Source organism: Stegostoma tigrinum, chromosome 7 (genome assembly GCF_030684315.1).
Source record: "Stegostoma tigrinum isolate sSteTig4 chromosome 7, sSteTig4.hap1, whole genome shotgun sequence".
Classification (NCBI taxonomy): domain Eukaryota; kingdom Metazoa; phylum Chordata; class Chondrichthyes; order Orectolobiformes; family Stegostomatidae; genus Stegostoma; species Stegostoma tigrinum.
The window spans coordinates 40856260-41144617 of NC_081360.1; the positions used below are offsets into that span (position 1 = coordinate 40856260).

The following is a 288358-nucleotide window of genomic DNA, read 5'->3' on the forward strand; positions in this document are numbered from 1 at the left end:
TCAATTCAATGTGTTTGTTGATGGAGTTCCAGTTGGAATGCCAGGCCTCTAGGAATTCCCTGGTATGTCTCTGTTTGGCTTTATGGATGTGTTGTCCCAGTCAAATTCATGTCCTTCTTTGTCTGTGTGTATTGAGACCATTGAGAATTGGTTGTGTCTCTTTGTGGCTAGTAGGTGTTCATCTATCCTTGTTGCCAGTTCTCTTCCAGTTTTGCCTATATAAAGTTTCTCACAGTCCTTGCATGATGTTTTGTATATTACATTAGTTTTATCGGTTGTGGGTATGGGGTCCTTTGCATTCATCAGTAGCTGTCACAGGATAGTTGTTGACTTGTGATCTACCCTGATACCTAGGGGTCTGAATAGTCTTGTGGTCATCTCCGATATGTCTCTGATATATGGTAGATTGACTAGTGTGTCTGGTTGTGTTGTGACTTGTTGTGATCTGTCACTATCAAGGAAGTAATGGTGGATTGTGCTTTTTGGGTATCCATTCCTTGTAAAAACTCCATATAAGTGCTCCTGTTAAGCCTTGAGCAATTCCAGATTGCTGCAGTGTGTTGTGGCTTGTTTGAAAAGCACCCAAATGTAGCTCCATTTATAGGTGCTGAGGTGGTTGCTGGTGTAATTAAATATCTGGTCCTTACGTGTTGTCTTCCTATATATGATAGTCTGGAGTTCCCTGTTGTTCTTATGTACCACCATTATGTCCAGGAAGCGTAGTCGGTTGTTGTTCACTTCTTTTTTTGTGAATTTTATTGTAGTGAGGATGTTGTTTATGTTCCGATCAGTCTCTTCTAGTCCTGTGCGTTTGATAGTCAATAAGGTGTCATCTACAATGGGTTTAGAGTTTGGGCTGGATAGTGAGGAGCACTGTCCATTCTAATCTTTGCATCACCACTTCTGCTATCAGTCCCGATATTGGGGATCCCATTAGTGCTCCATTGATTTGTTTAAATATATGGCCGTTGAAGGTGAAGTGGGTTATGAGGCACAGATCTAGTAATTTCAGGGTGCTGTCCTTGTTGATGCTGTTGGTCTCATACAGTGCCTGCCTTCCTGATTTGTCCAGCAGTGTGACAGTTGTCTCTTTGGCGATGTTTATGGATGTAAATAGTGCAGTTACATCAAAGGATACCATTCTCTTGTACGCTTCTATCCTTGTGTCATAGAACATAGAACAGTACAGCACAGGACAGGCCCATTGCCCACGATGTTGTGCCAAACCTATTAACCAGCTAAGGTCAAAATACTCTGCATATCCTACATTATACTATCCTCCATGTGCCTATCCAAGAGTCGCTTAAATGTCTCTAATGTATCTGACTCCACTACCACTGCCGGCAGCACATTCCACACGCCCACTGTTCTCTGTGTAAAGAACCCACTTCTGACATCTCCTACATACCTTTCTCCAATCAGCTTAAAATTATGCCCCCTTGTAATAGTCATTTCTGCCCTGGAAAAAAAGCCTCTGGGTATCCACTCTATCTATATCTCTCATCACCTTGTACACCTCTATCAAGTCACCTCTCATCCTTCTTCGCTCCATTGAAAAAATCCCTAGCTCCCTCAACCTTTCCTCATAAGACCTGACCTCCAGTCCATGCAGTATCCTGGTAAATTTCGTCTGCACCCTCTCTAAAGCTGCCACATCCTTCCTATAACGAGGCGATCAGAACCGAACACAATATTCCAAGTGTGGTCTAACCAGGGTTTTATAGAGCTGGAACATAACCTCACAGCTCTTAAACACAATTTCTCTGTAAATGAAAGCCAACACACCATGTGCCTTCTTTACAACCATATCAACTTGGGTAGCAATTTTTAGGGATCTATGGACATGAACCCTAATATCCCTGTGTTCCTTCCACACTGCCAAGATTCCTACCATTAACCCTGTATTCTGCATTCAAATTCAACCTTCCAAAATGAATCCTTGATGATGTTCAGGAATTCCTGGAAGGAGTGGATGGAGTCGGTAGTGTTGTCAACTAATTATTTCAGTTTGCGTTGAAGTCCTTTGGCTAATCTGTATTCTGGTGTGTCTGGTAGTGAGACAATCGGTCTGAGGATGACCCTTGGCTTGTGTACCTTAGGGAGTCCATTCCTGGACGTAATGGTGGAAAGTAAGAACAACGGGGCAGTCAGACTATTGTATACAGGAAGACCACATATATAGACCAGATACTTAATTACACCAGCAACCACCGCAACACCCAGAAACAGAGCTTCATCGGGACACTTTTCAAACTCGCCACAATCTGGAATTGAGCAAAGCAGGACGGGAGCACTTATACGGAGTTTTTAAAAGGAATATATACCCAAAAAGCACAATCTGCTGTTACCTCCATGGCAGACCACAACAAGAAGACACAACATGGCCAGACACACTAGTCACCCTGCGGTACATCAGGGACATATCAGAGGTGACCAGAAGACTACTCAGACCTCTAGGTGTCAGGGTAGACCACAAACCAACTACCTTTTGACAACTATCAACGAACACAAAGGACCCCATTCCAATAACCATTAAAACTAATATAATGTACAAAATACCATGCAACATTTGTGAGAAACATTAAATAGGCAAAACTGGAAGCAAACTGGCACTAAGGATACATGAACACTAGCTAGCCACCGAGAGACATGACCAATTCTCACTGGCCTCAATACATATGGACAAAGAAGGGCACGAATCGACTGGGACAACGTATCCATGATAGCACAAGCCAAACAGACACATAACAGGGAATTACTGGAGGCCTAGCATTCCAACCAGTTCTCTGCCAAAAACACCTTGAACTGGACCCGATATACAAACCACTAAAAATCAGAACCAGAAGTCAACCCAACTACCCCAGCAAACCAAGACATATAAGTAACAAGTGGGACAGAACACCAATGCTTCACCAGAGGCATACTAACGATGTTACCTAGCAGGGTGACAAAATGTCTGCAATCAAACACACCGGCTCAGCAAGCAATAAGGTACTTGGTGATCTAGCTTTGGAAATCCCTGTAGTAAAGAATCACGAACCTGGAGAGAAGAAATTCCTCATGTCCTCTGTAAATGGCTTCATACTTGTGACTATGTATCAGTAGCATGGCTCTTTCTCTTGTCCAGAAAATCCTTCCTCCAGGCTTGAATTGAAATTGAGGTAATCACAAATTCAAATCAGACTCTCTGACGGTTCACCTTTGGAAAAGGCACAACCATGTCCATTCCAGCAGCACCTCCTAGCAGACTGTTTAACAGATAATTGAGTTTTCCATCTTTAAGAAATGATGTGAAGTCTGTTAATCCTGAAGATAATTTGTGGCTTTAGCTGGTCTTTGAAAACTTTCCACATCTTTTCTCAGTCTTTCTGATCACACAAGCAAGAACGTTAGTGTTATTTTCTCAGCATCACCAATCAATTGATCTGTAAAATAGAAATCAATATATAGTTACAAAAGTTGAAATTTATTTGAAGAGTAACTGCATACTGGATCCATAAGTATGTATTTGTTTTCCAATTCTCCTTACAGGGTCTTTGTCTTTTTAAAGAGCTATGGTGTCATGCAGCATTTGTTCATTTTTTACTGGTTTCACGTCTCTTTATTTCTTAGTTTTTATTTATTTCTGTTGACCTTTATTTTTCTCTGTGTTCTTTAAACACTACAAACTTGTAGTTGTTAGTTCCTGCCTCTAGGTGGTGTTCATGCCAAATAAGGAGTGATGATGTCACAGATTTTTTTAATGATCACATGATTTAGAGAAAAAAATGGTGGAACCAACTGAGGACATATTAGGCTTTTCCAAAAAGTAGATAACTGGTATTTTATCATTTTAGGCTGTAAATTTTTCAAGGAGAGCTTTTGCGTTGTGTTTTCATGAACACTTAACAGCCTTTTATTTTTCAGATCAGATCAAGCAACTGTTGTGCTTGTTTCCCTTTAATGGGGAGAAGGGAAAGAGTGAGAGAGATAGAGTAGTCTAAGGTTGTACACTTGCTTGCCAAGTTGGCTTGTTTTTGTTCAGATGTTTCATCACCATGCCAGGTAACATCATCAGTGAGGCTTCTGATTAAGTGATGTTGTTCTATGCCGTTTGGAACTTATAACGTCTAGTCTGTTGTGGTGACTTGTGTCATTTCCAGTTCTGTTCTGTAGTGGTTTGCATATGGGGTTCAATTCTATGTTCGTTGATTGAAGTGTGGGTGGAGAACCAAGCCTCTAGGAATTCCCATGCTTGTCTATGTTTGGCTTGGGCTACTACGGTTACGTTGTCCCAGTTAACTGATGGCCTCTATTGTCCGAGTGTACTGATGATATTAGGGAAAGTTCATCGTGTCGTTTTGCTGCTAGCTGATGTTTGTGTATTCTGATGGCTAGTTTCCTTCTTACCTGTCCGATGTAATGTTCGTGGCAGTTATTGCATGGTATTTTGTAAACTCTGTTGGTTCTGCTTGTCATGGGTATGCCCAGTAGGAAGCCAATGGATCTGAGGGGAATGTCTGGTTTATGTACTTTGGGCACATGTTTACATAAACTGCCCAAAGACCGACAACAGAGACTGAAACATCCAGTTGATGGATCACTCCATTCCATCCACTCAACCCAAGAATTCCTCAATACCCTCAAGAAATAAAAATCAGCGACAACAAGATTATGGTATTCTTTGATGTCACAGCATTACTTGTGTCAATTGACATCCCACTAGCCAAAGAAACATTGGCCACATTACTAGAGGAAGCAGGAATGCAGACCAGCAGCTCCATCAGCAATAACAGCATACTCAAATCACTAGACTTGCGCCTCATCACACACTTTGTCTTTAATGGTCAAGTTACAGACAGATCAATGGCACGCCCATGGAGTCATCCATCTCAGGATTCATTGCAGAGGCAGTCATGCAAAAACTAGAACATACTACCCTCCCCCTCATTCAGCCTAAACTGTGGATCCAGTATGTGGATGACACATTTTTCATCATTAAATGCACTAAACTAGAAGAGACCCGCCACCTCATCAACAACATATTCCCTGGGATTAAATTCATGAGAGAAAAAAACAACAATCAGATTCCATTTCTGGACGTCAGGTTTGAATGTATGATGAACAGGGAGGTCCAAACCTTGGTATACAGGAAAGCAACCCACACTGACCAAATCATCAATTTCCACAGCAACCACCCCAGCGTCCACAAACAAAACTGTATTCAAATGGGCCAAGACTCACTGCAACATGCCAGAACTACACAGGAAAGAGAAAGAGCACCTATACAAAATCTTCACTATGAACAGATATCGCTGCAACTTCATCTGCAGATGCCTACTAAACAGACAACAAGTGGACAAAATTGCATGCCCTAACACATTGGGCTCACTGCCCTACATTAAGAACTTATCAGAACTGATAAGAGTCCTACAACCACTCAGAACCATGGTAGCTCGCAAGCCCACAACCAAGCTACCACAAACCACTCACAAGGATTAAAGACCCCCTACCCACAACATGCAGAACCAATGTGGTTTACAAAATACCATGCAACAACTGCCACAAACATGACTTCGGACAGACAGGAAGGAAACTCGCCATCTGAATACACGAACACCAGTTAGCAGCAAAATGACTCGACGAAGGTTCCTTAATATCATCAGTACACTCGGACATGGAGGCCATCAGTTTAACTGGGACAATGTAACCATAGTAGCCCAAGACAAACATAGACATGCAGGAGAATTCCTAGAGACGTGGTTCTCCACCCATAATATAATCAACAAACATATATTTGGATCCTATATACAAACCCATACAGAACAGAACCAGAAATGACACAACTCATTATAACAGACCAGACAGCCTAAATTCAAAGCCGAGTAGAACAACATCATTTTTCGGAGGCCTCACCGATGACGTTATCTAGCATGGTGACAAAAGTCTGAATAAAAACAAACTAGTTCGGTGAGAAAGTCAACAACCTCAGGCAGAGTAGTCATTGTTCTTCAGAATAGGTTTGTTGCTTTAGTTTTGTTTCTAAATAAGGAACTCAGCCCTTAAAACAAAGGACTGCAAATGCTGGAGATCAGAAACAAAAACAGTTGGAGAAAGTTTGTAGCTGTGGCAGATTTAACGTTTCAAGTCCAGTGAGTCTTTGTCAAAATTCAAGGCAAAGAGTCATTGGATTCAAAAGATTAACTCTGATTTGTCTTTCTGTAGATGCTGCCATCTAAGCTTCACTGGCACTTCGGTTCAGTCTTTGACCAACAAGGAGAAAGAACAAAGAAAATTACAGCACAGGAACAGGCCCTTCAGCCCTCTAAGCCTGTGCCAATCCAGATCCTCTATTTTCCAAGGATCTGTATCCCTTTGCTCCCTCCCCATTCATGTATCTGTCGAGATACATCCTAAAAGACACTATCATGTCTGCCTCTACCACCTCCGCTGGCAACACGTTCCAGGCACCCACCACCCGCTGCGTAAATAACTTTCCACGCATATCTCCCTTGAATTTTTCCCCTCGCACCTTGAAATCATGATCCTGAGTAATTGAGTCCCCTTCTCTGGGAAAAAGCTTCTTGCTATCCACCCTGTCAATACCTTTCATGATTTTGTAGACCTCAATCAGGTCTGCCGCAACCTCCGTCTTTCTAATGTAAATAATGCTATCTACTTAACCTCTCTTTATAGCTAGCACCCTCCATAACAGACGACAACCTGGTGAACCTCATCTGCACCCTCTCCAAAGCATCCACATTCTTTTGATAATGTGGCAACCAGGACTCTATGCAGTATTCTAAATGTGGGCAAACCAAAGCTCAGTACAACTGCAACATGACGTGCCAACTCTTGTACTCAATACCCCGTCTGATGAATGAAAGCATGCTGTATGCCTTCTTGACCCCTCTATCGACCAGTTTTGCCACCTTCAGGGTACAATGGACTTGAACACCTAGATCTCTCTGTGCATTAATTTTCCCAGGGCTTTTCCATTTACTGTATAGTTTGCTCTTGAATTGGATCTTCCAAAATGCATCACCTCGCATTTGCCTGGATTGAACTCCATCTGCCATTTCTCTGCTCAACTCTCCAGTCTACCTATATTCTGCAACAGTCCCCTTCACTATCTGTTATTCCACCAATCTTAGTGTTATACCTTCCTCCAGATCATTTATGTATATCACAAACAACAGTGGTCCCAATACGGATCCCTGTGGAACACCACTGGTCACAGTTCTTCATTTTGAGAAACTCCATTCCACTACAACTCTCTGTCTCCTGTTGCCCAGCTAGTTCTCTATCCACTTACCTAGTACACACTGGACTCCATGCAACTTCACTTTCTCCATCAGCCTGCCACGGGGAACCTTATCAAACACCTTACTGAAGTCCATGTATATGACATCTAAAGCCCTTCCCTCATCTATCAATTTTGTCACTTCCTTGAAGAATTCTATCAAGTTGGTGAGACATGACCTTCCCTGCACAAAACCATGCTGCCTATCACTAATAAGCCCATTTTCATCCAAATGTAAATAGATCCTATCCCTCAGTATCTTTTTCAGCAGGTCCCCACCACTGACATCAGGCTCACCAGCGTATAATTACCTGGATTATCGTTCTACCCTTCTTAAAAAGGGGGACAACATTAGCAATTCTCCAGTCCTCCGGGACCTCACCCATGCTCAAGGATGCTGCAAAGATATCTGTTAAGGCCCCAGCTATTTCCTCTCTCACTTCTGTCAGCAACCTGGGATAGATCCCATCCAGACCTGGGGACTTGTTCACCCTAATGCCTTTTAGAATACCAAACACTCCCCCCCCCCCCCCCCCCCCCCCCGCTTATGCCGAATTGACCTAGAGTAATCAACCATCTATCCCTAACCTCAACATCCGTCATGCCCCTCTCCTCAGTGAATACTCACACATATTACTCATTAAGAATCTCACTCATTTTCTCAGACTCCTCACATAACTTCCCTCCTTTGTCCTTGAGTGGGCCAACTCTTTCTCTCGTTACCCTCTTGCTCCTTATGTATGAATATAAGGCTTTGGGATTTTCCTTAACTCTGTTTGCTAAAAATATTTCATGACCCATTTTAGCCCTCTCAATTCCTCATTTTAGATTGGTCCTACTTTCCAAATATTCTTCCAAAGCTTTGTCTGTTTTCAGTCGCCTAGACCTTATATATTCTTCCTATTTCCTCTTCACTAGTCTCACAATTTCACCTGTCATCAATGGTTCCCTGATCTTGCCTTTTCTATCCCTAATTTTCACAGGGATATGTCCTGCACTCTAATCAATTTCTCTTTAAAAGCCTCTCACATATCAAATGTGGATTTACCCTCAAACATCTGCTCCCAATCCACATTCCCCAGCTCCTGCTGAATTTTGCTACTATTGGCCTTCCCCCAATTTAGCATGCTTCCTTTCGGACCAGTCTCATCTTTGTCCATGAGTATTGTAAAGCTTATGGAATTGTGATCACTATTCCCAAGTAATCCCCTTCTGAAACTTCAACCACTTGACCGAGCTCATTCCCCAACACCAGGTCCATTATGGCCCCTTCCCGTGTTGGACTATTTACATACTGCTCTATAAAACCCTCCTGGATGCTCCTTATAAATTCTGCTCCATCTAACTAAGTCAATCCCAGTCCATGTTGGGAAAATTAAAATCTCCCATCACCACCACCCTGTTGCTCCTACATCTTTCCATAATCTGTCTACATATTTGTACCTGTATCTCACGCTTGCTGTTGGGAGGCCTATAGTACTGTCCCAATATTGTTACCGCAAACTTCGTATTTCTGAGCTCTGCCCATATTGCCTCACTGCTCAAGTCGTCCATAGTGCCCTCCTTCAGCACAGCTGTGATATCCTCTTTGACCAGTAATGCAGCTCCTCCACCCCTTTTACCTTCCTCTCTATCCTGCCTGAAGCATCTATATCCTGGGATATTTAGTTACCAATTTTGCCCTTCCTTTTACCAAGTCTCAGTAATAGCAATAACATCATATTCCCAGGTACTAATCCAAGCCCTAAATTCATCTGTCTTACCTACTACACTTCTCGCATTAAACCAAATGCACCTCAGATCACCTGTCCTATCATCTGCTCTCTGCCTACTCTTCCCCTTCGTCACACTGACTTCATTATCTAGTTCCTTACAGGTTTTAGTTACTACCTCCTTACTGTCCACTAACCTCCTTATTTGGTTCTCATCCCCCTGCCACATTAGTTTAAACCCTCCCCAACAGCATTAGAAAAAGCAACCGCTCAAACATTGGTTCCAGTCCTGCCCAGGTGTAGACCATCTAATTTGTAATAGTCCCACCTCCCCCAGAACTAGTCCCAAAAATCTGAACCCCTCCCTCCTGCACCATCTCTCAAGCCACTCATTTATTCTGCCTATTTTTTCATTTCTACTCTGACTAGCACATGGCACTGGTAGCAATCTTGAGATTACTACCTCTGAGGTCCTGCTTTTTAACTTGGCCCCTAACCCCCTAAATTCTGCTATCTACAGAAGACACCTATCTACAGATCCTTACAGTGGTCTGCTGAAATTCTAAACTCACGCATGTCCAAAATGTCGTTCAGCTGGTCTTCAATCAGTTTTCCAGACATCTACCATCAATATATTCCAGTTTTTTTTATATATAGGCAGTCACTGCTGATGTTCATGATGCACTTTTGACTTCCACTAGTTATTTTCACCATACGGTTCTAAGGAAGGCTTACCAGACCGGAAAAGTTAACTTTGTTTTCCTTCGCAGATGTTGCCAGACCTACTGGGCTTTTCCAGCAACTTTGTTTTTGTTTCCAATAGTTATTTTACCTGATGTGGCAATGCTATCTATTTTAATAAGAAACTGGGTGTGGATATCATGGTATTAAAGATTATAACATATTTATTACAGATAATTATTAAATGCAAACATTCAATTATAACTGAGCAGGATGCTTCCACTGGCTTGTCATACTTCAGATCATCTTAGGATAAAGTAGAGAATTATACCATTATATCTTTAGGTTACATGCTATGATACAATGATGTTATCATAGACATGGTTCTGAATGGTACACTGAAATGTTGATAGTAAAACAGAACACAACAGTGAACCTGCTCTGGGGAGTAAAGTGAGTGATATACAGATGCTTTCCAAGCCTCTGACCTGCTCTTAAAGGCACAACGTTTATATAGCTGGTCCATCTCAATTTCTGAACAATGGTAGACACCAGAATGTTGATACTGGGGAATTCATCAATGGCAATATCATGTATAATCAAAGGGTGATAGTTAGATTCTCTTTTGTTGAAGATTGTATTGTCTGACACTAATGTGATAAATATTACTTGTTACCTTTCAGTTGTAAAGATTGTACTGTTATATTTTCAAAAAAAAAATTATCGAATCTCTACAGTGTAGAAACAGGCCGTTTGGCCCAACAAGTCCACACTGCCCCTCTGAAGGGCATCCCACCCAGATCCATTCCCTTACCCCTACATTTCCCTTGTCTAACCCACCTAACCTTAACATCCCCAGACACTAGGGGCAATTTAGCATAGCCAGTCCACCTACCCTGCACATTTTTGGTCTGTGGGATGAAATTGGAGCACCTGGGAGAATGTGCAGACTCCACACAAACAGTCACTCTGAGGCAGTAGTACTAACCACTGAGCCACCGTGCCACCCCAAATCCCAAATTCCCCAGTATCAACATTCTGGTGTTTGATTTGGACTAATATGGAAAAGGACTGTTTTAGAAATGAAGGTTTGTGGAAGGAATTGCTTCACTTTTAAAAGCAAATGATTAAAATTGACTGTGTGTGGTGTTTACATTGCTGCTTTGTTCAATCAGTGGGAGACACTGTTTGTAAAAGGCCTGATGCTGGGTGGTAAGTGTGAGACTTGACCAGCAATAAATAGCTGATTGGTTTGTAGAATTGTGATTAGCCATGGTCCAAAGTCATCAATCTAATGACAACTCATTGATTCATACCTGGGTAGCTGAACAGCTTGTGAGGGTGAGCAGTACAGGGAGAAGCATTTAGACTTCTGGAAGAGACAGTAAGAACTGCCAGTGCTGGAGCTTGAGACAATACAATGTGGAGCTGGAGGAACACAGCAGGCCAGGCAGCATCAGAGGAGCAGGAAAACCACTCTGATGCTGCCTGGCCTGCTGTAAACCTCTGGAAAAACAGGTTGTGTGTCTCCCTCTCTGTAATATAAGCAACTGAAACCTGAAGAAAGCCAATTATTTTTTCACACCAGTTGCTGTAAGCTGTTGCTGTTAACCAGTAACTAGAGACTTTGTAGTTGGCATAAAAATGGTCTCATGCCTCCTGCCAAGTATGAAAGAAATTGAGAAAAGTGACCGAGGAACAAAAAGTTCTGGCAAACCAAAGGGATCATCTCAGTGAGCCCCATGTACTGCTGCTATTGAACTGTGGTTCCTCCACCTATAAAACCAAGGTGTCTGTATTTGTGTCTAGGGATTAAAAAGAGGGGTAAAATTTTAATGAGTAGAGCCATATGCTGATTGCGCATAGTGGTTTACTTGTGATTAGAATGTAGTCATAGAATAGAGTATTTTGTTAAGTACAATAATCTAGTCAGTGTTCTCTGTTAACTTGATTCTATCAGACGGGTAAATTGGGACTTTGTGTGCTTTGCATAAAATTAAATTTTGTCGTGAACGTGGAACAGTGGGCTTTGAGAATCAGCACATTTTCCCAAATGTGTCAAGGCTGAGTGTCATCAGTGAATTTAATCACATTTCCCTAATATTCAATGGCATGTCGATAATCCAAACTCTTAGTGTCAATATTATGGGAAGGGGGTCATCATTACCAGACGTTTATCTGGTCTAGGCACAAAAATAGGACTACAAGAACATGCCAGAGACTGAGTAGTCTGCAGTGCCATTCTCACTGCCTTTCTCTGTAAGGCCATTTAGCACCTTGCAGGAATAATCAGGAAAGTGAAGCCATAGTTTTCACTTGTCTGAATGAGTGCAGATATGAAATCACTGAGAAAGCTCGATATCATCCATAACAAAGCTGCTAACTTGATCTCCGCCTCACCCAGTACCTGAAACATTAGTATAAAACCAAATCATTGTGGGTGCTGGAAATCTGAAATCAAAAAGAATGTGCTGAAGTTCTCAGTAGATTTTTGCCCTCTTTGTGGTGAGAAAAACTTCTTCTGATTGATGACCTGTTTATCAAAATTTAAACATTCAATGCTGTGAAACTGGTGCGTTGTAACAGCAGTGTATCCCACCTTCAAGGTGCATGACAGCAAGTTATTCAGGCTCTTTCAAGATCACATCATAAACTCAGATCTCTGTCTTCCCAAAGAACAAGGGAAAAGGCTACACCAAATACAAATTGTCCACCAAACCACATGTGATTTTGTCAATATAATCACTGTTCCTTCAATCCCTGCAGCTTCCTACTGAACAACAATATTGCCTGGACCTTCATGACATGAACTGTAGCAATTCAAGAAGGCAGGTTACTGCCACCTTGCAAAAGGTTATTAGGTATGAGCAATAAATACTGGTAAGTGATTTCCACATTCCATGCATTGTTAAACAAAACAAAAACTCCTGTCTTGATTTCTGGTAAGGAAATAATGGGAAATTTCAGGAGATGGTTTTTCAATTGATTGGACTATTTCACCATCAAAAGAACCTTAAAGTTGGATAGCAACATTTGGCAGAAGTAAGAAAGATTTTGAATTTATAAGGAACATATCAACCTCAAAATATCCCAAAATACTTTACAGCCAATTAAGTACTTTTGGTCTAGTCACTGTTGCAACACAGTGATGTTGTACTAACTGCAATTATACAATGTCTTGGTAATAATGTCATAGTAATCATGAGTGATGGATAAGTATAAATCGGCATCCCAGAGAAATTCCATGTTTTTCTTCAAAATAGACCCATGGGTTCTTCCACAGCCACCTGAGAAGTGTATTTAATTTCTCATCCAAAAGGCAGCAACTCCAACAGTGCAGCATTCCCTCAGTTTAGAATTTTCACTCCATTCACTGAAATGGACTTGAATCTATAACCTAAGTGACAGTGATGCCCATTGAACCAAACATACAGTAAAGGCGATTTTACAAGTCCCTAATTGCAAGGTACCCTTAGAAATGGTGTTGTTTCTGCATGTGACATGCAAAAATACAACTCATTCCAGCACATTACAAGCATGTAGAAAGGTTAATGTTCAAAATACAAAAAATTTGGCAAAAAAACTCACCAATTGCATTTGCTAGAGATCAACTTCAAAAATTCTTCATTTGTAATGCCAGAATCCTGCCCAAAATACAGAATGACAAAATGACATGATTTCCAATCTGGTGCATGAAGACAAACAGACTTTATCAGCAGGAAACATTCAACAGAAAATTGGAGAGAAATTGAACTCATGCCAGAGACAACAGTGCACTGGCTTATGTGATCACATCACATGCTGGATCGGTTGAGGGAGAGGCATGAGTGCAATTGGTGACTTGATAAATACTGGCAAGCTGCTGTTCATTGCTAGCTTGAGAATTTAGGCACAGGGAAATTGGGTGTCAGTGAAATCATGTAAATGGAACAGAACCAGCTAAAAGTTCTGACCAAGTTCTGGTATCAAATATGTCTTGACCTTGCAGAGATTGTGAAATCTAATGAATGAAAGCTTCATTCAATGACAGATCTCCAGTTTTGCACTTATGAAGATCAGCAGAAGAGCTAAACCTCAGTGGGATACCAAGATAGCCATGCCATGGTAACTGAATGTGATGTCATTTAACACAATGTCTAGGACCCCTGGACAAATGGTCAGCCTGGTACCAGCTGGCCCAGTCTGCTCTGGCATATCCAAAGTGATACAATCTCCAGCAGGCAAATTGAAGCCTTAGCTAACAGAGGTATGGATAATGAGTTGCCTTGAGACCCTGCCTGTGTTATAGCAGCCACCATCCTTCTCCTCAGGGGGTACCTCAAAGAACCACGACAAAATAACACTTTGTATGGGAACTACGAACTCAAGAGTGAGGAAGCAAACAATATATAGAATTCTTTCTATACTTCTACAAATCATAAAATCCCTACAGCTTGGAAGCAGACTATTTGGCCCATTGAGTCCACACCAATCCTCTGAAGGGCATCTCACCCAGACTCAACCACCCCCACCCTATCTCATAACTCTGCAGTTCCACCTAGCCTGCACATTACAGACAATTTATCAGAGATCATAGAATTGCCACAGTGTGGAAACAGGCCATTCGGCCCTACAAGTCCACACTGCCCCTTCCGGAGAGCATCCCACCCAGACCGATTCCCTGCATTTTCCATGTCAAACCCAAACATCCCTGGGCACTCTGGGCAATTTAGCATAGCCAATTCACCTACCTTGCACTTCTTTGGACTGTGGGAGGAAACTGGAGCACCCAGAAGAAACCCATGCAGACTCAAGGGGAAAGTGCAAACTCCACACAGACGGTCACCTGAAGGTGGAAGCAAGCCGGAGCCCCTGGCGCTGCAAAGGAGCAGTGCTCACCATTGAGCCTCCCAACATCATAGCAAAGCTGACATTTTTGCACAGAGATTGTTCTTGCAAAAGTTGGTGATCTTGCAATGCTAGGTTACATAAATATCAGTTTTAGTATTTTACTTTATGGAGAAAAGATACAATGTTACTACAGAGAAGCACAGATTGTTTCAGCTGAAATTCTCTTCACTGACTGCTGCCACAATTCTGGATACATCGAACCTTCTGCGTTCCAGCCCTTCTTTTATGTCACTTGTCTCCTCTTCATCATGTTGAAGGCCTTCCACTGTTAGTGGTACCTGCAGGACAAAGCCACCCAGCATTTGACAAACCTCATTTATATTAGTTGCTGTTTCTGGATTGTATTGCTGCCTTGACCAGGCAGATGATTTGTTGTTAATACACTTCAGTTGTCTGTTTGCTGAGTGCTGTAACTGATTCATGGATCTGATTGCACCAAGAGTTTCTCAGGGGAGTCATAATTGTTCTGTTTCAAAGCAGCCAAGCTTTAGCTTGCATTCAGAGACAGTCAGGGATGGGCATTGAGCAATAGACAAGTATTAAGTCCACAGGACCTGAAAGAGATCATAAATTGTTTTAAAAGCTCCACTTTCTTGTTTAAATTTTTAATTGAGCATTGCTAGATTAAAGTATGGCAGTCACCAACTGCATAATGCAAGTGTTCTACATTTCTGGCCTATATTTCCAATCAGTCATTACCAGGACAGGGCTCAGAAACCCTACAAAAATCATAAGTTGTTGGAAAAGCTCAGCAAGTCTGACAGCATCTGTGAAGAAACAATCAGAGTTAATGTTTCAGGCCTGGTAACCCTCCTCAGAAGTGAAGGTCGCTTGGAAAATGCTGGCCAGGGAGCAGGGTGGTATGTTAAAGTGGCATGCAGTAGGTAGTTCAGAGTCCTATTTTGTGAGCAGAACGTGATATCCTGTGAAGCGATCACCACTAGTTGTTCTTCGCAGAACAATGAAACATAACTATATTTGGGCCCTTAAATAGTGGGGAGGGAGGAGATAAATGGGGAGGTGTTGCACCTTCGTCAGTTGCAGGGGAATGTGCTGTAGGGGTGTGTTGGGAGTGAAGGAAGTGTGGACCAGGGTGTCCCAGAGGGAATGGTCCCTGCAGAGGGCAGTCAAAAGAGGGGAGGGGATGATCTTCTGGATGTGAATGCTGGTGGCATAGTAAGTAAGGGCACGGGGAACCTTATCACTGTTGCGGGAAGGAAGAGAAGGGGCGAGGGCAGAAGTGTGGGAAATTGGTTGGACCCTGTTGAGGGCTCTCATGGGGTATGTGGAACATTCTTTGTTCCAGTCCTATTCTGGCCCCCACACACAATTCTTTCCCCAATATATTCATGATATCATTGGCGCTGCATTCCTCTCTTGTCCAGAATTGGAAAAGTTCATCAAATTCACTTCCAATTTCCACCTTGCCCTCACTTTCACCTCTATCTCTGACTCCTTCCTTCCCTTCCTCGACAACTCTGTTTCCAGTTCTGGGGACAGACTGACCACTGACACCCATGATAAACCCGCTGACTCCCACAGCTACCTGGACTATACATCCTCTCACCCTGCTTCCAATAAATACTCCATCCCATTCTCTCAGTTCATGTTGAGGGTGCTAGGGAATCCTTGGTTGAGGGAGGAGATGGACATTTCAGAGGCTCCCTTGTCGAAGTTGGCCTCATCTGAACCTATGTGACATAGATAGAGGAACTGAGAGAATAGGATGGAGTATTTACAGGAAGCAGGGTGTGAGGATGTGTAGTCCAGGTAGATGTGGGAGTCAGTGGGTTTATAGTGGATGTCAGTAGTCAGTCTATCCCCAGAAATGGAAACAGAGTTGTCCAGGAAGGGAAGGGAGGAGTCAGAGATAGACCAGGTGAAAGCGAGGGCAAGGTGGAAATTGGAAGCAAAATCGATGAACTTTTCCAATTCTGGACAAGAGAGGGAAGCAGCGCCAAAGATATCATTGATATATTAGAGAAAGTGTTGTGTGGGGGGCCGGAATAGGACTGGAACAAGGAATGTTCCACATACCCTGTGAGGAGACAGGCATAACTGAAGCGCATGAGGGTACCCAAGGCCACCCTTCTGAGATGAAGAAAATGAGAGGAGTTAAAAGAGAAGTTATTGAGGTTGAGAATGAGCTTGGGCAAGCGGAGGAGGTTGGTGGTGGTGGTTGAGAATGGTTTAGGTCTTTGTCCCAGGAGTTCTTTCGGTTTTTACTCAGAAACTCCACTACCTTTTTGGAATCTTACCCCATCATTGTGTGGACATTGTATCTCCCAGCAGGAGCTGAGATTAAAGTGGAATTCATTGAAACTCATTATGCCTGATTTGTTGCCAATGGGTCACCGATTTATCGCAAACTATGAACCATGTGTTTTGCAAGGACCATGAAGGTTTAACCTTGTATACATGTGGAGGTGCTAATGGATCGATTTATGCCCTAATACTGGACTGCTGGCCGGAAGGAAAAATGTTGATTGTTAAATGGGGAAAAAAAACTTAATCTGACGCCTTCACGGCTTATTGGAAATCTTAACTATTACCTCTGTACCCGATCGCATTGGGATGGTAAAATCTAGTTTATAGCTAAAATCCAGTCTGCTCGTTAACATCATGTCTGCCTACAAGGCTCTCCTCAGAAAATCAGACTCCATGCTAAGTTAAGCCTGTGTCAAATGTGATACCTCCTCAAACCTTGCTTACCCTTTGTCAAGAAATCCTGAAACTGCAGTCACTTGAATCTGAACACCTGCAGAAGAGAACCTTCACTGGACACTGACTCTCTGAACTCAGACAACAATTACAAAGATTGATTTCTACCTCTATCATTTATAAGGTATTCTTAATTTTAATGGAATGTTTCTTCCCAACACGGGTCACTATTTAAGATACCCATAGATAGCCATCTGCACATATGAGTTGAGTGATATTTTTCTCCAATGACAAGAGACATCATGTGTGGATACATGAATTTTGTGGGCAAAGCCAAATTTATGACAGGCAGCAGGCACTGAACTGCTTAGCAGTGACATAGCACAGCGACTCTGTTTCTGCACTTCAGCACTCCATGCTTCATCTAATGATTCTGTTGCCAACAAATGCATCATATTCTCTCCTTTTTTTGTATTTCTTTTTTATTTGCATACGTGTGGCGTTTGCGTTTGACAATCAGACTAGATTTGGAAATAAACATGCTTGTTCTGTAAACGGTAAAGAGAATTTATTGCAGCTCATTTTAAAAATTGATCTTCACACGCAGGGTTTGGGAGAACACACGACAACCCATTTTACAAGTAACCAAAGATTTTTTTAAGAAAAAGGAATAGCTACAGACAAAAGAGGAGAAAAATAAAGGAATTCAAATTACCCTTCCTCCCTGTCCACAACAAGAGCAACTGGCAGGAAAAACAGACACAGACTTGCATGTTATTGGATCATCATATACCGGTGCTTTACCACACTGGACATGAAACCCCATTATTCCTAGAGTTGGCTTGAAAGTTTAGAAAATTTATCATAAAATTGACAAGTCCCCAATTTACCTGTCTGAGAGATTCAGGTTTACAGAAAACATGAACCATGCTTCTGAATTGAACAATGACTACTTATGCTGAATAAATATATCTTAATTACAAGTAAAGAGCTATGAACTGTTGACACATAACCCTCATAGTTAACATTCAAATGTACATATCGATAGACAGAAAAGAAATCAGTGCTGTGAGTAGAGGGAAAAACTATGAAAGCAGGATTTAATGGGTTTTGTTTCCCAAGTCCTTCAGTTTTCTCTGATCTTTTCCTTTGGGTACCTTCTCGTTCTTCACAGGGGGCATAGAATAACTGATTCACAAATTATAAAGTCTGTGACATATTGGTTAAAAGCAACAGCTTACAGCAAGTCTTGTGGGGAGAAAAAAAACTGGTTTTCTTTGAGTTTTAGGTATTTCACTGGAGAGACACACCACCTGCCCATATGACCATAAGATCATAAGACATTGGAGCTGAAATTAAGCCATTTGGCCAATCAAATCTGCTTTGTCATTCAGTCATGGCTGATAACTTCCTCAATCCCATTTTCCTGCTTTGTCCCCATAATCCTCGATTCCCATGACAATCAAGATCAGTCTTAAATGTACTCAATGACCTGGCCTCGATAGCCTTCTGTGTCAGTGAATTCCATGGATTCACCACTCTCTGGCTGAAGAAGTTTTGGTGTTTTGCTTTTTAATAATACAGCAATTCCTCAGCCCTTTGCTGTAAAATTGTACATTTTCCAATTTAATCCACAATCAAAAAGTAAAATTTAAAAAAAAAACTGACACTGTCCTTAGACATGTTATATATTAATAGACTGGAAGCTTTGCAGTTTATGGTGGTGGTGTGTAACACTGATTGCAATGCGTCCAAATCCCAAAACTTTCACATGTCTAAAAAGTGAACAAGGGTGCTTTCTGTAGCAGATGAGACATTGGTCCTATATTTAATATGTGTGGGCTATAGACTGAATGACGTTGTTTATGTACACTGTGGTAGGCTACCATAAATCAGGGCAAACGCATTTTGTACTGCAGTAGCCCTGAATGCAGTGGACAATATTTTACTACCTGCAGCAATTTACCCACATGCATTGATGGTGAAAAGAGTGAACTTTGAAGGTGATAAATGAGGTACCAATCAAGAAGGGTCCAGACCCAAAATGTCAGCTTTCCTGCTCCTCTGATGCTGCCTGGCCTGCTGTGTTCATCCAGCTTCACACTGTGTTATCTCAGACTCCAGCATCGGCAGTTCCTACTATCTCTCAATCAAGCGGGCTGCTTTGTTCTGGATGCTGTTGAGATTCTAGAGTATTGTTGAAGTTGTCTCATCTCAGCAAGTAGAAAGTATTCCATCACACTCAAAAGAAAAATGTCTCTAAATGTTGTGTTACCTTCATGTGTCTCTTGGCCCAAGTCACATCGACACACTATTTTCTGCTCTTCTCACCCTTCCCATATACCCACGGTAGAGTAGGCTGTTTTTTGGGCAGCCAATGCAACTCAACATTTTTTTTAAAAAAATTAAGCCTACATTTCATAACAGAATTAGTGCCATGACCGAGCAGTAATGGCAGTTCCATTCCAAATCAGCTCCAATGGAGCAATGTTATTGTCAAAATTGAAAGTCCATTGACAACAATTGTAAAATGTTTGGAACTTAATGTTTGCTGTAGATATCTAGTGGAATTGTTTACAGATAATCTGGGACTTTTGCTTTACTCATTGTGGGGATATGACCTTGCCAGCAATGCTAGTATTTATTACCATATCAATTTTTCCCAAAGAAGGTGTTTATGACTGTAATTCTTGAATTATTACAGGTCCTCAATTGAAGATACACCTGCTGTAAGTCATGGAGTTCCAGGAGTTTCACCTAGTGACCTTCAAATAAAGGCAATATATTTCCATATCAGGCTAGTATATCATTTAAAGAAAATGCTCTTCCTATGTGCCTGCTGTTCTACTTCTTTTGGGTCATCAAGATCATAAGCTGAAATGTCTGTGAAATAGTCTTGCTGACTTGTTACAATGCATCCTATAGATAGTACCAACTGCATCTCTGATGTATTAATGGAGATGAGTGGATATTTATGTTGTTGGATCACCAAGGATCAACCAGTCTGCTTTGTCTTGGATGATGTTACACTTGTTGAATATTATTACAGCCTGCTGCCTTTCAGGCAAATTCAGAGTATACCACACCTCTGACCTATGCCTTGTAGGTTGGGAGAGTGGTTCTGAAGAATCAGGAGGAAAATCCCTCACTGCAGAGTATCCAACTTCTTATCTGCTCTTTCTGCCTTGACTTCCACAACTGGAGTGTGACATTTGTTGTTTAATTGGAGCTTAAACATGAATGTGCTAAATAATAATAAAAAACACATTGCTACTGGAAGATAAAGGTCTTGCTAATATCAGATTGGATTTTCCTAAGATTGTTAGAAAATTGATGGGGAAGAACATTTCTCTATGCATGTGATCTTGCCAGCAACCAACCACATTTTACTGAGAGAAGGCCTAATTTTGCAAGCAGAATAGGACCAGAATTAGAATCTAGTTCTTCAGTAGATCATCACTGAAATAACTTCAGAGAGTCAGGTATCCCATTACAAAGTTGCCCTTTATTGCTACGTTAATAGTCCTTGACTTTAGTACTGCTTCATGCAGTCAGGCACCAGAGTGTCAGTATCTGAAACATTCACCCTTTTTATATGTGAGCCAGGCCTCACTGATTGGACCAGATTAACAGCCCCAATCAGGGAACTCCTATTCTGAGGTCTGGCTAGCTGACCTCATTACAATCACTACCAGTTGGAAGCAGTCAAAATTGGGGCTTATTCCAACAGTAAAAAAAAACATCTTTCCCGTTTGCGGACGTGGTAATCACTTGAGAAAGCTCCTGTTATTGCTCAGTCACTCCTTCTGACACACAAATAAGAATGAGTCTTCCTGAAATCAACTTTCTTTGTGTCCTTCTCAAGGCTATCACTGGTATTCTGGCCTATACTTTTCTTTCAATTAACATCACAAAAATTAGTTATTTGATCACAGGCACTTTATTTGTGGAAGTTGATGTGTACAAATTGGCTGCTGTATTTCTCACATTTCAACAGTTATAAAGTCAGAACACTTCAAAAAGTACTTCAATGCCGATAAAGCAACTTGGAACATCTGATGCTCATAAAAGGTGATAGATAAATGCAAACCTTTCCTTTTATTGTTGTCATGTCCCAGTATTTTATGAACTTTAAACAGATTGTTCTGACTGTAAACTGGCCATAAAAATTTGCAAAGAGATTGCTGGCTGAAGGTCAGCTTTTGTGGCTTGATACAATTCATTGCCTCAATGAACCTTCCGGACTGATGTGATCTCAACGGCCTTTGCAGAAACTGAATCAAAAGGGCAGCATCAATTGATCAATTGATTGAGTCTTTCAAATCATAAAACAAAGCTGTTTTAAACTCTGTGTCGTGCCTTTCACATCTTGAGAGTACACAAGCTACCCAATCACCACCTTACCTGAGAAAGGATTTTGAAGTGACTGAAGTCACATGAAGTCAGAGAAAGAGTGTGTGTGTGCGTGTGTGTGTGAGAGAGAGAGAGGGAGAGAGGGAATGAGACTGTGAGTGTGTGTTCGTACACATGAGACAAATGGGTGAGATGGTACATTTAAGATAACAAAATGTGAGGCTGGATGAACACAGGAGGCCAAGCAGCATCTCAGGAGCACAAAAGCTGACGTTTTGGGCCTAGACCCTTCATCAGAGAGGGGGATGGGGTGAGGGTTCTGGAATAAATAGGGAGAGAGGCGGAGGCGGACCAAAGACGGAGAGAAAAGAAGATAGGTGGAGAGAGTATAGGTGGGGAGGTAGGGAGGGGATAGGTCAGTCCAGGGAAGATGGACAGGTCAAAGAGGTGGGATGAGGTTAGTAGGTAGATGGGGGTGCGGCTTGGGGTGGGAGGAAGGGATGGGTGAAAAGAAGAACAGGTTAGGGAGGCAGGGACAGGTTGGACTGGTTTTGGGATGCAGTGGGTGGAGGGGAAGAGCTGGGCTGGTTGTGTGGTGCAGTGGGGGGAGGGGATGAACTGGGCTGGTTTAGGGATGCGGTGGGGGAAGGGGAGATTTTGAAACTGGTGAAGTCCACATTGATACCATTGGGCTGCAGGGTTCCCAGGCGGAGGATGAGTTGCTGTTCCTGCAACCTTTGGGTGGTATCATTGTGGCACTGCAGGAGGCCCATGATGGACATGTCATCTAAAGAATGGGAGGGGGAGTAGAAATGGTTTGCGACTGAGAGGTGCAGTTGTTTGTTGCGAACTGAGCGGCGATGTTCTGCAAAGCGGTCCCCAAGCCTCCGCTTGGTTTCCCCAATGTAGAGGAAGCCACACCGGGTACAGTGGATGCAGTATACCACATTGGCAGATGTGCAGGTGAACCTCTGCTTAATGTGGAATGTCATCTTGGGGCCTGGGATAGGGGTGAGGGAGGAGGTGTGGGGGCAAGTGTAGCATTTCCTGCGGTTGCAGGGGAAGGTGCCGGGTGTGGTGGGGTTGGAGGGCAGTGTGGAGCAAACAAGGGAGTCACGGATAGAGTGGTCTCTCCGGAAAGCAGACAGGGGAGGGGATGGAAAAATGTCTTGGGTGGTGCGGTCGGATTGTAGATGGCGGAAGTGTCGGAGGATGATGCGTTGTATCCGGAGGTTGGTGGAGTGGTATGTGTGGCTACAAATAACTCATTCTGATTTCCAAAACCTGTCCACTGTCGACAAGGCACAAGTCAGGAGTGTAATGGAATACTCCCCACTTGCCTGCATGAGTGCAGCTCCAACAACACTCAGGAAGCATGTCACCATACAAGGCAAAGCATCCATTTAATTGGCATCATGTTCACAAACATCCACTCCCATTATCATAACACTCCGTCGCAGCAGCGTGTACAATCTGTACAACTACAAGTAGCACTGCATAAATTCATCAAACATAGTTAGACAACAGCTCCCAAACCCTTCAACCACTTCCGCATAGAAGGTTGGGGCAGCAGATACATGGGAACACCTTCATCTCCAAATCCCCCTCCAAACCACTCACCATCCTGACTCTGAATATTGCCATTTCTTCACGGTCGCTGGGTCAAAATCCTGGAATTGTTCCATAATGGCATTGTGGGGCTACCTGCAGCTCACGGACTGCAGTGGCTCAAGAACGTGGCTTACCTTCTCAAAGTAACTAGGAATGTGAAATAAATGCTGACCAACTAGCCTTGCCAACTGTGAGTGAAAGGAAATCTAGATTATTGTGTACAGTTTTGGTCACTGCATTACAACTAACATTTGATCAGCAGAGGACATTTGTGAGCATATTGTCAGTACTGAGGAATTTTAGTTATGGGAATGATTTGATAAGCTAGAGTTAGCTTTCATTGGAACAGAAGGGTGAGATGATTTGACTGAAGTGCATATAATTATATCGAGGACCACAACAGCGCTTCAGAAAGACTTATTTCTCTGAGCAGAATCGTCATATAAAACCATAAATTGTAAAATCAGTGAGAGAGGAATTAGATGAGAATAGAGGAATTTGGTCTTTTTAGCCCAGAAGATGTTGGGGATCTGGAACAGCTGCTTGAATAGGTGGTCAACGCAGAAACTGTCATTAAAAAGTACTTGAGATATGCACTAGATAGGCCCACAAGGCTTTAGCTCAAGAGCAAGAAAGTGGAATGAGGCTGCAAAGCTTGATCTTGGCTGACAGATGTGTTAGGCCAAATGGCTTCCTCCGTGTTAAAAATTTTCTGTCTTTGTCATTCGTGGACCTCAACAATGAAGTGAGTAACACATCAGTCCTTGTGGGCTTCACTAATACAGACCCAACCAGAAATCTCACAAACTCCTAATTATATAAGAACAAGAGGTTAGCAGTATTATGAAAAGAGTATTTGGAATAAAGATAGATCTGGTTTTGAGATGTAGCAGTATTACAAACACGCCAAGGCTCCATCAACAGTATCTTCAAAACCCACAAAATCTGCCACCTAGAAATACAAGGGTAGGAAGATACAAGGGAACACCAACTACTACAAATTCCCCTCCAAGCCAGATACCATCCTGACCTGGAACTACTGGGGGGTTCTAACCTAACACAATAGTTGCGTTCCAAAACATCACATTAAAGAAAATTGTGCTGTAGAAAAAAGTGGGGCTTATGGAAAAAGTTGGGTTAGGGGCAGAGCATCAAAAATATCAAAGTCACTTAAAAGCATATCACAAAGAACACATAACAATTATATTTTCCAAATTTCCTCCTCACCTGTTCAGTTTCATTCTAATAGAGTGATTTATCAAACAGGTGATGCTGCAGAGACTATGCATTTACAAATCTGACCTTGTATACGAAATGAAGTGACAGTCAGGTTTTAAATAGAGTTCTGCCACTGGAAATCCCAGAAATGGTCAGTACTGCCTCTGGTGTATGCACGATAGTGTGAGCATGTTCCAAGAGAGATAAGCAGTGCAAACGTGAGAGTAGACTCACAGCCAGCAATCCTCCATGAAACTCCCTTGCAATTGACAAGTCATGAATTTTTAGTAAAATCCTCTCTCCATTTATATGCTGATCTGACCTGAAATTCCATCGGCACAGATTTAGGAATAGATTTTCAGATAAATAAAGCAGAGGAATCTGACCTATCTTTCCTACGTAACCCATTGGCATTGAAATTAACTATTGGATTAAAATATGTTGTAAGCCTGACTAACATTGCATTCAAAATAGTGCTGGAAAAGAGCAGGTTGTAACACAGACAATTTTTGGTATAAATGATCTACATGAGCAAGTTCAAAAGTTCTTACATATTAAATATGTAACAAAATCTAGGCAAAATTCCTACACACAAAGGTGCATGTTTTAGCAGCACTCATTATTTTAAACTATATTTGATTTTTTACTTATATCATCAATTTAGCATTGGAGTCCATTCTTCTATTTAAATGAGCTGCATTTTTAAATGATGCTGATGCATTTAATCTGATCAGCATAAGCTCTTCCAACGAAGATTTCACGTATTTTCCCAATAAAGCAGTTGTTCTGTGTGATATAATATTTGTAGTTTATGATATACGATCCAAACACCTTTTTCAAATGAGCTCATTATGACTTACTCTGAACATTTACACCAACTGTAAGGAATGAGAAAAAAACAACAAACATTCCTTTGACGCGTACTTGATGGAATCACATTATAGCCAACACAAGTTTGTGTTTTAGAAATAGCGTCCTCCTATTTGTCAATCAAGCATTACAGGAAGAACATTTAAACAGAGATGTGAAAGTTAACTAGTCTCAGGAAATGTTTTCCTTATCTCTAAAAGGATGCCTGGCATGTCCTGGATGAAACAGATTGTTCGCAACTTATTAGTTTAAAAATGCTAATATATAATTGGGACAGTTGAAAATATAAGAAGAAGAACAGAATTTGATAGAAATAGCACATGAAATACAATTAGTAATAAAATTCAAGCAGTCCTTAGAGATAAGCAAGTCTGAGCCAGGCCTGAAAGAGTATAACCAGTAACTTTGGAATGCGAATTAATAGGGTACTTTGAAAGATCCCAAGGCCTGGAGATTACAATGTTTGTTAAACACCACGAGCTCTTGAGAACCTGGGGCTGTCCATAGCAATGCCCATCATTGCTTAGATGTTTCACAGGCTGGGGTGTATGGAGTAAGGGGAAGGACACAGACTACGCCGTACGTGATTATTGTAACACAAAATGTATAAAAATGCTGTATTTCACTGTAAAAATCAGAGCGTGTCATCGATCTCTCTTCTGATCTGAGTTGTAGGTTAAGGGGATGATTGGGTTCTCATGTCAGGGCAGATTCAGGGTGATCTTTGGCCCTTTCTGTGCATTAACCAGTTGTTGTTAGAATAAAAGTTTGCCATTGCCTGAATCCTGTCCACCTCCTGAGACTTTGTCCGCAGTTGTGGGGGGTGGGGAGGGCGTGTTTTACGTTCCTACACAACGCATCTGCATTGTGTTTGTAGGTACACCATGTGGATGGTGTCTGTCAAAAAGGTAGCTCACAACCATCTTCATAAGGGCGAGCAGGAAAGGGCAATTATTATGATCCCAGTTGATGGTATTGCAGGAGAAGTCAGATCCCAGAATGAAATCTGGATTAATAGATCATTTTTAATTTAGTCTGCATAATGATCAGTCACTACGACACAGATGAGACAACAAGGTTTTTGTTAAACAAAAGAAAGCTCATTATACAAAAATGAAAACAAGAAAAGCAAATCAAGCTAAGTATAGAAGACAGTTTAGTAAAATTTTAAAACAGCAAAGTTTTCAACTTACTTCTCGATGCTATTAATTTACAAATGCTCTGATTCGGCCTGTACCATGAAATGACACCTCTGTATCAAATGTTGAAGTCCTACTTAACTGATACTCCTCAGTTTCTATCCTATGAAAGCTAGAGTCTTTTTAAAATTCATTCCTGGGACATGAGATTCTAGAGAGCACTGGTGGAGACAGAAATGGATTATCCACTGAGATTTTCTGGCTGAAGAACACTGTGTGTTAACACTGTTGTACAGAGATAACAGACAGGGTTACTGGATTGTGTGAACTCAAGGAAATTGGATGGTGGTCTGTACAGGCCCATATAAGATTCACTTAATTTTTATCCTGTAATATGTCTCTGTGTGAGACAACGTGCTCCTTGCCAACTGATTTCCCCACCTCTGCTGTGCTCCGTCAGTCCATATACTGGAACATGAAAATTTGTATCTACATGTGTTGTAGTGTACTAATAGCATAAGACTATTTTAGTTGGCACATTTTTCATACAAAATGTCATGAATTTAATTAGGTAAAGTCCATTTGGTGTCACAAAAGCCAAAATTTCCTTCGCTGCTTTGGTTAAAGGTACCTACCAATATACTCCAAGTAAGTCCACCTTAGAAATACAAGTTGTTTGTCCTGCCTTCTCAACACAGTTTTCAAGTGTGGAATAGGACATGAATCAGATTTTGTCACTGCGTTAATTTTGTGATGGCCCATATGTAATCATTGGGTACCATCTGGTTTTGACACCATTACTACAGATAAGCTCTATTTGCTGCAACTCACTTCAACTATATTGTCTTTGAGCATACATTCAACCTATTTTTAGACTCATGCCGACTTTGGAGGGCTAAGTCTGTAAGGATGTTGCTTAATTGGAACAGCATTTCCGATATTTATATCATGTCTAATTAGACTAGTACTTCCCAGCTTATTACCGAATGATTTTATGCTAAAAGGTAACTCAATAATTCTTCCCTAATTTTTCATAACTTCCTCATTCATCAAATTCAGAATCATCTGGAATTGGTTCTTGACTCTGTGTTGTGACCAGTAACGCAGCCTCCTTTTGCTTTCCTTGCTATCAAAATACCTTTTAAGCATATTCACGTCACACTGAGATTTCTTTCCACCAAGCATTCTTATCAAATAATTCACATCACTCAATTTCCTTCTGATTTAATAAGGCCCACTAAATCTTGCCTTTAAGGGTTCACTTATGACTCAAAATAACAACTACACTATCCATTTGCAAAATTGCGAATGGCCTTCTATCATGTCTGCTTCCTGTTTCATCACATGTTGTACTACTGTCAAATGCTGTCTAGCCAACTCACCTGCTCTATTTAATCTTCCCGTAAAATTTGATGCCTAGTCCAAATATGTGGTGCCTGCACTCCAACTCATCAATTTCACTTTGTGTAATTTCTCTTGCACTCTCACCTCATGCCTAAAAACTAATTCAAGTGGACTGAATTTAGTAGATTCATTTGGTGTATCCCTAATTTCACCCAATTATCCTTTATCCTGAGCCTCTTGATAGTCTTGACTATAGGCCCTCAACATGGGCCTTAAAGTTTGACACCACTGTTCTAATGCTCCCTGAGATTCTAGATGGTACACAGTGGATTTGAATTGTTTAATTATTAGCTTGCATAACTCCCTTGAATAACTTTGATGTAAAATTTAATCCTTGATCTGATTATATCTACGTGGGTGGTCTACATCTAGTAAAAAAATTGACTATTTCCTCTTTTAACTGCGATACCGCATAATGGAATAGCCTCTCGAAAACTAGTAGGCACATCCATTATGGTCAACAAATACTGACTCCCACTTTTTGTTTTAGGTAGGGATCCGACCCAATCAATTAAGACTCTTGTAAAAAGTTCCTCAAATACAGGAATGTTTACTAAGTGTGCTGGTTTTTTCACAGTCTGAGGTTGTCCAAATTCCTGATACGTATGATATATCTGGCAAAATTCAACCACATCCTTTTGTAGTCCAGTCAATAAAAATGTTTTTGTATTTTGGCTTGAGTTTTCCTTACTCTTGAAGGAACTGCTACTGGTAATTCATGTGCTACCTGCAACACCTCCTTTCTAAAACCACTAGTAATACAACTTGATGAACTTCTGCCCATTTCTCATCTGCTTGAATGTGATGGTCTCCATTTCCTCATCAAGATGTCATTTTTAAATGAGTATCATTCTGGGATATACTCAGATTCTTCTGTATATGATTATTGACACAACTGCTTTAGTTTTTCACCTTTCCATTGTAATTCAGCTAATTTCTCCGAACTAAAAATATCTACTTTGTCCTCCACCTATTCTTGTTTTCTCTCCTCAACCATTTGATCAAACATGGCCTCTGATAATTGAACTTCAACATCCTTACCTTCATTCTTTGATTTCTCCGATTTTCCACCTGTGGCTTTGCCATCTTGTTACAATACAGTTAGGAAAAATCCTATATCCATAGGATATATCCATTAGGAAATATGCATACTTGCTGTAACAGCTCAGTTGTCCGATTTTCCACTGGCATTTCAACCACAATAGGCATTAGTTGCACCTGTGATCCAGCTATATCATTACTGAGGATAATCTGTATTCCTGGAACTGGGAATTTCTCTATTATTCCCACCACCACTTCGGCGCTTTTCACTTGACTCTCTAACCTCACTTTACATAATGAAACACTGCTTTTCTCACCATGAATTCCATGTATTACCACTTTTTCTGGCAATGCTCCTTCTGAATTATATATCTCCTCATCTCTCACCGTCAAAGATTGACTTGCTCATGTATCTCTTAAATACTTAATTTCTTTACCTGCTCCTCCTGGCATGCATGAGTAAACGTTAACCATGCAAGTAAATTCTTGAAAGAGATCTGGCAGTTTCTTCTCAACGAAACCCTGACCAGGTTGAACATTCTGTTACATTTGTTTTTAAAGCTTCTACTGTGCTTTCCTTTGTGACTTCAACCAAACTCACTGGTATGTTGTTGGTTCCCCACATCCATCTTCCCAGTGCTTTTTCTAAGCCACCAACACTACAACTTCACGTGGCCTACTTCATTACAGTAAAAATACCTGAGTTTTTTTACTTGTCTTTCCCCCTCAACGGTTCCCCTTTACCTTGTAGTAAATTATGTAGTATTTTTAATGCCATCTCCTTTTCCCTTACCACCTGAGAATTTCTCTTCTCCCCTATTTACATCCCTCACAGACTGAACGTGAGGTCAGAAGTCAAACTCAATCATCTGCCATTTCAGCTGTTAATCTTGCAGTCTTAACTCTCTGCTGTACCACTACTTCAAGAAGTGAATTTTTGAACTACTCTAAAATAATTGTTTCTCCAGGAGTGTCATTTGTTTGATCTATTTTCAATGCCCTTGTCCACCTATTAAAATTACTTTGTTTGATCATTTCAAGCTATGTATGTTTGACCAGGTTCCCTCCTTAGATTCCTAAAACGTCGTCTGTGGGCTAATGGTACTAGCTCAGGTGCACTTAAGACGGCTATTTTCATTACATCAGTCTCCCCAGATACCTCCTCTGGTAGTGACACAAATACCACATTAGCTCTTCCTATCAACTTCACCTGAATCAACAATAGCTGCTTGGCCACCGACCATTTTATTTGTTTAGCCACTTTCTCAAATGAAGTGAAAATGGCTTATATGTCCTTCTTGTCAAACACAGACAATATTTTGGCAGAACCCCACCAGACCTTTGTCTATGACGGGATTGCACTCCATCACTGCTTCTACTTGTCACCTCTACCTTTATCATTCTACGTTGACTAAGTGTTTTCAGTTCCAAACTCTGAAGTTCAAAAACTCTCTCTTTCTCACTTTCTTCTGCTTTTGTTCATATTTCAAACTGTTTCATTTCTTTTTCAAGTTCAAGCTGCTTCACTTGCATTTGAATTTTAAAAATTTCCAAAGATTCCATTGGCACTCCCATCATTTGTAAATGCTGCACAATTGTCACGATGACCTTTTTCCTCACAGATACAGGCAACCCCAACTCCACTTCTTCCTGTCCCGCAGGCTCAATCAGCCCCCTTCCACTGAAACCCTCATCTGCTTATCCGAACTCATTCTCACCCTCAACAGCTTCGCCTTTAATTCCTCCCACTAAAGAAATTAAGTATTTAAGAGATATGGGAGCAAGTCAATCTTTGACGGTGAGAGATGAGGAGATATGTAATTCAGAAGGAGCATTGCCAGAAAAAGTGGGTGGGCATGGGTACCTGCATGGGCCCAAGCTATGCCTGTCTCTTTGTCGGATACATGGAACAATCCCTCTTCCAAAGCTATACTGACTCCACCTCTTCCTCCACTACATCGAGGACTGTTTCAGTGCCGCCTCATGTTCCCACGAGGAGCTCGCACAGTTCATCCACTTCACAAACACCTTTCACTTCAACCTTAAGTTTACTCGGACCATCTCTGACACCTCTCTCTCCTTCCTGGACCTCTCTGTCTCCATCTCTGGCATCCACCTGGAAACCGATATCCACTTTAAGCCTACCGACTCCCACAACTACCTAGAATATTCCTCCTCTCACCCACCTTCCTGTAAAAAGGCCATCCCTTATTCCCAATTCCTTCACCTCCACCGCATCTGCTGCCAAGAGGAGGCATTCCACTCCCGAACATTCCAGATGTCCTTTTTTTTCCAAGAACAACTTCCTCTCCACAGAGATCAAAAATACCTCCGAGCGTGTCTCTTGCATTTCCCGCAACTCAGCCCTCACACCCCCTTTCCTCAATAATAACCGAAACAGAATCTCCCTTGTTTTCACATACCACCCCACCAACCTCCGGATCCAACACATCATCCTCCAACATTTCCGCCATCTGCAATCTGACCACACTACCAAAGGCATCTTTCCCTCCTCACCCTTACGTGCTTTCCAGAGGGACCACTCTCTCCATGACTCTCTTGTCCACACCACGCTCCCCTCCAGCCCCGCCACTTCCAGCACTTTTCCCTGCAATCGAAACAAGTGCTACACCTGCCCCTATACCTCCCCCCTCACCCCATCCCAGGCCTTAAAAAGACTTTCAGCATCAAACAGATGTTCACCTGCACATCTGTTAATGTGATATACTGTATCCGCTGTTCCCATTGTAGCCTCCTCCACATCAGGGAAACCAAGTGGAGGCTTGGGGACCGCTTTGCAGATCACCTACGCTCAGTTCACAACAAACAACTACCCCTACCAGTTGCAAACTATTTCAACTCCCCCCCACCCCTTGGACGACGTGTCCATCCTGGGCCTCCTACAGTGCCACGATGACGCCACCGGAAAGATGCAGGAATAGCATCTCATATTTCGCTTGGGAACCCTGCAGCCCAAGGGTATCAATGTGAATTTCACAAGCTTCAACATCTCCCGTCCTCTGACGTCATCCCAAAACCAGCCCAGCAAGTCCCCGCCTCCCTAACCATTCCTCCCACCTCAAGCCCCACCTCCATCTCCTACCCACTAACCTCAGCCCGCCTCCTTGACCTGTCCGTCCTCCTTGGACTGACCTAGCTCCTCCCTAACTCCCCACCTACATTCTCCTTCACTGGCTCTAACCCTGCCTCTCGATCTGTCTGTCTCCTCTCACCATATCTTCTCCTTTATCCATCTACTGTCTGCGCTCCCCCCCCCCACCGCCGTCGCCCTATTTATTTCAGAATCCCCTTACCCTCCCCCATTTCTGAAGAAGTGACTCTACCCAAAATGTCAAACTTTCCTGCTCCTCTGATGCTGCTTGGCCTCGTGTGTTCATCCACCTCTACACCGTGTTATCTCAGACTCTCCAGCATTGGCAGTTCCAACTATCTCGGCAATCCCAACTCCAGCTTGTTTCCCAATTCCAAAAACTTTGCCTTGCTCACGTTCTGTAAAACTCCCAAAGTGATATCTTCCACCCTTTGGAAACTCTTAGTGACTGAAAGAACCATAATTACACAAGGCACACCCTTGCCAACTGAATGCAACGCCTGAAATAAAAAATCACCAACACCCACTACTCACTGTTTTTGAGTTCAACAATCCTAAACCGAGAATTAGAAATTTTGATCCCGACAAGAGCCCCCAGTTTGTTATGGGTCAGTTTATGTTATCTGTAAATTTTGATTTGATTAACTTGTGCTGTATACATTCAAGTCTCAACTCTTGACATAGGTAAAGAAGTATACTGGTTGCACTACTGTCTCCAGGGAACACCGCAATATTCCTTTCTCCAATCTGACAAACAATCATTTACTACAGAGATAGTAGGAACTGCCAATGCTGGAGAATCTGAGATAACAATGGTGTACAGCTGGATGAACACAGCAGGCCAAGCAACATCAGAGGAGCAGGAAGGCTGACATTTCGGGCCTAGACCCTTATTCAGAAATGGGGGAGGGAAAGGGGATTCTGAAATAAATAGGGAGAGAGGGGGTGGCGGATAGAAGATGGATAAAGGAGAAGATAGGTGGAGAGGTGACAGACAGGTCAAAGAGGTGGGGTTGGAGCCAGTATAGGTGAGTGTAGGTGGGGAATTAGGCAAGTGATAGCTCGAAGAGGCAGGATGAAGCTAGTAGGTAGGAGATGGGGGTGGGGCTTGAGGTGGGAGGAGGGGATAAGTGGGAGGACAGGTTAGGGAGGCATGGATGAGCTGGACTGGTTTTGGGATGCGGTAGGGGGAGGGGAAATTTTGAAGCTTGTGAGGTCCACATTGATACCATTGGGCTGCAGGGTTCCCAAGTGAAATATGAGATGCTGTTCCTGCAACTTCGGGTGGCATCCTTGCATCACTGCAGGAGGCCCAGGATGGACACGTCGTCCGAGGAGTGGGAGGGGTAGTTGAAATGGTTTGCAACTGGAAGGTACAATTGTTTAGTGCGAACTGAGCGTAGGTGTTCCACAAAGTGGTCCCCCAGCCTCAGACTGGTTTCCCCAATGTACAGGAGGCCACAATGGGAACAGCGGATACAGTATATCACATTAGCAGATGTGCAGGTGAACATCTGTTTGATGTGGAAGGTCTTCTTACAGCCTGGGATAGGGGTAAGGGTGTAGGTGTAGGGGAAGGTGTAGCACTTCCTGCCGGTTGCTGGGAAAATTGGCAGGGGTGGTGGGGCTGGTGGGAGTGTGGAGCAGACAAGGAAGTCATGGAGAGAGTGGTCCCTCTGGAAAGCAGATAAGGGTGGGGAGGGGAAAATGACTTTGGTGGTGGGGTCAGATCAGATTGCAGATGGCAGAAATATCAGAGGATGATGTGTTGGATCTGGAGGTTGCTGGGGTAGTATGAGAGGTCGAAGGGGATTCTGTTTTGGTTGTTATTGCGGGGAGGCAGTGTGAGGGATCAGGTGCAAGAAATGCGAGAGACACGGTCGAGGCCATTTTCGACCAATGTGGAGGGGATGTTGCGGTCCTTGAAAAATGAGGACACCTGGGATGTCCAGGAGTGGAATGCCTCATCTTGGGAGCAGATGCGGCAGAGGTGGAGGAATTGGGAATAGGGGATGGCCTTTTTGCAGGAAGCCATTTGAGAGGAGGTGTATTCTAGGTAGCTGTGGGAGTCAGTGGGCTTGAAATGGATATTGGTTTCCAGGTGGTTGCCCGAGATGGAAACAGAGAGGTCCGGGAAGGGGAGACAGGTATCGGAGATGGTCCGGGTGAACTTAAGGTTGGGGTGGCATGTGATAGTGAAGTGGATGAACTGTTCAAGCTCCTTGGCGGCGATACGGTTGATGTAATGGAGGAAGAGGTGGGGTATACAGCAGGTGTAGCTTCGGAAGAGGGATTGTTCCATGTATCCTACAAAGGGGCAGGCATAGCTTGGGCTCATGCAGGTACCCATGGTCACCCCCCTTTGTCTGTAGGAACTGGCAGGAATTGAAGGAGAAGTTGTTCAGGGTGAGGACGAGTTCAACGAAGCAGTTGGGGGTGTCGGTGGAGGGCGACTGGTCAGGCCTGCGGGATCATTTACTATAATCATTTATCACAACTAATCATTTATTACAACTGTTCTTGTATCTTTGCTGTCACTATTCATTTTATTCTGTGGGCTTCAACTTTATTGCAAGCATATGAAACGGTATCTTATCAAATACATTTTGGATGTTATTTACACCTCAAACTCATTATACTAATTGACACATTTCATCGAAAAAAAAGCTAAGGTTAGTTATACATAATTTTCCTTTCATAAATCTTTGCTGTGTTTCCTTAATTAATCTACACTTGTCAAACATGGTTAATTTTGACCAGATTATTGTTTCTAAAATTTTTCTCAACATTAAGATTAAACTGACTGGTTTCTAGTTGTCATATTCATTCCTACACTCTTTATCTTGAATCAGTAATATTTGCAATTTTACAGTCCACACATAACACTCTTGTAACTAAGATAACAGGAACTGCAGATGCTGGAAAATCCAAGATAACAAACTGTGGAGCTGGATGAACACAGCAGACCAAGCAGCATCTTTGGAGCATCTTGTAACTATTCTTTTAAGATCTATTTTATCTAATCAACCTGTTCAGAGATGCTATTACATTCCTCTGGAGTAGGTAGGACTTGAACCCAGACCACTTTGATCCAGGGGCAGGGACATTACCACTACACCACAAGAGGGTCCACCATGCCTGTATCTAAGGAGGATTAGAAAATTATGGCCAGTAACTCAGCAACTTTTCCCTTAATTTTCTCATCAAGCCCTAATGCATCAATTTGGCCCTGGCAGCCTACCAACTTTAAATACAACCAACCTCTCTAACGCATCATCTTTGTCAATTTCTAGCCATTTTAATGTCTCACCTAAAAACCAAAAGAACTGTGGGTGCTGTAAATCAGGGACAAAAACAAAGTTGCCGGAAAAGCTCAGCAGGTCTGGAAGTGTCTGTGATGGAAACAACAGAGTTAACATTTCGGGTCTGGTGACCCTTCCTCGGAAAGGTCTCAACTGTCTCCTCGTTTACTATGGTTATAGCAGCATTCTTTCCAGCTAAAGACAGGTGCAAAGGGCTCAATTAGCACACTGTCGCTCTGCCCGCCTCACAGCAGATCTCTTAATTGTCCCAGCTATCTGTGTATTACCCTTTTGCTTATATATGTGGAAAGTATTTGGAATTTTTTTTGTTTTTATCTTCTGTTATCGACTCATATCCTCCACTTGCCTCATCTTTTCCCTTTAAACTTTCTATATTCTCACTTGTACTATTAACCCAATATCCGCGATATGCAACCATTTTCTACTGCATCTTATTATTTCTTTTCTCAACAAGGAAAACCTGGGTTTTACTGCCTTATTTGACACTCATGCAGATCAATCTCTATCACATACCACCTCTGCTGCAAAAGCAGCTTCTTTTTTAATTTTTGATTTTTTTCTGTCAATGTTTAATTTCAACCCATCAGGAACAAGCTTGTTCTCAACCAATGAAAATTCTCCTTTTCCCAATTAAGATCTTTTGCTCTGAATTACTTGACATTTTTTCAAACTTAAACTTAAATTTATGATTCTATGAACACTGTCACAAACTAATTACAAATGGAGGCTATTTAGCCCCTTGAGTTCATGCCAGTTACTCACAGAACCTGTTCGAATCCCGCAAATTTATTTCATTCTCAAGCATCCATCCATTTCCTTTCGAAATCTCTGCTCTTCTCGCTGACATTAAACTATTAGGAGTGAAAACTCCAGCCCACAAGTTTTCCCCTCTCTCACAAACAGCGTACAACTCGTCCTCTTGGTACGCCCACCTCACAAAATAAAAGGGCATTGTATTTCTTGTACAAAAATAGAAGTTGCTGGAAAAGCTCAGCAGGTCTGGCAGCATCTGTGAAGGTAAAAAAGAGTTAACGTTTCAGGTCTTGTGACTCTTCCCCAGAACTGTATTTCTTGTATTCAAATCATTTGTTTACTTTTCCACAAAAAAGTCGAACTTTTCGCCCTTGGTGCACGTGTTGGACACTTGTAAGAAGGTGGTACTCAGATCCGTATGCAGAGATAGAAGGGCAAAACTGCAGACGTCTGCTTCCCCTGGTAGAGAGAGGACAGAATTGCGGACTGTCGGCAGCGGATGACTCAGCCAGTGTCGGGGGCGCTAGTGAGCACAGGCTCGGGAGAGGCGGCCGGCGCGGTCACGTGACCCGAGCTGGTGCTGGAGGAAGCAGCCTCGGTTTGGGGAAAGGGCCACCACCTAGAGAAGGAGCTGAGGGTGAGCGAAGGGCAGGGAGGTGCCTTGTGTGATGGAGATTTCATTCTCTTCGTAAGACTCAGCCAGCAGCGGAGGAGAAAAGATAAACCCTTCTTCGTTGAAGTAGATAGAGAACTGTGTCGGCACCATGTCCAGGGCCGTGATGTCAAGCCAGCAGAAGATCGCCGAGAAATTGACAATCCTGAACGACAGGGGGATTGGTATGCTGACTCGAATTTATAACATCAAAAAGGTAGGTTCTTCCTGACCAAATACACTAGAGCTGCCTGAGAGACCGAAAAAAGGAAGGCAGTCCTCGGGCATTGAATGGGTAGGCTTCATTCCCCAGCTAATGATTTCATCCAAATTATCCTGGAGATGAATTCAATCGCACTCTTGTATAGATGCATTACATGTATTCCCAATGTCTGGCCTGCAGTTGTTTCACTCAGGCGCCTTCTGCATAAAACCACCTTTGAGAGTCATTTCAGATAAAAAAAATCGGCCGATTTTTTTTGTCAACGCATTCCGAAATAATATCTATTTATTTTGTTTTTTGCAGTGCAATAAGGTAGAAGAGTTAGCATTCGTCTCGGGCGATATTTGTGCCTGTTGCATTCAGTATACTTTTATGTACAGTTATTTACATTTTATTTGTTACGCTGGATCTTTCCCTTTCGAGTTAAGTTGAAGTGAATGATGTTTAAGTTACTGGTATCAACTGTCAAAACAGACCGCCGCAAATTTTGCGGTCATCAGAAATTGTCTCCATCCTTATTTTGCTCGCACCGGATGATATATGAATATGGTGTAGTCACACAACGAGAAGGAAGATGGGATGAATTAATTTTGTTAGGCCTTTTCTGTTAACATTTCGCGGTGAGTAAGTGTAAAGTTGTGTCTTTTTTGAGTATTGTTGAATCAAATCATATCAAACTAAATCAGTGAACCATAGGATACAGAAATAAACCTCAAGTTTTTGTATGGCCGGATATGTGGTTTCTGATTGTTTTTCAAACGGAAGTGCTACACTATCTCACACATTCTTAAATAACTGCTTTGTGGGATGTATGTAAGCTTATTAAAAATAAAAATTGGTTTGTTTACTCAAGTGTGTGAATCATTCACTGGATGAGAATATAGTAGTATATTTACCAAAGTTCTGATAATCGTGGGATGTGACTGGTTTGATGGATCTGTGGGAGAAAATAGGATGCAAAAGTAAGTTTACAGTATTGTACCTACAAATATTTTGTGATTCCAAAAATCTTTAAGTAACATATTTTGTGTATATTTCAGCAAATTAATTCTTTCAACTCACCCTGGTATCTTTGCTTGTGGGTCTTTTTGTCAAATGGATCTACAACTTAAAATTTAAAATTATTTCACTTGAAAGGCTGCACTGGAAGTTGTTATAGTAATATTATAACTTTTAAATACATTTAAAAACTACTGGTACTTCACTAACTTTTTAATGAGGTTGCAATTTTCTTTTGTCAAGTGTAATTTACTAAAAAGTATAAATTCATTTATTATTTACAGGCATTTGAGCAAAAAAGTGTGCTTTTGTAAACTAAATTTATAATCAGATTGGAGATCATCTGATCTTGTCTCCCCTTATGCCTCCACTATATCGAAATCTTAATCGAGGCATTTTTCTCAAAATGGTTAAGTATTTTGATATCTCGGCTCAGTATAATAATTTCAGGCTTTATTTTTCTAATGCAGTCACCTGGTTTGAACTAAATATTTTAAAATGATATCTCTGCATTCTCTTTCCTTTTCTACTTCCTCTCCTTGAAAATGTCTTTAATAACCCCTCCAAGCATGTTTCTGGTTACCCCCACAATAGTTGATTTATGGCTTAGTAATAACACTCTTTCTTGTGTCACCATTAAGTGTCTTGGGATTTTTTGTATACCCAAGTAGTATAGAAGTATGGTATGGCAAAGTACAGTTCAAATATTCAAAGAATGGTAATATGTGAAAGTGCCTTAAATCGTACAGTTTTCTAGTTGTATTATGGGAGTTGTGAGCCTGAGTTCTTTCCTTTACATTTCGCCACCCGCTTCCTCCTCCTTGCCAGTAGATCATATCTTCAAGAAATCACTCATGACATATTCTTCTTTGACAAATGTCACAAATTTTCTTTCTCATTGTCACCACAGTCAGTGCATGCTTATGCCTTATTTTCATTTGGCATTCCTAAAGTTAAACCAGTTATTGTACAACTTCTGTTGTTGTCAGAAGCTCAATAAGATGTTGAAGACAAAATGTGCTGTACTAACAGTGATACTTTATTTGCGTGAGGGAATGTTGAAACTGAAAAACTGCTACATCAGTTGGCCTATCTAGAAGAATTATGAACTCGGGGTTTTAAATCTTTTATTGCTGAATTTTCTTGATTTGCACTTGCATTTGATGTTCTTACTTAGTGAAAGATGAGTTTGTAGGATCTGATGTCATGTTATCACACTACTCAATTGTAGTTGATTCAAAAATACTTCAAATTCTTGTATGTTAAGTGACAAAATAATCTGCATTTTGCATAAACGTTATTTCCTGTGAAATGCTTATCAGTTGCAAAACAATAAAATTTGAGCATCTGATGCAAGAAATCAAATTTACTGTAAAAATGGTGAAACTTTGAGGGCTTTGAAGACATTGAGAATTTTAAAATTGGAATTGTCAGACCAGGCAGACCAATGTGTGTTAATGATGGATAAACAAGATTTGTTGCAAGTTTTAGATGAACTCAACTTTGTGGAGAATGTGAAGTGGTGGCTGACCAGTTAAATCTAGAGGCGATTTTTATGATTGAGGATTTTAGCTGTGGAGTGAGGGCAGGTGATGTTATGGTGGTGCAGTTAGGTGTTCATGGTAAGTGAGTAAATATGGATTCATTCTTGATGGTCTTAATTTACGTATGTATTGTCTCATAGTGCAATGTAAATATTTTGTTTATACAGTTTATGGACAGAGTAGTTACCAATATTTATTGGTATTTCTTACATTTCTTTATTCAACTGGCAATAAGGAGCACAAAAAAGATAATTGCATTAATTTACAAATTTTGAACACTTGTGTTGTTAGTAACTTTACTCAAGGTTTTGTAAATATTGTCATCTGTTTGTAACTTGACTCAATATATTTTGTAATATCATCATTGTTCTCATGTTAATAACTTGTCTACCTGGAAATCAATGCAGTCTTTTTATCACTGTATCTTTTTGTGAATGTCTGTTCACAAGTGAATGTAAGTGCATTGGATTTCAGTCTTCCTGGCCAGTTCACTTACAATGTTATTTAGTGTATCTCCTGTGTGGTTCATGACTTATTTCTTTTTTATGTGGGTTTTTGTCTCCGTCCTCAGTCTTACGTTTGTGACCTGTTTCTCAGCATCGTGTACACTTTGTACAGTGTGTAGTGAACTCTGCCTCACTATTTGCAGGATCTCTACCACCACATGCTGATGTGTAATGCCATGTGGTTAGTATTATGTTCAATACGCATCTCTCTCCATGCTACCTGTGCAGGTCCAAATGCATTCATTTTGCTCATTTGTGTCAGTGTTGCCTCTTTACTTTCTGTCACCCGTGTCTGTGTGTCTTTTATTGCTACGTGTAGCAACCATGTGAAAATAGGTGTTTAAAAAGATAGTTATTACTGTGTAGAAGAGGCAGTTCAACCCATCAGGCTGTGCCTCATGGTATCCAGGGCAGTTCTTACACAAAGCACTGCAGTCTTGCAGCGCCAGGGACCCGGGTTCGATTCCAGCCTCGGGTAACTGTCTGTGCGGAGTTTGCACATTCTCCCCGTGTGGGTTTCCTCCCACAGTCCAAAGATGTGAAGGCTAGGTAGATTGGCCATGCTAAACTGCCCATAGTGTTCAGGGATGTGTGGGTTATAGCGGGATCGGGATGGGTCTGGGTGGGATGCTCCAAGGGGCGGTGTGGGCTTGTTGGGCCAAAAGGCCTGTTTCCACACTGTAGGGAATTTAGTCTAATCTAATCTAATCTAAAAAAATGAGCTTGGGTTAAATGTGTCCTAATTAACATAGTTGTGTTTCTCCAAGAGGCTGAATTTTGATTGTGCAAGGCAGGAAATTTGGCATGAAAGAGTTCCTTCTCTTGCCAAGTTAGTTCCAAGGTGATTGGTTAAATGCTTCTATATGTCTGCTGAATAGAATATCAAAACTTTTACCTTATGAGGAGCCAACCTTTTTGGACATTAGTCAAATCCTTCTGATGTCCTCCATTGAGGAAAAATGTTCATTTAATAAATCCCTAGGTGTAATGTTAATGTTGACAGTTGGATTCTCATTACCCTCTAAAGATCATGAGTTTCAGTATAGGGCTGTGGGAATGTAGCGATTTGAACTTTTTTCAAATACTTAATAAAATGTAGAATTTTTGAAACATTTGTTTACAGAATGCATTATACATGTATGCGTAATTATTTAATATTGGAAACATAGATTGTGTTCTTAAACAGGGCATGTACACTGAATGTAATGTAATCTGTAATGTTGTACTGAGTTACTACAGTTGATAGAAATTGTTAAGGAATTTAAAGGACAGTTGCTAATGAAGAACTCAAACCTGGATGCTTGTAATTGGAATGCTAATTTTTAATACCTTTGCAATATCATTTACAGTTACCTCCACAACAGTGCCATTTTATGTAGAATTACTTTGACTCCTGCGTTTTAAACATTAAAAAACTGAGGTAAAATGCCTATCTCTTTTAAAGTTCATTATCTTTTTCAAGTTGATTTAAATATCAAATTTAATTTTTCTGTAACTTCACAATGTTGGATTTTTAAACAAATGTTGCCATTCTGAATCCTGATGATGTATAGTCATTGGAAGAATTCTGAACATGTCAAGGTCGAAATAGTGAATTTAGTACATTCTTTACTCTTCAGTTTTGAAGAACAATACACCAACAGCTGTGATTTCCCTTTAACAAATCTTTGAGATTTGTCTGATAACTTCAACTGAGTGCAGAGTCCTTTGTGAATATTTGATTTACACAAGGATTTGCATTTTGACCACTCCTGAGGAAATTTGGGCCTGGAAATAGGTGTGGTTCTAAATATTTTGTAGATAAAGAATTAACAGTAAAGATGTAAACAAATTCAAGATCATAATTGTTCTTTGGATATGTTCTAGCATTGAACTATGATATTGGTTGCGTTGAATTAATATGATTTAAAAGTAACTCGTTATTTCTTTGTGTTGCTGAAGAATCAAATTACAATCTTTTATTTTTTTTTAATTTTTGTTCACTTAAGCCAAAATGTTTTACCTCTGTGCCTGAGAGAATAAAGAAAATGTTTTTCCGTGCTGATAATTGGACTCTGGGTGTGGGGTACTTGGAAGCCCAAAAAGAAGACTTGTCACTGTGTTGGTGCTTTTGTTTCGCAAATGAGGTCCGCAGACTCCATGCTGTGCAAGGAGATCGTGGGCATCCAATGATATCTGATCTTAGATTTATATCTAACTTCTGTGTTTGCTAAAGTATTAACATTATTTATGTTACTGTTGATGAGAACACTGCTTTACTGGATAATTCTGCTCTCTTCTCTAAATTCAGTCAAGGAATCTGCAAGAGTGTACAGAAGAAATGTTTTCAGAGGCATTAGGATGATGTACAGTCAAATGGCCATTTTTGTGGAGGGCTGAGAGTATTTATGGTTGAAAAGACTTTTCTTTACCATTTAATTGTACTTAGGTTTTTTAATTAGGTGGGGAGAAAGGCTCCACATTCCAAGCAGATATGAAAATGTAGACAGCCAACACCGTTCAATGCCGATTTGGTTGGGGTTATTCCTCTAATACTATCTCCATGTTGTTAATGCTCTACAGTGTAACTGTAACGTCCTGTCCAGGGCACAAGTTTGCAGAGATGCTGGACTGCCCAAACATTTTTCTGAACAAAGGTTGAGGTCTGAAACATCAGCCTTCCTGCTCCTTTGATGCTGCCTGGCCTGCTGTGTTCATCCAGCTGTACACCTTGTTAACATTAATGTTGGGATGTCGGGTCTTGAGGTGCAAGGAGTCTGGAGGCTGTGCAGTTTGGAATAAATTAGAGTTCAGCTTAATATATACCCAGAAGTTGGACTTGTTCATCGTTGTCACCTTTTCCTGAGTAACTACTAAACTGCAGTGGAATCCTTGCCATTCTCTGATTAAATGAATACTTCTGGGCGAGCTCCTGTTGCAGGAGAATTGCCCATCATTTCCTCGGCAATTCCCTTAAATCTGCTATATCAGGGAATTCCACAGGTTCCTGAGGCACTGCAGAAGTGACTCTGGTTATTGGAAAATCTGGGCCTTGTGTGTCGCAACATATTTTTCTTGACATAGCTATTAAGATGCCATTGTGTCAGCATTGGCTTGTGGTGAGTTTGGCAAGTGAACATGTGATTCATGATTTGACAAAATAAATCAAATTTGTAGCACAGATAGGTTTGTAATCAATTGTATTTATTTTAACTTAAACTACTAACGTAATAAATTTTTGAAGAATGGATATTTGAGTCCTGTTAGTTATTTCTAAGTTGTCGTGCTTTTCCTTGCAATCATTTCAGTTTTATGTTCTTGGAATGTTGTCACTAAGCTGAAAATTGGTGCTTAGTCATAGGCAGGTGTGTCTTGTCTTCCATTAAAACTATTAGACTAATGTACTTCAGATTTATCAATTTTCTTGATCATTTGTTTAACAGTAAAGCAAGCATTTTTAATTGTAGTTTTAAGTTTTTTTTTGTCTTGCTAGTGGTGTAGAATTGCTAAATACACGTGTAAACCTTGCCAAATTAATGTCAAATTTCAGAAAGGATCTTTGGAACTGGACGGGCAAAACCACGGTTAAGAAAATGCAGGATGATTATGAAAATCAATTCACAGCTAAAGGTATAGATGTGGGAAACAGGATCCAAGTTGTCTGAGAAAAATTGTAGCTATTAAATAAAAACGTGCTGTATCTGAGCAGAAATAGGCATTTAAACTAGGAAAGAGTATGATTGGAAAAAATAAAACTGATAAGGATTAGTCAAAATAAATTAAGATAATCCTGCTGAAAACCATTAAACAAGATGAGGTAATATTAAATTGAATTATTACATACAGTAATCTGTGAAATAAAGTGGGTATGACTTTGGCATAAAAAAGGGGACTGAATATTTTTTCCAAAAATAAGCAAGTATCTATTTAATGTGTATACAGTTTAGGAAGTAAGTTGAAGGAACTGGGAGCAATTATTTTCATAGCACCATAGGTGTTAACAGCTTTAATAGAAACTTGGTAAACATGAAACTTTGATATGCTTTATTCATAATCACTGGTATGGCCTTTTTAATTGATGTTCCCTAACTGTGGTGAAGTCAGTGACGTACTAGTTTTCTGGGCTACTGAAATCTGTCTCTAAGTATGCATATTTTGGAGCAGGGAGATTATGCTGGAACTGTTTGAAACATTGATTCAGACACAGCTAGAATATTATGTGCAGCTCTGGAATCCACATTATAGCAAGGATGTGATCGCGCTGGAGAGAGTGCAGAGGACCAGTATGTTGCCTGGGCTGGTGAGTTTTAGCTATGATGAAAGATTGGCAAACTAGGTCTGTTTCCCTTCAAGGAAATTGAGTGGCGTAGACAGTAAGAACATTTTTCTCCTTTTGGAGGGATCAGTGACTGAGGGAATAGATTTGAAGCAAAGGAGCAAGAGTCTGAGAGTGGATACAAGCAAATGTTTTTTTTCATCTGAGGGTGGTAGGACTGTGGAACTCACTACCTGTTAGTGATAGAAGCAGAAGCCTTCAGAGCAATTAAGTATTTTGATCAGCGATAATGGGAACTGCAGATGCTGGAGAATCCAAGATAACAAAGTGTGGAGCTGGATGAACACAGTAGGCCAAGCAGCATCTTAGGAGCACAAAAGCTTTTTTAGACTGGTGCAGACCAGGTAAGCTGAAAGGCCTTTTACTGTGCTGTAGACATTTATGAGTCAACAATATATACTTCTGTCAGGAAGCAAGTTCTAGGACTTCTGTTGAAACACAATGAAGGACTGCTTATGCTTTCCAGATAAGAGGATGTGTGATCTGAGAAATATGCAGATAATGGCACTTACTGATGTTCTTCTAGGTTGGGAAATATATATTTTGGAGGGATAAGGTGGAGAGGGAGTAGCAACATGGGTAAAACAGTCAAACTTGCTTTAGAGGTGACTGATTATAAAACAAAGAAGGGTAATGATGAAGTCAGTATGGTTGGAGCTCATTATTTTAGAAAAAATGATTGTTACGCCAGTAATGCCGACCTTCCATCGGGCAACGAAAACGGGAACGGACATGCAGCCATATTAAAGAGATGATTAGACGTAACCAAAGTACTGTTCTGTAAAACTTTTTTGTCTCAATTATTAAATGGGTAATAACACGACAAAGTGGAGAAAAGGGATTGGAATTCCTAAAACCTACGTGGGAACCTTTCCTCTGGCTTTTCTTTAATTAGTGCCCTGTGGTGAAGGCTGTACTATCTCTGAAGTTGAAGAAAAATTGACACATTGAGTTGAAGAGTGCCAGTGAAGTGATTAAAAAGAGATTACAAATGTACAGAATAAATGAGAAGATTTGCAGCTCAGGTTGCGGTTCTGGATGTGAGTTTGCTCGCTGAGCTGGAAGGTTAGTTTTCAGACGTTTCGTCACCATTCTAGATAACATCATCAGTGAGCCTCCGATGAAGCGCTGGTGTTATGTCCCGCCTCCTATTTATCTGGTTAGGTTTCCTTGGGTTGGTGATGTCATTTCCTGTTCTTTTTCTCAGGGGATGGTAGATTGGCTCCAGAACAATTTGAACAAAACACATTGATTTGGAGCCAGTGTGTTTTGTTCAAATTGTTCTGGAGCCAATCTACCATCCCCTGAGAAAAAGAACAGGAAATGACATTACCATCCCAAGGAAACCTAACCAGATAAATAGAAAGCGGGAGACATAACACCAGCGCTTCACCGGAGGCTCACTCTTGATGTTACCTAGAATGGTGACAAAACATCTGGGAACCAACCTTCAAGCTCAGTGAACCAGCTTACATCTGGAACAAAAATAAAGACCCACTGTCTTGTGGACCGAGAGAAGGAGAGTGCTGTGTTGGAGGTGAAAGGAAGACGTCGGGTTGGCTGTGCACCCTTGCGACCAGTGGATCTTAATGCTGGCTTCGGCCTAACGCTGGTTCAGGGGAGCAGCCAACCTGCAACGATGGCTGCGGCAAGTGCTCGTGCCCCAGGTCAGGAGGTCCAGAACACCATCCGTGCTTCCGTAAAGAAGGTGGATGAAGGTGCACCTGTGGACCGCACCTTCTTCGTGAAGAGGGTCCTGTTGGACTGTTGCGGGTTCGCTGCTGCGGACATTTACTGCCTGCAGGATTTCCCTGGAGGAGGTTTTTATGATGTGACCTTCAGGAGTGCCAAGCTTTGCGAGCGCTTCCTGGAGGTTTTCAAGGAGAAAGGAGGTGAGGGCCCTCTCTCTGTATTGACCGCTGTTTGTGATGCCAGCGCAGAGGAACCGTATGGTGAGTGTACACATGTTCAACCCGCATGTGCCAGCAGTTGATGTCCTGACCTTGCTTGGAAGGTACGTGAAGGTGGAAGGGGACCTAACTGACATCATGGACCCCTTTTGGCATCTGGACCAGTAAGAGGCAGGTCAATGTGACGCTGAGGATGGGTGCGGATGGGAACGTCGTACACCCACCATCCAGCATCGCGATCGGCGGGAGCAAGGGCTACCTGACCTATGCAGGGCAACTTAAAGTCTGCCATGCCTGTGGTAGGTCAGGTCACGTGGCGGCCGACTGCAAAGCCACCATCTGCAGGGAGGAGGGACACCTTGCAAAGGATTGCCTACAAGAGAAAAGCTGCAACCTTTGCGGGGAAGCGGGCCACCTCTATAGGGCATGCCCGCGGCGGGGGACCGCCTACGCCCAGGTCGCCGGCAGGGGCAATGCGGGGCCAGCCCCCCCAGAGGAGAGGAAGGCACCAGGGCCCAGCAAGGACCCCACTAATGTGCAGGAGGGCCAGGTCGTGCTGGAGGGCCCAGCCCCGCAGGATGGGCCCGAGGCCAGCAAAGCGCCCCTGCAGGCTCTGCTCCCCCCCCCCCCCGACAACCTGGAGGCGGTGACAGGTGACCCAGGGGAGTGGACGACGGTCCGGAAAGCGAGGAGGAAGGTGCGTCGACGGGCCCAGGAACCACAACCATCAGGCGGGAAGAGGCAGCTACATGGGGGCTATAAGAGCTCCTCTGACGAGGGGGATTCGGAGAGGGCCCGCCCGAAGCAGAAGTTAAAGGTCTCGAGGGAGAAGGAAAGCAGCACCACGCTTCCAGGTGACGGGAGGCGTCCTGAGGCTCCCTCCGACACCCAGTCACGTGCCGCTGGGGCACTGGAGGGCCCCCCGGAACTTCCAGGCGGGAAGGAAGAAACAGCGCGTCCCCAGCCTGACTCAGAGCCGGACCCTCCTGCCTCCGCACCTCCGACGGTTTCCTGAGCCCGGAGAGCGTCCAGCAGTTAGCCCGGGCAATGGGCATGAAGGGACAGATGGAGGGGCTGGACCTTGGACTTGGGGAGGGCACTGCGGTCGCTGCCCACAATGGGGGTACGAGTTGCGAGCATTAATGTGCGCAGTGTCAAGTCCACCACAAGATGTGTATCCACGTTGGCCTACCTGACCACCATCAAGGCGGACCTCCTGTTTCTGCAGGAGTGCGGGATACCGCACCTCGGCAGGTACGGGAAATGGTCCGGCGCCTGGACCTGTGGGCCTTCGATCTGGTCGGGGGGGGTAACGACTGTCGCTCCTCGGGCCTGGCTATTCTGCTGCGGGGGCGTGACTTCACCATCTCTCAAGTTCAGGAGGTGGTGGTGGGGCGCCTCCTAGTGGCTGACGTCACCTACAGGAACGCTCCCCTGAAGCTGATCAACGTGTACGCCCCAGCGGTATGGAGTGAGCGGTTGGCCGTCCTGCAGCGGCATCAACCCCTGCTGGCTACGCCCAGGCCGGTCATCCTAGGCGGAGACTTCAACTGCATCATCGATGCAGACGGAAGATCCGGCGTGGGGACAGCGGGTGGGGGGAGTCAACTGGACGTCACGTCCAGATTCCTGATGGGCACGGTGAAGGACGCCAAGCTGCTTGTCCGCAGGGACACCATGTACAAAGACCTGGAAAATGGGGGAAAGGGCGTACCGAATGCCACCCTCGCCCTGACGGCTACCTTTGTGTGCGGCTGCATCAAGCTGTGCGTAGATCCTCAGTACGCAAACACCAAGTGTCACTACTTACTGAGGTTCTACCTGTCCCTGGTGTTGCGAAGGATGGGCCTGGCCTCGTTGCCGCAGAACGCTCCGAGTAGTTGGACCACCTGTCCTTCGTGGAGAAATTGTTGAAAGGAAACACCTTTGACCACAAGGCCGTTAGGCGGTGGTCCACACGTAGTATCCTCTGGACCCTTCGGGAAAAGGAGAGGGTGAATCCCGTCATGTGGTTCCCCATGCAGACTGCCAAAGTCGTTTGGCAGAATGCCTCATCGCCAGAACTTTCAAACAAGCACAAGGACATTGCTTGGCTGGCGGTGAGAGGGGCTCTGCCAGTGAGATCCTTTATGCATGCCCGGAATCTCTGTGCCACCGCACGCTGCCCTCGACGTGGCAGCGGGGGGGACGAGACTGTTGATCACCTCCTTCTGGAGTGTGCCTATGCGCAGGAGGTCTGGAGGGGGATGCAGTGATATTTGTCGAGGTACGTTCCGAGCAGCTCCGTGACGCGGGACTCCGTGCTCTATGGGCTGTTTCCCGGGACGCACACCGAGACCAACATCAACTGCGCCTGGAGGACCATCAATGCGGTGAAAGACGCTCTTTGGTCTGCCAGCTGAAAGAACTGACCCCGACCGAGTCTTGCAGACTGGCGCACTCCAAGGTCCAGGACTATGTGCTGAGGGACGCGCTAAAGCTTGCGGCAGCCGCCGCCAAGGCGCGGTGGGGAAAGACTACCGTATGAAGCCCCTCGTCCAAAATGGAATAAAGGGCCCTATCTGGTAACTGGGCCCAGCTGGCGCCTTCCCCAACTGGTCAAGGGGCCCAACGGGGACTGTGGGGGGAGATGACTGCCAGGGTATTTTCTTTGCTTTGTTTTTTTTCTTCTTTGTTTGTTTTTTCCTTTAGTTGGTGTATGTACCCCCTGGGTAACCTGGAGCGGCTTGCATGACTGGGTAGGTGTATAAATATGTTTTATTTTTTGTACATCTTACGAGTAAAGTATATTTTTTCAAATAAAGAAAAAAGTGACGAAACGTCTGAAAACTAACCTTCCAGCTCAGCGAGCAAACTCCCATCCAGTACAGAATAAATATATCATGTCTGAAATGAAGGAAAGTACCAGTGGTTTTATGATAACATAGAAAACATTAGCAGACAGTTAAACCTAAAGAAGACCTAATGATAAAACAAGTGAAAAAAGAAAAGGGAGAATGAGAAGATAATGGAATGGGATGTGTAGCATCAAAAGTGATGATGCTAGAAAATGTTAGGCAACAGCAAATTATTTTACAAGCTTGCTAGTGAAAAGTGAATTATTAAAGGTAACATATGATCCTGATCTTGTTGAGATCATAAGATGTGGGAGCGGAGGGAGGCCATTTGCACCATTGAGTCCTGTCTGTCACTCAGTGAAATAGCTGATTTGATAATCCTCAACTCCACTTTCCTACCTCAGCCCCATAACCCTTAATGCCCTGAGTTGTAAGAAATCTGTCTATCTCAGCCTTGACTATCTTCAATGACACAGCTTGGACAGTCTTCAGTAATGAAGAATTCCAGAGATTTACAACCCTCTGAGAGAAAAGAAATTCTTCCTCATCTGTGCCTTCAGTGACTGATTTGTTACTCTAAGCTTATGTCCTATGGGCCTGGATTCTTTCCAGAAGTGCAAGCAGGCTCCACATTCAGTCTGTCAAGCACACTAAGAGACTTGGATATTCCAATAAGGCCTCCCCTCGTTCTTCTAAACTCTGATGGATACAAGCCTAACCTGCTCCATGTCTCTGCATCAGAAAGTATTTCCATTCTAGGGATCACTCTGTGTACTCTCTCTCCGGTCTGGTATTGGTTATTTTAATTGTCTAGTCATGAACCATTAGTGTCAATTTTGACTTGATTTGGCTGTCAATGTCCATGCCATAACACCATCCAGGACAAAGCAGCCTGCTTCATAGGCACCATATCTACAAGCATGCATTTGCTTTAGCACCAACATTCATCTATAAGATGTACTGCGGAAATTCACCATGGCTGCTTTGAAAGCTTCCAAAACCACAGTCACTACTGTCTAGAAGGACTAGGACAGAGATACATAGGAACACCACCACCTGTAGGTTTCCCTCCAAGACACTCACCATCCTGGCTTGGAAATATGTCCCTTTACCTTCAGTGTCTCTGGATCAAAATCTTGGAATTGCATTGTGGTAGTACCTACATGGAATAGATGGCTGTTGTTCAAGAAGGAAGCTGACCACCACCTTCACAAAGGTAATTATGGATGGTCAATGAATCCTGCCCTAGCCAGTGTAAAGGACCAGACCAAGACGCCTCAAAACAATACAAAAAGATAGCCGGGACCCTACCTTTTAAAGACAAGTGTAAGGCACTGCATTTCAGTGCTGTAAAAATAAACAGGAAAAGAAGAATTGACATAACTTTAACTCTTTCAAAATACTTAAAGAAATAAATATGTTAACTACTCATCAACTGTTCCCGTATAGCAGCATCCCTTAGACACGCCCTTGGTACAGCAGTTTGACAACAGTTTCAATCTCATGTGCTGTATTCTCATTAGCAGTAGAGAAATTATTCTAGCTTTTTACAGCAGCAGGGAGAGAACTATAACTAGCAGTCTCAACTCCAAAAACCTTAACTTCAATGATGGAAAGCAAAAAAAAACCCTGGGTCTGAGTGAACCTAACTCCACTCATGCTTCTTTTGTTTAATGTGGGGAAAAAAAACCAAAGCTTTTTAATCTGCTTTCCATGAAGCCGACACCTCATCACCAGGTTTGCAACATTCCTGTTTAAGAGAAATAGGACAGAACAAATTTCTCTTAAAGGCACAGCTTGTCACCAAGTGATGCCTGCTTTCCATGACTGAATAATAAGACATTAACATTGAGTTGCACATGCTTTTTTTTGTTAAAAATCGGTAAGGGAAACGTAGGAAATTGCAGTTGAGGGTTCAGATCAGCCACAATCTCACTGAGTGTGAGCAACTCAATGGGCTGAATAACCTACTTCTGCACCTACTTCTTGTGAGTTTACGACCTAATTCCATCATGGACTAATAACACCACCTCACCATTCTTCAATTCCTGTGTTATTTCAAAAGGTCACATACAGCTGAATATTTAGTTCCTTGCTTCGGTCTTCTTGTAACTATGTCTCGCTCATAGCTATAAGGTCACCCATTAACCTCTCTTCGTGCTATTAATATATTTATTTCATTCTGAACTTCTATATTCATGCTAGTAAGGAGCCATTGATTTTGCTTTTCTTAACATTAATTAGAATTCAGCAATTATTTTCTGTCTTTCGCATTAATGAGGATGTAGATCAGAGGTAGTCGAGAACAGGATGAACAGTTTATAATGAAGAAAAGGATCATTTTAATTGTTAAGCAATTGCAAAGTGCCAGCACCAAATCAGATAAACCCTGGAGCCTGAAGGAGGTGATGTAGGAAATTGATTTTGTAGAAATTATACTTCAGGCTTCTAGTGAGTCCAGTTATTTGTTGTGGAAGACTGGAGAGTTATTGGTTGATAATGTAGTACCTATTTTTAAAATGGCAGACAGAGAAAGCAGTTAACTAGCTACAGATCAGCTTAATGGTTGCAAGGAAAATTTTAAGTGTTTAAGTGAGTGGCCAATCATTCACTGAAACTTTGTGAAGTGAGATTGGTGTGCAACCTACTCTCGTAAAGTGCAGTTAGAACTTGGCTAGCTTGTTGATTACAGCTTTACTCTGACTGGAAATATTTATTGAAAAATCAATAATCACACCCAGATCATAAGTATTATACTTTATTATGCCTATTAGCATTGAAATATGGAGTGAGTTCTTATGAAAACTGTTCATTTAGGTGCTTCATCTAAAATAAATCAGGTTATTAGATAGTATTTGTCATTGTCTCCTAAGAGTACTCTTGTCTGTTTTCCTTCTTGAGGGGAAAAAATACCAGTGCATTTTATATTGATTGCAGTATCCATTATCAGAGTAATTAATCATGGCTTCTTTTAATTGAGAATAACCGCTACAAATAGATGTGTGAGAATTTTTAGAGTATATCATGAATTTGTAAATTATTTGTGTAGGCTTTGTTTGTATTGAGCAATGTTTTCATTGTATAGAGAAAGTTTGCTCTACTTTCAGGGAAACCAAGCTAGATTCCAAATTATAATATTTCGGTAGAATACATATGTTACATTATAGGCTGCCCCCCGACATACAAACATCCAATTTATGAGAGCTCATATTTATCAATGAGATCCTGGTATGAAGATCTGAAATGCAAACATTTGCTCATGCTGAGGAACGGCTGTTTTATATTGTACTGTGTTGTGTTCAGGCTTGCGCACAAATGGATTTACAAATGTACTCAAGTGGAGCCCATTTGTAATCTGGGAACTGCCTGTAACAAATCCTGATTTATTTAGTTATTATCCTTGTAAGGTCGGTGCAGTGTAGTTCGCTCCAAAAATAACACCCTTGTCAGTGTAAGATTTTTAAAAAATGTCCTTGAGTTGGTTGCAAGGTAGATATCCCAGAATAGTATTAGGGATGAGGGCGTTCTCGCTGTAAGATCAGGTTGAAAAGGCTAAGTAGTTCTCCATGTAGAAAGGAAGATTGAGAGATTTGGTATTGGTGTATTAGATTAAAACAGGTTTGGCGAAGATATACATTAAAAGAAAGGTATCCATTGGCTCATAATATATTATCTACAGTACACACAAAAGGTTTAGGGAAAGAGTTATGGGATGGATATGGTGGGGGCAAAATTGCTTATGGATGTAGAGGAATTGGAAGTGATAAATAATTTCTAAAGAATATTGGACGGGCGCTCGAGCGAAATAAGCGTAGAGGGAGTTCTGCTATAACTGGATAGATGCGATCCCATGAAATGACATATTATAGATAATTGAGCTATAGAAACAATAAGGCCTATGGGAAAAGTGGGCGGGGGTGTGCTGGGGGTTAGGGCAGACCAACAAAAATCACTCACTGACACTCATCACTCAAAAGCATAACACAGATTAGCACAGTTTGAACAAATGTTTAATCCACATATCATGAAACAACATGTTGAAGTTGTTGGCTTGTCAAGATGGTTTGTTGTTCCGCAGATGTTTCGTTACCGCGCTTGGTAACTGCCTCTGAAGCGTCGGTCTGTTGTGATGGATTGCCTCACTTCTGGGTTTCCTCCGTAGTGCAATGTATATAGGGTCGAGTTCAATGTGTTCATTAATAGCATGCTTCATGGATTGCCATGCTTCCAGGAATTCTTGTGCTATCTCTGCCTAGCCTGATCCAGGATCTTGGTGTTGTCCCAGTTGAAGTCATGCTTCTCCTTGTCCATGTGGATTGAGATGAGTGCGTATTGGTTGTGTCTTTTTGTAGCCAGTTGGTGTTCATGTACTCTTGTTGTTAGTTTCCTTCCTGTATGTCCGATGTAGTGCTGCACTGAGGATGTTGCCAAGCATGGTAATGAAACGTCTGCGGAACACCAAACCAGCTCAGCGAGCCAACCACCCTCGACACCCACAACCGGAGCTACAAATCTACTCCAAAACCTTAGAAATAACTGCAAATTTATTACCTTACCTTGTAAAAAATGTGAAGATGATTTGATGGGGGAGGAGGTTTTGAAGTAGTTCTGTTGTAAATGCAAGCGCTGAGGGTTGCCATCATCACCTTCAGGTGCCGGTGCAGGGTTAGGACGAAAAATAGTTAATCTAGAAGTGGGTGGCTGTGGTTCATTTGTCTTCTGACTGTTTGTTTGTTTCTTGGGGATAGCTTAAAAAAGACATCCAGTTTTTGCTTCTTTTCCCTATTTCTTTGTTCATGAAGAAGCAATTCATAGTGTGCCAAAGAAGATCGATCTTAAGGAACTGCTATCCTTCTGCGTTCTGCTTTGTATTTATTGACCTCTAATTGTTGCAACTGCATCTCAGTTTCCTTAAGGATGGAAGACAAAACAAGCGGAAAGGTCTCATGGTGCTACACCCTGGATTTCATCTCCTTCATCTCCAGCCTCCACTTGCCTCTCGGTGATAAATTTTTGTAGATCAGCTGTATAGAGGTCTTCGCAGTGGGAGTCAAGCAGGCCTTCAACATCGTCACTCTCCTTGAAATCCAGCTTGCTTTGCAAATTCAACACAATTTTCTTTGATCCATCAGAATCGAGAATCAAAGCTTTGTAAATCATGAAAAAAATCTGGGAGAAGCTTCTGCCACACTGAATGCAAGCAGTCCTTACTCCATGATCATGTCAGTTGCTCTCTTGATAAAGCTCTTCTAGAATTGAAGAACACTGCCCTTATCCCCCTCGGTGGCTGCAATCAGCCTCTCAAATGTGCGTCTTGAATAATAAATTTTAAAAGCTGTCATGGGTTGAAGGAGAGGGGTTGTGTTTGGGGGTAGAAATAGCACTATGATGTTTTCAGACACCTCACCAATGTTCTGAGGATGGCGTGACGCATTATCCAGGATGAGATCTTGATATCCAAATTTTTTTTCTCCCCCTCCAGTACTTTCTAAATACATCTTCAAAAACATCAGCAATGAGGTCAGAAAAAAATTGTCCAGTCATCTGACCTGTTTTGCTTGACCTAAAGTAGACTTGAGGTAGCCTTTCAAGGCTCATGAGTTGGCAGAGTGGTACACCACCACCGGCTTATTGGCATTGGCACCCACAACACAGTCATAAAATCTTTTGCCACTTTAAAGCCTGGAGCATGTGCTTCATTCATAGAACTGTAGGTTCTTGATGGCATTCACTTCCAGTATAAATGTCATCTAAATGGAAAACTTGATTTAAGCTTGAAGCCATCACGTGCTGTTTGTTTGCACTGGCAGCTTTGCCGCATAACTTTACGTTACGAAAAGCATTGTGGTTCTTACAACCAGCAAACCAGGCACTTCTAGCACTGAGGCAGGCACATCTGCAGGATTTTCAGCGTGTTTTGTTAGATCTTCATTAATTAATAATGCTTTCTTTTATGGGGAGTAAGGTGGTCCCAGATCGCTTCTTTGTTTCCTCTTCTATCCACACACTTAGCTGCTCCATCTCTTCAATTTCCATTGCCTGTGACCTGTCGGATTTGCCAGCAGTCAGACTTGTTCCAGGAATACAGCTTGTCTCTAATGGTGCGTAAGGTAGACTCCTTCATTCATGTTGCACGAACAATATCACATGTTCTCTCACTACGCTCAAAATGCTTTACGACGTCTAGCTTCCCTTCCAACGTTATAGCGTTTCTTTTAGATGCACCACCCATAATTTTCTCACCAGGGCACTGCTTATTATTATCCTCGTAACTTCTTCTTTGTGTTTTGTTCATAACACGGCAGAATTGTGCAGTGTCTTTCACTGCACGAGGATCCTGGATGCCCCTGCTGGACTTCTTTTGATTAGCAGGCTTTGTCCTGCGTTTTCACCAATCACGTGATGCCGATGTTGGAATCGCATTATAGCCAACACAAAGTTAGTATTTTACAAAACTGCCTATTCATCAACTGCTTTATAGCCAATTCACGTTGCCTGAACACTAGCTACAGGAAGATTCCCTGTACAAGGTTAAAAAGTGGTTGGGACTGAAGTGTGTGAAACTAGTTTGCTTAGGTGGAATTTAGTGTCAGGCCTTTTGAAATATAACCAGTATACTGTAAATGGGCTATTGAACTAGAACTCTAATTCTTCTAAAGTGAGAACGGTGACATAACACAAATTAGCTGGCTTTGGTCGTGTGATTGGAGTTGGGATTTTAAATCTCTTGCTGTCAATGGAGTACTAATTTCTGCAATAAATCAAACACTATCTGTGATCTTAGAATAGAATGCTGTGCCCACTGATTAGAGATCAATGCAGTGTATTAAGTAATCAGTCAACATCCCGCATTAAGGACCAAATACAGGGTAACAGTCTGTGGCTTGACCGTCTGGATGACATTTAGTATTTTACATTGCCATAGTAGGTAATGTTGCTGTGGGGGTTTCAGCAGCAACTTCTACATTGCACCTTTTATGAGGAATGTCAATTTTAGACACAGCTTGGGAAATTGAGAAGAAGCTTTCAAGTTCAAGAATAAATGTTGAATGCGTGACAAACCATCCTCACCAGCCCATATGCAACACTGTGGTTTTAAAGAGCGTGACTAACTATTAAGTTTTTCTCCCAAACCTATTTAATTGGGCTTTTCTATTACAGTTTATGAAAGTTGCTTTATTGTATGAAGAATAAAGCTTCAATAATTGAGATTTTTTTCAGCAACAACGTCTGTGGAAATAACCTGTACTCATTGTAATTCATCTGATTTACAGTTTCAAGTTCAGGCAGAGACCTCAAATATTGCCACTGGAAATGGCTATTAATTCAAGATGTTAAGATATTTCATGCAGGGAGATCCTGGAAGTCGATATCATAGAATCGTTACAGTGTCGAAGCAGGCCATTCAGCCCGTCGAGTACACACTGACCCTCCGAAGAGCATCCCACCCAGATCTACCCTTATATCCCTGCATTCTGTATGGCCGATCCCACCTAGCCTGCACATCCCTGGATGCTTTGGGCAATTTAGCATGGTCAGTCGACCTAACCTGAACATTTTTGGACTGTGGGAGGAAACCCACGCAGAATGTGCAAACTCCATACAGTCATCCAAGAGTGGAATCGAACCTGCGTCTCTGGCACTGTGATGCAGCAATGCTAACTACTGAGCCGTTGTGCCACCCTTATGTCTTTCAGGTTTTTGTTGTTTTTAAGACTTCAGATCTTTACTTCTATGTGTCTTAGTTAGTTGTGATCCTGTGAATATTTCGCAGCACAAATATGCACACACACCTTACACATCTTGAGTTGAACTGTCTTGCACGTTGATGTTGCAATAATGAAGTAGCACTTGATTAGAAAAAATTAAGCTCAGTACTGCTTGGATTACCAGCAATTTATGCTAGCCTGTTTATTAATGTTGCTGTCATTACCAAGAGGAGTTGGCTGATAGCCTCCTGATAATATGGGTATGTAATGTAAAATTTATTCTCAGAAAGTGGGATGGTATGGAGAATTTTTTCGCTATTTTCATGTCATTATATAATGACAAGTTACTCGATTAGTATTTCATAAGTGAGTTCCATTCATAGCCTGAATAATACTGTACTAACCATTTCGAAAATATTATAGCTAAATATGGGAGACCTCACTACATCTTTGAAGTAGCAAAGTAGTAAAACTAAAAAATTACTGTCAGTAGCTGTTACTTATTTTGATATTTTTAAAAATATGTTTTCAACAGCTTCCTTACTAGTTTGTATGCTATCTTTCCTCAATTTGTGCTTGACTTCTTTTTAAAAAAAAAATCCCACGGGCAAATGTACTTGTTTCCCATTTTCAGTGGGAAAACAAATGAAATCGCAGACTGACTGGGTGCCTGAATCTTTCACTTAATTGAAATGTTTCTGAGAAATGATGTTTGGAAGTGAACTCTTCCTCTCTTAAACTTCAATTCATGTGCTACTTCAGGTTGGAGAGAAGGATATCATAGAATATCATCCCTACAATTCAATTCTACAGTCTGGAAACAGGCCCTTTGGCCCAACAAGTCCACACTGACCCTCTGAGCATCCCACGCAGTCCCATCCACCTGTAATCTACACATCCCTGAATATTATGGGAAATTTTGTATGAATAGTCCACCGACTGTGGGAGGAAACTGGAGCCCCCAGAGGAAACCCACACAGACACTGGGAGAATGCGCAAACTCCACACAGTCACCCAAGGTTGGAATCGAACCCAGGTCCCTGGCACTGAGGCAGCAGTGCTAACCACTGAGCCACCATTCTGCCTCAAATGTTATGGTCTAACAGTTAAGGTAGCAACATATTAATCACTGCCAATTATAGAATTTATTGGTGCCAAGTACATTAACGTACTGCCTTTGTGATCTGGATATTTAGAAGGTCAGTTGCATTCATGGCATTATTTTCCAGAATTTAACTTTAGAGCCCTTAATGTTATTGGAAACAGTATGTAAATGTGCTTTATTGATACCTTGAATAATATGTATTCCATCCTATTTTAAGCTGAAGGTTGTCAATACAAAACCATATTGTCAATCTACATGCATTAACAGTGGATAGCTTGTGTATTAATCTGCCTGTGAAACCTGCAATCTGTTCCTTTAAAGTTCCTGAGAAATCTCAGAATCTCAACTATAAAACAGAACTTGATTTAGCTATTAATTAATTCACTTGCTTATACTGATGCAGAGTTTCTACCAAAGCATCTCATCCAGTACTTCTAGAATCACACTGTTCTTTATATTATTTAATAAAATATGGTTTTGTTACTACAGGTTTTAAGATTTCCATTAACTTTGTACCATTGAACTAGGTACATTATTGGAAAAATATTGTTATGTTGTGATTAATTAAAGAAAAGACAAACTTACGATCAATAAATAATATGTTTGCCAATATGCAAATATGAGTTTGTGATGTGTATGTGTTCATGGACTGAAATTTGAGAGTAACTATGTCTTATGCCTTGTTGGGTTTTCATGTGCTTGCTATGTGCTACGTAAATTGAAGGAAATCCCAATTTCACCATCTACCCAAAATAAATGAACATATTATAAGTTACCTAATTTAGCACTTTGCCTTGGATCTTAATGAGCTTTTGTTTTTATAACCAATCTGTGACTTATGGGACTTGAGCTTTGCTGAAATCCATTGAGGCATTGATGTTGCAATAATGAAGTAATACTTGAAAGTAAAGATGTGAGCTAATTACTGTCCGGATTACCAACAATTTATACTAGCCTAATTATTAATGTGGCTACCATTACCAAGAGGAGTTGGCTGGTATACTCCTGATATATTTTCTATAAAATGCCTATAGTGTTCTCAAAAAACAGGATGGTATGGGGAATTTTATCCCTATTTTAATGTCATTAGTTACTTTAATTCACTTATGAAATACTCATCCATTCACACCCTAAGTAATACTGTAGCACCATATTCAAAGTATTGTAGCTAAATGTGACAAACATCATTACATTCATGAAGTAAGCCTAAAACACACAATGCACCACCCCCATCTGCCCTAATTGCTTCTCAAAAATCAGTTGCATTTGTCAAATGTGATCTTTAATTCATCACTGCGTGTTGATTGTCTTTGATTAATCTGTCTTTCTAGATGAAAATTTATCCTGTCCCTCAATTTTCCCAATGATTTTTCCACCACCATGATTAGACAGACTTGTTTTGTTACTTTCTCCCTTTTTTTTAAAACGGTCATACAAATGTTTATTGTCCCCCAGTGGCCGCTACCACACATGCAGCCAGAAAGGACCAGAAAATGTTGGTCTGAGACTTCAGTATTTCTCCTCTTGCTTCCATAACAGACTGCAGTGAATTTCATCCTGCTCTGGGAGTTTATCCACTTTCAAAAACGTTAAAGCCCTTTATTCTTTCTGCCTTCCGGTGTTCATTTCTTCTAATATTTTTTAGTCTCTGTCCTTGATTATAATGTCTTTGTCTTCCCTTTAGTTTGTGAAAACAGAACAAGCATTCGTTAAGAATCGTATCAACTTCCTGTATCTCCACACGTAGGACTGACTAGGGACTGTAACAGTAATTTTTTTTATCCGTTTGCTCTTTTTGTATTTCTAAAACATCTTCAGGTTTCTTCTATTTTACTTAGCAATATTTTTCTTGCCCTGTCTTTACTTTCCTAATTTCCTTGTACATTTTTAACACTCTAGGTTTTAAACATTGTTGAGCCTTCTGTATTTTTTTAAAAGCTTCCATCCTTTCATATTCTCCTTTTAAACATTGGGCATCTGGATTGGTTCGTCCCACCTCTTGTTCTGAACTTTGACCTCTAGTCCTTGAATACCTCTCACTGATCTGATACTATGTTATCTTTAATGAACAGTTTCCACTCCACTTGGCTAAATCATTTTTTGGTTTTGGCAGAGTTAGCTTTCCCCAATGGGAAATTTTATACCTAGTACGGAATTCGAATATTATTAAAAGGAGACTAGAAGTTGAAGCTTATCATCTTTTCATCTTTTCTTCATCATCAAATCTAAGATACACAAAATACACTTAATAGGCTGAAACAAGTTTGTACACAATGAAGGAATTCTTTAAGTTAGTTAATACCAGACACCACTACATTCTGAACGCAATAGTGTGTCTGTGTTCTCGTTCGACATTACCAACTTATTTACCAGCATATCAGTCGAATAAGCCGTTGACATCTGCATTATCGTTATCTTATTGCAACTTAAAATGTACCACCTATATCTGAATGCTTTCATCAAACTCTTGAACCGAGCAACTTGTGCATTACAGCTCAGCGCCATTGACACTCCATGTATGCCCAAGTGGATGATTTTGATATAGGATCCCCTTTAAACCCAGCTGTTGTTATCATCATTACTGGTTACTTTGAGAAATCTATCTTTGGAAAAACTAACCTCTGAACCCTTGCATCCTTCTGATATATTGGTGACACTTTTTGCAATATTTCCATCTGTAGCCACATCAAGGAATTTCTTGACAGTTTAATAAACTCCATCCTCTATTCAAATTCGCCATTGAAATGGACCAGTCATTTCAATTCCTCAATATTTGTGAAATCAGGAAGTTTTCAGTGATTAGTTAATGAAAGACGACATTGACTGATTACTGTCCACGTTGGGATTGTTACAATTCTATATATTACAAGATAATTCTCGCTGGCAGCTTTGAAAATAGGACTGTAGCCATCTGCTGACTCTAAGCCCAATGCTGAGATTAGGTTTTACCAAAACTATCCTGTGTAATAACAGATACTCTGATGAAATCATCGTTTGTATTGCTCAGCATTTCATGGAAGGGCCTACGTCCACTGATTTTGGCCCAGAGTGGTGCGCTGTCTACGTGAAGACAAAAATTTGCACCCCTACCTGAGTTATGCTGCTACTGTGAATCCCTAATAGGATGCTACCATCAAGCTAAAAAGACATTTTGCCTATCATCTGAATAAGTAATGAGATATGAGCTTCAGTTCTGGTGTGATGCCAGATACGTTAGCAGTATGCTGCCAGTTGTGAATGGCCTCAGCTACCCTATGCTTGCTCGCCTCAGAAAAGGATATCCATCATTTAGATGTGATTCTACTGTTTGAAATCATTTATTAAATAATCCTGACTGTGCTTAGAGTTGAGCTGAAAGCCAGTCCAAAATCATCAACTGGGTCTGTAGTGTAGTGTGTTTACAAATGCTAGAATCTACATATATAAATATTCAGGGCCTTATTTTAAAACATAGAATAGTACAGCACAAGGACAAGGCCCTTTGGCCCACCATGTTGGTGCCAACTATTGTAAACCAGTCCTATCTGCCTGCACATGGCCTGTAACCACCTATTCTCTGTTCACGCATCTGTCTAAATGCTTCTTAAACACCTCTCCCCACAGAAAGTTCCAGGTACCTACTGCCCTCTGTGATTAAAAACTTTCTTCCTATCCTCCTTTAAATTTTTGCTGCCTCATCTTCAACCCGAGCTCTCTACTGTTTGATATTTTCATCCTGGAAAAGAGTCTCTGATTATTCGCCCTATCCGTGTCCCTCAATTTTATATACTACTTTTAGTTCACCCTTCCAAAGGTCCAGCAAAAACAATCCAAGTTTATCCAACCTGTCCTTTGTAGTTACTACATTCCAGTTGAGGCAACGTCGTGGTCAACCTGTTCTGCACCCTCTCCAAAGCTTCCACATACATTTTGTGATGCAGTGACCAGAACTGCGCACACTATTCAACATGTGGCATGACCAAAGTCTTATACAGTTATGGCATGACTTGCTAACTTTTTTGTTCTAAATGCCTTGATTGTCAAAGGCAAGCACGGTGTATGCCTCCTTTACCGCCTTATCCACTTATGTTGCCACTTTCAGGGAGTTCTGGACTTGGACTCCACTGCTCCTACATGGATTTATCCATGTATGGTGTACTTTCCTTTTGCATTTGACCTCGCGCTTCTCTGGATTAAACTCCCTTTAGTATTTCTCTGCCCAACTTTCCATCTGATCTCTCTCCTGCTGCATCCTTTGATATCCTTCCTCGCTATCCACAACTCCTCCAGTTGTTGAGTCATCTGCAAATTTACTAATCAGACCAAATTATTTATATTACAAAGAACAGATAGCCCAGCACAGATCCTTGCAGAATACCTCTGGTCACCAGACCTGCAGTTGGATAAACAAACCTCCGCAACTACCCTCTATCTTCTATGTTCAAGCCCATTTTGTATCCGATTCCATTTGATTTTATCTTCTGGATCAGTCGACCATGAAGGACCTTGATAAATGTTTTAAGGAAGTCCATGGAGACAAACTCCAGTGCCTTACTCTCATCGATCATCTTTGTCACTTTCTCAAAAAACTCGATTCAGTTTATGAGATAAGACCTCCTTGCATAAAGCCGTACTGACTATCCCTTATATGTCCATTCTTCTCCAAGTACAAGTAAATCCTGTCCCTAAAAATCTTTTCCGATAATTTCCCTACTACTGACGTAACATTCACTGACCTATAATTTCCCATATTATCCTTGTTGTCCTCTTTGGGGAAAAAAAAGGAATAGCATTGGCTACTCTCCAGTCTCCTAGGACCATGCTTGTGGCGAAAGAGCATACAAAGATCACTGCTGTGGCCTCAACAAACTTTTCCCTTGTTTCTCAGGATGCCCAAAACCACCAGCTCCTTAATATTGAAATATCCTGCAAGGACTGCACCCAGTTGCTCTAGCCCCAAGAGTAAATTCACTCCTTTGTCCTTGAGTGAACCTATGCTTTCCTTAGTTATCCTCTTCTTTCTAATATATAATAAAATGCCTTAGTATTCTCCTTAGTTTTACTCACCAAGGACATTTTGTGGCCCCTTTTAGACCTCCTAATTTCTTTGATAAGTTCTTAAAATATTCCTTCATACTCCTCGAGGGCCTTACTTGAATTCTGTTTCCTAAACCTTACTTTTGCTTTCTTTCTCTTTTGAACTAAACTTCTGACAACTTTCATCATCGAAGGTTCCTGAACCTTGCCATTCTTGACTTTCATGTTTAAAGGAATGCTCATCCTGAACCCTGGTCAACTGGCTTTTAAAAGACTCCTACATGTCAGATGTGCACTTATCTTCAAACAACTGCCCCAATCCAATTTTTCCAGTTCCGTGCCTAATACTGTTGTAATTAGCCTTGCCCCAACTTAGAACTTTTACCTGAGGCCCAATCTTATTGATCATTGTTCCCAAATCACTCCTCCACTGAAACTTCAATCACCTGGTCTATCTCACTTCCCACTGCAAGGTCTAATACTATCCCTTCCATATTTGGACTATCAACATGTTTCAAGAATCCCTCCTGGATGCACCTATCAAACTTTGCCCACCCAAGTCTTTGGCACTAGGGGGTCCGAGTGAATATTGGGGAAATTAAAATCATCCGCTACCACAACTCTGCTGTTTCTGTGTCTTTCCATGACCTGCTTACCCATCTATTCCTCTAATTCTCACTGGCTGTTAGGAGACTTATGGTATAACCCCATCATAGTGATTGCGCCCTTCTTATTCCTACATTCCACCTATAATGCCTCGCTGGATGAGTCCCCCAAGGTGTCCTCTCTTGGTGCAGCTGTGACATCCTCCTTCGAATGTAATGCAACTCATCCACCACTTTTGCATCTCCTTCTATCATGCCTGAAACATAGAATTGAAAAATTGGACTGCCAGTCCTGCCCATTTCTCAACCAAGCTTCTGTAATGGTTACCACGTCAAAGTCCCATATGTACAAAGCCTTATTTGCTTTATCTGTTATACGTCTTAAATCCAAATGAAATCACTTAAGACCAAGATAATAAAATGTGAGGCTGGATGAACACAGCAGGCCAAGCAGCATCTCAGGAGCACAAAAGCTGACGTTTCGGGCCTAGACCCTTCATCAGAGAGGGGGTTGGGGGGAGGGAACTGGAATAAATAGGGAGAGAGGGGGAGGCGGACCGAAGATGGAGAGTAAAGAAGATAGGTGGAGAGGGTGTAGGTGGGGAGGTAGGGAGGGGATAGGTCAGTCCAGGGAAGACGGACAGGTCAAGGAGGTGGGATGAGGTTAGTAGGTAGCTGGGGGTGCGGCTTGGGGTGGGAGGAAGGGATGGGTGAGAGGAAGAACCGGTTAGGGAGGCAGAGACAGGTTGGACTGGTTTTGGGATGCAGTAGTTCGCAACAAACAACTGCACCTCCCAGTCGCAAACCATTTCCACTCCCCCTCCCATTCTCTTGATGACATGTCCATCATGGGCCTCCTGCACTGCCACAATGATGCCACCCGAAGGTTGCAGGAACAGCAACTCATATTCCGCCTGGGAACCCTGCAGCCATATGGTATCAATGTGGACTTCACCAGTTTCAAAATCTCCCCTTCCCCCACTGCATCCCTCAACCAGCCCAGTTCATCCCCTCCCCCCACTGCACCACACAACCAGCCCAGCTCTTCCCCCCCACCCACTGCATCCCAAAACCAGTCCAACCTGTCTCTGCCTCCCGAACCGGTTCTTCCTCTCACCCATCCCTTCCTCCCACCCCAAGCCGCACCCCCAGCTACCTACTAACCTCATCCCACCTCCTTGACCTGTCCGTCTTCCCTGGACTGACCTATCCCCTCCCTACCTCCCCACCTACACCCTCTCCACCTATCTTCTTTACTCTCCATCTTCGGTCCGCCACCCCCTCTCTCCCTATTTATTCCAGTTCCCTCCCCCCATCCCCCTCTCTGATGAAGGGTCTAGGCCCGAAACGTCAGCTTTTGTGCTCCTGAGATGCTGCTTGGCCTGCTGTGTTCATCCAGCCTCACATTTTATTATCTTGGAATCTCCAGCATCTGCAGTTCCCATTATCTCTCACTTAAGACCACTTGTCCCGCTGTGCTCATTAACCTGGCCCTGCCGCCTCTTGCTGTTAGACTTATTGATTTAGCCATTCTCTTTTCAAACATTCCATTGCTGACCTGCTGCTCTGGTTCCTAACACCGGGCCACATTATTTTAAACCTTCCTGCCAGGGTATTTGTGCCTCTCGAGATAGGTGCAACTGGCCCTTCTTGAAAGAGATCCCAATGATTCTGACATCTGAAGCCCTGCCTTCTACTCCAGCTCTTTATCCACACATTCAACCATATTATCTTCATATTTCTGGCCTCACTGGCATGTGGCATGACATTACAACCTAGGAGGTCTTGCTTTTCAACTTGCCATCTCATTCCCTGAACTCCTTTGCAAGACCGTTTCTCTTTCTGCCTGTCACATTATTACCAAAAAAATGGGCCACAATGTCTGGCTGCTCATTCTCCCCTTCAGATTATCCTGTGTCCCCTGAGACATCCTTGACGAGGGAGGCAACACACTATCCAAGAGTCTCACTTCCGACCACGGAAACACCTATCTGTGCTCCTAACTGTACAGCCCTCTAGCACTACCGCTCACCCACAATTCGACCCTTCCTGCTGTACAATAGGGCCAATTGTGGTGTCACTGAACTGGCTGATGCTGTTGCTTTGCCTGAGGGGTCACTCCCAGCAGTATCCAAGCATATACTGTTTAAGACGAGAATAACCACATGGACCCCTACACTGCCTGACTACGCTTACACATCTTCCGAGTGGCCACCCAACTCTTTTGTAGGTGTAGCCCTTACGAGTGTGGTGTGACAAATTCACTAAGCATGCTATCCACAATATCCTCAGCCTCGAGGATGCTTCATCCGCAACACCAGACACTCCATGTTGCATCAGGAGTTGCAGCTGAATATGCTTCCCAAAGAGAGAGTTGGCATTAACATTGGAAGTGTCCCTGATTTCCCACCTTGCAGGAGGAGTATTCCACATGGCTGAGTTCTCCTGCTATTTTAAATCTTATCAACTGCAAACAACAGTTTAAAGGAACTCAGTTGTACATCCTTATCCAGTACTCACCAAAATCATATTTCTCACTTTCATGCTCTATTCGTAACAAACTACAATAACAAAAGTGATAATGGGAACTGCAAATGCTGGAGAATCCAAGATAACAAAGTGTGGAGCTGGATGAACACAGCAGGCCAAGCAGCATCTTAGAAGCACAAAAGCTGATGTTTCGGGCCTAGATCCTTCATCAAAGAGGGGGATGGGGAGAGGGAACTGGAATAAATAGGGAGAGAGAGGGAGGTGGACCAAAGATGGAGAGAAAAGAAGATAGGTAGGGAGGAGAGTATAGGTGAGGAGGTAGGGAGGGAATAGGTCAGTCCAGGGAAGATGGACAGGTCAAGGAGGTGGGATGAGGTGGTAGGTAGGAAATGGAGATGCAGCTTGAGGTGGGAGGAAGGGATGGGTGAGAGGAAGAACCGGTTAGTGAGGCAGAGACAGGCTGGGCTGGTTTTGGGATGCAGTGGGGGGAGGGGACGAGCTGGGCTGGTTTTGGGATGCAGTAGGGGAAGGGGAGATTTTGAAGCTTGTGAAGTCCAGATTGATACCGTTGGACTGCAGGGTTCCCAAGCAGAATATGAGTTGCTGTTCCTGCAACCTTCGGGTGGCATCATTGTGGCACTGCAGAAGGCCCATGATGGACATCTTGTCTGAGGAATGGGAGGGGGAATTGAAATGGTTCATGACTGGGAGGTGCAGTTGTTTATCGCGAACCGAGCGGAGGTGTTCTGCAGAGCGGTCCCCAAGCCTCCGCTTGGTTTCCCCAACGTAGAGGAAGCCACACCGGGTGCAATGGATACAATATACCACATTGGCAGATGTGCTGGTGAACATCTGCTTGATATGGAAGGTCACCTTGGGGCCTGGGATGGGGGTGAGGGAGGAGGTGTGGGGCAAGTGTAGCATTTGCTGCGGTTGCAGGGGAAGGTGCTGGGTGTGGTGGGGTAGGAGGGGACAAGGGAGTTGCAGAGAGAGTGGTCTCTCCGGAAAGCAGACAAGGGTGGGGATGGAAAAATGTCTTGGGTGGTGGGGTCGGATTGTAGATGACGGAAGTGTCGGAGGGTGATACGTTGTATCCGGCGGTTGGTGGGGTGGTATGTGAGAACGAGGGGGATCCTCTGGGGGCGGTTGTGGCAGGGGCGGGTTGTGAGGGATGTGTTGCGGGAAATGCGGGAATGGATTTCAAGCCCACTGACTCCCACAGCTACCTAGAATTCACCTCCTCCCACCCACCCTCCTGCAAAAATTCCAACCCCTATTCCCAATTCCTCCGCCTCCGCCGCATCTGCTTCCAGGACGAGGCATTCCACTCCCGCACATCCCAGATGTCCACGTTCTTCAAGGACCGCAACTTTCCCCCCCGCAGTGGTCGAGAACACCCTTGACCGCGTCTCCTGCATTTCCCGCAACACATCCCTCACAATCGTCCCCAGAGGAACCCCCTTGTTCTCACATAACACCCCACCAACCTCCGGATACAACGTACCATTCTCCGACACTTCCGCCATCTTCAATCCAACCCCACCACCCAAGCTATTTTTCCATCCCCACCCCTGTCTGCCTTCCAGAGAGACCACTCTCTCAGCGACTCCCTTGTCCGCTCCACACACCCCTCCAACCCCACCACACCCGGCACCTTCCCCTGCAACTGCAGGAAGTGCTACACTTGCCCCCACACCTCCCTCACCCCCATCCCAGGCCCCAAGATGACCTTCCATGTCAAGCAGAGGTTCACCTGCACATCTGCCAATGTGGCATACTGTATCCATTGTACCCGGTGTGGCTTCCTCTACATTGAGGAAACCAAGCGGAGGCTTGGGGACTGCTTTGCAGAACACCTCCGCTCGATTCGCTACAAACAACTGCACCTTCCAGTCGCGAACCATTTCAACTCCCCCTCCCATTCCTCAGACGACAGCAAAAGTACTTTATTTCCTTCCTGACACTATTCACTCAGTCTATAAACCAGATCCACTGATGTCGGTCCCGCTCTGACTAATGCTACTGCTCAGGTGTTTGTCTGGTAGCTCATGCCACAGTTCAGTCTGCTGTGCTGTGCTGCTGCTGCTGCTACTCTCTTTATGTGGGCATCAGGAATTTGTATGTATGGAGCAACTTTTTCAATAGAACAGATCATGGAGACAAATTCCCCTGCATCCCAGAGCAGTGTGCTGACCAATCTATCTGCCTGATCTGAAAACTAACTGTTGACAGTTTTGGCTTCACTTCCATGCCAATTATGGCCCCACCAGTCAATACTTCCTTTTCATTATGTATGAAATGGTTATCTTTTGTTTCTACCCATAAGCGGCCTAGGTTTAACAGAATTCTGATCACTTCGTCAAAGTAGTGTTCAAATGGTCCCCTTTCCATGTGTGCAGCTTCTTTCACCAAAACAAGCTGTCTCCTGTCTCGTTGGTCTTGCTGCATATTGGCTGTAAAAGTTCTTCTGAAAATGTCCTCAGAATTTCACTGTACCATCCGCACTAATTCTATCCCAGTTAATACTAGCATATTTGAAATCTCCCACTATTACTACCTTTATTGATTTTTATACTTCTTAGAGGTTTGCCTGCTTGTTTGCTTTTTAGGCTCCCTCTGACAGCTTGTGGGACAAATTTACAGTAGTGTGATCGCTCCTATTTCACTCATTTGAACCCATACATTGGAGATCATTTATCTTATTGCCTGTTTTCCCATGGTAATTATTTCTTGAACTAATATTGTGTCACCTCCATTTTGTATTTTTTTTTGCCAGCTGTCTCTTTTTAATCAGGACTGTTGCACTGGCATCCCAGCCTTTTCTTAACCTTCTTGCAAGAAGATTGTGCCATTTGGCACTGCCATCTTCCAAAGGCCGCAAACAGTGCAACAAAGGTTTACCAAGCTGATTCCTGTTCTGGCAGGGCTGACATTTGAGTAGTGTTTAGAATTATATTTGCCAGAGTCCAGAAGAATGAGAGGGGGTTTCACAGATACCTATAAAATTCTAAAAGGACTAGACAGAGTAGATGCAAAAAAGGATGTTCCTAATACAGGAATTCCAGAACCAGGAGTCATCTGAGGATATGAGTATGTATGTAGGACCGAGATGAGAAATTTCTTCACCTGGCAAGTGGTGAGCCTATCGAATTTGTTGTCACAGAAAGCTGAGACCAAAACATTGTAAGATTTCAAGAAGAATTAAATACACCACTTGGAGGGCTAAAGAGTATCGAAGCATAGGGATGAAAAGCAGGAGCAGGCTATTGCATTGGATGATCAACAGTGATCAGAATGAATAACAAAATGGGCTCAAAAGATAAAATGATTTATTAGTTTTGATTTATTTATTAACTTATTGTCATCTTAAAACATAGAAAAATAAACCAAAACATAGAACTTAAAGGCAGAAGAATAAAGGAAAAGGTGTTCAACATTATAGTCCTTCCTGTTAACTGCAATGGGCCTGATGGCCAGGCACGAGCCCCTTTGCTGCGCTGCTGCTTGAATGAAAGTCCTAACTCTTCAATGCCATCTTGCCTCTACTGACGTCCTTGCTAGTGCAGATGCCACTAATGCTGCTGTGTATGGCAGCAGCTCAAATTTGACTCCACCACCACCATGAGTCTGCTTCAGGCCCACCTCACCAATGCTACCAAAGCCGCAAGGCCTCACACTGGGCCCAAACTTGCCACTGCTTCCATGAATCTGCTTTGGACACAGATACAGCCAGGAACCCAGCAGCAGCCATGGGTCGGCACTAAGACTGCTTTGTTGATGCAGGATCTGCTGGGAACGCAAAATCACTGACCACCATGTGTCTGCATTGGGCCCGCTTGCCAACCCCCATACATCCACACTGAACCCATATGCCGCAGTCTACTCTTGCTCTTTTTTTCTATGTTCTGATGTTTCTTTTGATAAGTTCAGAGGTGTTGAGGTTGGAGGGTGAGGGCGGCTTAGAAAAAGTTAGGCCTGATATAATGGAAGCAGGAGAGACGTGACAAAGAATTCTGAATGGATGGTTTCTATTTTGGCAAGCAATAACTCCAAGAGGTCTTTGTGCTTGGTGGTGGAGGTGACAGTTTAGGAGGGATGTGCGGTGGGCAAAAGGTTGAAGAAAATTTGTGCAATGGAGAAACAGAGAGGGTAGTTAGATTTACATTCTTCATGAGTCTGGAATAGTATTTTGGCAAAAGCAAGGAGGACTTGACAGTGCTTTATGTGGACCTTATGATGATGCATCACTATAGCAAATTGTTTGCCATAAATTCATACCTGCGTCCTCATTGATATAATGGAATCAAGATTGTAAGTAATAAAAGAATTCTGATTTTACTGTGGCATGAAAGGTGGAGGTAAGGATGTGTTGGAGTGAGCCTGTAGCTCCTGGCCAAGAACAAAGTCTAGACCATTGGGATTTTGTAAGGGTAATTGCAAGTAAATTGTAGCAGAGGCAGTGAAAATGTGGTTTGGAGGGAAATGTGGATGGTGAGTTAAAGAAGGAAGCAATCATTATCAAAGATGATGTTTCTTGTAATTGCCACGAAGGGAGGAATGAGAAGACTTGAGCTGGGAAGGTTGAGGAATTTTCGGCATCTTAACATCAGTGAAAGATGATAGACATGCAAAAGACGAACATTTTTGGGTGATGCGGCTTTATACGATGTATCTTTGGCGGAAAGGATTGATCCTTAAGGCAGGTTCCACGAAACTGCAACAACAATGTTTTGGCATTGGCATCTGCGGACAAGCTGCTGTAACCACTGATCATTGTTGTGGTCAACCCAGCCTGTGGGAGGTGTCAGCACATTCCTCTGTCATCAGCTAATGATTTCCACATGTGACAACCGATATTGAATGTCTTTGTCACACAAGCAACGTCGTAGAGGAGCTTTGGGCACCTTACTGGTTATCTGACTCCAGCAAACGTTTTTTATTCACTCATGGTGCATGGGCATCACTGGCTGGCCTGCATTTATTTGCCTGTCCCTAGTTGCCTTCTAGAAGGTGGTGATGAGTTCCTGCCTTGGTCAGCTGCAGTCCACCTGCTGTAGGTTGATGTATGCGGTTGGTTTCCATCTTGTTGAAGCAAGCAAGCAAAGCCATCTTGGAGGAGTGCTGAGAAACTTGAGTGCTGCCTTTTGAGAGGATTGTGGCACTTTTCTTTCTGTCTGTATCCCCGAATCTACTATTGGCAACAAAGTTGGAAATTTTTAAGCATCTTTATGGCTGTGGATATGAATATGGGAGATGAGATGGAGGGACAGATTAAGGGAGTAATTTCAAGGAAAGAGCAAGATTACAACTGAATGTTTTCGAAATAAAAAGTGCCCCCTCGCTGAGAGAGAATTTGAAATCGGTGTGAGTGAGAAGTCACTTGATTTAGAGGCTGAGGGCAGAAAGCAGTGGCGGTGTCTTTACAAGAGAATTGATACTGTATGTGTACAGTTCAGAAAGGAAGTTTGAATGTGAGGTGAGTAGGGTGGATCAGGCTAAGATGCTCAAAAGTGTAGACGGTGCTAGTGAGGTGGGAGGACACCAGACCTGTAATTGGGCATGAGTCACATTGCCACCACAGTGGGTGGGGAAATTGGTGCAATACATAGCCAAGTGGGGGGAGGTTTCATTTAAGGAGTCACTGTCATTAAGGCCAGTCAGCAACAGGTGGTTCATTAAAAGCAAGCACCTTATTTACATGGTAACAGATATCCTGGAAGGTAATGCAGAGAAGAGTGATGATAAGTCATCCAATTCCAATTTCAGCCCAGTAACACTTTGCTTAAACCAATGCATCAATTGATGATAGTATTTTATCAACTGAGAGATGTCTTCGTAACAAAGCTGCCAATTTCACACTTGAGTAGGTTTCTTAGTGCTTATGTTGCGAATATGCTTGATGTATTTTTGATTTAAACTTGAAGTAGGAGAATGAGCATTCGAAATAGCAACAGCAGTACATTATTCAGCCCCCTGAACTTGCTTTGCCATCCAATAAGATTGCGACTGATAGTTTTAAATTCCAAATTCCTATGTTGTTAAGACAACTTTTGTCTAACTTGCCTTTAAAAATGTTTAAACACCCCTCCTGCACTGCCTTCTAAAGCTCAGTTTGAGCAAAGTACCTGTAATTTTCTCTTGAAACCTCATCCATACATATCTTTTGCTATCTCTATACTTGACCGTTTCAGTGTACTCCTGGCCAGCATCACTTTTTCCAAGCTTGGTAAAGCTAATGTTCGCTATTTATGACCTTGCTGCTCAGGTCATTACTTGAACCAAGTTTTTTGTTTGCCCATAACCCCTATGCTTGCGGATGTACGGTTGCTCCTGGGTGAGCAATGCCACAATTTTTAAGATTCTTATCCTTGTTTTGAAATCTTTCCATGACCTTACCCCTTTCTGATATTCGTACTCTTCTTTCTGGTGTTGCCTCCAGCTGTTAAAGCCCAAAGCTTTTGGAGATCCCTCTTATTTTGACCAAGCTTTGGCATCCGGCCCAGTTTTTCCTCGTATAACCAATGTTAAATTGTACTTTATGAAGCTCCTGTGGAATGTTTTCGGTCACTGTACCGTGTTAAAGGCACCATACAAGTTGTTAAATATTTAATTTTCCATTTTCAATATTTAATAATGCAGACATTACATTTTTAATTTGTTACAGATTTGTTTAGTTGCCTATGTATTAAGAAATTACTGTTGGTGGAGCGAGTAAACATGAATCCCCTTAAAGGAAACTACAATTCTCTTTTTTTTATTATTTCCTAAAGATGACAATCCACTCATTTACAATTTGTACATATCAATGCACGTGTGATTGCCATTCTGATGCCTCTTTATGACCATAATTACAATTCTGAAATGCCTTCAAAGCAAAAAAGGTTACTTTCTTGTCTGTGGATGTAGGCCACCCTAGGCAGGCACAAATATAAGCAGTATTTTTTTTGTTACAATTTGTACTTGCACACATTCCTTGAGCAGTGCTGCTGTAAAAGCATGTACAGTTTACATGAAAGCATGACATTACACATGTCAAACAACTCTTGTGTCATTACATGAGAAAGAAAATAAAATATAGTTAGCATAAATCCACATCATTGTTTGTATGAAACTGCATGTTGTAAGTAACTTGTTTATGTTTTTTATTTTGTTTAGTCAAATATTCCTTCAGTTATAATATTTGAGGACACTTAGTAATTTATATCTAAAGTTTGTTTAAAATCATATGAAACATTTGTGATAAAATCATGACAGAGGTAAAAAATTCTGCACGTTTAAGAAGAAATGGTTATTAGTTTTGTTCGTGCAATTCATATTAGACACCATTCAGCATTTCAAAAGGATTGCAAATTATTTTCTAACTTTTTTTCTTCACAACTTAAAATTTCTCTGTCCAGATTCTGTCATTAATTGCATGTAATGCCTTTATAATTCCTGAATGATGTCTTGCAGACTTCCTTCGATGTCCTTCATGTTGCCTTTGAAGTGATCTTGCATGCACATTCCTGTCTTCTGATTCTGTGGGTTGAACTATAATAATTTAATAATCTATCCTATTGATGTATGGTATCAAATTAGTATAAATTTTATAAATTTGAGGCTCCAAAAAAAACTGAAGTGCATGCAAGTGCATGTCAGGGAGCTTGCTCTTAAAGTTTTACATGGACCGGCAATGATTTGATCTCTCGATGACTCTTTGTCTTGAACCTCTGCACTTTTTCCGTTTACACATTTGTCATTAGGCATTTAAAGTATTGTTCCCTGAACTTTGTGCAGACGCATGTCAGATGTTGGAAACTTGTGTTTTACATGTGTTCTCTTTTTCTGTTACAATGCTTCCACAGCAAGGACAAGTTTGGAAGGTTTGCAAAGCTTTTCACCTTCCCTCTGCTATCAGACCAGTCTCATCACCCATGACTTTTCTCTTTGTGATTCACAATGCGTAGGACATTGAGCTATAGAAATCATTGAATAGCTGGCTAGATTAAACTTAACTGTTCAGATTCTTGCTTCATAATTTTAGATTGGATTACACGCTGTATTCTGGTTCCTTCTAATCATCACATGCATATGCTTCTAAACTCCCTTAGGAATGCCACTGAAACGTTTTATTTCAAAACAGCACCCAACAATGAAAGAAAAAAGTATCATAAAAGTTCTTTGCTGATTTCTGCAAATTATTTTACAAGAGAAAAATGTTTGCTGATTAAAGAGCAAAACCTAGAATTATGCACTGCTTTAAAATGTTCCCCCATTACCATACTTTAGGTTTGAATTGAGCATATAAAGCATACATAAAGCAGTGTGACAGCAATACTATGTATAAGGTTTGAAGTTTGCAATCTGCTAGTTCTGAATAACCTCTTTTAGCCCCTACCCTAAGAGTGCTTAGATTAAATTATGCATTTTTTCTTTTTAAGGAATGAACCAGTTCTCTGCTATACTACTGTGTTCTATAACACTTCTGTAGCACATCTCTTGTTCTCTATCTCCCATTGCATATTCCAGTTGTGATGATCCCTTGCACTTGCCTATTCATTCTGTCACCTGTTCACTGAAAGCGATGTTAAAATCCTTAGTTTGCTGGTTGACTGCTCAAACATTTGGTTGTTTAATATTAATGAAAGACCCTCCAAGACATCATAATGTCTATTTTTTTTCTTCTCTTCTGTTGTAGGCATGTGGGGATCCAAAGGCAAAACCTTCATACTTAATTGACAAAAACCTGGAATCTGCTGTCAAATACATTGTCAAAAAGTTTCCAGTTGTTGATACTCGCAACAACAGTGTAAGTACTGAACAAGTGTGAATGGATTTATAATATAACTTGTGACTCTTGAAATATTGATGAAAATTGCAGTATACCTTAATATGAATTAACGTTTATATAATTGATTTAAAGTTTTCATAATTTAAAAAATTTTTGATATGTTTCACATTGTAATTTTAGAAGTACACGTAAGTAGTCAAGTTGCTCAAGATTACATTGAGTAATGTTAAGTATGTGATTTCTGATGGTAACTCTGTATACGAAAACAAGTTATAGTGGGGCCTGGATTTCTTTATTCTTAAGTTTATTTGTTCATCATTTCAAAAATGTGACAAAACTCAATTAAACTATTTTTGGAAAAAAGCCAAAAGTGCTTGAAATATTCTGCTGACCTGGTAGCATGAACAGAGAGAGAAACAGAATTAAAATTTTGAATTGAATGTGACTTCTATGTTGTTTTCTTTGTAAGTAGCCAGAGATACCCTCATCTCGTTAACAAATAAAGGAATTTGTACCTTGAGAGTTTTGAAGAAGAGTCATTCTTGACTCAAAACTTCAACGCTCTTTCTCTCTCCACATATACTGTGCCACAGCTGCTGAGAATTTCCAGCATTTTTGTTTTTATTTCAGATTCCAAGCGAATGCAATATTTTGCGTTTATTCCAGAAATTTGCATGTTTAACTGAAAAGAACTTTCTCATTTCACTCGAGATTTCAACTTTAGCTTTTTCACTTAATAATCTTGAATTTCTAATTGCAATTCTGTTGAAGCCATTGGGTTTAAATCCCTAAGGAAATGTATATTTTGTTTTTGGACTGAGGAAAATATTGTCACCTTTGTGGGTTTGATGGTGTGGGGTCTGTGGTGAAGACTGTTGAATGGATTTATGATTATTACCTATTTAGACTGGAATGTTATTCCTCAGGCATCTTTGGTTTGTATGCCATAGTTTTTTCTTATGCCACATTTAAGGTTAAAGTAAGAAAGACTTGGATAAATTTAGGGCACCTCAGTGTGCTTTACAGCTAATCAAAAGCACTTAAGTGTTTTGCTATTCTAATATAGGAAATTGGAATTCATAGAGTTAACATATTAAGTATGTAGTGAGGGTAAGCAAATGGACAGAAAACAGTAGAAAATAATAGGTTGATTTTGGGTTGTCAAGCCGTAACTAGCTTGGTACTATAAAGATCATTGCTGGAGCTTAAGCAATTTAAGGAGTGTTAACTGTCCATATTTGCTGCTAATTAGAAAGCTGTTAATGCAAAAGGATGTAGACAGTTAGATCAGTTGGAAAGAACTTAGCAAATAAAATGTAATGTGGGATGTTTTGGGTGAAGTAAAATTGAAATAAAGCATAGCTTTTAAGCAATAAATGACTGGAAAACAATGGCATTCAGAAGTATAGGTTTTTTCACAAATCGCTTAAGGTTAGCATTCAGGTAAAACAAGAATTATAAAGTTAACCTGGCATTTGTTTTTCTTTTAAAGGAATTGGGTATAGTAGTGAAACACTTTTTAACTGCAGTTTTACAAGGCCTTAGTGAGACCACTGTGGAGTACTGCATATACGTTTGGTTTCTTTACCTTCAGAAGGATGTACTTGCCATGGATGAAGCACAACACAGCTTCACACAGTTCAATGTGGGGATTGTCTTACAGGATCTGCTTTGATAGATTCAGCCCAATATTCCCTTGAATTTCAAATAGTTACAGGTGGTCTGATAAATCATATAAAATTCTTGGGGGTTTAATTGGGTCTTCACTAAGTGAATGTTTCATAGGTAGACAAACAGGAGGTTGGAAAAACACAGCAAACCAGGCAGCATCTGGAGGAAAGGAGCACTCGATGTTTCGGATGAGTCTAGAATTAGGGTCACAGCCTCTAATTAAGGAGGCATGACTTTATGACTGAGATGAGAGGAAACTTTTTCGGTTATTAAGTTGTGAATTTTCGAGGATCCTGTCATCTTGAAAGCTTTGGCCCTCTGTTATAAAGTATATTTGAGAAATAAATAAATAAATTTTTGAGAGATGAGCATAATTTGGCTGCAGACCTACTTTGAAGGCCCCAGAGATACTCATGGGTAAGGGACTGTGCAGTTGTTTTTGGGTAAAATGAAGGTGTGGTAACTGTGATTTGTTCTGAATTCTGTTTACAATGAAAATGGAAAGCTCAATTATTAAAGATTTAAAGGAGGCCTCAGGTTGTTTGTTGGAAACAAATACAAAGTGCTCTCACTTGTAGACAATGGTAGAACCAGCGGATAGAGTCTTAGTCTCCAAGTTTGCAGAAAGCTGTGAATAATTTCATGTTATAAATAGTTAGACTGTTAAAGTATATTTAATTTCAAGGTAGAATGGTGTTGAGGTCTAACGGCTACCTAATCAGCATTTTCAGCTGGAAAGAAGACCCATGTGAGTCACGTTGCCAAGGAGATCTGCTTTGAGAAGGGAAAAGTTTATCACAAAATCAAAGAATTGACATGGGACAGAAGGCATATTTGTGAAATAGCCACCTGCATGAAAATCTGCTAGGATCTGAAAGAAAGAATAGCTTGATGTAGCAAATCTGTGTGATGCATCTCAAGAATGTGGATGAGTGCCCGTGCTTGGCTTCATTTGAGAATTTGTGACAATGTTAGAAGATTTGCCTAATTTGTGCTGAAGAGAGACTATCTTTAGGAAAGGCCTTGCTGTGATGGATGGCTCTGTGGATAAAGGATACCAGCCTAGGAATGGAAAATAACAGAACCAAACCCTTGGGAGCTACGAATCACTTGGGCACAGTTTCAAGGCAATTGAATCTTCTTAAGGAATAGTGTAAACTATAAGCATGGGGTGAGATTTTTGGTTGTGATAAATAATAGAGGAGAAGATTTTGTTCTGCAGCTTCTGTAGTTGCTTCTGTAGAATTAGGACTTGGAAGTTACACACTTGAGTCAGAGACAGGAGTACTACTGATTGATTTACATCTGAGACATGGATTAGCACTAGATCTCCTTGTTTGATTTCCAGAATGAATCATTCGGAGTTGCATGGCTGCACAGATCTGCATGTAACTGGAGTTAAGGTTGTATGCTGTTATGTTTTGAGCCTCTTTACCAAATGTTGAGAAAATGATTATGACAGACCTAGTCCAACATTCTTTCGTAAATAAAAACACAATGTTTGAAATACTCACTAGGCCCAGTAGCATCAGTGGAGACAGAAAATATCAAAGACTGTTTATTTGTTCTGAGAGGTTAGAAATATATAATTCAAAAGCAGATGGAATGAGCAAGGGTTAAAAAGAACAATTTGGAGGGTCTCCAATAGATTGGAAGATAGGAGTGATTAAATTACAGGATTTGGAGGGTCAGGGCTAAAGCAATAGAGAATGAGACAGGTAAACAAACAGACCATGTAACTCGAGGATATATCAAAAGAGGGGCAAACTGACTTGTTGTCACTTTTTGGAAAGTCCAGCCCCTAAGACTTTAGGAATAGATAGTTTGACTCTTTTGGCTTGCTCCATTAACAAGATCATGGTTAATCTGATAGTGGCCTCCTCTCTACTTTCCCGAGTACATCACATGATTTTTAGCTGACAAAAGTCTATCCAACTCGACCTTTGATAAATTTTAAAGACAGGGCCTCTACTGCCTTCTGGAGAAGAGAATTCTATACTCAGCCCTCTGTTCTGCAGTCTTAATGACCCCAGAGAAAAAATGCCTTCTTTGCCTTAAAAGGGAGATTTCTTATTCTTTAACTCTGTTCCCTTGTTTTAGTTTGCCTGACGTGAGGAAACATCCTCCAGCTATCCACTCATCTGGTAGCTTCAAGACGTTCAATGGAAAATGCACAGAAACTCAGCAGGCCTTATGGCAACTCAAGCAGAACAGGGTGTGTGGGGATAGATAATGAAAATGGAGGGCACTGTTCATGCTCTGAAATTGTTGAACTCGTGGTGAGTCTCAAGGGCAATAAAGTACCCTATTTAGAAGATGAGGTGTTGTTCCTTCACTTCGCTTGAGCTCCACTGGAGCTCTGCAGCAGGCCCAAGACTGAAATGTTGGTTTTGAGGCATGATGGTATGTTAAAGTGGCCAGGCAATTGGAAACTCTGGGTCTTTTTTGCAGAGAGAACCGAGGTGTCCGCAAAGCAGCCACACAGTCTGTGTTTCGTCTCCCCGTTGTGGAGAAGACCACATTGTGAACTATGAAGACTTTAAACTAGATTTAATGAAGTGCAAGTAAATTACTGCTTTACTGGGAGGATGTGCATGGTGCTTTGATGTGAGGGTGGAGCTAAACAGATAAGTGTTGAATCTTTGGCGATTACATGGGAAGGTACAATTGGGGTATGAGGTGGTGGTAGGAGTGGAGCAGGAGTAGACAAAGGTGCCCCACAGGGAACAGTTCCTGTGGAAAGCTGGCAAGGGAGGAGAAGGCAATATGCCTCTGATGGCATCCTGTTGGAGATGGCAGAAACGGCATCTTACAATCCTTTGCATGCAGATGCTGCTGGAGTGAGCAGTGAGGACAAGGGGTCACGATTGTTTTTGGCAAAAATAAGGGAAGAGGTGAGAGCAGAAATATATACAAATAGGTTGGATGTGGCAGAGAGCCCTGTCAACCATGGTAACAGGGAATCCTTGGTTAGAGAAAAAGGTGAACGTGTTTGAGGACTCGCTTAGAGGCTGAGAAGTAGACCTCCAGATGAGGGTGAGGTTTGTCATAACAGTGGAAATGATTGTGCCAACTCCTGGACACCACGTTCTATCTTCCCGTGGATCACAACCCTACCATTGAACATCAAGCTGAAGTTTCCATGATTGTCACAAACCCGTCTCCCCACCTACAACTTCTCAGCCAAAAGTCACTCAACCATGTACAACCTGCTTCTGCATTCTTGCTAAAATAGACGAACAGACTACCAAGGGCAGACCCATTATTTCAGCCTGCTCCTGCCCCACAGAATTTATTTCTTCCTACTATGACTTGATTTTTATTTCTTCCCAGTGTCTGTTCATTTCCCACTTAGCTCCGTGATTTTTCCGATACTTTTGCTTTCAAAATTCCCAGTTTGCTGGCATCAGCCATCACCTCTTTACCATGGCCATACAATCCCCTGATGCAGGATGGTCTGAAATCTCTCCGCTTCTTCCTGGAAGAAAGCCCCGAACCATCCCCACCCACCACCATTTTCCTCCACCCAGATAAACTTGTCCTCACTTTGATACCCACTTTTCCCTTAACTCCTCCTCGTTCTTCAGACCAAAAGTGTGGTAATGGGTAGCCGCATGAACCCCAGTTAATGGTATATCTTGTGGGGTATGCGGAAGATTGCTTGATGCAGTCTTATTTCAGACCCATCCCACAACTCTTCCTCCAGTATGTCATTGGTGCTGCATCCCCAGCTCGTCTGGAATTGGAAAAATGTATCAATTTTTCTCCAATTTACATCATTTCCTCTTCACCTGGTCCATCTGATTGCTTCCTTCCTTTCCTTGACTTGGCTTCTATTTCTGGGGATAGGCTGGCCACTGATATCCCCTATAAACCCACTGACTCCTATAGTTACATTGACTGTACATCTTAATACCCCATAAAGACTACATTCCATTCTCCCAATTTTCCCATTTCCATTGTGTCTACTTTGACAATGCTGCCTTCTGCAGGGGGGTGCCTCAGACATGTCCACCTTTTCTTCTCAGCCATGCGACTGAGGTCAAGGGCCCTCAACCATGTTCAACCCATTTCTCAATGCTTCAGCCCTTACCTCATCTCTTGCCTCGCACAACAATAACAGGGACCCCTTGTCCGTACTTTGCATCCCTCTGGTGTCCGTATCCAAAGGATTTTTAGCCACCATTTCTGCCACCGTCAGTCGCGTGTTCCACTCCCCTCCCATGTTATCCTTCAACAGGGGCTGTTCCCCTCAGGACATAGTGGTTCACTCCTGCTCCATCCCCACACCTTCCCAACATTCCCCATGGCACCTTGCCATGCACTTGAAGACAGTGCAATACTGCCTGTTTGCCACACCTCATCTTGCTATCCAAGGCTCCTGACATACCTTCCAAGTGCAGAACTGATTTACCTGCACTTCTTTCAATCTAGTCTACCGTATTCATTGCTCACAACATGGTATGCTCTACAGTGGGGGGTCAAAATGCAAATGCTTTCCTGAGCACCTCTGCTCTGTCTGCTTTAAAAAAAATACCCGAGTTTCCAATTGCCTGCAACTTCCACATATCGCGAGTTCACGTGTTCTTATGCCAACATTTCTGCCTCAGACCGGCAGTGCCCCAGAGAAGCTTAGCCAAAGCTGGAGGAACAACATCTCATCTGCCACCTAGATACCATGCAGCCTTCAGGATTCAACGTTGAGTTTAACAATTTCAGAATGTGAACACCTCCCTCCATATTATCCACCTGCAGGCCTTGTTCCACAGTGGTCGATCCCAGCACAGCCAATCCATTTTCAACTATCCACACTTGCCATTATCGCCCATTAAAATGTTTACTACTGACCTGGATTATTATCAGCAATCCCTTTTCTGCGCTGGTGTGCTGCAAGGTACGTAGGCCGTACATCCCAAGACCAGTGGATCACATCAAGCAGCATATTTCTCAAAACATTAGCTCCACTTTTTCTCTGCCGATGCGGTCAGACCTACTGAGTATCACCAGTAGTCTCTGTTTTTGTTGTAACATGTCCGTTTCTCTATTTGCAAGCACCAAAATACCAACTGAACCCCAACCAGCCTGTACTTGCAAACACGTGGCACAATGTCTGACATATGCCTAGAATTATGTTGTCAAGCTGGCAGTATGACTCAATTAGGTACACTGAAAGCAGCATATGTTAGTGCATAGGGCTTTGTTCTTTGCAAATATATGCATGCTGAGCCTGTTACAGTGAAACAAGATAGATAACAATCATTTTGTGGTTTATTTCCCAGGACAATGCCTTGACCAATCAGGCATATTGCTGTATTTAAAATTTTAGCAAAGCTTGGCATTTAACTGGCAGCTGTCATTATCTTACATATTCTCTGCAGCAATCAGAGTTCATTAAGTCACATTCCTCCACTGTATCCACGTAACCCCTGCAATTTTATTTCCTTCCAAAAGTCCATTGAATTTCCTTTTGAAATTTGTCATTGCCTATGAGGGTGGAGAAGTGTTCTTCCTCTCACCCACTTGCATCTCTTGTCCAAAATCTTAACTCTCTGTCCTCTGATTCTTGTGCCATCAGTTAATGAGTTTTTTCCTGATCTGCTTTATCCAAACATTTCATAATCATCTACCCTCTCACAAATCTCTCCTTACTATATTTTGCTTCATGGAGAATTGCTCCAGCTTGTCCAATCTAATTAACTAATATTTCCCCTGCCTTGGAACCATATTGCTACGTCTCCGCTCTTCCTCATCTCAGAGCACCGAATTTTTCCCGAAGTATAGTGACCAGAACTGGACTCAATAAATAATTTTATTCCTGCATAATGAGAACTTTATGAAGATTTAACACAACTTGTCTTGCTCTATACATCCGTTTTTAGGTAGGCCACAATTCCTTATGCTTTGATGCCGGTTCTCTCGTGGTCCTACCACCTTCAAATCTCTATGCACGTCTGCCTCCTTGTCCCTATGCATTCTTTAGAGTTATGCTGTCAAATGTATATTGCCTTTCTATATCTGATCTGCCAAAGTGCATCACTTCGTGCTATTCTGAATTGCATTCCATCTGCCAAGTATTTGCCTTGTTGCAGTTCATGCTTGTATTACTACAGTTTGTTATAGTTCCAAGTTTGGTATCATTCGCAAGTTTTGAAAATTTACACTGTGTTGCAACATTGAAATCATTTATATGTAGAAACAATAACTGACCGTTTGGGACCCTCACTGTCAAACATCCACCCGTCTGAAAAATAATTGTTTACTCGCTGTTTTCTAGCCTGATTTATTTATACAAACTGACTAAATCCTCATGCTTCACAAATCTTAATTTGTATGGAACCAAGATTTATATGGTGTTCTGACCAGTACTTTGTCAAATCCAAAAAAAAGCATCTACTGCATTTCCTTCATTCATCATCTTTGTTCACAATATAATTACATTGAATCTGTAAACAGAAGATGATACTTGAACATTCTGGCTCTCCGCAATTAAGTCACACCTCTCCGAGAGTCTATTGATTCTTGTCCCCTTGTTCCTGATTAATGTTTATAAAACTTGACAACCACTAATGTTAGACTGACTCACCTGTAGTTAGTCACACTGTCCTTGCATACATTATTGTTCCAGGCTGTCGCACTTGCCACTGTCCAATTTCCATCTATGTCGGAAAGACTGATGTCTGTCCCTTTGGTACCTCAGAATTAACTCCCCCTCTGCATGTCTTCCACGTTCTATCCTCTTTAAAAATTGAGCTCATCCCAAACTTGACTTAGGTGTTAACATGCACCATGACCTGTTCACCCATTATTTATGCTCATTGACCTTTCTTCGTAAGCCCTTCCACTTTCTCCATCTCTTAATTCCTTTAGCAACCTAGATGCAAGTCATCTGAACCTGATTTACCTGCTTCCAGTGAATTTTTGCCCCTATCCATTTACCTCAATAATTTTTGTATCTATCAACATTTTGTCAGAATCCTCTTCCTCAGCGAACATGGAAGGAAAGTACGGATTTAGCATTCTTGATTTGTCTTGCGCATCTAGGTTAATATCACCCTGTTTGTTTCTAATTGGACCCCCTCCGCATTTTAAATGGCTTGGTTTTTACATGTCATTAGAAGGTTTTTGGGTGTCCATTTGTATTGATTGCCAAACTATTCTCATTCACGGTCACTTTTAATTGCTTGAACTTCCAGTTTCCATTCTTGCCTAACCATTCTGAGCTAGAGAATCATCTGCAATAACTTTTTTTTCACCAATTCTGCTGGAGCTCCCCTAGGATCTAGTCTTGATCTCCCCTTGTCTACATATATCTGAGCTGACATCATCCAGAAACCTGTCAGTTTTCCTGGTGAACTGATTCCATTCAGTTGTACCTAATCACCACTGTTCATCACTTCACCATAGTTTCTTACTTGGCAGACTGTTTCTCTGACATGCAAACTTGATCCAAAGTTTCTTCCACCTAAAAGATGTGACATACAGGAGCTATTACTTTCCGCTCTAACTGCAATCAGTTGACTGGCAACTGAATCCATCCTTCTCCCTGACAATTACCTTAAACGAAACCAGACTCTTGGTTTCACATTTGAACCAAATATAAGCTATTGAACACACAATTGTACAATCATTAAAACTACTTCCCCCCGTGGCCTCATTGACTGAGTCTACCCTTGTCTCCATATGTTTGCTGAAACCAGCATCCATCCCTTTTAGTACTCAGGAATGAACTCTTTCAACCACCTCTGCAGGCCTTCCACATTCTATCCTTTTGAAAACGGTGTTCATCCAAAACTTTGCATTTGTGTTAACTCGTACCATGACCTGTTCATCATTATTCATGCTCTTTGAAACTTCCTTGGTTTTTGGTTTAGCAACACTTTTTCATTTTAAAATTCTTGAACGTGCCATTGTTTTGTTGATGCAATTCATTTCTGAAGAAGGGTCTCGACCCAAAACGTCAGCTTTCCTGCTCCTCTGATGTTGCCTGGCTTGCTGTGTTCATCCAGCTCTACACCTTGTGATCTCAGATTCTCCAGCATCTGCAGTTCCTACCATCTCTTTGCATTTATATAATGCCTTCAAAATAAGACTAACATCAGGCTTTTGAGATGGAAATTAAATAGGGAATACTGCCTTAAGACATAGTGGGAGGAATTTGGACATTAACATAACCTTGGTCAATGAGATTTTTTTTGAGAAGATCTTCAAAGATGTGAGAGAAGTGGAGAAGTGCTGGATTTTCAGTGAGAGCCTCAAAGTAAGAAGAGACAATTGAAGGCTCTGCCATTATTGGTGGGGTGAATATTAAGCAGTGATGCAAAAGAGCAGAGTCAGAGCAGAAAGGAGAATTTATAAAGCTGCAGTAAGTTACATAGGATGAGATGAGGTTGTGGAGACATTTGGAAACAGGGACTGAGGAATTCAAATTCATATATTCTAGTGCTCCAGACACTTTTAGATGAGGAGAATTTGAGACTTGCAAATGTGATGTTAGACTGATAGCTAAAGGCATGCGTTAGGATGGGAACATGTGGAAACAGGTGCTCTTGCAAAGATGGGATTATGTGTCTTTGGTTTTAAATATAATGAGGATTGAAGTTCAGCTCTGGTGTGAAGAGGACTTGAAGGAATTCAACAATGTGTTTAACAAGTGACCAAAGGAAGAGTGAATCATTAGTTGGGAGAGCAGCATTTATTATGGGGACTGAAAACTGATTTCTGTCTTCATAGCAAAGTTCTGAATTATCTGTGACTTGATGTTACACAGGCCATCTGACAGCTTGTGGGTGATTGTGAGTTGAAGGAATGTGGTTAAGCCCATCAAACTGGGCGTCAGCAAGCAACTAGAAGCTGACCCATGCCTGTAGCTAGCATTAGAGATGCAACGAGTTGATGAAACTTCAAAAGTAGTAGCACATTCTTGACGACTTGGAGTGACAGACTGTAGATAAGAGATGACAGTATTGAAAAATAAGCTTGTCTTCTCTGGGTATGCAGGATTGTAACCTTGAGTTGGGCTCTGAAGGAGGATGAATGTGCAACTGTTCTAAACCTTATAGATTGGTTGAAAAGGACAGATAAAGCTCAGTTCTTGAGGAGGTAAATTGTGTTTTAGCCTAAGACCCTGGTGTCCACTCCTGTCATGGTCTCGTGGAAGCATTAAAATTCAGATTGAAAGAATTCACATAGTTTTAAGATTTGGTTTTCAAAGTGGCAGATAACACTATGTTCTTAAAACTTTGGATTGGAGAGTTTGAAATGAGGAATCATCTAAGAGGATTGGTCAGTTGAGGGTGAACTACTTTATTAGAATGATTGGTTTCCACCAGAGTAGGATGAATACTTAACAGTGACGTATCAAAATACAGAAGGGAGATAGAGGGCTTGATGATATGGTGCAATGAAAACAACCTCTCTCTCAACGTCAGCAAAACTAAAGAAGTGATCATTGGCTTCAGAAAGAGTGGAGGAGAACATGCTCCCATCTACATCAATGGAACTGAAGTTGAGATGGTTAAGAATGTCAAGTTCTGTGGAGTGACAATAATCGACAACCTGTCCTGGACTTCCCATGTAGATGCAGCAGTCAAGAAAGTACAACAATGCCTCTTTTTCCTAAGGCGGCTCAGAAAATTTGGCATGTCCATAAGGTCCCACACCAACTTCTACAGATGCACCACTGAAAGCATACTGTCTGGGTGCATAACAGCCTAGTATGACAACTGGTCTGCCCAGGGCCGTAAGAAACTACAGAAGGTGATACGCACAGCCCACACCATCACGGAAGCTAACCTTCCATCCGTGGACCCCATTTATATGGCTTATTGCTGCGGAAAGGCTGTCAGCATCATCAAAGACACATCACACCGTGGTAATGATCTACAACCTTTTCCGTGAGGTAGAAGATACAGAAGCCTGAACCAACACACGAGCAGGTTCAGGAACAGCTTCTTCCCGGCCGTTACTTGACTGATGAACAGACTCTCTAGCCTCAAATAATGCTGATCTTGCTAATGTTGATCTCGCCTAGTGCACACCCTGTGCGGTGTAACCTGTATGCTTCAAAGTCTTTTTGATCTGTCCATCCTTGTGCTCATAAAAGAACCTTTTCACTTTACTCTGGTGCGCATGACAATAAATCAATCATTCAGTCGATGAGACTCATGGTTAGAACCTTTAAAGACCACTGTACCAGATTTGTACCAGGTAGTCGTAATTTTTTTAGACCTCTGATTTAAAAGATTGATAACATTAATTGTATCCGGGGAATGTCAAGGTAAGAAATCATCACATTCCACAACGATCACTATAACAAGGGCAGTTAGCTGGGTCATAAGACCATAAGACATAGGAGTGGAAGTAAAGGCCATTTGGCCCATCAAGTCCACTCCGCCATTTAAATCATGGCTGATGGGCGTTTCAATTCCACTTTCCTGCACTCTCCCCATAGCCCTTGATTCCTTCTGAGATCAAGAATTTGTCGATCTCTGCCTTGAAGGCATCCAACACCCCCCCCCCCCGGCCACAACTGCACTCTGTGGCAATGAATTCCACAAGCGCACCACAACTTTTCAGCAACGCTAATATCCCAAAAACAAAACTTTACGAAAAGGACATTTTGAGATAACTCTTCAAAGTCCATGGTAATAAAAATAGAATGGGAAGCAGAGAAAGCATGGAGTTGGAAAGTCTGATGTGATTCCTGCTATGCTGTTGTAAAGCCCACATGGAACACGTGTTGGTCTTCCAGATTGACATATGAATGATGTACTGCGTTGAGAGATTAAGTTGTAGTTGTGATACATTCTGCTGTTGGTACATATTATTTCATGTGCAACCAGTTTTGGGTGGTAGCCCTATCCTTACTCCTTCCCACTCAGCATGCTGATAGTGCAACATTATATGATGGATTATGTCCTTACTGAGAAGATGGTGATGAACTGCCACCCTGAAAAACTGCTGCCCTTGTGTAGACACCCACACTGCTGTGAGGGAGCATGTTCAGGAATTTGGTTTAGCGGGTGAAGGAATAATTATAGATATTTGCAAGTCACAAGCATGTGTAACTTAGAGGGGAAATTGCAAGTGATAGTGTTCTCATATAGCCTCCTAGCGTTGTTGTTGTTCTTCTGGGTAGGACAAGTCACCAATTTGAAAAGTAATGTGGATGGTACATCTGCTACCGTGCCTAAGTGGTGGAGGGACTACATGTTCAGGGGATGCCAGTAATTCTTGACGTCTGACCTGCCCTTGTGGCCTGTATTTATGTGGCAGGTCCAATAAAGTTTCTGATCAACAGTAAACTCCCAGAATTATTTTTTTAGGTGGTTCAGCATTGGTAACACCTTTTGAGTCTTAAGCGGTGATGGTTACGTTCCCTCTTGATGAGTCATTGCCTTATATTATATGAAACAAATGTTACTTAATTGTTGTCAGCTCCATTCTGAATGATGCCCTGTCTACCAGTTGTTAGGACAGTGCTGTTTTGGACAGATGCATCTGTGATAGGTAAATGCTCTTTTTTGGTTGATGAATTCGTACTTTGCCATGGGATAACAAGTAATGCCCTTGACCGCGTCGCCCGCATTTCCCGCAACACATCCCTCACACCCTGCCCCCACCACAGCCACCCCCAGAGGATACCCCTCGTTCTCAGGTACCACCCCACTAACCTCCGGATATAACGTATCATCCTCCGACACTTCCGCCATCTACAATCTGACCGCACCACCCAAGCCATTTTTCCATCCCCACCCTTGCCTGCCTTCCGGAGAGACCACTCTCTCAGCGACTCCCTTGTCCGCTCCACACTCCCCTCCAACCCCACCACACCCGGCACCTTCCCCTGCAACTGCAGGAAGTGCTACACTTGCCCCCACACCTCCTCCCTCACTCCTATCCCAGGCCCCAAGATGACCTTCCATATCAAGCAGATGTTCACCTGCACATCTGCCAATGTGATATATTGTATCCGTTGTACCCGATGTGGCTACCTCTACATTGGGGAAACCAAGCGGAGGCTTGGGGACCGCTTTGCAGAACACCTCCGCTCGGTTCGCAATAAACAACTGCACCTCCCAGTTGCGGACCATTTCAACTCCCCCTCCAATTCTTTAGACAACAGGTCCATCATGGGCCTCCTGCAGTGCCACAACGATGCCACCCGAAGGTTGCAAGAACAGCAATTCACATTCCGCCTGGGAACCCTGCAGCCCAATGGTATCAATGTGGACTTCACCAGCTTCCAAATCTCCCCTTCCCCTATTGCATCCCAAAACCAGCCCAGCCTGTCTCTGCCCCCCTAACCTGTTCTTCCTCTCACCCATCCCTTCCTCCTATCTCAAGCCGCACCTCCATTTCCTACCTACCACCTCATCCCACCTCCTTAACCTGTCCATATTCCCTGAACTGACCTATCCCCTCCCTACCTCCCCACCTATACTCTCCTCTCCACCTATCTTCTTTTCTCTCCATCTTCGGTCCGCCTCCCCCTCTCTCCCTATTTATTCCAGAACCCTCACCCCATCCCCCTCTCTGATGAAGGGTCTAGGCCCAAAACGTCAGCTTTTGTGCTCCTGAGATGCTGCTGGGCCTGCTGTGTTCATCCATGTTCACACTCTGTTATCTTAATTTGGAGGGAGGATATCTGTCACTAAACCTTCTTTTCCTCTCATGTTTCCTAGGTTGCTCAGTGTACATTTGTTTGATAACAACTGTGAAGTGGCTTAGGATCCTTTATTTCAACTTGTGACATAAACACAAGTTGTTGTTGATGATCATGCACTTACAAGGTCACGAATATTTATCTCCACCCTTACGGCTGCTGGTTGACAGGCATTCCACAGCGACACAGAGTGGCTAGACCCTGCAACTGCATGCAAGCGCCAGATTTTTGGTTTTAACTCTTGTACTTTGTAGTTGATTATGATAGTAGTTAACTTAGTGACATTTAAAGTAGAAAAAAACCTTGCTTCCACGTAGAAATTTGCATTGAGATTTTCCTATTTAAAAATTGGCTGCTTGATGTATTGTGAAATTGAATTTTACAAATTCAGCAATTTTAATATTTTCCCCTCTCTATCCCAAACCACCTCCAGCCTTCAAATGCTTATTTTTAATTGCCCGAAGTACAGGGCCAAGAGAGCAAGCATCTAGTGTAATCAGAAGCAATGACAAGAAATCAGCAAAACGATGGCATTTTCTCTCTCTCTCTCTCTTCACAAAAATAATACAGCTGCATTTTGAGGCTTGAGTGTTGGAGACTTGAATGGTTCTGTGATTCTATGACTATGTTGGAAGTAACAGCATTCACATAACATTCTGCAATGCGTTACATTGAAAACTGTAATGTTTTCACTATTCAACATTAAGTATTTCAAGTGCCACAATAGCATTTTCATTTGAATGGTTAACTCCCAGTGAATTTAAAAGGGTGGTTCCTCCCTTTATAATTGAATGTGGGATTGAATTTTCAGACATTGGCAGTGGCCCCTCAGAGTTGAAGATGTTATCTGTCAAGCTAAGCAAGTCTTCAAAATTGGGCTTATCAGTCATCCGAATTCTCAAACTTTTGTACAGTACAGATATGCTATTGCTTGGCGAATGAAATTTGCAACCTTGAATTGGCTTACTACTTCCATACTGCTTTCATTCTACCTTCCAGTCAAATGGCTGCGCTTCAGAGAGGCATCCACTTTGTGTCAGGAGCTGCTATGCTGTGCTGTCATTTTTGCCTGAGATAGTGTAATACTTCCATGCTGTTTGTTGTGTAAAACTGCATAAACTGTGCCTTGTACACCAAATATTATGTTAAATAGTAAACTCTCGAGTTCGGTCTACTACATGACAACTTGTTCTTCAAATCACACCTCCCTTCTGCTATTTTTTTTCTGACTTTGTCCTACTGGATTTTCACTTGGTTAGCTGCTCAAACTGAATGTTGATTGGGACCCTTGCGTAACCCATCACGATTCCTTCCAGAAACATGGGGAGTTGGAGGTGGCACAGATGATGTGGGTTGTCTCTTTGTTCCATGTCAAGTTTCTGGCCAGTTCCAGGATCTTGATGGTGATCAGGAAAGCAGAGTCCTGACCTTGACATGCTCAGTACGGTAACACTTGTGTACTGTGCAGTGGCTAATGCATATGATTGGGACAAACTGGAGACCTTTGCCCACTTTGCTTTTTGTCAGTTACGTAGTTTTTAATTGCATACAGTTGAAGGCAGACAGTGAGTAAAAGCTAGGAATGAATTTGTGATTGCGGCTCCAGTGTTTTAGGGAGGAGGTTTTTGCTTGTAATCTGTAACTCTGTAAATATGTGTTAAGATTGTTTTTACTTCTAGCCTTCATGAATTGGGTTTCTGGAATGGAGTATGGTAGCAGAGAATAAAGATTAAGGTTGGAAGCTAAGAAAACTAAATTTCGATAGAAAGCTGTTTCAGAGATAGTAAGAACTGCAGATGCTGGAGAATCTGAGATAACAAGGTGTAGAACCGGATGAATACATCAGGCCAAGCAGCATCAGAGGAGCAGGAAAGCTCACATTTCGGGCCTAGACCCTTCTTCAGAAATCTGACGAAGGGTCTAGGCCCGAAACGTCAGCTTTCCTGCTCCTATGATGCTGCTTGGCCTGATGTGTTCATCCAGCTGTACACCTTGTTATCTTAGACAGAAAGTTAACATCTTAGTCATGCTGGACATGTCAGAAAGCATTGAATCATTGAAGGTCTGTAGTATAGAAAAAGACCTTTACTACGTCAAGCCTGTGCCAGTCAAAAAGAACCACCAAACTAAGATAATATCACTTTCCAGCACTTAGCCAATCCCATTGTATGCCATGGCATTGCAAGTGTACATCTATATACTACTAAAATTTTGAGAGGGTTTCTCTACCATCTCTTCGAGGCAGTGAGTTTTAGATTGCAGCTACCATCTGAGTGCAAAAAGAAATGCTTCATATCTCAACTATGCTTGCTGCACCTTACCTTAAATCTAGGCCTCCTGGTCATTGATCCCCCCACTAACGGGAAGTATTCCTTCCTGTGAATGCCCCTTGTAATTTTAAACGTCTCAACGATGTCCCCACTCAATCTCCTTTGCTCTGAAGAAAACCGTCACAGCCTGTCCAGTTTCTCCTCTTAACCAAAAGTTACCAGCCCAGGCAACATCCTGGTAAATCTCCTCTCCCATGCAATCCCATTTGATTTGATTGATTATTATTGTCACATATACTGAGATACATTGAAAAGTATTATTTTACAATCCAGGGAAATAAAAGCTTACATAAGTATATCAGGGTAATAGAGCAGAATGCTGAAAATAGCGTTACAACTTCACTGAAGGTGCTGAGAAAGATCAACTTTCATATGAGAGGTTTGTTCAAAAGTCTGACAATAGTGGGGAAGAAACTATTCTTCGATCTGTTGATACTACTTTTCAAACTTCTGTGTCTTCTACCTGACAGGAGAGGGTGGAAGAGTACGTTCTTCGTATAATTTGGCTTCCAAGTACTCCAATTGTGGCCTAATAATTTTTTAATACAGTTCCAGCATAACCTCCCTGCTCATAAACTTAGAACCTCGGCTAATAAAGGCAAGTATCCCCTGTACCGCCTTTAACCATTTTGTCTACTTGTTCTGCTACCTTAAGGGACTGCCGAGCATGCATACCAAAGGTTCCAATGATCTTTGGTGCTTCCCAGGGCGTTACCGTTCGTCATGTTTACCTTTGCCTTGGCTGTCCTGCTCTAGTGCATCATCTCACGTTTATCCAGATTGAATTCCATTTGACACTGATCAGCCTGTCTGTATTCTCCTATAATTAAAGGCAATTCAGCTATTTACTAATCTTTGTATCATCTGCCACTTTACTGATCAACCTTCCTATTTTCAAGTCTAAATTGTTTATATATACCATAAACAGCAACAACTCCAGCGCTGATCTAGGGATAACCCATATTTTGGTCTTCATTCTGTACCTGAGGCTGTATGACATTATCAATATTTGATGATTTTCTAGTGCGGTGTCCAGCATTAACCCTTTCAGAAGCATAACCTTGTATAATAACATTTGAACATACACAAATGTAACAAATTCTCCATTTTTATCTGCTGGAATTCCCTCTGAGTTTCTGACGACTTAAACTCGGGTGGTTTGGAAGTTTTACAATTCTCCCAGAATGCTTTTGCTTACACTTTGGAAGATTTGTAGCTCTTTTACTTGATTCTTGACCTTGATTCTGATCAGCTATAAGCAATTTCTTTGGATGTTTTGTTTTATCTCTTTGAGTCCTTTGCAGATAATGTTGTTCTTGCTAAACACAGTGGGTCCATTGCCTTAGCTGGAGGCCCCATACTTTCTCAAATTCCCTTTGCAGGTGATTGATCCCCGCTAACTCAGGTAGTCATAGGATCTCTACAGTGCAGAAAGAGAAAAGTAGTTGTCCCAAAGCAATGTCTAGAGGCCTTGAACTCCTGAATGTTTATCATGGAAGACAGTTGTTCGGTTGAGACGAATGCTTTGTTACTCTTCGTATCCAGGATTTTATAGGCCATGCAATTCTTTTTTGTTTGCTGTGTTTTGTATCTGTGGTTGTTGGTTGGCTTTCATGGAGTTGAATGCTGCTCACCTCTATTTTGTTCAACAAACACATCCTCAATCTGCGGACAGATATGTGAAGTATTTAAACACATAACTTCAATTTGTTGAGTAGGTTGGTTGTGTATATTCACCCTCTGTGGATGGCTTCCTGACAAACTAATTTTTTTTTACGCCCTCAATTCTGTTGTTAGAGAATTGTTACTTAGCTTTGTCATTGATACTAGTAGCTCTGAAAGAATAACATTTTAATCTTTTGTCTTGAACTTGAGCAGCGTATCATCTGGCAATAAAGTCTGCTGTATCAACTTGACCACAACTTTTTTTTTGCTGCATTCTATATCAACAAGTTGATCAGAAATACTGTGTATTTTCGAAGTGCTGTTAATTGAAAGATAAATATTTGGCTGGGTCTTTGGAGAAGATTCCCTCATCTCCCATGGGATCACTTGTGTCCACCTTTTTAGGTTAGTTGAAACTCTGGAATTGACACCTCATTTGAACCATGTGAACCAGTCCAAAGAAGTGCAGGCTACTGGAAATGCAAGGTTACGGGGATTGGGTAGGGGTGTGGGTCTGGTTGGAATGCTGTTTGGATGGGTGGTGTGGGCTTGATAGGCTGAATGCCTGTTTTCGTACTGTAAGGATTCAATGATTCTGTAATCAATTTCAATTCAAGATTTTTGAGCTCAGTGGATCATAATGCTCTTTCTTGTTTTTATTATCGTTCTTTCAGGCAAATTTTACTGATTTTTCTATTCAACTAAAGGTTTTTGGTGCTTTTGTGCCATTCAATTAAAATCACAGACATCTTTGTTGACAGGATGAAACAATTCTCTTTTACCAGCATTGGTAACAATGGAGTCTGTCTTTTTTGGATTCTGCTGAGATTCTAGGATACATGCTGAAAGTTTCCAGTGGTTGCCCCTTAACAAATTTGATGTTGACAAATTAACAAAGTTGATTATGATATTTGTTCCTAGACCAATTGTTCTCTCAGAACTAGTTGTTCTCCTTCTCCAACCTCAGTGATGTTGAGGTCAAAGCATTTATGTAGACGCAAAAATGAGCAGTCTTGATTGTGAATTATGTAAGCATTTTCAACTCTTTCAAGCACTTTGTGTTGCAAAGATACTTGGTGTATACTGTTGCCTTGAGAACTATTCCATGAGGATGCTGCATAGCTTCATTTTTGCAGGCTGCAGCAAGTTTTTTTCAATGGCTGTTAGAAATGATAAGACAGTGACTCTGAACTCTGTACAGTGCTTAACGTTAATAAGGTCTCCAAACCTGAGTGTCTTGCAGGACTGCCTTTGTTGTCTTTTCTAAAGGTGGTTGTACTGCTGTATTAACCTCTATGCCTGTGTAATCACCACCATTTTTGCTGCTCTGAAACCATCCTACTTCTGCACATGTCCGAGAAGTGACCTCTCTTGTATTACAGACGAGCATTCTTTTTTATTTCATAATCAGGCACTGCATTTTGTCTGTGAGGCTGCTTGCTCCACGATGCTGAGGCTGACTGTTAGCATATGTAGTTTGGCCTACTATTTATGTTGGCTTATCATGTGTGTTTGTAGAGTGTTTTTAACTTAAAGTTGATTGGCCCTGTTCGTATCCTGTAGTAGGAGTGTTCTTGCCTCAGGATTTCTGTTTTCTATGCCAGCGCAGCTTTGATAGCTTTCTCCAAAGTTCAAAAAAACTCTTAGAAATGTGAGAAAAGCCCGTTGTAATTCCAACAACTATACTGTCTCTTATGAATTCTGATTTCAAATCTCCATAGTCATATTTTTCTATTAATCTGTTATTACGATTATCTGAGAGTCTTTGTTGATGCTGACCTCTTGTGAAAAGTCTTGCGCTTTGATGCATTTTGTTTGCTTTCAGATGAGTGTAATTATCAGAAACTTAGAGTTGTTTGAAAAGAATTTGTACTTTTATGCTTTGCTGGTTTATAACGTCAGCTGTAGCTTCTATTGAATACAACAATGTATTTACTTGTTTAGTGTAAGATTAAGAATTTAAATTCAGAAGCATATCTGCATCTTGTTGAAGCACTGTCCAACTAGCGGTCCAATCCTATGTTCTGTCTGGTTCATCTCTGCTTTTAAATCTGTGGTGGAATGATTTTTTTCCTGCCATTTTCTTCTTAATGTGTTTTATTTTCTTTGAAGATGTTTTAAATCAGCAGCATCTCAATGCTATTACTAATCTGCTGTTTTTAAGCCTGATATTAATAACCATCAAAATTAAATATTTGTCTACAGGAATTGATAATTCTGCAGTACAGCAATGCTGTCTTTTTGTCCTTGTTTACAAGCTTTAAATTCCATTTTGGCTCAATTATTTGTTTTAATAAAGTCCAAGAATGTAATGTGATAATGCCGTATTACCTCAGGCTAAGCAAGTAAATACACTGTTGTGTTCAATAGAACTGACAGCTGATGTTATAAATCAGCATAGCATTAAAGGTACAGATTCTTTACAAGTTACTCTTCAAGCTTCTGGTAATTACACTCATATGGGAGCAAACAATCCATGAAAGAGCAAGATTTTTCACAAGAGGTCAGCATCAAGAAAGATCCTTGGATAATCTCATCAATGACAGATTAATAGAAAACTGTGACTGTGGAGGTTTGAAATCAGAATTCATAAGAGACAGTATAGTTGTTGGAATTACAGATGTATCTTTCTCGAATTTCTTCGTTGTTTTGAACTTTGGAAAAAACTATCAAAATTGTGCTGTTGTAAGAACCAGCAAACCAGACATGAGAAGAACAACCCAACCCCAGGAGACTAACAGAACCAATCTATTTCAAATGGTGTAAACACGCTTATAAACACCCGTGATAGCTTCGGATTCAGGGTTTTGTTTTGTATTTTTAAATGGTGATTTCCTAAAACCTAAGGGTAAGGTGGAGATTCTCCCACCTTCTGGTGCGAAGATGATGGTTTCTTGATTCTTCATGGCACAAAGGATGGTTTCCTGCCTTTCTTGGCCTAATGTACCGTGCATCTCTCACGTCCTGATTTTTCAAACTTCTATGGTTCTGGCTTTTATAAATCTTCCCTTTAAATCCGTAGTTTGAATTGCCTCTCCTGATCTTAACCCAATATTAAAATTCTTCTTGCTTTCCTCTTCTGTCATTCTCTGTCTTGATGCTGCAGCCTTGCAATTTGTTAATTTAGTGGCTCTCAACTTCACTGCTATGAGTGTACCTTTTGCACTTCGGCAGCGTTGGCCACTATGAACTCAAGGACTGTTTTATCTACTTGTAGCCATCTGGCCCTGATCCTAAGTACTGATAATTTTAAGTTTCTCCCCCTTGCCTACAGGGATTTTTAACTTCAGTCACAGAGCTCCAAAACAGTTGCTTCCCTGATGAATCTCAAGTCCAAACTGCCTGTTCAGGGATAACCAGGTGTAGAGCTGGACGAACACTGCAGGCCAGGCAGCATCAGAGAGACAGGAAAGCTGACGTTTTGGGTCTTTGCCCTTCTTCGGAAATGGGGGAGGGGGAGGGGATTCTGAAATAAATAGGGAGAAAGGTGGAGGTGGATAGAAGATGGATAAAAAAGATTAGTGGCGAGGCGACAGACAGCTCAAAGAGGCGGGGTTGGAGCCAGTAAAGGTGAATGTAGGTGGGGAAGTAGGGAGGGGATAGGTTGGTCCAGGGAATATGGAGAGGGCAAGGAGGCGCGATGAGGCTAGTAGGCAGGAGATGGGTGTGGGGCTTGAGATGGGAGGAGTAGATAGGCGGGAGGAAGGACAGGCTGGGGAGGTGGGGACAAACTGGGCTGGTTTTGGGATGCGATCGGGGGAGCGGAGATTTTGAAGCTTGTGAAGTCCACGTTGATACCATTGGGCTGTAGGGTTCCCAAGCAGGGTATGAGGTACTGTTCCTGCAACCTTCAGGTGGCATTGTTGTGGCACTACACGAGACCCAGGATGGACATGTCATCCAAAGAGTGGGAGGGGGAGTTGAAATGGTTCGCAACTGGGAGGTGCGTTCGTTTGGCCCGAACCCTTGCGTAGGCGTTCCACCTGTTCAGGTCCCTCTTCTCGAAGGGCTGTTTAATGGCCAAATGTGATCAGTTTATTGTTACTCTTTTGCTAGCCCACACTTTTTCCCACACCTTTTCTGCACTCCAGGGTAAAACCTGGAACTCTGCATTTGCCCTGCAGTTCTTTCTACGAGTTCTGCTAATTGATCATTAAAGTGCTTCTAGCTGTTGACAAAGTATTTTTAAAGCAATAATTTCTTTAAAATTATATGTCTTCTGAAAATTCATTCTCCTGTGTCAAATGGATTTTTTTTGTCATTGTTGCTAACTTGTGATCATTATTTAAATATTTGTGGAACCAACCATTACTAGGTAATGGCTGCGTAGAGTGTGCACAACAATCCTCATTCTCATTCATTCTTTCAATGAACCTATTCTGGACATTTTGTAACATTCCTCTGGAGCAAGTCGGGCGTGATTCTGGGCCTACAAATAGGGATAAAACACTGTGCCACGAGACTAATTTTCGCTTTTGTTCCCAGCCTAAGAGCTCAGTTTGTTGAGTGGCCGAAGAGGAACGATAATGAATCTTGCCATGAAGCAGCACTTATTGTTAAAACGAGAATTAGCTTATTGCACGATAGCAATACCTACATATCATATTGGCTGCTAGTGTTATGATGGCTTCATACTTAATAATCTTTGAGGACTTGAGTTTGAGAGATTATGGAAATACCTGGATTATCATTTTAAAAAAATCAATGCAAGGACAATTGGAACTTAGAAAAGCAGGCCCTTTCTTAGAAACCACATGGGTCCAGATAAGCGCTCGTCTTGGTTGTTCAATCTAGCTGAAGGGGATATATCTGACTGCGTTCTAAGTGGTTTTTATGGCTATTTTGTTTGAACAGTATATTGCATGCTAGGAAAGTATTTTTGGATTTTTCAGTTGGGGGAAATGTGTTAAAGAGCAGGCTGTTCAGTTTGTCTTTCCTGTTTCCAAAGCACCTTTGTTATGAATCCAGTCTGAAACTTAATTGTCTCCTTGGAAGTTTGACTCTAGGACATCTTTACATTGTGTCTCCTGAGCAAGTAGCATCTGCCAAAGCCCCAGAGATAAAAGCTTGTGTTTGGAAGCCTTTATAAATGTTGGCCAAACCAGAAATGCCCACATCACATGAACAAATAACAAAAGAAGTCTTATTGGCCAAGGGAATCTCCTCCTCCTCCCCGCCACCCTCCCCAAGGTGAATCTCTTCAGAAGATACCTTATTTCCCTTCACCTATTGTGTATTTGACTATGTGTTTTGGGGTACACCTTTGTCTTTGCATATCATGAATTAACTGAATTACCCCGTTTGGATGTTCATTGAATCTGTTTGTTCTTCAAACAAAAGCAATAGTCATGCATTTAATAAAAAGAAACATAATTGATGGTTTGAGATTTGGTGGCTCATTGCTGCTTACTGGGTTGTGTTACATATGGGTGAGGACAGTTTCAGCACGCCACTAAGAAGGCCATTGAAACTGTGTGATGCATTGAAGCAGTTGACAAAATAAATTTTAAGTTTAATAGAGAGAAAACACACAAATCGCCATATCGGAAACCAGGTAAACAATTAAAGTTGTTACCTCACAGAGGAGTGGGAATAAAGGAAGATGATGCACATCTCCCATCTTGATAATTAAGGTCGTAATCGGGAGCCGGGGTAATACCTCAGATCCTATCAGGCTTTCAAGCTAGATTTTTCATTCTCTATCCAAGACTGTGTGGCACCAACAGAACTGAATTACCTTCACTTCACTTTGCTGTTGCCACTGCCTTCTAGAATTAAAATAGGAAGTGAAGACCTTATGTAAGCTGTTTGCCGATCATTGGATAGTGATGAAGCATTTGACCTTCTAATAGGCTGAAATTGATCAATTAAAAAGTGACCCATAATATGCCTGTGAGGCAGGTCTTACTTTTTTTTAGTTTTCAGCAAACAGGTGGCTGATCAAAACATTATCAATCCACTTTGAGGATCCCTTTATCAATACCTGCGTTTGAACTTCTGTGTTGTGCTAAGATGTCTTGTTTAAAGTTTGAGAAGATTTGTAGCTCAGGTTATGGATGAGGTTGTATACATGCTTGCCAAACTGGTGGGTTTGGATGCAAATGTTTGTCACCCTGCTAGGTAATATTGTCAGTGCACCTTTGGTGAAGCGTCCATCTTCTGTCCCACTTGTCATTTATATGCACCAAAATATAAAGGCATGCAAATACCAACTAGGACAGAACAATGACACTTCACCAGAGACGCATTGACGATGTTAGCTAGCAGGGTGATGAAATGGTTGCATCCAAACCCACTGGCTCGGCGAACGTGTCTACAACCTCAAGGTGTCTTGTGATCCAGCTGCTTCTCCAATTGGTGTTTCTTCTTGCAGAAGGAGAATTTAATCATGTCTACTGCATTTAAAAAATTGCTAGGAAGCGTTCATAGAAAATTCTATGGTGACACAACTGATGAAAGATCCAATAATTGCCAGATTTTGATTTAATCCGAAAAATTAAATCCAGCCATCAGAATGGGGGAAGGGGTGGGCTCGTGGCGGTGCAGTGATCAAAGATATGCAGAATGAAGATGAAAGCACTTATTGGAGATCTGACAATTGCAGCAAAAGGCAAAAATTGGAATAGCAATAACAGGTGAATGAATCTCAGCAATGCTGAGACCTTAGGTTATGACTTGATATATCACGATTGAAAGTAAACAGCAGGTCTTGAAATGATATATACTGAAGAAAATGATGTTTGAAGGTAGTGATGAATTCGACAAGTAATACTGGTCACTGTGTGAGTTTTAGACCTATGATGACTGAGAATGTAGTGGGCTTATTTAAGTGAGCAATGCTAGGTGATATTTCTCCTTAAAAGTATGTGAACCGTGTTGATTAAAATGTTACATTTACTAATTAGTGAGGAGCTACGCAGGATTAAGAACTACAAAATTACTGTTTGCTTGAGCTTTGCTGAAAATACTCAAGGTTAGTAAAGAAAGAATTCTGTGTGTTAAATATCTAGAATAATTCTTTTTACTAAGTATAATCAAGTAGTCTCTAATGTGATACTTGTAACGCTGTTAAGTGACAAGTTTGAAATTTCTTTTGAATGCCAGGCCCTGTTGTTAACCTTCCATTTAACTTGTCTTTTTGTCCCTTTAATTGTACCAATTCACAAGTGTTTTACATCCGCATTTTGTGGGCATGGCAACTAGATTTAGCCTTTCTACAATAATACTTCGCAAGGAGAAAAAAGGTTAAAGGTAATTCTTGGAGAAAGGTCCTGAGCAATGGACTTGGAACAGTAATAACTGATGTTAGAGGAGTGTTTGTCCATGCCTGTTTTAAGGACATGTGAAAATATGACCTCCATGAGCATTGTGAAAGGGATCATGCAGTGATCAATGAAGTACTGCGTAAAATTCTAGTAGATAATCAGCCTGCAAACTGACAGTGGCGTCGGCATTTCATGCTTTAGCTGATTGCAGAATATAGTCCTTTGTCAGTCGCTGGATGAAATCCAAATTGTTTTCTGTGCTGTGTGGTGGACCTTCTGATCTGGAAGATGCTGCAATTGGTTTGGTGTTTTTATTTTAACTGCTTGTTTGAATATCTTACACACATGAACAAGGTTTTAAGCAACGCTGAAGTCCAGAAATACAAAAGTGTAAATATGAAAATGTCTTTATGATTATGAAGCTATAGTGGCTGCCAATGGACTGAAAGATAAATGACCGGCAAAAGAAACAAAATGGGATGGTTGGAGACAGTTTAAAGTATCTAATAGGGGATAGCTGCAGAATTACGCTAAGTATCTTAATTCAGCAGAAAGTCATTTGGCCCATCGTGTCTGGCCCAGCTCTCCAATGGTATCTATGAGTTGGTGATATTCTCCTGCCTTTCCCTGTACACTTGCAGATTATTTCTATAGAAAAATGTGATTAGATGCCCTCTTGAATTCCTCAGTTGAACCAGTTTCCACAACACTTCCAGACAGTACATGCCAGACCTAAACCATTCGTTGCATAAAAATGTTTTCAAGTCACATTTGCAAATCACTAAACTCTGTGCCTGTCACATTCCCTGTCCTTTTACAAATGAGAACAGTTTCTTAAATCAGACCCCCTCCCCCCCCATAACTTTGGAAAATTCTATTAGATCTACTCTTACCTTCTTTGGAGTCAAGGCAGTTAATCTCAGCCTCTCCAATGTATTCTCATAACTAAGCAGGTGGCTTTACAGTGATGAGGTAGTTCTGGTTGGAAGTTATAAAACTGAAGTGAGGCTAGTACGTATTATGAAGTGTGTCTGGGTGATACATATGTTCTCACGGACTTGCCCAGAGCTGAAAGAGTAATCTTGAAAATTGCTAGCTTTTTTGACTCTGTATTCATCTGTGTACATCAGTTGACACAAAAACCATGTTTCTGTAGGGTGTTATTTTTCAGAGAAGTGTTTCTGAAACTATCCAAAAAAAGCAGCAGATGCAGAATAGAAAATAGCAAATGTCCGTATGAGCTTGAAATTTTTCACTTACATTAGTTTTGCTGAAAATAGATTATGTTAATACCAAAGGAAAACATTAAGGTGTCTTCATGATGCATGATTATTTATAGGGTGAGAAGTGTGTCATAATAAGATTAGAGCCAAATTTAAAATATGATATTGGGCCTGTGGGGCTTTAACTGTTAGGAAAAGTATAAATATATTCAAGATATTTAAGTTGCAAGCAATGCCGGTTTGGAATTACTTTAAACCTTTGGATTTTTTTTCTCTTCCATGCTGCCTTTGTCCTTCTGTTCACACCCTTACTGTCATCCCTACCCTTCCTTCACCCCAGCTCTTCTTGCCACCTTTGTCTTGCTCTGACTTGTCCTGTTTTAATGCTGTGCACCAAGGTTCCTGTGCTTTCAAAAATGGTTCCCAGCACAAGTATCCAGACTGTTGATGCATGTGTTTGCAATCCATTAGCAAAGCATTCCAAAACTCTGGCTTGTGACCCCTGTTGTGTCAAGGTATAAGCAGTTGGGGTCATACTTCCTCTCCTTCGAGGCAGCAATGGCCACTGTAGAGACAAAACTGGGGCTCAATGGAACTCTTGTAATGGGCCAGTTTGATAGAGCCATAATGTGCGGCATGCTTTGTATTGAGACTCCAGCTGATATCAAGGTTTAATCAGTCTGAAGGATTGTGCTATTGTTTATGTATTTCAAAGGAGGAGGAGTGGATTGGTGGAGACTTACAACATTACATTATCAGCTTTAAGTTACCGAATAAATAAGGAGCTTCGAACATTGAAGGAACTTTCAATTGCTGAAGCAATCTGTGCACTGTCCACTGAAGCTGAGTGTCAGTGAACATGTCACCTGGAGTTGGCATGAGTCTCATTTTTCATGGAGAAAGAACAGAACTTTTTCACTACTTACCACTATCTCCTGAGCCCGCGACCTTTTTCAACTGCCATTTCATCTTGATCTGACATTTTCTTTCCCCCCCTCTCCATTCCAATCTCTATTAACTCTCTCCCTACCTCTACACACTCATTTTGATGTTACGGCAACTTAAACGCATTGAAGTCAGACGACAGTATTGAGAAGTCTGGAAAACTGTTGTGCTTGCTTGTTATTGAGACTTAGTACTTCTGAAATCTCCGTGTTAAGTTATTTTGAAGTGTATAACATTTGTTTCTGTTTAATCTGTCTTCCATTCCATTAGAATAATTTTGGAAATCTCGTGCACAGTGAGCTTATTCCTTCCACAGCTTCGTAACAGTTTCTTATTGCATGAATTTCTTCAGTCGGTTTCATTTTCTGATGGTCATGAGTAAATAAAGATGAGACAATAAAGAAGGATAATGCTCTGATTTCACTATGACTATGTCAAGAATGTTCCCTACTCCCAATGAATGGCCCTTGTAAAAAGCAAGTTCAAGTCTGAGCCACTGGCATGTAATTTACTGAGTTCTGCTACAGTTTAGTGACACTAAACTTTAAAATTATCATTTTACATCATGTCTTTCAATTTTTTTGCATGCTTAACTTGACTTTACCTGGATAATTTGGTAAGTGTGGATTCTCTTGCTGCGTAAAGTCTCCACTAGTTGAACAGCATTACCATAGCTGTGTAACCCTTGATGTGCTTTTGCCATTTTAGATGAAGTAATTCAAATTATTCTTAGCCTAACTCAAAATGCAGCACTTGCATTAATGTAGTGTTTGCACTGTTGGTAGTTTGGAAACTGTAGCTGATCGTAGTATTATTAGCTCATGTTGGCCAATAGAATATTGACACATTCTGAAGGTTTGTCAAATGGAAATGTTAACTCTCTCCTTCCACAGATGCTGTCTGACCTGAATTTTTCTAGCGCTACCTTTTTTTAGCTTAGATGGCTAACATCTGCAGTATTTTGATTTTGTTTTACTGATAAAAAAAACACACTTTGAAGCATTTATCCTGTACCCATCAAGACAATTCACATGAATGCTATTTCAAAGAGAAAACACCACTTAGACTACATGACAGGAGAGAGCTAATTGGTTGGCTAATAGTTTCTGGTGGACATGCTGCAATTCGGAATGCAGCAACTAGTGATTATTGACAGTTAACTACTAGGCTTTGTTTAAATTAGCCTTGCAGCTAACTGTCAATCATCATTAATTCTTGCATTCTTCATGGCAATGCCTCTGCCTCAGCACTCTCCTTTAGTACAAATGTTTTTCCATAACTTGGTATTCTTACAAATTACCAGATGAGCACAAAAAAAATGCCTGAATGATTTGTTTTCAGGAATTTTCAAGTTCTGTACAACCAGCCAACTATTTTGTATTTGTGATAGTTGATACTTCTAGTTTAACCTCTTAATTCTAACTGTTGCAAATTACTTCATGTTTTGAAATTTGTAGTATCCACCTTATCTGACATTGACAAGTTCTCTTGAAAATATTTTAAATATTGCTGTCTTCTGCTAATGTATTGGATCAGTAATTTGGAGCCACTGGCTTTGTCATTGTGCACCAAGAAGGAAGTTGGCACACGCTGCACATAGCAGCATGTGCAGTGCTGCTGAAATTCTTGTACCCTCAGTGCACACTCACCTGGTTTGCTGCCTCTCTAGCTGCCCTGTTTTTGGAGCAATAATCAGCAATGTGGCAAGGCAGTGAAGAGTCTGGAGTGGACACCAGTGGGGCCTAGCAAGAGGGATGGCTGATTGTTGGCAGAGGTGCTAGGAAGCAGATTGTGATCCCAGGATTTTTAATTAGTACTTCGGGTTCTATACTGTCTGAAAACTTTATTCTACTAGTCTATTAAGGAGTAAGGTCATGAGCAATTTAATCTGAACATCATAGAATCATCTGAAAAACTTCATGTTTGATTGACAGTGCACTTGTTAAACTATCTATGGTTTGATATATTTCATGGGGAATCTTATTCTTTGAGACAGTCTAGCTACCCCTTCAGCAATTGCAATGACACCAGACACACTGCAACTGCAGGTGTAGTTTGTGCCAAACCTTGGAGTTTCAGTGGCAGCAAACACCCCCAACACCTCCTCCCTCACCCCCATCCCAGGCCCCAAGATGACTTACCACATCAAGCAGATGTTCACCTGCACATCCGCCAATGTGGTATACTGCATCCGCAGTACCCGTTTTGGCTTGCTCTACATTGGGGAAGCCAAGCGGAGGCTTGGGGACCACTTTGCAGAACACCTATGCTCGGTTTGCAGTAAACAACTGCACCTCCCAGTGGCGAACCATTTTAACTCCCCCTCCCATTCCTTAGACGACATGTCCATCCTGGGCCTTCTGCATTGTCATAATGCTGCCACCCGTAGGTTGCAGGAACAGCAACTCATATTCTGCTTGGGAACCCTGCAGCCCAATGGTATCAATGTGGATTTCACCAGCTTTAAAATCTCCCCTCCCCCCACTGCATCCCTAAACCAGCCCGGCTCATCCCCGCCTCCCTAACCTGTTCTTTCCCTCGCCTATCCCCTCCTCCCACCTCAAGCCGCACCTCCATTTCCTACCTACTAACCTCATCCCGCCCCATTGACCTGTCCGTCCTCCCTGGACTGACCTATCCCCTCCCTACCTCCCCGCCTATACTCTCCTCTCCACCTATCTCCTCCTCTATCCACCTTCAGTCTGCCACCCCCTCTCTCCCTATTTATTTCAGAATCCTCTCCCCACCCCTCTTTTCTGATGAAGGATCTAGGCCCGAAACGTCAGCTTTTGTGCTCCTAGGATGCTGCTTGGCCTGCTGTGTTCATCCAGCTCCACACTTTGTTATCTTATAAAAAATATTACCTGTAGGTTATGAAAATCTAGACCTGTCTAATAGTTGGTTAGTTTTTTGAGAATTTATAATGTTTTGGAGAGAGCAATAGCAGACTTTCTGCCTTCAGTGTCTTAGTTTGTATAGCTCACTTCCTTTAGTGCAAATTCCACATTTCTTGGAAAGAAAAAGCTGGAGTAGCAATCTCAACAAATACAGTATGTCAATACGTCGGGTGGTGTAATGTGCTACGTAATGATTAACCTTTGTAGTATCGTTTTGTACATGTTTTATTGTAGTGATGCAGCATTGTAAATGAGAGGAGCAGTTGATCAAAGAATACTGTATTGAAGGGATGAAACGGATATGTACTGAGCCAACCAGAATGTTGGCTGTTGAGTTTTTTTTGTTGGTTTAAAAAGTAGATATATGCAGATCAGGCAAGGAGGAATAGCAATTTAATTTTACCTGAAGTTTGGGATGATTCCCAAATTAGATTCATTTACTGATAGTCAACTGTTTTTGATTTTCAAAAATGTGTAAAGTCCTGTATAAACTGTAAGGCTGGAGCTGAATAGTCATATTCCTTGTCTTCCAAAATAAACTTGGTTTAAAAGAAAACCCTGCAATTAATATGGAAGCGTTTATCCATTTAGTGTTCTGGTGAGTGTCTTATTGCTTTTCCTACAATGGGCACTTTGTGTGATTGGAGTACAGAGGTAGACCTTTGATTGGTCGAAGCACATTTTGGCGAAATTTCTTCATAGAATTTTCAAGGTATTGAGTGGAAACAAAATTTGTATTTAAAAGCTGGTGTTGTTAAGCTTGGCTATTTATCTGTACAAGTTATCTATAAAAACATAAATTTACTAATGAAAAAGTAATGCAGAAAAGTCCATGGAAATGTTATTCCAGTTCCAAACTTTGTTCCCCTGGCCACAATGTAATGCTATTGTATAAAGTTGTGAAAGATACAAAAAACACACACTTTCTCAGCATCCGTTTAAGCGAAAGAAAGGATGCATTATTGTACTTGTTCTGTTTGCTAGTTTTACTTCTGTGTGATATGGTTTCAGCTTTGCAGTACTTGTGTAAACAATTGTTTTATTGTTTGAAAACACCTGAAAAAGCTGTTCACTTATTTCCATGATTATGGAACTCCACAACCTATGTGCCGGAAACTTTTATGAAAATTCTGAGTGGTCTTTAGAGTTTTATTATGTTTATTTTAAAATTTTTAAGGTTAACAAGCAGATGGTTTAACAATCCAGTAATAAATACAAAATTGGCTTTTGGATGCTGGCAAGTGGTACTGGTTGTAGAACTGAACTGCATCAGTAGTTGCTGGCTTTACTAATTCTACTGATTTAACAGTGCCATTCATGTTCGATTACAGCAAATTTAGATTATGTATTATAACTGAGTCAGTGTAAATTGTCTAATAAAAATGTTTTTTTTCTTGTCCCTTTAGCAACAGCTGTCACAACTACATAAGGAGAAACAGGAAATTCTGAAGAACCTGGCACTTTATTACTTCACATTTGTGGATGTCATGGAATTTAAGGTAGAAATGCTTACCTATTCAATGTGGAGATTAGTTTAAGTAGTATGCAAAAGTGTTTTGAATCTTGCATTACAGCAAATTGTAGTGGTTAAGTTGCCCTGGTATACAAGATTATTCAATTTTTCATACTCCAGGAATCATGTTTTTGCATATACGCAGCAACCATGCCAGCTTGGAAGTTATGCAAATCATTATATGTTATACATTCATGCATGAGCTAATTTTTCTTCTCCCTACAAGTCTGTACTTTATTCAGTGGCACCTGAAACTGGGCACAAGGCATCAAGCAGGGGATATGTGCTGTGATGCAAAGATGGATGGGAATTTAAGTCGCACCACTTTTAGTATCTAATGTCAGTGATGTTTCAAAATAGCAATCACCCACATCGAGTCACACATTCTCTTTTATACTCAATATTTGAGGTTTGTTTTTACTCTTTGAAGAGCAACTTATACTTTGACCACTGTTACTTTACCCATTACAAACAAGGTGATGTCAAAACAATTCTTAAACTGATAGCTAATATAAGGATTAATTATGAGGTCTTAATAGTTTGGGCTCAGTAATATGGTGTATAACCTTTTCCTATTTGCCGATTGGAAAGCTGAGTTCCATTGTATTTGTGGAATGATTTTCCATGTATTCTCATTAATGTGTAGAGGTCCCGTTGCTGTTTTAAGTGATTTGTGGCTCTGTATTCTGGTCTTTGTTTGCTAGTCTACCAAATATGTGACAGAAAAAAGTACATAATCTTTTAAAGCAACCATGCACCCTTTTCCCTCCTCGCATTTGACAAACACCAAATTCTAATGTTCTGCCTCCCAAACCACAAGTACACTACCCAGCTTCGCAATACATCCCAATGAATGCCTTGGACTGCCACCCCTATGGCTGAAATGTTAATACTCCTCAATGTTGAGCACAACTTGAAGGAAGCATATTTTGTTCCCTTACTGCCATTGGTGCTTCCCTCAAAGCTAGCCACACCTCAAACAAAATAACACTGACATCTACCTGGCAATATGGAAAATTACTCAATTATGGCCTCTGTATGGAAAGCAGGATAAATCCAGTCTAGCCGGTCACCCCATTTGTCTATTCTCAATCACAAGCAAATTGATAGCACTGTCAATGACCATTCCATCAGGCAGAGCTCTCAAGTAATAATCTGTTAACTGATACTCTGTTTGAGTTCAGCCAAGGTCTTTTGGCTCCTGATCTCATTATAGTCTTGGTCCAAGCACGGACAAAGGAGCTGTACTTCAAATGCAATGTAAGAGTGACTGACTGTCCACGTCAGCATTCAACTGGGTGTAGCATCAAGGAGCCCCAGTAAAACTGGATCAACAGGAATCTGGGAAAACTCTGCTGGTTGCAGTTGTACTGAACACACTGAAGATTGCTATGGTTTTTGGACTGAATCCTCTTAGCCCCAAGTCATCACTGCAGGAGTTCCACAATGGTGTAACAGGCCCAGCCATCTTCAACTAGTTCATCAATGAACATCGCATCAACAGAATGCCTGATGTGGGGATAAGACCATAAGATATAGGAGCAGAAATTAGGCCATTCAGCCCATCGAGTCTGCTCTGCCATTAAATCATGATTGATGTTTGTCACTATTTGCAACTCTCCACATACTGAAGTCTATGCCCGTAGGCAGACAAAATCTCAGTTTGAACTGATGTGGAAGGTAACTTCACATCAAACAAATGCCATAAGTGACTGTTTCCAATAAAAGATAGTGTAACTGTCACCCCGTGACTTTCAATTGTATTATCAATGCTGAATCCCACCCACCACCCTCATCTGTCCCACCCAATCCGTATTCTGGGAGTTATGAGAACCGAAGTGGTCCTGCTGTATAAATACTGTTGCTAAAGAGCTGGCCAAAGAATTCTTTGGTGAGGAATACACCTCATCCTGTCTCCCAATTCCTGTCCATCATCTGCAAAGCACAAGTCAGGAGTGTGGTGGAATACTCAGTGCTTGGAGGAGTGTCACCTCAACAACACTCGCTGGACATAAACAGTGGCAGCAGTGTATACCATTTACAAGATGCACTGTAGTAAATCTGAGTTTCCTCTGATAGCATAATCCAAACCCATGACCTCTATCAGCTGGAAAGAAGAGTTGAGAAGGAGCACTGCCACCTTCAAGTTCAAACTCTCACTGTCCTTTCTTGGAACTTTATCACCATTCCTTCATGATGGCTGAATCAAAATCATCGAACATTCTTCCTGACATCCTTTGTGGATGTCCCTACACTCCAGCCACGACAGTGGTTCAAAAAGGTAGCCCAGCACCTTCACTTGGGCAGTTTGAATGCTCTGTAAATGTTTGTCTATTTAGTGACACCCATGTATAATGGATGAATAATAACAGAAAAAAATCAGAACTGGACTGTCACATGGATTAGGCTTCTATTTTATTTAATGGCACCACGCCCTGTGGCTCAGGTACATTTCTAAGTCAGGAACATTCATGTAAATAATAAATTTGCATATTGATCACTAATGTTTTCTCCCTCCTGTTAAATTCTCAACTGGTTCTTCCTTAATCTTACAAATTACCTCTCCAGTTTTTTAAATTTTACTTCTGTTCCTTCCGTTTATCAGTTCACTGCTGTGATCTTTTATCCACTAATTCCTGCCCGATGTCTAGCTGTGTTCACCAAGATGTGTGTTACATCCACGTGACTCTGACGCCTTCTTTCCACATAAGAAAATTGCAGCATACCGTTGACAGGTGTGGCTTTTCCAATCACCCACTTACTATTTAAAGAACCTGTTTGGATAAGGATACAGTCATTATTGTGTGAACACATTAATGTAAGCAATGAAAATGTTTATGCTTATCAATCTTACTTTTGATTTGCTAAATGAAACCTCAAATATTTGACCGTAAATCTGATATTAGCCAGTTGAGTTAATATAATTGTTTTGGTGTAAAGTTCTGTTGCTAACCTTTCCTGCATCTACACTCTGATATTTCCTTTCTTTCTTGTATTTTATTTGTTCTCTCCCTCTGCGTTGCACTACTTGGTGAGCTGAATTTCCCATTCCTCATTTTCTGTCTCCGTCGATATGTTCCACTAGTTTTGGCTTCATGAGCACACTACAACAGTCTTGGTTTGGAGTGTCTGTTGAGCAATTTTCTGTCCCTTTATGCCTTTGCAGTCTTGTTCAGTTAGGATCATTTGTATTTTGCACAATGCAGGTTGTGTTTAATGACCAATTTCATTATCATTTTTGCTCCCCAGGCCTTACCTCCTGGAACTCTGTTCCTCCATTTTGTTTTAAATAATGCCATCAGTAATAGTGTAACATGATTGTATAAATTGTTTCTCCCATAGGATCATGTGAGTGAACTACTAAACACTATTGATGCTAATCAAGTTTTTTTTGATATTGTAAGTATCTTCAAATGTTCATATTCATTTTGGGGGGGAAAAAGTTCCCAAATTTGCAATTTTTAAATTTTCTTCTTGCTTTTTTTCGTTTTCCACTGCACTCAGACTGTCAACTTTGATTTAACCAAAAACTACTTGGATTTGGTTGTAACCTACACAACACTAATGATAATGGTGTCTCGGATTGAAGAACGAAAGGCAATTGTGGGCCTCTACAATTATGCACATGAAATGTTGCATGGAGCTAGGTGAGGGTTAAGTCTTCATTCAGTATCTAGTGTTTTTTTTTAAGTGTAGCCCATCTGTTGTCTATACCGTGAACATAAGTTAGCAGAACTAGGGTCTTCATTCCTGCTAGTCTGAACCACTGTTCAGAAGGATCATGGCTGATTCATTTGTATTTTGAATTTCACATTCCGATCCATCCCTGATAACCTTTGATTTCCTTGCTTAACAAGAATCTGTCAACCTCTGTTTGGAAAATACTTCATGATCCTGTCCCCATAATGTTCTGAGGCAAAGAGTCCAAAGGGTAGGGAAAAAATAGTCTTCACTGCTGACCTAAAATGGCAATCCTTTAGTTTTAAATGATGTCCCCTAGCTCTGGCATCAGCTACAAGAGGGACTGTCTTTTCCACATGCACCTTGTCAAGACCATTCAGACCCTTATACACTAACATCAAGCCACTCTTCACTCTTCTAAATTCCAGAGGATGCAAGTCAAATTTGTCATCTGCCACTGTTTCTCTGTGGATCTATCCCTAAGCCTCACATGCCAGGTCACTTCAGCTACCCAGGTTTCTTCCTCACATCATTGTCCTTATTTAAGTTTAAAAATGTAGTCTTAGACCCACTCTTTTCCCTTTCAAGCAGAAAATAAATTTTAATCGTAGATAGTCAGTGCAACCTGTTTGAATATGAGTTTGTTGTCCCAGTATTCAGACCATGACAAATCTTATGGACTGCACACTACATGTCTCATTCTTTTCCTCACATCAAACGTTGGTTTACAGAACTAAGTTATGTGGTTTATTTATGCTGATTTGCTTTTTTTTTTTGCAAATTTTTTTGTCAGCATAGGTAATAATAGATGAATTGAAAATTCTTAATTTGACATTTGGAGTCTTGTAAATTACAAGTGTGCTATCTTGATAACGGACTTGTAACAATTCCAAATGTGTGGCTTGTCAGTTAATGCTGAAAATGCAATAAATTCTAACCTATATATTGGCATTTATTCTTTTATGCCTTTGTATGGGTAGAACTCAAAGTTTGTTTGATTTAAAAATAAATCCATAGGATAGAACAACTTTAATTGTCATGTGTGCTCAAATGAGTGCAGTGAAAAGTTTTGCAGTGTTCCCTCTCAGCACTATCTTCGGTACATGGTACCCAGGTACAGATACTTTAACTGTTACTACGGAATTTTTAAAAAAGACTAGCATAGGAATACAGAGTTTAAAAAGTCCAGAATGAGAGTAAAAAACATCTTGAAGGTACTCATGTTCGAGTCCTTTTATCACTGCATCACGCTTGTTGCAACTCACTTGTTTGCAAAACTCCCAAACTGCATTGTTGTTTCTCCTTAATGCTCCTCTCATCATTAGGGACCAGCAGTATTCAGTAAACCTCTAGCACAAAAACCAGTATTGTTCCTATTTGGACACACAAGATTTAAACAAAACTAAGTATAAAATTAAATCACTGTATTCATCCAATATAAATAGTGCATTACCAAGGTAACATAGCAACAATTCACTAAACATTGCTGTCGTTTTGTTCTAAGAATGTTACGTCGAGTAGTTGAAATAAGCAATAGTATTATGACACTTGGCACCAAGAATGCCCCTCACCATTTGAGAATGCTGATTCATGAAGTATACTGTCAACATTAAAAACTATACAGCAGCATAGATGGGGCGGTATTTTTGACATTGCCTTTCATGAAGAACAATCCTGAACATTAACAGCTTGAGTTGATTCACAAATTGGGTCAGTACCAGTTGAATCAATGCTGTTATAAATGCATTGATGACTACCAAGTGTGATCCAAACCATAATTTGGAAGCACAGATCCATCAAAGAATTGTCAGATGAACAGAGTAGGCTGTCACTTTGTTGGGAACTGAACAGTGATTCCAGTTATAGCAGAGTTGTTCCTCAGACTTCCTTGGTTTAAGTCGGTTCTTTTCACTGTTTGCACTCTACACTATAAAAGATACAGCACAGAAATAGACAATCCAATACTCCTAGACCTTGCCTGTGATTATGCTGAACCCTCCTTCTTACCCTATCAGCATATTCACCTTTTTGTTTATTCCTCATACTTCGTCATCTTCCCTAAATGCAATATGACATGATTCAGAACTCGCAGCATTTGCTATCTCCTGAACTTGCTCAAATGAGAGAGAAATTGTCAGTGTATGCTTATTTAACTATTTAGTAGAATTTTTCTTGCATGCTATTTGTAAAACACAGCATCTTGTTCTTTTTTAGAAAGTGAAAAAAATCTTGTGGTTTAGATATTTTTATATAAAAACTATTTAAGTTGTGATTGAAAACGGCATATATAATGTTTCTGACAGTGATCGTGAATATCCAAGACTAGGCCAGATGATTGTAGACTATGAGAACCCACTAAAGAAAATGATGGAAGAATTTGTACCACATAGTAAGGTAAGATAAGAGGGAACTTTTGAGTTTTTTTGAACTGTTACACTTCGGAATCACTCCTGTTTTGTGCCATGTGTCATCTTAAATCTCTTTGCCCTGCCTTCTCGATCCTAATCTCAGAAAAATGCTTGCATTTCATGGATTTACTTATCACTATAGTTGTGGCAACCTGATTTGTTGCCTTTATTGGATTCCTCCTTTCACTAGCCCACCCATCATTCCTCTTAATTCCCATCTTCCTTTGCCAGACAGCTGTTTTTTTTCCTACTTTCTGTCCTTAGTCTTCTGCATGTCCTTTTCAGGTTCACCTGGATTATTTGACCCATTCTTTTGTCACCTGCCCATTTTGCTATTAAGTTATTGGTTACCCAGCTCTCCATATTGACCTATGTTATGAACATTTTCTTTGAAATCTCCAAAAATCAAAACAATCAACCTTTTTGACCTTTCTAAACTGCTGATACGTGATCAACCTTTTGCTGTTGGGAGGCTAGAGAGCACCAGCTCCGGTTATTGGCTTATACAGAGGGGGAAGAGTCAAATCTAGTAACCCCTCAAATTATTTCAGTAGTGTATTAAACAAGACGTATTGCTTAAAAGTTTTTGTCGCAAAACTAAACCTTCTATACTTTACCATAAGCTGAACTAGGACCTGCATATACACCCACTAGAATCCTCTGCCATTCCCCAAGAAGTCAGAGCATATAAAAGCTAATACCTGATCAGTATAGCTGCTGCTGCTGATGAGAGCTGATGCTGGCTGGGCACTGTGCTAGATGTTTTCAACATGTCCCTGATTTAGGGTCTGCTTCTGTGAAGTTTGGTCTCTGGAGTTTTTGCTGGCTGCATGCCCCCAGGGTGGTCTTATTTTTTCTCTTGCCTCTCACAAGTCATGCTGTCTTCCTGTTGCTAATTCAGGCTAATTCACTCATCCCACACCTTTACCTTATTGGCCTGGTTCAGAGACTTAGATGGCATTACCTCATTATTTCTCATCCACATAAGCCTTTTGCATTACCTCATCTTTCTTTCCTTTGGCAGAACTTAGTTAATTCAAACCAGTTTAAATTGGCCCAAACTAGCACCTGGGCGCAGATCATTTTTAGTTCACAAGCTGCTTCTTCCTTCAGCACCTTTGCATTCCCTGTTAGCGAAGTCAGCACCTGGTTTTCTCTTGCGCTCTCACACTCTGTTTTTCTGCAGCCATTGGATAATACCTCCTCAGACAGCGATATCAACAGTTTGTACCTTTCCCTCTCTCAACTTTCTGCAGCCTCTGGCTAACACTTTCTTTACCTAAGTCATTGAGCATGTTGCCAACTTCCAAGTTAGTGTCCATTCATCCCAGAACTCAATGCTTGAATCCGTCTTGGCAAGTTTCTGCCCTCCTGAAGTATGGAAAATTTACTCTTTAAAGGCACAAATAAAATGCTTTGTGACCATGACAGTGTGGAAAGTTTTATTCCTCATTCTTCTCAATCTATTTACCTCCTTTGACATGGTCATACAGTTGACTTGGGCTGCCCTCACCTGGTTATATTTTTATCTACGTAATCATAACCAGCATATCTCTTTTTGCTCTCAGACGATCACCTCTAGTGCCATCCAAGGATCTATCTTTTGCCCCTCCTTTGTGTGGGCCCTCAGTGACACCATTTCAAAATATTTAGTTTTCATGTGCATGATGATGGCACCCAGCTCTATCTCATGACCACACTCTTAACTTCTCCAATGTTACTAAATTATCATATTGCTTATTTTATATTGGTTCTGAATAAGTAAATAAACAAACTGGATAATAGAAGCCATTGTTTTCGGTCCCTGTTCCCAACTCTGTTTTCTAGTCACAGACTCCATCATTCTCCCTGGCATAACCAGGGACTAAACTAATCTGTTAACATTCCTGGCTACGTATTTAAGCCTGAAGTGAGCTTCTAATTATGCATTTGTAACATCACTGAGACTGCCTGTTTATTCCTCCATAACATTGCTGACATCACCACTTCCCACCTTGTCGTTTGAAATCCATACTGATATTTTTTTTAATCTCTGGATTTGACTATTCCAAAGGATTCTTGTTCTTTTTCCACATTCTGTCCACCTTCAGATCATTCAAAACTCTGCTACCAAAGAACTCACCCTCAACAACCGACCAGTCCCCCTCCACCGACACCCTCATCCGCCTAGCCGAACTCGTCCTCACCCTCAACAACTAACTCTCTTACCAAAGAACTCTGCTATCTTAACACTAAGGCTTGTTCAACTATCATTCTTGTGCTTACTGATTCAAGTGTTCCCAGTTAACGGCATCTTTATTTAAAAATTCTTGTTTAGGTTTTCATTTTCCTCACAGGGCTTTGTCCCTCCCCTACCTAAACAATTTCTAGCTCTACAGGTAAGCGAGATATCTATGCTTATCCACTTTTGACTTCTTGAACATACCCAGTTTTAATTGCTGTACCATTGGTGGCTATGCCTGTTGCTACCTAGGTCCTAAACTCTCAAGTTCCCTCTCTTGACCTCAGTCCCACTCTTCAAGATACACCCTAAAGCCTGCCATTTGACCAAGCTTTTAGAGATCTGACCTAATGAATCTTTGTGTAGCTTGGTATCATGTTTTATTATCAAATTTGGTAAGATCTCAAATGAAAGAGTACAGGTAAGGCAAGAAAGTAAGGTATCAATGTTGGAAATAATAAGCGGACCAGGACAGGAAGCTAGGAGGAGGGAAAGCATATCTTTGTTAGTTAATGATGATATTATCATAATAGATAAGAGTGACAAGTTTAAGGAAACCAGGATGTTGAAGTGGTTTGACAGGAGGAGAAGGGGTAAAGGTAGGAATTCACTATGGAAGTAGTCTACATACCCCTAATACGAACCACACTGTAGGATGGAGTTTAAAGGAAGAAATAATGGGAATTTGTAGAAAGATATTACCATAATCATGGGGGATGTTAATCAACTGGAAAAAGGAGTTGGGCAAAGGTAGCCCAGATGAATTAATGGAATGTTTTTGGGATAGTTTCTCAGAACAACATGACTGAAGACAACCAAAAAGCAGGCTATTTATGACGTGATATACTATGCGACAAGGTGGGATTAAATTCATGACTTCTCGGTGAACCCACATCTGGATAACTGCATTAATAATATTTTTTTAAAATATTTAGTTTGAGGAAAAGAAGTCAGGGTCCAATACTAGTATTTTAAATTTAAATTAGGACAATAATGAAGGTATGATAGAAGAGCAAGCTAAAATTAACTGGTCGATTTGGTTAAGGGATAGGTCAAAAGAGATACTGTGGCAGACATTTTAAGGGGATATTTTAGAATGCACAGAATAGATATACTGTAATGGAAAAGAAAAAATCCTCAGGGAGGATCCCATTTGTGGTTAACTAAAAAACTGAAAGATAGTATCTTACTGAGAGAAAAATCACCAAATTATGCAAAGATGGGTGATTGGAAGATTGGACCAAATATAAACAAGAAGAATGGAATGACTAAAAGGTTCATAGAGGGAAAATTAGAGTATGAGAGGCAAGTATCTAGAAGCTCAATCAACAGAAGGTAAAACTTTCAACAATACTTCAAAAAGAAGACTTAACAAACAGAGAACTGCTCTGATTTAAAAACTGTGTGGGGAAAAATGAATGATAAAAAATAAGATGACAGAAGAATTGATCAGGTATTTTGCATTGATCATACTAATGGAGGGCATAAATAATATTTCAGAACCAGCTGTAAATCAGCAAATGCAAGGTTGGGAGGAGCTCAAGAAGATTACAGTCACCATGCAGGGAGATACTCATGTCCAAATTATTGGAATTGCAAGCTGACAATGCCTAGCTCCTACAATCATTTTTGTTTAAAAAAAAAAGCCACTAGTGAGAGATTTCATTTGTTGATTTTCATTTTCTAAAGCTCTGTGGCTTTATGAATGGTCCCTTTAGTTTGGAAGACAGGAAATGTAACTCTTTGATTCAGAAAAGGAGGGATACAGGAGACTACAGGCCCACCAGCTTAACATCTGTAATGAGAAAATGTTACCAGTTGTTATTAAAGAAGTTATAGTAGGCACTTAGAGAAGTTCATGGTAATCAAGTTGGTTTTGTGCAAGGAAAGACATCCTATCTCATTAGTTCTTTTGAGAAGCCACCTATTGTGGAAAAGGGGGACAAGTGGATGTCCTGTAGTTTGATTTCCAGCAGATTTCAGTAGTTTGAGTGCCACATCAAATTTTTTTTTGGAGAAAAAAAGCTCATTAGGGTATACCGTGGGTATTGCATGGGGTGAATATTGCTTGCTAACAGGAAACGATAGGCATATTTGATCAATTTTTAGTTGACAATACGTGAAAGTGGTGTACCATAGTGAGCAATGCTGGAGCCTTACATGTTTCCAATTGGTATAAGGCTTTTGGAATAAAGGGTAGAAGATATGGTTGCTAAATTTGCTGATGACGGAAAGGTAGAAAAATAGATTGTGAAGAGGACACGAGGTTACGAAAGGGATAGAAATATGTAAAAATTGAAATGCCATCTGTATGATCAAGGATCTGCCAAATGGAATATGTAATATAAGCATGTTAAACTGTCCATTTAAAATAAAACAAAAAGACCCTCTCTGGTGCTATGTAAATTTTAAGAAATTGCAGTGTTCTGAAATGCAGAAGGATCTGGATGTTTCCATGCATGAATTTGAAAAGGTTGACATGCATGTACAGCAAGTAAAATTGAAAAATAAAGACAAGAATGTTTTTGTTTATTGCGAAGGGAATTGAATACACAAGTAGGATATTGTGATGGCACATCTGGAGTACAGTATGCAATATAGGTCTCCTTTTCTAAGGAGGGATGTGAATTTGTTTCAAGCAGTTCAGAGATTTGCTCGACAAATACGTGGAACAGTTGCATGCCTTTTGAGAGGTTGAACAGGCTATATCTGCTAGAGTTTAGAGTAAGAGGGCACTTGATTTGTACCATGCAAGATGCTGAGTAGATTTAACAGGGAGGATGTGAAAAGGATTCTTCCTCTTCTGGAAGAATCTAGAATGAGAGATCACTGCTTAAAAATAGTGTGTTGCCTGATATCCAAGATACATTTTTAAAAAGTGATAAAAAGCTAGCAAACACAAATTAAAAAGAATTGAATCAAAATATGCATTGAAAAAAGAGCATATCAAACAAAGTAGTTTTTTATTCAACTTTTCTTATTGTGTATACCAATGTGAATGCAAAGGATGGAGGAATGCACAGAATCAGATGTGCCATTAACCGCGATCTTCATTGAATAGTGGATGTGGCTGAAAGGCTTTTGTGACATACTGCATTGAGTGTGAATGTTTCTGTAGCACACCTGTGAATCACTGTAGAATATTTGATTATGTCTCACAAATATGTCGCTCTGTGTTAATAACTAGTGCATTTTTTAATGTCTTAAGTGAAAGTAATCTTATTGTTGTGTATCTTTCTCCTTCTAAGTCTTTGTCAGATGCACTAATTTCACTCCAAATGGTTTATCCTCGACGGAACCTTTCAGCAGAACAATGGAGAAATGCTCAGTTGTTAAGCCTAATAAGTGCTCCAAGCACCATGCTTAATCCTGCACAATCTGACACTGTAAGTAAATTATACACATGCAGCAATTATTATTTTAGTAGTATAAACCATTTATAAGTCAGTTTTTTGCTTCATTGTTTTAGATGCCATGTGAATATCTTTCTTTGGACACTATGGAGAAATGGATAGTTTGTAAGTATTAAAAACCGGATTTGACTTTCCATAAGTAGAACATAGGTTTCTCATGGTAGCCTAATAAGTATGCATAGAAATGTAGCCTGTTTAGTCTGTCAAAACTGTTCTACCACTGAGAGAGTGACTGACTGATTTTGGTCAAATGCTTTGTCCTTTTTTAAATACACTTGGCAAATAAAAATTAATCAACTTGAGATCTAAAGTTAACAGTTAACCTTATAGCAATTAATTTTTGCAGAGAGCATTCCAAACTTGGGCTAGCATTTGGATGGAGAGAGTACCTAACTTCACTGCTGAAATTTTTATCTTTAACATTTAGACAATGTACCTTGCCCTAGAACCCCCATCCAATGGATATAGTCTCAACTACCTGTTCCAGGCTGAAACCACTCGCTATGTGAACAAAAGGTTTTTCTTGTGTCATTCTTGACTTTCTTTTTCCAATGAATTTATATCTTTGCTTTCTGACTCTTGATTCTTTTAAGTCTAAGAATCGTTTCTCCTTTATTTTGTCCAGACCCACTACAATTTTGATTACTTGTTAAATCTCTTGGGCTGCTTTTCTTGGAAGAAGATAATCTTAACTTCAATATGTTTTACAACTGAAATTCCTTATCCTTGGAACCATTGTCATGAATCTTTTCTGCATTTTCACATTGCAATTACCATGTCCAGAACTAGATGCAGTGCTCTAGCTGAGGCTGAACTTGTATCTCAGACAACTAACGAAACTCCTCACTTATGCACTCTGTTCCTATTAATACAATTTAGGATAGGATACTTATTATTAATTACACTTTCATCTGGTTTTGGCACCATCAATGACAATGCAGGCACACAAACAGGTCTGCACCTCCTTGGAATTGTGTCCCGTATTTTATGTTGTGTCTCCATGTTCACCTCCCAAAATGAATCACTTCACCTGCATTCAGCTTCACTTTCCATCTGTCTGCCCATTTCAACAACTTGTTTATGTCCGTTTGAAGTTCAACACTCTTGGCAATGCTTCCAAGTTATACATCATTACCAAAACTTGAAATTATTTGGGGTGGCTCAGTGGTTAGCACTGCTCCCTCGCAGCGCCAGGGACCCGGGTTCAACTCCACCCTCGGGCAACTGTCATTGTGGAGTTTGCACATTCTCCCAGTGCCTGCTTGGGTTTCCTCTAGGTGCTCCAGATTCCTCCCACAGTTAGGTGGATTGGCCATGTTAAATTGCCCCTAGTGTTCAGGGACGTGTAGTTTAGGTGGGTTATGAGGGATGATTTGAGGGGCGGTGTAGACTTGTTGGGCCGAAGGGTCTATTTCTACACAGTAGGGATTCTTAAGAAAACATTATGCACGACAAAGAAGTTTAAATCACTTTCCTTTTGGTTTGCTCATGGGATGTGAGTGTCACTAGCCAGCCTAGCATTTATACTCCATTCCAAATTGCCCTTAAGAAGTGGTGATGAGCTGATATCCTCCACTCCATATGGCTGTAGGGATACCCACACCGTTAGTATGGGAGTTTTGGGAATTCAGCTGCAGCAACTGTGGACGAATGATATAATTCCAGGATAAAGTGTGTCTTGGGGAGGAACTCATAGGTGCGGGTGTTCCCAGGCATCCTGTCCTTACCCTTCCAGCTGCTAATGGTCGTGAGTTTAGACAATATTGAGTTAATGCAGTTTGTAGATAATACATATTACTGCGATGTCAGCGCTGAAGGGAGCAAATATTGGTGGTTCTGAATAGGATGCCAGAGAAATGGATTACTTTGACCAGAATGATATGAAACACTTGGATATTATTGGATTCCACTCAATCATATAAGTGGGAGCATTCCATTATGTTCCTGACTTGTACCTTGTAGATCGTGGACAGTCATTGGAGAGACAGGAAGTGAGTTACTCACTGTGGATTCCTTGTGTTGGTGGGAGGGTAATTCAGCAATATGAACGCCATTATATGTCAAGGACAATGATTAGATTCTTTGCAGATGGTCATTGCCTGGCACTTGTATGGCACATTAGCTGCCATTACTTGTCAGCTCAAACCTGGATGTTGTTCAGATTTTGCACATGGACACTGATTGCTTCAGTATCTGAGGAGTTGTGAATGGTGCAGAACATTGTGTAGTCATCAACTAACACACTCACCTCTGACTTTATGGAGGAGGGAATATCATTTATGAAGTAGTTGAAGCTGGTTCAGCATTAGGCATTACCTGAGGAACTCCTGCCGAGATGTCCTCGAGGTATCAAACGTGATTTCAAGGGAAGTCACCCATTCTTTTTCTGGAATTCACCTCTTTTGTCCATGTTTGGAACACTGCTGTAATGAGGTCACTGGCACAACCCAAATTGAAAGTGGTAAACATTTGTTGCTTTGCGAGTCCCACTGAATAACACTGTCAATGAACTGTTTTCATGAGATAGTTCATGAACAAAGATGAAATAAAGCAGTCAATGTCAATTTTGTCGGGTACAGGACATATTGAACAATTTTCCACATTGTTGGATGCCAGTGTAGCAGCTGATGGCACAGCTAGATCTGGAGCACATGTCTTCAGGGCTATTGTCAGAATACAGGTAATTCTCCTATAATATGATAGTTGTGTTCTTGTGTGACCTTGCATCGTAGAAAATCCTCGTCGTCTGGAAATTGTTATAGAGAGTCATTACACTGTACAGTAGAAAGTTCACGTTATCCAAATAGTGTCCACTATTCATCAGTTGCGTTACAGCCAATTCGTGTTAGCGAAACGCACGTTATAGCAAAAATACCTGTATTGTTGTTGTTCATATCATTGCATTATCCAGTAGTTCAAACCATCTCTTGATTTTACATAGAGACGACGAATCGAATTGGTTGAAAACTGACATCCAATATGCTGGGACTCTGGAAGTGGTCACAGTCACTTGGCAACATTGGCTAAAGATGTATGAAAATCTTTCAGCCTTGCCTTTTGCACTAATGTTCTGTGCTCCCCCAGTCATTGAGGATTTTTGGAGTCCTCTCCTCCATTGAGTTTAATTGTTTCATTGTCCTCATCGTCCACAACTAAATATGACAGGACAGCAGCTCTTAGATTTGATTTGTTGGTTTTGGGATTGCTTAACCCTGTTGATGCTTGTTTGACTTGGCATGCAAGTACTTCTGTGTTTTAGCTTTTTTTAAAGTGTACCCTGGCATGGCCTCTTGCACTTTGCACCATCAACTTTGCTGCAGTGAAATGTTAATGGCTATGTAAGGGAGACATTGGACTATGAGGTTACAAATTGTTGTTGAATATAACTCTGCCGCTGATGGCCAATGGTGCCTCACGGATGCTGGGTTTTGAGTTGCTAGATCTATTCAAATGTATTTGATACTGTGCAGTGACAGTGATACACTGGACAGTGCGCCTATTGAGTTCCTCCGGCATTTCTCTGCTCCCCATTACTACATCTGGTTGTCAATTTCTGGTGGTCCAGTATCTGCTCTTGCCTCTCTCTTACCTTTTGAAAACTTATAAAATCTCTTGCAATCTTTAATTCATATTACTAGCTCACTTATTCTTGTATTTCATCTTCTCTCTCATTATTCTATATTTTTAAAAAGTTATCCTGTGGTTTTTGAAGGTTTCCAAATCCTCTGGCCTCCCATTAAACATCACATTATGTGCTTTTTCTTTTGTTTTAGTGCTGTCCCTGATTCCCCTTGCCACTCACGGTTGCCTCATCCTTCCCGCGGTGTGTGTGTTTTATATTTGGGGTGAATTTCAGCCGTGCCTGTCCAATTACCCCCAGAAACCCCTGCCATTGTTGTTCCACTCTCTTCCCTGGGAGGCTCCTCTTCCAAACAACTCTCGCCTGCTCCCCTGTCATGTCTTTGTAGTTACCTTTACTAAGTTTTGTTACCTTTACATCTTATTCCAGCTTCTCCCTCAAACTGCAGGGTGAAGTCTACCCCATACCCGCTACGGTCACTACCCCATATGGGTTCCTTTACCTTAAGCTCCCTAATCAAGTCTACCTCATTACACGTCACCAAATTCAAATTACCCGTTCCCTAGTAATCTATACGACAAGCTACTGCATGTAGACAAATTTCTTGGCCTGCTACTGACCTGATTTTTCCAGTCCACCTGCGTAACGAAGTCCCCTGTGATTATGGTGATAGTGTTTTTCTTACGTGCCTTTTCTATCTCCTGTTTTTTTTTATCCTTTTCAAATCCTGTCTACTGCTTGCGGGCCTGTATATAATTCTCATCAGGGTCTTATTTTTCCTTTTGTGGTTCCTCAACTCTATCCACACAGAATCTATGCATTCCAACTCTAAATAATTTCACCATCTACCTTCTTGGAATTTAAACCCATGCCCCTAAAACATTAGCATGGGGTTCTGGATTACTTGTCCAGTGATATTACTGCCACAACACTGCCTACGCATGTTTGATCTGATGTCATGGAATTTTATTTTGTCTAGAAAAGATACAGTACGGTGGCTCAGTGGTTAGCACTGAAGCCTCACAGCGCCAGGGACCTGGGTTCAATTCCAGCCTCGGGCGACTGTCTGTGTGGAATTTGCACATTCACCCCGTGTCTGCGTGAGTTCCCTCTGGGTGCTCCGGTTTCCTCCCACTGTCCAAAGATATGCAGATTGGGTGGGTCGGCCATGCTAAATTTCCCATAGTGTTCAGGAGTGTGTGGGTTATAGGGGGATGGGTCTGGGTGGGATGCTTCAATGGGCGGTGTGGACTTGTTTCCACACTGCAGGGAATCTAATCTAATCTAATCTAGAATCAATATTTAGGACTCTCAGGGCAACACTTTGCTGATTGTCTAACACCCTGTCACCACCTCTGGTACTGGTGAAAATCTTGACCCCCTGGTTCCGCAATCGATGAATAAGCACTCACAATCGGTCTGGCTGTATAAGGCTTTACTCTTTATTTCTTCAAACGGCCAGGTACAGAGCAGCCGGAAACACACAAGTTGAGCACTTCTGTATTCTTCGGAGGATCTGCACGCAACAGTTTAATGCAGAGACATTTTTATACTTAAAGCAGGGTACAAGGCATGATCGCACAGTACATTCACACAGTTACCAATCAATATTCATTGGCACTTACTAGGTCCAATGATGTTAACTGGTAAGCAACTTATGTCACAGCGCTTAGGTCAGTTTTATCTTGCTACAGAAAGCAGCTGCACCTGCACTTGAAGATAGTCAAAGCGGTTAGTACTTCTCTATCTTGTCAAGTTATTGCTGTATTCTAAAAGGCGCATTGTCTGCTAATTTGTCTTTGAAGCGGCCTGAGGGTTAGTCATTTATGCAGTTCCAGCAGAATTAACAGTTCGCAGCCTAGAAGCCATTTTGTTGTGCTAACTTGCATTGAGAAGCCATCTGGTGCCTGTGTCCAAGTTTCAGACTCTCACTGGGACAGGAATCCTGATTTTTTTTTTAAATTAGGAAAACAGTGGTCCCAACATGGAACCCCAGAAAACTGTAAACCTTTCTCCAGCCTACAAAATATTCGTTCACTATCACTCTGTTTCCTGTCACTCAGCCAATTTTTTTTAGCCATTTTGTTAGCATCCATTTTATTCGGTGAGTTTAACTTTGTTTACAAGTCTGATATGTGACACTTGATCAAATGTCTTTTGAAAATCCATATACGTCACATCAATCCTCTGATACTTCTTCAGGTAAACTCCAAGTTAGTCGCGCTTGAGTTTTGTCTGAAGAAATCTAAGATGACTTTTTGTTGTCACCAGGGCAAATACAGGTTCAGTATTAGTTTTGCCCTGAATTATTGTTTTTCTAGCAATTTCCCCACTGCCAGGCTATGAGAAGGATACAGACAGTTTACAGAGAGAGATTGTTTCAAATATAGTAGGAACTGTAGATGTTTTAGAATCTGAGACAACAAGGTGTAGAGCTGGATGAACACAGCAGGCCGAGCAGCATCAGAGGAGCAGGAAAGAAGGGCCTAGGGCTGAAACGTCAGCCTTTGATATTGGTAGGTTTAGTGGGCAAAAACTTAGTAAATAGAGTATAATGTGGGAAAATTTGAAGCTGTTCACTTTGGGAGAGCAAAAGAACAGAAAATTATTTAAATGGTTATAAACTGCACAAACCTGTAACACAAAGGGATTGGCAGCACTTGTGCATGAAACAGAGAAGACTCGCATGCAGGTGCAGCAGGTAATCAGGAAGGCTAATGGAATGTTGGCCCTTATTTCGAGAGGGTTGGAGCATAAGAGTAGGGAGGTCTTCCTGCATCTTTACTGTGAACAGTGATGCCCTCCTTATTTAAGGTAAGATCTCATTTCATGCTGGTATGGAGGGATTGTCTTACGAGCAAAGGCAAGATAGGTTGGGATTTCACTCACCGGAGTCTAGAAGAATTGGAGGTGATCTCATATAGGATTCTTAATGGACTTGACAGGGTCTCAGAACAGAGGGCATAGCTTCAGAATTAAAGGGTGCCAATTTAAAACATTAGGAATTTCTTCTTTTGGAATTGAGGGCCTTTGGAACTCCTAAGCCATGGAGAGCTGTGGGGGCAGAGTTCTTGTGTATGTTTAAGGATGAGATAGATTGTTGATCAATCGGAGTATCAAGGGTTATAGGGAAGGGGCAGGAAAGCGGACACGAAAAATGTCAGATCAGCTGTGAGCAGGCTCAAGGGGTCAAGTACCTTTTTAAATTCATTCATGGGAGAGGACATTACAGGCTAGGCTGGCATTTATTGCCTATTCCTAACATTTAAGGGCCAACATTACATGTAGGCCAGATCGGTGACAATGGCAGATTCCCCCTCTAAATGACATTAGTGAACCAGATAGGTTTTCTACCCATCAATATTGGGTTTGTGGTCATTGTCAGACAGGTTTTTTTTTAATCGGATTCAAATTCCACTATCTGCCATGGCAGGATTTAAACCCGTGTCCCTTGAATATTAGAGATAATGGGATCTGCAGATGCTGGAGAATCTGAGATAACAAAGTGTGGAGCTGGATGAACACAGCAGGCCAAGCAGCATCTTAGAAGTACAAAAGTTGATGTTTCAGGCCCAGACCCTTCTGCTTGGCCTGCTGTGTTCATCCAGTCCACACTTTGTCATCCCTTGAATATTAGCTAGGTTTCTGGATAAACATTCCATTGATGATATCGCTAAGCCATCGCCTTCCCACACCCAGTCCTGTTCACGTTTCTTATGGTCTTACTAAAGTTAAAATGATTAGCCTGTCATTGCTGAGCTTAGCTTTCTCCTTTATTTGGGCAACGATGTCAAGATTCCAGTTCTCCAGGCATCTGACACCGAATCTGAACCCAAGGAAAGTGGAAAAATGATGACTACTATTTCCACTTTGTCTTCTCTCCCTACCTTTTTCGATGTGTCAGATCCAGTCCTGGTGCCATATCAACCTTTTAAATAGAGACATCCTGTCCAATATCGCCACCTGGTTAATTGAGGCATTAGAAGAGTTTAAAGTTATTTCCTTTCTTGATGTGCCCTCGGTACCATTTCCTTCGACGGTAAAGACCAGTACAAAGTATTCATTTAGTACCTCAGTTGTGCCCTATGGCTGTGGCATCTGTGAATTTCCTTTTTGGAATCTAACTGACCCCATTCCAACTTTTACTTTAGTATAAAAGCATTACTTTTTATTTGCATGCTCATTGGTGATGTCTCGGTTACTTATCAACTTCCCGTCTCTGCTTTTAGGAAGGATGTTCCTTTTCATTGCTGGGAGTAATTATTGTTCTGTTTTAATAAATTTGAAAAAATGTTTCATTTGATGGTAAAGCAGGTAGAATTGGTTTGCACTGCACTGTAAAGTAGTTCTTTGTCATCAGCATTCCAGCACCACCTGGATGCCCTCTCACCTTTTACCATCCCCGAACTTGAGAACATTTCAGACTTTATTCATAAAGTTAATTGCAACAGTTGGTCTTCCATACATCAGCACTGTGTATGCTGCTTTGACATTGGCACCTAGTTGAAAATGTAGAGGTCATGTTACCCCTCAGTTTTAAAATTCACATTGTTTTGAAGTCTGTCCATTGCCTCACCTCCTGTTTTCTATTTAGTCTTCTCTGAACCCTCCAAGATGCTGTACTCATTTAATTCTGACCTGTACAGCATCTAACTTGATCCATTACTACTAGTTGTACTTTCAACTGCCTAGCTCTTATGCCTTTGAATTTCCTACTGAACTCTCATGTTTCAAGACACTGCTTAAAGTCTCAACCAAAAGCTTGATGAAAGACTATCTGCCCATTTGATCCTTTGCGTAAATCGGTATCAACCTTCTCACTATTAATTTCCAATAAAATATTTGGGCATGTTTAGTTACATTAGAGACAGTTTGTAAACTTAAGCTATTGTTGTGAGAAACATTTTGATATTCTGTTAATGATAGGGTGCAAATGTGATATTAACACACATTCTACCTTTTTATTAGTTGGTTTTATCCTATGCCACGGAAACCTGAATTCAGATGCTGCAGCTCTGAGCCTGTGGAAGATCGCCCTGCAGAGCAGTTCCTGTCTTGCTCTCTTCAGGGATGAAGTGTTCCACGTTCATAAAGTTGCAGAAGACTTGTTCATGAACATAAAAGGGTACTTTTTTCTTTGAGTTTGATAATTATACAAAATTTGTTTGAGTGTTGATGTGTAATTTGTGGGATATTGAAACACTTCCAAATATGTTTCGTTTTAATGTTATGTAACCACAGTGAATGGTATTCATGGTGTGCGTATTGTGATGGGTACTGTACATAAATGTTTGGAGAATTATAGAACTATTTGAAAGATGAGCTTGAGTTGTTTACTTGAGGGGCATGTTTTGAAACAAACTAATTGTACAGTTGCTGTGATTCACAGTGGTGACAGCAAATCAAATAAATATAAATCTATATTCTGTATAAATTTTATAACTGCAATAAAAGATTTATAATATGTTATTACCATTTGGGAATTTAAAATGTTAAAATTGGGGCAGAGGTATGGTTTCAGTTCTTTGAAGTTAATACCTTTTTTAAGATCAGAAAGTCATTTAGAACAATGTCCTAAACATGTAATTTCCAATATGGCATGTGATCTGGTCAGCTGCCAAGCGGAATAATTGTCCTGTTAATGGATGAAATATTTATACTGTTCACAACAGTCAGAAACAGATCAGCGGCCACTAGGTGTACTGTTGACTTAAGAGCAAAAGAATCAACTTTTCAGTTCAGGAGAGCAGTCACCCGAGCAGGGCTGAGAGTTTGAGGAAGCTCCAAACAGTGAGAGTTGAACAGAACTTCTCAAGTTGTCAGAACTGAAAAGAAGTTTAGGCGATCAGGAAAGAAAGAAGTCCATGCCAGCAAACTTGGTTGGAAAGTAAGGAATCATGGGATGGGGGGAAATGTGGCAGATTGGATTCAGAATTGGCTGACCCTTAGACAAAGGTAGTAGTGGACGGAAAATATTCAACGTGGTGCTCAGTTACGAATGGTTCTGTTCTGGGTCCTCTTCTATTTGTAATTTTTCCAAAATGATTTGGATGTGGAAGGGTGGATTAGTAAGTTTGCGGACGATACGAAAGTGGGTGGAGTTGTGGATAGTGCGGAGGGCTGCTCTAGGTTACAAAAGGATATTGATAGGATGCAGAGCTGGGCTGAGAAGCATCAGATGGAGTTTAACCCTGAAAAGTGTGAGGTGAGTCATTTTGGAAGGACAAAATTGAAAGCAGAATATGGGGTTAATGGAAAGATTCTTGGCAGTGTGGAGGAGCAGAAGGATCTTGGGGTTCATGTCCACAGTTTGCTGAAAGCTGCCAGGTGGATAGAGTTGTCAAGAAAGGATATGGTGTGTTAGCTTTCATTACAGGGGAATTGAGTTCAAGAGCCATGAAGTTATGCTTCAGCTATACAAAAGCCTGATTCGGCCACATCTGGAGTATTGTGTCCAGTTCTGGTCGCCTCATTACAGAAAGGATGCGGAAGCATTGGAAAAGGCGCAGAGGAGATTTGCCAGGATGTTACCTGGAATGGAGGGTAGGTCTTAGAAGGAAAGGTTACGAGAGTTAGGGCTTTGCTGTTTAGAATGACAAAGAGGTGACTTGATAGAGGTATACAAAACGATTAGAGGGAGCGATAGAGTGGACAGCCAGAGACTTTTTCCTAGGGTGGAGGTAGCTATTGTGAGGAGGCATTGTTTTAAAGTGAGTGGAGGTAGATATAGTGGAGATGTCAGAGATAGGCTCTTCACTCAGAGAGTGGTCAGGGCGTGGAATGCTCTGCCGGAGAGGGTAGTGAAGTCACCTTCATTTGGGGAATTTAAGTGGCTGTTAGATAGGCATATGGATGATAGTATAAGGTAGGGGTGGAAGTTAGATAGACTTTAGGTTTAGGGTAAAAGTTTGACACATCATGGGCCAAAAGGCCTGTACTGTGCTGTACTGTTCTATGTTCTAAGCCCTAAAACTCAACTGTCCAAGAAAGAGAACTGAAAAGAGTCTATTAAGTAAGAGTTTTTGAAAAAAAAAACTTGAGCTAGGAGTGATATTTCTCTGAGATATATGAAGGAATTTGCTGGAAAAAGGTTGAAACCTTATTTTCTTGTTTGTTAAAATCGTTGTAAATTGTTTGCTTAATAGCTTTGTTAGTTTTCTTCTATGTGCTAAACTTATGTTTTTTGGTTAAAAAAACATTTGCAGTCCCAATTATATATGTTTAGCAACTAACCACATGTGGGTAAAGTTGCAAACCAATTCTACCTGCTTTACCATCAATGAAACCAAGTTTCATTCTGGCATTTGAAATGTCCATTATTATCATCAGCTAAGATCATAAGTATTTCTCATTGCTTTCTCATAAATTCAGAGTACTCATCACTATTTTTGCTTCTCAGATTTTTTATTTCGGTGAATAATTCTTAGTGATGTGCATTTTTTTTTCTGAATAAGTATCAATTGTTGTATAGAGATAGTAAGGACTGCTGATGCTGGAGTCAGATAACACAGTGTGGAGCTGGAGGAACACAGCAGACCAGGCAGCATCAGAGGAGCAGGAAAGTTGATGTTTCAGGTCAGGACCCCTCATCAGAAAATGACCCTCCTGAAGAAGGCCCCGACCCAAAATGTCAACTTCCCTGCTCCTCTGCTGCCTGGCCTGCTGTGTTCCTCCAGCTCCGCACTGTTATCACCTATTAAGTAATCATGTTTACATCCAAATTGTTAGGTTGGGCTAAAACATTTAAATTTAGCGAAGTTGAACTATTTAGTTCTATCCGATTTCTTAAAATTTTGGTACTTTAAATACTGCAGTATTCAAAATCACTCTTAAGATCGTCTATTTCTAGTTTATTGAAGTTTATTCAATAATTTGTTCGGAAAATCCGTTGAGGATTAGCATAATGTATTCCCCAAATGGTCTTGGAAATAATTATATTTGGAAACATGATGCAGACATAATTTTAAATAGCTGTAGCCAATTGGATTTGATTGCTATCCAACCAAATAAGATAAGCTTGCATTTGTGATGAAATTCCATCGTTCTTTTAACTCTGTTCTTACTTACTGTTTGTATTTCCAAAACAAATACAATGAAATTGAGTTGTGAAGTTGAAATAAATATGGGATAACTTTCAAGTTAACTTTATAAACAAAAGAAATTCTGATTGTTTGTTTCTATTGCAGTATTAAATACTGACTTTCTAGCTCAAACAAATTGATTAAACATCTTTAAAAATGTTTTTTGTCTTCGCCAGCAAGTGGATCGCTAAATTGTTCATTTCCTCGCTTAATGTGAATTTTATCATGGAAATTTCATGAGTTCGTTTGGATGAAAATGTTCTGAATTTAAATCTGAGTCAACAATGGTAATTTCAACATGAATTTGTACCTCATTTCCACAGCTACAACAAACGTATAGCTGATATACGTGAATGCCGAGAGACAGCATTATCACATGCGTAAGTACTTAATTTCAAAAACATCCAAAGTATTTGGTAATATCGCAATCAAGGTGAAATGAAAATACGCTTTTAATATTTATTGTCAATTGGATGCAAATCTTCATTTACTCTGGATGTTTGTCAAGCCATTTATGGTTAACATCATAATCTCATTTAACTGTTAACATCTTGGACTCAGGATGAACATAAATGAACTGTGTGACACTTAAAATGTAAAATACACGACTAGACAGTACTAGTTATTCAGTCTGCCACTCATCGGCTGATGATTTTTGTTTTTCATATGGCTCACCACTTTCTGGGTGAAGAAATTCATCCTCATCTCTGCCCCAAACCATGATCCCTGGTTTTGGACTCCGCCCGCTATTGGGAACATCTTCACCGCATCTGCCATGTCTAGTCCTTTTGGAATTTTTAGGGTTTCTATGTGATACACATTCTTCTTAACTTTAGTGAATACAATCCTACCAATTCAGCTTCTCCTCATGATAGCCCTGCCATCTCAGGAATCAGTTGGGTAATCCTGCATTCCCTCCATGGCAAGAACATGCTTCCTCAGATAAGTAGACCAAACTACACACGATATTCCAGGTGTGACCTCACACAATGTCCTGTATATTTGTAGTAAGACATCCTTGTTCCTGCGCTTGAATCCCCTTGCTGTGAAAGCCAACATTGAGCTTGCCATCTTTCCTGCCTGCTGCAACTGGGCTCTTATTTTCAATGACTGGTGTACAAGGACATACAGGCCTTGTTGAATTTTACCCCCCTCTCCATTTATAGCCCTTCAAATAATAATCTGCCTTCTTATTTTTGCTACCAAACTGGAAAACCTCATGTTTATCCACATTATACTGCATCTACCTTGCATTTGCTTACTCACTCGCCTGTACAAATCGCATTGTTACATCTTTGCATCCTCCTTGCAGCTCATTCTTCTACTCAGCTTTGTGTCATCTGAAGGTTTGAGATATTACATTAGATCCTGCTTCTAAGTCACGAGCATATGTTGTCCCTTTAACCTCCCCATGCTTGAACAAGGCAACAGTGTAAATACAAGTCACGATCACTTCTAGTGAGTTGGTTTTAAAACTGCAACACCTCCTTCCACAGTACAGTTTCCTTTGTTTAAAGCAGTATCCTTTTCCCATTTTAGCCCACAATTCAAAAATAGAAGTCAAAAGATGCAGTCTTTACAGTATTTTGCTCATGTTTCTATACTCTACCTTGTTGTTTTTCTGAATATTAATGATATTTATTTTCATTGTTTATAATTTGTCCCCCTTAGTGGCCCCCTGCACAGAGAGCGGCGCAAATTTTTGCGGTCTGCTCTAAAGGAGCTTGCCACTGTTCTTGCTGACCAACCAGGATTGCTAGGTCCTAAGGTACTGAATTTATAATGGCATAAATCATGTTTTTCCAATAGAGTTCTGGTTAAACAACTATACTTTCTGAAGTCCTTGTTAATAGCATATGTTCTTCTGTTGATACCAGGAATGCTTAGCTTCTTGAAGACAGATATGTACTTGGCTTTTGACCTTCATATCCTGATGTGCCCAAAGGTGTACTATTAATTTTATCCCTAGTTTCTCAAACTTATGTCATATTTGTAATTGAATCAACTGATTTCTTCTCTGGCTTGGACCCTACACCCCCAAAAAAATCTCCCTACTCTCCTCATGTTTATACATGTTTTTGGTTAATTTAGAAAAATGCTTTGATTCAAAACCCAGGCCTTAACCTAGTCCTCCAGTAATCACGGAATATGAAATGTTTTCAATTTAATGTGCAAATTATGATTTGTTTTGACATCACAAATGAGATGGCAGCAGTGTAAATGACGAGCATGTGACTTCCTTGGTGAAAGTCATTGATCAAAGTGATGGGAAAATCCATAGTTTCCCAGATAAGCTTAAGAAATTATCATTTTGAACTTGCCAGTACTGGGAGTTGAGAAATGAACTGTTTTAAATATTTATCAAGTCTTTCACACAATAAAAGCTCAACATGTAATTTGGGTATATGATCGAGCATGCCAGCTGTGAAATAGTTCAAAAGACACCTTTTGTTGAAACCTTCCAGCTTGCAGTCAAGTAAAATAAATATGTAAAGTAAAACTAACATTATAAATAAACAAAATATCATAAATATTAAAACATTATTTTTAAATGTTTATTTATTTATAACATTACAACATTAAAAATAACAAAGTAAAAACAAAAATAACATTTATATTGTACGAGACAAGAGTGCTGATTGATTGTTAAATGGATTCAACTCAAGGCTTTGTTATGGGGATATACGAATTTGATGATGACTGACATTTAACTGTCAGATTTCGTTTAAATTCTAATCCAGACAGGTTGACTCTGGTAAAAGCGTTTTGCTGAGAAATAAACTGAGAATTGTTGTCACTGCCCTTAGTTATTTGAAACAGGTGCAACATGTTTGCATGTTATTTCTAAGCATGTGTACTTAGAAAAAGGCCCTAAATTTTAATTTGTCACTTCTCACACTGCAAGCCTGATTGATAATCCTAAATTGGTTGTTAGTGTTAATTCTTTACACACTCTTGACAACATTTACTAAATAATCCTGTTGCGGAGTCACATCTAGCATTGGACACTGTTTTCGCAAGTGTGAATGGTTGGATAAGGTCTGCACTTGGTTCGTTGTGAACAGCTGCAGGCATATGCTGTTTAATTGATTATATTAAACCAGAAAAGATTAACAAAAATAAATGTCGGTGCAGTGAACAAGTGAAATTGTAATGGTTAATAAGAAAATGACAGACACATTGTATAATTTTTCTTTATTTGTTGTCTTCATAGAAAGTGTCTAAAACATTCTGAAAATGGTAGGAATCCAGTAAGAAAGAAGAATTTAATGAAAGCAACAAATAAACCAAGTAAATCAATCATATTGGAGAATTCGTGGATCTAATTGGCCACAAATCCTGCAGAATCCTGTGGTTTTAAGAGTCAGAGGGTTTCAGGTTCAAGTCTTATTCTAGGACATGTGCATAAAAATCCAAACTAACTTACACCACTTATGGAGCACTGTGCACTCTTTCAGATTCAACATTAAACCAAGACCATGTCCGCACTCTTAGGATAGGTGCAAAAAGTGGCGTCACACTGTTGTCAGGATAGCTATTCCAAAGGTCTTGGCCATTGTTTCCTGACAACTATTTTATTTGTGTGTGCATTGTGTGAAAATTGGCTACACCGTTCCACCTGTTACAAAAATACTTGTACTTAAAAGTAAGGGTAGGATGTATACAATTAATGGTAGGACCTAGGGTGTTGTTGTAGAACAGAGGAAACTAGAGTTACAACTGTATGATTCTTTGAAGTTTCTGTCACGTAAACATAGGGTGATTAAAAAGATATTTGGCACACTTGCCTTCATTGCTCTGTCCTTTGTGTATAGGAGGTGGGACATCATGTTGAAGTTGTACAGAACATTCATGAGGCCTCTTCTGGAATACTGTATCCAATTCTGTTTGTCCGGTTATGGGAAGGATGTAATTAAGCAGGAGAGAGTTGGGAAGAGATTTAACAAGATGTTGCTGAGTGTGGAAGGTTTGAGTAAGCAAGGCTGGAACATGTTTCACTGGAGCATAGAATGTTGAGAGAGAACTTTATAAAACAGTGAGGGGTATAGATAGGGTTAATGGTAGTAGTCTTTTCCCTAGAATGGGGGATTTCAAGACTAGAGAGCACATTTTCAAGGTGAGAGGAGAGCGATTTATAAAAGACATGGGAGGCAAATTTTTTACACAAGAGGATGGTTCGTGTGTGGAACAAACGTCCTGAGGAGTTGGTGGATGTGGGTACAATTACGTTTAAAAGACATTTGGATAAGTACATAAATAGATTTGGAGGGATGTGGGCCAAGAGCAGAAAGGTGGCACTAATTTAGTTTGGGGATTATGGTTTACATGGAGTGGTTGGACTAAAGTGTCTGTTTCTGTGCTGTCTGACTCTGCTACAACTGTAAAGCAGTTTGAGATGCCTGGTAATGAGGCAAAATACTATTTTTTTTCAATGTAGTAAAATGCCTCATGTTACTTAATGAAGTATATTAGCAAAATTAGTCAAGGAGCAATGCAAGATTACATTATGGCAAGTGGCTAAAGACTTTGCCAGAGTGTTAGATTTCAAGAAACATCTTAAAGGGAAAAGGAAAAATAATAGAATTTGGGGCCAAGGCAGTTATAGGCACTGCCATCAATGGTAGAGGAGTTAAAATTTTTGATGCTTAGGAGGTGAATGTTAGATGTGGACATATTGGCGGGTTTGTGCAAAGAATGTCACAGAGCTAGGAGGGAAAAGGCTATGGAGACAAAATAAGGATTAGATTTTGAAAAGCAAAGCATTCCTAGACCAGGTTGACCTCTATGGCAAGTTAAAGCAAATAAAATTCCAAACCAGCAGAGCATAATGTTTTTCCTTATGACTTGTGATGTAGACTTTCTACTTTTTAGGCACTCTTTGTCTTCATGGCTCTATCTTTTGCACGTGATGAAATTATCTGGCTGCTTCGACATGCAGATAACATTCCAAGAACAAGAAACAGTGATGACTTTATAGACAAGTATGTATTATTGAATTAATTTTATGTAACTTTTAATGCACTATTATGATTCTTTTAAGTGATAGTCCAGACTCAAGGGGCTTCAAGTTGCATCTTTTGGGGAATGGACGAGGTGATGGTAACAACTAAGATGTTTGGTACAATGCCTGAGAAAGGCAAATATGTGACATTATCTTTGTACATTGAAGATCTGGGTTCACTAGCGTTATCAGCCATAGTTGATGATGCATTTCACCAGATCTCAAGTACTTGGGTTTAACGTTAGCTCAAGTGTCTCATCTCTCCTGGCTGTTAGGCTTCTATAAGAAATGAGTAGGCATGTTTTCAAACCAGTTTGGGTATGAGTGTATATGATAGTATGGACCTAATGTTGTACTAAATTAACAGTCTTGCACAATGGAAATAAAGACTGAAGGAGTGTACGGTGGGAAATGTTAATTTTGTAGTAATTTTCTCCATGGGTTAGCAGAAGCTTTATTCTTCAAGTGTCTTGTGCTATATTTATCCTGAGTTCTTTGTGAGACTGTTGAATAATAAAGTTAAAGCAGAGAGGATATTGTTGGAAATTTAAATTAGTAGATATTGGAATGCTACTTTGTTCATACAAACCAAGCTTGCAGGTAACAATATGGAGGGCAAATGCTATAGTCAGTGTATGACTATGGAAGTCATGTTGCAGTAAAAAGAACTTTAAGGTCACACTTCGAATATTCTACATTTGACTTAATTTACCTAAGATAGCATATAGTTATCGTGGAGGGAGTGCAAAGGAAGGTTTAGTTGGTTCCTGAGATTAGAGAACTGTGTTTTGTGAGGAGGGATTGAAAAGAATGGGCTTAATATTCTCTGGAATTTAAAAGAATGAGAAAATATTCCATTGAAGTGTGTAGGATTTCTAAGGGCTTGATGAGGTAGCTGCTGAGAGACTGTTTATTGTTCTTGGGGATCATAGTCTCATTTTAAGGGAGTAGACATTTGAGAAAATTCTTCACATAGGAATATAAATTTCTGGAATATCTACCCAGAGGGTTGTTGGTTCTCTGCAATTAAATTTATTCGAGACTGAGACTAATAGGATTTTGGGGATTAATTAATGTTGAAAAAGAGCAGGAAAATGCAGTGGATTTGAAAGTTCAGCCATGAGTATATTAAATGATGAAACCAGATTGACTGGCCATATGGTTTACTTGTGTTCTTATATCTTATGTTCTCAAAGTATCCTTCTATCCACTACTGGCTTTTTAAATAAAAGTAAAATGGTGCAGATGCTCAAAGCATGAAATAAAAATCAAAAATGTTGGAGGAATTTAGCAAATGTAGCTGCAGAGGAGAGAGAGAGCGAGTTAATTTTTCAAGTCCAGTATTGTTCTTCACTTTCTATGTCTCAGATACTGGCATTTTATACTTTATCAGCATCAAAATAATGCTTATTCTAGAATTAGTGATGACTGTAAACAATGTTTGAGCAGGATTGAGAGTCCCACATGACACATTGCCTACATAGTGCCTAGATAAAGACATTTGGAGTCAGCTTGAAAAGAGACTAGACTGAGAGGAGGGGGAGCATCAGTTGTAGTGGTCCATGTTGGCACTAACAAAGGCAAGAGTAAGTAAGAGTTCTTATTTTGGGAATATCGGAAATTTGGAACAAAATTTTTAAAAATGGACTTCAAAGATTGTGCAAGATTCGGGAAGTAAACACGTGTCTAAAAAAGTGATGTGGGAAAGAGAATTTCCATTTCGTGGGGCACTGGTATCAATTTTGGGGCAGGAGGAACTGCACCTTTGGGATGGACTCCACCTGAACCAATCTGCATTTGAGCAGAAAGGCCAAATAGGTTGCCCAGAAGGATTTAAACTAGTTAAAAGAGGGGACTGCACCAGAAAGATTATTCAAACTTCCAGAACAAGTAATAGGGCAGAGACTTTGGAAAGGATCAGGAATCTAACTTCAGGCACAGAAAATCAGGGGAAACCTATGATGTTGGGGGGTGGACAAAATAGGATAGGATAGGTAGTAGGAACTGCCAGTGCTGGAATCTGAGATAACACAGTGTGGAGCTGGAGGAACACAGCAGGCCAGGCAGCATCAGAGGAGCAGGAACGCTGACTTTTCAGGTCTAACCCCTTCTGAATCAGGGTCCTGACCCAAACGTCAACTTTCCTGCTCCGTAGGATAAAGAGGGTTGTACTTAAATGCATGCCGTACACAAAACAAGGTAAATGAGCTTGTAGTGCAGATTGAATTTGGCTGGTGCAATGTTGCAGGCATTGTGAAAAACGAGACTGCAGGAGGATTAGGGCTGGAAACTAAGTATCCAAGGATACCTGTCCTATCAAAAGGACAGGTAGATGGCAGAGGGGGCAAGTTGTCTTATTAGTAAGAAATTAAATTTAATTGATGACACTTCTTACTTTAGGATCAGAAGGTAGAGAACCATGTGGGTAGAGTTGAGGAACTGTGAAGGAAAAAGATCCTGATGGGAGATACCAACAGACCCCCTAGAAGTCGTCAGGATCTGAGGAAGAAAATAAATCAGGAGTTAGAAAAGGCATGTAAGAAAGGCATTATTACATTAATCCTGGGGGATCTTCAGTATGCCACTGGATTGGGAAAATCAAAGCTGATGGTCCCTCCCAAGAAAGAATTTTTGGAATGTCTACGAGGTGGTTTTTTGTTTTTTTTGAAGCTGCAAGCGGTAGAATCCACTCAGGAACAGGTGATTCTGGATTTAGTGATGTGTAATGAGGTAGGTTTGATCAGGGAGCTGATGGCGAAGTAACTGAAATATGATAGAATTTATGCTGTAGTTTGAGGGGGAGAAACTGGAATTGGATGTGATAGCATTACAACTGAGTTAAGTAATTGAGACAAAGACATGAGCAAGTAGCTGCCTATAGTTAATTGGATGGGTAGCCTGGCAGGGAAGATGGTGAAGCAGCAATGGCAGGAGTTTCTGCGGTAATTTGGGAGTCACAGCAGAAATTCGTCCTGTGAAAAGGCAAAAATACAACATTAAATGGGGGATGAGACAACCATAACTGATGAGTGAAGTCAGAGACAGCATATAAGCAGCAGAAAAAACATACAATATTGTGAGGATTAGTAGAAAGCCAGAGGATAGTGAAGACTTTAAAAATTAGGAGAGGATAACTAGGAAAGCAACATGGGGAGAAGATGGACATTGGACCACTAGAAAATGAGGCTGGAGAACAGTAACGGGGAACAAAGAAATGGTGGAGTAACTGAATCGGTTTGCATTAGTCTTCACAATGGAAGACACCAGCAGCAGACCAGAAATTAAAGAGTCAGGATGCAGAGGTGAGTGTAATGACAATCGCTAAGGAGAAGTTACTATGGAGGCTGAAAGATCTGAAGGTGGATAAATAACTTGGACCTGATGGACTACACCTTAGGGTTCTGAACGAGATAACTGAGGAGATTGTGGAAGCATTGGTGGTGATCTTTCAGGAATGACTGGAGTCAGGGAGAGTCTTAGAAGCCTGGAAAATGGTTAATATAATTCCTCTGTTTGAGAAGGGAGGGAGGCAGAAGAAGACAAGAAACTACAGGCTGAATTGCTTGACTTTGGTCGTTGGTAAGAATTTAGAGCCCATCATTATGGATGAGATTATGGATGAGATTGTGGAGTACTTGGAAATACATGGTAAAATAGGGCTGTGTCAGCATGGTTTTGTCAAGGGGAAGTCACACTTGACAAATTTGTTAGAATTGTCTGAGCAGGTAAGACAAAGCAGAGATAGTGGATGTGATCTATTTGGATTTCTGGGAGGCCTCTAACAAGGTCCTGTCCAAGGAGGCTGCCAAGGTAAGAATCATGGTTTTAGGGGCAGCGTACTGGCACAGATGGAGGTTTGGCTGACTGGCAGAAGAATGGCAGCCAGTGACTAGTGGAGTTCTACAGAGATCATTGTTGGGACCACAACTGTTCATATTACAAGTAAATAATTTGGACGGAGGAACTCAGGACATTGTTAAGTTGCAAAAGCTAAATAGATAGGGGGAGGGTCAGGTAGTGTTGAGAAAGCAGGGAGGTTGCAGAAGGATTTGGGCAAGCTAGGAAAGTGGGTAAAGAAGTGGCAGATGGAATACAATGTGGGAGAGTGTGAGATTAAATATTTCGGTAGGAAGATTGGAGGTGTAGAGGTTAATGTAGTTTCAGTTGGCAGTTAAGAAGGCACAGGCAATGTTAGCGTTTATTTCAAATGGCTAGAATACAAGAACAGGGATGTACTGCTGAGGTTTTAGAAGACTCTGATTAGATCGCACTTGGAATATTGAGACTGGTTTTGGCCCTCATATCTAAAGAATGATGTATTAGCATTGGGGTGGGGGGTGGTGTCCAAGGGAGCTTTACAACGACAATGATTTGTCATATGATTAGTGGTTCAGGACCATGGGTCTGTACTCTTTGGAGTTTAGACTGATTTGGGGGGGTGGTGTGGGACCTGCCTTTTTGAAACTACAAAATACTGAGAGGCCTAAATAGAATGGTCATGGAAAAGATGTTTCTGCTAGTACACTAACGCCTGAGGAGACAGTGTCAGACTGAAGAAGTGTCTCTCTCGAACTGAGACGAGGAGGAATTTCTTCAGACAGAGTGGTGAATCTGTGGAGCTTATTGCTGCAGAACACAGTCTAATGTCTTTAGTACAGAGAAAGCTAGGTCCTTGATTAGTAAGGGGATCAAAGGTTACTGTGAGAAGGCAGGAGAATGGGCTGGAGAAACATAACCACCAGGATCAAATGGTAGAGCAAACTTGGGCTGAATGGCCTAATTCCGCTCCTGTACCTTGTGCTGTTGTGGTCTTTAAAGCTGCAATATGTCTGTGAAATCACAGAGCTGCTGGCAGTGGTCGAAAGCCACAATTGTGTAGGTGTCCTGCGAACCTGTTTAAAATCTGAATTTGTTTGCATTGTACTACACATAATTAAGCACTTGTCATTTTTTTGAAGAAAGTATGGCAAGGCAAACTGAGCATTCATTTTATGGTTATTTTAATTTATTAATTTATTATAAAACAAAAAGCCAATTTGCAACATTGGTTTAGATTATTTTAGGAGTAATATTTGTATGTGTTGCTTTAAAACATGTTTCTGTGAACTTAGATGACTTTGAAACTTTTTGAAGTTAAATGCTTTATTTTAAAATCCTTTAGACACGTTGCTGAACTTATCTATTACATGGAAGAGCTCCGAGCACATGTACGCAAATATGGACCAGTGATGCAGAGATATTATGTGCAATATCTGTCTGGTTTTGATGCAGTGGTGCTAAATGAACTTGTGCAGGTAAGATTGCGAAATATTAATGAGACACAAGTTGTATTAAAATCTTGACACAAAAGTCATTCCTTAGGCTTGTGGGTATTATTTCAGAGGAGCAGAAGAAAACCATTTGATCCCTCGAGTCTGCCCTGCCGTTCAGTGAGATGTTGGCTTATCTGATTATAACTTCAAATCAGCAATCACATCTCCGTTGATAGCCTTTAAATCCTTTTACTTGTGTTGCCAACACGTTTGGAAGCCATAACTTTGATGAACGGATAAAGGTTATGTATATGAGTTGTCAACAATTGAGATACCAGCCCAATCCTTATTGGATGCCATTTGTTCATCTTACCAAACTGGAAAAGACGTATTTTCACCTATCCTCTGTTTCCTCTTAGCAAGCCAATCTTCTATCTGTGGCAATCTGCTGCCCCTATGCCATGAGATTTTATTCTCCAGAATAACCTTTGATCTGGCACGTAATCAAATGACTTTTGGAAATCTAAGTATAACACATACTCCCTTTATCCACAGCATGTGTATCATTTCAAGCAACTCCAATGGAATGGCCAAGTATGATTTTCCTTTCACACAACCGTATTTTCTCAGTTTGGTTACCTCAAACATATCCAAGTTGCCTGATATAAATTGAAGGCAAGTGTCTAATTTTTTCCCAGTGACAGATATTAAGTTAACTTGTCTGTAGTTCCTTGCTTTTATGCCCCTCCATTTTTGAATAAAGGAGTAGCATTTGCTATCTTCCAATGTAATGAGACCACCCCCGACCCAGAGGAGCTTTGAAAAGTTAAAACACGTGCCACTTCTAAGACTGTAGGATGTAGTCTGTAGTGCATCTGGACCTAGACCCTTGTCAACCTACAGTTCCAAAAATTTATTCAGTACCGCTTTTCCCGAGTTCCTCTCTTCCTTTGATTTCCTGATTGATTTCTTCCTGTTTAGTGCTGCCGGGATTTTTGTTGCATGCTCAGTAATGAACACTGAAATGAAAAATCTGTTCAATTCATCTGCCATTTCTCCATTTACTTATTCTCTATTTTTAATTCTCCAGTCTGACTTTCAGTAGAACCAAGCTTTTTCAAGTATTAGTAGAAATTCCTTGCCATCTGTTTATATATTTCTGGCTAGCTTTTCTCATACTTTGATTTTCCCCCTTCATAATTTTTTGGTCATGTGTTACATTGTTTCATAGCTACCCAACAGACAGAGGGAATTAGGGAAGCAAATTTGTCAGCAAATTGTTGAGAGGTCCAGAAAATAAATAGTGCTGAATTTCAACTGTTCTCATTAACTGGGATTATAAAGTAAAGAAGGGCATAAATTCTTTTTAATTTGATCTTTCAGCTGAGATCTTTCTCAGCCATCTCTTAACAATTCCCAGAAGAGAATTAACAGTCTTGCTTTTATTTTAAAAATAAAATCAGGCAAGTTGATGGGGAGCAACAGATTAGCATTTTGGCGATAAGTCATAATTCACTTTTGTTTAGAATTTAAATCAAGGGCCAAGATTAAACTTTTTAAAATTAAGAAAATTCAAATTTACTGGACTGAGATCAGATTTTGAGAAGTCCGTTGGCAGCAGCTACTTGAAGGTAAATCACTGCTGGGTAGTGGGAGGCATTCAGAGAGGAAATAGATGATTCAGAACAAATATGTCTGTCAAAAAGAATACGTGGGACTTGTAAATTTGTGCCTGTCTGGACGCTAATGAATTATGACGACAAGTAGAAGCTGTTGGCAGACACCAGGCACTTAACCTATTTCCCCCAATTTTTCAGTAATTGAAATACAGAATTGAATTGAAGTGAATTTCTTGAGGAAAGGAGGCCAGTGGGAGTAGTGTTTTGGGGTAGACAATATGGAGCTTAAAAGGACTTTTGACAGGGTTTCACACAGAAGGCCAATGGGATTGAATGAAAAGTGGCAAATTAGATCCAAAATTGATTCAGAGACAGGAAGAAGAGAGTAATGGACAATGGATATGTCTGAAAATGGAGGACATGAATGGTAGGATTTGGAAACCTTGGATGACAGGGGAAACTGTCAGTTTAGATAAAAAAAAGTACTTACTGACTAGGCACCTAAAAAACAGATGTAGCCTTTGAAGAATATAGAGAAAGTCAGAGTTCAAACCGGAGTTAGGAAGGCTAAAAGTGACTATGAAATGACCTTGGACAGCAGTGTTAAGGAGAATCTCAAGGCATTTTATCCAAATATTAGGAGGAAGAGGGTAGTTAGGGAAAGAGTTAGCCCACTCCAGGACAAGGAGGAAGCTTATGTATGGAGTCAGAGGTAAAAGGATGAGATCCTTAATGAATACTTTACATCAGTTACTCACCAAAAAGAGAGACATGAGGGGTGTTTCGGTTAGGGAAAAGTGTGTGAATACTCTTGAGCAGGTCAGCAATATGAAGGAGGAAGTGTTGGGTGCTTTGAAATTTTTCAAGGTGGATAAGTCCCCAGGGCCAAATGGGATCTACCCCAGGATATTGGGGAAGCAGTGGAGGAAGTAGCTTAACAGATATCTTTGCATTCTCTTTGGCCTGAGGCAAGGTTCCTGAGGACTGTAAAATGGCCAACTTTGTTCTTTCCCTTTAGAAGGGAAACAGAGAAAATTCAGGTAATTACAGTCCAGTGAGCTTGAAGTATGGTGGGGAAGCTGTTGGACAAGATACTGAGAGACAGGATTTATTCACATTTGGAAGCAAATGGACTTGTTAGTCATAGGCAGCATGTGTTTATTTGGTGAAGTCTATGTCTCGCCAACTCGATTGAGTTTTTTGAGGAGGTGACAAGAATGATTGATGAAGGAAGGGTAGTGGATGTTGTCTACGTGGGCTTTAGTAAGGCATTTGATACGTTAACTCATGGCAGGCTGTACAAAAGATAGTGTCTCATGGGATCCAGAGTATGCTGGCTAGATGGATACAGAACTGGCTTGGTCTTAGAAAGTAGTAGTGGAAAGGTGCTTTTCTGCATGAAGATCGGTAACTAGTGGTGTTTCGCAGGGATCAGTGCTGGGACTTTTTTTTTAGTTAAATGATCTGGAGAAAATGTAGGTGGTCTGAATGGTAAGTTTGTGGATGACACCGAAATTGGCCAATTTGCAGACAGTCAGGAGGACTGTCTTGTGCTATATTGTATTATATTGGTATTTTTGCAAATTGAATGGAAGGCTGTTCTGGTGGGACTTTGCAGGGCTCAGTACTAGATTGTTTGTTTGTTTATCATGCTTTATATATCAATGATTTGGATTTAAATGCAGGGAGCTTGATTTAGAAGTTTAAAGATAATACAGAAAAATGCTTGTGTAGTTGTTGCTGAGGGAGACAGTTGCAGACAACCAGAGGCTATCAGTCTGGTCAGTTAAATGTCAGAAGGAAAGCGCATTTGGGAAGGAAAAACAAGACCAAAAGATGCACAGTAAATTGTAGGACACTTGAGAAGTGGAAGGACCATTGTATACATGTCCATGAATCCATAAAAGTGGTAGACAGAGCAGGTAGTTAAGATGATGTACATACTTTTGTTAGCCAAGGTTTAGAATATCAAAGCAAAGATGTCATGCTGGCTATGTAGAAAACATGAATAAAGCCACAAAAACAGAAGTGGCTGGAAAAGTGAAGCATCTGTGATGAAGAAAGTCAGAGTTAACATTTCGGGTCCGATGACCCTTTAGCATCTGCACTTCTTTTAAACATCAATGAGATGGTGATGAAATAATTTGTTTCCGTGACTTGGTCAGAAATCTAACAACACCAGGTTATAGTCTAGCAGGTTTATTTGAAAACAAGCTTTCATAGTCTTAGAGATAGTAGGAACTACAGGTGCTGGAGAATCTGAGATAACAAGTTGTAGAGCTGGATGAACACAGGCCAAGCAGCATCAGAGGAGCAGGAAGGCTGACGTTTTGGGTCTAGACCCTTCTTCAAAAAAGGGTGACACTGCTCTGTTCATTCAGCTCTACACCTTGTTATCTCTCTTTTCAGAGTCTCACTCCTTTAGGTGTTAGACTAATACCTGAAGAAGGGATAAGACTCCGAAAGCTTGTGTTTTCAAATAAACCTATTGGACTATAACCTGGTGTTGTTTGATTTCTGACCTTGTCCACCCCAGTCCAACACTGGCACCTCTACATCATTTCTGTGACTTGGATTGAGGACTAAATCTTGGCTCTTTCTTGCTTGTCTTTGAAATAATGCTGTGGGATCTTTTGCATCCACCTGAGCAGGCAGATGGGGCAACATCCAAAACACACCTCATTCTAAATGTGTGCGGAAACCCCCAATGCATTTAAAAATATTTGGGATTGTGCTGAAGCATTATAACCTACAGGGCAAGGGAACAAAGGCTGTAAGATAGGCTTAGCTTGGATAGCTATTTCTTGGTCGACAGGTATGATGGTGTGAGTCGTATATATTTTCTGGTTCTGGGGTCCCGTTCACATGTTTGCATGTTCTTTGTGCAACGTGGTGCTTCAGTTGCATTCTGTGTCTCACACTCTACATTCAATCAATTTGAAGTGTTGTTTTGAAGAGTTTGTTGCATGAAAATGCCATATGCTTGTGTTGAGGTCTTACTTTCCTACTCCCACTTTGTTGCCTTTATACTTGAACTTGCCTCTTCATGCGCGCTGTCTTCTCACAACAGCTTCCCCTGTCTTTCCCTTCCCCCTCTACTTCATTGCATCTGCTTGCTTCCCTCTGTGCTCACATGCATCCTACCTCTGTAATTACTGGGGCAGGAAAATGTGTCAAAGCATGAGTTATCGATCTTGTGCATAATGTTTTAACACATCTGTAATACAGAGACTAAAAAGACAAATCTCAATAGGCAAAGACCCGATGTCATCTGTTAGTGACTTGGTGATGTAAAATGTTTATGAAATATTTGTTAAAACTTTAGGAACCATTGAGAAATTATTTTCTGAATGAAGTGAGGTGTATTCCTGGAACTTTTACATGCAGTGTTGTATGGCCAGTAGATGGAGTATGAATCTTGCTAATTTATCAATTGTACACTGGGCGGAACAAAGGGCTTGAAAACGCAGTTTTATTTTGTATCATGTGCAGTGTCCAAAACATAAAATAAGTGTTTTAAAAATTTCCAGTTGTGGAAAATGTTTGCTGTACAGTTTATTTTGACAGTTTACACTTGTGCCTCGCCAAACTACTTGGAGTGACTCTGTTTTCAAATAAGCTTTCTTTTCTCAACTCATTGTCAAAGTGATCAACTAATTTTCATTTGGCATTTTTGCACATCACAGATATCGAAAAGACTAGAGGCTACTTTATAACTAAGTTATGGCCCAAATCCTTTGAAATGAAGAGTAGGGAACCCTGACTTTGGTCTGTGATATGCGCCTGGAAGTCCTAACTTGCATAAGTGCTGCAGTTGTTCAGAACATTGAATCTACCTGATGGACTGATTTGTACTCTGTAGGACACAGTGCAAAAGTGTCTTGCGCTAACATTCAGTGTTGTACCCTTGAGGAAATATGTGGTTAGCTGGATCGTAACCTGGAAACGTGAGATTTTTCCATTTCTGATGTTAATCAGTTATTTTGAAGATAACTAAATCTCCCTTTCTTTCTCATCTTCACCCCTCGAGAGCAGGCAGCACTTTGCCAAAATACCCCCACATTCAACCACATCGACCTATTGCCCATTCTCTTGCTTACTAAACCACAAGAAGGTCTTTAAACCTGATCTGAATACTGAACTAAATGATGTAAAAGGCATGGACTGGTGTGGGAGGGGAGAATGTCTTCTGTACTGCTCCATTTCACACATCTCCTGTGCCATCGCTGGTTGAAAGTCTGCATTGATCATTCACTGCCGCGGCCAGGATTCAAAATCCTATTTGGAAGAATGCAAAATATGTGGGATGTGGAGATCTTTGTGGGCACTGGCAATGTGTGCAGTTTCACCTTTTGACAGGGAGATCTGTTAACAGAGTACCTCCGTGGAAAGATTTATTTGATTGGTGACATTATTGCTGCAGTTGAACGACTCTCGCATGTAATTCAAGATCTTTGCATCAGTTTGTTTTGTTTATGCAAGTGCATAGCATTCACTTGTTCTCCCATTTTGCAGTTATTTAGATTTTGCTTTGAGTTATTCATGTTAATTCAGTACACATTTCTTTGAAAGTAAGCCTGTTTTTTAATCACTGAATATGGTCTGTCTTGGATATAACCTTGTGCTTATGTTTTACAATAAATTATTGGAATTACTTAACAAGTCTGGCCTTGACCGATTGTACTTGGGAAAAGGTTGGTATGTATGCTGAAGGTAGTGCGTGGGCAGGGAGCGAGGCAAGGTGTAGGTGGAGACGGAGCCCAGAGACAGATGAACAGTTGGACAGACAGAGGTCAGCCTGGGAGAATCAATAGGTACTAATGGGGACCATTAGTGGCTAACAAGAGGTGGTTTGTGGTAGCAGTCCGTAATGCCAAGGTCTGGTGCTTGCTGGGTGGGGTAAGGATATGGGAGAAGGTGCTCAAACCCTAAAATTGTTGAACTTGATATTGAGTCCTGAAGAAGGCCACAGGGTTCCCAAATGGAAAATGAGATGCTGTTCTTCCAGCTTGTGCTGAGCTTTGCTGGAGCACTACAGCAAGCCTGAGACAGAGATATTGGCCAGGGAATACAGCGGCATGTTGAAGTGGCAGGCACCTAGAAGCTCTGTCATTTTTGCAGATAGCGTGTAAGTGTTCTGCACAGTGGTCCCCCAGTCTGTGTTTCGTTGAATCATAGAATCCCTAAATTGTGGAAGCAGGCCATTCAGCCCATTGCATTCACACTGTCCCTCTGAACAGCATCCCACCCTGACGCACACGCTTACCCTATCCCTGTAACCCTACAGCGTGTCCCGTGGTGAGTCTACCTTGCCTACCTATCCACAGACACCATGGGGCAATTTAGCATGGCCATTCCACCTAACCTGCTCATCTTTGGACTGTGGGTGGAAACCAGAGCACCCAGAGGAATCCCAGACAGACACAGGGAGAATGTGCACACAGACAGAATCAAATCTGGCTCCCTGGTGCTGTGAGGCAGCAGTGCTAACCATTGAGCTACCACGTTGTTTTATCTCCCCACTGTAGAGCAGATCGCATTGTGAGCAGTGAATACAGTAGACTAGATTGAGTGGAGTGCAGATAAATTGCTGCTTCATTACATGGAAAACTGAAAACATGCGGGGTGATCATCTGCAAGATCATTAGCTGTAAAATCACTGTTCTATTCCAAATAAGAACAACTTTGACTAATCACAACCAGTCAACTACTAATACAGCTTATAAAGCAAGGTGTGACATTAATGCCCTGTAGTATTGTTTTGTTCCACTTCATTTTACTGCCCACATAGCACCCAAATTCAACACTGACCTAAGTAAATTATGAATTAGTCATGGCCTGTTTGTATTGTGTTCAGGGGTCCCTTCTTTTTGTCCAATGTTACGCAAGCTACTTAGAAAATATACCCAGTTAAATCTGCGCTCGTTTCCAGTTGAGATCTTAATTTAGTTCTTTGCAAAATAATACCTGCATCAGTCAAAGTTCTTTGATATTTTAATGTAAAATACTGGAATGCTGGAGGTCAGTTAACACTTGTGGAGAGAGAAAAGTAAGGTTAACTCTCCGATCTTATGATCTTTCATCAAAACATGCAGAAGGGAGCCAATGAAAAGTTTATATGATGAAATGGTCACCTGGCCAGGGCAAGAGATATTGAATTGATGGTTATCACAATGTAAGACAGTGAGACAGTAATGAAAGAAATTAGTCATAGAAAGCAATATCCAACATTGAGTGAGTAAATAGTTATGGCAGGGTTTATGACGTGGGAGGGAAGGCTGCAAATTGAAGGTTAAATGTGAGACTTTTTTGTACAAAAATTTGCAATGCTGTTACTGCATTTGGATTCTTCAAGTAGGTGAATTACAAGTCATATTGTGGATCAGGCTTGTTTGATGTAGGATTCTGAATATGAATTCTGTAGGATTCATCTGGGGCTATCTGTACAATCTGTTTTGATGTTATTTTAGGCAACAAGGTGTCATTCAACTTTATCACTAGCTAGGTAAGCTAGAACTGAAACATTGGCCTGCAATTCCTGACAGCCAGATTGTAGTTATTCAGGCATGGATGGGTGTTGCATATGGGCACCCTGTTGAATCCCCATCATAGCGGACTCGAAAGGAGTTGTCCAAGAAGGTAAAGATTCTGTGGACAATTCATCTGTGCCTGGAAGCCTCTGAAAGTGTCCTTGTAATTTGGAGAGAATTTGGAGGGTTATGATGGAATTAAACAAATAGTTACTGAAGAAAGCTTTAACTATTAAACAAGGTTCATTTGGCCACAGGGAAGCTCTGGCATGTCAATCAGCAGACCAAAGCATTGTTCGTACTTCTGATTATCCATTCAGGTACCTCTGCAACTGAACTCACTTGCCCTGCCACCAGACACACTCCCCTCTTCATCCAGTCTGCACTTGACATTCCCTCACTCCCCTTCCACTGCACATGCTTTACACACAACTCTTCGCCCAGCGACCCGATCTAGATCCAAAACACCCACCCCTCCCCACACTGGTACTGCCCCAACGCAGCTGGCAAATATCCAGCAACATTTCCTCTAAGATTTGCACCATGCAGCTGCTTGGGAGTCTCAATATTGCTTGTCAAAATATCTGTTAAAAAGGTGTATAATTTTATAACCATTCATTTTAATTGCAAAAACTGTGAGAGCGTGCTTCTGGTTTTGTGGATTTTTTCAACTCACTGGTGTAATGTTGACAGTGGAATCTTGAGTTCCTCTGTCATATAGGAAAAACAAAAACAAACTGAAGTGGTAACATTATACTGATTCCAATAAAGTAAGAGCCTCCTTTAGTGAGTTGAATTTGGTATACAATTCCCTTCCATCTTGTCCTTTCTATCACTGCTTAAAAAGCAGAATAACTATGTTAATGAATATTTTTGTGACTTTTCCATCCTAGAACTTGTCTGTGTGCCCAGAAGATGAATCCATCATTATGTCTTCCTTTGTGAACACTATGACTTCCTTGAGTGTCAAGCAAGGTGAACAAATCATTACTTTTGATGCATTTTAACAGATACTTCAACATTTTGCCTTCTTTGAGCCTGAATCAAGAATTGTTTTATTTTCCACAATGAAATGACATTTTTCTTGTGTAATGCTAAACATTTTTTGTACTGTAGTTGAAGATGGAGAAGTATTTGATTTCCGAGGAATGAGACTGGACTGGTTTAGGCTGCAGGTAAGAACAGTGTGATCTTATTGGATGACTGTGTTGCAACAACATTAATATGTGCTCAAATGAAACTTGCAAAAGGCATAAACTATTTGTACGGAAGGTCTTGTTACATCTTTTCCTTACTCTCCTGAGTTAGTTCACACCAGTGATAACGTGTTATATCTGTAACAGTCAAAGCAAAAACTATTTCTTGACTAACTAGAAGAATTAACTTATTAGTATATTTTTAGGAACTTGAAGACCCAGCTTGTTATTTTACATCTGTTTGAAGATCTGTCCATAAATTCTCATTTAAGGTGATCTGTAAACAGCATTAAAAGTACATGGTGTTACACTGGAAGTAAAACTGAAGTAATTTTAACTGTTTTGCATTTCAATGTATTTGTTTTGAAGGGGAATAGCTGGAAAGATAGAATTCGTGCACCTCTGAGTTGAAGTGGGATTTTATGAAACCTATTCTTAAACCCTCCATTTAGCTGACATGCACTGCCCTGGATATGTGTAGCCTCTTTTGTATTGAGGGTCATGATACTTGAATGTTATGTTAGTATTTGGATCAGACTTGATAGAACTTTTACTGTCTGTTTTTTTTTCCTAGATTTGCATACATAGTGAAGAGATTGTTAGTGCTAGCAATCTAGCAGCAGAGGAAAATATAAGACTAATAGGCTGCAGATTTGAAAAAAGAATTGATTTAATTTTTTTTATTTAGTAGTTTATTTGGACTGAATTTACTGCAGTTCAGATCAACCATTATTAGTAAAACCCCAAGTTAAGCAATAAAATCACAAGCCATTATGTTTATCGTCAATTTATGTGGTCGTAGAATGGTAATAGCAGAGGAGGAGGCCATTTGGCCCATCATTTCTATAACCGACTCTCTGTAAGGTCAACTTACTGAACTCCACTTCAAGGACTATTCCCATCTCCTTGCCCTTTTTTTTTTCTTCAGATAATGTTCAGTTTTTTAAAATAGAAGTCTTAATTGAATCTTCCTCCATCTCCTCTGGGTGTGGATTACAGATGCTAACCATGCGAGTAAGAATATTTTTGCTCATGATACTGCTTTTTCCTCTTGTCATCAGTTTTAATCAGTGTCCTGTGATTCCAGTTCCTTCTATCATTGGGAATAGTCCCTTGCTGCACACTCCAGATACCTCATGATTTTTGAACAGCTCTGTCAAATCTCGTTAATCTTGTCTAAGGATTTCCATTCTAACTTCTCCCATCGATCCATATAGCTGAAATCCACCAATTTTGGAACTACTCTCATGCATTGTTTTTCCACCCATTCTAATGGTTTCACATCATTCCTAAAGTGTGTGCTCTGAACTGACCAAACTATGGTTTATCCAGTTTATCCTAACTTCGTTGTTTTGTACTCTGAAGCCCAGGATCCTGTTTGCTTCTCCAGTGCTTTGGTAACCTGCAGTATCATCATAGAGGATTTGTGTCCATGTGCCCCCAGATGTTTGTGCTCCTAGAACTGTTTCAAACTGCATTCTTCATATTGTCTTTCCTTGTTCTTATCAAAATGAATGTCTTCACACCTCCCTGTAATAAATTTCATCATCCACTTGTCCACAATTCCATCTCCATTTTCTTCAAACTTAACTCCATCTTCCTCATAGTTTACAGTACTTCCAAACTTTGACGTGCACATTTTGAAATGGTGCCCTGTATGCTCAAGTCCAGGGGTTTAGATAAATCAAAAAAGCAAAGGTGCTAACACATAATCTTGGGAAACACCACGATATATAGTCTCTTCCAATCCAATAAACAGCCGTTCACACCTATTCTATATTTCATGTCACACAACAAATCTCCTGTTTACTTTGTCTTTCTTCTCTGATATTACCTCCTGGTTCCAACACCCTGTCAAGTGAGTTTCAGCCCTTCCCAATGACACGGGTAAATCACTCACCAAGATCATAGTTACCAGTTCAGTTCAGGCGCAAATCACTGACCTTAACCCTCAGACTCTCATCTCCCAGAACCAGCCCGAATGTTTCAGGAATCCAAAGCCCTCCATCTTGCACCAGTTCTCCAGTGAGGTGTTTTATCTGTTCGACTGTTCTAAATCTATATTCACCTGCATGCGATATTGGGAGTAACCTGAAGGTTACTACTTTTAGATTTCTACCAAAGCTTGCTAATTTCTTTGCTCATTCACTGGCCTCTGCCTACAAGACCTAATTACTTCTTATTACCAATATTTATACTAAGGTGGAACACAACTACTGGTCTATTGCCCTAACTGTCGTTTACCAATCTTTGCCTGCATTTTATCCAGCTGGCCATGATTGGACTAGGTTCGGGCTACACTGCCAGTAGGAACCATCACTGTCATCTATATTCATGCGCGAACACTAGATTGGAGAGCGAGATGTGCTCGGGATTAATGCACCTGAACTATCTTCACCGGCTGGTGGTCACTCGTTTCCTGCCAGCTTACGTACTGTAGGGCAGCAGGTTGACCACATTTATAAATGTAGGATTTACAAAACGCCCAATCTCATGGATGCAATGCAGTGACACCAGCTGCAATTGAAACTCCAAAAACCATCACTCACCCTGAAGTTTCCCTTGCAACATGATATTCAATCCATATCTCTCTTTATTAGACTTCTAAACTTATTGTTTAAGAAAACTCACCAGTTACTGACTAAGCAGCTACACCTCCTGTGCTAGCTATGATGTTATTACTTAATTCTTATTTATCTATAAACATTATTTTTAAATTTACCAAAAAATCCAGATTGTTTTAATTTTATTATCCCCGATTGCTGAATGTTTAACTTTGTTCTGGAGATATGATAAGTTAATTAAGCATTTATTTTACTTAATGATAAGTTTCTTCACAATTTGGATCCAGTTTTTATTATTAAAAAGCAGATATGTTTGACCACAAATTTTCCACAGTTGGATGAACATGTATCCTTGTTACAACCAGCTAATTTTAATAAACTAGAGGCCAACATTTGATTTATGACTTAGAATGCTATAGACCATTGGTAGTATGAATGGGAAAGTTTCAAATGCTAGATATTTGGAAAATGTAGACAAAGAAAATTAGGTCTCTTATTGGTAAAGAAAGTAGATTGTTTTGTCAGAATCCCAGTTGAAAATCTTTATTTACCTACACATGCTTAGAGATGGGATGAGTACTTACAGTGCTTGTTTTTGTTTTTATTTTAGCAGTCACTGGATGGTTGCGTTTTTCTTTGGTGCAATGAAGGGTTACAGTTATTGATGTATTTTCACTTATTTAGTTTTAAAAATATCATTATCTATAAGACTATGCCTTCGTGATTAATGAATTTCTACTTGTGTGTCACTAATTTAGAGCAATATATTGCATAACATCAGTGTGACCTTCTGATTTTGCAGTTTAAATGTTACACCCGTGGTTGCCGACTTAACCACAGTGTAGAATGGTCCTGCTAGGATTTGTTGTAATGAGATAGATTGACCTGGACATCGTAACCAATTAGGAAAACATTAAGGTTTAAAATAATCAAGGATCAACAATGTCCCAGAGACTGCAAAGCTTTTGGGCAGCATGAAGGAGATCTGACTGAAATTAGATATAAATGTAATTTCTCCCAGAAAAACAAGATTGTTCAGAGCAGTTAAAGTAATAAGTTGTCTCTATGAAAGAGTTTAGTTTGTGAAATTTTCAGGCCAGAAATGTTTGGTTATAAACCTGCATTGGTTATTGAAAGTTGAGAAATTCTGCGAGCTCAGTTGCAGGAGTGGTCAAAGGAAGAGACCCACGCAGCTCACGAGTCCAAAACTTAGAAGAAACAATTAAGTCAAAAGATTAGTTGGGAAAGGAATTTTCTTCTAAATTTTGATTGATTATAAAGTAATGGCATTGGGGAGTAGATGGGACTTTTGAAGTATGTTTTTAAATTTTTTAAACTGTGGTATATTTCTACTGCGTAATAAACTTCTGTTTTGGTGTTGAAACCAAATCTGCAGCCGTACGTATATCCGTTTCGATTGAGACTTGCACATTTAAAAAAAAATCTATCAAGGCAGGTTTAATTTTAGGATCAGACTTTCCCAGTAATAGAATCAACTCGGATCATAACATCTCATTGATGGGCTTTTGGGCAGCCGTTTTTTTTGATCTTGTAGATTATCTTGCAGAAGAAATTTAAAGCAGCAAAGTTCAAACTGATTCAGTTTGATAGGAAAGGTGAGGTAAGACAATATACTTGAAAGGGGTAGGTGTGCTGAATCAGAGATACCCGAGGGAAGATTTGCATAAATCTTTGTCGGTAGCAGAACATGTTGAAAATGCTATTTTATTAAAAACACATTGGGGCTGTTGACTTTATAACTAGAGGCCTAGGATGCATAATCGAGGAAATTGTGCTGAATGTTATTAAATATTGGTTAGCTTAGAGTTTAAATATTGTGAGCAATTCTGAGTATCAGTAGGGAACCAAGTAGGTACTTGATTGGATGAAAACAGAATACTGTGCTTGCTGGCGATAGAGAAATTAAAGTTCCAAGTTCATTGCAAGCTTTCAGAACTGAAGAATTTTCAAACTCTAGTGGGAGATATTTAATGTAGAAGATGTTTGCTGGATTAGAGGAAACGGTTAGGGAACCGAAACTAATTGGGTCGCTTTTGCAAAGAGCAGGAAAATGGACAATGGAGCAAATGGCCACTTATTTTGTATTATTCTGTGTCAGTGACCCAAAGAGTTGTGCCTTGGCTGAAGCATTGAAGTAGTTGTGGAATTACATGTTTAGAAAACTCAATATGCACGAGACAAGGGGAGGTGGAAAATTGGCATATGAATGTAAATTGGGTTTTATCTCCATAAAAGTATATTTTATCCAAAATGTACTCTTTTTTTGTTTCAGGCATATACTAGTGTTTCCAAGGCTTCTCTTAATCTGTCTGACCACAAGGAACTTGGAAAAATGATGAACACTATTATTTTCCACACAAAAATGGTGGATTCTTTGGTTGAAATGCTGGTGGAAACTTCAGATCTCTCTATCTTCTGGTGAGTGCCTGTTCTGTTTAACAGCTTGTTAATTTAGTGCAAAAGAGTAGGAGCAGCAGAAAACATTTTAGTAAAAATTCACATACCTGTGTTTTAAGTTTTTTTTTAAACTTGAGTAGATTAAATTTAGATGCATTTTTTTTAAAGAAAAGACTATAGAACTGTTTCTTTTACAGGAAAAAAAATAAGCTTTGTATGCACGTTCCTCAGCTTCAAACTTCGATATTTTGGTAGACGCTTGGAATGGCATTTAATCTTTGTTTTTGTATATAATACTTAAAAGTTTTCCAGTGAGAACTGGGTAAATAAATTAGATGTTTGTTTGTATAGTATTAGGCTTGGCTCAATTAGAGCAATGACATACCAGTGTTCTGAATCATGTATCAAACTTCGTTCAGAGACTTGAATACATAGTGTATACCGACCTCTGTGCAGTACTGTTGGAATACTGTACAGCAATGTGATCTTTAGGATGAGACGGCACAAAACAGAGGTATTACAGGAATTGTTTAGATACATGCGCAATGTCACTAAAATTGAACTTGTTCTCATTTATCTCAATGTTACTTATGGGAATTCATGAATAATTGCAAGTGAATTTTGACAGGAATATCATTTGAACAGTAACCATTAGCATTTATTTCTTTTCAAAATCAAGGTGCAAATTCAGAAAATTTATCTTTATGTAATTTTTGTGTTTGCCACATTCTCATCATTTACTTCATAATGTCTACAAATGTTGCATTCCTTCACCACAGCTACCTATTGTTTAGAAATCAAGTATGTGGATTTTAAATTCCTGTTCGCAAAGAAAGTAATTTGGATGTCCCTAGTAATTTACAAATTGCATGTGTTTGAGACTACAAACTGCACCATTCAAGAATGGGAGTACAAAATTAACCATGAAGCCCATTGCCACAGTTTGCTCAACAAATGATTTAATTTAGAGAAAAAGAGTTCTTTCCTAAGATACTAAACTTACCTGAAATCTTCTTTTTTCTGACTGCATCCAGTAGCATGGGCTTGGCTGAGGTTAATTAAGATTTATTCGGAATTAATTCATTGACATTTGCTTTATTGTTAAAATAACTATGATGAGAGAGAAATAAGATCATGATATTATACATGGACATAACTCGCTCTCCAGTCTTTTTCTACGGATTTTTATTATCAAAATACCTGCTGCTAGAGTCTTCCTCTCTAGCCCCATCTTTTAGTTGGCCTCTTGTGTCAGGTCCCATATTGTGATGCAATAATAAAATCACATAGAAAAAAATAACATTTTGGAAATTAGATTGCCACATAAGAAATTTTCATATTATTTGTGGATTTTGCTTCTATTTCTGTCTCCTTCTGGATTCCATTTTGAAAAAACTCAATCAACTTTGGCTCTGCTTCCTTTTCGGATGTTAATCTCTCCTTTTCTCTCCCCTTATTCTAGTAAATTAGGAGGAAAAACAGCAAGCACCTGGGAGTACACTGGTCCAACATGCTGTGCAGAGCCTTGGTACTTCATTGTGTTGTATGATCCAGATTTGTAATCATCTAGTCCAAAAGCATGTTTCTGACAGAGCCATAACCGATTTCCCTTTTGAAGAAAGCCAGGCAATAAAAATAATGCAGCATGAACCCACACAGTCCATTGTATTTTGGCAAAAGTTACTTCATGTAGATGTCTACTCCAAACCGTTAACGCAAGAGTACATTGTACAATGAGATGCTGTTTTAAATGTTTAAACTTTACAAATAATTTGTGTAAAAATAGTTGAAGAAAGTAAGTTTTATTAACAGGACACCTGCTCCTCACCTCCAAACCCGCAAAACAAAGAAACCCAATTGTCTGCCTTCCAGAGAGACCACTCTCTCCACGACTCCCTTGTCTGCTTCACATTCCCCTCCAACCCCACCACACCCGGCACCTTGCCCTGCAACCGCAGGAAGTGCTACACTTGCCCCCATACCTCCTCCCTCACCCCTATCCCAGGCCCCAAGATGACCTTGCATATCAAGCAGATGTTCACCTGCACATCTGCCAATGTGGTATATTGTAACCATTGTACCCGATGTGGCTTCCTCTACATTGGGGAAACCAAGTGGAGGCTTGGGGACCGCTTTGCGGAACACCTCCGCTCGGTTCGCAACAAACAACTGCACGTCCCAGTCGCAAACCATTATAACTCCCCCTCCCATTCCTCAGACAACACGTCCATCATGGGCCTCCTGCAGTGCCGCAATGATGCCACCTGAAGGTTGCAGGAACAGCAACTCATATTCCACTTGGGAACCCTGCAGCCCAATGGTATCAATGTGGATTTCACAAGCTTCAAAATCTCCCCTTCCCCCACTGCATCCCAAAACCAGCCCAGTTCTTCCCCTCCCCCCACTGCATCCCAAAACCAGCCCAGCCTGTCTCTGCTTCCCTAACCTGTTCTTCCTCTCACTCATCCCTTCCTCCCACCTCAAGCTGCATCTCCATTTCCTACCTACCACCTCATCCCGCCTCCTTGATCTGTCCATCTTCCCTGGACTGACCTATCCCCTCCCTGCCTCCTCACCTATACTCTCCTCTCTACCTATCTTCTTTTCTCTCCATCTTCGGTCGGCCTCCTCCTCTCTCCCTATTTATTCCAGTTCCCTCTCCCCATCCCCCTCTCTGATGAAGGGTCTAGGCCCGAAACGTCAGCTTTTGTGCTCCCGAGATGCTGCTTGGCCTGCTGTGTTCATCCAGCTCCACACTTTGTTATCTTGGATTCTCCAGCATCTGCAGTTCCCATTATCACCAACCCCATTACCAGATGTGCCCCTAACCACTTGTTGAGACTTGGGCTTGGGGCCAGCGGCAAAATCTGAAGTGAGAAGCTGACGTTGCAGAGGAAGCACTGGGTCCTATACCATGTGGGGCTCTCTTGTCCGAAGAGAGGAGCAGAGGAAGCAGAACTGGGACTTTGCTGTCCTCACCATTCAACTGGTATGAATGCAGCGCTTGGAGCTCGCAATGTAATGTTGAAGCTAATGGTATTCTGTTTAAAACCATTAATGTCCCAGAGCCAAAAGGCTGCCCCAACAGACATCTACTGATGTCACAGCACATATGAACTATTTGACTAAATATTACTAGCTCCCTTTCTCTCAATGTGAAACATTGGAAGTCATCCAGCCGAAGTCACAGTTCTCTGGAGACAAGTAGGAACTGCAGATGCTGGAGAATCTGAGATAACAAGGTGTGGAGCTGGATGAACACAGCAGGCCGAGCAGCATCAGAGGAGCACAAAAGCTGATGTTTCAGGCCTAGACCCTTCTTCAGAAATGGGAGAGGGGAAGTGGGTTCTGAAATAAACAGGGAGAGAGGGGGAGGCGGATAGAAGATGGAGAGAGAAGAAGATAGGTGGAGAGGAGACAGACAGATCAAAGAGGCGGGGATGGAGCCGGTAAAGGTGCATGTAGGTGGGGAGTTAGGGGATACGTCAGTCCAGGGAGGACGGACAGGTCAAGGGGGTGGGATGAGGTGGGAGTGGGGCTTGACGTGGGGATAGGTGGGGGGGAAGGACAGGTGAGGGAGGTGGGGACAACCTGGTCTGATTTGGGATAGGGTAGGGGAAGGGAGATTTTGCAGCTTGTGAAGTCCACATTGATACCATTTAGCTGCAGGGTTCCCAGGCAGGATATGAGGTGCTGTTCCTGCAACCTTCGGGTGGCATCGTTGTGCCACTGCAGGAGACCCAAGATGGACATGTCGTCTGAGGAAGGGGAGGGGGAGTTGAAATGGTTTGCGACTGGGAGGCACAGTTGTTCAGTGCGAACCAAGCGTAGGTATTTCGTAGAGCAGTCCCCGAGCCTCCCCTTGGTTTCCCCGATGTAGAGGAGGCCACAATGGGAACAGCGGATACAGTATACCACATTAGCAGATGTGCAGGCGAACGTCTGCTTGATATGGTCTTCTTGGGGCCTGGGAACCTTCCCCCTCACCCCCATCCCAGTTGGCACTGTTCTCTACTTCGCTGATGTTTTACTGCATAATTACAACATCAGCACTGGCATGTGCATGCAAAATCCGTGCACCAGAGCATCCTGTATTTGACAAATGTATGAAATCACCAATCACATAGCAATTATGAAAAAATGGCAGCAACAAAACTGAGTTGTGATGCAAAACACTCCAATGCAAATCTGGACTTTAGACACAGGGAACAAAAGAGTAATGTACGTTGAAAGTGAGAATATGTTTCAGTTCAGTTGGCATAAATTTAGCTTTGTTTCTCTCATTTATAATTTAGCCTGAAACTGCATTTTTGTCATTGTGCGATATTATCATCTACCAATTTATATTTATTGTCTGTTTTCAACTCTGGCAAGGTTGCTTTTGCTTCACATTGGTTTTGAGCAATTTCCATTTCATCCAAATGTGTTTTACTAAGTGACTTTTACATTTTCCATGTCATCCATTCCTGTGATCTTTCAAATTGCTGGTTCATAGCAAGTTGTTAGAATTTGGAGTCTTTATAAATCACAAAACAAAACTTCCAAACAATTAGCCTGAATTGATTTCAAACTCAGAACTGGGGTTAAAATAGAGTATGCTGGTCCACTGTGCAACTCGCTTGTCAGGCATCTGTTGTCTTATATATATTAAAAAATAGAATGTAAAAGCTGTTTAGACATCAAAATATTTTGGTGCAGTAAAAACTTGCTGATGCACAAATCATAGTAATCCATGGTGACATTAACAATACCAGCAGTTACCTCCAGTTATCCTGTCAACCAATTATGTGCAAGCTTTTATTCAAACGATTTTGGGTTTGCAACCCACTCAGTGATGTAACCAATTTTCTAATCCACATGCAAAATTAAACAAGTCTTGATTAGCATGAAAGGTTGGGGAGCTCTGTAAGTAGCTAACAAATTTTATGCTCTTAAAAAAAGTGTTGATAGTAAAAATGTGATCATGAGCCAACACCATCCCTACCTGACCAAAGTCCAGTCAAGTTTAAACTTTAAACAGAATGATTCACATCATATAGGAAACTACTGGGAATTTTTTCGCTGAATGGGTCAAATTTTGTATCAGATTTCATTTGATTATGTGGAAATGTATTGACATGTTGCTTAATACTTTTAAGTTTTTACAGTCGTGCTTTTGAGAAGATGTTTCACCAGTGCTTGGAGTTGCCCTCGCAGTCACGATATTCAATTGCCTTCCCATTGGTCTGCACACATTTTATGAGTTGCACTCATGAATTGTGCCCTGAAGAGGTAAGGCTGCTTTTATTTGACCTCGGTATAGTACAAAATACCAAGTTTTTTTCAGCAAAGATTATGTACCTGTAAGTCGATCTAAAAGTAACTTGTGGCATCTTTCACCTCGATTTGTGGTTTTCTGATGATAACAGCACATTGAACTGAGATGCTTGCAAAGTCAGATTTCCTTGTAATTACGTCACCACTTTATATTAGCGAGTTTTGAGAAGATTTGTAGCTCAGGTTGAGGTTCTGGATGTGAGTTTGCTCGCTGAGCTGGAAGGTTAGTTTTCAGACGTTTCATCACCATTCTAGGTAGCATCACCAGTGAGCCTCCGATAAAGCGCTGGTGTTATGTCCCATATATGTCCCATAAATAGAAAGCGGGACATAACACCAGCGCTTTATCGGAGGCTCACTGGTGATGCTACCTAGAATGGTGATGAAACGTCTGAAAACTAACCTTCCAGCTCAGTGAGCAAACTCACATCCAGAACCACTTTATATTTTCTGAATAAGAAAAGCACATTTCATTGCAATTTCTTTGTAATTCAACACAAATACTGATTACTTGGTCCATGTTAGTGTTTATCCTTCATGCCATGTTCCAGCCCCTACTTGATGCACCTCCTTGTTCCCATATCCTGCAATCCTCTTTCCTTCACCCACTAATCTATTCTTAAATCTTACTTTTTCCAGTTATTCTGCTTGGGTGTTCCACAGTCTTACAAACCTTTTATTAAAACAATGTTGTCAAGTTCTCTATTAAAATTGAGACCATGCCAACAGAATAGATTTTGTGAGGTGATTGAAAGGAAGTTTGTATAAAGAATGGAAATGAAAGCCTGGTGGTAAATGCCATTTGATTGTACAGCATGAAGCCAGGATTTTGGTGACTGAGAGAGTTGAGTTCAATTACAAGAGAAAACAGTGCCAGTATAGATGATCTGATATGGCTGCAGCATGTAGATCTCTTTGATGGCACTGAGATCCGTAGAAACCACATTTGCAGTAATCATCTGCACCTTGAGGAGCTTCAGCTCAGCTGTTGAGCAGGGGAATGAGCTACGGACATTGTAATGTATCAGGGAGGAGAAAAATTATCTGAAACTTTGTTTCCTCAGACGGTCACACCTCTTGGGTCTGTCTCATCTGATTTGTTCACTGGTAAGGAACAGAAGAGTGTGATTGTAAGACAGATAAGGGGATTGATGGAGTGGAGAAGCCTCCGCTACCGCAATTAAGCAACAAATTTGAAGCTCCTGTAGCTTGAATGGACAAAAGTGAATGTCGTGGTTTGGCTGAGCAGACTAACCATTACACCACGGTACAGGAGCTGTTGAAATATGGGGAGTTGAAAGTAAGTAGAAATGTAGTGATGGTAGTTATTTTCTGCAGCCAAGAATGAAAATCCAGAGAGCTATATTGCCTGTACAATGCCAGAGTTTGAGCTAGATAAGAATTTACCGTGGGAATCAAAATCCAGTTATTGTAGCCAGATGACTGAGGTAGACCAGAAAAGAAGCCCTATAAACAGTGTGAAGAGCTAGACACCAAGTTAGAATGCAGATTCTCAAATGTAATGTTTGAATTCTTACCTCAGACATGTGCTAATGAGAAAGATGAATATATGGCCCAGAGACTGGTGTGGGAAAGGTAGCTTCCCGTTCATGGGACACTGCCACCAGATGTACACTTGGTATGTGCCTCACCTGAACTGTGCTGGACCAGTGTTATAATGATTTCTGTAACTAGAGAAGTTGACAGAGCTTTAAGCTAAATAGAGGGCAAATAGGTCACATAGGTGAATACTGTGTAAGTAAAGAGAAATGACATCGTGATAGACCAAGGTCACACTGAAGCTAAGCATAATCAGAGTATTGCAGGAAAAAGAGTGTTCGGAAACGTGTGTGCCAGCAGATGGGGCCAGAGTTTGGGAAAAGCGTGTAAAAAGGGCTTATTTTTGCAGTTGCTTTGCCTGCAGCAATTTGCAATAATGTAGATGAATTATCAGCTTCAGTATAAATTCATATGTATGACCTGATAGCCATTATGGAGACATGACTACAAAAGAACCACTGTTGGAATCTGAATGTCCGTGGATGTGTTAAATTGGAGGGGTAGTGGAAGCCTTGTTAATTAGAGGGCATTAGTACTGTAGTGAGAGATGACCATCATTTTGAAGTTCAACGTATAGAATCTGGTTGGGTTGAACGAAAAAATCCAATGGGAAGAAAACATTGGGAGTTAATTGTAGGCCAGTGAACAGAATAGTCATGTAAATCATTGTATCAACGTGGATATTAGGTGTGCAGATAACAAAGATAATACAGAAATAGGTAGCAGGGTGGTTCAATCTACTTTTAGATGTAATTTGTTCTGTTGTGGAGAGTGAATTTTTGGAATGTATATAAGACGGTTTTCTAGAGCACTACATTTATGAACCAACTAGGTCGGCTTGTTAAATCTCATTGCACAATGAAAAAGACCAAATTAACAATCTTGCTGAAAAGTAGCTTTTAGAAAAGAGAGACCATATATGGTAGAATCTCGCATCAAGTTTGAAAGTGACGTAGTTCTATCAGAATCTTGCTCTTACATTTAAACAAAGCAAAGCATAAATGTATGAGGTGCAAATTATCTTGAGTTGTTTGAGAAACTATGTTAAAATATATGACTAGGCAGGCAATGTCTTAAACTTTGAGGAACTAGGACATGGGTTCCAGCTAAAATACATTATTTTAATGTACTAAAGCCCAGCAATGTAAGTGATCCAACTATGAGTAATGAAATAAGTAAAGAATTGAAATAGATGATAGGAAGAGATCGAAAAGTGATGAGCTTGAGGATTGGGAGCATACTGAATTCTGTTAAGGAAGACCTGGGGAAAAATTTAAGTAGAGTAAAATAAAATATGATAATAAACAAGAAAGAAACTTGAAAACAGACTGCAAAAGCTTCTTTGTGTATATGAAAAGGCATGGCAAAAACAAATTTTGGCTCTATTACAAGCAGAGAACAAGGAAATGGCAGACAGCGTAAATAAATTTTTTTTGGCTGTCTTCACATAGGCAAACACTAAAAACTTACCAAATATAATAGACAATAAAGGACTAATGTAAAAGAGTCACTACAAGGTATTACTGAAAAAAACTACAAGAGAAATTTATGGGATTTAAATTGGAATAATCCCTTGGATTTGATGATATACTCTCACAGATATTGAACAAGTCAGCTGTTGAAATAATACATTGGTGGCCTTCTTGCAACAATTTTTCCCACTCTCTGGAATGGTTCCTGCATATCAAAGTGGCAAGTAGAACTGCGGAAAAGTTACAGCACAGATAGAGGTCATTCGGGCATGCTGACTGAATAATCCAGGTACCCATTCAAATCCCACTTCCCAGCACCTGTTCTGTAGTCTTTGGTGCAGATCCAGGTTTGTTCTAAATATGCTGAGGGTTCCTGTCTCAACCACCAAACTGGCAGTGAATTCCAGGCACCCACCAAAGAGTGGAAAGGTTTCTCTTCAACCCCCTCTCTGTCTCTACCAGTCACCTGAAATGTGTGCACCTCCATAATTGATCTCACTGGTTGAGGAACTAGATCTCCCCTATCCACCTCTCACATTATTTTGCATACCCCAATTAAGTTACTCCTCAGCTTCCCCTGTTCTAAGGAAAACAATCTTTCCTCTAGGCTGCAATTTTCAAGCCGCCAGGAAAATTCTTGCAAATCACCTCTGTCCTTTTGCTAGAAATTATGTCCTTCCTGTAAGGTAGTGCCCAGAATTGTATGCACAAATCCTTGGGGCAGGCTTGGGCCAGCACACTAGCTCAGTGTAAGATAATAAAATGTGAGGCTGGATGAACACAGCAGGCCAAGCAGCATCTCAGGAGCACAAAAGCTGACATTTTGGGCCTAGACCCTTCATCAGACCCTTCTCTCTGATGAAGGGTCTAGGCCCGAAACGTCAGCTTTTGTGCTCCTGAGATGCTGCTTGGCCTGCTGTGTTCATCCAGCCTCACATTTTATTATCTTGGAATTCTCCAGCATCTGCAGTTCCCATTATCTCTGACACTAGCTCAGTGGCTGGTATTACTGCATCACAGCACCAGGGACCTGAGTTCAGTTCCCTCAGGTGACTGTGTGAAGTTTGCACATCGTCCCTGTGTCTGCACGGGTTTCCTCTGAGTGCAGAGGCAGTCTGTGTGGCTGACAGGATGCAACGAGAAAAGAATCCCAAATCAGGAAGTCAAAGACCGAGTTACGTTCAATGCGGCCGACTACTATTGGTTCTTGCTTTAATACAAGCTACTACTAATTGCTAAAATTCGTCTATTTTAGGTTCTGACATAACATACAAATTGGTAGTGCAGTTAGCGTTTGAAAAATAATACACCATAGTAATAATGATTAATTGATTAATACATAAATGAATGGCAGGACTGGTGATGGCCGCCTGCAGCATCTGGGAATTCCTGAATGCCACTCTAATTCAGAGCAAACACGCCTGTAGAAAGTGATTGAAGTTCAGCAGCTTTGGGTCAATTCATGAGGGGGTGAGGGTGAAAGTGCGGAAGATGAGTTGGACCCATTTGAGGGCCCTGTCAACAATGGTGTTAAGGAATCCTTGGTTGGACATTTCAGAGGCTTCTTTGTTGAAGTTGACCTCATCAGAGCATTTGCTTTGGAGATGGTGGAACTGGGAGAGTGAAATGGAGTCTTTACAGGAAGCAGGGTACAAGTATGTATAGGCCAGGTAACTGTGGGAGCCAGTGGGTTTATAGGGATATTCATGTCCAGCCCATCCCCACAATTAGAAACGGAGATGTTGAAAGAAGAGAAGGGAGGAGTCAGAGATTCGGCAGGTGAAAGTGAGCGTGGGGTGGAAATTGGAGGTGAAGTCGATGAACTTTTCCAATTCTGGATGAGAGAGGAAAGCAACACTGATGATATCATTGATATATTGGAGAAAAAGTTGTGGGTAGGGGCTGGAATAGGACTGGTATAAGGATTGTTCCACATACCCCATGATGAGACAGGCATAACTAGGGCCCATGGCCACCCCTCTGACCTGTGGAAAATGAAAGGAGTTAAGAGAGAAGTTGTTCAGGGTGAGGGCACACTCAGACGAAGAGGAAGGTGTTGGTGGGTGAGGATTGTTCAGGCCTTTGCTCCAAGAAGAAACAGAGAGCCCTGAGACCACCTTGGTGGGGGATGGGTGTATGAAGGGAGAACATCTACATTCAGCCCACGAAAATGACCCTTGGCTGCCAGTTTAATCTAACACCCTATTCCCTGGCCAGCATCTCTGCCTCAAGCTTGCTGCAGTGTTCCAACAAAGCCCATGGAGACCCTGCAGAACCCCGCCCGCTTCCCCCCACCACCGAGTTGAATAATTTTAGGGCCTGAGTACTCCCATGCCCTAGCCCTCAACCTCCCACACCAGGCTTGGCTATCAAATAGCCTGCTGTTACACACTACCTATTGTTAACCACGAACAGTCTACATTAACAGTTATTCATTTTCCCAGCCCAATCCTTATCCATTCCGTTGTCTGCCTGGCTCTTTGGGTTCTATCCCACCTATCATTTACTCCTTACACTCTTCCCCCCCACTCTATCTTCTGCATTTAACCGATATTTTCCTAGCTACCATCAATCCTGAGGAAGGATCACTGGACCCAAAACATTAACTCTGATTTCTCTTCACAGATGCTGCCAGATTTGTTGATCTTTTCCAGCAATTTATGTTTTGGTTTCTGATTTACAACATCCACAGTTCTTTCAGTTTTTACTGTTTGTTTGACATTTTGGTATCATCCAGTGCGCGCACACCGCAATGTCACTGAGGTCATTTCGTTCCCAATTGGCACCAGAAATTATGCACCAAAAATTTTCCACCTAAATAGGAGTCCAAATATAAAGGAAGAAAAAGTGACTGTCTCCTAAGGAAGCAACTAACTGGGTCATACAACTCACGACCATCCAAAATTATTGATTTAAGCAAATTTGTTATGGGGGTGGTTCACTGAAAGTCTTTTGCAAAAAGTGTCTCCTGCCTAATATTCTTTGCAAAGCGTGAAAAATTTTGACCAAAAGTTTAAAGCTCTTTTGTAAAATTTAAAGTTCCTAATGAGGCTTTTTAAAAGAGGTATTTAGATATGTTTTCTGTGGCTTGTTATCTTGCAGCACGGGAAATCTGTTTCACATAATATTAGTTGAAAAACTCCAGTGGTTTCACAGAAGTACCGTTTGATAAGTCAAACAGCAGCAATTCAGAGATAACAAGGTGTGGAGCTGGATGAACACAGCAGGCCAAGCAGCATCAGAGGAGCAGGAAGACTGACGTTTCGGTCCTAGACCCTTCTTCAGAAATGCTATTTCTGAAACGTCGGCCTTTCTGCACCTCTGATGCTTCTTGGCCTGCTGTGTTCATCCAGCTCCACATCTTGTTACCTCAGATTTTCCAGCATCTGCAGTTCCTACTATCTCTCAGCAGAAATTCAACTGCTTCCACTGAGACTAATGGGCAATTCTTCTATCCACTATTTGAAATAACGGCCAAGAAATAGAATGATTCCCTTCACAGTCAACCAGTGGCCCTTAATGAAGATCAAACGCAGGCTGGCTGTCCATCAGCTTTGGTTGATATTTTGGCCTTGGTAACTTCCATCACTTGTAGTCATGCTTTCTGCAATAACATGGATATATCTGGATCAATCCCAATTCATCCTTGGGTACAGTACTCAAGTTGTAACCTCAAAGGTGTCACAGCAATAACTGTACAGCTGTCTTTTGGTGGGGATAACATTGTTGATGGGCTGTTTGAGTTCTTATAAGGTTTATTCTAGTGCCAATTTATGATCAGTTTAGACATTGACCATGAAAAGCACATGCTGCTTTAAAAATCCCCCTAATTCAGCCAAGAGGCCATGTATAAAGCTCAGTACAGCAATAGACTGGCCCATAAAATGGATTTGTTTCTAAGCCCTGTACTCCAGACCAAAGCTGAATTCAAGTTAAGAGGCTCCCACTGCAGAATTGAATCCTCATGGTAATGATTCACAAGAGCTTTAGATTGTATGCTACTTGTCAACATTTTGGACGAGTAGAGAAGCTTAACTTTTTGCACAAGCCTTCAATACTATCAAAACTAGATAGCCTTTTAATTTTCTGAGTTCTGTTCTAAGATACATTGAGAAATAATCTGATGGGAAAATAATTTGAGATAACAGAAGATACCTGTATTCTGTGCTTAGAGGCATTGCTTACAAGAGTCACAAGTAAAAAGGGCTTACTCTAAAGCCATCAAAACATACCCTGTCTTGAATATCTTGTAATGCTCAAAAAGCTGAGTTGTAGCCAATATTTATCCTTGATAGTAATCTAATTCTCCAAAACAGGGTCAGAGCTCCTCGCGATTTTTAGAAAATATGTCCAAATGAGTAACTAGCGGATATGTTTAGATACGTTATGTTTTGCAGATGAAAAATCTTAAAGTGCAAGGTGGTTAATCAGGTAGGATTTTCTGACATTGAGCCAAGAAGGCCATTCTGAAGAAGGATTGCTGGACCTGCAGTGTTAACTCTGCTTTCTCTCCATAGATGCTGTCTGACCTGCTGAGCTTTTGCAGCAATTTCTGATTTTGTTTCTGATTTCCAGCAGCTGCACTTGTTTGGTTTGTTTGTTTAAGTACAACTCCATCTTAGCAACTATATATCACGGCCACACTTCAAATCTTTCAGTTTTGTCACCATGGGAGATGGGTTCATGACCAGAAAGATCTCCACTTGAATACAAGAATGGCATTGAAAGTTTGTCAAGTTAAATTTCAAGAAATGTAGGCAGCAGCTTGCATTTCATTAATCCATAATGTAGTGTTCTGTTGGAAATATAGGTACTCAGTGGCAAGTAGTACATAATTTTGCACTTTAGCACATTCAGCACATTCTACATGTGTTATCTTTCGGAAAGGAAAGCAGAACAAGCAGTTGACAGCACTTTTAATGTATAAGTTGCATTTTATTATTTTTAAGACTGCCACATGAAATAGTCCACATGGTTTACTAGGTATTGTCCAGTTTTCCCTCCTAATTTAGACAAATTTTGTATTCGCGAATTTGATATTCACCAGTCGGATGATATCTTGGTCTACATGTTGACCCCACCCAGTCATATCTCATCAGACCTTACAAGGACACAGTTTTCCTTTTCCAGGGAGAGTGAAATGGATGTGAGTTGGAGAGGTTTCACTTTAGATTAGTGCCAAAATGAAAGGTGGCAGTAGTATAAGTTCCTTGATCTAACATGATGCAAACATTTTTTTGTACCAACCAGCTGGTTTTGCCTGAGGTAAATTATGTTTGGTTTAGGTGTGCAGATGTGTCCTGTTATTTAAAATCTGAAGTTGGCACCATTAACTTCCGTTTGTTATTATCCCCGCTTATGTTCATCATTCAGTATATTTGTTTGTATTCCAATGTGCATTTACAGTTTTGTCAATTTCTGAATTACTGTAGAGGCATCACATTGGAGATCGCAGTCTGTCCCTGTGCAACATGTTCCTTGATGAAATGGCTAAGCAAGCCCGCAATCTCATCACAGACATATGTACAGAACAGTGCACTCTTAGTGACCAGGTAATGTTCCAGTTTTTTATATATTGTTTGGGTAAAAGCAAATTTTTTTAAACTGGGTTATGAAATTCCTATATCAAACCTTGCAAAACATCTTTTTAAATTCTGAAAATTTAATGTCATTATTGTTTTCTAGAAAGGTTAATACTGGTGTTATTAGCTGTTTGAGGCTTAGAGAAATTACTGCAATATTAAAGTAATCTTAGGAAAGAAGAAATAACCTATTTACCTTTTACATACCTTGAAATTTGCTGAACCTATCACATAATCCAATTTCTACTTTGTTTATACTTGAATCCATAGTGGCACAACTCTGGAAAAAATTAACAATTGCTATTCTCGTACTTTTGGAATTTTATTATTTGGTCGTGCAACTACATTATCAGTGAAACAGTAATTTCCATTGTAAATCAACAAACATATAGAATTGGACCTCACATACAAAGCCATACAGAACAAAACCAGAAATGATACTACTCACCGTAACAGACTGACAGTATAAATTCCAAGTGGATAAAGCAACATTGCTTCATCAGAGGCCTCACTGATGATGTTACCTATCATCGTGATGAAACATCTGAATGAAAACAAGCCAGCTTTGCGTGCAAGTCAACAACCGCTTCCTAAATGTTACTTGAATTTTCCATATCTTTAAATGTCATGATAACAATTACTCAAATATCTTCCTTTATTTTGACGGGAGCATAACTTGTAATTACAAAGTTTCTTTGACATTGAACATTTGCTGACATTCCATGGAAAAGGGATGGGTGAAACAAGGAGATTGTTAGAGGAGCTCAAAAAATTTGGTCAACCAAGAAGATTTTAAGGCTTTTCTTTGAAGAGGGAATGCTGGTAAGAGAGGAAATGAATTCCAGTGCCTGAAGCCTAAGTGATTTGGGGTGTGACTGACAAAGGAGGGAGAGGCTCAAAAAATGTCAGAAGAAAGTTGGCATCACAAGGCAGGATGTAGAGTTTTGGGCTGGCAGAGGTTACAGGTGAAAGAGGATCAAGGAACTGAAACAGAAGAAAGATCATTTTAAGTTGTATGTCTTAGAAATTACAAATGATCATTGAACTCCCTTTCTAACAACACTGGAGTATAGCCACGATGTGGATTGTGGAAATACGAGAGGGCAGAGTATAGAGAGTATAATTGGGTAGAGAGTATAATTAAGAAACCAGTGTTTTAGGTGAAAGAATGTTAATTGAATGTCAAGGTTGGTGATAGACCCAGAATATATTGAAATATAAACAGAGGTTGTGGAAAAGATCAGATCTGGTAGCATCATTTTCTTCACAGATGCTGCCAGATCAGCTGAGATTTTGAAGCAACTCCTGGTTTAGTTCCTGATTTACAGCATCCACAGCTCTTGCAGTTTTTATTTAACATACTGAAATAATTCAGTCTGCAGATGACGAAAATATCAGTAAGTGTTTTTGTAGCAGATGAGTTGAAACAGGCAATGCTCGATAGATACAAATAGGCAGTCTTTTTGGTAGTGAAGATTATGGAGTTGGCAGCTCAGTTTGGAGTTGAGTGGAACATATTTGTGAGCAGTTTAGTTCAGTCTGAGATGGTAATTATAAAGGGGTAGAACCATGGCAAGATGACTTTGGAATGTGAGAGCTTTTGTTTTACTAATGTTTAACTGAAGGAAATCATGAATCTACAGGAAGGATGACATGCAGCCATCTGGTAATATGTAAGAAGCTGATCAATCAAGCAGGATGCTGGATAAGTGGTTAGGTGTCGTCAGTGTGTAATTGGAAGCTGACCCTATGTTTGCAAATGTTGTTATCAAGGCACAACTACTAAAATCCAGAGGTAAATGTGAATGAAGGGCATTATTTTTCATTTTATTAATTAGCAGACTTCATTGGCAAGGCCAGCATTTATTACCCATTCCTAAGTGCCTCTGAGAGTGAGAGAGAGCCGCCCTCTCGTATTTCCACAATCCACATCGTGGCTATACTCCAGTGTTGTTAGAAAGGGAGTTCCGTGATTGAAGAAACGGTTCCAACTCTGGACAATGGGATTATTAGAGATGTTTAAGCTACAAAAGTAAAAATGGAGCCAATCATTGCATTGATGCTTGGCTCACAGCAGTTATGAGATGTTGGAGGATGGTGGCATGATTGGCCATGTTGATAGCCACAGAGAGGTTTGGATTATAATGAACTTTGGTGAAAAGCATTGTGGATGTATTTTAAGACATTTCTAAGGCTTATTTGGTGTTGTGGCAGAGCTGAGAAACTTGTCCAAACGAATAACTTCTGAAAAGCCAGGCAACGATTTGGGAGGCAACGATGTGTTCAATGGCTTTGAAGATAAGAACACTTTGGAAGTGGGGTGGTAGTTGCAAAGGCAGAAAGGTCTACTAGGGGTTTTCTATGTCTTCCTATGACCGCAATTTTGAAAAAAGGCGGAATAGTGCCTGAGAAAGAACAATTTACAGCATCACCTAACATTGAGCCTGGAATGTAGTCATTTCTTCACTTCATTGGGAATGGGAAGAGGAGGTGACTGCCTGGGTTAAAATCACTTTAAAAAGGGCACCAGATGAAATGAGAGAAAATTCAAACAAAACCCAGTTTCAGGATTTGGGACGGCAGACAGCCTAGCTAGAAAGAAAAGGGGAGGAAGGCAAACTGAACAAATAGATTCAATCTTCATGTGAATGGACTTTTGAGATGCTTCGGAAAAACTGAACAAAATTAAATTTGGTCTCGAAGATTGTCTTAATACATTGACAGGTTTTTTGCCAAGGGCACTGGGGCCCAAAAACACTTGAGCTAAACTAATGTGAGTCAGGCTCTGATTAATGCCCTTTGGACGTGAAATAACTACATGCAGCATTAATATTACCACTAAATAAGCAGTAATAAATTCAGAAAAGTAGTTTGTTTCTGAAATGGTCAAAATCATACAATTTAAGAGGGTGCAGAAGGAAAGAAATCCAGGGCTGCTTGTGTAAGAACTGCTGTAAATGGGTTTAATAAATTATGTACAAACCTAAGTTTTACAAATAGAGTACAAATGGCAAGAATTTAAGTCTCGTGAAGTGTCTAGTTTCGTCCTTGATGGTATATTGTGTCCAATACTGGGCACCAAACTTTTGAAAGGCTTTAAAGAGGTTACAGGAAAGGTTTACTAGAACAGCTTCAGAGAGAAGTATTACATAGATAAACTAGAGAAACTTGGTTTGTCCTCATTTGAGGAAATATTGCTAACCGGAGAAATCTGAAAGAGATGTTTAAAATCTTGAATATTTTGAGTAATTAAAAAAATTGTTCATGGATATGGGACACACATTGAAGGTAATCTTCAAAAGAATCAGTTGGCATGCAAATCTTAGTTATGCAGTAATTAGATAAAATTTGGAATGCAGTGCCTGATAAGGAGTGGTGGATTGAGGTTTGATGCTGGCCTTAGAAAGAGAATTACATATTTAAAGAAAATGAGGAAGATTACTTGGTTATGAAAAATGGTTTTGGGAGCAGGTAACCTGAATTGCTCCTCAAAAGAACCAGCACAGACTCAGTGGGCCGTATACTCCCATATAATTTACTACTCTGTGGTTCTTTGATTGGGAATTCAAGCCCCACACCATGATTTGAGCACATAATGTGGCTGATTTTTCTTTTGCCATATTGAATTAGTATAGATGCTGCTTTTTTTAACATTAAACTGAGATTCCATCTGTCTAGAGGAGTAGAAAATATCTGTAGAAATGTTAGTACTGTGCACATAAAGTTATGTGTGTGCCAGTGTTAGCAGTCGTGTCATCAGCAAACACCCCTTATCGCTGAATAGCCACCTTTTTGATTTGCCACTCCGTTAAATATCCAAACCCAAGAAATACAGCTGACAGTGGTTGCAGAGCGTAAGCATATTGCCAGCTGCCTGGACTCTTATCTTGACATGCCTTGTGCTAGTTTTTCCCTTTTGGAGAAGAGCAGGGTGTTTTCATACCTTCCTGGCCAGTGTAGTATCTGACCAAAAAATAACTACATTTATCTGATGGCCATTGGGGAACATTGCTATACTGAAATTAGCTTCTATTTTTACCAATACAAAGAAAGTACGTTTAAGCCTGCAGATTTTCTGTAAATCATTAGCTTTTAAGTTTTTGCGATGTACCAAAGATGATAAAATAACATAAATATGCATGTTCTTCCTCGTTTATTGTCATCTGGAAGTAAAACAATTCAGATTAAATAATTGATTTTTAAAAGATATTATACGCTTTCTAGTTTGCAAAAAAAATCATTCCTGTGGCTAATTTCTTGGGTTTGGATATTTAAGAGAGTAGCCTCTTAAGTAATAGTCAAGCTTTTTACCAGTTATTGATTGAACAACAGTTTTCAGTGTTTGATAAATTTTGTGTTGGTGATCATAAGAAATAGGAACAAGAGTAGGCCAATTGGCCCATCGAGACTGCTCCACCGTTCAGTAACAACATGGCTGAACTGACATTCCTCATGTCCGCTTTACCTGTAACCCTTAATTCCCCTACTGATCACGATCCACCTATCTCAGCCACATATAATATAAACAAGACCTCAGCCCGTACAGCTATCTGTGGCGAGGAGTTGCAAAGACTCTTAACCCTCTGAAAGAAGAAATTCCTCCTAATCTCAGTCTCAGATTGGCACCCCATTATTCTTAGATTGTGCTGTCTGGTCCTAGATGTTCCCTTGAAGGGAAGCATTCTCTCAGCATTTACCCTGTCAAGTCCTTAAGAATCCGACATGTTTCAATGGGATCACCTCTCTGTCTTCTAAGCCTCCGGTGAGTGGCGACCCAACCGGTTCAGTTTTTGCTCATAAGATAGTCCGTCCAACCAGGGATTATCCTAGTGAACCTTCTCTGAACTGTCTCCAATAAAATTACGTATCTTCTTCAATAAGATGACCAAAACTGCTCTCATTTCTGCAGTCATGGTGTTACCAGCACCTTGTAGGGTTGCAGTAAGACTTCTCTACCCTTATACTCTAAACCCCTTGAAATAAGGGCCAGCATTCTAAATAAATAAATTTTCATTTTTCCACATAATGCTCTATTTGCTGCCATTTTTCCCAGTCAATCTGTTAATATCTGTCTGTAAGCTGTTCGTATCCCTCTCACAGACAGATATTGATAGGTTAAGTGGGTAAAATAGCAGCAAATAGAGCATCAGGTGGAAAAACGAAAACCTGTTCATTTAGAATGTTAGAGATAATGGGAACTGCAGATGCTGGAGAATCCAAGATAATAAAATGTGAGGCTGGATGAACACAGCAGGCCAAGCAGCATCTCAGGAGCACAAAAGCTAACGTTTCGGGCCTAGACCCTTCATCAGAGAGGGGGATGGGGTGAGGGTTCTGGAATAAATAGGGAGAGAGGGGGAGGCGGACCGAAGATGGAGAGAAAAGAAGATAGGTGGAGAGAGTATAGGTGGGGATGTAGTGAGGGGATAGGTCAGTCCAGGGAAGACGGACAGGTCAAGGAGGTGGGATGAGGTTTGTAGGTAGATGGCGGTGCGGCTTGGGGTGGGAGGAAGGGATGGGTGAGAGGAAGAGCAGGTTAGGGAGGTAGAGACAGGTTGGACTGATTTTGGGATGCAGTGGGTGGAGGAGAAGAGCTGGGCTGGTTGTGTGGTGCAGTGGGGGGAGGGGACGAACTGGGCTGGTTTAGGGATGCGGTGGGGGAAGGGGAGATTTTGAAACTGGTGAAGTCAACATAGATACCATTAGGCTGCAGGGTTCCCAGGCGGAATATGAGTTGCTGTTCCTGCAACCTTCGGGTGGCATCATTGTGGCACTGCAGGAGGCCCATGATGGACATGTCATCTAAAGAATGGGAGGGGGAGTGGAAATGGTTTGGGACTGGGAGGTGCAGTTGTTTGTTGTGAACTGAGCGGAGGTGTTCTGCAAAGCGGTCCCCAAGCCTCCGCTTGGTTTCCCCAATGTAGAGGAAGCCACGCCGGGTACAGTGGATGCAGTATACCACATTGGCAGATGTGCAGGTGAACCTCTGCTTAATGTGGAATGTCATCTTGGGGCCTGGGATAGGGGTGAGGGAGGAGGTGTGGGGGCAAGTGTAGCATTTCCTGCAGTTGCAGGGGAAGGTGCCGGGTGTGATGGGGTTGGAGGGCAGTGTGGAGCGAACAAGGAGTCACGGAGAGAGTGGTCTCTCCGGAAAGCAGACAGGGGAGGGGATGGAAAAATGTCTTGGGTGGTGGGGTCGGATTGTAGATGGCGGAAGTGTCGGAGGATGATGCGTTGTATCCCGAGGTTGGTGGGGTGGTGTGTGAGAACGAGGGGGATCCTCTTTGGGCGGTTGTGGCGGGGGCGGGGTGTGAGGGATGTGTTGCGGGAAATACGGGAGACGTGGTCAAGGGCATTCTCGATCACTGTGGGGGGAAAGTTGCGGTCCTTGAAGAACTTGGACATTTGGGATGTGCGGGAGTGGAATGTCTTATCGTGGGAGCAGATGCGGCGGAGGCGGAGGAATGAGGAATAGGGGATGAAATTTTTGCAGGAGGGTGGGTGGGAGGAGGTGTATTCTAGGTAGCTGTGGGAGTCGGTGGGCTTGAAATGGACATCAGTTACAAGCTGGTTGCCTGAGATGGAGACTGAGAGGTCCAGGAAGGTGAGTGATGTGCTGGAGATGGCCCAGGTGAATGGAAGGTGTTGGTGAAGTGGATGAACTGTTCGAGCTCCTCTGGGGAGCAAGAGGCGGCGCCGATACAGTCATCAATGTACCGGAGGAAGAGGTGGGGTTTGGGGCCTGTGTAGGTGCGGAAGAGGGACTGTTCTACGTAACCTACAAAGAGGCAGGCATAGCTGGGGCCCACGCGGGTGCCCATGGCCACCCCCTTAGTCTGTAGGAAGTGGGAGGAGTCAAAAGAGAAGTTGTTGAGGGTGAGGACGAGTTCGGCTCGGCGGATGAGGGTGTCGGTGGAGGGGGACTGGTCGGGCCTGCGGGACAGGAAGAAGCGGAGGGCCTTGAGGCCATCTGCATGCGGAATACAGGTGTATAGGGACTGGACGTCCATGGTGAAGATGAGGTGTTGGGGGCCACGGAATTGGAAGTCCTGGAGGAGGTGGAGGGCGTGGGTGGTGTCACGGACGTAGGTAGGGAGTTCCTGGACCAAAGGGGAGAAAATGGAGTCCAGATAGGTGGAGATGAGTTCGGTGGGGCAGGAGCAGGCTGAGACGATGGGTCGACCAGGGCAGGCAGGTTTGTGGATTTTGGGAAGGAGATAGAAACGGGCCGTGCGGGGTTGGGGAACAATGAGATTGGAGGCTGGGGGTGGGAGGTGCCCTGAGGTGATGAGGTCATGAATGGTGTTGGAGATGATGGTTTGGTGCTCGGGTGTGTTTCATGATCGAGGGGGCGGTAGGAGGTGGTGTCGGAGAGTTGGCGTCTGGCCTCGGCGATGTAGAGGTCAGTGTGCCATACTACCACTGCGCCACCCTTGTCTGCGGGTTTGATGGTGAGGTTGGGGTTGGAGCGGAGGGCTGCCCATTCTGCAGGGAAGAGGTTGGAGTGGGTGAGAGGGGTGGAGAGGTTGAGGCGGTTAATGTCTCGACGGCAGTTGGAGATGAAGAGGTCGAGGGAGGGTAGGAGGCCTGGGGGTGGTGTCCAGGAGGAGGACTTGTGTTGGAAGCGGGTGAAGGGGTCATTGGAGGGAGGGTTAGACTCCCGGTTGAAGAAGTAGGCGTGGAGGCGAAGACGGCGGAAAAACTGCTCTGTGTCCAATCGTGACTGGTATTCGTTGATGTGTGGTTGTAGGGGGACAAAGGTGAGCCCCTTACTAAGGACTGACCGTTCGTCCTCAGTTAGTGGGAGGTCTGGGGGGATGGTGAAGATGCGGCAGGGCTCAGTATGGCTGTCTCCTCTGGGGTTGCTGGCTGTGGAGGTTGTGGGCGGAGCGATGAGGTCGTCGGCCGTGGGCGGGGTTCTGTCGGCCGTGGGCGGGGTTCCGTCGGTGCGGCCGTGGGCGGGGTTCTGTCGGCGGTTGGAGTATCGGGGTGGGCGGCAGCAGCTGCGGTGAGGGTGGTGTGTGAGTTGTTGTACCTGGAAGTGGAGGTGGTGACTGCAGCAGCGGTTCCGGAAGTGGTGTGGCCGGCGGAGGCGGATGTGACGTCATCGGTGGGGTCTCCGGCAGTGTCCTCATGGTCAATGGCGGCGGGTGCATGGTTGGGGAGGGGCAGGGACAGACACGGGATTTGGGAGGCACAGGAATCCTCTTGTGGGTGGCAGGGGCCAGTGAGTTGGTTGTACTTTAGAATGTTGGTCCTTATTTCAAGGGGTTTAGAGTATTTGCCTTTCCACCTATTATACTGCAACCAGATTTTCAGGCAACAGTAGATTAACTTACTTCCTCCAAGTGATGAATATATATATTGTAAACAATTGCAGTCCGGCATGGATCCCCTTGGAACTCTACTAATCACGGGTCACCAACCTGAAAAAGATCCCCTTATCCCCACTTGCTGTTTCCCGCATGAGTAAATTCTGTCCATGCCAACATACTACCTCCAAAACTACAGTAAATACTGAGAGTTGTGTTGGACGAGAAGTGACTAAGCCTCAGGCAGTCTATCAGAATAAGATTGATGAGATCTAATAGAATTACATGCTATAGATGAAGGAAAGAGAAAAAGCTTAAAACAATTGGAAGATGAAATGGAGAAGGTTATGAATGCCTATTGTTACTTTGTTATTTGTACAATATTTGAGCAGTTTCATTTTTTAGGACATATAAAGGTCTGCATGTCTCAGTACCTATATAAAACGTAAAGGAAATTTGGAAAGTGTTTTCTTTTAAAACATACAGGATTTGCCGCACATTGGTGCAATGTCCAAGTAACAAAAAATGCTTAAACATCAAGAACTTCAGACAATTAACCAATAAAAGAAAAAAAATGTGCAGAGATTTTTTTTTAGTATCTCCTTTTTCAAGTTAATTATTTTAAAAATTGTTTTGTTGCTTGTCTGGCAAAAAATATAAAAGCACATCTGATTTTCTTACATTATCCTTACTCTGCTAAGATTCCATTAGTTAAAAACTCCATTATCTGTGATTAACTGTTCACATATGTGGTAAGGCCCATCTGGTGTAGGATTAAAATTCCTGAATGAGTATAAAATGCCTTTGGGTTCCCGCTTTTACCCACCATTGGTATCCTGAAAGAAACAGTGCTTGTCTAACTGAACTAGAACATCAATAATTGACAAAAGGTGCATATGTTGTACAGTTATGATTGATCTATAAAGTTGATTATCCAGGATATGCACACACAATTTTGGTTCACAACATTAATAGAGCATCAAAAGCAAGATTTTGTTTTCAGGCAAATGTTAAAAATGGTAATTTCTTTAACTTTTATAATTAATGTGGAAAACACAAACTTGCAAGCAGTTTGTCAAGAGAAGATAAATGGAACTGTCCATTTTGAAAAATAGATCTAATATTTTGCTATCTGAAATTATTTAGCAGTTTTTTCATAGTTGTCAAACAAAGAATTGTATGTTTTGCATAAATTTGATACAACACAATGAAAAGTTTTGAATAAAAATTCACTTAGCTTTTTTTATACAAGATATAAAATATAGAAAATCGCTACAGGAGTAGGCCATTCAGCCCTCTAACTTGCACTATCATTCAATATGTACATAACTGATCATACAGTCTCAGTATTCCATTCCCATTTTTTCTGCACACTCCTTGATCCAGCTAGTCGCAAGGGCTATGTCCAGTTCATTCTTGATTATATCTAATGAACTGGCCCCAATAGCTTTCTATGGGAGAAAATTCCACAGGTTCACAACTCTGCATAAATTCTTCTCATCTCAGTCCTCCTATTCTTAGACTGTGACCCTTTGTTCAAGAACTCTCAACATTGGGAACATTCTCCTCACACATGGCCATTCTAGTCCCATCAGGCTTTTATATGTTTCTATGAGGTCCCCCACCTAATTCTTCTAAATCCCAGTGAGTATAAACCCTGTAGATCCCATCTTCCCTCCAGATGTCAGTCCTGCCATCCCAGGAATCGGTCTGATGAACCTTCACTGGCCTCCCTCAAAAACAACAATGTCCTTCCTCAGACTAGGAGTTCAACTGTGCACAGTCCTCGAGGTGCAGCCTCACTAAGGCTCTGTATAACTGCAGCAAGATGTCCTTGCTCTGATACACAAATCCTCTCGCTATGAAAACCAGCATGCCATTAGCTTTCTTTACCATCTGCTTCATCTACATGCCAACCTTCACCAATTATTCCACCATGACACCAAGGCCTCACTGCACCTCACCTTTTCCAAAACTGTCGCCATTCAGATAATCTGCCGCCTTGTTTTTGCAACCAATGTGGATAATCTCACATTTATCCACATTATTGTTTTTGCCAAGAATTTGTCCAGTCAGCCAATCTGTCCAAGTCACCCTGCAGCCTCTTAGCATCCTCCTTACAGCACACACTGCCACCCAGCTTAGCGTCATCTGCAAATTTGGTGATTTGGCGTTCAATTCCTTTGTCCAAATTGCTAAAGTACAGCCCCTTAAGTATCCTTGGCCAGTTTATCCTATCCAATGCATGCCTCATACCATCAAAGTTAGCTTTCTTTAAGTTCAGTACCCTAGGTTCAGAAAATCAGGATGAAAATCAATGCATTTGATGTGAAGTCTCACCTTCATCATACATCAATTGTGTTAACTTTGGCATGTTTATCTCTTAAACTGTTTTAAAGGTTTCATTTGTTTTTTCTGTTCTGCAGTTATTGCCAAAACATTGTGCCAAGACTATCAGTCAAGCAGTGAATAAAAAGTCCAAAAAACAGACTGGAAAGAAAGGGGAACCCGAAAGGGAGAAACCTGGAGTGGAGAGCATGAGAAAGAACAGGCTCCTGGTTACCAAGTGAGGAATCGTGAAGTGTCGCTTTTTTGTAATTTTTCTTCAGTCAGTTTCCAGAGTGATTGTTTAAATAGAACAGAAAAGTGTTTGGAAGTCATAAATTGTGAAAAAAAAAAGCACTTTTAAGATTGATTTCTTGTGTTTAACTGCCTTCTATTTGTATCAGTGATGTGCAGATACAGTTAGTTTAGATACATTGTATTTGTATCCATTATGGAAAAGCTGCTTTATGACTATCCCTGAAAAATAATTAGATCATTTATTTTTATTAATCGTGAATATGACAGCATTTTTAGAGAAACTTGAACTAGCCAAAGCGTTCACCTTAAAACTTGCTTATGCATACAAAGATGACGGACAAGATGCATACCAGGCTATATGATAAATGCATGTAATGAAGACATGTTATTGCAAATTCAGTATAATGTATCTATGGGACACCAGCGTTATAGACTATTGCTTGATGCAAGTAGTGGTAATATTTCTAATGCTTGCAACTGACAGAGGTGGAAGTATGGATTGAGGGTTAGTTGCCATGAGGAGATTTCAAGCAGCTAAGTGAGTAAGCAAAGAGTTGCTAGATTCATTACAATGTGGAGAAAAGTGAGATTAAGCACTTTTGAGGGGAGAAACAGAAATAAGGAATGCTTGTTAAATAGTGAGAGGCTGGAAGTGGATCTTTAACAGGACTTCTGTGTTCTTCATGAGTTATTGAAAGTTAATATCCGGGTCCAGTAAACAATTAAGACACGTAAAGATGATTTACTACAGTTATATGGTGCCTTGGTGAGACCATCCCTGGAGTATTGAGTGTGTTTTTGGTCTCTGTACCTCTTATGCTTGCCTTGGAGGCAGGCCAAAAATGATTATCAAAACAATTATTGGGGTGGAGGGATTGTTATGTGAGGAAAAGTTAAATAGGCAGCAAGTTTGGAAGAATGAGAGAGATTGACTGGTTAAACGCAGGAAAGACGTTTGCCCGTCTTGAATTGTCCAGAATAAGAGGCAGACTGTTTTGGACTAGGATGAGAAGAAATTCTTTTTCTCAGAGGGTGATGAATCAGTCAGTAGAGGCTCAGTCATTCAGTGATATGCTTAAGACCGAGGTGAATATATTTCAATAAATGAAAATTGTTTAAAAATACAGGGATAGTAACAAGAGAATGGTATTGAAGTAGATCAACCATGATTTCACTGAAAGGCGAAGTTGTTTTGCAGGTTGAATAGCCTACTTCTATTTCTTACGGTCATATGCACTTGTATTATTAGAATTAGGCCATTCAGCCCATTGTCTCTGTTCTGCCATTCGATCATAGTTGAAGTTTCTTAACGTCATTCACCTGCATAATCCCCATGACCTTTGATCACTTTAATCAAGAACTTATCTATCTTAAATATACTCAGTGACTTAGCTCCATGACCATTGGTGGCAATGAGTTCCACAGACTCACCACCCTATGGCTGAAGAAATTCCTCCTTGTCTCAGTTCTAAAAGGTCATCCCTTCACTTTGCCGTGTCATCTGGTCCTTGTCTCTCCTACTAGTGGAAACATCTCCACGTCCGCTCTATCCAGGCCTCTCAGTTTTCTGTAAAATTGAGTGAGACCCTCCTCTTTCTAAACTCTGTCAAGTACAGGCCCAGAGTCTTCAACTGCTTCTTACAAGAAAAGCCCTTCTCCCTCAGGATCGTTCTTCTAAACTTCCTCTAGATCACATTGAAAGCCAGCACATCCATCCCTAAACACAGCGCCAAAACTGCTCTCAATGTTCTAGCTGCTGTCTGACCAGAGCCTTCTATGGCCTCAACACTATATCCATACTCGAGTTCCAGCCCTGTCAAAATGAATGCTAACACTGCATTTGCCTTCCTAACCACCAGCTAAACCTGCATATTAACTAATCATGAACTCATCCTCTTAAGTCCCTTTGTGCTTCAGATTTCTGAAACCTTTCCCCACTTAGAAAATAGTCTTCATATCAAAGAGTATAACCTTACACCTTCCCATGTTGTGTTCCATGTGCCACTTCTTAGCCTACATTCCTAACCAGTCCGAGTCCTTCTGCAGCCTCCCCACGTTCTTAACACTACCTGCCCCTCCACCTGTCTGTGTCATTTGCAAACGTATCAACAATTCCGTCAGTACCTCCATCCATATTTTCAATGTATAACATGAATAGGTGGTCCAAACACTGACCCCTACAGAACTTCACCAATTACCCACTGTCATCCTGAAAAAGACCCTTTTATCCCTACTCTCTGCCTTTTGCCAGTCAGCCAATCCTTGCCCCTAATACCATAGCCCTTATCTTTTTTAGCCTCCTGTGCAGCACCTTGCCAAAAGCCTTCTGGAAATACAAATAAATCACATCCACGGGTTGTCCATTGTCTAACTTGCTCATTATCTTATCAATGAATTCAAACTGATTGATTTAGCAGGCATGATCTCTGTTTAATGAAGCGGTGCTTGACTCTGCCCTGTTTTACCATGCACTTCCAAGTACTCTGCAATCTCATCTAACCGGCTAATAATTTTTCAACTTCTGCCTCGTTCCCTTCTTAAACTGGGCTGTTACATTAGGTATTTTCCAATCCTATTTGATGCTCCTTGGACTCCAGTGATTCCTGAAGGATTACCACCAATGCCCCCACAACCTCCTCAGCTATCTCCTTCTGAACTTGTGATGTAGTCCATCTGATTCATGTGATTTATCCACCTTCAGATCTTTCAGCTTCCCTGGTACCTTCTCCATGATGATGACAGCCTCCAAACTCCCCTCTGTGCCCTGACTCATGAAGTTCCGATGTGCTGCTGGTGCCTTCCGCAGTGAGACTAATGCAAAGTAATTGGTTTTAAGGGACTCTTTAAAGTAGAAAAGAGAGGTCTAGGTTGTGAATTTGGAAGAGCCTTGGCAGTTGAAGACACTGTTGTTGACCATGAAGCAATTAAAACTGGGATTATACAAGGAGCAGGAATGAGAGGAATGCAGATACAAAGTTGTGGGGTGATGTGGGGAAAGGGCAAGCAATGTGCAACAAAAAAGGCACAATGAAAGTTCAATAGTACAAGAATGGAGGTAGAATCTGGTTTGGTGAGAATAGGCATCCTTTATGTCGGTGCAGTTATGTTGACAAAAGCTTATCCCTTGAAACCAAAGGTCTGGTGTGAGTGAAGGAGAGGGAGAGAGAAAAAGTGGCAGTAGATCAATTTGTTGTCAGGACTGAAGACAGTGACTGTGAACTTAGGAGTATTTAATTGGTTGAAATCAAGGTCATTGTTGGACAAGCAGTATGATACCCGAGTTAGTACTCTGGTACTCTAGCTTTATATATGTGCCTGTTTGTTTACATAATCATGCTTTAAAAAAGTTACTCAAGAATTGTTTTGAGGCATTTGAGAAACGTTAGAATAATAATTTTTTCATTACTTTTTTAATTATAGATTTCTTCTCGGAGACATTAGCCAAATATTTTGTTTTTGTTTTTCAGTTTGGACAAACTTCACACTGCTCTCTCTGAGCTTTGTTTCTCCATCAATTATGTTCCTAATTTAGTCGTCTGGGAGCACACCTTTACACCACGCGAGTATTTGACTTCACATTTGGAAATACGCTTTACTAAGTAAGGGGTTTACCAATTTTGTAAAAGAAATCTGCAAAGTGTATATACGCGGTAATTTAGGATCACTAAATTTTAAGGTCAACATTAAATTTCTGTCTTGGAGGAAATATAAAATTAACAACTACTCAGCTCATAAAACTGAGGGCAAGATGGTGAAGAGACATGTGAAATGGAAATCACGAGTTTCACCACCTTCACTGGATCCTTGATCCTGGGTACATAAGCTCAGATGCTCCTTTACAGGAAAGGTGCAGAATCAGACATTGAGCCCCAGCTGTTAATAACAGCATTATCCAGAATATAGAATATTTGGAACCTGGGTTTGGGAAATAAGGGAAATAAGATGGAAGTGTTTCTTTTTAAAGAGACCATTTGATCATTTTCTAAATGGCCCAGCTGATTTAGTCAATAAAAATGGAAAACAACAACCCGGGTGAAGTCGTGGATTTATTTCATTTTCTGTGCTAAGTTAGGTAGTATCAGCAAGTGAGTAAAGGTTATTTAATTGGTTCCAGTCTGAAAGATTTGTGAGAGAAGTATTGACCAGACTTCCCCACCTGATTTTTTTTTCTTTAATCTAAGGAATTTCTGCTGGAACTTCAAGGCAGGAGAAATGCTGTTTGTTCCCTGTGTTAGTCTTGTCTGCTAACAAGCCAAGTGATGTCAGGCTTATACATGTATGACAGTCACTTTTGTGTGAGCTGCCTAGTACAGAATTGTATCAAAGAAAAATAAAATGCAGTGAGAAAAGGAAGAATATTGGTGTGATTTTTAAAGATTAAAACATTTTTTCTTTTCCCATCTATCTTATCCACAATTATGTTACCAAAGGAATATCTAGCTGCTTCAGTATATTTTCAGGATTCAATTTTATTAAATATTTGCATATTTTTGTTAATACATAAAAGACCAAAGGAAAAACTCAACTGAAATTGTACGTGTTAGCTGAATTCAAAGATGTTAAAGTCAACGAAAATAACTTAGCATAAAATTTGTGGACTGCCAGATGTAAGTTTTTTGGATTAAGGTTTTTTCTCGAGTTCATTGTTTTCACAGGATCATATTTGACTTGTATTGGATATATTATTCCCAATTGAGTTCAAGAACAATTCCATCTGAATTATTTCTCTCTCATTACATTTATTGCATTAGTACATTTGCTGATGGTCCTCAATTTAATGGGCAGGTGTCCATTGCCCTCCCTAAGTTTTCAGTGATAGGATCGCCAAATACCTCAGGGCTTTTTTGCTCAAGAAGAATGGAAAGGTATAAAATGAAAAAATTCACTCGGTTAGCAAATTGTAATGGACCCATTTTGAAATTGTTTTAGACTGTTAATTTGGTGGTGATATGCGTAAAATTGTCTAATTTAGTGAAAATGTTACTTGTCCTTCTCGACGACATTGCTCTTATTTTGGTCGCAGAAAATGTCAGTTCTAAATACAGGTATTATTTTTAAGGTTGCATTTTATGTTTTAATTTCAGATCAATTGTGGGAATGACTATGTACAATCAAGCAACACAAGAGATTGCCAAACCCTCTGAGCTGCTGACAAGTGTGAAAGCTTACATGACCGTACTTCAGTCCATTGAAAACTACGTGCAGATTGATATCACCAGAGTTTTTAACAATGTTCTTCTGCAGCAGACACAGCATTTAGATAGTCATGGTGAACCTACCATAACTAGCTTATATACCAACTGGCAAGTATTGAATTAATATACGTGTGATGTACATTGTTAATTATGTGTAAAGAGCATTAATTGATACAGCCGATGTTTCAAGACCACCTAATCCAGCTGTACATCTTCACAGGTATCTAGAAACTCTTTTGCGACAAGTCAGCAACGGACATATTGCGTACTTTCCAGCCATGAAGGCATTTGTGAACCTGCCTACAGAGAGTGAACTGACATTTAACGCAGAGGAATATTCAGACATTTCTGGTAAATAAGTTAAAGTATCTTCCTCTAAACATCTCTTTGTTTTATGAAGAAACCAATTAATCTTACCAGCCCTGTCGCAAAGCAGTTTTTGTTTAACCCACTATGTGCCTCCACATCTCCATGACCTTATTTTGCCTCAATGTTTTCCCTGTCTCCAGTTATTAGTAGTGGAAATAAAACTGACACTGCTGCTGCCAAGAAGCCTCTCTCAAAGTACCATATGTATTTTCACTGGTGAATTCAAATGTTTTCCAACAAAGAATTTGAATTTTAACTCTTTGTTGTCTCTTTCAGTTTTCTCCATTTCCACCTTCTCCTGACTGTGTTAACCTTTTACTGTCTACTGTTCGATGGGTGCTTATTGCTAATAATTACAGGGCTGCTGACTCCCTTAAGCTTATTCCTGGTATTTTCAACAAATGGTCTTCAACTTTCCAACAGCCTTACTCAAACAACTGTTTATGCCACCTTTTTCTCCAAAGCATTCCAAACTGAGGAAAATGAGGGAAAAGCCACATATCAACAAACTCAGGATTCTTCTCTTGTTTCTGACAGCAATTCCCAGGACTTTCTTTTCATTCTAGGGCATCCCAGAGATTTGACAAAGATATATACTTTTTTAAAAATGGTTTTCCTGATTTACCCTTAAGCGCCTATCCAGTACACTTCCATCTGTGATTGTCAAATAACAGTCAGGAGTCAGAATTACTTTCATGTCAGTAAATTGGATCAGTTGTTCAAAGGAGGACAACTTGATTTCTAGAGGAATTGTATATTTTTGGACACAAAATCGGCTTGTCTTTCAGACATACAATAATTTCTCTGTGCTACTTGTTATTTTTTTTTCCTTGCCTCAGTTTTTAGGATTGTTAAGCCTGTTCTTAACTGAGTAAAAGACCTTGATGTGCCTTTACCCTGGAAATACCTGATTGCAAAGATTTCAAAATTGATTTTCCACTTGCTGCACAGCAATATACATCAAGCTATAGATTGGATATGCGGTAAAGTAGGTAGCCTGGCCCAGGAAACACCGATAACATTTTTGATTCACTGTTAAATTATGCACGGTGAATGAGCAGTAAATGATTTCTCTGGACCCCGAACTGAGACAGGATGTTTGGGGTAAAGGGGCTCAGAATATTCAAAATTTATCTGTTTATTGGTTGTCTCATAAAATTAGAAAATCCAAACTCACTGAATTCAACTGTTTAACTATTTACAGCAAAAGCGGTATGTAATTTAGGCTCAATAGTGCCAATGTTGCTTCATATTGTTGGGCATGGGCAACTCTAACTTCATTTTACTAGCTTTTCCTTTCTCCTTAATCCCTTAGAGTGCATTCTCAACTACCTAACTCTTTCTAAATGCCTCAGCATAAACTGCAGCCTATGTGTTTTTTCTAAATTATTTTTTCATGTAGAAGTCAAATCAATTTATTGAAACATTCTCTCCTATAAATAAGCTGTTCAACTGACTGGAAAAAGATTTGTCCATAAACACATTGTTCCAGAAAGGCTGAGTGTTGCCAGTGTTCTCTGGCATGTGCTAATGATGTTTTTTTTTGTAATGGTATCTGTTTCCTCAACATTTATATTGCCAATCATGAATTAAAATGCTGCATGCTGTCAGTGCAAACAATCAACACCATGTTTATACTTGGAGAAAATAACATTCATGAAATAACATTTATAACCAGAATTATTTTCACACTATCCCTGACATACGGCCAAACTGACTGGCTACTGTTGATAAATCATCTACAGGGCAAAACCTTTAAATGTACATTTCTGTCTCAACTGAGTCATAAAGTTAAGTGGTTATAGCTCTTTGGTATGCAAAGATTATTATTAAACAGAAAAATCCCATAAAATGAGCCCTTGGCTAACATTCAAAACTAAAGTTTTAACGGTTCAGTTCCTTAAAATCATACAGTTTTGTTTGGATGATTTTTTAATGTTTGATATCTCTTCAGTTGAGTGGCGGAATTAAAGTCTCATTTCAAATGTAATTTAGTGCTAGAATATTCTGTGTGGACATATGTCCAAGACTAAGTTTTTCATTGTTTGCAACTTTTAAAGTAACAGTTATTCACCTTTGAATGAGGTCTGAAATAACTTTTCAGCCTCTTCTCTACTCATACTTTTTTTGTCACTCCAAAATATTCCTTGTCTGTTGCCCACTCCCCCATCCCCCTCATCAGCCAGAACAAAGGTAACCACCAATTTCTTTATCGCCAATGATCACCTAATTCCTCTCCATAGTCTTTTATATGGTCGTGGATATGCCGCTACGTTTGAGACTATCCTTTCAAGTACCTCAATTGTATCCTGATGAGCCTTATCTCCTCCATATCTTACCCCTGAATCTGTCAATTGTCTGTCATTTAAATCCTCTTAGCTTTCATGCTAAGCTGATCTTGCCTTTTCCTATTCCTAATATACTTATATGCAGTTTTCATCTGCACAAATTCCAGCTGATATTGTAAATGATGCCTTCTCAGAATTTGTCACTGTCTCTTTCAACAGCTTTGTCTCAAGAAAAGCTTTACAATTCTTTTGCCTGTAGGAACTTAAGTCCATTTCCAGCTATGCTCTCTTCTAAAATATTTGATCCTTGTCATCTCCAAAAGATCCAACAAAGCCTGTCTACCATCTGTGGAGTACAATTTAGGAGCGAGAGAGTACTTTTCTTTTCAACTCAGCATAGTCAGGACAAAGCAGCCTAAATGATTGACAGCCCATCAACCAAGTTAAAACTTATCTTATGAGAATGGGTTTGACAGACTGGGCTTGTTTCTCTTGGAGTTTAGAAGAGTGAGAAGTGCCTTGATTGAAGTGTATCACACCCTAAATGATTTTAATAAAGTGGATTTGGAGAGGATGCTTCCCCTTGGGGCTGAGTCCGGAACTAGGGGTCACCGTTTTAAAACTAGGGCCTCTCTTCTCAGACAGATGAGAATTTCTTTCCTGAGTGATTGTGCACCTTTGGATCTTGGTTTCAAAAGATGGTGGAGGTGGGTTTACTGAATATTTTTAAGGGAGCAGTAAACAGATTCTTGTTAGGCAAGAAAATCAAAGGTTATCAAGGCAGATGGGAATGTGCAAGTTGAAATACAAACTAGATCGGTCATAATTTTGTTGAATGGTCTATTTCTGCTCATATATGTTCACATTCAATACTTTTCCATGAAGTATTGTATACCATCCAGAAGAGATATTGCAGGGATTCACCAAGGCTCCTTTGATAGCAGGTTCTAAAGCATGGATCCTATCACCTAAAAGGAAAGAGGAGCAGTCGCTGGGGAAGCCAGTCAACTGAAAGTTCAACTCCAAGCACTATGCATCTCAGCTTGGAACTAGATCTCCATTCTTGCACAATTGTTTGGTCAGACTCTTAGAACTATTTTCCAAGCAGCATTATGAGTGTACCAAAACTACAAGGCTGTAGCTTGCTGCCATCTTCTTAAGTGCATCGAGGAATGGAAACCAGTGATCCTTGGTAGTGATGCTCACATTCCTGGAAATAATTAAAATTTGCCCCAGTTTTGACCACTGCTACATAAACAAAAAACTGAAGCCACAAAGGACTTCTGTTTTCTGTGACTATGGTGTAATAATGTTACTTTTTGACCTCTACAATATCTCTTCTGCCTTGTCACAGTTGACAAGATAATTGTCATCCAATGACCTCAACATTGTCCTGTTCCATGAATCTCCTTCAAATGGTTTTTTTTAAAGCCAGAGCATCTTCATTTCAATTCCCCCAAACATCATCTTCCCCTCTCCCTTTCACCTTGGTGATTATATGTAGCTACATGGTGATGTTATGGTTCAATACGAGTCAGCTACAAAGTGCATGTTGGCGATATCCAGCTTGATGTCTCCACTGTTATGTTGTCAAACACTAGGCTTAGAAGAGCACCATTTCTTTCTGCCTTCAATTCTGCCCCACTCTTACTGATTGTGTTCTTCTGTCATGGACTGAATCAATCTGAATCCCGTCTAAACCAGAATCTATTACTTATCTTCACCTTTAGAACATTGTCTCATTAAGTTCATCCGTCAACCCATTTGCTGCTGCACCCTTCGTTTGAGAGCTTTTGTCACTCAGAGTCACTTATGCCAGTACTTTCCTGGTTCATTTATTATCCTGTACCAATCTGTAACTTTCAGTTTACGTAAAATGCTAGTATCTCGCATGGGAGTTCCACTTACCTAACACCCCGTCCTTGATTTCCTGCCTTTGTTTTGGTATCGCAATTCTTCAGATTTTAATTTGAATCCATTGATGCTTGATTATCTCTCTTCCCAGCTGCTCTTTCCATTTTTCTGACTATAACCACTTGTTTTCCCTCTGCCTTCACCACTGAAGGCATGCCTAATTCCAAAATCTCTAAACTGCCTTTGTAGGGCCTTCCTAAAACTCACCTTTTAAATCACAGTTTGGATCATCCCTGACGCCTCTTTGTTTCCTTGTTGTTTTTATACATCAGTGAAGCAGCTTGGAACTTGTTACACCATTGACATGGTGCGCTAAAGAGAACTTCATCACTTGTCATACTATTAGATCAGCATTAGACATATTGTCAGGAGACACAGAGGGCAGTGATGGAGGTTGTTTTTTTGGACTGGAAGCCTGTGCCCAGCAGTGCTCAATAGGTACTAGGTCCACTTTTGTTTGTCATTTATATAAATGATTTGGATTAGGATATAGGAGGCATTGTTAGTAATTTTGCAGATGACACCAAAATTGGTGGTATAGTGGACAGTGAGGTAAATTATCTGAGATTGCATAAAGATCTTGATCAATTGGGTCAATGGGCTGAGGAATGGCAGATGGAATTTTAAACAAGGGCAGGAATTAAACAGTTAATGGTAGGGCTTTGGGTAGTGTTGTAGAAAAGAGAGACCGAGGGGTTCCGGTATATGACTCCTTGAAATTTGCATCTCAGGTAGGCAAGGATGGTTAAGGCATTTAGTGTGCTTGTCTTAATTGCTCAGATCATTGAGTGTAGGAGTTGGGATGTCATGTTGAAGTTGTACAGGACATTGGTGAGGCCTCTTCTGGATTACTATGTGTAGTTCTAGTTACTCTGTTATAGAAAGGATATTATTATCTTGGACAGGATTCATAAAAGATTTAGCAGAACGTTGCTGGGAATGGAGGGTTTGAGTTATAAAGATAGGCTGGAACTTTTCTCACTGGAGCACAGGAGGTTGAGGGGTGAAGGTTGGAAGAAGGTTGGGGAAGGTAGGTGGGATAGTGATAGGTCACTGCAGATAGGGAGTGGTGAAGATTGGTCAGTGAGGTGGGAGAGGCATATGGTGGAAGAGAAGATGGACAGGCTGTGTCAGGCAAATGAAGCAGGGATGAGATGGCAGGTTGGACGTGGAATGAGGGCAGAGTGTAGGTATTGCTCCTCCAGTTTGTGTGGTGTCCTTGTGGCACTGGAGGAGGCCCAGGATGGACATGTCACTTGAGGAGTGGGGGGGGGAGTTAAAATGGTGGGCGACCGGAAGGTGGAGTCATTGGTCGCATACAGAATGCAAATGCTGTACAAAATGGTCTCCAAGTCTACACTTGGTCTCACTGATGTAGAGGAGGTCACATCGGGAGCAACAGATGCAAGTTGGCAGATGTACAGGTGAACCCCTGTTGGGTACGTAACCCTTTTCATGACCATTGTGTGAAGCACTTTGAAGGTGACTTATTAAATATTTGTGAAGTTTGGTCACTGTTGTAAAGCATATTGCAGCCAATTTCCACAAACAGCAAAGTAACAATGTGCATATTGTCCCCAGCAAGTCATTGTTAACATTTTGTCTGTTCCTATTTTTCTGTCCTACCAGTTTTTATTTTTAACGTACATTTTTAATTTTCCCTGAGGTTAAAAAGAAATCTGCTTATGGAGTGCACCATCTTTCAACTCGGCAATCTGATATTTTACTAGCACTTAAACATTCAGCAACAGTAAAGGCATACAGATTTTCAACACTTTGAGTTCCTCAAATATATGTACAATTATTCCCTTATTTTCTTTCATGTTTCAAGGTTTTGGACAATCTTTGACAATATGCATGTGCTAACCTAATGACCATTTTATTGGTTCTGTGGCATGCTATCTGATAAGGCTTGTTTTCCCACAGAAATGAGGGCTCTTTCAGAACTTCTGGGTCCATATGGAATGAAATTTTTAAGTGAAAGCTTGATGTGGCATATTTCCTCACAGGTAGCAGAACTCAAGGTAAGGTTGGGGGTTTCATTGCAGCATGCCAGTGCTAAGAATGAAATAGTTTAAAAAATTAGTATTATTAAATGAGATTGACTGTAAAAATTTAAGGCTTTTACCGTGAAGGGAATTTGTCAGTGGGTTTCGAAAGATTGTTAGAAGTATCTTGAGTCAGTTATAAACACATCAAAATATTTTTGTGCTGTTATAAAACATATGTTGTAAAGTTAACCACATTTGTTGGAATGAACGGGAGCCTAATTTGAAGTAGTTTACCGTGTTTTTCGATTTTCATAAGATTTGGCTTTTGCTGTGTACATTTTTTGTAAAATCTGAGGTCGTGAGCTAGTTTCGCCAGTAACCTTGCGGTGAATGTTTTGAACAGACTACAATATGACACACTTAGCCTTGCATCATGACTGTTAACTTCTGTGGTTGCAGTAAATCGTTGTGGCATTACTGACAGACTTGATATGAGCAGTCCTTCATTTTAACTGTTGGGCGCAGACTCCATTCAAGATGTGAAATTCCACGAGTCATGCTTCACTTTTCTTACATTTCGAATGAATAATATCGTCTCCGAATTTGATTTGTTGAAATCAGTCACATAAAGCCAAGAAATCATTTTCTCATTTTTGAATAAACAACCAAGTCACTGTGTAATTTTTGAGTACAAGAACTCAAGTGTGACTAAATGAATGTAACGTGTGAATGTGATCTAAATTTTGTTTAGCTGAAGGAGATATTATAAAAACAAAGGGAGGTGATAGCCTGCTGATATAATCACTAGACTACTAATCCAGAGCCCTGATAATGTTTTGAGGACCAGGGTTTGAATCCTGCCATGGCAGATGATGGAATTTGAGTTGGATTTATTTTTAAATGGAATTAAGAATCTAGTAGTAACCAAAAATCCCTTTGGCTTGTAGTGAATAGATCCTCATGTCTGTCTGTGGCTCAGCCCTCTGAATGGTTTTGAACCAAAGCTCCTACTGAATACTGGCTAGGCCCCTGACTGACATCTATGCCGGTCCCTGATTACTAACATCTTTCAGGGAAGGAAACTGCCATCCTTACCTGGTCTGGCCTACATGTGACTCCAGACCTCCAGCAATGTCATTGACTCTGAACTGCACTGTGGGCAATTAGGGATGGCAATAAATGTTGGCCTAGCCAGTGATGCCTGCATCCTGTGAATGCATTAAAAAAAGTTAAGGTGAATTAAGTTTTGCCATCATAAATTATCTCCCAATTTTATAAAAGAAAATTTTACCCTTAGTTTCTTGTTGGCAATTTTCCTAGCAATGTGAAAACTCTTTGTTTGAGTCTTACTGTTAGGCTGTTACAGTGCCTCAATAATACGGACTGCACAAAAGTGACCAACTGCTGCCGGTAACACCTTGGGTCATCTTTGTGAATTGTGGTTTGCACGTGCCATTGCAAAGTTACTCATGATGATTTCAACTTCACCTACATGACTACAAGCAATCTGTAATAAGCAGTTACATTGCTAAGATTAATTGTGGCCAGGATTTGTATTCCATGTAGTTGGTCACTGTATGTATGCCGTATGTAGAATACTGTGAAAAAAGGTATCCTTTAACTTGAACTATCTAAGTGCCTGAACCTGATTAATACAATTGCCCCTTGAAAAAGTTGACATTGTTCACAAATGGAGACTGTTCACAGGAAAGTAAAATTACTCCACCCCATTCTCAGTGTCGTGGCAGCTGTTTGTCAGTTCCACGTTTTGAACAAGGATGGAAACTGCTTTGCAGAGTAAGTTGCAGGCTCAGCCTGTTTAACTAGATGACCCCCAAACCACCACCTTCATTTATTCAGTGATAATGGGAACTGCAGATTCTGGAGAATCCAAGATAATGAAATGTGAGGCTGGATGAACACAGCAGGCCCAGCAGCATCTCGGGAGCACAAAAGCTGACGTTTCGGGCCTAGACCCTTCTTCAGAGAGGGGGATGGGGTGAGGATTCTGGAATAAATAGGGAGAGAGGGGGAGAGATGGAGAGAAAAGAAGATAGGTGGAGAGGAGAGTATAGGTGGGGAGGTAGGGAGGGGATAGATCAGTCCAGGGAAGACGGACAGGTCAAGGAGGTGGGATGAGGTTAGTAGGTGAACTGATGTCAATTTCAAGCCCACCGACTCACACAGCTACCTAGAATACACCTCCTCCCATCCATCCTCCTGCAAAAATTCCATCCCCTATTCCTCATTCCTCCGCCTCCGCCGCATCTGCTCCCACGATGAGGCATTCCACTCCCGCACATCCCAGATGTCCAAGTTCTTCAAGGACCGCAACTTTCGCCCCACAGTGGTCGAGAACGCCCTTGACCGCGTCTCCCGTATTTCCTGCAACACATCCCTCACACCCCGCCCCCGCCGCAACCGCCCAAAGAGGATCCCCCTCGTTCTCTCACACCACCCCACCAACCTCCGGATACAACGCATCAACCTCCGACACTTCCGCCATCTACAATCCGACCCCACCACCCAAGACATTTTTCCATCCTCACCCTTGTCTGCTTTCCGGAGAGACCACTCTCTCTGTGACTCCCCTGTTTGCTCCTCACTGCCCTCCAACCCCACCACACCCGGCACCTTCCCCTGCAACAGCAGGAAATGCTACACTTGCCCCCACACCTCCTCCCTCACCCCTATCCCAGGCCCCAAGATGACTTTGCACATTAAGCAGAGGTTTACCTGCACATCTGCCAATGTGGTATCCTGCATCCACTGTACCCGGTGTGGCTCCCTCTACATTGGGGAAACCAAGCGGAGGCTTGGGGACCGCTTTGCAGAACACCTCCGCTCGGTTCGCAATAAATAACTGCACCTCCCAGTAGCAAACCATTTCCACTCCCATTCTTTAGATGACATGTCCATCATGGGCCTCCTGCAGTGCCACAATGTTGCCACCCGAAGGTTGCAGGAACAGCAACTCATATTCTGCTTAGGAACACTGCAGCCCAATGGTATCAATGTGGACTTCACCAGCTTCAAAATCTCCCCTTCCCCCACCGCATCCCAAAACCAGCCCAGTTCGTCCCTCCCCCCACTCCACCACACAACCAGCCCAGCTCTTCCCCTCCACACACTGCATCCCAAAACCAGTCCAACCTGTCTCTGCCTCCCTAACCTGTTCTTCCTCTCACCCATCCCTTCCTCCCACCCCAAGCCGCACCTCCATCTCCTACCTACTAACCTCATCCCACCTCCTTGACCTGTCCATCTTCCCTGGACTGATCTATTCCCTCCCTACCTCCCCACCTATACTCTCCTCTCCACCTATCTTCTTTTCTCTCCATCTTCGGTCTGCCTCCCCCCCTCTCCCTATTTATTCTAGAACCCTCACCCTATCCCCCTCTCTGATGAAGGGTCTAGGCCCGAAACATCAGCTTTTGTGCTCCTGAGATGCTGCTGGGCCTGCTGTGTTCATCCAGCCTCACATTTCATTACCTTCATTTATTCCTTGCACTCACTGTCAATTACATAATTTCTGTGCTTTGCCACATTTCTGCCCAACTGTTTCGTTTAAATCTTTATCTCTACAAATTAACCTACTCGGTCTATAGATTGATGACATCGCCCATTGTGATGCACTGCTCCCTCATTCATGTCAGGGTGGGGTGTTTACCATCAGTAACCCGTTAGGCAATAATCTCTTCAACGCGTGATCCCCTCTAACCCTCGTATGTTGAATTGACCCTAAATAAATATCGTCTGCTCTGCATCCCTCCATGCTGCCTCCAATTCCCACATTTAACTTCCCTGACTTGCCCACCACACAACTGGCCCCTGATAGTACCCTTTGGCTTGCAGTGAATAGATCCTCATGTCTGTCTGTGGCTCAGCCCTCTGAATGGTTTTGAACCAAAGCTCCTACTAAATACTGGCTAGGCCCCTGACTGACATCTATGCCGGTCCCTGATTACTGACTTGACACTAATCCCCAGACTGGTTTTGTAAATCCAGCAAAACTAAGTGTTGCCCACACCTCAGACTAAGAAGGATAAGCACCCCACCCCCCCCCCCCCCACCCCCGAAAATAAAGAACCCTAACCCAAGTGGCAAAGTGAACGTGTCCGAGCTCTTAGATGTAGATCAGACTGCCCCCTTGGCTTATTGTGGTATACTGAGGAATAGTCCACTGAGGCTTTGAAACATAATCTTTTGGTTGAAGCATATAGATTGTGTTCACCAAGTACACTACTTTCACGTTCTGGAGGTATGCTGTTGGCAATCTGTTGACATGTTGATTATTGCTGATAAGCATGATAGGCTGCCTAGCTTTGTGTTTGCGCTTAAAGACAAGTGAAACTTTAAGTCCTGAATGAGGCATCAATGCACAAAAAAGCCAAGCATGGTAGAGATATCGTGATTATTCAAATACTCACACGGTGAGTGAGCACAAAGAAAGCAAGCAAATCAGAGCTGATTTGCACTCTGTTTTAATGGATACCTGACACTGCATGCAATAAGACCTGGCAGCAGATTGTAATGTGCTATGACGACATGGTGAGGCTGGCTGCCCTGTGAAATTAGGATGGAGACAGTTTATGCCATTAGAGCATGCCCTGAGATGTTGGGCACCAGTGACCAAGACACATCCTCATCCTGGAGCAAGCAGCTGGAGCTGACAGGTACCCACTCGAACTTTCATGTCAGGAATTGTCCAATTTCTGTCCTCCTTGGTTACATAACTAACTCACACACACGCATGCGCGTGCTCTCTCTCTCTCTCTCGCACACGCGCACTCACACTCGCACGCACACATATACGATTTACATTTTGTATCCCAAAGTCTTGGCTATAATGTTTATGGCTGTTGAAAATAAAGTCATTAGATGCTGAAAATTATAAATGATAATTCAATGTACAATTGTGACCTCTTTCCCTATTCTCCCCTCCTTGAAACGTTGACCACTGAAATATGAAATTTAAAATACATTAATCTTATTTGTTTTATTCTTTCCTTAAATTGCACGTACGTGACATTAGTAACATTGTGAAGCATGTTCATTCCCTTCTAAAATTTTTGTGTTAAAAATACAACGATTTGTGTACAACTTAAGCAAGAGGAAATCAGCTGTTGTTATCATGAATAGAAATCATCATAGAATCCCCTCCAGTGTGGAACCAGGCCCTTTGGCCCAACAAGTCCACACTGAACCTCAGAGCACCCCACCCAGAATCATACCCTGTAACCCATCTAATCGACACATCCCTAAACACTATAGGCAATTTAGTATAGCTAATTCACCTAGCCTGCACATCTTTGGACTGTGGGAGGAAACCAGAGCTCCCGGAGGAAACACAAGCAGACACTGGGAAAACGTGCAAATTCCACACAGACAGTTGCCTGAGGTGGTGGAATCGAACCCGGGTCCCTGGTGCTGTGAGGCAGCAATGCTAACCATTGAGCCGCCGTGCTGCCCTCAGCTGATATAGAATCGATATATTGATATTTAAAATTGTCTTTATTTTTGCTCCACTACATTAATACGAAGATTATTTTCAAATTGCTGTAGTCATGCTGTATTTATAAAATGATTAAAATATAGAGAAACATTCACTTATTTGAAAATAGCCTGCAGATAAAAATGGGCTTGAGAAATAGGATTCTCACAGACTTTGCAAGACATTCTCCTCTCTCGGAAATGAAATTATTTTTCATTTGCAGTCAACCTCGGGAGAATTTTGTGTTGTGTGAAAACGGTATTGGCAGTTGGTATCCCTTACATAGAAAAGATCATTTAAACTTTGCCTTCATATGAAAGTAATTTATTTCTTTGTGGAGGAGGGGTTTGGAAGGAACAGAAGAATGTGTGATTTGGACTAAATAAAGGTAGGCGCGCATTCCTGTCAATTCAGAGTTTTTATTTCCCATTTCAGCATTTTGTGTTTAATATAAAATTATAGCTAACGTGTTTTAACTGTTTCTGCCAAATAACAAAGATGATTATCGTTTTACAAGGCTTTTCAGTAATTATCATAGATTTTTCAACTAATTGATGAGCTAAAATGAAGAAAATTCTTAAAAATTCATTGTCTTCGAAGATGTATTTTTAATTGTATAATGAGGAAAACTTTTAAAAATCAAAGTTTTACTCCCAGTAAATCCTGATAAATTGTCTCTTCACCACAAAACTGGCATTAGTAAGAAGGTAACCCCTTATGTTCTGGAACTATTTCAGAGGTTAAAATTGCAGCTTTGACTTGAGATCTATCAAGAGCCAATCAAAAGCTACTCATCACAAAGCTTTACTCAAGTAGGTAGTACATTTGAGGCTGCTGTAACAAGAGTGGGGGATGGGCAGTGAAATGGATTGGCATAGTATGGGGAGACCTGCTTGATAATTACATTAATGTCTTTTCAAAAATCACTTTTTGTAAAACTGCCAACATATGAGGAATGAGTTGGCGGCTAGACTTCCAATAAATTTGCAATGTGGAATGAGACTATCCGTCATAAAACATTAAATTTGGAAATTTCTATACGCCAGATTTAACATTTTCATGCTCAACTTATCAAGTGGAAAACCTGATATTTCCATCTATATTATGATATAACAGTGCCTCACTGTCTTTACTTTCCTCTTAACCTTTAATAGAAAAACTAGTGCTGATAAGTAGCTGAAGCAGGATAGCATTCAACTGTGATCATCACCACAACAAAATTGTCAGAAGATGCTTTCTTTTCATGTTCCAATATGAAGAATCAGTGCTTGTGCAGTGCACTAGTGTTGCTGTCCGTGAAACTGCACCCACGAGTGCATTGCTGACATGTATAAAGGAAAAAGATGGGTTCATTTAAAAATACAAGTAATTAAATTTAATCATTTTGAAGTGGTACTGCAGCTCAGGCACTAACATTCCCTCCATGGTTAGACTGTAGCATAGAAAATTGTATCTCTTTGAACTCATTTTTTTAAAAAATTACTTATGATACAATAATTAACCAAATTAGGCATCTTTTCTGCTCATTGAGAAGAATCAGGCTGTTTGAGTGTTTCCATGGCATCGATTGTTCCATCCTGGAATGGAAGTTTGAGAGGAACAAAGAAAGGAACATGGGTACGTTTTTAATCCCACTTTGTTTCTATTTGGATTAAAAGTGGGAAGAGCAAGAAACAGAGATAACAAAGTGTGGGGCTGGACGAACACAGCACGCCAAGCAGCATCTTAGGAGCACAAAAGGTGATGTTTCAGGCTTACACCCGGCCCAAAACGTCAGCTTTTGTGCTCCTAAGATGCTGCTTGGCGTGCTGTGTTCATCCAGCCCTACACTTTGTTACCTCGGATTCTCCAGCATCTGCAGTTCCCATTATCTCAGAGCAAGAAAGAGGGTAGATTATTATGTGTGTTTCAGCAGTCATACCAAGCAGTGAAATGTTTGTTATAAACTCTTGATCTCTTTGAGAACTGACTATTTGTGAATCATCTGGAGCTTATGAGCCTTGTTTCCCTCTCCAGATTGAAATATGTTTGATTTTGATTATCTGAAGAACTGTCTGATACTAAGTATTTTTTCTTCCTAGAAATTAGTAGTGGAAAATGTTGATGTGTTAACACAAATGAGGACCAGCTTTGACAAGCCAGATCAGATGGCAGCACTCTTCAAAAGATTAACATGTGGGTATAGCATTCATTATCAGGTTACAGAAACCTTGCAAACAAAGTAACCATTTTGAAATCGTAACCTCATTGCAATGTAGTTAAAGGCTGAGCATTCATCTTGCCTTTACACAAGGAACTCTCATTTGTATATAATTGTATATTTTTTAACTTTTTAATCTTGTGCATTGCCATCATTTAATACAAATTCCAGGCACTGCTGCTTCACATTGGCGTTTATGCACTTTTTTTTTCCTCCAGAATGTTTGACAAAAACAGCAGAACCTTTTTCTAAAGCTCAGTAAGGCCATCTTCCGTTAACAAAAAAAATCATGGTTTAAGAAGTCCGTTATGTTCTAAGTGTGCCTGTAAATTTTTATTTGCAAAAACAGTTCTTTGGCTTATATGTGATAAGTTAGCTGCGAAGTGCTTACTTTAGTCCCAGTAATTTTACTTCACTGAAATATTTGCGCTTTACTATAATTGGATGTTGCCAGACAACTTAATCTGCACTTTAGACAAGAAATCCACGCTTTTAATAGTTTACCATGCTTGAATAATTTCAGACTTTTCCACTCTCTTTAGCTGTATTTACTCTAAAACTATTTTGAGAAAAGAATGATAGCCTCCAATTCGACATAACTGCATGCTGATTTGTGGCAAAGTAAAAGTGGCAAAATTGGAAAATTTATCAGTTTAGTAAGTCAGAATAGCCCTGATCAGCAACAGAGATAAAAACAAATGATTGTGTTCAGGATATTCATTTTTCTCACCTTTTATAGAAAATGGTAGTACATTTCTTAGTTGTTTTTGCAGCTTTCGTCCAGGTAAGGCAGGAAATTGTGGAAATTAAGTTTTACATAGAACATAGAACAGTACAGGCCCTTCGGCCCGCAATGTTGTGTCGAACTTTTACCTTAACTTTTAGCTCCATATTGATGGGTACAAATTGCCAGGCTATTGTGATGATCAATTTAAAAGTAGATTTTGATTTTGGTAAAGTCTTATTGTTATCCCAGCTGACTTTTCTACCTGACTTGAGAGTGCACTGCAGCCGTTTCACAGCAACCTTTCTTAATAGCTGTCATTCTTAAAGAACTTATCTATTAACAGAAACCAGACAGTGGCTAACCTAGGGCATTTAAACAATGTGCACTTGGGAGCTGGAGATAACTGAATACTTCTAAATTTTTTTTGATTTTTCAAACAAAAATAAGTAGTAGGTGGTGGTTTATACTCTCACAACCTTGGGCATGGACTTTGAATCAAGTTTCCTAGCCTGACAAAATTGGAATATACAAGTAAGTATTTAAAGCCACACAAGCGACTGACAAATTAGAAATGAAGGGGTCAGAACATTGAAAGCCTGCAAGTTAACAATTCAGCTTCTAAAATAGTCAAAGAAAACATTTTATTAATTCACTTAGCCAGTATCCAAAAATAATTGGGAAAGAGGAGTCAACTATTTTTCATTTTATCTTTAACTAAAATGCTGTCATATTTAATGATCAAATACCATCCATTCAGAACTGTACACAGTTAATGCCATATGTAGAATATATGTAAACTTTCAGACCTTCCTGATTCTTTTCAAGAAAATAACATATCTTGGATTCACTTACATTTCACATTTTAATATTTCAGATGAAAGTTTAAAATATTATTTAACACGAGAAATGTGCACGTAATTGTTTTTGTTTAGTGCATTGAAGTTCCATTATTGGGTAATTAACAATTCATCTGAAAGACGGCTGAGAATCATATAATCTAACAAAAATCATATAATGGATACTGATAGGTGTGTAAAATGACTGGCTCATTTTTTTGGTCTGTCTCGAGGAGGAAAAATTTAAATGACACTCTTCTTTCTTTGCCCCTGAATAATCTAGCGGTTGACAGCGTATTGAAGAGAATGACAATAATTGGTGTTATCTTATCATTCCGTTCACTAGCACAGGAAGCACTCAAAGATGTAAGTATTAACAGATTTGCACATATGATGAACACATAATTATGGTCAAATTATTGAACTTGCATGATGGCTAGCATTGGTGTTATTACTTGTAAATATTTGACTATAAATTATATTTTAAAAAAAATATTGAATTAAGGAACTCCAAAGGGGGGTAAAGGTTAGCTAAAGTATAACCAATTCTAGCAAATTCCACTCGATTAATTGAAAATATATCTCTTTTTTTTTCCCAGACATAATGCAAGGAAATTACTATCGGTTGTAATGAACTAACTAAAATTTACAATCTTGTTTAGAGCAACTAACCTTTTTAATCAGTTACATTGATGAAAGAGAGCCTAAATTTGAGGTGTTATGTTCTGACTGATGTAATGTAGCTTTTATTTGAGGAGGACCCTGACAAGGTGGACGATGACGGTACCCTGATTATATGGTGTCTTTGATACCGTTAAATGTTCCAACATGCTTCAATGAACCATTGTTAACAGAAGTATATATTTATGTTGTTTCTCTAATGCAACAAATACCTAAGGTCCTTCATAGATGTTGAAAGTGAAATTGGAAACCAGGTCGTTATGCAAACAAGATGGGCAGTTTTTAGATGATCTGAAGTTGACTGAGTGTAGAATATGGGACACCAGTGATGAATAGATTGAGATGGTCAAATGGCACAAATATATAAATCCTGTCTGGATACCAGATAAGAAATCTGATAACTTATCAGTAATGGAGAGGTCAACAAAGGTGATCAAGCTGATATCATTAGTGTACTAATGCAGTGTTTTGAGATGATGTCACCAAATGGGCAACATGCAGATGTGAAATAAAAGTGAACCAACAGCATTAAAAGGCACCTTTATTATTTTAAAATGTGCCTAGGCACTCAACAAGAGCATTGTTAATCAAAATTTGACATCATGTCACCGAAGGAGTTATCAGAATAGTTGACCAAAAGCTTGGCCTAAGATGCACGTTTTAAGGAGCACCTTACAGATCAAGAGAGAGGTAGAGAGCTTTAAGGAGATAACGCGAATGTTTCAGTTCTTAGGAAACAAAGCACCTCTGTCTATGATAAAGCAATTAGAATTAGATATACATAAGAGGCCAAATTGGCGTGAAATTTCAGGAGTAAAAGGCAGAGCCAGGGAGACACAATTTCAACAATTTTGAATTTTCCTTTCTGCTAGACTACTGAAACTTAGCATCTCCCGGTGATATTTTAGCAGGACCTAATGCAAATAAAGTACGTAGTTTTAGGTGATCTGTGGGGCTGCAGAAGGGACATGGCCAAAGTGAATTACATCACTGGCTGTCCAAAACCAATAGTCTCAATTGCTCAGGACAATCTTATTGCAGGACAATCAAATCTTGAGTGCTGGAACTTTGTCCTGGATTATAGCCAAGATGTACTTGCATTTAATGCGTTCACTTACATTTAATACACATCCCTCGAGACAGTGCTACTGAACTTTGTTGTTGAACTGTTCAGTCACATTACTGTAAGTAAACCCACAATGCCATTAGGGAAGGAAGTCCAGGGCTTTGACCTTGCAACACTCACGAAATGGCAATGTATTTGCAAGTCAGGGCAGTGAGTATTACAGACAATGATAGATTAATTGAGCAAATTGATGACAGATTGGTTTCAGCACAGGTAAGTGTGATGTCCTCCATTTTGAACCTAACGTGCATCCTTTCTGATTGGTGAAAAACTAGCAACAAAGGAGGTTCAAAGAAACCTGGGGGACAAAGTAAATAGATTACTGAAATAGCATAAACAAGCTCAGACAATAACAAAATAACAAAAATGTCTAACGGAGTGTTTTTTATATGTAGAGGATTAGGATGCAAATGGGTAGAAGTTGTACTTCAGCTTTACAAAACACAGACTGGAACATTTGAAGGAGATGACTAGTTTAATGAAAAAATTAAAATGTTGATTAAATAAAAAAGAATGAATGAAGATAAATTAAATTGCAGCATTTGGAAAAGTCCCAAGACAATAGTGGAGGGGGGGAAATGCATTTTGGAAGTGCAGGACTAGTAGAATCTTGAATGCTGTAAAGACCGTAGAACATGACCACACAGCCATGACAAAATACAGACAAAAGACCGGTGAACCTCACGTATTTATAAAAACAAAATTGTGCAAAAAGAGTGATCAGACTTAAAAAAATATATTTTTGTGGATATAAAATGAAAGACTGTTTGGCAGCCATGAAAATCTAAAAGCCAGTGCATGCATACTACAGAGCTATTAAAGTAACAAAGTGTGAAGCTGGATGAACACGGCAGGCCAAGCAGCATTTCAGGAGCACAAAAGCTGATGTTTCGGGCCTAGACCTTTCATCAGAGGTCTAGGCCCGAAACGTCAGCTTTTGTGCTCCTAAGATGGTGCTTGGCCTGCTGTGTTCATCCGGCTTCACACTTTGTTATCTTGGATTCTCCAGCATCTGCAGTTCTCATTATCTCTGGCTACATAAGAGTGTGGGTTTGTCATCAATTGCCACTGAAGTTGAGATAAAGACTCCCGAAAGAAGTTATACTGGATTGTGAATATTATTTTCTTTAAATCTTATTTATCTGAATATCCAAAAGAAATTTTAAAATGAATTTAAACATTGTGTATAGAATAGTAAATGGCTTTACAACCATAATGCAGCTTAGAATTTATTCTTAAAATAAATATTCACCAGCAATTAGAAGAGTTGTAGTCTCATGCTTACGTCCTCACAAGCCCACATTCACATCACAATAATTGTGGAATCCTTAAATTAGGATTCTAAGTGCTGGTATCAATAAATTTTTAAAAGTTATTTCTGGTTTATAATACCTGTCGATAAGTTCTACACTGAGATAATTTTGGTGGTTTGAGAATTCCTCAGAGTGGACATCATCTTATTGTATGACACAGTCTGTACTTGGTGCAAATGACTGAATTGCTTGATCAACTGTAATTTCTCTGAGGGATGGTTACAAGCTGACAATAAGTTTCACTGGGTAGGTTTACCTTGCTGGGCAGTAAATCTTCGCAGCCAAACCTGGATTATAGTGAGCACTTCTCGGTATCGCACTTTCTGAAAAATACATTACCCTTGTGTTAGTAAGGCTGTTTATTCAGATAAAGACAGTAAAGATAAAAAGGGAGAGAGGGGGAGGCGGACTGAAGATAGATAGAGGAGAAGATAGGTGGAGAGGAGAGTATGGGTGGGGAGGTAGGGAGGGGATAGGTCAGTCTGGGGAGGACGGACAGGTCAAGGAGGCGGGATGAAGTTAGTAGGTAGGAAATGGAGGTGCGGCTTGAGGTGGGAGGAGGGGATAGGTGAGAGGAAGAACAGGTTAAGCAGGCGGGGACGAACTGGGCTGGTTTAGGGATGCAGTGGTGGTGGGGGGAGATTTTGAAGCTGGTGAAATCCACATTGATACCATTGGGCTGCAGGGTTCCCAAGCGGAATATGAGTTGCTGTTCCTGGAACCTATGGGTGGCATCATTATGGCACTGCAGGAGACCCAGGATGGACATGTCGTCTAAGGAATGGGAGGGGGAGTTGAAATGGGTCGTGACTGGGAGGTGCAGTTGTTTACTACAAACCAAGCATAGGTGTTCTGCAAAGCGATCCCCAAGCCTCCACTTGGTTTCCCCAATGTAGAGAAAGCCACACTCTGTACAGTGGATGCAGTATACCACATTGACGGATGTGCAGGTTAACATCTGCTTGATGTGGAAAGTAGGACTGTTCATTGATGAGCTTGCACAATGTTTAGCATCCATCATGAATCCTCCAAAAGTGAAGCAGATTGTATTCAAATTCAGCAAGACTTGGACAACAGTTATTCTTCATCTGATGAATATATGTAATGCTTCTTGACGTTTGATGGCATCACCATAGCTGAATTCCCACTATCGACATCCTGAGAGTTGCTATCCACCAGAAACTGAGCTGAACAACCATATAAATATTGTGGCTACAACAGCACGTAAGACACTGGGAATTTGAAATCAAGTAACTCGGCTTCTGACTCCTCGCAACCTGTCCACTTACCTACAAGGTCAAGACTTTGATGGAATTCTTTGCGTTTGATGGATGCAGTTCCAGCTACACTCCATAAAATCCACACAATCAAAGCAATGCAGTTTTCTTGATTGACAGACTATCTCCTTCGAGATTCACTCCCTCCATTTCTAGAATTCAGTCATTGCAGTGTGTACCACCTACAATAGCAGTTTCCAACCTTTTTAGGCACAAGATCACTTCTTGAATTGAAGTGCAACCCAGGATCTACTTCTAAGAAGATCTAGAGTGAAGAGTTTGTTTTTCATGCTATTTAAATTTTATATTTTTTTCCATCTACTCGCCAAGTCTAATTGTGACAACTGTGAATGCACATTATCTGCCAAGACCTTGAAATCTGGGTTGTAGTTTGAGACTGCTAATAGTATACAATCTACCAAATGGTTATATGTGAGGTAGGTTCAATACTTGGACTTGATTATCTTCATTTGGGAGAACACTATCTCATGGGGGTATGTGGAACCAACATAAGTTTAAATTTTAAAAACACAATGACTGGTTGAAGGTCTACATCTTGGGTCTTCAAGAAGCACGGCAGTAACACTCCCGAGACTACGTAGACAATACCTTTCAAATCTGTGACCTCAACCACCTGGAAGGACAAGGGCAACATAACTGGGAGCATACATGGAGACACCACCATCTGTAAGTTTATCTCCAAGTCTCTCCTCATCCTGACTTGGAACCATATTAGAGCTACAGGGATAGGGTAGCAGTGTGTTTCTGGGTGAGCTGCTGATCGAAGGGTTGGTGTAGACTCTATGGACTGAGTGGCCTGCTTCCACACTGTAGAGATGCTATATTGCTGCTCCTTAATTGTCACTGGGTCATAGAGCATTATGCATGTACGTATACTGCATGACACGCAGCCTTTCAAGAAGACAGCTCACCAACAGCTTGTCAAGGGCATTTGGGAATGGAAAAACAATGCTGGACCAGCCAGCAACTCGCTCATCTCATTTAATTAATTTAAATAAACAATTAGTAGGGAGAGGTTGCTGCAATTTGATTCCTGGTACGAGGGCATAGGAACTACCTTTTGAGAATCAGCAAACATCCAACGAATAATGAGCTAACCAGCAAGGAACAGAACGGTAACCAGTTATTTCATTCATAGGATTTTTTGAAACGAGATTAGGATTTCATTTTATCAGAGACCCCAAGATGCTTTCTAATATGTTGAGCTTGACAGTGCACATTTTCTGCATGGGAGACATTCCTGTCATATCCTATCCATTTTACATGGTACATTTCTTGAGGGGCTTTGATCATGCCGAGTCTGGTCTGCGTTGGGGGTAGGGCTGATGAGAAGTATTTGACTGAAACAAAAGGAGACCGGTGAAGACTGAAAAAGCACCCGGGAGCAGTCTTTGACTTACTACTTACGACTACAGTCACACAAGCATGAGCCTGTTAAATGACTCGAGGTAAAGGTAAAGTCATTGCAGTGTTGTGATTTTACTTGGTCTCACCAACAAATAGTTTCAATGGCAAACCTAGCTTCATCTGATTTAATTATTGTAATCTTCTGTTAATGCTGAAGCAATTATATTCGTGGTTAATTCAAGTTTAAGACTATGCTCCAAGGATTATGAGAATTAAAGTGTAATAATCAAAGTGCTAAACAAATATCCCAGTTTTGAATGCTACCTTTAGTTCATATATTCTAGTTATCCTCATCTTTAAAATGAATAAAATCTTAACTTTGTTTTAATGCTTGGAATAACACCAACTCTTTGAAATAAAATTAGTATGAATTATAAATATGTGGAGCTGGAGGCACACAGGCCAGGCAGCATCAGTGGAGCAGGAAAGTTGAAGTTTCAGGTTGGGACCTTACTTCACATTGTGTTATCTCTGACTCCAGCACCTGCAATTCTTGCTATCTTTGAATTGTAAATGTTTTGTTTGGTTGTTAAACTAAACATAGTAAAACTTACACCTTGAGCAAGCATCTTCTATTGCTTGGTTATACTACAATAATTTATAAGTAGAAATATATCATGTTACCAAAAATGCAAGAAAAAATGAGACACATTGTCTCAAGGCTATACCCAGTATCATTTGATTGTTAGATTTGTAGAACTTTCGACCAGTTGGAATTGCTGGAAATCAGACTTGGACAAGTCAGACTGCTTAAAAATGCAAAGACACCTTTCACAGTGGAGGTGAGAAAATATGCAAATCACCCTCAGGATTGTGAAATGGGTCCCTACAATCCGGGTGCCCATCAAAACCCATCATGGTTTTAGTAATCCATTAACATTGCTGTATATTAATATAACAGCTGTCCTAGACAGACCCACTTCTTAGAAATTCACAGCATTCCAGGGAGGTTTTGAGAGCATTTTGGCATATAATTGAAGAGACTGTGCTGCCTCCATCTTCTCCTCTCAGAAAATATTCCCACAGAAATAATAACAGAATAAAAGTCATAGTGGCAAGAATTTTCAACACCTATAGTATTTGCTACTATTGATGCATCCAGAAAAGCAGCTAATGAGCTTCCAGGTATAACCTTACAACTCAAAGTCAACCAAAGGACTATATTGCCATTTATTCTCTCTCTCTTTCTTTTGTTTTGGACACTATTCCCATCAAACTTAGTACCTGTGTATGCTCTCGGTGACTGTATAAACGCTAAATGTTTGCTATTACTTTCCTCACATTTAACAGTGCATAAGTTTGCTTTTTCTTTAACTCAAGAAAAATGTGCTTATTGGTTCCTTTTTGGTCATGGCAAAGAAAATTTACCTCACTCAACTTGAAAAAAAGTTGCTGTAGCCTTGTGCAAAAAGAACTAAAATATTTGTCACCAATCAAGAAAGTTGAGCAGAAAGGAGCCAGTTCACCTCTTACCTGGTTGGAACATTGTGCATATGCTAAAGTAACATTAGCAAATGACGCATTGGCTACTTCATACTAAAGTATTTGCCACTCTTGAGCAGGCTGGTCCATTGTCTCTTGGGGGTGTTTGGTTTCAGATTGGTCCATTGTCGCTTTGGGTATATTGACTTTTGAATTGACCTTGCAAGGGAAAAGCTGATCAGGTATATCTGCAACTAATTACAGACTAAATGCAATGTTGAATAAGCAAAGTAGTGTAGCTGTTCTTGTCTGAAGCCCATGGTTCTCAGATTTCTTTCACAATTACAGCTGTTACTGCCTTTCTCTACTCGCTTGCTGATTCTTGATGGCACTTCCAGCCTGTATGTTGTTGAAATTGCTTAATATGTAATGCTGCCACTGACCGATCAGCTGCATCAAGAATCATTGGCTATTTCTTTCAGTTGCTATCAAGATCTGGCAGAGTCTGGAATTTCAGGTAAAGCACATGCCATACTGCAGAATGATGACCCAAAATGGTGCAGATTTCACAAGATTCACCCGAGCTCCTTCGTGTTGAAATACTCATCAACTCTTAGTTGCACCATCCCCAAGCTCTATGACTTGTGCACCCTTTACTAAACCAGACCATTCTCCCATCAATACAAATGGTACAGAGTTGTCTCCCTGTACGTTGTGGAATTTCTAAATCCCATTCCCAGTAATCTTGCACCCCAGAAACATGCACATTGGATTCTCATAGATATGCTGTCAATATAGTGTAGGAGGAGACCATTTGGCCTATGAAATCTATGCCAGCTGTTTGAAGCAATCCAGTCAGTTCCTCGCACTATCCTGTCACTTTGCAAGTTCATTTTCTTCAAATGCTCATTTAGCTTCTTTTTGAAGTTCTAATTCTTGACACCTTCCATCATCATAGCAAGTTATTTCCAGAATTCTGCTGTATGCTGATTCTGAGATCCTCCTTTAAGTGCCTCATGGTACCAGTATCTCCTTTCCAGTACTGTTAAATCCTGGAGCTCTAATATCAGCCAGAAAAACAGTTAATACAGAACTGTCCTTTTAGTTGAAATCGAGTAAGTTGAATATTTTTCTTCCCTAGGTCCTGTCATGCCACATTCCTTTCCTTGTGAGTTCAGTTGAAGACTTCAAGGACCACATTCCGAGGGAAACTGATATGAAGGTAAATTAAGCAAAACACTGCTGATGCTAGAACTCTGAAACAAACAGAGAAAGCTGGAGAAATTCTACAGGTCTGACAGTGAAGAGAGAAAGAGAGTTAACATTTTGAGTATGGTATGACATTTCAGAGCTGGAGAAATTCTGAAGAGTCCTACCTGGCCAAAATGTTAACTCTGTTTCACTTTCTGCAGACGCTGCCAAACTTGCAGTTTCTCCAGATATGAAAGGAATAGTTTGTAACCTTGCGTTTAATGACTCAAATGTTTATGCATGCATAACCTGTTTGGGGTCAATTGTTTTTGTGCTGATTATGTAGGACTGTAGTCTATAGAAAACCAATTACTATATTTGACGCATTTAATTTCTGTAAGATTTTAAGTCAGTTAATATGCTACATTTATCGACATAACTCTTACAAATGCTGTCTATTTAATTTAACAATTTAACATGGCTGATTTACTTAACCTGCATATCTTTGAACTGTAGGATCCACAGGAAACCCACACAGACACAGGGAGAATGTACAAACTCCACACAGACACCTCCTGTCTGTAAATGCTATGTCTTCTTACCATGATTCTTGAATGATGCTTTTTCATTTTGATATTTTTAATTGAATCCCTATTGTAAATAATTGCATTGGGGAAAAGCTGTTAAATGCAAGAAATTGACCTTAGCAAATGTTGTTGGCTGTTAGGGAGTAACTAAGCAAATAAGCAACTGAACTCCAATAATACTAGTCCAACTACTAATTAAATCATTCTTAAATGATTCAACTGTACTTGCCAAGCACTCTCTGGTTAACTAAATAAATATACCGTGAACATATCCAACTGGCAATGGGTAGGGATGTCAGCTTACTATGCATGTATTCCTGAAGCTGTCATCACGTGACCTCTCATGTTACTCAGCATGCGTACTTGTGGTGCATAGCCTTCCCAGCCTAACAGGAAAGAGAGCAGATTAGTACTTAATTGTTTGTTTCTTGAAAAATCAGATAGGCCTTGTACCACATCTGATCTTTTTTATCAGCAAAGTGTGCAAAGAATACTGTTTAATAACTTTCTTTCATTGCCGCTATAATTTGTATCCTGTGTTACCTATGTAAGCATACAATGGAGATTAATCTTTAATTCCTGATTACTCCAGTCCATCCTGGAGAATGGGCAACCATAACTTCAGTACAAGCATCTCAATCACACATAATTGTATTAACTAATTGCAACAAAATGGATATAGCCAAACATAGCAACAGTAAGACACCTACAAAGTAAGTAGATTGATTCTCAAATTTCCTACCACCACCTTTGCTCCATGTCCAACCATTTTACTGAAGCCACAATTGAGACTCCTATCAACAATTAAATGGGGATTTAGCTTGAATATGTTATGATTAAATATTGTTATTGTTATGTTTTGGATTGGATCGGATTAGATATGTATATTTTGTTTTTAAAGAGATTAAAAATATATATTTTGTTTAAATAGCTTCCTTACTAAGATATTTGGATTGTTTGTCTGTAAAAGTGGTTTCTTAAAATTCACAGGTTGCAATGAATGTGTATGAGCTTTCTTCAGCATCTGGTTTACCATGTGAAATTGACCCAGCATTGGTGGTAGCGCTGTCATCACAGAAGTCAGGTATGTGCTACAGGGCAAATCAATGCATCTTCGAAGAGGAGACTTCTCATGATTTCATTTAGGAGATCTACTTAATTTTTGGTGGTGGTGGTGAAGTGGGGGGTGGAATTCTAGTGCAGATTCAAAATGTTAGATAGGACATTTTGTACAATCCCTACAGTGTGGAAACAGGCTATTCAGCTGTTCAAGTCCACACTGACCCTCCAAAAGAACTTTCCACCCAGACTCACTACGCCAACCGTATTCCAGAAACCTTGCATTTTCCATGCTAATCCACCTAGTCTGCACATCACTGCACGCTGTGGACAATTTAACATGGCTGATTTACTTAACCTGCATATCTTTGAACTGTAGGATCCACAGGAAACCCACACAGACACAGGGAGAATGTACAAACTCCACACAGACAGTTGTCCAAGGGTGTAGTTGAATCGGATCATAATTCTATTGGTTTTAAAATATTCATGGAAAAGGATAGAACTGATCAACAAGTTAAAGTTCTAAATTGGATTGAGGCAAGGTTTGGTGGTATTAAGCAGGGCATTCAAAAGTTGACTGGAGGAGACTATTCGCAGGTAAAGGGGTGATTGGGAAGTGGGAGACCTTTAAAAATGAGATAATGAGAGTTCAGCAACAATATGTACCTGCTAGTGTGAAGGGCAAGGCTAGGAGGTGTAGGGAATGCTGGATGACCAGAAAAATTGAAGCTCTTGTCAGGATAAAGGAAGAGGCATATGTCAGGTATAGACAACTGGGATTGAGTGAATCCTTGGAATAGGGCCCCTTAAAAATCAAAGTAGCCATTAATGTGTAGAACTGTAGGAGATGGGTGAGATTGTAAATGAATGTTTCATGTCAGTATTTACTGTGGAGAAGGATATGGAGGCTAGGGTACTTGGAGAAATAAATAGTGATATCTTGTTTATAGAAGATGATGTGCTGGAGGTTATAAAACATATAAAGGTAGCTAAATCTCTGGGACCTGATCAGTTGTTTCCCAGAACTTTTTGGGAAGCTAGGGAAAAGATTGCTGAGGTTCTTGGTGAGATATTTGTAATCTCGATTGCCACGGGTGAGGTTCTGGAAGAATAGAGGTTGGCTAATGTGGTGCCATTATTTAAGAAAAGCTGTAAGGAAACACCAGGGAACTATAGACCAGTGAGCCTTGTGTCGATGGTGGGTAAGTTGTTGGTGGAGATTCTGAGGGACAGAATTTACATGCATTTGGGAAGACGAGGACTAATTAAGGATAGTCACCACGGCATGGTGCTTTGGCAGTTGTGTCTCACTAACTTGTTTGAGTTTTTTGAAGAAGTGACAAAGTAGATTAAAGGCAGAGCAGCAGACGTCTGTATGGACTTCAGCAAAGCATTTATTGAGGTTCCGCATGAGTAAACATTGAGCAAGTTTAGCCTATACCTATTGAACTTGGGAAGAACAAGAGGTGATCAAATTGAAACAAGTGAAATCCTGAGTGGACGTCACAGGCTGCAGAAAAAATGTCCCTTCTTGTGAGGAAATATACAAGTTTCAAATTGAGGTCTCCTATTGAAGATTGAGATAAACATTTCTTCACCTGAGCCATTGATTTGTGGATTTCTCTTCCCAGGAGTACAGTATGGCTTGGTCATTGAATATATTCACGACTGAGTTAGATAAATTTAGATTTGGCTAGAGTTATGTAGGGTAGACAGGAATGTAGAGTTGGCATTACAGTTAGATCAGCCACAATCTTATTGAGTCTTGGAACAGGTTTGATGGGCCAAGTGGGCTTCTCTTCCTCCTACTTCTTGGCAGAAGTAAATTATTTGATGCCAGTATCACTAAAACTTAGATTTGAGTTTCTGGCTTTGGAGATGTAGTATTAACTATAGGATTTTTAAAGCTTTACTGTTTAATAGAAAATGTTTGGTTGGCATGAAAAGACATTTCCTAAAATTAAGTGTGCCTAAATCTTTTTCCAAAACTATTTACAAGTGTCTCATAGTCAGTGTCATTAACACATTTCATTTAATTCTGCTTTAATTTGGTGTTGACTGCAAGGCTAAATGCCAAATAAAGGAGAGCAAATAGTTGATAAAAGAAGACTGTGTGTTGCATGTGCACGGATCTGAACAAATACTTCTGGAACTAACCTAAGTAGAAACTGTATGGAAATGGGACAAATTTCACAGAAAATTGTGCTTTTTAGCCACATATGAAGGAGAAAGAGATAGACAGACAGTATTTGCATCTGCTAGAACCATTCATTCTTGCACACACAATGTTAGTTATAATCAATTTGCTTTAGTTTTTTTAATATGTAAACACATTGGAAAATTATTTGTAAATTGAACACAAGTAACTAAGGAATTGGTTTCAATCAATGTTATCTATATGAGTTAATAGTTCATTAGTTTGCAAAGCTGCATACCTGTGAGAAACAAAAACACTGCATTTCAACTCATTTCCTTTTGTAGACTGGTGAGTCATTGTGTTGAGCCAGTCATTTTCTGTCCAGCTTTATTTCTACAAAATAAACCGCAAACAAACAGATATTTTCATGAGTGATTTTTTTCAAATTTGTTTCTGTAATACAAATTTTCTTCTTGGCTTATTGTGTTCATGTTCAGTGTCAACAGTGACAATTCTGCCAGTTACACTACCCAACTTCCTCGCCATTTCTTAAAAGAAAATTTTATTGTTCATGTTGACTCTTTGCAAATCACTTCACATCTGCATCTTCTGATTCCCAACCTTGCTGCCAGCAGAATAATTTATATGTACTGTGCATAACCTCTCATGGTTTTAAACATCTCTACCATGTCTCCCCTTATTGTTCTGTTCTTGACAGAGACAAAGCAGAGCTTCTCCAATCTGCCTGTGCAGCTGAAATTCCTCATCCCTGGAACCATTCTCTTCAATTCTCACTATATTCACTCTAAAGCATTGATGTACTTCATTTAGAGATAATGGGAACTGCAGATGCTTGAGAATCCAAGATAACAGAGTGTGGAGCTGGATAAACACAGCGGGCCAAGCAGCATCTCAGGAGCGCAAAAACTGACGTTTCAGGCCCGAAACGTCAGCTTTTGTGCTCCTGAGATGCTGCTTGGCCTGCTGTGTTCATCCAGCTCCACGCTTTGTTATTGACATACTTCATTTACATTGGAATTGCTTGCATTACTCCACATGAACAGAAGAAATAGGAACAGAAGATCATGACAACTCCTGCCTGCTCTACGATTTGAAACAATGATGACCAATCGTCAATTTTATTTCCACTTCCTCACTACCTCCCCATATCCTTCAATTTCCTCAGACATTAAAAATCAGCCTTTCTTAGTTCGAATATGTTCATTAAGAAATATCCACAGTCCTCTTTGGAAGATAATTCCAAGACTAGTAACCTTTAGAGTGAAGAAATTTCTCTCTATCTCCGACTTGAGACTGTACCCCAATTTCCAGCTTTCCCTCCACTTCCCTCTCCAAGCCGAAGCTAGCTGGCACATTCCAGTAAATCAGTTTCGTTCAATCTTTTCCAGTCAATTGGCATCAGTGAAAAATTGACTCAAGGTGAATTTTATGTACATTGAAACAGCAAGTAGAATGACCGGTTTCCATCACAACTTTCGAGACAAAATGCATATGAATGTGTGTCACATTTTCTTTGTTTCTCAGAATTTACTCAAATTATATTGTATATTTTAAAAAGTGAACTAAAATCTACAGAAGTGCAACATTAGCTGGTACAGTGGAAAGTGGTACTTCCCATAAGATATAGGAGCAGAATTAGGCCATTCATCCCAACAAGTCTGCGATCGTTCGATGATGGCTGATGTATTTCTCAATCCCATTCCTCTGCTTTCTCCCCATACCTCGACCCCCTTACTATTCAAGAACGTATCTATTTATGTCTTACGTATACTCAATGACTTGGAAACCACAGCCCTCTGAGGTAATGAGTTCCACAGATTAACCATCAGGATGAAGAAATTCCTCCTTATCTCAGTGGTAAAGCCTTATCCCTTCACTCTGAGGCTGTGCCCTCAGATTCTACTCTCTTATACTGGTGAAAACATCATCTCTACGTCCACTCTATCCAAGTCTCTCAGGATTCTGTAAGCTTCAGTCACATTCTCCATAATCTCCATTTTAAACTCCATTGAGTCCTCAACTGCTTCTCATGACAAGCCCTTCATCCCGAGGATCATTTTTGTAAACCTCCTCTGAACCACCTCCAAGGCTAGCATGGCTCTCCTTAGATACAGGGCCCGAAACTGCTCTCAGTATGCTAAATGCGGTTTGACCAGAGCCTTTCAGATAGCAAGAACTACACATGCTGTAGTCAGAGTCAATACAGTGTGCAGCTGGAGGAATGCAGCAGTTCACACCCTCAGAGGACCAAGAAAGTGGATATTTCGGGTTTGCACCTGTGTTTGTGACCAGAAATAAATGGGGGGTGTTTGGTCTGGGGGAAGGTAAGTGTAATGGTGATAGGTGGATATGGGTAGGGGGGCCTGAAGTTTGGTTTTTGGCAAGGATGGGGCAGATAGGTGTGAAAAAGGATGGACAGGTTGTGTCAAGTCAAGGAGGCAGGAATGAGAGGAAGCATTACGCATGGGATGAGGTTGGGGAGATTTCGAAATTGAAAGACTTATACAATCTCAGCAGTACACCTGTGCTGTAGTATTCTAGCCCTCTTGAAATGAATGCTCATGTTGCATTTGCCTTCCAAATGCCAACTGAACCTTAAGAGAACTCAGAACTAGGGCCCTCAAGTCCCAGTGTGTTTCAGGTTTCAGAGGCCTCTCCCTGTTTGGAAAAGAATCTGTGTCACTTCTTCCTACCAAAGTACATAAACTCTCACTTCCCTGCATTTTTTTTCATCTGCCACTTCATTGCCCACACTCCTAGCTTCTGAATCGTTCTGCAACCTCATCACTTCCCCAATACTATCTGCCACTCCATCTATCTTTGTATCTTCTGCAAACTTGTTATTTTATTTTAAATCTTGTTTAAGTCAGCCCAGGTTCGTGAGATTAAAACTTTTCCTTTTCTGTTTTTCTGCCCATAACTTGACAGAAACATGGCTGTCTATGCTCACAAAACGAAGAGAGAAAGAAATGGTGTACTAAAGGAAGTATTCTGAAAGAGTTGCATTCTGTGTGAGGTTGTTCGCCTAATAGGTGTTGTGAAATCATAAATCCGTTTACAAGCACAGACAAAATTCTTGCTTTTATTTTCATTTAGGGAGTATAGGAGTTTACTGTGCAACTGTTCTTGAAGTTGTTGATCTATAACTGTATGCTGCATAGAGAAATATTCATTCAATTCTGAAGCTCTTCACCATGATTCGCACTCTGGTTTCTGTCTTTTAGACAAGTTGGAAATTTTACCTGGGTATCAGTGTGTCTATAAATATTTACTTATGACCTCTGCAAGTTAGACTTAATTAAATTTTAAACAAACCTGTAACTTCCTGTTACAAGGACAGTGGGTGCATTTAATAAATAAGCAGTGGAGAAATTTTCCATTTGTCGGTCCGTAATTATTGACCTTTCCATAGCTGTCCCTGCAAAAAGGCTCAATAGTAGTGCAAAATTCAAAGTAAAATAATGTACCTTTGCTAACACAAGTTACCAGTTGAATTCTATCCTTTAGGGACTAGTTTCCCAAATATTTACCTCTTAAAATTTGGAGAAGAAGTTGTAATTCTTAATGGGTCTCAAGTCATATGTAAAGAAAGATGCAAGCTGTACTTAGCTTGCTAAAGTATATCTGTCTTTCACAAATTTTACACCAATACTTGCACATTAGTCTTAGTTTTCCTTCATTTTCCTTTTATTTCCAGGACTTTTTTTCAACAATGCTCTATGATATCGCTGTAGTCAGCTGGGCCGTGTTGACTACGTACTCGTCACCTGAACATTCGGGCAATGATTATACATACGTTGTGTTTGCTAAAAAATGTACATGTATAATAATAATGTTGGAAGTACTTAAGTGAGTTTGGCGGCATCTGAGAAGAGCAATGCAAATAATGTCTGAGATTGATGATCTTTCATCAGAATTAATAGATATTGCAGCACAAAACTTACTGGCATTGATGCATTTGAGTACTGCTCATGTGGTGTAAATAGCTTGGCAGGTTTATTTGGCATTTTTATTGGAACAGTTTCATAAAGAATGAGTACATGTGAATTTAAGTAATTGTTTTGTGCTTGTTACAAATTCTTGCTTTAATTAATGTTTTCTTTCAATCTTTACAGAGAACATTAGTCCAGAGGAGGAATATAAAATTGCCTGCCTCCTCATGGTATTTGTTGCTGTGTCGCTTCCAACTCTAGCCAGTAATGTTATGTCTCAGTATAGTCCTGCTATTGAAGGTAAATACTGATCCTCTAGAATGGTGTATTGAGGGCAAAGTGATGAATGCAAAAATTGTGGTTTTATTTGCTTTCTTTATAATATTGTGTGTCTGCTGTTATCATGTTATTCATATATTAGAAATGGATTTGGTGTTCAAAGTATTATAAAGATGAACCGCTTAAGTTTAGATTCATAAAAGCTTGAAGAACAGTGGATGCTGTAAATCAGAAATGGAAATAGAAGTTGCTGGAAAACCTCAGCAGGTTTGGCAGCATCTGTGAAGAGAAATCAGAGTTAACATTTTGGGTCCAGTGACCTTTCCTTAGAACCCTGTTCTGAGGAAGGGTCACCGGACCCAAAACGTTAATTCTGATTTCTCTTTGCAGCTGCTTCCAGACCTGCTGACTTTAGATTCATGTTGCATTATACAACCTTGCAAGTCAGATTTTCAACACTTCAGGGCTGAAGACAAGCAGGGGAAGCAGCTGAGTTACCAAAGACTGAAACTCTCCAATAAAAACCACAAGAACAGTGGATGCTGTAAATCCGGAACGAAAAAGAAATTGCTAGAAAAGCTCAGCAGGTCTGGCAGCATCTGTGGAGAGAAAATTTACTTTACTCAGAGAGTGGTAAGGGTGTGGAACGCCCTGCCTGCCAATGTAGTTAACTCAGCCACATTAGGGGCATTTAAACAGTCCGTGGATAAGCGGATGGATGATGATGGGATAGAGTAGGGAGAGGGGCTTAGATTAGTTCACAGGTCGGCACAACATCAAGGGCCGAAGGGCCTGTTCTGCGCTGTATTGTTCTATGTTCTGTGTTCTAAAATCAGAGTCAACATTTTGGGTCTGATGACCCTTCGTCAGAACTGAGAAACGCCCTGAGGAAAAGTCACTGGACCTGAAACGTTGACTCTGATTTTCTCTTCACAGACGCTGAAACTCTCCAGCTTGGAACCCGCCATCAACTGCCCATTAACTATTTTTGTTCATTGTCAAGCAAAAGCAGATTAAGTAGGACCAGTAGCTGGTCCACAAGATATTTTTGTCTCACCTAAGTTGTCCACACACACATATTTGTAATCAGTGTCTCATTACTTTGGGTATTATCAAACTGATGAAAGGGAGTTGTTCAAATGGTGGAGATGGTTTGTAGGTTATCCTCTAAGATACTTGGAAGATTTACATTGGGAAGTTTGCGCATTCAGACCTTGTGTGTATGAGTGAGAGAATATTTTTTAAAAAGTTGCTGACATCACTCCCTGCTCATGGTTCCACTTGGTACTTCAACAAAAGTAAGCATCTCTGACCCTGATTCTACTCTTATTCTGGACAATGGCTACCATCTTCAGGTGGGCTTGTGGGACAATCCTCAAGAATATCCATACACACCCAAAGTTGTAGCACTTGGTCAAAAATTCAGTGCGAGGATACCAAGTGCAAAGGATCAGTGTGTAGAAATGTAGGTTAAAATTAAGTGCAAGTTAATTGTCTGCATTGGATACCATATAGTTTTAATTCACAGTAAGATTACTATAAATTCATTTTGTTTTGTCATTCATGCTGTAAGTGTATGAATAAAAGAAATGTACAAATGTTTCCTACCAAAAATTTAAAAATGTCATGTGTTTAGTGTTTCTTCTTACCTCCCCATAGCTTATTAAAGCCTCTGTTTTATTATGCTCTAAGCTTTATTAATATACTGAACTAACTGTGCTGGGCTTTCCAAAGTGCAAATCTCCAAACAACTCTTCAGTTTTATCAATATACAACCTAGTTAGTGCCTATTAGGATAGTCAACCAGTATCTCAAAAGATCATAAGTACTGTCCTTCCCAACCTATATAATTGAGCTTTTACCATCTTGATAAATTGAGTGCCAGGTGAGCCTTATATATATATGTCAGAAGGAAAACAGAACTAGTGTTAAATATTTCGGGTTAATTTGTTCTGGCACTCTTGATATTTTCTTTCGCGTTCTTTTCTTCCAATACTTTCCTGCTACCATTACATTTAAGAAGGTAACTTATTCAGTTCATAAAATTGTACATTGCTTTATCTCACCACATACGACACAGAATTGTGCAGGTAAGTGACTATAGACAGCCTTTATTATGTCAGTATGTCTTACCATGGAATCAGGTCATATCCAGGTGTGGAATTAGTTGGGCTGTTTATTTGGAACAGTATCAGTATCTCACTAGCATCTGTGGAGATAAACCAGGTTAACATTTCGAGCTCAATGTGACTCTCGTTCAGAACTCTCTTTCTCCACAGACACTGCCAGACCTGGTGAGTTTCAGCAGCACTTTCTTTTTTCTTATATACGATTTCCAGCATCTGCAGTACTTTGCTTTTATTATCAACTTCTCATTGCTGCCCCAGCTGAAGAACATGTTCATGTTATTCACACAAATTCTAGACAGGTGTTAGAGCAGGTACTAAGGGGATGACTTTACACCTCTTTGGTTCATGGAGGGAAAATTTCTGTCAACTCATGATGGACTCCAATTTATGCTGTTTTATGACACCAACAAACTATCCATACATTCTCAGAAAGCATAGTTAAGGCACAGCTTCAGTATGTTAAAAATATCATCTTTAGTTCATGCCATTGAAGGCATTTGCCCATCTCTTCCCAAGGAGGATTTGCTAACTGTCCTAAACAGTTGAGGATACCATGTAGTGGGGGAGTCCAGTAAAGCAAGCGTGAAAAGTTGTCTACACCCTTTGCTGCATGAGTATGTTTGATTTCATGCTGATTTTTGCACACACTCACTTGGACATCAAATGGTTTATAAGACAATACTTAATCCCTAACAGTTTTATTTCAGTGCATAAACAAAGAAACATGGTTGGAAGTAGGATGTAAGAACAGGAGGAAGTTGTTAAGCCTATTGAACCTACTCCTCTATTCAGATCCCCTTATGATGAAGCCAACATAGCATGTGCCTTCCTTTGGATTGTTTCACCTGCATGCTAGCTTTTAATGGTCCATGAATAAGGATGCTTAAAAGCCTTTACAGACTAACATGTCCCAGCATTCTGTCTTCAATTTTTATACCAAAGCTTTTAACTTCACACTTGTTCACGTTATGGTCCATCTGTTACATTCTTGCTCATTCACTTAGCCTATCCAAGTCCTCTTGAGGTCTCCTTGCAGCATGCATTCTTGCATGTCATCAGCAAATTTGGAAATATTACAACTGGTACCTACATCTAAATCGTTTACTGAGATTGTGAACAGTTGTGATCCTTCCACTCATCTTTGCTGTGTTTGAGGCAGCTGAGTATTTAGGTCTTGAGCTAGTATGATAAAAATGTGCCATTTACATGAGCAGAAGGCAGTAGATCTACCCAAAACTGGGTATCAGTGCAGCATAGCCTAATATTTTCAGTGGGGTAAATTTCAGAACAGCAAAGGATAACATACAATGAAATGAGCGAGGCCGTCTTCAAGAAATGGAGTTTCTTTATATACCACATGAAAATCTGCAATCCAGTGCAGTCATTATTACACTGTGCCTTTATGTAGTAGGCTTCCAAAAGTTGATCATTTAATAGAGGGTGGTGATGTTGGTTTTATTTGCTGTCCATAAGAAAGCATTGTTCTTCTACTTTTTGCATATGGTTGACTGACTTATTTAAACCTATATAGAGCAAAATCCTGAAAAGATGAATAGTGACATGTAAAGATCCTGAGTGATGGGAAGCGGGACCATTTTGTGCTGTACAGCTGCTCTTCCAGAAAAACACAAAATTAACTTGTTAAAAATCCTATAAATATTGCAAGTGGTGCAGAATACATGATATACCATTAAAATGATCATTTTAAGAAACTGGAAATGGGAGAATTAAGACTGGGAAGAAAATCAGTCATCTGAAAAAGAGAAAGGCCAATGCTTCCAGTGTGATCTCACTATGTTTCAACTTTTCAGAATGTGTTTTTTCATCCACTTGGAGGATGAAGTGTCATTTATCTGGTATGGTTAACAGGGTTTTGAAATCCAACTAAACTAGTAAAAGAAGTTTTGAGCATTTTCTATTGCTGTTCTTGTAATTAATCTATTACCTTGTCATCTCAAATTTAGGACAGCTAAAAAGATTAACAGGAGTGGATGCTATGTACTTCACAGAAGGAATTCACTTAACCTGTTATGCTTATTGTTACTTCAAAAGAAATTTTCTTTTTAATTATGCAGGGCATTGCAACAATATTCATTGTTTGGCCAAAGCTATAAACCAAATTGCTGCTGCCTTGTTTACCATTCATAAAGGAAGCATCGAAGACCGTCTTAAAGAATTCCTTGCTGTAAGTAGAATTCCAGTTGTTATTTGTTTTAAGTTCAGATGACCACTTCAATTCAATACTATGTAACAATTCAAAGCTGAAAGGCAAGTAACAAGACTAGGTATATCAAAATGTACAGCAAAGTTCCCTTACCCAATTTCAGGTTATTATTATCACCTCGATTCCTGCCTGGCATAAATCAAACTTGCAGCGAGAAAAAAGTTAAATTGCATTTTCTATCCGTACTGTATCGTCATTCCAGTGCTTTAATTATTGTTCTCTCGGTAAGAAATCAAAATGTAAGGGAGATGCTGTCTTGTTATTATCCAGTTTTCTCTATTGGAACAGTGGTGATATTTTTGGAAGCCAAAAATGTTTTGTTTGGCAGCAACCTCCTTAACCCTTTGCTAGCCCCAGTTAATATTTTTTGGTATAGGCATATCAAAAGGTGCACAATGGTAATGGAGAAGTAATAAACTAATAACTTGCCACTATACAGTTTCTTATTTTCAAAGTTTATCACATAGGAGTTATAGTTTGATTCAGTAATCTTACTGTTATCCTAGAAGGTTACCAGTCCAAGATACATTTTATGACTAGAGCATATAGTCCAAAATGATAGTTCAGTACTGAACTGCAGTTCTGTGTTATGTATCAGATCCAGTCAGCTGAGATCTGCTGTTAAGGTGGATGTAATGGATCATAACTAACTTCAGGTTCCCCTGCCAACAATTATTCTCAACTAGCACAACCATTCTGCATTAATTATCAAGTGAAACACCTAATTTGTTGTTTATGAAATTTTGGTGTACAGTACGATTGCAGCTTTTACACAATAATAATAACACTTCAAAAATAACTTAAAAACAGAAGTTCCTGGAGAAATTCAATGAGTCTGGCAGCGTTTGTGTAGGGAAAACAGAGTTAATGTTTCGAGTCTAATGACTCTTCTTGGAGTTTTGAGGAAGGGTTACTGGATTCGAAACATTAACTTCTGTTTTCTCTCCATAGATGATGCCAGACCTGAATTTCTAAAACAATTTTTGTCTCAGTTTGCTTCAGCTATCTACCATCCACAGTTGTTTTATTTTACTTCAAAAATAATTCATTGGCACTTGTAAAAATGTGAAAGGTTATGACATGAGTACGAATCTTTCTTTGTGTCCTTTAACCCTTCATTAAATAATCTTTAACTTGCAAATTGAAAGTGTGACTGTTTTAAGTCAAAAAGCTCCAATTCATTGAGTTGTCTTACAAACCCAGGGACCTATAATGTATGTTGATCTTGCACTAAGGTTTTAAAAAATTCTGTTTATTGTGGGTGTGCTTCACTGTAATCCAGGAAGTGTAAGGTGCTGCCTTTTGAAGGAATGCTGACTGTCCAGCTGCAAAGGAAAGGTTAGCATCATTGGAAAAATGGGAGATGATGCAATTCATAGATTTATTTATAAACTTGAAGATTAATTATGGGAAATTCTCATTTCATTCTTTTCCTTTTGCTGTCCACTTGTTGCATTTTTAAAATGTCCCTTTTTGTATGACAACCAGAGATGCTGATTTTTGCTGTTATTGCATTCACTGATTTTCTTTTCCTCGTAATGAAAAAGGCTGCATTCAGCACACTTTGAAGTAAGGAGAAAATTTACATAAATGAAATTAGTGATTTGATGGCCCAGCTTCTTGGATGCTTCACTGGAGTTGTTGGCTGGAGCGATGTCAGCAGTGACTCCTGGCTAATGGGCAAGAGGAATGGTGCCGGGGTGAAATTTTTGGCTGCAGTAAACCTGGAGCATGAGCTGTAACTGCAGTGGTGTCAGAGCCCAGAGCGGGGGGGTGCTCCTGGCTATGCTGGGCCACGAGCTGTGACCTTGCAGAAGCCCTGGAGCTGTGTTTGGGACCTTAGCCAAGAAAAATGAACTCAAATAATATTTAAGTACTTTCTTTTAATTCTTTGGTACCTCGAAATGGTGCCTTATTGTGACGACAGAACACTTTTCACTGTATCTCCCTAGATACACGTGACATTAACTTTTTCATTCATTCATTTGAGTTTGCAAATTCTACAAATTGGGCAAGAAAATTAAAGAAATCACTGGCTAGTTAATATACTTGCACTATAAATTATTGAGTAACTTTCACATGTACCATACTGTAGTGATAACTAGTAAAGCTATACTGTTTTTACGTCCAATGCTACATTTTAAGGTGGTAGGGTCTTAGGAAGATTTGCAATCTGAGTGCAGTTCTTTTGATGGTTGTCTAGTTCATAATGTTGCCACGCCATTTTCCTAAGCCCATCTCCCAGAAGTCGGTTTGCAAGTTTGAGTTCCACTTGCATATTAGATATGTTTGAAATAATTTCCCAAAGTAATATGCTTTTCGTAACATCTCAACTGACTCCCATCTTTTCTGAAACAGTACATTTGAAATCAAGAAAGCTCAACAGTTGAGAGTGGCAGCAGTCTAAATCCTCCTTAAACATACTGCTGGGTTACATGTAAGGCCTTCTATCACGTTTGCTAAAAACTACTATTGCAAATAGGTTACACTATTAGCTCAGTTAAATAACAGTTGATTGAAGGAACTAGGTGGGACATCCTTCTGTGTGTTTGGGAGTTTCATGTACATTTGCTTATACTTGCTTTGAATTAGAAATTTTTAAAAAATTGTCTTCCTAAAATATTTCTTAGAATTATACATTATTATTTTGCTAAACATTATTTTGTTACTACTATTTTAACTTTATCTATTGTCTTGCTGACGCAGACGAAGGCCCTGAGATGTCATGTGCCAAAACAGAGGGTGATTATCATGCTGAAATAATTTCTATAAGAAAAATAATAATGAGCGTGAAGATTGCCCTTGATAGCAAATATTACATGAGATATAAGTAGGATGCATAGAGGGGAACTGAAGGATAGTTAATGTGGTCCACTTGAGATCTTAGTAATTTGTGATTTTGCTGTTAGAGAGTTGAGAGCTTTTTCTCTCCTGTCATGGAGTGGATCAAGTCATTATAAACACAAAATTGCTCCGCCAAGAAATGTTATGCTTGAATAAGGATTATGTTTAAATCAGGATTTCCATAAACTGCTGATAAAAATAGCCATTTTGCAAATATTTGAAAACTGTTAGCGCAGCCAATTTAACCATTCATTAAAAAACCACAAGGTAATGTTTTAAAATTTATGTACAGTGAATTCATTCAGTAATTCAGTCTAAACAACACTTTTTAACCTAAGTGATTAGATTCTAAATTGTGCTACTGTCTCTTCATAAAATTTAGCAGTTCTTTGACTATATGTAGTGTGGTATTAAAAACCTGGTTAATAGTGGCATTTTATGCTTGGACCAAGATTTATTTTTAAATGTTATGGTTGGATCAGTTTGTGTGTAATGGAGTGACTGTGAAGTAGTTTGGTATTTTGGAATTCTGTGTTGGATCAGATATGTGTTTATCTAGAGTCAATGTATCCTTCTATTCTCCTTTTCTACATTCTGTTGCCATTTACTTCTTCATGTTTCTACTCTTATTAGTAGGTGGGATAAAAATAAAATTTAAATTGCCTAGCTACCTCAAATTTATGTTTTTTTTAAAATAGTACAGAAATTGCTTTCATTGGTGTTTTCACTGTGTTCACACCAATTGTATAGCTCCAAAGCCTGTGGGAAAATGTAAAAGAATTCTTGCACTATGAAAATGTCTCAATGCAGTTTCTTTAATAAGTGCCAACAGAGTAGCCATCTTGTTCAGCATGCCGAGTAAGAGAAATATGTTCAGATTTTTTTTCCAACTTGATCTTCTAATTTGCTAAAACTAGCTCTTCACTCCAATTTTCTCAGAAACTTTTATTTGGCTGGTGCATTGTTCTCTATCGTAGACATAAGGAGCCAGTACAGATTTTTGCCACTGTTGTTCAGTACCCTCATTCTTTATTTTGCACATTGGTCACCCCTACAAGTGTTAAGCAGTCGATAAATGTTTTCCAGTGTTTCATATTTGCATTCAAACTTGCAAACCATATCATATTACAGGGGACTAATCACTTTTTTAAAACATTGTTTGTTTTGACTTGCACATACCGTCTTTAGTGAATTAAAATATTGAAGGTTGCTATTAGCACATTGTTAGCCATCATCTTGACTGATCTTTAAACTGGTGCAGGTTTTCCTTCACCCAGACATTAATGATAATCCTGCTAACTCAGCTTTGTTTTGCTGCATTATTTGCCTATTCAGGTGCTTCTGAAAACAATATGTTGGTTCTAATTCATTTAGGATATACTGAGTAATAATATGAATGCAAGCTTTTTACTTTTTTGCCCCTTCAGTTTTCCAGCCCCATTGATTATTGGCTAGCCATTGTCTCATCAGAATAAGAGGGGATAGTGCAAAAATACTGATGGTTTGGGACCGTTTTAGTGAATCATGTTGTGTACCTTTAATTAGTGATGACCTTCAATAAATAGGAGGGATGAACATGTTTTCATTAAGTATTTCTCACTGCCTGTCAAATCTGCTACTTAATGATCATTGCACTGGTGTTGCTTTCATTTTCAACAAGGTTATTCTCCTGTAGGATGTCATTATGTTTTCCTTCGACACTTTGTTTTAATAGAAGCTGTACCTGAATAGTCTAGTACCAAGCAAAGTTTTGGTCCTGGTGTTTCTTCAATGTGTTCACTAACTTCTGCTTTTGCCAATGGGTAAAATGCCCTAATGAATGAATGAACTGTATGTAAAAGAGGATACTGTTGATACCCCTTCATGGCTGTGCAAAATATGATTGTTCTTTCATAAGACTAGCATGTATTCATTCCATTATGTTTTGCAACTTGATGTTTGTTTTTCAGTGATGGGCACTAGATTTTGCCTCAAATATTTCACTTTCCAACCACTTTTTCTTTCTGATTGCAGTATATCTACCTAACAACTCTGCATCCATGCTTTCGACAGCAACAATTTAGACTTGCTTTATACTTTTTTTTATTTGAACAAATAACGAGAAAATCATTGCAAGCAAAACTAATTGCAGCTGTTTCATCACCACTATGCCAGTTGTGAAGCATAGAGTGCTGAATTTTACATTTAATATGTTGTAAATATTGAATTAGGTAGTACTGTTCACCATTGTTGTGTTAGAAAAGTGATGTTATGTCATTTAAACTTAATCTTTTGCATTCATAGTGCTTCATGTAGTTTGAAATCATTAGATGATCACCAAAATATTGTTTTCATTTAGTTGTGCACAAGATGTGGCCATTACTGCTAAGGCCAGCATTTATTTCCCATCTCTATTTGCCCTTGGACAAAGGTGCTGAGCTGTTTTCTTGACCTGCAGCATTCTGTCTCATGCAGGTGCACCAACAGTGTATTAGGAAGAGAGGTCCAGGATTTTGACCCAGAGACAATGAAGGAATGAAAATACGTTTCCAAACCTGGATTCTGAGTTATTGTGGCTTGGAGGTGATGGTATTCCCATGCATCTGATGCCCTTGTCCTGGTTGATAGAAGCTAGGGGATTTGGAAGGGGCTGCATAAGGAACCTTCGTGGCATCTGTGTGAATCAACTACTGTGTGTTGGTCCTGGAGGGTGTAAAGGTTCAAAATGTTGGGTGTGGTGTTGCTTTGTCCTGAGTGGTATCAGGTTTTTGAACTGCTTATGAAGCTGCACATGTCCATGTGATGGAAATGGATCAGCTAAGATTGTCCAAGTGCTCAGCATCTCTGAGATTCCCATCATTTCTATAAAAATGACAATATACGAATAGTCTTATAGTTATCTAGTTTCTCCCTTCCTCCCTATTTAAATATTTGAGGCAAAATCTAGTGCCCATCATTGAAAAACAAACATCAAGTTGTAAAACATAACGGAATGAGTACATGCAAATCTTATGAAAGAACAATCATATTTTTAAATAATGCTGTGACAATTATAACGTTCCATGCAAAGGCACAAATCCCAAATCTAGTGGTCTGGAAACCTGTGTCTAATGCATTTACAACTTCCACATTAATTTCTTAATGCCATGTGGGTAGAAGCCATTAACCCCTAGAATTTGAGAGTTTGAATGCTGTAGTTATTGCTGCCATTTTCACTTGGGCATTAAATCTTCTATGTTCCTCCAGTTTGAAAACAGATAAGATATTCACTTATCAAGCCTACCCATTTCCTTACTGTTTATTATAATTTCACCTGCTGTAATGGGCTCTAATTGTCCTTTTTATTGTGATTTTTTTTCTCTTAACATTCTTAAAAATTGTTTTAGTTTTGATGTCCCTTTTAAATTTTTTCCCCTTTTGCACCAATTAGTTTCTTTGCTTGTTTTTATAGCTCTCTGCTGGCTCTTTAGTTCTGTTTGTGAGAGCCTATTCTTTAAACTTGTCTTTTACTCATTTCTCTGTCATTGTTTCAATTCTACAAGTGGAGACTTTGGCTTTTTGTGATATGTACTTTTATTTTTATGACTGTTTCCTTTTGAATATATTCCACAGTAATCAGTAATAGTTTCCAATTTACTGTGATCAAATCATTTGTCATCTCTTTGTTTGCCATTCTTAAATTTAAAAGCTTGCCACTCCCCTCTCTCTCAATCCTAATATCAGATTCATTATAATGCTTAGTTTTTGTCAGTATGGGTTATTCTCATTGACCATTGTCTAATCAGTGTAGGAGCAGAAGTAGGTCTATTGAGTCCACTCTACCATTCAATGATTTGGTGGCTAATTAATAATCCTCAACTCTACTTCCCTGCCTTATTGTCATAACTCTTAATGATTGGAAATCTGTCTATCTCAGCCTTGCATATACTTGACAATTCAGCCTCCACAGCCCTCCACGGTAAATAATTCCACAGATTCACCACCTTTGGTGAAAAATATCGTTCTCATCTTGTTTTGAATGGGTGACTCTTCACTCTGAGATTATGCCTTCTGGCTGTAGACTTCCCCATAAAGGGAGACAGTGGCCTAGTGATCTTATCGCTGGACAGTTAATCCAGAGACCCACATAACATTCTGGGGAGCCGGGTTCGTATCCCACCGTGGCAGATGGTAGAATTTGGTTTCAATAAAAATATCTGGAATTAAGAATCTAACGATGCCCGTGAATCCATTGTCAGTTGTTGGGAAAAACTCGTCTGGTTCACTGATGTCCTTTAGGGAGGAGAACTGCCATTCTCACGTGGCCTGGCCTATGTGTGACTGCAGACCCACAGCAATGTGGTTGATACTTACCTGCTGTCTGGGCAATTAGGGATGGGCTGTAAATGATGCCTAGCTAGCGACACCCTCATCCTGTTAATGAATGAAGAAAAATAACTCTCCACATCTGTCCTGCCAGGCCCCCTCAGAATCAGCTATGTTTTAAAAATCAGTGGATTGAATTGTGGGCAGAACCTGTCATGTACAGAAGCATGCAGGATGTGCGGAGGACTGGAGCATGTGGTGTATGCGCTTCCTGATAGTGGTGATGTTGATTGTGGGATTGGTAAGGATGGAGGAGAGCAAAAGCAGCAGCAGGTGAAGAGAACTGTACAGTAATATTAACCTGGCTAGAGCAATTGTTTCTACAAGAGACCTGATGCGAGAGTTGGGACTGGCAAGAGCAGGATGGGAATAGCACTGGAAGTTTGGAAAGAATTGGGTACAACTTGCATGGAAAGAATGGAATGTGTTTCGACTGGGAATGGCCGAACCATACTGCGGATTAAAGTAAAACACAAGCACCAATCTGTTATGACTGGAGTCGGATTTTCCCCTCTAATTATTATCCCCAAAACACCCAGACAAGCTTATCTTTCCTCTCGTAATATATTAAAAGTGTGGTTAAAGAGAAAATCCCTGATCTCCACTTTGAGTAATGAGAAACAATTTATTTATTTAACCCAATAATGAACAAATCAACATAATTAGTGAAACAGGCAATTGTCCCTTAGACTACTAATTACTCCCTAACTGGTCTAAATTCTACTGGAATGCTCTTTAAATAAAGACAAGGCCCATTAATATAAACCCAATTAATGAGAAGCAATAAATTTCAATCTAATCTCTCCAATTTTGCACAGACTATTTTCTGGAATATTCTGTTGTCTCTGGTCTTTTTACAAATGCCTTTCTTCTGTTAATTCTGCTTTCAGGGATACTTTAGCTCTCTAATTTCTTCAATTAGGACTTTGAGCTAAAATACCATGGTACTTTTGATTAATTAAATGGGCTTTCTCTGATTTTCCAAATGCCCTTGTCATATATGTTGCACAACATGGGGAGGCGATGGCCTGATGGTATTATCGCTGGACTATTAATCCAGAGACCCAGATAACATTCTGGGGACCCAAGTTTGAATCCTGCCATGGCAGATGGTGGAATTTGCATTCAAGAATATCTGGAATTAAGAGTCCAATGATGATAGTGAATCCATTGTCGAATGTTGGAAAAACCCGTTGGGTTCACTGATGTCCTTAAGGGAAGGAAACTGCAATTCTTACCTGGTCTGGCCTACGTGTGACTCCAGACCGACTGCAATGTGGTTGATTCTTAACTGCCTTCTGGGCAATTAGGGATGAGCAATAAATCTGCCTAGCCAGTGACACCCTTATCCTGTGAATGAATAAAGGTAAAAAACAAGACTGATATTTTCCGAGATAGCAAGAACTGCAGATGCTGGAGTCAGTGATAACACAGTATGGAGCTGGAGAAACACGGCAGTCATGGCAGCATCAGAGGAGCAGGAAAGTTGCCATTTCGGATCAAGACCCTTCTTCAGAAATGGGGTTTAGTTTTCTGCTTTTCACTTCACAATTACTCTACGCAACTTCATTGGCCTTTCCTTGGCCAAGAAAAGGATGGAACAGCATGCGATGGAGATGGCGTAGTAGGGTTTAAATGATGAAATTGGTTAAGTGTTACCAAGTAATGGGGATAAACATTTGACAAACTTATTATTGAAAACCATTCTGTATACTAAAATTGAAAGTTCGTTAGATTTCATTGGAAATGTTTTAGCGAAGCTCTGTGCTGAATTGAAAGAATAGGTCATCATTGATTCTATTGGTGAAGAAGTCTAGAGTTTCAAAGCAGTTTAATTCCAATGGGTACACCACTGTGCAAACTTTGATAACCCCAAGAACAACCAGTTATTATGTTAAAACAAAATTTGAATTCTACATAAAGACCTTATCATTGAATGAAATTGATAGTTTGGAGCATTTTTTCTTCAGTATTTGGAGCTTCGGTTGTGACAGACATATTTTACGGAAATGTTTAGTTTTAAAATAATGTTGAACTCATGAGATGTAAACCTACCTTTTCAACTTGGACGGGAGAACACTTGCCATGTTTTATGACTATAAGCAAGTCACAAAGCCAGACTCAAGAAAATTATTATTTTTAAGCCTGTTGTTACACATGGGCAGCTTTATATAGCATTTTCCAGATTGTGTTCATATTTTGAGGAACAAAACCTGGAAATTCTGAGATAAAGAAACATTGTCGCAGTAAAGATGCTTTCATTGGCCTTCAAAGATTTTACAGTTCTTGGCTATATTCAGTTATCTTCTGGGTCACTGTTCACAAGATGCCTCTGACTTTTGGCCTTTAATTTATCAGTAGGATCTTAAGACATAGGAGTGGAAGTAAGGCCATTTGGCCCATCGAGTCCACTCCACCATTTAATCGTGGCTGATGGGCATTTCAACTCTACCACCCGCACTCTCCCCGTAGCCCTTAATTCCCCGCAAGATCAAGAATTTATTAATCTCTGCCTTGAAGACATTTAACATCCCAGCTTCCACTGCGCTCCATGGCAATGAATTCCACAGGCCCACCACACTCTGGCTGAAGAAATGTCTCCTCATTTCCGTTCTGAATCGACCCCCTCTAATTCTAAGGCTGTGTCCACGGGTCCTAGTCTCCCCCCCACTAACAGAAACAACTTCCCAGCATCCACCCTTTCTAAGCCAGGCATTATCTTGTAAGTTTCTATTATAACTCCCCTCAACCTTCTAAACTCTAACAAATACAATCCCAGGATCCTCAGCCGTTCATTGTATGTTAGGCCTACCATTCCGGGGATCATGCGTGTGAATCTCCGCTGGACGCGCTCCAGTGCCAGTATGTCCTTCCTGAGATGTGGGGCCCAAAATTGGACACAGTATTTTAAATGGGGCCTAACTAGAGCTTTATATAGTCTCCGAAGTGCATCGTTGCTTTTATATTCCAGCCCTCTTGAGGTAAATGACAATATTACATTTGCCTTTTTAATCACAGACTCAACTTGCAAGTTAACCTTTAGGGAATCCTGGACTAACACTCCCAGATCCCTTTGTACTTTAGCTTTATTAATTTTCTCACCATTTAGAAAATAATCCATGCCTGTATTTTTTTTTCCAAAGTGCAAGACTTCGCATTTGCTCACGTTGAATTTCATCAGTCATTTCCTGGGCCACTCTCCTAAACTGTCTATATCTTTCTGCAGCCTCCCCACCACCTCCGTACTACCTGCCTGTCCACCTAACTGTGTATCATCAGCAAACTTCACCAGAATGCTCCCAGTCCCTTCATCCAGCTCATTAATATATAAAGTGAACAGCTGCAGCCCCAACACTTTATCTTAAAATCTTAGGTGGCCTTTCACACAGCCTGTTCTAAAACACCAATGTAGAAAACAGATCGAATGCTAACTAGAATTTAATGACTTAATATTGTAAGATTTTCTGATTCTTCCAATCAGGGTGGAAATGGAAGTCTCCCATTGCAACCACATGGTTCTTGTATAAACATCCCTAATGCCTATATTTATAGACTACCTCCCAATGTATCACTGTTACCAGGAAGTTTTTGGACAATTTCTGTCAGTGTTTTGCACTTATTTCTGTTCCTGTTGTCTCATAGTGTTTACACTGCCTCAAATCCTGAAACTATTGCTGTTATATCATTCAAATTTATCGTCTCACTTTATCCTTTCCCGTGTCTCCTGAGCTTACTCACAATTCTATGAGCCGAGAATAGTTAAGCCTACACCATAGCTAGCAGTCAGGTCTCTGCAATGGTTGCTGCATCATAATCTTTAAACTAAATTTGTACTTCTGATTCCTTGTTTTCTTTTCTTCGATGCTGTTTACTTATGTACGGAACTTTTATTTGACTAAGTGGCCATTTTATCATACTTTGATTTGTCTGGATTTTTCCAAAATTTATTTTAGTTATTCTGACACTTAATATGCCTAAATTGTTTATCAACACCATTTTGTTAAAACTGCGCTCTGTTTGAAAAAAATATACTAAGTATATTTTAGCTGATCTCCTTTTCCCAACAGCTTGCATCTTCAAGTTTGCTAAAAATAGGACAAGAGACCGACAAAACCACTACCAGAAACAGAGAATCTGTTTATCTATTGCTTGATATGGTGAGTGTCAAGGTATTGTGTTGGTAGGTATTTAAGATTATGTACAGTCATGTTAAAAGTGTAGAAATTTCATAAAATTACTGAGAAAAGATGTCCCCACTGGGCATGTGCCAAATGTTCAGCTGGAACTTATTGGAATAATCTTGTTTTCAAAATACTTTTACAACCTGAATTTGATGATTATAGGGTTATTTGTAGCTCCATCAAATTCCAATGACCTGGTACTTTTGAGGTCCATTGACATCATGTGAACAATACTACGGTGGCCTATCTCTTATTGTAATTAGTCACAGAATGCATCATTGTTTGTAATCATAATCCTATCCTAGTACAGTAAATCAGGTTGCGCTTTTTTTAAAAACAACCTACAAGCTTTGTTTCCTGATTTTTGAGAGGTCATTGCTAGCAAGTAGAATTGTATTGCAAATATATTTCGATTCAGTCAAATTTAGATACCCAGGGTAATTGCTTGCATTTGGCAGTCCTGTTTTATGTCATGAGCCCATCTGTAAACATCCAGCTTGTCTGTATTTGAAAAATTACCCACATTGTTTATTTTAACTTTGCACTTTTACAGCGTGATCTGTTAAAGATAAAGTGTTTGTAATATTTATGGTGGTTTTGCTGGGCTGCCAATACAAGTTTTGTTGTGGCTTCTTGTGGTTTGTTTGTTCCTCTGTATGAGCATAGCAACAGTCTGGCCTACTTTGGTTATTTGAAAGACTGATTGAAATGTCACATTGTATATAATTATCGCTGACATATGGTTGGAATTTTCCTCAGATTGTACAAGAGTCTCCTTTCCTGACAATGGACTTGCTGGAATCTTGCTTTCCTTATGTCCTCCTGCGAAATGCTTACCATGCTGTCTACAAGCAAAGTGTCACATCTTCTGCATAAGTTGTTGTTTAATAGAGGCAATTTAAATGTTCTGCAGTGCTGATTCAAAAGCTAACAACTGTGGAATTGTTTCACTTTATAGTTATGAGACTGAATCATTTTTCATAAACGTACATTGTAGACCAGTGGTTTATATTATGTTATTGATATGCTTGATGATTTGCTGAATAGTGGAAAAGCAGAATGATTTTACTTTAGCAGCTAATTTGTTTAAATTACACTATAATGTTGATTGCATTTTTTTAAAAGAAGTTATGTACAACAGACAGCTGAATTGAAGACATTTTTCTGAAAGCTGTACTGAGATGCAGAGGAAAGTTGCTTTTTGAAGATGTCCTTGCTTCCTTCTGTGTGTAAATTATTTCAGATAAGGCAAGAAAAAGATTTGTTCTTGTCATTCTTCTTTGACAGTAAATGGGATGGCTGGGTTATTATTTGCATTTATGTGGATTTATTATGATAATTCTAGTTCCTTTAATTTTAAATAATTGCTATATTAGTTACTCTGATGGAATACATTATGTAATATCTACAAATTCTATAGGAATGCTGAAATATCCAAAAACAATTCTAGCAATCCACTGCACATTACCCTATGAACAACAGAAGTGATGTTTGTATAAAGCATAGTATAATTTTTTTTTATAAAACTAACTTCAGTGGAGAGGTTGTTGAAATTCACACTACCATTGTACCCTGTTGTATGGTATGACTGTATGAATATTTATCACATATTGATAAAATGGCAGCCCTTAATCTCTTTTATATGTTTTACATTTTTCAAGTTTTAGTGTATCTTCCATAACAAACAATAAAACATCAGGTTACTTCACATTCACAACAAAGAATGTCTATTTGTTTAAATGTAATACCTACTTGATTTTGACAAAGAATGTTGCATATGTGTAAATGGTTAGTTATTCAGTTAATCTAAAGTGTAGATTGAGTTTGGTTCAATACCAGTTGAATTATCGAATATTAATGTAAAATGGGTAAAACTGAGGCACTAAATCGAAGAGGCTGACCTAGCATTTACTTTGGATTGTAAATGTACTGTGACTTGGAAATTACTCAAATGCAAAGAGTTACGCATTCCATTTTTTTCAGTCTAACTAAGTATCCTTTCCACATTAAAAGCCTATAACTACGTTACCTCAGGAATAGTTGTGCCCAAAATGTCCACTTTGGTAGTGGAAGGTTTTCCAAGTACAAATTGTGTTCAACCAGTTTTGCTTCCTCCTCAAAATTCTGTTTAATCTTATTTACATATTGATTTGTGTAAAACATCTGCTCCACCAGTACAATAGCAAGCATTTAGAACTTTCGTTTTAAAGTTGCAATTAAACATTTTTTAAAATACTTGAGTTATAATCCAGTGCAGCTTTTATGAATGCAGCTGGAAAGGACCTCCAAAATAAGTATTTTTAATTAATGTCTAATATATTACCTATGAGTTGCTGAAATTGACTAAAAGAAAATACAAAACCATTTATTTATTGTAATGGTCTATAATTTTTTTCAAGTATTTATTTTAAAATTTAAGAGCTCTAACACATGCATATTGGTGTCACATCTAAAACAGAAAAACTAACTGTTAAAAGGCTTTTTAGAAAATGGAAAATAGGTGCAGAAATAGGCCATTCAGCCCACTGAACATGCACCACCATTCAATTTGATCATGGCTGACCATGCAATTTCAGTATCCCACTCCCGTTTTCTCTCCATACCCCTTGATCCCTTTAGCTGCAAGGGCAGAGTCCAGCTCCCTCTTGATTATACCTAACAAACTGGCTTCAACAGCTTTCTATGGTAGAGAATTCAACAAGTTCACAACTCTGAGTGAAGAAATTCTTCCTCATCTTGATCCTGACTGGTTTACCCCCTATTTTTACACTGTGACCCCCAGTTGTGGACTTGCCCAATATTGGGAACATTCTTCCCACACCTCACCTTTTCCTAAAATGCCATCATTCAGATGCCAAGATAACAAAGTGTGAAGCTGGATGAACACAGCAGGCCAAGCAGCATCTCAGGAGCACAAAAGCTGACGTTTCGGGCCTAGACCCTTCATCAGAGAGAAGGGTCCAGGCCCGAAGCGTCAGCTTTTGTGCTCCTGAGATGCTGCTTGGCCTGCTGTGTTCATCCAGCTTCACACTTTGTTATCTTGGATTCTCAGCATCTGCAGTTCCCATTATCTCTGATCATTCAGATGCCTTCCTGTTTGTGCTACCAAAACTTCACAGTTATCCACATTATAATACATTTTCCAAGTGCCTGCACATTCAGCCGGCCTGTCCAAGTCAGCCTGCACCCTTATAGCATTCTCCTCACAGCACACACTGCCACCCAGCTTGGCGTCATTATTGGAGATATTGCATTCAATTCCTTTGTCCGAAATGTTAATGTATATTGTGAGCAATAAGATATGTTGCTTGAAGACCCCCAAATGAGATCCATTTGTTGAAACTTTATATTAATCTAAATTTAATCTACAAACCAGGTCAGTTTATGGGTGAGGCCAGATTCCAGCGATGATTTCAAGATGTCATTTGTGCTTAGAATTTCATGATATTGTGTTCTGCTTTTGGCGGTTTGGGAAATAACATGGGAAAAAATTAGCCTATTTGAAAACCAAAAGAACTGCTGGTGCTGTAAATTCGGAACAAAAACAGAAGTTGCTGGAAAAACTCAGTGGGTCAGGCAGCATCTGTGAAGAAAAAAAACAGTTAATGTTCTGAGGAAGGGTCACCAGACCCCAAACGTTAAATCTAACTTTTTTTCTTCACAGATGCTGCCAAGGCCCGCTGAGCATTTTTAGGGAGTTCTGTTTTTGTAGCCTAGAGGAAATATCTGTCCTGTGTTTATTGATTCAGGAGCAAGTGTGTTCTTACTCTTTCCACAATAATCATGCTGTCTGGTTCAGAGATATTTGTCTTTTCTTGCTAAGCAGTACTCATTTTGCTCACTGCCTTTAGGGTGATCATGCTTACTGCTTCTGGAGAGGGAAATGTGTGCTGACTTATGCTGATTGGTTCAGAGGGGTGATGGACAGTTGCTGATTGTGCTGATTGATTTGGAGAATGTGAATGAGGGTGTGATGATAAGCTGACAGATTTGAGAGAAGTAGAGGTGCGATTGTGTGCAAACTGGTTAGGCAAATGGATAGGAGTGTGGTTGTGAGCAGACTCATTCAAAAAAACATCCTCCAGGTCAGTGAGCATTTTTGTTATGATTTCTGTTGGAAAGGTGTTCTAAGCCAGTGTTTTAAATGGATAATACATTTCCAATATCAGCTCAATTTGTAGAACTTTGTTTTTCTGCATCTAATTTTTCCATTGTTTCCAAGCATATTCTGTTGGTGAGTGAGCCAGTCATGTTAGTGTTAAATAATTATCTTGGGAATATTCTACACTAGTCAGTGAATATTGGGGATAAATATTAAATAATGCTATGCTTAATAAACCTAACATTAACGAAAGAAAACTAGCACTGTCATTGATTTACTGCTGTTAGCCTTTATATCTGCTTAGCTCAAACCATGCCCTTTCAAATTCTATGCACAGTCTTTTTTTTAATTCTTTCATCCGTTACAGACAACACTGGCAAAACCAACATTCATTTCCCATCTCTAATTATCCTTAAAGCTGATGGTCAGCCATCTTATTGAACCATTGCTATCAGTGTACTGTAGGTGCACATTGTGCTGTTGTGTAGGGAATTCCACGATTTTGATCCAAGCTATGATAAAAGAATTTCCAAATCAGGATGATGCACAATGTGGGAGGAGCCTTATAGGCATGGCATTCTCATGCCCCTTTGTACACATTGCAGGGTTCTGAAGTGCTGTTGAAAAAGTTGCTGTGGCACACCTTGTAGATGTTGCAAACTGCGGCCACAGTGTGCTGCTGGTGAAGAATATGAATGGCATCCTGTTCATCACCTTATACAATCTGTGTCCTATGTGATGTTGAGCTGCTTGGTTTTGAAACTGTTCTCCTCAGAGCAAGTTAAGAGGATTTCAGAATGTGTTTTATCAGATGGAGCCTAGACATATGCAGAGACATTAAAACAAGGAAAATAAGCTAGCATCTTGCAAGAGAACTAAAGCACTATGCTCTGGATTTTGCTTTGGCATTTACTGTTATAAATCCATATATTTGCCAGTAATGATGCATGTAACTAACACACAGCCTGTATCAAAATTAAAGGTTTCAAAACAAAGTTGGCAATATAAACTTCAAATATAACAAATTGGCCACATTCAATTCATAAAACGTGATACCAGTGCCTCAAGTTTTTAAGTCGCTTGGAAAGAATATCTAACCATGGTTTCTATTATTCAAAACAAGACTAGAAAAGAAGCAAACGAAAGAAAAAGAATAACCATTTCTGGACAGAGGTTGCTGCTTTAAGTGTATCCGGCCACTCCCAGTTAAGCCACCCATAACTATGTTCAGGATAGATTGCCAATTAACAGTGGCAATTGATGCACAATCCAAAGGCAGAACAAACATCATTCCAAGAAGGGAATTATAGTTATTTTGATCAATCAGTTCAGATGTGTTGTGACACATCTCTGGAGCAGATGCAAAATATTATTCAATCAATTTCGCTGAGAAAAATCTGATCATTACCATGTTGCTGTTTTTCTTAGCTTGCTGTGTCAAATTTACTGCTACATTTTCCTCATTATGAGAGTGACTGCACTTTAAAAGTACTTAATTACCTGTAACACACTTTAGGTTGTCCTGCGATGATGAATGATGCTATAAGAAATGTTTTTCTGCCCTGACCTGAAAGATACACCTGAAGTTTCAACCGCTCTTTCAGAGCACTTGCCCGCATGAGTAATCTAAGCACAGCACAATATTATTGATATATATCACTGAGGACAGATAGGAAGAATTTACCAGAATTTGCACTAAAATAGTAGACCACCTTGTAAAAGTGGCTGAATTCAACTTCAGAATGAATGTATTTAACATAGGATGCATTGTAATTACGTCTGGATTTGACTGTAATAATTTTGATCAGATGTTCAACTGAATTTCAATTTGGATTCTTTTCTTTGAAATCTTGTTTTCTAGAGTTTTAGCTACATGATCATGATGGGTATTTCTTTACAGCACTGAAGAACATGTCGCTATTGAGAGATAATGGGAACTGCAGATGCTGGAGAATTCCAAGATAATAAAATGTGAGGCTGGATGAACACAGCAGGCCAAGCAGCATCTCAGGAACACATTGTCACTATTGACTTGGGTTTTCAGATGAGATGTAAAACCAAGATTCTGTTCATCTCCTTATGACACTGTTCAAAAACAAGCAGGTGGTCTCCTGGTGACCTGGCCAGTACCTATCCAGAAACCAGCTTAACCAAAAACAGATCATATGGGGGTTTATGTCACTACCATTTGGTCATGTGCAAATTGGCTGCTTTGTTTCCCCATATTACAACATTGATGATATTCAGCAGTACTTCATTTACTGTGAATGGAAGAGGATATGAATGTTTCAATATCATGCAAGTTCTTCCTATTAATCCTTCATGTTTCCAGATGGTTATGTTGGAAATTATCTGAGAAAGGGTATTTGAAGCAAGCACCACTCTACTTTGCATTCCGCACTAGAATTGAGAAATAAATGCTTAGCAATGCAACAGTTTCAGCCACAGGGGCATGACAAGCCAGTTGTGTGGATAGATAACATCACTGTCTTAGGTACACAAACAAGTAAAGATTTCCAGAAATCTTGATGCAAAAATACATATTGATGTTGGCAGCTCAGTGCCCAGCATATTGGCCAATGAAAAGATCTTATAGTTTCCACGGTGTTAACAGAACAGTGATTTTTCTCATGCAGACTTGCCCTTAATGAAAACAGGGTTGCAATGCTACAAGGTACAGCACTCCGTTTGCTTTACCTGTTGTCACCCTGTGAGAACCATCTCTTCTATAAACAGCTATCAATAATTGTGCAATTATTTCATTGGGATTTCAGGTTTGCAATAAAACATTGACATGAGATTTTCAACTTTTTTTTAAAGTTTTGGTTTCCTGCAGGCAGATTGCTATTCAATTATTAACCTCAAAATCTCTCTGTTTCTTTGGAAGGGCATTTCAGCCAATATTGTTCATATTTATAAACTGTTAACCTGTGAGCACTCAAGTTTATGATAAATTACTGAAGATAGACACATGATATTGTGAGGTACCAGAAATGTTGCTCATGACTCAAAAATGGGGAACAAAAAATCTTATATATATGTTAATCTGGGTTCTTCCCAGGTACCTAATGGCCTAATTTACACCAACATTGGTGGCCCCGTTAGCCAGAGATGACGCAAGGAGATCCAAATACAGCAAACTAAAAATAAACGTCAGTGGATGCTTCCGTGTAAAGTGACTTTGACAGACCAGCTCTTTGAAAGTGATTTTTTTTTGTTTTTTTCTGCTATTGATAGAGTACACCCTGTGAAATGTATTCCTTTTGTTTTTAAATACTAGGAAGGCAAGGTGACATATAGGATGATTATATTGACAAGTTACTGCCTAGACGATGAAGTGAGCAGCTCTTGCCTGCTATTTTGAACCAGTCTGTTTAACGTGATTGCCCTGAAGCACCTCCCATCACACACAAGTAGACCCTGTTATTTTAGCAAGAAAGAAAAGTACTCTGGCGGCTATTTTTCACATTGCGCACTTGCGATTTGTATAAGAATGGAAGACAAAACAAGTTGAGTTTCATGGGATCAGCTTTTTGATTTAAGTGACTCCCCCTCGCATTTGTGTTCCTCTCTGCTTTGCCCTCCCTGTCAGGGGAGATGATGTGTAATGGTAATCAATCACTCGACTAACAATACGATCTGCAAGTCAGCATTCTAGTGACATGGGTTTGAATCCCACCATGGCATATGGGGAATTTTGAGTTCAACAAAATCAGGAATTAAAAATACTAGTAACCATTTAAGCATAATTAAAAAACAAAAAAAAAGTATGCTAGAAACTAGAATTCAAGAACAGAAATTGCTTGAAAAGTTTAGTGGGTCTGGCAGCATCTGAAGAGAAGAGGGGTCACTAGACTTGAAATGTTAACTCTGACTTTGGTCCACAGATGCTGCAGGAGCTTGTCCAGTTGTTCCTGTTTTTGAACCATTTGATATTGTAAACACCCATATGGTTTGTGAATATTCTTTAGGAAAAGAAATCTGCCATAATTCAAAATTGGCAACAAATGCTACTTTAGCCTGTGGTGCCCACATCCCATGAAGGAGTGGGGAAAAAAAATGCATCGACTTTGATCCTTCCCAAATATCAAGCCAACTCTTTTACTCAACTACTCATCATCTCATCTTACCTTGAGCGCAGGCATACAGCATAGTTATGCCAAATGTAGTTGGGCATTGTTACGCTTCCCACCATTTGAAGTAATTGTGTGGGTGACTGTTGCCCACTCTCCACCCACTTCTTGCAGTACTCCTTTCTGTCCCATTCTCTAGTCACCATCCATCCATACACATTGAGTTACCCTCTTTCACAATTATTGTCCCCTTTGCATCCTAGTTTGCTGTGTCCAATCTCCATAATTGTCATCTTGAGTTTCCCCACCAAAGCAATGGTTTGTGATAACCTTGACTTTCAGTGAACAGGTCCCCGAGCTGAACTCTGGCTCGCTGATTGACTTATTGTTAATTTTCAGGTAGCTTGCACTCTCCCTGCAGGACTGGCAGTGGCCCATTCCAAGCGGTAATGTTACAGGCGTGCCTGCCTCTGAATGACCCAGTTGTCTACCAGATCATGTTCTAGCCCCTGCCACAACTTACAGAGCTCTTGTCTCACTATTAAAATCTTTAGTACAAATTGAACACTTTTTTTAACATTGAGAATGCCATTGTTCAAATCTTGCTGTAATTTTACCAACTTACTGTTCCCGACATCATTCACAGGTTGGGAAAATTCAGCGCTGTGTGATCATTTTCACTGTTTTTAAAGAGGATGCTGCCATGTAATAATGATTTAATAGTTTGTTTATCTTAGCCCTTTAATTTGTTTAATTAGTCACTGCCAAATTTCTAATCTTGGATATGATTTAGAAGATTTCTCAGAAAACAGTACAGAAAGGATTTTAGTTGACCAGTTTTTTTTTGTGTGGTGGATGTTCACTATTTTGTATTAGAAATGCAAGACATCACATAATGAATAAATTTTGTTTGAAATGTTTTTCTGTCCAATATTTCAACAGCTACTTTTACACAGCAATATAAGACTCTACTCAGGCACAAGTTTGTACTACAATTGTAAACAGCATTCCCCTTTTAAACGCCAGCAATAGTATTCAATTCTGGTTAGATTCACGGAATCTCGAGCAGTGTGAAAGGAAGAGGCTTTGCTGTCGATGCATTTCGACACTTTAAAGAAGTGGATGGCTCTACTTACTGGTCTTTAATTGTCATATTAACAGTGTGCTTATTTGGCAAAATTTTATTTTTAAAAAGCATGCTGATTCACAAAGAAGCTTCACGAAATCTAACATTCATATAATTAGATACTGCATATTTTCAAGACAATTTTAACTGTTGTAAATTAAGATGTTAGTCACCACCAGGTTACTTTAAACAAATAAGATATAATTTATCAGATTGTCGTGATAATATGTAGTATGACAGCATCTGGAGCCAAACGCAGCCCAAAAGAGAAATTGACCCAAATAACTTGTGTTAGCAAGAACATTATGGGCACAATTACATCAAAGAGAAATACTAAACAAGACAAAGCGACAAAAATAAGTCTCTTTTTGACGATCATGCAAACTGGCAGCAAGGGTTTGGTTAGTTTGTTTACTGTGAAGCTAACCAGATGGTTCACACTTTGATCAGCGCCAAGAAGATTGTGGTTCTAAACAGCTCAAAGTCTGGATAATGTACAGCACCCATTCTTGGACATGTCTGTGTATACATGGTGTTAACTTTTTGTACAACAAATAAAAAGGCATTACTGTACTCATCAGTTAGAAAAGCCTTTTCTGTTCTGCAGATAGTTCACTCATGGAATAAAGATGACATCAGTTCGGGCTTAGTGTGTGTTCTACATGAGAGAAAATAAGGAAATTGGATTAAATTCTTAAACTTTTATTTCATAACTCAATTTAAAAATTAAGGAATTACAAAACATTTGAAAAATGTCTAACTTGCAAAGTTTTTGGCTATTAGATAAGGTTTGAAAACAAATGTTATTGTATTGTAAATGTGAATTTGGCTTTAAAAGGTAGTATTGTGGTATGTTTACAGGAGAAAGGCAATAAACTGGGTCGGTTGTATGCTATAGCTTTAATCAGAACAAGAGTTCTTTCGGTGTGAAATATTATGAAAGGTATATGCTTTCAAATTTAAATCAAGTTACTTCTGGCTACTTTTGGACTTTTAAACTTTTTGAATTATCAAGTTAAGTATCCACTATAGCTTTTTCCCTGAGAAGCGGTTTACAAGATCACAAATCACTGCAGTTTACTGTCCAAAAAATTCATTAGCTTGAATTCGATCTTCAGTCCAAATGATAATTCCAACAGAATGCCTTTTATTCTTTTTAGCATCCTTCACAGGATGAATATAGTTATGCAGTTAGCTGGTTGTTTATGTAGTCATAATTTCAGATTGCTTATGATGTCCTTTTTACAGTCTGTTATGTCTTATTCCTATTTAAATACACAAACATGAAACGTTTTGAGTACTGCTGCCTGAAGGTAGTGTTCTGGAGTTCATAACTGGGAGTGCTGCATTTAATTTCAAATCTTCTTGCCTCTTTCCCCAGAAAACAATTATTTTGGCCATCTTGTATTCAGTCAAATTTGTGTCTATTGTATGGTTTGAATCAATTTAGAGGAGATAAAATACAGGCATGCACAAAGCTGACTCAGATATCAAATTATCATGTACCCTTTTTTCAGTTTTGTTTCAATAGAGGGCATTCTGGCTTACATAACTGAAATATTAATTATCACTAATGAAGGATGACAATTAGAATTCAGGCATGCTTTGATCTACCATAAATGTATCTTGTATAACTGGAGTATAAATTGTTTCTTGCTGTGCCATGGATCAGTTGCGGAGAACATTAAAACAGCAAAATGCTACAAAGGGTACAAACGTCACATAAGGATCTTTATTTGTATTATAATTGAACTGTTGTGTAGAAGTACAATTGTGCTAAAATAATATGGAATGCAATATCGGCCACTCATAAGTCATTTTAATAAATTGTTATACATATCTCACATTGACTTAGTGAAAGATGAGGCAAACGTATCAAACGTTTGTGGGTTTTGTTCTGATGCTGTATATGATATTTGTATGTGAAAAGCTGTGAATAGTATTTGCTTAAATTCCTGAACTTGATCTCTGATAAAACTGCAGAACAACGTCTATTGCAATATTTCTATGATGCCATAATTGAACCATTTTTCCAAGTCTATCATTGACTTTCCCAGTGATTAGCCAGCATGTATTCAGATGCCAAAATCCACAATTTGTTTTACACAGTACTTCTGCTACAAAATGCACTTCTGCATCATTCCCAGCACAATATTGACTTGCATGAAATTCAACAATACAATTTTCATAGGTTGGTACTAACTCTCTTCTGACACCATGTCTCATCAGCTTTCATGTTTAAAGTACATTTTCAGTTTTTTCATTGCTAATGATTTTAATTTTATACATGATTTACTGTTTACCCTCACTCCTTCGTGTCAAACTCAATCGAGTATATTCTTCACTGCACTTACTTTCCATTGCTTTACAAACATGCAGCAGTAGACCACTTGGCTCCTTAAGGCTGCTCCACCGTCCAAAAGATAATAACCTCAAATTCACATTCTCACTTACACCAATAACCTTCCAACCCCTCGCTTAACAAGAATCTATCTACTTTTGCCTTTAAAATATTCAAGTACTCTGCTTCCTTCAGAATTTTATGTTTTAATCAAGATAGTCTTTCTTATGAATTCCAGTAGATACAAGCCTACCCTGTACAACCTTTCATCATAAGATTGCCCTCTAATTCCAGATATTAATTTGGTAATCCTTCTCTGAACTGCCTCCAACACATTTGCATCCTTCCTGAAAAAGATGACCTATACTGTGCACAGCAGCCCAGATTCAGCCTCATCAGTGCCCTATGTAACTAAAAGCTAAGATCTTACTTCTGTACTTGATTGCCTTTGCAATAAATGACAACTTGCTATTAGCTTTCCCAATTGCCTGCTGTACCAACATACTAGATTCATATATGTGGACACAAAATTCCTCTTTATCTGAGTGCTCTGCACTTTTAGATAATTTTTTTAAAAATTCTTCTTGCTAAAATAGACAATTTCACATTTTTCCATATCATCCTCCATCTGCAAGATCTTTGCCCACTCACCTTACCTGTCAGGATGTTTTGTAGCCTTTTGTGCCATTCACAGCTTACTTTGTCACTTTTATTTGTGGTGTTAGCAAATTTTGCAACCATACCTTCCATCCCATCTTAGTTATTTGTATAAATTGTAGACAGTCGAGGAGCCAGGATGGATTTGTATGCACACTGACTTAAATCATCCATTTGACCATACTTTGTTTCCTGTTGGCCAGTCAAACTTTTACCCATACTACTACGTAATCCCCGACACCATAAGCTTTTATTTTTCTTCTGCAATAACTTTTGAAGTGAGACCTTACCAAATGCTTTCTGAAATCTAATTACAATACGTGAACCTTTATCCACAGCGTGTGCTCCCCTAGCTCAAAGAACTATTAGTCCAACGTGATTCCCCTTTCACTCGTGTTTCAGCACGAGTACCTTGAACTTACCTATGTGTCCTGCTATAACTTTAATAAGTTTCCAACATTTTTGTTACAACAGATGTTAAGCTAACTGCACTGTTCTTTCCAGCTTTTCATCTTCCAATCTAATTGGACCATCCACAAATCAAGAGAGTTTTGAAACATTACAACCAATGGATCAGCTGTCCTACCAGTCATGTCTTTCAAGACCCTAGGATGAAGTCCATCAGGACTTGGGGATTTGCCAACCCTCCGTTTCAACAATTTACTCAGTACCACTTCTCAGTGACTTTTCTGAATTGCTTTCACTCTTCCATTTCTTGATTTATTGCTGATCTGGGATAGTGCTTGCATACTCTGTAGTGCAGTCCAATGCATGAAACCTGTTTAATTTATCTGCTATTTCCTTACTTTTCATTATGACTAGCCTGACTAGCTATAAGACCAACAGTCACTTTGTTAACTTTTCTCTTTAGATATTTGGAGAAGTATTTACTATCTGTTTTTATATTTGTGGCTAGCTTTCTTCCATGCTCTAATCTTTTTGTTTTTGTTTCTTTTAATAAACTGTTCAGTTTCCTGATCTGCAACCCCTCCTTATGCAATTAAATGTTGGAGGCAAATATAATGGAGCAAAACTGTGGCAAAAGAAATGAAAATATAGTAGATATGGGAAAGGATAGAAACATAGGCAGCAAAACAGTTTCATCAGAGAGGGTGACCTAAGTTTTTCACGTGGGGCTCTTCCATATTTTATCAGGACAGGCATTCCTAATCTATATTGCTGGGAGCTACGTCAGTGCCTTCATGGGTATTAATGAAGGAGATGTTGGGTATGTAAATGTGTCTAAGTACTTGAGCTATGAAGATGCCCTCAGGATGTATAGAGGCATAGTATAACTCTCCAGTACCTTTTATAATGGAGATAGGCTCAAGGGTGTACTGTTAATGACTTCCTTACCTACAGGGAGGTGGTGACATAGAAGTAATGTCACTGAATTCATAATCCTGAACCTCAGGCCAGTGTTCTGAGGATACAGGTTCAAATCCCAACAAGACAGATAATGAAATTTGAATTCAGTGAAGGGCTGACTTAAATGTGGCCTTGCAATTGTTGCAATTATTATCCTTAGGGAGATGAACCGAACATGGTTGATGAGAAAAGTCAGGGACCACATAAAAGCATAAGAAAAAACATACAAAATGGTAAAGATTAGTGGGAAGCTTTTTAAAAACTAGCAACTTTTTCTTTAAAAAAAATGGAGAGGATGAATAATTAGAGTAAGCTGGCCACTAGCATTTAAAAAAAAAACTCTTGCAACCTTCTTTTAAGATATATAAAAGACGAGGGAGGCAAGAATGGACATTGGATCATTGGAAAATGAGGCTGCAAAAGCAGTGATGGGGAACAAAGAGATAGTTGAGGAACTGAATAGGTACTTTGCATCAGTTTTCACAGTGGAAGTCACCAGCAGCATACCAGAAATTTGAGAATTGGTGGTAGAGGTGAGTGTCATGGCCATCACTAAGGAGGTGTTAGCAAAGCTGAAAGGTCTGAAGGTGGATAAGTCAACCAGACTAGATGGCCTACAGCCCAGATAGTTCCCCATCACTACTTTTGCAGCCTCATTTTCCATTGATCCAATGTCCATTCTTGCCTCTCTCATCTTTCATATATCTTAAAAGAAGATTGCAAGAGTTTTTTCAATGTTAGTGCCAGCCTACTCTAATTATTCATCTTGTCCATTATTGCTTTTTAAAGAAAAGTTTGGTCTGCTAGTTTTTAAAGTTTCTGAAGGAGATAGCTGAGGGGATTGTAGAGGCATTAGTGGTAATCTTTTAGGAATCATGAGTCAAGGAGGGACCCAGAGGACCAATGTTAACACTCCTGCTTGATAAGGGAGGGAGTCAAATGGTAGAAAATACAAGGTCGGTTAGCTTGACCTTGCTCGTTCTGAAGATTTTAGAGTCCATTATTAAGGATGAGGTTTCAGAGTACTTGGAAGTGTGTGATAAAATAGGGATGACTCAGCACAGCTTTGACAAGGGGACGTTATGCCTGACAAATCAGTTAGAATTCTTTGAGGAGGTAATGACCAAGTCAGAACAAGTAGAACCAGTGGACGTGATCTATTTGGATTTTCAGAAGGCCATTGACAAGGTGCCGCACAGAAAGCTGCTAAATAAGTAAGAGCCATCTCCAGCACATCCCTCACCTTCCTGGACCTCTCAGTCTCCATCTCAGGCAACCAGCTTGTAACTGATGTCCATTTCAAGTCCACCGACTCCCACCCACCCTCCTGCAAAATTTCCATCTCCTATTCCCAATTCCTCCGCCTCCGCCGCATCTGCTCCCACGATGAGGCATTCCACTCCCGCACATCCCAGATGTCCAAGTTCTTCAAGGACCGCAACTTTCCCCCCACAGTGGTCGAGAACGCCCTTGATCGCGTCTCCCACATTTCCCGCAACACATCCCTCAAACCCCGCCCCCGCCACAACCGCCCAAAGAGGATCCCCTCGTTCTCACACACCACCCCACCAACCTCCGGATACAACGCATCATCCTCCGACACTTCCGCCATCTAGAATCCGACCCCACCACCCAAGACATTTTTCCATCCCCACCCTTGTCTGCTTTCCGGAGAGACCACTCTCTCGGTGACTCCCTTGTTCGCTCCACACTGCCCTCTAACCCCACCACACCCGGCACCTTCCGCTGCAACCGCAGGAAATGCTACATTTGCCCCCACACCTCCTCCCTCACCCCTATCCCAGGCCCCAAGATGACTTTCCATATTAAGCAGAGGTTCACCTGCACATCTACCAATGTGGTATACTGTATCCATTGTACCCGGTGTGGCTTCCTCTACATTGGGGAAACCAAGCGGAGGCTTGGGGACCACTTCGCAGAACACCTCCGCTCGGTTCGCAATAAACAACTGCACCTCCCAGTCACGAACCATTTCCACTCCCCCTCCCATTCTTTAGATGACATGTCCATCATGGGCCTCCTGCAGTGCCATAATGATGCCACCCGAAGGTTGCAGGAACAGCAACTCATATTCCGCTTAGGAACCATGCAGCCCAATGGTATCAATGTGGACTTCACCAGCTTCAAAATCTCCCCTTCCCCCACCGCATCCCAAAACCAGCCCAGTTCGTCCCTCCCCCCACTGCACCACACAACCAGCCCAGCTCTTCCCCTCCACCACTGCATCCCAAAACCAATCCAACCTGTCTCTGCCTCCCTAACCTGTTATTCCTCTCACCCATCCCTTCCTCCCAACCCAAGCCCCACCTCCATCTCCTACCTACTAACCTCATCCCACCTCCTTGACCTGTCCATCTTCCCTGGACTGACCTATCCCCTCCCTATCTCCCCACCTATACTGTCCTCTCCACCTATCTTCTTTTCTCTCCATCTTCGGTCTGCCTCCCCCTCTCTCCCTATTTATTCCAGAACCCTCACCCCATCCCCATCTCTGATGAAGTGTCTAGGCCGGAAACATCAGCTTTTGTGCTCCTGGGATGCTGCTGGGCTTGCTGTGTTCATCCAGCCTCACATTTTATTATCTAAGAGCCCATTGTGGTTGAGATAAGGTATTAGTATGGATAGAGGATTGACTGAAATAAAGGGGTCTTTTTCAGGATGGCCACCGGTGACTAGCAGAGTTCTTCAGGGGTCTGTGTTGGGACCACAATTATTAACATTATACATTATCAATCTGAATGAAATAACTGATACAAAGTCCAGGTAGAGGGCATGTAGTGCTGAGGAAGCAGCAAGGCTGCCGAAGGACTTGGACTGACTGGAAGAGTGGGCAAAGAAGTGGCAGATGGAATACAATATGGGAAAGTATGAGGTTATGCACCTGAGAAGAATGAATCGACTATTTTTTTAAATGGGGGAAAGGCTTTGAAAATCTGAAGCACAAAGGAACTTGGAAGTCCTAGTTCAGGAGTCCCTTATGGTTAACATGCAGGGTCACTTGGCATTGGAAGGCAAATGCCATGTCAGCATTTGTTTCAAGGGGACTAGAATGCAAGAGCAGAGGTATATACATCAGGCTACATAAGCTGTGATCAGGCTGCATTTAGAATATTGTAAGCTGTTCTGGGCTTTGTATCTAAGCAAGGATGTGCTGTTGTTGGAAGGGATCCAGAGAAGTTTAGAACATAGAACATAGAAAAGAACAGCACAGTACAGGCCCTTCGGCCCACGATGTTGTGCCGTGAAATAATCCTAATCCAAAAATAAAATAAAATAACCTAAATTCCCCTCAATTCACTGCTGTCCATGTGCATATCCAGCAGTTGCTCAAATGTCACTAATGACTCCGCTTCCACGACTACCACTGGTAAACTATTCCATGCGCTCACAACTCTCTGGGTGAAGAACCTCCCTCTGACGTCTCATCTATACCTTCCTCCGAACACCTTAAAACTATGACCCCTTGTGGTAGTCAATCCTGCCCTGGGGAAAAGTTTCTGGCTATTGACTCTATCTATGCCTCTCATTACCTTGTACGCCTCGATCAGGTCACCTCTCTTCCTCCTCTCCAGGCAGAAAAGTCTGAGCTCAGTCAACCTCACCTCGTAAGACAAGCCCACCAGTCCAGGCAGCATCCTGGTAAACCTCCTTTGCACCCTCTCCAAAGCCTCCACATCTTTCCTATAATAGGGCAACCAGAACTGGACACAATATTCCAAGTGTGGTCTCACCAGGGTTTTGTAGAGCTGCAGCATAACCTCGCGGCTCTTAAACTCGATCCCCCGTTAATGAAAGCCAAAACACCATATGCTTTCCTAACAACCTTATCCACCTGGGTGGCAACTTTGAGGGAGTACAAGAATGATCCTAAGGATGAAGTGCTCATTATATGAGGAGTGTTGAAGACACTGGGTATGTACTCAATGGAGTTTATAAGGATGAGTGGAGATCTGATTAAAACTGATAGAATGCTCAGAAGTCTAGATAGAGTGGATACGGAGAAGATGTTTCTACAAGGAGAGACTAAAGCCCAAAGGTACAACCTCAGAGTAAAGATAAGGAATTTCTTCAGTCAGAGGGCGGTGAATCTGTGGAGCTCATTACTGCAAAGAGCTGTGGAGGTCAAATCTCTGAGTGTATTTAAGACAGAGATAAACATATTCTTGACTGTTAAGGGGATCAAGGGTCACAAGGAAAATGCAAGAGAATTGGATTGAGAAACATATTAACTGTCATCAATGAACTAAATGGCCTAATTCTGCTCCTCTATCTTATGGTCTTGTGGTAATTCAATCAATCAATAAAATCTAATCAAATGTTTATCCCCCCCAAAAAAACTAAATCTCTCTCTAGTTTTCCATGCTGTTTTGTGGATCTCTGAGGTCTGTGCACACTAGCAGCTTCTGAAAGTGGAAGCTATGCGGTGGGGGGTTGGGAGGGCATGCCAGTTGGCCTATGCAGAGCTTCCTTGTGGGTGCATGGCCACACAACCCACCGAGAACTTTTCTCCCAGTGCTAAGATGTTATGGTTAATGTATTTCCATTGCTGAATCTCTCAGTATCAATATGGTGGTGGCGGTGGCGGTGGTGGTGATTGGGGGTGGGGGGGAGGAGAGAGAGTGGTGGAAGAAGGAGGTGAATGCCATTGGCTAGAAACTCTAGTAGCCTAGCCAAATAAGTGCCGTGGCTCCAAGAGTGGGTCAGAGAATGGGAGTTCTTCAGTAATTAACTCACCTCTTGCTTCTGCAAAGCCTGTCCACACTACACGGCACAAGTCAGAAGTGTGATTAGAACATGCTCCACTTGCCTGCTTGAGTGTAGCTCCAACAACAAATGAAAAGATTGACATCATACAGGTCAAAGCACACTCTTTGATTGCCACCCTATTAACCACCTTGAATGTTTTGCTCTGTCCACCACTGACTCACCATTCCAGCAGTGTCACCACTCAAAAGGTACACTGCAGTATCTCACCAAGATTCCCCTTACAGCACCCTCCCAACCCAAAGCCTTGCTCCAGGTGGTGGTTGCTATGAGATACATGAGAGCACCACCACATGCATGTTCTCCACCAAGCCATATTGTGCAAGTATCTATTTACTGCATGGACTACAGTGCTTCAAGAAGGCAACTAGCCACCACCTCCTCTAAGGATGGCCAATAAATGCAGGTCCTGTTAGTAATGAACACAGTCTGTGAAAGAATAAGTTTAAAATCCTTTGTCCTCTATCATTCAATTGGAAGTCATGCAGAACTCCTGCATAAGCTCTCTCTCTCTCTCTCTCACACACACACACACACACACACACACACACACAAATGTGTATATATATATATATATAAAATTAATGATGTTCTAGAATTGATTTGATTTATTTGATTTGGGCAGGGAAAAATGTATGAATTGTGAGAATGATTCTGTGCTGAATAGATGAGAATTCTTCCCATCATATTCTGATAACCCTTTCAACACCATCAAGGTTTTCTTAGAATGATAGTCACTGTGAAGTTCTCTTTTCCAGTTCTTCCACTTAGTTCCTCCAGATTTGCCAAGCATACCTTCATGTGAAGGTCTGTGCCCAAGCTTTTGGGTTGCAAAGGCTTGCAGGGATAAAGTCGGCTTAAGTTGTGAGGGATATGTGACCTGTAGCACATTGCAGATTTCTTCATAACCTAGGATGACGCCAAAAATTCCCATTTATAATAAAAGCACTTGGAGTTACCGAGTTCCCATGAGCTCTGTACCTACTTATTGTAACACTATTCTGTCACAACAAATTATGCTTTCACATTATTCTCTCCCATGGAGAGTTGAATAAAGATATAAATCTTAGGACATCAGTTTAGGGTGTTGGTTATGGGAAGTCACAAGCCGATGTGGTTGTTATTACGATTGTAGGAAGATTTGGTCATATTAGACATGGTACAGAGGAGAATTACAAGGATGTTGTTAGGAATAGAGAACATTAACTGCGGGGAAGGATTGGTTATTACATCTACTGACAAATTATGTTGCATTATTAGAGGCTCACTAAAAGAATAATAAGAGTGAGGAACTTATGTTAAGAAGTGAAAAAATAGTGGACAAACTTAAGACACTAAGCCATTATATCTCCAGTGCCAGATGACCTCCAGCCTAGGGTTCTAAAAGAGGCTGCTATATAGATAAGGATTCACTAATTATAATTTTCCTGCATTCTCAAGATCCGAGCATGTCCTGTTGGACGTTAGCAAATGTAAAACTGCTATTCAAGAAAGAAAGGAGAGAGAAAAGGGAACTAGAGCTCAGTAAGCCTCACAATGAGGAAAATGAGGAATCTATCATCAAGAAAGTCTGACAATGGCTCAGACGCAATCTGATTTTACAGAGGAGGAATAATGTTGTACCTAGTGTTCCCTTTTGACCCCATAAAATCACATGAGCCTTTCTCACTGCTGTATTGCTGTGCTACCAACTGTTTTAATCTGCCAGCTCTCTGACAGAGTGCATAAGTTACTTGTGCACATTTTGAAGTTCCCGCTCATAATAGAGTTTCTTAATAATAACTACAGTGGACTTTTGTGCCTTGTAACTTCATGTCAGAGTGTTTGAAGCCTTGGATTGAGAGAGCAGTCAAAGGGCGGCTGTCACTACATGAGCTATATTGGTGTAGCAAGCTGTTGCGAGAAGAGAAAAGGGTGTTGGGGCTGGCTGATGAGTAAATGAGAGTATCACATGAGGAACGATGAGAGGAAAAGAGTTGTTCAATGGGAGCTTCATGTGGGAGGTGGTGAAAATGGCCAAAAATGGATGGTGAGGCCAAGAAAGTTGAAGCAGCGATTTACTGTCTTCCATATTTGCTGCGTAGAATGCAGTCATCTGTCCACCAAACATTGACTGGGTGACTACTTTGTGGAACAGCTCTACCCAGTCCGTAAGTATGATCCCAAATTTCCAGTAATCTGTTACTTTACATGCCCACCTTGCTCTTGCTCCAAAAGCTCTGTTCTCAGCCTACAGCACTGTTCCATGGAAGCTTAATGTAAGCGGATGAACAGCACTTCACCTTTCAATCAGTCACTGTACAGCTTTCAGGCCTCAATAACAAGGTCAACAACTTCAGACCATATTCTCGATGCTCTTATTTCCTTTTCTTTGCAAGCTTCGGTTTTTCTCTTAATTTTCATTGCAGTCAATAACACACCTACTCTACAAACACCTTTCTCTTTCTTTTTTCGCCCACCACCATTCCCTTTGGCTCTGTAATATCAACCCCTCTGCCATTAAATCTCTCCTGCTTTGTACCATCTCACAGAGCTTCCTCTTGTCTTTGTCTCACATGCCCCTTGTTCAGAGCCTATGTTGTCTCTAACTTTTCCAAGTTAAAGTAAAAGTCATGGACTTAAAACATTAATTCTTTCCCTCTTCATAGATGCTGCCTAACTGGCTAAGAATTTCTGGCATTTCTACTTTCATTTTATAGCATTTGACATCTTAAAGAAATGTTTTCTGTTCTTATTGCCAAAATGAATAACCTCACACTTGACCATCTACCGTCTTATTACTCTTTTATTTTTACCTATCTCTCTCCCTTTTCAACCACTTTCTGTTCTTCTGTCACTAATTTTCCAATCTAACCTTTTATCATCAACAGATTTGATACACTACTCTTGTTCCCTTCATCTAAGACATTGATATTAGATAGGAGTTGACTGAGGCACAGCTTGTTCCTGTTGCTACTTATAGCCTGCTAACTTAAATGCCTGACTATCTTCTTCCTGTCTGTTAACCAGGTTAATATATTACCCCAACTTCCTTAAGTCCTTGTTAAAAATAAACTTTTGGTGTGATAACTTATTGAATGCCTTTTGAAAATCCAAATATTCTACAGGTCCCATTTTTGGGGCCTACAAGAAACTTGTTCAAGTATAATAAATTTGTCAAATATTACTTTTCTTTTGTAAAATCATAATCTCCAGTTTAAATTTGTGCCTACAATTCATTTGATTAATTCCTTATCCTCCATGCATCCATATATGAAAGTCTTATTTGGACCATACTCTGTAACCTATCCCTCAGCATTGATGCTTTATTCATGTTTCTATTATTTCTGTCTTCTGGTTTAATTAATACACTTATAGTTTTGTCATTCCCTGCCATTAGGGTAGGATTCCTGAATGCTTCTTTACTCTCTGTCCTGTTGTTTGTTTTTGAAACTGTATTGACTTCCCCATTTGGGGAGAGCCATATGGGATATATGGCACACAAAAGGCCATTCAGGCCATCCAATCAATACCAGTGTTCCTGCTGCACTGGAGCCTCCTCCATCTTGCCTCTTCTAAGTCAACCATTGCAACCGTCTATTCACTTTGCCTTCATGCTCGCCTAGCTTCATTTTAAATGTATCTATGTTATTTACTTCACCCAATTCCTGTAGTAGAATTCCATATTCTCACCACTCTTTGTACAAAGAAGTTTATCCAGCACACTTTATGGGCTTTTTAGCATCTGTTATGTTTATAGTTGCTTGCTATGCCTTTCCCTTATCTGTATCCACTCTGTTAAACCTTTCATAATTTTAAAGACCTTTATTCGCCTCAACCTTTTTTCAAGAGAAAAGAGACCCAGTCTGCTCCAATCTTGAAATGCAATCTCATGCATTTCTGGTATCATCCTTGTAAATCGGGACTCTGCACCTTTTTCTGCACTTCTCTATTCTTTTGTATAATATTTGTGACCAGAATAGCTCAGAGTGCTGTAACCCTGTTACAGATTTAGCATAATTCCTTTTGTTTCTAATTCTATCTCCCTGGGAACCTAACGCTGGGGCTTGAAGTTCTCTTAATGTTTTCCAAACACATATTGCAATTGTTGGTGATGGAAATAGCTCATCAGAATGAGAAGGAACAGCAAGAACTGAAGTTCGAGAATCACGTGGAGAATTGAGGGGGATAGGAAAATAAGGAGCTTGAAGAAAATGAGTCTGTGCAAAGGGTACTGAGATGGATAGGCCAAGAGGATTAGAACCTGGCTGTGATGATCTACTACAAGTTTATCCCTGTATGGAGGTGATGAGAAAGTTGATATCAGAATGGCAATGCAACAACAAGAAGTGGGTTCAGGGACAGGATTAGACAAAGAAATCATTGTCTTTGTCCATCTTTTTCCTTCTCTTACCAACATTGGTGGGTGATGAATAGATTGTGCTTCAGATAAGTGTAACTAGCCTGATGTGGTGTTTAACCTTCACCACTGTCAGTGCTGAAATAGTTCTCAGTAGGGCACACTTGCTTGTTAGTCATTTCATCCCCCCCATGCTCCAAATCTCTAGTCAGCAGGAAGTGGTCAACATTCCTTGCATAGAATTACAGCATTAGTCTCTTTTGAGGGATCAGTTTGAGGTGAATGAATTTCTATCTCAATGGAGTACAGGATATACAATCTAGGTGTGTCCAGTAAGAACTTACCAGCAAAGGGATTTTATTGAGAAAGGTAAACTTTTCAAAGGTGACTGACACTGATCTGGCAATTTTTGGGCTTGGGGACAAGTGCAGGTGGTGAATAGAATTTGTTTGAAGGTACCACTATGCTTCAAATTGGGCATCATGCTGTAGTCTTCATGGAGTACTATAGGGAAAATTGCTAATTGTTGTAGAACCAGTAGATGGTCTGTGGATGGAAGTGTAAAATGATTCAGGAAATTTGGTTTACAGAGTCAACTGTACAATTCTTATTCTAGAATTACCATATTGAATATTAAAGTTAATGTGTATGTGTAGATTTATAGAATAATCTACAAGCATAACTATTATTGTGGATATTTGTTGACATGTATTATGCCACAATGGCTCCCTCGACAGATTTTTTTTTGTTTGTTCTCTGGTCGCGCCATCTATATCTAAACCAGCATTTACGACTCATTGCAAATTGTGCTGGAAAAGGGGTGATGACCCTCCTCCTTGAACTACTGCAGCCCTTAGGGTGTAGGATCACTCACAGTGCCGACAGGAAGTTCCAGAATTTTGACCCAATAGCATTAAAGAAATGGCAACACTATTACAACTCAGGATAGTGTGTGGCTTAGGACAGAGCCTGCAGGTTGTGCTGTTTCCCTGCATCTCTTTTTGTTTTGTGGATGGTACATACTGCTGCCACTGTATTGTTGGTGGAGACAATAAAGTTTTAAGGTAGTGGATGGGGTGCTAGTCAGGTGGATTACTTTGATCTAAATGGTGTTGAACTCCTTTAGTGGTGTTGGGGCTGCACACATTCAGACTAATGGTATTTCCATCAGACTGCTGACTTATGTCATGCTGATGGTGGATAGGCTTTGGGGAGTGAGAAGTGAGTCAATTGGCATAGAATATCCAGCCTCTGACCTGTGCTTGTAGTGACAGAACTTGTATAGCTGATCCAGTCTGGCTTCTGATCACTGGTAACTCCCAGGGTGTTGTTAGTACAGAATTCGGCAATGGTAATGACATTGTTTGTAAAAGGGAGATGGCTAGACTCTCCCGTGTTGGAGAGGAACATTGGCTGGCACACATGGAGATTGAATATTCACTTGTCACTTTTCAGCCCAAACCTAAATATTGTCCAAGTTTCGCTGCACATGGGCATGGACTCCTCCAGTATCTGAGGGGTCTCAACTGAAGTTGAGCATTGAGCAATCACAGTACACCTAAAATGTTGAAGCAGGCCATTCAGCCCATTGTGTCCATGCTGACCCTCTGAAGAGCATCCCATCCAGACCCAGGCCCCTAAACCTATCCCTGCAACCCTGTATTTCCCATGCATACAGCCTGCACATTCCCGGACACTACAGGCAATTTAGCGTGGCCAATCCACCTAACTTGCACGTTGCTGGACCGTGGGAGGAAACCTGTACAGGCATAGGGAGAATGTGCAAACTGCACACAGACAGTTGCCTGAGGCTGGAGTCAAACCTGGGTCCCTGGTGCTGTGAGGCAGCATTTCTAACCACTGAGTCACGGTGCTGATCATTAATAAATACACCACTTCTGATGGAGGAAAGGTAGTAATATAGCTTGCATTCGCTCTCTGGAGTTCAGCTCAATTATACATATTTGGAACAAAGCTGTAATGAGGTCAGGTACTGACTGGCCCTGCTGGTACCCAACCTCAGCTGGGCTTTCTATGTCACAACAGTGGCTACACTTCAAAAATACTCCTTTGGCTGTAAAGCATTTTGAGACATGTCATGAAAAAGCACTATAAGAATTTGAATCCTATTTCATCAAAGCAATCATGCACTTAATTTAAATTATTATAAATACCCTAGCATTGTTTTTTCTCTTCCTAGTTTAAGGACATCAGCCTTAGCAATCTTGTTAATTTTACCTCTAATAGCCTGACTCAAAAGATAGTTAAATAGAGCAAAAACAACAAAAGGCTATCCTTCCAACACGGTCAGCTGCCAAAGATGATAGTTTCCAGCCAATAAGAGGTTCAAAAAACAGTCATTGTCCTGCTGCTCTAATTATAAGTTGAAGGCCTTTTCACTGAAATTTTTCCTTTTCTTTTGATCGCTAAACAGAAGACGCTTCAGATTTCTCTTTTTCCCCTGCTCAGCTCAAGTCTCTCTGATCCTTCTTTGTTATGTCACTAAGTTTATTTTTCATAACATTATTTCCTTCAATACATGTGTGTAGGTCACCAATTCCTCTTTGCAAAAAGTCCCTGGTATCTTATCCAATTAGACTTGCTAAATTAATTGTGCCATGTATGCCAAATTTTCTCCAAATAACATTCTCTTCCATTGCTGTCTGTAGGAATCACTGTTTCCATTATGTTTTATCCAGAAACTTTACAAATTACAATAAAATGACCTAACTTCCCATTGAAAGCCTGTCCTCAATCTCCCTGCAGCCTTCCCTGTTGTCCTTGATGTGTTTGCTAGGTATTTTGATTTTGCTTCAAAAATTACCAAATAAATTCTGCCAGGACTTAGTGTAAATGATGTTTTGTATAACTTACCCCAGTATTACAAAAAAAGTCCCAATGAATGAGATGAAAAATTTTTTGTTAAAAAAGTTTAAAAGGATCCTAATCGTAATGCATTTAAACAATTTGTATCCAATTTCTAGTGAGTGCAAGCTGACAACACAAAATTATTTGCTTCTAGGCTGAGTCACTAATTTGCCGAGATAACAGCTACTGGGCTTTAAAACTAAATAGCTTCCTTTCCAATACTGCCTTCAACATCACCACATTACATGAGTGTTTCTATGGCAAATGTACATTGTCAAAACAGAGTAAAGTGAGTTACCTTATGTTGGTTTCTGTCCTTTATGCAAGTGTTTATACAGAATGATAACTTTGACTGCAAATCCAACCAACAGTGGTCTACATGTAAGTTATTGAGACCATATGGGAATAGGAGATGATTCCCTCAGCAAACTATAAAGGTCCTTTGACAGAATTCCTGATTGTCATAGTTTTTAAACAGCACCAAGATATAGGTTGCAAGGGGTGAGAGAAGTCCTTCCTACATGCTGGAGTCTTACTCCTTCCACATACTCCTCTCAAGGAAGCAGTGGTGAGGAAGAGACTGTTGTCTACCTCCCTGTGGAAGCGCCTTTTCAAACAAGATTTGGGAGAGTTTCTTTTTGTTAAGGTTCACCCTGAGCAGTTCCATAGTGCAGGACTTTGCTGTACAAGCCATTTCCAGGGAAGTACACCAAAACAAACATCAGCTGGGGCTGGAGAGCCAGCAGAACAGTGAGCAACTCCTTGGTCCGCTTGGAACTCATTGGGTTTCTATTGAAAGAGCTGTCATGCATAAAGTGTAAACAAACACTATCAAGGTGCAGGGCTACATGCTGAAGGGCTCACGAAGGCTCAGGGGAGCTGCTGCGGAGTTGCAGTGCGGAAAAGCGGTTGCCAAAGCCCTTTTAGCTAATGAACCAGAAATGATAAGGAATACTCAAAAATACGGACATCACATTGAAGCCCTACAAAGTAAAACATGCTGTTCAGACAAAAGTTAGATTCTATTGCACTGTTGAAAGGGTTCAGAAAAGATTAACAATGACGTTGCCAGGTTTGGAGCGTTTGTGCTTTAGGGAGTGGCTGAGGCTATTTTCCCTGGAGCATCAGAGCCTGAAGGGTAACCTTATCAAAGTTATAAAGTCATGAGGGGCATGGATAGAGTGAATACCTAAGGTCTTTTCCCTGCAGTGGGGGTGTCCAAAACTAAAGGGCTAGGTTCAAAGTGAGAGAAGAAAGAGTTAAAAGGGACCTAAGGTGCAATGTTTTTCATACACAGGGTGATGTATGTATGGAATGAGCTGCCAGAGGAACTGGTGGAGACCAGCACAATAGCAACACTTAAAAGGCATCTGGATGAACAGGAAGTGTTTAGAGGGATATGAGCCAAATGCTGGCAAATAGGACTAGATTTAATTTAGGATAGCTGGTCAGCATGGACGAGTTGGACCAAGCGATCTGTTTCCATGCTGTATAACGTTGACTGAATGACTTTTTGTAGTTTTGAATTTGAAATGATTTGCCATCAGGTATATATCTGAAAAGGTGCATATATTAAATACTAAGAATGTTGCAATTGTTTTGAAGTGCCTAAGAATGCACTGAAAGGAGAAAAATTTAATTTTATTGCACTTAATAAGACAAAATGTATTGGAATGTATTTAAACAAGTTCTATAAATGGACGATATTTTAGAAAGAAAATGTTAAGTTGTTTGCGCTATCAAACCCAATGTACTTGACATTGATAGTGTACCTAGAGTGAGGTGTTTCATTTCTAGGAATTGCTATTCCTTTCATAAGGCACAAAAGAAAACCTTAAATGTAAAAGGAAGAATTTCAGGAAAGACAACCAAAGCAAAATCAAAAGAAAGATTGATATAAAATGAACTATTTAAAGAACAAATGAATAAGGCAGTGGACAACTGAGCTGTAGCAATCTAACCTTGTTGTAAGTGAATAAAAACAGTTATGATTGCCAAAATTATTTTGCACTTTCCATCAAATGCACATCCAATTCTTAGAGAGGCCTCTAAAATCTTAAAAGGTGATTTTTTTTGATGGATGCTGTATCATTTTGAAGGACTAAAAACTTTAATAAATTAGTGATAGAAACTATTTCAGTGGGAGCAGAGATGTGGTCAGCATTTCTCACATAATGATAATTGGACAAGAAAAATACTTGAGATGCATGTCAAAAAATTGGACAAGGCCAAACTTTCTGTTAACTTAATATTACGATTGAGCAGGAAAAGAGCAGCCTTGTCTTAAGACTAATGGTAAAGCCACTATTCAAACAACAGCTATGCCAATACCACTTCCTTCTAAATTAATGCCTTACAGCTGTTGGTAGATGGAAGAATGGGATAGTGTGGGCTATAAACTTGTCCATATCTGCTGCTAACAGTGCTGCTCTATGAAAGCCTAAGTGGTGTGCTACTGCAGTTTGAACAGTCCCTTCTAGCAAGGAAAATGTGCCAACCAAATGGAATGATTTCTCCCAGAACAGAATCTCCCAGAATTTCTCAAAGAATTTACCATTAAGGAACAGTGAATGTGAGGGCGAGTGGCAAAGTATTTGCAGGGTACTTCATAAAGGCACTTCTTTACAAGAATGTCACAATCAGAAAGTCGAACTTGATAAGACTTGCATTCATGGATAATGCCAAAAAACATCAAACATCAGGCATGCATTCTATTTTAAAGTGCAAAATCAATTAATAAAGTGTTAGAAGGTTAACCTTTGCCATAATCTCGTGTAGGATATACTCAGAATGCTTTTGCACTGAAAGGGCCATGAAGCCAGGGGTTGATACCATGAACTGAACCCTGTCAACCACAATATTCGAAAACTGATTAACCCTATAAATTAATCCTACCTATTCCTGTAGGTTTGCATCTGAAAAAAAAGGTTTGCGCTTGCTTCGTGAGTGCATTAGGATTCTTTTAATTTTGACATTTACAGAGAATTGGGCAACATGTTAAAATGGCAAAACCCTTTACAAGTACATTTATCATCGATCACTATTTAAAGTTTACGCGGTCGTATTTGTAATGTGCATACTTTGGTCTCTTGACACTTAAGCTATCACAGCCTTGTTTGTACAGGGGAGGTTGCAATTAATCATCTGTTGGTTAATAGGGACAATATGCATTAGTGTTAGTGCCAGACATGTCACAAGCCCAGTTACCAGGGCTAATTTATTTGAGACAATAATAACACCCACAAAAATAACCACTCAAGTTATCTCATGATCGACAAATCATAGCGTATGTAACGCTGCAGGGTAATATTTCAAAGAAATTGAGTCTGGATAATAAAACATGACAATTGTGAAGATCTCTTATATAGCGCAATAATACATAAGGGTCTCTTACTTTCCATTAACATCCGATTCGCCTGGCAGTGTATGAAGTCACGTGGCAAATTTTAAAGGAAGCTCGCCACAAGTGGGAGATCGGACAATGGGAAGACGTTTGATTGTTTTAGGATTGTTCCTAATATTGCGTCCTGCCGCTGGTACATACATCCCCGGCCATGGTAAACCAGATCACCTGGGCATTTACACATGTTGTCGAGTGTTAGAGTATTGATCTCTTTCACGAGAGAAAGAAACTGAACGTGTACCAACGCCTCTCTCTCGGAGATTTAGAAGCCACATTGTGCGGCAATATGCTGAGCGTACAATGCAAATTGTAATTTCAATCACTTCAAACTTTTAGCATCGTACTCCATCCTTGTAACTATTAATGACTCATCCTAATAAAACAGCCACAAATCTTTACTTTCACCGTGCCTCGAGGACATTTTCACTTTATGTTCCAGTCTTCAAACTCGTCTTTCAGGAAATAAGTGTAATCTTGCCGGAGCATTGTTGTGAGTGTACTTCGTGAGTCTTTTTATTTGTTCTGCGAGCTCGAAGTTTAAGCTCAGTTTGTGAGCTAATTTCTTTAAGTCGCCTGTTCTATGTACAGACAGCAGTCAGAAACGTTGGCAGTGATCTTGACCTAAGAAAACATTAACTGCCTGAACAAGAGGCGATGTGAACACGCCCATAAAACACGAGGAACCTATTTTATTGGTGATTAAAAAGAATCTTAAACTCCAGACCTTACAGTCATTTGACTGCATCTCGAATGGAACTAGACAAGATCGCGTCATAGGGCTGCTGTTGGAAAAGTTATAAAAGAGCTGGTGATGTAGACGCACTCATTAGGCGACTGGCTTGAAGGAAGGAGAGCGCCCTGTTTGGTCAGAAAGATACAAGGATTTAAACAAACTCCCCTCCCCTGGAGTCTGGTGACTTAGAGGCGGGAAGGGGATAGCGACAGGGCGCTGGGGAGGAGAGTTCCCTCAGAGCTCCAGCGGGGCTAAGATACTGAGGAGGTTCCCGGTCGCAAGGATCTAGGACAATTGGCGTGGGGAGCAGCAAACATTGCAAACCGGGGTCCCGGTGAACATGCTGCGCTTTGGGCTTTCCTGCGCCGTGTTGTGGATGACTTGGCTGGCTCCGGCTCGCATGGCAGAAGCCGCTGCCTGTGAGCCAATCCGGATCCCCATGTGCAAATCGATGCCCTGGAACATGACCAAGATGCCGAACCATCTGCACCACAGCACCCAGGATAACGCCGTGCTGGCTATCGAGCAGTACGAAGGGCTGGTGGGCATTCAATGCAGCCCGGTCTTGCTGTTCTTCCTGTGTGCCATGTACGCGCCCATCTGCGCCATCGACTTCCAACACGAGCCCATCAAGCCGTGTAAGTCGGTGTGCGAGAGAGCGAGGGACGGCTGTGAGCCGGTCATGAAGCGGTACAACCATAGCTGGCCAGAGAACCTCGCCTGCGAAGAGTTCCCGGTCTACGACCGCGGGGTCTGCATCTCCCCCGAAGCCATCGTGACAGCTGATGCACCTGGTGAGTTTATCACTGTTGCGGGGCTCGAAACCGCAGGGGGAAAGCTTGCCTGCACAAATCCCGAAGATTTGGAACAAGGGAATGCTCCTGGGTTTCTCTTTCCCAATTGTAAAGAGAAATACAAGCCAGGGAATCACTAAGTCCATAGATCCTAGGATGTAAATTAGAAATGGTCATTTCAAACCGCTTTGCAATCTGTATTCAACTTTCCAACTAAATTCTAGTTGTGCATACTTCCGTGAAACAGCTCCCACAACCGCGTCTTAATCAACTTGCAAACTCTAGGACCTTTGCCTTGTAACTTCTAATCTGTTCATTCCCCCCACCCCAAACTGTGCAGCTCCTTGGGTAAGAGAGGCTTTATGTGACATTTGCAGGTTTCCACCAGATCGGCAGCATTTGTTGGGGGGAAAAAATGTGCTGGTGATCTCCGTGTCACAGGAACATATAGGATGTCTAGAATTTTTGTCGAAATTTCCCATTCAGCTGAACTGCAAAACACAATCCTGCTTTATGTTTACCAAAACATATACAATATTCTTAACCAGTTCAGGCGATTTCATCTGTTTTCACCAATTTCTCAGCAAAATCAAAGTCTATTATAAAAATGTAACGGAGCTACTTTTGCTTTATTTTTTGAAGAAACAGTTCCGGATCTTTCTGTGCATTCTCCTATTAATAACTGCAGGAACTTGGGAGGCGGTAAGTCATTTTGTTCACGTTGCCACAAAAGACTATGCGAGATATACCCTCGGCCTGTCTGAGATTAAACATGTACTTGGTCCACGTGCACGTACGAAATAAATATTTCAGAAAAAAAACGGTAAAATGACCATAAATAACATTTCAAATCGTCAGTGCAATTGAAAAGCACCAAAGCAGGATACAGACCGTGCGTCCTTGGAATAGCCTCGAATGTCAAAAACCCACATATTGGTGAACGGGCCATCTGTATAAGCAACATTCCCTGCAGAAAAAAAATCTTCCCGCCTGAGAAGTTAACTCATTACGGGTGATAATCACTAATGCTTGTTCAAACCAAGGTCTTTTCCCCAGGGTTGGGGAGTCCAAAACTAGAGGACAGAAGTTTAAGGTGAGAGGAGAAAGGTACTACAGGGGCCTAACGAGCAACTTTTTCACGCAGAGGATGGTGTGTGTATGGAATGAACTGCCAGAGGAAGTGGTGGAGGCTGGTACAGTGACAACATTTAAAAGGCATGTGGATGGGTTTATGAATAGGAAGGGTTTAGAGGGAGATAGTAGGAACTGCAGATGCTGGAGAATCTGCACAATCGTCAGAAGGGTCGAGGCCTGAAACGTCAGCCTTCCCGCTCCTCTGATACTGCTTGGCCTGCTGTGTTCATCCAGCTCCACACCTTGTTAGCTCAGGGTTTAGAGGGATACGGGGCCAAATGCTGGCAAATGGGACTAGATTTATGTAGGATATCTGGTCGGCAGGGACAAGTTGGATGGAAGGGTCAGTTTCCATGCTGTACAGCTTTATGGCCGTTTGTGTCCTACTTTCGATCGTTAAAACTGCAAGGTGTCGTTAATCACTAAATGGGCACCAGACTGTGCAAAGGATACGGATAGCTTGCCAACTTGAAGGTTATAATAATTGGCAGTTGTGGGCCAAGTTGGGGGCTGCTGGATGTGCCGCCTTCTCCAAGCGTCAAGTAAGTCATCTGAAACAGAGCACGGGGTTCACTGACCCGCGAACTGCACATGTAGAAGTGGAACTTTCATTCCAAACAAATGCGGTGAATGAATGGAAAGATAGAGCTGCCCCAGAGTTTTCTTTTTACATCTCGGTTGCCAATTGAGAAAATACAGCTGAAGTCAAATGTTTATTGTTCGTTCTACACCTTGCACTACAAAGCATGTCACCATCCTCATGCTACTGCCTCTCTATGGTCACACCAGTCTAGATCCCACCTGGTACCCGAGAGATCTCGCAACGTGAAGGGAGTCGCCCTGCTCCGGACTCGCCTTCATTGGCTCTTCATGCTGCAAACAGTGAGGGGCATCATCTTGTTACACACAGTAAGGTCGGGCGAAGCAGGCCATCTTTCCAAACGCGCGCAGAAAGACTTTCACCCGCCGCTTGACACTGCAAAATTGGGGTAACTGTATGTGCGCTGGCGTTCCAACTTTGAAAGCCCAAATCTTCTGTTAAGGGCCAATTCTTGTTTTCGCACTACCCGATCTAGAACAGCGACATGTCGGAGCTTCTTCCTTCAGCGAAGAGAGTTCAGATGGAGCACCATCAGAATGTTGTTCAAGGGACAACATTCACGCTCCCATCTCTCACTCACTCCCTCACTTCGTGTCGGCTTCAGCTAAACTAGGGCCGCGGTCACTGATAGAAAAATCCAATCCAAGACACAACGTCTTACTCTACCCTCCGTGAGGGTGGTGACGCTGTGCAGGAAACTACCCCGCCAGCAAGTGATTGCAGCAAACAAGTGTAATCACATTGAAGAGGATATTAGATGGCCGAAGGAAAGCCTAATACGGGGATGCGGGAAGCGGGCAGATGGGGTCAAAATTAGTGCAACATTCACTAAACACTCGCACACATCGCAGCGAGGCCTCAGCATTGAGGGCATTTCCTCAGCAACAAAAAAAGGGAGGCGCATGTGTTTTGTAAACTCACGCACTTTTTCTTTCCCGGGGACATAAATCAGCCGCTGGAACGCTACAACAGCAGATTTATTACCCGAGCTCCGTTTACTATGTTCTTCCCACTCCTGTCGCTGGTACTTGGCGCTGCCGTGTTGTTGCAGGAGCAGATTCTGTGCTGCGGCTGGGAATTGCTGACCTCCCAATAAATCATGGATGCTGGCCGGCAGCACAAGAGTTGCTCTGTGAAGGGCTAAGAATGAAGCAGTAGTCAGAATTAGATCGGAGCTGCCGGCGGGTGCCAGTGAGAAACACATCAGGGAGTGGAAGAGCCAAAGGATTCCAGGGAAGGGAGTGTGTGAATTCCGAGAAGGGATTTGGGGAGAAGCACCGCTGGGGAGGGGTGAGAAGATGGAGAACGGGACGGGAGGAGAGTTCCTCATCGAGAGAAGACAACAATTTGCTGTGTTCTGGTTGAGGTCTATTACATGTGGTTTGAGGGAGGGGGGACAGAGGGAGTTTGTGCACTCCACGTGCAGTTAAAGTGTTGAATCCGGGTAAACCCAGTCACCTTGATAACAAAGTGTGGAGCTGGATGAACACAGCATCTTAGGGGCGCAAAAGCTGACGTTTCGGGCCTAGACACTTCATCAGAGAGGGATCCTGCGGAGGATAAAAAACCGGAGAGGTCCTTTGCAGGTCTGGGAGAGGGAGGCTCTGAACTGGGGCAGGCTGGATTGCAGTGCCTGGAGATGCCGGCGCATGACTGCGAGTGTCTGTTTCAGGACTCGCAGGGAGAAACACTGAAGGGTCTGAATGCTCTGGGTGTAGAGGTGGTCACAGCTGGGGCCAAATTGGGAAGGCTTGAATGTGGACTGTAGTCCATTGGGGATGATCCGGTTCCGTAGGCAGGTGCTGAGGAAGGTGATGTGACTGTGGTAGCTGGTTTGCTTCAGGACATGGTCGAGCAGTTTCAAGGCTGAAGAGATTACAGGAGAGTTGCAGTGGGAGAGAGATTCCCTGAGGTTGGTCCGGAGGGTGGAGGGTAACTTCTTCAGCAATCTCCAGCATCTGCAGTTCCCATTATCTCTGATACAACAAACCCAGTCACCTTTCCTAGTTTCTTCAGAATAAGCATTTCAATTATTCTCAATGAATTTAGTCACAAAGAACAACTTTCAGTGTAAGGAATGACGGTCTTACAAAGGAACATTTCCCCAGATGCCCATTTTCTGTTAGGAAATTACCACGCTTTTTGGAGGTGGGGGCGGGGTTGATGGTATGGAAAGTCAGGTGAGTGCTGGAGACAGTTTGCAAATAGCCTGGTGGTATTATCGTTAGACTGTTAATTCAGAGACCCGGATAGCATTCTGGGGACATTGATTTGAATCCCGCCATGGCAGATGGTGGAATTTGAATTCATTACAATGTCTTGGATTAAGTATCTAATGATGACCATGAATCTATTTTCAATTTCAGGAAAAATCCATCTGGTACACTAATGTCCTTTAAGGAAGGAAACTGCCTTACCTGCACTGGCTTGCGTGTGACCTCAGACCCACAGCAATGTGGTTGACACTGAACTGTCCTCTGGGCAAATAGGGGTGGACAATAAATGCTGCCTAGTCAGTGACGCCCTCATTCCCTGAATGAATAAAGGAAAAAAATACGTTCACCACTAGCCTGTGGAACCCAACTCTCATGCCTTGGACAATCCCTACCACCCAGCAAGCATCAAACATTGTACAAGTCCTCCTATCAGCCAATCCCCTGTCACAGCATTTAAACTTCCTTATGATAACCCTGCTTGTTCCCTGCTACCCCTACCTTTCGATATTAACAAGCATTCAGGTATAACGTAAAATCCTGGCGTCTCATTGATACGTGGCCGACAAATGGGAACTCTGGAAGGTTGTCCTCAAGAAATCTTCACATAACATGTGTACCAAGCTCGCATATGGCTTTGCTAGTGTCCCAGTCGGTGGCTGTTCTGCGCCCCCCACAACCCTCAAAATATATTTTATTCCCAAAAGATAACACTGACCATTTCTTTCCTGAAGTATATGAACCTTCCCAATATACTTGTCGTTGTGCATTTACATTATTAAATGGCACACCACGTTACACTGTTCCCCAATACCTTTCACACTGCCTGATAAATGTTCAGGGAATACTGTGATGACTGAAGGTTGTTTGGATAGTATTCGCTGCGGGCACAGACTACCGAGTCCGTCCTTTAGGCTAGAACGAGGTGGTAACTGCTTTGACTTACAGTCTGGGGAAACTTCACCTCACATCTCTGCTCCTCTACAGACAGCTGCAAGTGCCCTGCAGTAAAACTCACTCAGAAAGTTTACCTGAAGAATAACTACAATTACGGTAAGTGGCCTTTATGGGCGAGAGCTCGTGGAATCGAATCGTTTTGGGGGTGAGGGGAGGTATAAGGCAGAAACCAAAAGGGGACGGTGCTGGAGTCTGTACCTCGAACAAATTCACTTATTCATTCGAACGTAGTCTTTGGGGCTATCCATCAGGAATTTAACTGCAAATTCTGTTACCTACAGTTTAAGAAAACGATTGATTGCTGGCAATTCTGAAATCGGCGTTATTTTCGAATCAAATGATGTTATATAAAATAAGAATTTTAGTTTGTTCCACATAGTTTCGGTGGTGCCATCTAATATGTTAAAAGTTAAACCCCACTACCCGATTAGAGGAACATTTTGAGTGCATAGTACTTACCACTTAGCCAGCATTGTTTTCATCCTTGACTAAGAAATGCCGAGTTAATTGCTGGGTAAACTATAGAAGTTTGACACAGAAAGCATTAGGATTCCTGTCGCGCCTTTACTTACACCGACTTTGCACAAATTTGGTAAAAGCGGTCAATTTGCTGGCAGACAGCCCAGGGCTTCCTCCAACTGCTTTCCCCACCAAAGTGAGTGAGGGTAGAGGAAATGAAATGGGCTGCAGCCACCAGTGTGCTCAGTGTGCTGTTTATTTGTTTTGGGAAACTCATTCCAGTCATTCGCGCCAAAGTGAAAGAAGTGAGAAATAAATGTCACGACGTCGCCACGACGGTGGAGGTGAAAGATGTCTTGAAATCCTCCCTGGTGAATATTCCGAAGGAAACGGTCACGCTTCACACGAGTTCGGCGTGTCTCTGCCCTGAAATTAAAACCAACGAGGAGTATGTTATCATGGGCTACGAGGATGAAGAAAGAGCAAGGTACAAACAGACGTCTTGCACCGTTGCGAGCCTGTTGCTATCATTTTGCTGGGGAATTTGATCGGTGCTAATTGAGTCGCACTTGGGGTGTTTTTTTTTCCCCCACAGATTACTTTTGGTGGAGGGTTCCATAGCCGTGAAATGGAAGGATCGACTTGGGAAAAGAATCAAGGTAAACTTTAACTCGCGTGCAAAGCAAAACATTTCGGATGCTAGAGATCGGAAACAACATGAGATGCTGGAAACACTCAAGCCTCGTTATGGAGGGTTAGATAGGTCCTGACTTTGAGACCAACCCTGCCCAAGTCCTCTCCCTAGAGGGCCACTGGGTACTTGGAGCATTGCGTGTTTATATTTCAGGTCGCGTTATACCGGTCCAACTCTTATTGTTTTGACCACAACAATCATCAAACGAAAGATCATGATGGTACGTAGGGTAAATGTGGCGAGAACGTTGAACGCCCTTAGTTTTTGTTGATTGTCTAATTTGCGTATTTCTGCAAACAAAATCTAATGTATAATCTTTGAGTTAAGCTGGTGTTTTGTCAATGTCAGAACTGGGACCAGAAACTCCGCCAGGATAGGAGAAAAGGGAGGAGCGGCCTAGCAAACAGAGAGAAGCGTCTACAACCCAGAGATACAGCAGTTGCATCCAAACAGAGGAAAAAAGGCAGGAATGCAAAGTCAGCACGTCATTAAACATTTTGCACGAGAAGTCCTTTGGACAATGTAAAAAAAAGTCTGCATTCTTGGAGTGGCACAAGAAAATTGCACTATTGCACGTATGTCCTAATAACGACTATGAAATTTAGCTATTCTATAACTTTGTCTTTTTGTCCTTTTTTTGCACGATTATTAGTGTTATAAAAAAGAAAGCAGCATCGAATCCCTGCACTACCCTCGTTTGTGAAGACTGTCTCAGAACACGCTGGGGAGTGAGTTTGACGAGCTGCTATTAATCCGATGGTACACATCTATTGCGTTTCTAGGTTACGCAACCCTGAGACTGTGGTCACATATTTCATTGAAAGAATGTCTGAACAAGGGTCTGGAGTGTGTAAGGATCAGAATGTTCTGGTATAGTTGATGTCTCAAGGCTAAGACTGTCTAGCCCCCCAAAAACGGAATTGTTGCATGCCAGATCCGATGACCCTAATGTGTACAAGTTGCTCAGTTAAGGCAGTATTGTGAGCTAAGAAGCATGGGGACGACCAACAGCACTTGTAAAACAAACACTGGATATAAACATGCCAATGTTATTTGGTTGTTTGTTACATCAGCTTTATCCAATTATATCTACGATTAGTATCAGAGAAAATGTACAAACTGCAAGACGATTGTGTGATAGAAAGATAAGCAAAGCTTGCATTAAATTAGTTTTAAAATGTTATGTTTTATGAACTATTAAATAAATAACTTTCAAACTCATTTGACTGGGTTTTGTGATGAAATTAAGCCCACTGCGGTATTACGTATACAAGAAATGATTATTTAGTTCAGCTTTATTTATGACCTTCAACTAAAGGTACTGAGAGAGTGAGGTCACCTCTATAATAGATAGAATTTAATTTATGTTTAAGCCTTCAAAACAAGCTGGTTTAGTGATTAAAGCAGTGACATATAATCCTGTGGCTGGCAGTTTCCAAAGCTGAATATTTTGAAGCATGGATAAATTCAAGTACATATGTTAATTGGTATATTTTTCATTTTTTATTTTAAATTACTTCTTCTTTACCTAGCCTACATTAAGTTTATCTGGCAATCTTAAATGGATTAGGCTGTTAAAAGCCCCAAGCCAAACTTTTACTGCTTGGGAAAAGACATAATTCAATAAGACAGAACAAATGATTGTTATTTCATTTCCCAGACACACATCAGTTCTGTGAGGCTATCTGATTAGAAAATCAGCTGGACGAGCCAAAACCCAGAAACCTTATTTGAATGACATTGTCTAACTATATGAGCCAACAAGCATTTCAGAGGAACGCAGATACAGTACTCCTTGTGTTACAGGTTGCTTGATTAAATATAAAGGTGAACAAATCATTTGTTATACAAAGCCAAAAGCACTTGCGTACTCACAGTTAATTCAAAGCACAATTCCCAGGGCAAGGGATAGACGATAGTGACATAAATGATGTAATGATAATCAAACTTTTAGTAACTGACAACAATCTGAGTTTGGGTTAAGAACTCACTTAATGTATGTCCGTGAAGCATCAAAGCATAAAATTCAATTAAAATATCACCATATTTCCTGCCACTGCCATTGACTATGATATTCAGTAAAAAAGTTGACAAACTGTCAACAAAATACTCTTTACAAACAGCATTTGATCCAGCTAATTAAATTTTACTTAAATCAATTTATCACAAACTGAACACACTATGGTTTTATTCTTCAACTGTTTGAATAATTTGCTTTTGGTTCTGATCTACAGTTTTAACTACCTTCTGGATAAATCTATATGAAAATAAAATATCTATGACTAGATAACTAAGGTTTTGTAGCTCTCGCTCATGTATTTTAATAGTTTCTTCATGTTTTGTTCAGTAACATTGCACAGAGAAAAACATCTGCATGTTTAAAGACTTGACCTATTGGCAAATTTGCAGTTAAGTGGGAAAAAAAAATTAGCTTTACACTGCTTTTTACTGAGCAATGTACCAGGCCAGTAAAAACGTGAGTAAACAAAATATTTCAGGGTAGGATGGATTCCTACTTAGAAGTATTCACAACAGTTGTATCACAACAATAACGCACTAACACATTTACAATACAAAGTAGTTCTGTTTTATTTTCATAGACATTAGAAAGTATAAAACACTCAACTCCCATTGAAACGCAGTAAGCATTTTCAAAAGAATCTTAAGGCCATACTATAAATAATATGTTATACTATAAATAACATGTTATAAACAACACTGTGAAGGTTAAACATTGAGTTTGATTCATGACTTTGTTGCTTATGAGATATCTATTTAGCTTCATTTCTGGAGTAGTTTATCATACTGTTGGACCTGTCACATCATCCATAAACCTTTATGCTACACCCTGTTTTAAATAAAATATCTTTATATCAGTTATATTTTATAGCATAAAAACTAATTTACACATAATGAAAAAATACAATAAATTGCCAGTAACTGGATTTAATCTACATTTCAACATTGACAAAAAAAAGCAATAATTTATTTGTAATGTGCTAGGAGGCTCAACAGTAGACCTTTTGAATTTGTTAAGACACAATACAAAGTGCGGGATTATTGACGAGAGCATAACAGAGCTCAAATCAGCTTTAACCGCGCCCCTTCCCCCCCATTGATCTCTCACTCAAAAGACCAGCAGGGTACGAAAGGGTGAGATTTAGCATTCTTGCCAAGAAAACAATGACATTACTATATTACCAATGCATTGTGGTGATTTAGTTCCCACCACTTAAGAACCCTAAGTTAAGGGTTCAAATAGTCTGAAAGTTCATCCTTAAAGGCCATTAACAGTAAGGCTAATTAAAAGAATTAAAGTGCATTTTCCAATGAGCATGTGGTGCCTAAATAAATGTTTCCAACATTGCCTTCCCTCTGCAAACCACCTGTCAGCTACAAAGCAGGTTTTTTTCTGTGACTACCAAAATGAACTCTGATCAAGAGTAATAGGTGAGATTCAAGAAAGATGTGCTGTGGAATGTCTGTCAACACCCCTTCACATATTTCCCTCTGATATAGTACTCCATCCAGCAGCTAAGCTAGGAACTGAATGGAGCCACCCAACTAAAATTAGTGGATTGAATTGCAAACAGTCTGGAGGGCAACATTTTGACCTTTGTTCAGCAGACCAGCTATCTACTTCTATCTGTAAATGTTTATAATTCAGAGAAACTCAATTACTTCTATTTGTCCAATATCTTCTGAGCTATCTCCTTCATCTCTTTTATTCCTCCTTCATCACACACCACTTTTTTGAGTGCCAACAAGGGCAGGCAACAATTCATGGCCATTTGAAAATGCTGCTTTTGACATGGCTGCTGAAGGAGTGAATGAATGAAAGCAATGCACTCTGCTTCTGGTAGCCTGTCACTTTTTCTGTGGAAACATCTAACTTCTCTTTAGCACCTGAAGGCTCTATATATAATGAGTAAAATTCAACTGACACAAGAATTTCAAAGTTTGGAGAAGCTTAGCCTTTCCACCATTTCACATGACACAATGCATCAGTGCACAGGTATCTATGTCTCAGTGCTACTTGACAAATCTGTTGAATCTACTTAAAATAAATGTAGACATGAGCCAGTTTCAGCTTATGGTGTAAAGAGAGACAGCTGTAATGTTTCTGCCTCTGAAACAGGAATTTCCCATTCCACTGCATCATGCTATTCACAACAGATGGGTAGCAGATATCAGTGTTAGTTTATGAATGGCCTGCCTTTGATGAATATCCATACTACAGATGCAAAGAATCATGTTATCATTCCTCTGACCTATTATTAAAGAAATACCACCACAATTCACCGTGTAACCATTACACAGTAAAACCAAACCAACTCTCAGTGAAACAATAATAAAGTCAGTAGGTAAGGTCACATTTGTAGAGATCAATCGAATCAACCGGATTGTATGAAAGGTGAATGACCTGAAATATTAACTTTTCCTCCTCACAGATGCTGTCTGACCCGTTAAGTACTTTTTTGTTATAAGTTTAAATTTAATAATCCATGGTATTTTCCTTTGTCGATAATCATGTCAATCATCAAAAATTCTTTGTTGTGAAGCATTTTCAAATGGGAAACTTTCTCTGTACTGGAGTCAACTTTGAAAGACAGTAATATTTTTCAAAAGATTAAATGTTTGATTTGAAAATGTTGTTGATTCCATTTCATTGGAATGGTTTAAACATCTGTCATTTTAAAAAAAAATGAACTGAAAAAACACTGCTCACATACTAGAAATTTAGGCCAAAACCACAATTTCAGAAAGTAGCATTTCTGGAGAGGCTTTCAGTCTTGCACAATCAAATGCATTTCAGATGAACATGAATACTTCATATTTGCAATATGGATTATGCATCTCAGAATATTTATTTAATCATGAAAACTGACGTGTTGTTACATTCCATCCTCAGAAAAGTTACTTATTTTTTGAGGATTGAATTAATTTTAAAGCATTTCCCTCCCTTAAGCTTCTATTATTTTGCCAGTGCTACTTAAAGACTGAACTGCAGAATACGTACAGAGGCCTGGGATATCCTCTGTTACTTCTCTAATGGGTTAAGTGTTCAGCTTTTCTCCAACATTTTTCAAGTGTGTTACATTGAATAGCACGACACATGTCTAGGACTATGTGGAGAGTTCAAGATGTGAATCTAATTCGTTTGGTTTCACTGTGCAGTCACTGAAGTCCCACCACAAATAATGACCACGTATAACAACCCTGTTTTAAATAGTTTAAAGCCAGATGTTAGCACAATGCCAAATGAAGACTCATCCACAAATTTTCTGACCTTTGCTAAGATTGAAAATTAGTTAAGAAAACTACGTCATCCAGTACGGTGGAGAACAACTGGACTATCAGCATTTCATGTCAGTGAATAATCTAAACTGTTTCATAACTGTTTGAGGATTGAAAACACAGGGTGAAATGAATCTCATGTGCCCTTTCCTCAATCATACAAAGAGCATGCAGGTGGAGTGAAGAAGTAGGAAAGGTTGGGATTGTGAGGGTGACGATGTGTCATGCTTCCTGCTTTCACTGTCATCTTACTAGTGATCATATGGGTGTTGGGTGTTGGGTGTTGGGTGGCCCACCCACTGATCTTTGGGCCAACTGAAGCTTTTAAGTGGCCAGTTAGTTAATCACTTATGACCCTCACCCCATAACTGTTGGTATTTTCCCAACATGGGGGGCATGCCTGTGACACATGGTGCAGCTTCCAGCTATACCCTTGTTGCCTGCAGTGGGATCAGGAGGAGGGGTGGGTTGTGGTGGGGGGTGGGGGGGTGCGGTTAGTGAAGGTGTTTCTCCGGTTCTGGAAACTGTCATCCATGGAGACCCTGCCCAGCAGAAATGAGTGTTCCTGAAACACTCTTGGATTCAATCTCCTGGGACCTGACTGACTGGCTCAGGTGGGGCCAGCCCACTGACTTTGAGTTTCATCAATGCTCCACTCCCAGTGGTGCTGCTGGCCCTGTAGATTTGTGGGCCTCTGATTGGTGGTCAGCCTTTGGAGGACTGGTGGACTTCCCACCTCCCCCCCCAATCAATCCCTACCCCGACCCCTCCCATACAGCCAGAAGCTATGACCTTAAGCCACGGTAAATGCCCAGCCAAGCCTTCCAGGGCCACTGGAAGGGGACTCACCTCTGGTGTTTCAGCTGTTGGGAACCACCTCCAGGTAAAATCCACCTCACAGGAATTTCAAGACATAGCAAAAGAACTAAGTTCTTCTAGTTCACTCTCTACCATGCAGCGTATTGCAGGTTGGAATGATAATGGAGCTGTTGATTAAATATACCAATCCTCTCTAATGATTAGTTTCAGATATGGTAAAGATCTAGCCTCACCTCCCACCACTGGCCCCATCCTCACCTCAGGTTACCAGTACTGAAGAACCTTAGTAACCATGGCTGGATTTTACCCGCTCTCTGAAGACATATTAGAATGTGGGTTGGAGATTTGAAGGCCTACAGCACAGGCTGTTGGGAGGGTTATCTTCCCACTGACACAGAATATTCCCAAAATAGGAAATGGCAGCAGTGCTGTCACCCAATAACCAGAGGGAAGTAGTTAATTAAATCAATTAGCCAATAACAGCTTCTTTCTGTTACATTTTGCAGGCCAGGTAATACACTTCCAATGGATTCCCAATGGATGTGGAGACAATCGTCTTTAATGACTGCTCCACGACTCACAGAAGGGCTCTTTATTGACAACACTGGAGCATTAACCCCTCAAATCGTTCGGTCCTGTCTGCCTAACCCTTTATAGCAAATAAAAATATTTACCTGTCCCTTAAGTTTGCTAGACCATGGAAGTGCCCCCTTCCTCCTGCAATCTCAGCAACAGGCATGTCTATTGCTGGAGCCGCCAACCTGAATATTGGACCAACAATTCTGAGAGGTGGGCTACCAGGGTCATGATCTGGTTTTTTTCCTGGCAGCAGGAGAATCCTGTACTTGAGAAAGTTAAGACTGTTGGATCCAAAGCCATTTCTTCATCCTGACTATACTACACTCGCTATATTTCATGTTGTTCACAAATTGTTCATATAATGACTCAAAATCTTATCTTTTGAAAGAAATGTGTCCAATCTGTTTCCATGATCTCCCTCATTCCTCCGGTTCATAGATTTGCTGCTCCCATCGGACACTGGAGTCATGAGCAAAAGTCGGGAGTCTGACCCACTGGGTGTGCACTGCCATTCAATATGATCAAGGCCAATCTGGTTGTAGTCTGAGCTTTTACTTTCCTGTCTGCACCCCATAACCATTGATCCCCTCATCTATCAACAATTGGATCTCCATCTATTGAAAATTTAAATAACTCAGTCTTGAGTAAATTGCAAGACCCAACATCCACTACCTTCTGAGAAAAGAATTCCACAACCTATCAATTCACAGAGAAAATAATTCTCATCTCTGTCTTAAAAGGGAGACCGCTTAAGTTTAAACGAAGTCTTCTCCACAAGTGAAACATCCTCTTGGTATCTAGCCTATTTAGACCCCTCCGTCACTTGCATGTTTTAATGAATTTATCTCTCATTCTCTTAAGCCGTAATGAGCATAGATCTAGCCCTGCTCAACTTTTCTTTGTAACCTAACTCTTACACATCAGGAATTAGTAGAGCGAACTTTCTCCGAACTGTTTCTAAGGCAAATATATTATGTGTCAGTTTTCAATATTCTCCATTTGTATGATGACATACCCAATTCAGGTAATCATCCCTTGCAAATTAAACCCTTTTATTGCCACAACCATTTGACGTGAGTTCTTCTGTATCTCCCGCAAAAACATCTGATTGGCTTTGCTCACAACCACCAAACATTATTGCCAATGCTGGCTGGAAGCCAGGTCATTTTCTTTCCACTTGTTATTTTGTCCATTTAAGTAATTGACCTTCCAAGTATCTCCACATGCGAAACAGTTTGTATGCCTCTGCAATGAATTTCCACAATTACCTGTCTGCTGGATTCCTAAGTACAATTTTGTTAGAATTATGCAAAATTGTTGAGTTTGAATCTAATGATTGACTTCAGAAAACCCTGGAACCAGAATAGACAATCACAAATCAATGGCAAACTTAACTACAATCATTGGCCTCAAATTCCAAAGTTGGAGGAACTTTGCTCTGGTTTTTCAGCCTGTTTTTTGTTCAGTATCACACCAAGCAATTTCAATTTTGGCTTTGCCCAATCCAACTGACCAAATGCACGTTTTATCTTTGATCTCAGCACATATTTGCATGCTATTGATTTATTTGTTTTGCAGTAATTTGCGCTAAGCTTGAGAGCAGAAATATCTCCACATTTGGGCATGTATTAAGTGACTATTTCAAGTATGTTATAAGTTAAAATTATTGTCCACTTAAAAGAGGAGCAATTATTTCACAATTGATGCTTTTTTAATGAGGAGGCCCTTACGTACTCCCAGAAAATATTTGTAGTGAAATAAGTACCTATTGACAAAATCTTACCATATTTTGGCAAAGTGACATTTCATTGAGTTCCATGGAAGATTTCTCTACATGAGACCTAAAGGATTTTCATGTGCTTTTGTCACAAACTCACCTCATTAACTACCTCCCACCATTCTAAGGCACCCTTTTTGACTGTTGCTAGTCTGACTATCCCATTTGCTATAGTTAGAAGTTCTCTCCACTTCCAGGATTTCATGGAATCCCTGACATCAGTGTCATCTTGAAAAGACATTGTGCACCAATTCAGCCTTATCAGTTCAGAGCTGCCCTGCTTGGTTTGTGACATTTGCCTTAGAGATGGCAGATAAGGAGAAACTAGTGCAGACATGGACCTCAAGGCCCTTGTGGATGGAGTAGGGCAGAGGAGGCACACTCTCTTGCCTCGTGACAAGCAGAGAAGCTATGACACCTGAGCCTACCAGCCTGACCTGATGTCGCCGTCCTGGTCAGTGCAGTCTCAGCTACCTGCAGGAATGTCCAGCAATGTAGGAAGAAAGTCAATGATCTTGTACACATTGCCCCGACAAGTGCAACCATCTTCTCTTTGCTATCTCACACTCACTCTATCTCAGCTAGTGCTCACACAGCTCACCAAGGCTCAAGCTTTACCACTTTCACTATTGGCTGCAATGTCTTCCTTCACTCACTCTCACACACCCAACACATCTAATTCCCTCATACCAATAAGCCTGCCTGGCTTCTGTGCTGCTTACATCCTTATTCAAGACACCTCAACACATTTGTCCAACTGTACTAGCGGTAACAACTATGCTACCTAATACCACTTCTCTCAATCTTGCCATTCTTTTTTCTCATTCCAGGGGCAAACAGCCCACATTAAGGCAGAAAGAGTCAAGATGGGTGCTGGTGTGCACGACATTGTGCTCCTCACCGTCTATGAGGCGAGGATCCTGATCCTGACTACTCCTAGCATTTAAACTGATATCAGCAGCTGCCCTTGACTAACTGTGTAGGGACCCCCTACAGTGAAGGGTGTATCCATTGATTTGACTGAGGATACTCCCTTTGAACTTTGGGTCTTGGCCTTTTGATCAACGCACAGGAAGCGTTATGCTCTGTGCTTGGTGAAGATGTGAGATTGAAGTAGCGTGGTGCTGTACATCAAGATGTCCACCTTCTTGGCTGGTGCCTGATGGCCGCTGACATCCCTGACAAGCTGCCTGGTTTTGTGTCTACCCTAAAAGGCATTTCAAGACAGAAGCACTGTACACATGAGGGGCAATGCACTAGAACAAGGCAAGGCAGGGGATGCTGTGAGCACCCAGGTACACACTAAGAATGCCAATGAACAGCCCTGAGTTGTGGTCTGGTCCAATCCTGAACTGGATACCTTTCGTGTATACAAAGCAGCTTTGCAAAAATACAGTATGCATATTATCTCTGACCAATAGGGCAAATCGCTAACAGCAAGGCAAAGTGAGGCATGGGATACTGTGAGCATCCATGTAGGCACTAAGTGAACAAGAGAGCTGTCTTGAAATGCAGCCGGGTTCAATCTGTGAGTTAGATGCCTGTTCCTGCATAAAAAAAGGTGTCTTTGTCACAGCTTTTTAATGATAGTTGATGCTGCACACCAAAGTTCACCATTAAAAGTGCTGAAATGTACTCTCAGTGAATCCGACATGTGCCGTGATGGTGCGGTGGACCTGGCATGTATCAGATGCCAGTGCCCGTGGACTGGAGGGCATGTGACCCCTGCCTATGGACTGTCTGCTGAGATGTTGGTGCCAGGTGTCCACTATGGAAATCCAGAGAAGCAAGTCATCAGGTACCCGCTCCAACTTTTATTTCTGAAATTGTCAGCAGCTAGTATTTAGTCAGCGAGTGGTAGAATAGAAGAGTACATATCAATGAGGTGTGGTTAAAAAATAATGAGAGTGATAATGAGCAATAATTCCCTCTCGGTACTCACTAGTGAGAATCATGTTTCAGTGTCTGGAGTTTAATTAGAAAGCATGACTTATTGTTCTTAACACTAAGAAGGGCTTCATTCAAAATCTCACTCAATTCTCCCAAATTTCTCACCATAGCCCATGTCATTCAGGGCTATGAAGTTTCTGCCTTATATTTCAACAGTATTTCATTGTGTCTCACAAACTCATTTCCCCTATATCTTCCAAGCTGCACTTTGCTACCTAGCTAGACTCCCCCTGCATGGTACAAATTTTGGCCTTAAAGTGAGCCAAGATACATTCCAACAGAAAGCAGAGGAGACATATCAAGGACATAAAGGAACATTAAGCATAACTGATGTCCAGATCTAGTTAAAAAAGATCATAATGCCATGGATAAAGTCAAGAAAGCTGTGATTAAACCAAATACAGACAAATAAATAGTGACGGTGACAGAATGCCACTTTTTTAGAATGGCATACACACTACATGGAATCAAGCTAAGTCCTGAAAATGTCTTACTTGTCTCTAAAATGGAAGCTCCAAGATGCAAGAAATAGCAGTTTCCTTGGCTTGACCTAGCATGACTTCCTTCATGCCTCACTTGTCAGCATATCCAGCTGCAGGAGCTGGCAAGACAGGATGTTAAGTGGAAGTAGTCTGAGAGGTGTTTCAGCAAACTGAGAGGAAGTAATACAGACTGAGAGAAGTCTGTCATATTGCAACAGAAATAAACCTGTCTGCATGTAGATGTTTCCACAAAAGGACTGGGAGCAGTCCCAGTACAAGAAGGAAAACTGATGGCATTTCCATTCAACACTCTATCATCGACTGAGGCCAAGATATGCCAAAATGGAAAATTATCTTTTGGCAGTCATGTATGGATGTGTGAAATTCCATACGTAACTCTACGGGAGAAAGTTCATAGTGGAAAGCAATCTTTGTCTACTGGGTCAGATTTATAAGGAAAATCTGTAGAGCACCAGCAAAACGTAGATTGCTGAAGTAACTGGTAAGTCATCAGAGTTATGGTTTCAACCTCAAGGATAAACCAAGAAGAAAAATGGTGCTTGTAGATACCCCTTATTTCAATTGTTGCCTCAAGAGAAACATAACATAAAAGACCTAATTAAAAAGATCTGTCATTTAGTGAACATAACTTAAGCAAACATTTTTAATATATTTGTTGATGAAATGTGGACATTGTTGGCAATTTATGACTGATTCGCCTTTGAGAAAGCGCTGGCAAGCCATCTGAATTGCTGCAGGTACTGAGTGCTGTCAGGGTTTTGACACAGTGACACTGAAGGAATAGCGGTGAAGCCCCACATCAGGATAACTTGTCACTGGAGGGGAACTTACAGGTGTTGGGGATCTGATGCCTTTGTCATTCAAGATGGTCAAGGTTCCAAGTTTGGAAGGACCATTGGTGAGTTACCACAGCGTAATGTGTTGGTGGTGGAGGGAATGTGTGCTTGAGGTGGATGATGTTGTGTTGTTCAAGCAGGCTGCTTTGTCCTGGTCAGTGTTGAGTGTTGTTGATGTGGCAAATGGAGAAGTACTCCATCACATTCCAGATTTATACCTTATATATAATACAATGTCTTTGGGGAGTTATCAGTTACTCACTGTAGAATACTAACCTGTTCTCGTGGTTAAAGCATATATACAGCTACTCCAGTTCGGTTTTTGGTCAGTGGTAACCCCAGGATATTAATAGTGGGTATTCAGCGATGATATTGTCACTGAATATCAAGAAGTGATAGTTAGGATTTCTCTTGTTAGAAATGCTCATTATCCAGCCTTTGTGTAGTGCCTATGTTACTTCTTTGATGGCTGGTCATCATACATTATTATCATTTGTGAATTTAGATTTTAAAGTAAAGATGAAGTAGGTTTATGGATTAGGTTCTGTGGAAGTGTTTTTTCTTGAGGCCAGAAACTAATTTGGAGCAAAGAGCTCCAACATTTCTAACAAATTTACAGGTTAAGTACATAGCAGGATGTGTGTGAGTCTAATTGTTGAAGTGTTTGTAACTATGTGTTATAAGACATTCAGAAAAATAAATGGCCGGGGTCAATAGTAGTTTCAGTTTGGAATCATGTTTTTGTTCAGAAGGAAATTGTTACCCTAGAAGGAGGTAGTTTGTTAATTTGTAGACTCGCCAGCTTGTGAGAATTTCTAGAAGCCTCCTGGCTGTCTGGAAATGAAAAGGAATCTAGGCCACCAAAACTGGAAAGACTCATTTAAGTAAGAAATTAAACGTATAAGATAAGGGTCACATCCCACTGGAGTTATGTGTCTACAAAGGGTATTGCTGGGCAAATATTTGAATCTTTCTCAGATCTCTCTCAAGTGTCTCATGTATAGTTTTGTTTTCTTTGTTTTGTATTATAAACTTGTGTCCCTTTGTTAAAGAACATCAGCAGCTGCATGTAAGCATGTCCAGTGTCGAACAACTGTGGTAAGCAAACTGCAAAAATAGAAACTTATGATTTGTCAAGTCAGGTTTCACTCTGTGATTTGACTTGCCTAATATGACCATCAGCTAAGATCATAATACTTGCCATTTATCAGCATAGGCCTGAATATTGTCCAACTCTCGCTGCAAGTGGGCTAGGCTATTTTAGTATCTGCAACCTCATAAGTAGGACTGAAAACTGTGCAGTCATCAGCAACATAAGAACAAGGAGCAGGATTAGGCCATTTGGCCCCTCGAGCCTGCCCCGCCATTTAATAAGATCATGGCTGATCTTTTTGAGGCTCAGATCCACTTACCCGCCCGCTCACCATAACCCTTAATTCCTTCACTGTTCAAATATTTATCTAGCCTTGCCTTAAAAGCATTCAACAAGGTAGCTTCAGCCACTTCACTGGGCAGGAAATTCCACAGATTCACAATCCTTTGGGTGAAGAAGTTCCTCCTGACCTCAGTCCTACATCTGCTTCCCTTTATTTTGAGGCTAAGCCCTCTAGTCCTAGTTTCACCTGCTAGTGGAAACAACCTCCCTGCCTCCACCTTATCTATCCCCTTCATAATCTAATATGTTTCTATAAGATCTCCCCTCATTCTTCTGAATTCCAATGAGTATAATCTCAGTCTACTTAGTCTTTCCTTATATCTTCCTCAGTTCTGAGGAAGAGTCACTGGACCTGAAACCTTAACTCTGTTTTCTCCTTCACAGGTGCTGCCAGACCTGCTGAGCTTTTCCAGCAACGTTGTTTTTGATTAAGATTATATTCACTAGAGTTTAGAAAAATGAAGGGCGTTTTCATTAAAACCTACAAAATTCTAACAGAACTGGACAGGGTAAATGCACGAAGATTTTCATGATGACTAGTGAGTGCAGAACTATAAGGATATGGAGCAACCCATTTATGACTGAGCAAAGGAGACATTTCTTCACCAAGGGTGTGGTGAGCCCTCTGGAATTCTCTGCCATAGAAGTGGTTGATGCCAAAATATTGAATGTTCTCAAGAAGGGGTTAGATTTAGCTTTTAAGGCTAAAGTGACCAGATGGTATGGGGCAAATACAGGAACAGGGCACTGAGTTGGATGATTAGCCATGATCATATTAAATGTTGGAGTGGACTTGAAGGGCTGAATGGCTGAGTCCTGAGCCAATTTTTTTTACGTTTCTAAGAAACATTTTCCAAAATGATGTACAGGGAGCAGGAGACCAATACTTCAACAAGCGAATGTCAAATCCCTGCCTATCCTACTAAGAGGACAAACTGCGCATGTACGGGATCCAAACATGAAAATCTGGAGTGAGCAAACGTTATTAGTAAAGCAGAGACCAAGGTCACGCATCTTTGAGATTGCAAGCAGTAAAAAAAAAGTGAAGAAACAGGGTCCATGTTCGGCTTACATTGCAGCTGGTGAAGCAGAAAAGATCATTAACAACACCATTAATATCACTGATCAGTGAGACAACATCAACAACAAACAACACAGCATCAGCAACAGCATGCATAGCCTGTACACACCAGGCACATCACAAATACAGCATGTTGATTTAGAGTGATGAATGCTAAATACGGTCATAGAGTCATAGAGATACACAGCATGGAAACAAACCCTTTGGTCCAACTCATCCATGCCAACAAGAAATCCTTAATTAATCCAGTCCCTTTTACCAGCATTTGGCCCATATCCCTCTAAACAATTATTATTCATATTCCCATCCAGATGCCTTTTAGATGTTGTGATTGTACCAGTCTCCAAGACATCCTCTGGCAGTTCATTCCATACACGCACCACCCTCAGCGTGAAAAATTTGTCTCTCCAATCCCTTTTATATCTTTCCCCTCTCATCTTAAACCTATGGCCTCTAGTTTTGGACTCCCCTACCCCGGGGAAAAGACCTTGAGGATTCACACTTATCCATGCTCTCCATGATTTTACAAATTTCTGTAAGGTCACCCCTCAGCCTCCAGCGCTCCAAAGCAAATAGCCTCAGCTCTCACCCTTTGGCTCAAACCCTGCAACCTGAGCAACATCCTTGTAAATCTTTTCTAAACCCTTTCAAGTTTCACATCATATTTCCTATAGCAGGGACACCAGAATTGACCGCAGTATTCCAAAAGTGGCCTAACCAATGTCCTGGACAGCCACAGCATGTCCTCCCAACTCCTACACTCAGTGCACTGACCGATGAAGGCAAGCGTACCAAAAGCCTCCTTCACCATCCTGTCTACCTGTGACTCCACTTCCAAGGAACTATGAACTTGCACTCCAAAGCCCCTTTGTTCAGCAACACTCCCCAAGATCTTACCAATAAGTGTGTGAGCCCTGCCTGATTTGCTTTACCATCTGATTTGCTTTATCTAAATTAAACTCCATTTGCCACTCCTTGCCCATAGGCCTATCTGATCAAGATGTGGGAATCAGGCAGGAAATCTGTGGGAAGGAGGCACGACAGCATGGTGGCTCAGTGGTTAGCACTGCAGCCTCACAGCGTCAGAGACCTGGGTTCGATTCCTGGCTCGGGCGACTGTCTGTGTGGAGTTTGCACATTCTCCCCGTGTCTGCGTGGGTTTCCTCCGGGTGCTCTGGTTTCCTCCCACAGTCCAAAGATGTACAGGTTAGGTGGATTGGCCATGCTAAATTGCCTGTAGTGTTCAGGGGTGTGTGGGTTATAGGGGGATGGGTCTCGTTGGGATGCTTCAAGGGGCAGTGTGGACTTGTTGGGCCGAAGGGCCTGTTTCCACACTGTAGGGAATCTAATCTAATCTTACCATGTAAGCAATACTATGAATTATATTGGTAAGAAAACAAACAAAATAGACTCTTTAGTTTTTCAGTTTAATTATAGAACATAGAACATAGAACAGTACAGCACAGAACAGGCCCTTCAGCCCACAATGTTGTGCCGACCATTGATCCTCATGTATGCACCCTCAAATTTCTGTGACCATATACATGTCCAGCAGTCTCTTAAATGACCCCAATGACCTTGCTTCCACAACTGCTGCTGGCAACGCATTCCATGCTCTCACAACTCTCTGCGTAAAGAACCTGCCTCTGACATCCCCTCTATACTTTCCACCAACCAGCTTAAAACTATGACCCCTCGTGCTAGCCATTTCAGCCCTGGGAAATAGTCTCTGGCTATCAACTCTATCTATGCCTCTCATTATCTTGTATACCTCAATTAGGTCCCCTCTCCTCCTCCTTTTCTCCAATGAAAAGAGACCGAGCTCAGTCAACCTCTCTTCATAAGATAAGCCCTCCAGTCCAGGCAGCATCCTGGTAAACCTCCTCTGAACCCTCTCCAAAGCATCCACATCTTTCCTATAATAGGGCACCCAGAACTGGACGCAGTATTCCAAGTGCGGTCTAACCAAAGTTTTATAGAGCTGCAACAAGATCTCACGACTCTTAAACTCAATCCCCCTGTTAATGAAAGCCAAAGCACCATATGCTTTCTTAACAACCCTGTCCACTTGGGTGGCCATTTTAAGGGATCTATGTATCTGCACACCAAGATCCCTCTGTTCCTCCACGCGGCCAAGAATCCTATCCTTAATCCTGTATTTAGCTTTCAAATTCGACCTTCCAAAATGCATCACCTCGCATTTATCCAGGTTGAACTCCATCTGCCACCTCTCAGCCCATCTCTGCATCCTGTCAATGTCCCGCTGCAGCCTACAACAGCCCTCTACACTGTCAACGACACCTCCGACCTTTGTGTCGTCTGCAAACTTGCTGACCCATCCTTCAATTCCCTCGTCCAAGTCATTAATAAAAATTACAAACAGTAGAGGCCCAAGGACAGAGCCCTGTGGAACTCCACTCACCACTGACTTCCAGGCAGAATATTTTCCTTCTACTACCACTCGCTGTCTTCTGTTGGCCAGCCAATTCTGTATCCAAGCAGCTAAGTTCCCCTGTATCCCATTCCTCCTGACCTTCTGAATGAGCCTACCATGGGGAACCTTATCAAATGCCTTACTGAAGTCCATATACACCACATCCACAGCTCGACCCTCATCAACTTTTCTAGTCACATCCTCAAAAAACTCGATAAGGTTTGTAAGGCATGACCTACCCCTCACAAAGCCGTGTTGACTGTATTTGATCAAGCCATGCTCTTCCAGATGGTCATAAATCTTATCCCTCAGAATCCTTTCTAACACCTTGCAGACGACAGACGTGAGACTTACCGGTCTATAATTGCCGGGGATTTCCCTATTTCCTTTCTTGAAGAGAGGAATTACATTTGCCTCTCTCCAGTCCTCAGGTACGACTCCAGTGGAGAGCGAGGATGCAAAGATCTTCGCAAGTGGCGAAGCAATTGCATTTCTCGCTTCCCAAAGCAGCCGAGGACAAATCTGATCCGGGCCTGGCGACTTGTCAATCTTAATGTTTGACAAAATTTTCAGCACATCAGCTTCGTCTATCTCTATCCATTCCAGCATGCACACCTGCTCTTCAAAGGTTTCATTCACTACAAAGTTGGTTTCTTTCGTAAAGACAGAAGCAAAAAACTCATTTAGGGCTTCCCCTACCTCCTCAGGCTCCACACACAAGTTCCCTATGCTATCCCTGATCGGCCCTACTCTTTCTTTGACCATTCTCTTATTCCTCACGTAAGTGTAAAATGCCTTTGTGTTTTCCCGGATTCCTTCTGCCAAGCCTTTCTCGTGCCCCCTCCTGGCTCTCCTCAGACCATTTTTGAGCTCCTTCCTTGCCTGCATGTAATCCTCTCTAGCTGAACTTGACCCTAGCTTCCTCCACCTTATGTAAGCTACCTTCTTCCTTTTCACTAGAAGCTCCACCGCTCTCGTCATCCAAGGTTCCTTAATCTTACCCCTTCTTGCCTGTCTCAGAGGGACATATTTACTCATCACTCCCAACAACTGTTCCTTAAACCGTCTCCACATGTCTATAGTTCCCTTACCATGGAACAACTGCTCCCAGTCCATTATAAAAGTTGATTGCTAATCTTTTTAAGTTTGGACAATTTTTAAAAAAAGACGTATAGAGGCTTTCTTTTTTAATAACAAAGGAATGTTTTGTGGCTACTAATAAAAGGTAGGGACTATGTTGTTATGTGCATGCATACCGAAGCACCTAGAATCCTGTATCTCTCAATACTGCACTACAATAATATGCCAAGCAACAGCCCACCAATTACATTCTGAGCTGCAAGAAATACACATGATGAAAAACTCCAATATTCATGTTTAAGGTGGGGTTATTTCTGACTTCTGGAAATCTCACAGAACATGCCCAGAGAGGAAGAGAGAGCATGCTTCTTACCTGGCTATCCCCATAAAAAAAGGGGGAGGGGTGGTTGGTGGAGGGGGCACAAGAGTTGAGACTTTGCCCAGAAAGGGAGAGTTGGCACTTTATGTTATCATTCCTCAGAGTCGACTCCTTGTCTGACCATATTCCCGAGAAGGTGAGAGTCAATACTCTACTTGGCTATGCCCCAGAGAGCTTATTTTTCACAAATTTTTATTCACTTGCAGTTAGCAAACACTTATCCCAAATAACAGTTTTGCAAATTTGTCATGCACTCAACCTGCTAAAAAAATCCATTTCCATTACTTGTCTCACTCCTAAAAGAAAATTGTGTTGAAATGAATGCAGACACAGCCCACTCCAAGTAAAACTAGCAACAGATGCACTCCTGATTATGATATTTTATTCAAATGTTAAGATACTAGGTATGCTGGATGTAATAACTTTTGGTACATTTACAGAAGACATCCAGTATAACAGGGGAAGTTCTGAAACATCAGATGCACCCCTTAAACTGACCAATCCACACGGAAAAAGACGATTCTATTGATCATATTGGTGAAAAAATTGAAAATATTTGAAGACTGTATTTTAAAGTTAGACACACATACTTGAATATAATATAAAATAATTCATTATATGAAGTAAAATGCTGATTTCCTACCAAATTGCTTT

At 40.6% G+C, this 288358-nt stretch overlaps 2 protein-coding genes and 1 long non-coding RNA gene across 6 annotated transcripts; 2 read left to right on the top strand and 1 right to left on the bottom strand.

Annotated features, from left to right (window-relative positions):
• Nucleotides 1–36603: 36603 nt before the first annotated feature.
• On the top strand, nt 36604–234594 carry nckap1 (NCK-associated protein 1). 4 transcript variants are annotated; one of them, XM_048534158.2, is made up of 32 exons: nt 36604–36919; nt 73806–73823; nt 74639–74749; nt 106798–106890; nt 110247–110303; nt 110409–110551; nt 112889–112979; nt 118463–118600; nt 118684–118732; nt 127176–127332; nt 130612–130668; nt 131960–132056; nt 135161–135270; nt 140452–140584; nt 149585–149666; nt 149808–149866; nt 154745–154890; nt 160008–160140; nt 168650–168769; nt 179538–179677; nt 183162–183293; nt 184779–184997; nt 185110–185240; nt 191387–191484; nt 199027–199120; nt 200992–201074; nt 209097–209177; nt 210724–210817; nt 217069–217185; nt 221369–221478; nt 232773–232862; nt 233646–234594. In XM_048534158.2, the coding sequence occupies exons 1-32, from the start codon at nt 36815–36817 to the stop codon at nt 233760–233762; spliced, it is 3405 nt and encodes a 1134-aa protein (XP_048390115.1). In that variant the 5' UTR covers nt 36604–36814; the 3' UTR covers nt 233763–234594. The 4 variants fall into 4 exon arrangements, with proteins under 4 accessions (XP_048390115.1, XP_048390116.1, XP_048390117.1 ...); XM_048534159.2 differs by having other exon boundaries at nt 106804–106890; XM_048534160.2 differs by lacking the exon at nt 73806–73823.
• A 7414-nt stretch (nt 234595–242008) lies between these two features.
• LOC125454373 (uncharacterized) lies at nt 242009–269310 on the bottom strand. The gene is made up of 3 exons (XR_007247974.2): nt 268840–269310; nt 267628–267742; nt 242009–242845 (listed from the first exon to the last, which is right to left on the bottom strand). It is a non-coding gene; the product is annotated as an uncharacterized LOC125454373 (long non-coding RNA).
• Nucleotides 262683–270754, top strand: frzb (frizzled related protein). Its single transcript, XM_048535058.2, has 6 exons — nt 262683–263475; nt 264118–264177; nt 268411–268476; nt 269122–269326; nt 269435–269498; nt 269882–270754. The coding sequence occupies exons 1-6, from the start codon at nt 263022–263024 to the stop codon at nt 270023–270025; spliced, it is 993 nt and encodes a 330-aa protein (XP_048391015.1). The 5' UTR covers nt 262683–263021; the 3' UTR covers nt 270026–270754.
• The last annotated feature ends 17604 nt before the right edge of the window (nt 270755–288358 follow it).

Coding starts and splice junctions, on each gene's coding strand:
- nckap1 (XM_048534158.2), top strand. CDS start 36,815: ATGTCCAGGGCCGTGATGTCAAGCCAGCAGAAGATCGCCGAGAAATTG. Junction 184,998..185,109: donor ACTAGCTTATATACCAACTG/GCAAGTATTGAA, acceptor ACATCTTCACAG/GTATCTAGAAACTCTTTTGC. Junction 217,186..221,368: donor GTATAGTCCTGCTATTGAAG/GTAAATACTGAT, acceptor TTAATTATGCAG/GGCATTGCAACAATATTCAT.
- frzb (XM_048535058.2), top strand. CDS start 263,022: ATGCTGCGCTTTGGGCTTTCCTGCGCCGTGTTGTGGATGACTTGGCTG. Junction 263,476..264,117: donor CGTGACAGCTGATGCACCTG/GTGAGTTTATCA, acceptor TATTTTTTGAAG/AAACAGTTCCGGATCTTTCT. Junction 264,178..268,410: donor CTGCAGGAACTTGGGAGGCG/GTAAGTCATTTT, acceptor GCTCCTCTACAG/ACAGCTGCAAGTGCCCTGCA.